The 238,914-nt window shown below is 40.0% G+C and overlaps 4 protein-coding genes and 1 long non-coding RNA gene across 12 annotated transcripts; 4 read left to right on the forward strand and 1 right to left on the reverse strand.

Annotated features, from left to right (window-relative positions):
* Positions 1-19,384: 19,384 nt before the first annotated feature.
* PIP5K1B (phosphatidylinositol-4-phosphate 5-kinase type 1 beta) lies at positions 19,385-122,817 on the forward strand. 5 transcript variants are annotated; one of them, XM_027722369.2, is made up of 17 exons: positions 19,695-19,777; positions 23,764-23,891; positions 56,363-56,440; positions 57,059-57,127; positions 68,038-68,168; positions 82,556-82,673; positions 86,850-87,002; positions 88,166-88,465; positions 97,222-97,433; positions 99,426-99,509; positions 99,611-99,659; positions 100,195-100,279; positions 100,786-100,851; positions 107,877-108,032; positions 108,392-108,536; positions 112,684-112,801; positions 122,080-122,817. In XM_027722369.2, the coding sequence occupies exons 4-17, from the start codon at positions 57,059-57,061 to the stop codon at positions 122,080-122,082; spliced, it is 1,689 nt and encodes a 562-aa protein (XP_027578170.2). In that variant the 5' UTR covers positions 19,695-19,777; positions 23,764-23,891; positions 56,363-56,440; the 3' UTR covers positions 122,083-122,817. The 5 variants fall into 5 exon arrangements, with proteins under 5 accessions (XP_027578173.2, XP_027578174.2, XP_027578170.2 ...); XM_027722372.2 differs by lacking the exons at positions 19,695-19,777; positions 23,764-23,891 and adding an exon at positions 19,385-19,654; XM_027722373.2 differs by lacking the exon at positions 23,764-23,891 and having other exon boundaries at positions 19,685-19,777.
* LOC120324753 lies at positions 116,455-127,856 on the reverse strand. The gene is made up of 3 exons (XR_005566283.1): positions 127,836-127,856; positions 118,181-118,236; positions 116,455-116,735 (listed from the first exon to the last, which is right to left on the reverse strand). It is a non-coding gene; the product is annotated as an uncharacterized LOC120324753 (long non-coding RNA).
* Positions 127,857-128,417: 561 nt separating this feature from the next.
* FXN (frataxin) lies at positions 128,418-141,915 on the forward strand. Its single transcript, XM_027722363.2, has 5 exons — positions 128,418-128,537; positions 130,139-130,221; positions 131,535-131,655; positions 135,043-135,140; positions 138,107-141,915. The coding sequence occupies exons 1-5, from the start codon at positions 128,418-128,420 to the stop codon at positions 138,258-138,260; spliced, it is 576 nt and encodes a 191-aa protein (XP_027578164.1). The 3' UTR covers positions 138,261-141,915.
* A 1,802-nt stretch (positions 141,916-143,717) lies between these two features.
* On the forward strand, positions 143,718-209,795 carry TJP2 (tight junction protein 2). Of its 4 annotated transcripts, XM_039388809.1 has the most exons (24): positions 182,058-182,144; positions 182,776-182,799; positions 186,002-186,055; positions 187,994-188,118; positions 190,253-190,355; positions 190,816-191,395; positions 193,508-193,611; positions 193,773-193,926; positions 194,928-195,036; positions 195,143-195,282; positions 195,788-195,854; positions 197,016-197,166; positions 198,529-198,637; positions 199,313-199,523; positions 200,984-201,171; positions 202,222-202,317; positions 202,426-202,505; positions 202,988-203,198; positions 203,602-203,702; positions 204,073-204,285; positions 204,605-204,715; positions 206,439-206,777; positions 207,005-207,090; positions 208,776-209,795. In XM_039388809.1, exons 1-24 carry the CDS (start codon positions 182,073-182,075, stop codon positions 208,945-208,947), a joined length of 3,600 nt encoding a protein of 1,199 aa, XP_039244743.1. In that variant the 5' UTR covers positions 182,058-182,072; the 3' UTR covers positions 208,948-209,795. The 4 variants fall into 4 exon arrangements, with proteins under 4 accessions (XP_039244742.1, XP_027578166.2, XP_027578169.2 ...); XM_039388808.1 differs by lacking the exons at positions 182,058-182,144; positions 182,776-182,799 and adding an exon at positions 143,718-144,156; XM_027722365.2 differs by lacking the exons at positions 182,058-182,144; positions 182,776-182,799 and adding an exon at positions 155,793-155,912.
* A 6,747-nt stretch (positions 209,796-216,542) lies between these two features.
* Positions 216,543-219,182, forward strand: LOC113988604 (interferon alpha-2-like). The gene is made up of 2 exons (XM_027722375.2): positions 216,543-217,309; positions 218,840-219,182. Exon 1 carries the CDS (start codon positions 216,613-216,615, stop codon positions 217,306-217,308), a length of 696 nt encoding a protein of 231 aa, XP_027578176.1. The 5' UTR covers positions 216,543-216,612; the 3' UTR covers position 217,309; positions 218,840-219,182.
* The last annotated feature ends 19,732 nt before the right edge of the window (positions 219,183-238,914 follow it).

Consider the following 238,914-nt stretch of genomic DNA (forward strand, 5'->3'; position numbering starts at 1 on the left):
CCATGTGTATTTCTTTTAACCTTTTAACCAGTTGAGTGTTTACAGTAAGATTTCATTGACTTCTTGTGCTAAAGTGCTATCATTAAACTTACTAACACTAAGGAATGACTATGTTTTATCAAATAAACTTCATAAACATGTTTGGCTGTTTGTTTTTTTGTTGGTTTTTTTTGGGGGGGGGAGAGTGATGCTAACAGATTTAGTATTTACTACCTAGATTCACAGTGGGGGAAACTGCATGGTAACAAATATGGTTTATATAACTTATTTTTGACCTTTTCACTTGTCATGGGAATGAATATCAGCTTACTGACTGCCAGACATGAAACCATCATAGCAAAGGGGGCATTGTTATCTCAAGAAACATAGATTAAAATGATAGTTTGGAATAGTGTGAAAATACTTTTTAAGAAATTGATGCTCTGAAATACACTGTAGTAAATTTGTAGATGAAAAACAAGACTAAATTTCTGTTCTGTAGTCCTTTGGCACTACAGAACTGAAGGTAAAATATATCATCCCTTCTCTGAAAGAAAACAAAAAACCCACAAACAAACAAACAAACAAAACCACCAAAAAACCAACCAGGCTTAGTATTTAAATGGTTAGTAACTTAAAGAGAAGTTAATTTGTAATTTCAGTCTATGGGAGCACTGACCTGAAAGAAGTAAACCAACTTACAGCTTCAGGAAAAAAAAACCCCAAACCAAAACAAAACTCCATGTTCTGTTTTTTGTTGCCTGGCAAGCATCTTTCAACTAACACACTGATAATCATTTACAGATTTCACCCGGGACAGCTGGATATACAATTTATTGATTAAAGCCCCACAATAGGAAAACACCATTGTTAATTGTGTTAACTGCTCTGTCTAATGTTTTTCATTATTTCAAGGTTAAGCCGTTCAAAATTTCTCCACAATTCTGGGGACATGATCAACAATGCCGAAGAACCTAATATAATATGAAATCCATCCCAAAAGCTTAAATGATCAGTTTGGATTCATTGTCTTGTTTGCATGAACACCAAATCAGAGGAAGATGATGACCTGTAACCCAAACACAAACAGATCTTTTTATACATATACATATACATTTATATATTTTTATATATATATATATAAAAAATCCTATAGATTTAGCAACCCAGTGTACGAAAAACTGAACAGTGTTGAGCTTTATGTCATGATGTTTCACTGCAGGGTCTCTTTGCCTCTGGGAAAAACAGGCATGCTGCATCATTGAAACTTGACTTTACAGCTGTCCAGGCAAGGAAGTTCCCTATTTGCATGAATTCAGATTTAACACAGTGCCTGGCATTTAGCAGCAGGATTTTTAAGATAAATTTTAGGTTGTAAGGTCTTAAGTGGAAGCCGGCAAACCCTTTTTAATAGTAAGAGTAATAAGCATTTGGGCTTCTGATTATTAATATCACTTTGAGTGAGCAAGTGAAATACTCACAGGAAGGGTTTCCAAGAACAACATTCAAAGAAGGGAGTCACCATAAAATATCCCTCTGTTTTGTTGTTGATCACTGTTCCACCCAGATATCCAACATGGTTTATATAGTTTAAGTAAGACAAATAAACTTGCATACATTTAACCTAACAGAGAATTGAATATTTCATAAAAGAAAACTGGAACAGGGTGTTGTGGAGTCTCCCTCACTGAAGGCATTCAAGAATCGTCTGGATTCAGTCCTGTGCCACGTGCTCTAGGATGACTCTGCTTGAACAGGGAGGTTGGACCAGACGACCCGCTGTGGTCCCTTTCAACCTGTCCCATTTTCTAACTCTGTGAAAAGGCAAGAGTTGCAAGAATCCACAACACTTTGAGAGACTGTATTTGTACAAAAAAAAATAAAACCCAAAACATCCGTTAACTGTTTAGGGTTAAAAACAGCATGCAAGGGAATACTTTGGAGAATACAGGAATTAGCTGAAAAAAATAATGAACGCTACTGATAGAAGAAAGAATCAAAATGTAAATAATTACAAAAACTGAAATATTGATGATCAATATGAAAAAAACTCCGGAGATGCAAGTTTTTTGAGGTTCAAGGTACATCTTTTGAAGTATATCTACTGATTATTAGTTCTTCAGTACTCTGTATGTGGTAATGGAAGGTGGGTTTGTTTTAAAGACTTGACTTCCATTTGCAACAACTACAAAGATTAATCCATTTTCTATTTCCAGTTGCAATGAAGAATATACAGGCATATACAATTGTGCTGGTTTAAAAGTTAACCAGCAGGGGAAAATGAACTCAACTCAAAAGAGAGATTATAAGTCAGAATAACAATTTAATAAAATAATACAATAAGTATGATTATACAGACAAGCAATTTGGTTTTAACCCACAAAACCCAAATGTATAACCCAGCACCCTGGGGCATGAACAAAGTGGTGTTTCTTGTCCCCCCCTCCCCCCCCCAAGTCCAAAGTAAAGGGAGAGGGGAAAAAAAACCTGCTGGTGGGAGAGCTGTTGCAGTCTGGTCAAAAGTGGTGATTGCAGTCCAGTTGAGAGCGGTGAGCTGCAGTCTTCCTCTGGATCCCACGAGTGAGTCGGTAAGGTCGGTAAGGTTCCGAAACTCCAAGTTTATATATTCTCAGTTCAGGCAGGAATGCTCAGTCCTTCCCTCAGAGTGGGGAATTCCATAAAAGGGTATGAGGATGCTCAGTCCTTCCCTCAGAGCAGGGAATTCCATAAAAGGGTATGAGGACAGGAACATCTACAGGCCTCTACTGCTAACAATTTCTGGGAAATGGCATGGAAGGCTATAGAATACACAGTTTTCGGTTACACCCATACCATGATGAACTGGTCTCAGCTGTCCTAACTAGGACATTATCCACCCCTTATTCTATGCCATCCATGTCATGCCCAAATTAACCCCCTTTAAAAACTATATCCCTTTAAAACTATATACATCTATATATATATACAATTAAACATTACTGACCATTCTCACTCAAAATTAGGTCCCCTTGTGGTACACAACATGTCTCCCCATCTTTTTGCATTACCCACCAGGTGAAACCCAGCCCTTGGGCAAAAACAATCCCTCGGATGGGTTTACCTTTGCTTGAGGTGGGCCTAATCCAAACAGTCTTCCCTAACATTCCTCTCATATGCACCACGGGGACTTTATCTCCATCTACAGTATGCAAAGGTTCTGATTGGGCAGGGTCAGCTCGATTGATGGAGCCTCGGGTGTTGACCAACCAGGTGGCCTTTGCTAAATGCAGCTCCCAGTGTTTGAGAGTCTCTCCACACAGTGCCTTCAGGGTGGTTTTCAGCAGTCCGTTGCACCGCTCAACTTTTCCAGCAGCTGGTGCATGGTAGGGGATATGATACACCCACTCAATGCCGTGCTCTTTGGCCCAGGTGTCTACGAGGCCATTCTTGAAATGGGTCCCATTATCAGACTCAATTCTCTCCGGGGTGCCGTGTCGCCACAGGACTTGTTTTTCAAGGCCCAGGATGGTATTCCGGGCAGTGGCATGAGGCACGGGGTATGTCTCCAGCCATCCAGTACTTCCTTCTACCATGGTCAGTACATAGTGCTCGCCTTGGTGGCTTTTGGGGAGCATGATGTAGTCAACTTGCCAGGCTTCCCCATACCTGTATTTCGACCACCATCCACCATACTATAGAGGCTTCACCCACTTGGCCTGCTTGATGGCAGCACACGTCTCACAGTCATGGATGACCTGTGAGACAATGTCCTTGGTTAAGTCCACCCCTCGGTCACGAGCCCATCTGTATGTTGCATCTCTCCCCTGGTGACCGGAGGCATCATAGGCCCATCGAGCCAGAAATAATTCTCCTTTGTGCTGCCAATCCAGATCTACCTGAGAGACTTTAATCCTGGCAGCTCGGTCCGCCTGCTCGTTGTTACAATGCTCCTCATTAGCCCGTTTCTTGCCTACATGAGCGTCTACGTGACCGACCTTCACACTCAGCTTCTCTACCCGGCCAGCGATGTCCTGCCACATCTCCGCCGCCCAGATGGGTTTCCCTTGGCACTGCCAGTTGGCCTTTTTCCATCGCTCCAGCCATCCCCACAGAGCATTGGCCACCATCCATGAGTCAGTGTAGAGATAGAGTCTTGGCCACTTCTCTCGTTCAGCTATATCCAAAGCCAACTGAACGGCTTTAAGCTCTGCAAACTGACTCGACCCACCTTGTCCTTCAGTCGCTTCTGCAACTCGCCGTGTGGGACTCCATACAGCTGCCTTCCATTTTCGGTTTGTCCCTACAATGCGGCAGGAGCCATCCGTGAAGAGCACATATCGCCTTTCATCTGCTGGTAGCTTGTCATATGGTGGGGCCTCCTCAGCCCGTGTCACCTTCTCCTCCTCTTCTTCAGAGGATAGTCCAAAACTCTCACCTTCGGGCCAATTGGTGATAATTTCCAGAATCCCGGGGCGATTAGGATTCCCTATCCGGGTTCACTGTGTGATCAGAGTGATCCACTTACTCCATGTGGCATCGGTGGCATGATGTGTAGAAGGAACTCTTCCCTTGAACATCCAGCCCAGCACTGGTAGTCGGGGTGCCAGGAGGAGCTGCGCTTCGGTGCCGATTACTTCTGAGGCAGCTCGAACTCCTTCATAAGCAGCCAGGATCTCTTTCTCAGTTGGTGTATAGCTGGCTTCAGATCCTTTGTATCCCCGACTCCAGAATCCCAGCGGTCGTCCTTGGGTCTCCCCAGGCACTTTCTTCCAGAGGCTCCAGAAGGGCCATTCTTCCTGGCTGCAGTGTAGAGCACGTTCTTCACGTCCTGTCCTGTCCTTACTGGTCCAAGGGCTACCGCATGGGCAATCTCCTGTTTAATTTGTTCAAAGGCTTGTTGTTGTTCAGGGCCCCACTGGAAATCATTTTTCTACCGTGTCACAAGGTAGAGAGGGCTTACAATCTGACTATACTCGGGGATATGCATCCTCCAAAAGCCCACAGCGCCTAGGAAAGCCTGTGTTTCCTTCTTGCTGGTTGGTGGGGACATGGCTGCTATTTTGTTAATCACCTCCATTGGAATTAGGCGGCTTCCATCTTGCCACTTCACTCCTAGGAACTGAATTTCCTGAACAGGTCCCTTGACCTTACTCCGTTTAATGGCAAAACCGGCTCTTAGGAGAATCTGGATTATCTTCTCTCCTTTCTCGAAGACTTTGCCCACTGTGTTCCCCCATACAATGATGTCGTCAATGTACTGTAGGTGCTCTGGAGCCTCACCCTTTTCCAGTGCAATCTGGATCAGTCCATGGCAAATGCTGGGACTGTGTTTCCACCCCTGAGGCAGTCGATTCCAGGTGTACTGCACACCTCTCCAAGTGAAAGCAAATTGTGGCCTGCACTCAGCTGCCAAAGGAATGGAGAAAAAGGCATTGGCAATGTCAATGGTGGCATACCACTTGGCTGCCTTGGACTCCAGCTCGTACTGGAGCTCCAGCATGTCCGGCACAGCAGCACTCAGGGGTGGTGTGACTTCATTGAGTCCACGGTAATCCACCGTCAGCCTCCACTCTCCGCTGGACTTACGCACTGGCCATATAGGGCTATTAAAGGGTGAGCGAGTCTTGCTGACCACCCCCTGGGTCTCCAGTTCACGGATAATCTTATGTATAGGGGTCACAGAGTCTCGGTCGGTGCGGTATTGCCGACGGTGCACTGTTGCTGTGGCTATCGGTATCAATTGTTCTTCAACCTTCAGCAGTCCCACAGCAGAGGGGTCCTCTGAGAGACCAGGCAAGGTGTTCAACTGTCTAATTTCCTCCGTCTCCACAGCAGCTATGCCAAAAGCCCAACGAAGTCCTTTTGAGTCTTTGAAATACCCACTCCTCAGGTAATCTATGCCAAGGATGCACGGGCCAGTCACAATGGGGTGTCTGTGCCATTCCTTCCCAGTCAGGCTCACTTCAGCTTCCAGTACAGTCAGCTGTTGGGATCCCCATGTCACCCCAGAAATGGAGATGGATTCTGCCCCTACGTATCTTGATGGCATTAAAGTACATTGTGCGCCGGTGTCCACTAAGGCCTTATATCTTTGTGGCTCTGGTGTGCCAGGCCACCGAATCCACACTGTCCAATAGACTCGATTGTCCCTCTCCTCTACCTGGCTAGAGGCAGGGCACCCCTAGTCCTGGTCATGGTACTCATTGTGCTCTTCTTGTGGGTATGACCTGGAGGTCCCTTCAAGAGGATCAGACGTATCATCATTCCTGTACCGTCTGGAGTCTTGCCCACGAGAGACTGGAGCAGCATTTATCCTTGAAGAGTTCTTTGTGGTACTTGTTCCTCTTTTCAGTTCACATACCCGGGCTGCTAAGGAAGAGGTGGGATTCCTGTCCTACTTCCTCATATCTTCTCCATGCTCATGGAGGTAAAACCATAGATTGCCACGTGGAGTGTACCTTCTCTCCTTAGCTGGGGGATGCTGGCTCCTAGTAGCAGAGACTCTTTTTTGTCCTGGCGAGATATGGAAAATCCCTTCCTTAATTTCCTCTCTTAGCTTCTGGTGTCCCTCTTCAATCTTCTCTTCCAGGCTTCGGACATGTTCAGCCAGTTTGGTTTCCACAGATGAGACATGGGCTCGTAATGGGGCAGTGACAGTGTCTTCATAAATCCTGAGTTTACTGACCAACGCACCTACCTTGTCCTCTCCCTCCCTCCATTGCAGCGTTGCTAAGTAGCGGGAATACATTTCTGGCCCGAGTCGTGCAAACTTTAACCACATCTGGGAGGTGCACTGTACACCATCTGGGCTTTTAGGGAATCTTTCGTCCTCTGAACAGATTATCTCCAGTACAGCTAATTCTCTTAAGCACCGGATACCTTGTTCCATCATGTTCCACTGTCCTTGCTGTACGTGGAGGTCCTCCTTGCAAAGGTATCTCTCCCTCACACTGCACAACAGTCGCCGCCAGAGGCTGAGAGTTTCCTGCCTCCATCCAATCCCCTGATCAATGACTACGTCTCGAGACAGGAATCCCAGTTGTCTTGCTTCACTCCCATCTAGAACTATATCGTTAGCTGCAGCATCCCAGATTCGGAGCAGCCAGGTCAGAATGGACTCATTCGCCTGTCGTGTGAACTCTCTCCGGAGCTCACGTAGCTCACCCAGGGATAGGGACCGAGTGATTATTTCTGGCTCCGTCTCCTCCAGTGGATGTGAAGGTCCTTGCCTCTTCGTCATCATTTGCTATGCAAACTGATTTAGTCTTTGATTTCCTTTTCTGGACCGGGGCGACTGCTATTGGTTTCGGTTGTTCTTCTGGCTCCTCGATGGTTTGTGTGGACACGGTGCCGGTTGGTTTATTTCTTTCTCCCTCTGACTCAGCTGTGGTTTGGGTGGACGTGGTGCCTGTGGGTTTGCTCCTTCTCTCCTCCCCCTGACAGTGCTGTACCATGTCAAGTAGTGTCCGGTAGGCAGTGGCCAGGGCCCAGCAGGTTGCTGTGAGCTGGCCATCTCTGGAGCTGCCAGAGCATTTTTCCTTCACCAGTCTTATCATGCTAACAGGATCCTGCAGTTGTTCAGGGGTGAATTTCCAGATCATTGGGGAAGAAAACTTCTCCAAATACTGGCCGATGTCCTCCCGCTTCCCGTGCCACTCAGCATTATCCACTCCCAGGGCAGGCGTCCAAACAACCTCCCTAGAAGGCCCTGTTCTGACCCTAAACATGGTGTAGATGGTACAGAGCAGACAAAGCAACACTAACAATAACATTATGCTGTCCTTAACATCAAAAGGGAACTCAATATTTTCAAAAACTGTTGTAGCAGGTCTGAAGGGGAAGAAGGAGGTGAGAGGCTGGAAACAACCATTCCCTCCTGTTCCCCCAAAGGGCTGGGTGCGATTTTTAATGAGGCCCCAGAGGTAGCAACCCAAACCAGGACAGGTAAACAAAACTGAATACACATTTACAATGAAACTCATTGCTTCTGATGTTATGATGACATAAATATAGTATACTAATAAAGCAACTTGGATCCCTCTCCCTGGTCTTAAAGAGAGCATCAAAACAGGCAAATAGTTCCCCATCTGTGGAAATATGAACAGGCTCAGATACAACATCCATGTGAATGCATCAAAGAACATGGTGATCAGGGAGGTTCTGTATCCAAATGGACAAATGCTTAAAATGAAATTGTGATTCTGACTTCTCTCTCTGCCCCACGTTGGGCGCCAAAAATGTGCTGGTTTAAAGGTAAACCAGTAGGGGAAAATGAACTCAACTCAAAAGAGAGATTATAAGTCAAAATAACAATTTAATAAAATAATACAATAAGTACGATTATACAGACAAACAATTGGTTTTAACCCACAAAACCCAAATGTATAACCCAGCACCACTTTGCTGCTTGTTCTAGAACAGACGTATTAGTCACGTAATCTGACCAGTGGATGTTTAGGATTGTTCAGAGGCAATGTTGATGGAAGCGTTCTAAGAGTCATAGGTGGTGGCGGTAAATGACCTATGATCCAGACCCATACAAAAGAGTAGACAGCACAATGGCTCTGTAAACACTGATCTTTGTACTTTTCTTCAAGTGTTTATTTCGCCAAACTCTTTTATGGAGTTTTCTGAAAGCACTATATGCCTTTGCTAACCTGTTGTCTATCTCTCCGTCAATCTTACCATCTGAGGAGATGAGGCTACCTAGGTAATTAAACTGCTGGACTGATTTAAGCTTTAATTGGCCAATGGTGATGTGGGGATGATGGAAGACTTCCTGAGGTCTTGGAGAACTTCTGTCTTAAGCTGACTTCCAGCCCAAAGAGCTCAGCAGCCTCTACAAAGCAGGATGTTAAACGCTGCAGAGCTCCTTCTGTGTGGGCAACAAGGGCAGCGTCATCAGCATAAAGCAGCTCCCGGACAAGATGATTTAAGGTCTTGATGTGGGCCTTCAGTCGCCTTAGGTTGAAAAGGCTTCCATCAGTACGATATCGAATGTAGATACCGTCCTGATCATCGAGGTCTGCCGTGGCCCTTTGGAGCATCATGCTGAAAAAGACTGTGAAAAGAGTTGGAGCAAGAACGCAACCTTGTTTCACACCATTTTTTATTAGAAAGGGTTCAGAAAGTGCATTGCCATATCTGACTTGTCCGTGCTGATCCTCATGGAGTGAGATGATCATTTTAAGGAATTTAGGGGGACAACCTAAACGTTCCAAAATCTGCCATAGACCTTTTCTGCTCACAGTATCGAAAGCCTTGGTGAGGTCTACAAAGGTTACATAGAGTCCTTTGTTCTGTTCCCTACACTTCTCTTGCAGTTGTCTGAGAACAAATACCATGTCTGTGGTACTCCTGTTGGCTCTGAAAGTGCACTGACTTTCAGGTAGAATTCCTTCTGCAATAGCTGGTATTAGTCTGTTCAAGAGTATTCTTGCCAGGATTTTGCCAGCAATTTGAGCAATCAGATTTAATTCCTTTCTTCTTATACAAGGTGATAACGACTGCATCTTGAAGGTCTGATGGTAGTTCACCTAGTTCCCAACAGCGTACCACAAACTTGTGAAATTTGTCATGGAGTGCTTGGCCCCCATGTTTCCAGGCTTCGGGTGGAATTCCATCAACCCCAGCTGCCTTGCCGGTCTTCACCTGCTGAATGGCCTTGAGGGTTTCTCCTAAAGTGGGGGCAGTAGCCAATTCATACTTCATCGGTTGTTGTGTGATGGACTGAATTGCTGAGTCTTGGACTACATGGTTGGTACTGAAAAGGGTCTGTAAGTGTTCAGACCATCGATTCAGAATGGACGTTTTGTCTGTTAGAAGCGTTTGCCCATCAGTGCTGAGTAGAGGGCTTTGGACCTGGTATGTAGGCCCATATGCTGTTTTCAGGTTTCTTCAGAGGACTGCAGGATGTTATTTTTCATATGGTGCCAAATTGTTTCAGGAGAGGCATCTGTAGAATCTGTGGAATGGTTTTTGAGCCTGGTTTGAAGGTTTGCCTGGAATCTGTCTCTCACTGTGGCTGATTGGAGATTGTTAACTTGGAGTCTCCTCCTTGGGATACAGCCCCTTTTAGGTTTGAATTTAAGGTTGAAGTTGAGTTTACAGCGCACAAGCCGATGGTCTGTTTGGCATTCTGCACTAGACATCACACGGGTATGGTGGACATCGCGGACATCTCTCCGTCGCACCAAGACATAATCAATGAGGTGCCAACGCTTAGATCTGGGGTGCATCCAGGTTGTCTTCAGACTATTTTTCTGCTGAAAGGTAGTATTAGTGATGGTGAGCTGTTGCTCCGCACAGAATTTTAGCAGAAGTTGACCATTATCGTTGCAGTTTCCAACACCATGCTTGCTTAGTATTCCTTTCCATGCTACAAAATTCTTACCTACTCTGGCGTTGAAATCACCAAGGATAATGATCTTATCATCTGCAGGCACTTGCTGGGTAAGGCGGTGCAGGTCAGTGTAGAATTTATCTTTTTCAGCAGGGTCAGCTTGGAGAGTTGGGACATATATACTAAAGAGGACAACGTGTTGCTTGTTGTGGAGTGGAAGGCGTAGGGAGATAATGCGGTCAGAATGACCTATCGGCAGATTTTCGAGTTTAGGAACAATAGAGGTTTTGATCATGAAGCCGACTCCTGAGAGATGTTTTTCGGTTCTTGGTTTACCTGACCAAAAGAGTGTGTAACCGGCACCATGTGTGTAACCGGCACTGTCTCTCCTCGTGGAGATGGACTTCACTGAGAGCAGCAATGTCGATGTTGAGATGTGCCAGTTCATGGGCAATTAGGGCAGAATGACGTTCAGGACGTCCGCTATCTGCAGAATCGAGCATGGTTCTGATGTTCCAACATGCTAGAGCTAATTTAGGTACACCTTTGGAGGCAGGTGCATGCCTTTGTCTTTTGAACTTTGTGCGACCGCATTGGAAGAAGATGCCCGTTGGCTTGTGGTTAACCAACCGGGTGAAGGGTGGAGATGAGCTTTGTTTAGGCCACCTTTTCTAGACCCCTCTCTGAGTGGAGCAAGCAGTACTGTCCTTGAAAAGGCTGCTTGGTCGTTCAGGGTGCTGCCCCAAGAGACTGTCATCTCCGGTCAGTCTCAAACGACCAATATCCTGAACCGCCTGCATGCAGGGTTGGGTCTGTGGCTTCCAGTGCACCTTTCACCTGCCATTTCAACCCTCGCCCATCGCTACAGGACTTTTTGCATGTGGGTAAAGCCTTCAAGCCTGTGCAATGGATTTTTTAGGTGAGACACAGTATGCACGGAACTGAACCCACCCTTTAATCCTAAGGTTCATCTGCCAGGGCTGAATGAGCTTGGACGGTGGCAGCGAGGTCCTCAGGACGTAGGTTTAATTAGAGTGACCTTCTCTTAGATGGATGGCCTTACAGGGCTAAGCGAGCTCCATCTGCCCAGGTTTAGGATTAGAGTTGTCCTTCTCCTAGGATGACTGCCAGAAGGCTAACGAGTTCATCCTGCCCAAGGATGTATTGTATCTGACCCTGCGGTTTTGACCTGTCAGGCATGGGTGACCCTACCAAAGGCATGTTCCATCACCAGCATAGCTCACAACCATATAGGGGTACACAGTCTACAATCCTACTATTAAAACGATTAGGGCAAGTCTTACACTTCCTAGTTTTCTGTCACCTGTCTATATTCAATCCCAGGGAAACACCCAGGATCAACCCTTTGTCCTGACCACCCTTTCAGGATGTAACGAATATATCCAGAACATACCAAACCTGGGCAGTAGCCGCAGGTGAGCCAAAAACAAACGAACAAAACCGTTCCAGCCCCTGTACCCACCTAAGGCTCGAGTACCCTCTCCAGGCCCCCGTCCGGCCGAGACCCCCAACCCCCAGAGAAAACCATTATCCACCCTGACCTTATCCTCCCCCACCGTGTTACTTCGTATCTTCCCACACACCGCATACCTGCCCACCCTCCAGTCCGAGGACCCCCACGGCCCGCCCAGTACACTTCCCCCCCCGCCCCTCCCCCAAACCAGACCGGCAAACCTCTGTGTGCTCTGAGGCTTCCACTCTCCATTCTCACGAGGGCACAAAGCCACGCCGGCGAAGCTCCCTCTCTCCTTTCCCCCGCTGGGGAGGAGGATAGGGGGGGCAGAGCCCGGGAGCAGCCCTGCGCGGGCCCAATGGGGGGACCCCAGGGGTGGGCCGTGGGCTTCCGGCAGGGGGAGGGGGGGGGGAATCCTGCATGGGCCAGGTTCAGACACTCCAAAAGAAATTCTCCTGAATACGCTCGGTTTTGAGGGCAGAACAGGAGAAGGAATTCTGAATGTCTTACAAGATTTTTTCCTGTCCCTCTGTTCTTGTTTGTTCTGTCATACTTATTATTTTGTTCTTCCTTTTGTGATTGGGAACAGTTAAAAACCTTTTTTTTTAGCATTTTCCACAAATTTAGAAGCAGTAGCTTGTCAGCTAAAGAACATTTGCTTGATTGCTCTCAAGCCTAATGGGGCATCTCATGTAGTGTTAAAGAGACACAATCTGCTTAATTATCACTAATTTAGAGTTAGTGCTCAAAGACTTTTCTTTTGGAGTGTAACACTGTACACCCTTCTCTGGGCTAATTCCCTCCAATGTATTTGCTTAGCACCGTGCTGTGCTGTACAGGCAGGCCATAGGAGGCAGCCTTAGCACAGGAATAGAATGTACCAGCATTTGCTTTTGCAAATGATGATGTGATAACTATAATAGAAAGAGAAACACACTACAACTCTCTTTCTGTGCAGTTATAAAGCAATGTATCCGGGGAAAAAAAAAAAACAACAAATGTGAGATCCGTCTCTACCTTCATCCAGCAGAGAAGATGTCTTGTGTTTTAGAACTCCAGTTTAGCTAGGGAATAAAGCCATGTTTTCCAATCCCACTACCAACTGCTAAAGAACCACGCTTTGAAGATATTTCTGAAACAAGAGCAATAAAACTTGCATGTAACCATCTGCATATTGCAAAAGCAATTTCTTGTTTTGAAATAGTAAGATATCACACTGATACCTGAGCAACCCACTTCTGAATACTCTTAGAAATTGAATTTTCCTCTCCTCAGCAAGGTATGTGAGTACAGTTATACACCTATGTGCATCTGAAGAGCAGGGCTTTGTCAGTCAAATAGCACCAACATCCATTGAAAATGCACTGCGTCTCATAGTTAATTATCCGAAGTGAATCCTGAATATATTTTTCTCTAAAGATGAGATACTCTTCAAATGGAAAAACATAAGACAATGCTGAAAGACTAAAACCAAATGATTCATTATCAGAGGGCACAGAATCCCAAGCATGGGGGAGGACATGTCTCTACATGGAAGATGTCGCAGTGGCATTAGATGTCTCTGAAAGACGGTCTTGGTCTGCCAGACAGTAAACTGGGAGGTTTACAATCGGTTGTCAGAAAACCTGAAGCAGGCACTCAGACCAGAGCATACTTTGATTCAGTGTCCCAAAGTGAAAACATAGCTTTGAGAAGAACAAAGCCGCAAAGGGAAGCCAAAGTCTGCAGGGTGCAGGCTACAGGCTTATATCTGCTTTTTTTTGTTTTGGTTTGTTGGGGGGTTTTGTGTGTTGTTTTTGTTTGTTTGTTTGTTTGTTTGTTTTTGGGTTTTTTTGTGGGGTTTTTGTTTTTGTGTGTGTGTGTGTTTATTGGTTTTCATATTATTTAAAGATGTAAACATCTATTCTAGTTTGCATTCAAATGGAATTTTTGTTTTCCAGATTGCTTCAGATATGAAGCAGAATTCTTATACTCCAAATAACATAATTTATTGTAAATAACGAGTGTGTCATTAGTGAACATGTAAAGTCTTTATAAATGCAATCTTAGTTTAAATCTGATGGTTTTTTAAAAGCATGAGTTCAAGTCATCTTTTTATCTAAAATGACAAATCTACAGTCATTACATTGTTATTTTAAAGAGCATGAAACTAGAAGATGACTCAACAAAAATGTTCAGACAACATTTACTTCAACATTTTACTAATTTCTTCCCCTCCTCTCCACCAGTTTGCATCTATATTCTCTAGGCAATAAAATTAACAGGAAAAGAAAGACTGTTACAGACTTTCTCCATGACTTATTTCCCAGGGATTCCTAGGCATTAGATCACTTCAGGTGCATGTCCTAAACTGGGAAACAGAGTTAGGCTCATCTAGTGTTTGTCAGCCAGGAGAGCTCAACACGGGTCAGTTTCCAAGCGAAAATGTGGTAAAACTTAATTAGCTGTCAGAACCTTGCATGCTTTCTGTTTGGCAGTGCTAGCATTTTAACTCGACCAGATGCTTCTCTCTCTTTCACTTTTAGAAACATTTTACAACCTCTTTTGTCTTATATGCAGTTTCCCCTGTGGTCCTGGCTTAGATTATGTAATTATTTTTAAAGAAACAGGAAATATTGGCAACACTCAGACTGGAAGTACTGTCTACATGTTAATAGCACCATCTAGGCATGCTCCGCAGCCTCATAGTTACAAGAACAATCAAAAAAATCCAGCTTATTGCAGAACTGTTCACTAAGTAGGACAAATGCAGTGATGTAGGTGGCTAAAAGGATGCAGTGGTGGATGAGGAATCCAGAAAGACTGAATCTGTTTGTAATCTTAGCTGGACTGAAGAAAATGATTAATGGAAGAAACAGTTTCCCATATTTCACTGGTTTCAGAAAAGTGCACCTGTTCTGTTCAGAATAGTAATGTCAACGGCACAAAAATGGCAGTTCTGTTCAAAGGAAGGGATCAGGATGATTGAGTTGTCAACTTTAGACAAAGTTTATCTGAATGACCATGGCTAATGTGAATAGCTGTATAAAGAGCTCTTTGATTTCTAGAGCAAAGCTGAGTGCTTTGTTGTGCTACTTTGCTTGTGGAGTAGAAAACAAATGAAAGAAGAAGGCAGGGGAGGAGGTTCTTAGATATCAGTTTTTAGATACCAAAAACTCATGATCTTCTGAAAGGAGTCATCAGAAATCCAGGTAATCCCAATTGAATAAAATATGTTTTATTAAAAGCACTCTGGACTGTTTTATAAGGCCTTCTTTTCTGCCCTTGTTCTCAGCAAATAAAATGCAGGCTTAGTGTTGACATGTTGATATGACATAGCTCATATCTCCTTCATAGTACGTAAGAGCATAAAAAGTTTATGTTCTTAAATTACTAGACAGAAAGGAGAAGTTGCCCTTGAATATTCAGACAAATATAGGACGCCAATGAATTTTAATCCCCTGTAAAGTGCATCCTTAATGAACATGCTTAATACTATGTTAATATATACCCTTTTTATTATTTTCATAAGCTGATCAAATCACTAGAACTGGAAAACAGTCTGGTTTTGCTTCTTAATGTAATCTTGCATGCTCTTTAAAGACATGGTGGGAGAGGAACATGGTGAAGAAAATTGCTTATTTTAATTAAGAGAAGAAACAGAACTCTCTGTATTTCTATACATTTCTAGGGGGAAAAAAAATCTCTCCCAAGTAACATGTCACAGAATTGTCTGCCTTGAAACAGTATGTTAAGTTTTACGTCCTGCATAAGTCATGTTCTAAAGGGAGCTTTTTGATTCAGAAGACTTTATTACCCATTGCTACTCACAAGACTCTGATTTACCCCCGTTACTTCATTTGCAGATTTCTAGAAATCCTTTTTTTTTAATGTTGAGGAAAGTAAATCTTATATGTAACTTTCCAACTTTCCTTCAAAAATTGGTCCATGTTTACAAGATATGTAAAACCAAAGGAAAGTAAAAATGAAATTACTAGTGTGGGCCTAATATACTCACTGTGCATGTTCTGGACTCTATATGCTGAACTCCCACAGTTAGTAGGTCAGATCAATACTGGTTCATGGATTTCAAGACAAAAAAAATTACTTTGGTCATCTGATCTCACTCCTCTGGTAGTGACACCTGGAACTCCCATTAAGTATCCAGCAGTGACTGAGCACTCTGTACTGCTATCCTTGTGCAAATGTTTTGACAAAGTGAAGATGCAATAAAAATGTTAAGTGTTCTGCATTGGCAATATGATCCAGCTGCAATGACTTATTGTTTCAGCAAAATTCATCCCAGTTCTGTGCACCACTGGCTCTCCCGCTAGCATAAACTTGTTCTGGCTTAGGTATGGCACACAATTGCAATTCTCTCCACATCACCAAGAACATAAGTTTTTCAGGTAGAAAGGTAAAAAATCATGAGCATAAATCTACTTCACATAAATTGTCCCAAAGAGCCTCAACCAGAAAAGCGTGTTTATACCAGACCATCGCTCTGCCACAGCATTTTTGATTTGGAACTTTGAGTCTTAAAACTGACTTCAGTGTATTGTCAATACATGTCGTCAGTCACCCATATATAAAACTAAATAACGGCTCTTTTCTCAACTTAGATATTTTGTGGAAAAAATACTTTGGCTATGGAATGTCGTAAATATCCTTTACATAAACATCATCATCAATCTCATCAAACAGTGATTATACAAATAAAAAAAGTGTGTCCAGTTACCACTTACAGCTCCAGATTTTCTGCAGTTACCTAACTAGGTCATATGGTATAAGCAGCATAAAGTGTTAGCCTGGAATTCAGCATGGAATTTTGGCTGGGGAAGACTTAGTGTTCTTCACAGTAGTTAGTAGGAAGTTGTGTTTTGGATTTGTGCTGGAAACAGTGTTGATAACTCAGGGACGTTTTTGTTACTACTGAGCAGCATTTACACAGCATCAAGGCCTTTACTGGTCTTCCCACCACTCCACCAAGGAGGTGCAGAAGAAATTGGGAGGGGACACAGTCGGGACACCTGACCCAAGGGATATTCCACACCACAGAATGCATATTCAGCATATAAAGCTGAGGGAAGAAGGAAGGGGTTGGGACATTGAGTGGGATAATGTTTGTCTTCCCAAGTCAATGTTACAATTGATGAAACCCCTCTTTCCTGGGGTGGCTTAACATTTGCCTGCCCATGAGAAACGGTGAAAGAATTCCTTGTTTTGCTTTACTTGTGTACACAGCTTTTGCATAACCTATTAAACTGTGTTCATTTCAACTCGTGAGTTTTCTCACTTTTACTCTTCCAATTCTCTCACCAACCCCACTCTGAGGGGGAGTGAATCAGTGGCTGCATGAGGCTTGGTTGCCAGCTGGGAATAATCCATGTCAAGGGCAATCTACCAAAATGATAACTGCAGAAAATTAGATTGTAACAAGCAATTTGCTATCACAACTAGTGGCAGCTCCTATCAGGCTGTTTTTCATATATCTGCAGGCAGCTGGCAGACCCCAGGGCACTGTGAGGACACCCTGGCAGCGTGAGGAGAAAAACCTGGTCACTGAGATTCATAACTTGTCATTTACTGAGAGTTTACTGACATCATATAACAAGCATTGTTACTGAGTGCATGCATGAGTGGAAGAAAACATTCAGGTACTTGTTTAGTTCAGCAGAAAGAAACTCTCTCTTACTTTAGGATGCTTTTTTGCAGGTAGTCCACTCTTGGGACAGGACCTGTTACTGTTCATTTCATATAACCAGTGTCACTGCTATCTGCAGTTCTTAAAACTTCTTTTGCAAAAGTTCTTTAAGACAGTTCAGTCTTGCTTTTTGAAGTTAAATGTAATGAGAAGCAGCCCACCTTAAAAATCTGAAAGGAAATTTTGAGAAGACCTGATGGTCTATTCTCAGTCATCTTCCAAATACTCATATAACATGAGCTAGTTAATGCTGCAGATTTTGAATACATTAAACAAATGCCATCCACTCTAAAGATTCAGAGCTGAGCCAGATGGCATATCTGACTGCAGTGTATATGAACCACTGTACTCCTACTGCTGTAAAAAGCAGAAACTGAAGCAGCAGTGGATGAGAGCAGAAGCTAGTTTATCAGGAATCTCTCTTGCAGCTCTGACTTAGGGAAGCCACTATCTTTTAAGTGACGTGACTACTGCACGTAAGTCCGAGTAAACATATGATGAAGATATTTTGCTCTCATTTTTTATCAATACTGTAGCATATAAAAAACAGACTGAAGTAAGGACCTTGAACAAAATGGAAGAAAAAATGGAAGTAGAACACTGAAAGGCTATGATATTTCTTTTCTTTAATGTGTGCAAGCATACAATAGTTCCTTCTGCACTTGGAATTCAATGTGCATGAGTCAGCCTGTCCGATATCAGTAATAACAGCTATAAATTCAGAGCTATTATGCACCCATGTTGTGTAGCTTGGGAGTAGTCTATTCTACCAGGAATAAGAAGGTCCTGAGCAGCTGCTTAGGGTTCTTAACCATTCTCAAGCAGGGAGCAGGCTGTCACCTGTTCAGCCCTGAGTCACAACGGCATGGGTACAGACCCAGCACTCTGCTCCCTGATAAAAGCCCAGGGCCCTGTAGGACAGACATTCTCTTGAACACAGCAGTGTTCAACCTATAATTTTCTTCTGCAAGAAATCTTTGCACATTTGTTCTCCCAGCTTGCTTTCCACAGTCATTCATCTACACTGATTTGTAGCCTTCTTCACGGTCCTCCTCCTCAATTCTTCCCGCTCATTTTTCTCCTGAGGCCTGCAAAACCTAAACCTGGAAAATACATAATGTTGGGGGGATTAACAACTTGTAGTTTTGGCCTTCTCAGCACAGATGGGGATGACCAGGTGGATGCTGCTGGTGGTTATTCTCATGTGTCCTGCCCATGACACGGTCTCCTGGTGACCAGCCCAAAAGTAGCTCTATATGACTGGCAGTACTTGAAGCTCATGTGCAATGAATGAGTGCAATCCTGGAGAAATGAAGCGAGAGGTAGGGAAGGTGAACTTCCCAGTCCAGGCTGACAGATTCAACCCTGAACAGTGGTTGAGAATAGGGGCTAAGACAGGCTGAGAAAGTTGGGGTTGTTCAGCCTGGGGAAGAGAAGTTTGCATGGAGACCTCACAGCAACCTTCCAGTATCTGAAGAGGGCCTACAGGGAAGCCAGGGAGGGACTCTTCATTGGGAACTGTAGTGATAGGACAAGGAGTAATGGGTACAAACTGAAAGAGGGGAAATCCAAGCTAGATATACGGAAGAAATTTTTAACTGTGAGAATGGTGAGGCACTGGAACAGGTTGCCCAGAGCGGTGGTGGATGCCCCAACTCTGGCAGCGTTCAAAGCCATGCTGGATAAGGCCTTGAGCAACCTTGTCTAATGGGAGGTCTAACGGCAGGGGCAGTTGGGACTAGATGTTCTTTAAGGTCCATTCCAACCCCTCAACATTCTACGATTCTATAAACAGTGGGCTGGCAATGGAGCCAGAGCTCCCTTTGCCGGAACGGGCCAACAGGTGTTCTCACACTTCTGTGCACCACCACAGCCTCGCACCTCAGAGTAGCTCGCAGCCCTCTACGGCCCCTCGCAGCCGTGTCTCCCGCGGACCCGGGACGGCCAACCCCCAGCCGCTCCCCCGCGCCGCAAACAACCTCCTGCGCCCAGAGCACCAGCACCCGCACCCGCAGGGCGAGAGCCGGCAAAGGGCGAGGGAAGGCGGCCAGGGCCGCGGGACTGGCGGGAAGGGCTCTCCGAGCGCCCACCGAGCTGTCCCGCCGTCTCGCCCATGGGACGGACGGGCGTAAAGAGTCGCTCGCGGGAGGAGCCCTCCCTCAGCACCGCCTCCTGCCGCCATCCGCCAGCGCTGGAGGTGAGGGGAGTGCGGCGTTGCCGGCCGGGAGGGTCAGGGGCGGCAGCGGGGGGTCCCCGCTCCGTCCTGGGCGGCTCGGCCGGGCGCCAGAGGCTGCGGGGGGCGGACGCCCCGCAGACGGCGGTGAGGGCTGGGCGCGGGCGGTGCGGGCGGCGCGGGTGCTCCGTGCCGTGGGTCCCCCCCGCCGGGCGGGCGCGACGTGCCCGGGAACTGCGGCGAGGGCTCTCCGGGTTTGTCTGGCTGCGTTTTGTAGGGCTGTTCGGTTCGGCCCCGGGGAGCGGAGCTGTGGGAGAAGGCGGGCGGCGCAGGTTTGAGGCCGACGGGGCCTCGGAGCCGGGCTGGGGCAGGTGCTGAGCCGCACCGGGAGCGGAGAGTCCCTGTCCCCGCCGGGAGCACCGCCGGCACCCGAGGCCTTAAAGGACTGGCAGAAAACGTGTCTCAGTCCTGTGCTTTTTGTGTGTGTGTTGGTTGTTTTGGGGGGTGTGTGTGTATGTGTGTTTCTGTGAAGTTCCACAGACTTTTAAGTCTAGTAATTGTGGGACTGCAGCTTTTTAAGGAAAAAACATACCCAACAGCCTGTGAGAGAATGGTGAGGAGTAGGTTCCTGCATGCCTGAGGCGCTAGTTCTTTCAGGATTGAACTGTGCTGTGGCTGAACGGGCTTTTCCAGGTGCGCGCAGCCCGTCCCCTTGGAGGTCCGGCTGGGCGCCGCCGCGGAGAGAGAGGGGCTGGACTGAGGCGTCTCTGCCCAAGACGCTGATTTTGCTGAATAGGATCCGACAGCAGGAAAGTCTTTAAATAGTAAACTTACCAGTTACTACCACAAAGTAGCATCCAGTATCCTGCTTAAGTGATCAGAGGTTTTTGGGTTGTCACCCGCGCCCTTTTCTCTTTAATGCTGTCTCTTCAAAGCTGAACTATGGTACCTGCTGTTGCTTAAGGAAAACTTGGTATGGATGTTGTTAGCTCTCCCAAAGGAAATGTAAATATACGTGTTTCGTGTTGCTTCTAGAAGGATATTCCATATGGTGAAGAAACAGTGGGTTTGTTTCCTTCCATTTAACAAAATGATGAGAGTTTTGTATTTGTGTAAATATTTTGAGCTAACATTTGGATAATGTAAGGTGGAGGAGGGCTCAGATCAAAATTAAAACCACAGAAACTCTTCTTAAAATGAACCTAACATAAGGGGCATTGGCAGTTTGGGAATTCATGAATGTATACAGTAGAATCCACTGGGCTTTTTTTATATCTCAATGTAAATTTATGGGATGTTTATTATGATGGAGATGCTTTACAACAAAGTTCATTAAATGATCTCAAAATTTTTCCACCTTCAAAGCAGAGAATACATATTCTGTTGAATGCCTTATGTGGTTGTTACTCTGACTCTTCCACAACATAAATAGTGCTTAATTGGTCACATCTCTTTCTCCATCCAGATACTTTTTCCTGTGCATAATCGACTGGGTCTTTTCCTTATACCTATCTCAAAACTGATTCAAGAAAACCAAAATTGAACACAATTATTTGCATCTCTTTTGTTTTGAAAGATCAGTTTCTAATAATTTATTTATTGAGGGAAAAATAAAACAGAACTGTAAAAATGTTCCTCTTAATTAATTTTTACTGTATTTCATCTCTTTACTGGATTCTTCCCTTCCCCAAATTACATAAAACAGGGAGTTGAAAATCATATTCTAAATCTAGGAATTGATCCTTGAATCATTAAAAACAGCAGGAGGTTTCTTTCACCTAGTTCATTTGGTGCAGGTTTAAGGCTGTCTTTAGTTATGTGTTTGGGTGTTCTTGATATTGGGAAAATTTAAACGTGGTTTACTGCAATAGTGTGTGTTTGTGGAATTGTGCTGATTTTTCTTAGTGTTGTTTCTTATCTTCTTAGGTAGCTAAGGCATTTCTTTTTTTTACTTCTGACACCAACAGAATAGGCTAGAAACTACAAAAAGTACTTCCTCTGTGGTCACATAATGTGCTCCATATACTATTGAAAATATGCTTACTGATTCTTGCAGTCCTGAATGTGCTGTACTTAATCTGTGTGTTTATGTTCTGTGTAACCAAGGCACTTTAAGTGTCTTGGCATTCTTGCCTCCTTTAGGGTAGAAACTGGCAAAAGCTTTTCCTTAGGCACCTGTCTGTAAGATGCTGCCTCCCCTTCTCCCCCCCAGTTCACGTTTTGTTTTAAGGGTGGATAAACTCTGGCGCAGCTTCAGCACCCTCCATGATACGTGCTGTGCTAGCAATTACTGAGAGCCTGCCTTTGTCTTACACAATAGTTGAACAAGGTATACTTGTTGGTGTTGCAGTGTTATTACTTTGCTTACTTGTTCACCTTCTGTGAGAAGGTGACCTGCTTAGTGGGTTAAGTAAAGGCTGTTGATATAGCCTACCTGGACTTTAGTAGATAGCCTAAGACACTGTCTCCCACATCATTCTCCTGAGAAACTGGCAGCCCATGGCTTAGACAGGTGCACTCTTTGCTGGTTAAAAAAACTGGCTGGATAGCTGAGCCCAGAGAGTGGTGGTAAATGGATTTACATCCAGCTGGTGGCTGGTCACAAGTGGTGTTTCCCAGGCCTCAGTATTGGTTCTATTTAATATTTTTATTGATGATCTGCATGAGGAGATCAAGTGTACCCTCAATAAGTACACAGACAACACCAAGTTGGGCAGGAGTGCTGATCTGCTGGAGGGTAGGAAGGCCCTGCACAGGGATCTGGACAGGCCTAGATAGATGGGCCAGGGCCAGTGGCATGAGATTCAACAAGGGCAAGTGCTGGGTCCTGCTCTTAGGTCACAACAACCCCAGGCAGCAATCCAGGCTTGGGGGAGAGTGGCTGGGAAGCTGCCTGGTGGGAAAGGACCTGGGGTGCTGGTGGGCAGCAGCTGAATATGAGCCAACAGAGTGCCCAGGTGGCCAAGAAGGCCAGTGGCACCCTGACTTATATCAACAATAGTTTGGCCAGCAGGACCCAGGGAAGTGATTCTCCTGCTGTACTTGGCACTGGTGGGGCCTAACCTCGAATCCTGTGTTCAGTTTTGGGCCCATCACTCACTACAGGACAGATATGGAGGTGCTGGAGTGAGTCCAGAGAAAGGGCAGTGAAGCTTTTGAAGGGTCTGGAACACAAATCCTATGAAGAGCAACTGAGGGAGCTGGGATTGTTTTGTCTGGAGAAAAGAAGGTTCAGGGGAGACTTTATCGCTCTCTACAATTACTTGAAAGGAGGTTGTATCTAGGTGGGGCTTGTTCTCCTCTCCCAAGTAACAAGTGATAGGGCAAGAGGAAATGGCCTTAAGCTGCACCAAGGGAGTTTAGATAAGATATTAGGAAAAAATAGTGGTGGTCAGACTTTGGAACAGGGTGCCCAGGGAAGTGGCTGAGTCACCATCCCTGGAGGTATTCAAAAGACATGTAGATGTGGTACTTAGGGACATGGTTTAGTAGTGGACCTGGCATGGTTAGCTTAACAGCTGGACTCAGTGATCTTAAGTGTCTTTTTCAACCTAAAATATTCTGTGATTCTACTGCTGGTAATTATGTGGTGCTGTATTTGAAATTTATATACTGTGGAAGCTAAAAAGCAAACTTCACTGATCAAGCGAAATAAAATGTGCATTTAAAAGCATAAAAATTAGCAGCTTGGTATATGTTTTATTATTTAAAACTCCATGCTGCTTAATAGAAAACTCTACAGAAGTTAAAAGCAATGGAATGCTTTTCTAAATGAAGTCTTTGCTGACAGTACTAAGCAGGGATCGGGAACATGCTGTTCACGTCTCCTCTGCCATCCAGTATTAGGTACAGCTTGGACCATTCCTTCTCTAAGTGTAATTTGTGTTTGAATCCATTTTGTACTGTACCTACTTGTTATGGGCTGTTATAACCCACTGCTGAAGGTTCTTGTTAATAATAGGCCGATTGTTTGAGTCATTAACCCTTAACATTTCAGTCTCTCACATGGGCCCTCACCACTGATATTCTAAATTTAATTTTCTCTAAATAGATCAAGTGTCTGATTTGTCATTGCAGATTCCTGCTGTGCTTATGTGGTCATGTGTCTTGTCTTATTCTTCACATTGGTACAGTGCAAAAAGAGGTTTTTCTCCTTGTATGTGAGCAAGAAACTTCAAGTCCTCCTTCAATGAGCTGGAAATTTCACTTTTTATCTTCCACTCTCCACTTGTGAACTAGAAAACTATCAACCTGTTGTGAGGTACTGTATTTACCGTTTTGTTGTTATTTTCTCCTTGCTGTAAAACTGGCTGTTTTATTTGTGATCAGTGAAATAGAGAAAGTTGTAGGTGTTGCAAGTGCCTTGTATATTTTCACTATTGTCTAGATGTGCTTGTGTTTTGTATTTTGAAATATGAGATTTATAGAAACTAAAAGTAAGAGTAAGCTAGCAGCAGTTTCTTCAATGTGTCACAGCTGTGATCTGCATCATAGTCAAAAAGCAAGTTACTTGCAAAATTTTGTGTGGTGTTGTGTATGTGCACAGTCATAGGATGCTTTTGTCTAATAATGCAGGTACTGTACGATGGCCATTTTATTAACTGTGCTCATTTTTATTGCTAGCCCCCTTAGCTCAAGATTCATGTATTTTGTGTCTGCATGCCACCTGGCCATCCCCCTGCGTTTGGTACCCTTTTGTTTTCATGAGATCCTTGTTATTGCAGTATTTGAAATTCTAGAGATAATGATATACTTTTAAAAATGTCTCTTTGAGGCCAGGGAATGCACATATTGCACACTGTGGAACTGAGGCACAGAGGCTGAAAGGTTCATCCAGTGCTGTATAAGAAGCATGTGTCTGCAGGTGATCACCCAGTGATAGTACAATGATTTTTATCCTCTCCTAGTGGAGAGAAGTTCACTGTGCATCATAGAACTCATCTATGAAAAAAAGTATCAGGCTTCTGGAATTGGGTTCCACTTGGCTCCTTTTATCTCTGTACAAACTTAGGAATTGGCAGTTTTCTGGCAAGGGAAAATATAAATTGAAAGGTCTGTCTTGATGTCCTTTGTCTAGAGCTTCTGGTTATGATCACAGTTACATTAAGCATAATGGACACAAATATAAAGATGCTTCAATTGCACAAATACTTAAAAAAATCTGCACAATTCAATAGTACAAATATTGCTGTTATTTGCAGCAGTTTACAGTTATTAAGTCTTGTTCACAACTCCAGAAATATAGCTGTGCCATCTGAACTGAAGGAAACTTCTGACATTTAAGTTTACAGCTTGATGAGCAGTGCAGTTTAGTGGGATGTTCCCTTCAGCACCAAAGCTGACTTAAAAATACTACAGCTGTTATGGCAGTTTGCCACTCTTTTGGCTGTGGTTGCACAACTGTTGGTAAGCTTTGTGATAATATCAGATCACTGAACTGATGTGGATTAAAAATAACTTTGCAAGAACAAAAGAAATTAGTGATGTTCAACTGGCTCTTTAACTGGTGCAATTTGAAGGTTCAACCCGCATTTGTGAGGTTGTGCTGTGGGGGGTGTAAATAGCAGTGGAGAGGCATAAGAGAAGCGGAATTAATGGAGTGAGACCTTGAGTGCTCTTGAGAAGGTAACGTGAGATTGCTGTTGGTGTTCCTGTAATCTATTCAGGAGAGAGAAACGTGTTGCTTGGTTGCAAGAGCTGTTGCCTTCACCATGTTCCCAGTCTGAATCTCGCTTTCTGTGCCTGTTTGGGCTTTTCCCCTCCTTGTTGCTGCTAGTTGTAGAAAAAGTAGCTACTTTGCTACTCTGTAGCAAAGCCCAAGGTGAGACCGGTGCCTGCCAAGTTGTGAATGGGCTGGATTCTTCTTGGACTGTTTTGTACCCGGAACTTCCCATCCCTCACTATCTGGGAAAGTTATTTGCTTTTTTCTCCTGCTGAGTTTATTTTTGAAAGAAGTTCTTGGCCTGAGTACTAGTGTGAGTCAGCTAAATGCCAGAGGATACATCCATGCAGGTAAATGATAGCTTAACTACAAGGAGCTTGTAGTGGGTTGGCTCTTGGATTTTTTAGGCCTTCCTTAGCAACGGGGTCAGAAATCTAAGGAACTATTCCATATCATCTCTTTCCGTAACACAACATATAAAAAGGTGCAGATAAGAGAGTTCGCTCTCTTCTCTCTTCCAGTGGCTGAAGGTGACAGGTCTCTCCATAGACAGGCTTTGCTTGTATAGGCCAGGGCCTGCTGCTCAGACCTGCTGTTATCTCCGGTCCCTCCAGGAGGTGTGGGGAAGTTGGCTGGTGCCTCGAACAGTTCTTCTGTCCCATTCAGGAAAGTATTTAATCCATTTTTTTGTGCTTATCCGCAAGCTCTCTATTAACGGGCGTATTTGGAGGATATTTGTTTTTAGTTTTTATCCCTGTTTCCCTCCCCCTTTTCCCTTTTTCCCCCTCGGGAGCTCCCTATTGTATGTACAATATATATATTCAAATAATATATATAATTGTAAATATGTATTTTTTATATAATCCAGTTGATTTCGGTTTCTCTCAGTTTGTATAATTTTTTTTTTTCCTTTCCTCTCTTTGCCCAAAGGGGGAGGGAGGGCAGGGGCTTTCACTGAGCATTTGGAGACTTGGCAGGAAGCCAGCTCAAGCTTGCTCAGAGCTACAGGCCAGTCAGTCTCACCTCTGTGCCTAGCAAGATCATGGCATAGATCCTCCTGGAAACTATGCTCAGGCATGTGGAAAATAAGGAGGTGATTGGTTCCAGCCAACATGGCTTCACTAGGGTAAATTGTACCTGAAAATTTGATGGCGTTCTACAATGGTGTAATGGAATGAGTGGTTAAAAGAAGAGCAACTGACACGCAAAACATTTAACACTGTCCCATATGACATCCTTGTTTCTAAACTGAAGAGACATGGATTTGGTGGATGAGGGTCACACTCAAGAGTTACAGTCAAAGGCTCAGTGTACAGATGGAGGCCAGTGATGAGTGGCGTCCTCGGGTATTGGTATTGGGACTGGCGCTGCTTAGCATCTTTGCAACATGGACAGTGGGATCAACTGCATCCTCAGCAAGTGTGCCAACAACACCAACTGGGTGGTGTGGTCAACATCCTGGAAGGAAGGGATGTCATCTAATAGGACGCTTAAGAACCTCATGTGAAGCTCATGAAATTCAACAATACCAAGTGCAAGGTCCTGCACCTGGGTTGGGGCAATCCCGAACACAAATACAGGCTGGGTGGAGAATGGATTGAGAGTAGCCCTGAAGAGAAGGACTTTGGGGTACTGGTGGATGAGAAGCTGGACATGAGCCACCAATGTGTGCTCGCAGCCCAAGGGCCAACCACATCCTGGGCAGCATCAAAGCAGCATGGCCAGCAGAGTGAGAGAGGGGATTTTGCCCTCTACTCTGTTCTGGTGAGACCCCACCTGGAATGCTATGTCCAGCTCAGGGCGGTGGGGGGGGCAACAAGGGCACAGACCTGTTGAGCAAGTCCAAAGGAAGGCCACAAAGATGATGAGAGTGTTGAAGCACCTCTCCTATGAAGACAAGCTGAATGGGGATGTTCAGCCTAGAGAAGAGAAGGCTTCAGGAAGACCTTAGAGCAGTCTTCTAGTACATAAAGGGGGCCTGTAAGAAAGCTGATGAGGGACTTCTGATAAAAACCTGTAGTGATAGGACAGGGGGGAATGGCTTTAAGCTGAAAGAGGGTAGATTTACATTAGATATCATGAAAAAATTCTTTTTTGTGAAGGTGATAAGAAACTGGAACAAGTTGCGTAGAGAAATTGTGGATGCTCTATCTCTGGAAGTATTCAGAGTGAGGTTGGATGGGGCACTGAGCAATGTGGTCTAGTGGCCAGGGGAGTTGGAACTAGATGATCCATAAGGTTCCTTCCAACCCAAACAATTCTATGATTCTGTGATTAATTGTAGCAGGAGTGTGCCTGTCACTTTGCAGGTCTCAGCGTAGCTATTGCCAGCAGCAGCAGCTGGGGGAGCAGAGAGATACCAAGGGTGGCAACCTGATGGGAGTCCCAGCCCTCTACTGAGGCTGGTCTGTGCTGGCCTCTGTTCTGTGTTTGCTGCTTTTGCTGACTGCCACGTGCAGAAAGGTTTCCCAGTGTTGGAATGGTACTTCCATTTAATTATGTAAACTCCTGTGAAGTCTCCTGCCATTAGCCACTAGACCATGAGAGCAAATAAGTCTTTCCTCTTGGATTCATTACAAACTGTTTTTTCTTCTCCAAATGTAAGTTTGATTTTTTTTTTTTTTCAGTTCACGAAGAGGACTAAGTGAATGAGATAGCATGTCTAAGACTGTGTTTTCCTCATTACTGATGGCAATAGTAGAGTCACAGGCTGTGAGTCAAATGGTTTGGTTTTTGGGTTTTTTTGTGGTTTTTTTAGCTTACGGAGGATTTCTCCTGGTCTCAGAGTGATTGGGAGCACAGTTTATCATCTGCTAGCTTACAAAATTTGGGAAATGTGTTTTCTTTGTTTGCCTTTTTTTCCCTGCAAGCAAACTTAGTTGCTGGTAAAACATTCTAAGCACTCATGACCCAGAGAAACTGGAAGCAGCCAAGTTTTCATTTGGGTAATGTGCAAATCCATTGCAGTCATCACTGCTGCCCATCTCCAATTAGAAGATTAATTAAGTTATTTACTTGGGGCCAAGAGAGCAATCTTCACTGTTACGTACCTTCTCTAACCCAAGCTGTGAAATTGTAGGACTATTAAAAAGGAGTTTAAAAATTTGTGGGCTTCCTGTTAGAGCTATATTTGAAAATTTTGAACTACATGGAAAGATTGTGGGATTTCCTGGTTACTTCTAAGATAACTTTCTACCTTGAAAGTGTCTGCAAATGCTCTCTCCCTTTTGTACCTAATTAAAGTCTTGGTCTTAATGTGTCATGAGTCAAAGCCTTTTGCTGAGAGTAATGCACTGTTTGTATGAGCCATGCCCAAGTTTACAGCGTGGCGGGTAGCAATACATGGAACCAAAACTGTCTCAAGTAAGAACACTGAACTTTGTTTTCAGTACTGCTGTTTGGTTCTGACAAAGTTTTTTGGATCACTTTGTTTCTTAAAGTTACTTCAGTGTCAAATTTGACATCCACAGCTCAGTCGAGAGATGTGCCAGCTCTCTTATTGCCCTTGGTCTTTAGTGTCTGTTTTTCTTGCTCTAAAGTTTTACAAATTTGAGAGGACTTATGTACTGATTTTTCTGAATTTACAATTTTTTTGCATCATTCTAAGAAAACATTGCTAAGAAAATAAATAGTCCTATTCAGACTTTTTTCTTCAGTGTGTTCGCTGACCATATTAGGAAAGGTTTCTCTGAGGATGGAGGGGCTAAAATTTACCTTCTATGCTGTTAGAGAGATTGCCGTGCAGTGTACTGTTTTGGTGTGTGAGTCAAGGTAAAGATTACTATACCTTTACACTTTTCATAGTGCAAACCATAAGCAGCAGATCCACACTTGCGGATGCTGACTGGGGTCTTCTCTGTATTTCTTTGTGATATGTCTGTTCAGAGAGCAGAGGGGATGGTTCTGATTTGTGTGATGTGGAGAGTGCCTCTTACTCAGCTGACCCATCTCCAGTGTTTCTGTGGATACAGCAGTGTTTCTGTGGATAAATAAGTAGTCTGGAAAGAAAAAGGCATGTGTGGCTCAACCTTGCACAAAGGAGCACACCCTTAAGACAAAACTGAGTACACAATTTCTGCCAAAACAGGTGTCTTTGCTTGATTTTGAGTGATGTGGAAGTCAGTATGGATAACTGTATAAGATGTATTGCAGTGCATGAAGGCAGACACACACAGAAGTCTTTGAGGTACCAGTACTTTAGTCCTTTATACCCCACTCCACTTAATGGAAAAGAAACTTCACATTCAGAATGGTAGTGGAAGCTCCTGGGAGGAAAGAGAGATGTCCCACCAAGTTAAGTCACTTTGTTCAACATGAAAACAAAGGAAGTATTATGATGATCTTTTTGGCTAGCAAACAGAAAACCTTCTCATGAGATTCCACAGCTTCTGGTTTTGTTTTTAGTACAAACATGATGATGTAACAAGTCATCTCGTTAAATAATGATACTTGTATGTTTAATGTTATCAGATTTTGTTTACACTATAAACCTTTTTCCAGCTATTCATAGATCACTATAGTAGGACTCTAAAGTATTGCAATGGAAAGAACATTATTATGTATTTCTCAGTGGCAATAGAAATCTAAATTGGAACCTTACTTTGCTGGTCTTTCCACTAGAAATGGTCTGAAACTCCTGGGAATGTGGATGAGTATGCATCACAGTCTTTCATGATCACTTTTTCTGTGGTTGTTAGATTTCTGCTGAAATTTGTGGTGCTGATTGCATACAGAGATGTGCTGCTGGGACTACTTTTGTCTTCTGGCCTGTCAATTTCTTAGCATACACAGAAAGCAGAGATGGCATTGTTAAAGAGGCAGCTTGGCATCTGTTTTCTAGACAGAAAACCACCCATAGAATATTATTACATGGTGCGCAAATAATGGAATCCAAGCATGAGATAATAAAAGTACCTAAAATTAAAACACAAATACCTGTGTAATTTTACGGTGCCTTCTAAAATTCTGCTGTAACTAAATGAAACAATGAATTTAGGAAAAGTTTTAGTGATGATACTGAGAAGGAAGAGTTTCAGACCTCTTCAATAAAATTATCTATCCAATCAGAAGAACATCTTAAATGACAATGTTAATGGCAAATTGCTTTTGTTTCATTTATATAGGAATACCTACTAAAATGTTCATTGTTGAATTAACTTCTTTTTTTAATATATATATTTTTTTTTTCAGAGCCAGGACTAAGGAATGAGTAGTTTATAAATATTGAGGTTAAGATGATTTGTGTACTGCTTCTCATCTGAAATGTATTCTTAAGGATGTTTTATTCAAAGTCTTATGCTTAAGTGTTTGAAAAAAGAAATTCCAGCAGTAGGAGGAGCATCCTACTTGTTAGCCCTCAAAGCTTTAATTAAGTCCTGAAGTATTGTAAACTGTTATCTTTGCTCAGTCCCAAGCTCTCTGTCTGAAATTATGTAGAACAGGGGCAACTAATTTTGACCTGTCTGTGGAGAAATATTTTAATTGTCTGCATATGAAACAGCAGATTCAGTGTACTGTGGTGTTCTCATGCAAAATGGGCAGTGTCTATCTAGACCGGAGGGTTTTTATGGCTGTCCCATGCTTTTGTTTAGTGTTTACAAGGTTACCTCTCTTCCCTTATGTTACTATCCTGATAGAGAACATGCCAGGTTTTGTTGTGTGTTGGTGTATATTTAGATGTGACTTTTGTCATGTGCTTTGCATACACTTGTATTGGAGCCTGAAGTGTTAATGCAAACAGACAGATCCTACCTAGGACTGTGTTATTTGACTAGCTGTTTGTAGCAGAGTAGCAAAACTGGAGGTTTTGAGCAACGAATTAACACTTTAAGTCATCTACAGCCCCACAGAGGGCAATACAGCCCCTGCAGAGCCTGCAATGAGGGCAGTGTTTCCTTCATTTTTGTCTCTTTACCTCAGCAGACTGGGTTGTTATTATTATCATTATGTGAGCACAGGGCTTCCTGTTGTGCTGTAGTTAGCCAAAAGTGAGCACACAAAGCTTCAGGAGAAAAGAAGAAACACATTTGAAAGTACTCTTTATAGTTACTAGTTCTCAACTTGAGATTGTGTTCTGTAAGCAGCTGAAGTGATCAATTTCCTTCTCCTTTCCAGTAGTAACCCAGTAAGTCATTAAACTATTCCACTGCTGATTATTCTTCTGACTTTTCCCCTTCTCTTTATAAGTTTATTTATAAAGGAGAATCTGTGACATGCACTTGGCTCTCTCCTAGTTTTAAAAGATACTGTGCTTCCTGTGGGAAGGCTGATAGTGTTGTAAGATGAACTTACTGTGCAACACCAAGAAAGGAGATTGTTATCACTGTGTTTCAGCAATGTACATTAACAGCTTTTTCTTATTGTATGAATAATTAGAAATGTTGTTTATAAAGAAAAAGGGCCATGGTCTGCTCTGCCTTTGGGGACTCCAGTTTCTAGATTTAGCTAGATTTCTTTGGAACCTGGGCTCCATTGTACTAAAGCACAAACAGAGCATGTCTTGCATGTTACTGACCTCTGAGTTTATTTTGGTCTTTTCATACTTTTGAAAAGTGTTTGAACCTACCCAGCTTCTGCTTCACGTGCTTTATGTCACGGAAGTTACAGGAACTCTATAGGGTGGAGGATTGACATGTCAAGGTGATTATCTGAGAGCAGTACCCTCTTTGCCTTATTTTCTCTAAAGGAAGAGTTGTGTAAGGATTCCTACAGTAGTTGTGTACTGCACAGCTCTTCTTTGAACCTGCTCAAGAAAGATCACTGTAGTTTAAGTGCATTTTTGATCAAACTGTGAGTTGGTACAGCCCTAAAGTAGTTGTGCATCATAGGAGCATCCTGCCTTATATTTTTGGTTCTTGAATTTATTTATTTACCTATGGTGTAAAAATGATAATTTTAACAACTGTTTGACCATATGTGGAGGTCAATTATTAACTAGTAAGCAGCCTTGAAGTTATGCACAATTACTAAGTACACTTACCTTTATCACTCATCCTGACTCCTCCCAGTTTGTGCATAGACATTGGAGAGATTGCCTGTAAGTCAAAATTGCCCTTTGCATCTTACTACTTGATTCAAGTTTCAGGATTCAAGAAACATGATTCATGTTTCCAGATTTGCTATGAAGTTACAATCTGTGACAACAGAAAGTCAGTACCCTTTTGTGTGGTCCCACTGCTCATGTTCCTTTTGTTAGTTTGCTGCACAGGCTTCTTTTCGTCCGCACTCTGTCCCTCTCAGACATGGAGGAGCTGAACTGGTGAGATCTGTCTGGGTATTCTTTGGGCAAACAAGGGAAGTCCCCGCTAGGGGTAGGTGTGTGCTCTGATGCAGATTGAAATGGGTCTTCTGCCTGGTCATAGCTTTTCCATACTTGCCCATGTTTCTTTTATGTGTGTGGCAGAAGAGAATATATTCTACTACTGACTAGCAGTTTTCCCAGTGGCAGCCTTGCCAGTGCCCTAAATCAGCCTTGTGCACAGGGGTCTGCTCAGATGTGCCCCATGCACAGCTGGCAGAAGGCAGACATCAGTGCAGTGTGGATGCAGATGAATCATTGTGAGGAGATGGGTGTCTGGGGTATGTGTAACATGGTACCCTAAAGAACTGATGTACACTCATAATCTCTATCTGGTTTGGGTCTGTGTGTTTAACTCATAAAATGAATAGTGAAAGTCTCTAAGTCTCAAGATAAAATGTCTTTAAAACCTTTTCCATGTGTGACATTATTGCAGCTCTTACCATAGCTGAATTTTACCTGTTTATGACTGCATCCCTACACCAGGCTGACTTTATGATCAGAAAGGCCTCAAAAGTCAGTGGAAGACAGCAGTGTCAAGCTGCTCATAGCTCTTTGCAAAATTCAAGAAAACTGCCTTGGTTGTAGGGGTTCAAAGAAGAGCTTAAATCTAAAATAATCACATTCAGTTTATTTTAATCTGAAATTATCTGATCTATTCATATGTTGTTCATAATATAAAATTTTGGGTTGAATTTATGCAGCTAACAAATATGATCTGAAATTCCCTCAGTCTTGATGTTTGGTATATTTCTGACTTAATGTGCAGTATCAGGGTAACATCATTAGCTGTGGAAATTATGAAAGCGCACAAGTACACCATCTGTTTTAAATGGTTAAACTGGAGGTTAAAATGACAGTAACAATTTCCGCTGCCTTCAGCTGAAGCTAGATGTGTAATATCAGACTGTGGTAGGAAGTAATTTATAAGTTATTTATTTGGGTTTGAATTTTTTTTTTGGTCACAGCATTACATGAACAGAAGAATTTAGTTTTGCTTTACTATACCTGCAAATGATGGTAAAGTCCATGATGAAAAGTATGGTTCACAAAAGTTGAGTTAAAAACAAAATATGCCTTAGGATATTTTTGTTGGCTGCTGTTGAACAATGTCTTGATTTTTACATAGACCTTCAAAGCAGAAGGAGTTTTATGTTGAACTTGAGGTCTAATTACAGGGACATATGTTTCTTTCCGGGGCTTGTTTGTTGAAATGTAAGTATTTTTATCAGTGTTTGTGACACTGCAATATTGTGCTGAAGCATCACAAATTACATGAAAATTGCTAGGAATGTGGGGGTTTATGAAGTAGTTTGACAGGGTAAGTAATTAGGCATAATGAAAAATGAGACTTAATTTTTCCATTTGCAATAATCTCTAGGGATCCTAGTGACAAGAGTCTGACTGGAATTTAGTAAGTGCTTGGGTTAAAACTGTGTTTCAGTAGCAACCACATGAAATACTTGGATGTTTGCTTGCAGTGCTCTTAGTATTTTCTATCTTATGTTTTTATGCAAAGTGCATTTGACACAGTGGGGACTATTACATTTAGAGACAAAGCTTAAGCTGAAAAAGTTGGAAGCAAACAATTTTTGACTTGGGTGTTTTGGTGATGCTTTGGCTAATAAAACAACAGTCACCTCCCTGCTGAGACAGGGAGATGGAAATCAGAGGTTTTTGTGGGACCTCAGAAGTATTCAGTATAAACATTGATTCTGTGAATTTGTTGCTTCCACATATCAGCTATAAATTATGTTTATAATGGGCTTTGCAAACTCTGAGAAATACTGTGTAGTATGAACCTACAAGGTGAGAATGGTAGTATGTCTGTGATATACTGGAGGATGGGACTTGCAGGAGCATCCCCAAATTTGGAAGGGTGAGAAATAAAATTCTTCAGTGGTTTTCTTAAAGGTTTTATGAGGTTTGCTGGATACTGTGTCTTCACAGTTAAAATGAAATGTAAATTTGCAAACACAATTTTTATAAAGCATACTTGATGCAACTTTTCATTTTATTGAAGAATTGAAGCTATCCCTTATGTGGAAATGAGTAGTTCAGCAAGCAGCAGCTGATTCTTGTAGCCTCAGTTCTGGTTGCATAGATTTGTTGTGAAGGCACTGGAGGTAAAAGCATTTCATGAAGTGCAGCATATAAGGCCTGGACTAAACAAGTTTTTGCTTATTAAAAACTTGCACTTAGATTGTCAAGTTCAATTTAATCCTCTGCAACAAGCTGTCCCTTAAAACCTAGGATGTGAGGAGTGAATCAGGGCTTACCCCATAAGATCTGCTGAGTCACAAGTGAGGATTGCAAAAGTTCAGCTCTTTATATGAGAGACTCTTAAGGACTAAACAAGCAAGCTGCAAGAGATGTACCTTTAAGGGCTAACTGACAAAAAGAAGAAGTATAGTGTAGAGAGTACTGGGAAGGCTAATGTCCTGTGATGAGGCCTCTGTCTATATTGTGTTTCCCGCGGTTTGTTACCGCAGCAGAGCGGAGCACTCTGCCTGTTATGTGTCTATATGCAGGGTAAGGAAATGCAGGCTGTGAGACTGCTTGTGCTTTAGGGTTTCTAAGAAACTCCAGCAGCGTGCAGAGTTGATTTTGACTTGTAAAACATCTGTGTTATCTAATGGACCTTTATGGACGGCAAGAGTCCAGGAACAATGCGCAGACGATCAATATGATCAGACGATGTCCAAATTTATTATTTAAATGAGTTAACTTTTATACAGTTAGCTTTTCCCAGATACGTGATTACAACAAGGTGATCGGATAGCTCAGTCTGTGCATGTGTCTCATGCCTTCAGTTCATTGCTCTGTTCACGTGTCCTGACATTATTCAAAGTCCCTCCTATCGATCCGCCTTTAGGGACTTTCCCGAGACTTTCCAGGTGTCCCTTTATCTCCAATTTCCCACAACTTTCAACTATAGACACACAGTTTTCTCATAAGTTACAACTATAAACATACAGTATTCACACAGCTAACAACTATAAACACAGAGTTTCACACAGTTTGTAAGTATAAACACACAGAGTTTTCACACAGCTTGCAACCTCCAAAGTTATGTCAAGTGAGGCCTAGTGCTCCTTAGAGCTAGAAATATGGGTTGGTTGTTCATAATGTGTCCATTTTCCTGCAAATACTCCACAGACCTTGACCATGTATTTCATACCGTATGCTCTGTTAGGTGACTTTTTTATTTGTGCCTATAAAATAGTAGAATATATTCTCTTCTGCCACACACATTCTCTCATGTAAGTGAGAATTGGACCTGGCATTCACTGAATAATTAGCAAAGCCAGCAGTGATGTTGGGAAGTTATAAGGTCATTTGTGATCCTTCCATCTGTTCATTTACATTATCTTCAAGAGAATAGGGCTCTCTGCAGCAAAAGCAAATATTTCAGTGAACTAAGTGCTCAGACAGTGAACTGTCATTTCACATGTGTGTAGTGGGTATTAAAGATACAGGGAGAAAGATAATACCATTTTTTCCAGTTTAACTTTGTTGTGCTGATAGCAGATAGCAAAGGCGGGTGACAACAGCAGCAAAAGCCAACTTGCAAGGAATATTATTCTGAGGTATGCTGGGAATTGTATGTGTGAGATAAAATAATCTCAACTATATCGTGTTCTGCTGAGTTAGCATGAAAAATCATTATGTAGCCTTCTTTAAAAACCTGTGTGCAAGCACAAACTGTATCCCTATGTATCTGGGTTTCACTGGGAAGAGAAATTCTCATTCCTACTCAGCCAGAATTGGATTGATTTAGACGTGGTACATGAAACATGATCGGCACTGCAGCCCCTGTGCCTCCTATTGACAACAAATTTTTTCTTTGACAGCAATTTTTGCTAATTAAGTACTTAAAGAAATGCCACAAAAAGTAGTTTGTCTGTTTAGTTGCTATGATTAAGATACAGAGACTTGAAAGGCAGGAGTCACTCAGGTCTAACAGTGATCTATTGTGTTGCAGTGCCACACTATAAAATTGTAATTTATTTTGAATACAGTCTAAAACTAAGTTAAAATCAATTCCTTTTAATGAAAATTCACAGGCTTCCAACATCATCTATGTATTGGAGAGACTGCCGGTAACTCACTTGTTCGTATTTCATGTTATGCAGTGATTTTAAAAAATACAGTAGTATATTTGTTTTGATACTCTTTTGTATTTCAGATATTGTAAGAATATATCTTCTCATATGTAAGCATATATCTTCATGATGTTATTATATAGTTTCCTATCACTTTTTATACTACTTTTCATTAAAAATGTATCTTTTTTTAGTATAAGAGTTTTATGGGAACAAATTACTTCTCCATTTCACAGTTCTGACGTTATGTTCTGCTGAGGATTTTTTCCAGTTTGTAACTGCATGTTAGTGATGAATTGTTTATATTTTTATAAGCTTTATCTGTGTGTGTGTGTATATGTACATTGTACATATGTGTAATATCAGTCTAGTGAAAGGTGTCCCTGCCTGTGACAGGTGGGTAGGACCTTTAAGGTCCCTTCCAATCCAAACCATCTTTGTAATACAACAAAATGGTGTAATATGTAATATATCATGTATATATCACAGTATGTATAATATGCATGTATATAAATTGTATGTGCATGTATAAAAGGATTCTTCAGCTTATTTCTGAAGGACCTTTCTGAACTCAGGTAGGATTTACATTTTATGCATTTCCTTTCATCCCAATGTGTCTGCCTACGGTTTAAATATCTGCTTTTTTGGTGATGAAAAGCACATGCCATTTTCCTATGTTTTCAAAACTCTGCTCTAAGTAGCAGTATTTTTAAATTCAAGGTTGTTTCTAGTAAAACTGAAGTGATGACAGCAAGTTTGTGAGTATTACAGTATAGTTTTTTCTGTCTTAAATTACATTACAGAGGGGAAAATAGCTCCTAAGGAGGTAATTTCAAGCCACATTTTCTTTGAAAATATGTGAATGATTAAGGAGACTCTTTCCTCTCTGGTCTTATTTTGACCCTGTAAGACCTTGAACATATCTTGTATGATTCTGTAGTTTTGAATGTATAAACTTCACAGGTTGTTTAGTCTACAAGTGTCTGTACTTCAACTGCATGAGTGATTCCGCCTCTTTCTACTTGTCCCACTGCTAGAAGGAAATCTAGAAGATGCTTTGTAAAGTGCATAGGGCCTCCTTGAAGTAACTCAAGAGAGCTTCCTGTAAGCAAGTTAGAATTCCTAATGTACTTTTTCTCCAACTCAGATGCTGAAATTGAAAAATACTCTTCCCAGTCACACTGCTGAAGCATTCACAGAGCTTTGCTATGCAGGCATGAAACCAATAAACATTCTGTTTTCAGGTGTTCTTAGCTATCAAGCAAGGTGGGCAAAGCTGTACCCCAGGTGCTTGCAAACACTGATGTTTAAACCTGAACAATGAAATCAGGAAAAATAAAGTTTCTTGTCCTTCATGGTGTTTCAAGAAGCATATTCAACTCCTGAAATAATTGTAATAAGTGCAGTTAGAGCTTCATACAGGATTATAAGAAACTGACCTGCTTTTTCAGTTTTTAAAATATGTCTCCTCTGTGCTTATTGCTGGCCTCTTGTAAAAAGTGATATGGGTTAGTCTTGTCTGGAGCTACAGCATATTGCAGATGCAGCCTCCAGGACCTTCTAGTATTTCAGCTGTTGAAAATCATTATTTCTTAACTCCAGGAGTTTGTTTTGAGTCTATGCTAAACACAGCTTCAGAAACTACCGTCTCAACAAAAAATAGTTTTAAACAGGTTTCATGTGAGATAGCTACAGTTTTCTTTCTCAGGGTGTTTCCTTAAATACAATTCATCAGAGATGAAGTGCCTGTTGTAGAGTTGTGCACTGTTGGTAATTTGTGCATGTCATTTGACAATAAAAGGTTTTAGCAGTAGAAAATCTTAGAGAGACAGTATCCGGTTAAGGATGGTGGATGTAAAGAGCTTCCATTTTCTAGTCTGTTGAAGGACTATGCATTTTTTTCTCTGGCTCTTCTGCACTGTTGTAGGATGTATCAGTCACTCACTTGCCTGCACTTTATCTAGCAAGGTGATTTTCTGGAGTGATGAACTTACCTCTCCTACCTCTTGTGTTTATCTTTGTGTTTTCCTTAGTCTCATGAAATTTGCATAATATACTTCTTTGGGATGACATGATCTCTGTAGTCTGGGTCCTGTGTTTGATGTGAAATATGTTGGGCTTTCATTATTTATGCCTTAAACTGGGAAGAAGAGGGGTATTATATATATGAGAGTAAATGCTAATTTTATTCATGTATATATAAATATAGAGTAAAAGTAGCTTTTCCAAATAATAATGAGGGCTGAGTTTTGTCAGACTAGAAGACACTGGATTTATACTACTATATTGTGTTCTTAATAAGTAATGAAATAAAATTAAGATGTGTATTTACAAAATGATATGCTATTGTTTCTTTAGGATTAGTTTTGCTGCTTTTATTCTATGAAGATACTTTGGCAGCTATTGCAGCAGAGATGGGGGTTTTGTCCAGTCTGTGACTTAAGTATTTCCAGGTTTTTTTTTAAACTGGAGCAGGTTCTGCAAGCAGACAAGCATCAGAGTAATTTTATTAAGGTCATAGTAATGCAGAAATTAAGGAAAACACATTTCTTCAGAAGCAACATTGCTTCTCTTATTTTTGAGCCACTTCTCATGACACTGAAACATATTCCTAATTATTTTATAAATGTCCGGAAACACACCTCAAGGGAGTGGATGTGGACCATTTGTCATTCACTTAGTCAGTCTTGGCTTTATCATTGCATTTTTGAAAATATTACAGGCCCATGGCAATAATGGTACCTGGTGCCAAATGCTAGGAGGAAACTATATTAAGAGAAGTGTGCAGTGACAAAGTTAAACTGCAAGAATGTAGTGATGAAGCTTTCTCATACAGGAGCACACATACTGTAGCATACTGTCACAGTAACGTTGATTTAATGTACAATTTGAGATACTAGCTCTTGGACTCATATCTCAAATTTAACAGTGATAAACCACACGTTCTGCAAAAAGCCTACTTGGAATGTATTTAAGAACTGTCTTCTTGTTCAAAAATATTAACAAATTTCCTTGACACATGGTGTTGGTGTAAAGGGGAAATTGTTTGCCTTATTACTAAGTATATATTTTCCTGGTAAGGATTATATAACAACAAGCTGCAAAATGGGAAAAACAAATGTGTTTCAAGTTTTCTGAGAGCATTATTATAGTTACAATGGAATTCGGAGATTAGGCTAGAAATTGTCTAGCAGGAGTGTAAATCACTTGAAATGACAAAGATAGTCCAGATGCTGAATAAGAAAGAGCGCTCCAAAAAATCACTTTTTAACAATTTCATTGAGCTCAAAAAGGAACAAACCTGATGAATGACATATTTGTAGCTAGGAATTATGTCATTGTGTCAAGGATGAGGCACTGTAAGAAAAATTCAGTCTTCTGCAGGGTGTCTGCTCTTCTGTGGAATGAGGAACCGAGGCCTCAGGCACTGCATGTTGAGTTAGGTGCTTCGTGTTTGGGCCTTGCAACAGACAGCGTGGGACGGATGTCTGTGCAAAGATACAAGTGGTGGGCTCCTTCTGCGGTGTAATAAAACATGGATTAATACTGCTAGTGTAGCATGAATGTAAGATAGAGGATACAAAGAAATATAGAAGTTATAGAAATACTTTCATACAAAGTATTTTGGTTTTATACAAATATAAATTTTATCAACGCTGAAGTAGGAGGACAGCAATTTCCCTATCCAGGCTGCTATGATGAACACATCCAGTGCAAGATATCCAGAAAGATAATCAGTGGACTGGCAGACTTCTCTTGTGAAGACAGGCTGATAGAATTGGGGTTGTTCAGCCTGGAGAAGACGCCAGGGAGACCTAGCCTCTTCCAGCACCTAAAAAGGGCCTACAAGAAAGGCGGAGATGGACTTTTAACAAGGACAGGTGGTAACAAGGGCAAAGGGTAATGGCTTTAAACTGGAAAAAGGTAGACTTAGATTAGAAGATGGGAAGAAATTCTTTACTGTGAGGATGGTGAGATACTGGAACATGTTGTCCAGACATGTTGCATCCCTGGAAGTGTTCAAGACCAGGCTGGAAGGGGCTCTGAGCAAGCTGGTCTAGTGGGAAGGGCCCCTACCTGTGCTGGTGGGGTTGGTATTAATTGATCTTTAATGTCCCTTCCAACCCAAGCCATTCTATGATTCTATAAACTGCTATATACTAAAAAGCATACATGAATACTATTTGTTGAAATTGTGGCCATGAGATGTAAATCACAATACTGATAGCCTGTATTTATCTCTCAGGGCCTATAGTTAAACTTATATGTGACTTAAAGGAAAAAAACTATGCATTCTTTGTTCCCTTTAATCTGTGATCTCTTTTGCATGGTATAATGAGAGAGGTGCGTGAGGATGAGGTGTCCATGGTAAAGGCTCTCTATTATAAAAAAAGCATGTTGCAGAGTAACTTCACTTATTTAAACCTCACACCCCTGTGAGTCTAATTTTAGCCTCTGGTAACAGAGATAGGAAAGAAACTGAAACGTACTTTTGTCCACTTTGCAAGAACACTGTAACACAGAACTTTTGCAAAGTAGGTGTTCGCATCTTGCTCCTTTGGCTGCTTCCCTTAGCTCAAAAGTTCCTTTTATAACCAGCAAATTATTCACACAGTGACAATGCAAATGCAACTTTCTGCTATAGATCATTGTGCATCTAGACTTCCAGTTGTTTGTTTTGTATGGAAAAACACCATTTGGAGGGTCACCACAATTGTGATCAGTAACGCAACCTTAGTTGCTTGACAGGGTTTTAAAATATGCTTTACCAGCATCTCCTGCTAAAGATCAGCGTATTTGAAATCACCATACAGGAGGATTTTTCCCAATATTGCATGTACTGCAAAAAGTAGAAGCAGTGTTTATTACCTTGCTGAACTTTTGGCATATTTGTTTGCTTCTTTAGAGCTTTCATCTCTTTATTAAGCTATACTACTGAAGTGTTATCTCCCTCTCCTCTGAAGTGTTATCTCCCTCTCCTCTGATTTCCTGTGAAAGTCTCTCTTACTTGGCACCAGAATTCTTTGCCTAATGGCTCTTGTTTTAGCCAAAATTATGCATGCAGTTAATAATTTAGGTGGATCCATCTGCAAATATTGCAGTATTTGATGTGTTCCTCACAGAGATGCATTAAACTATGCAGTGGCTAAAACACGTGCACACACGCACACACACATATATATGTATATATATGTAAAAGTGGTTGGAATTGTGTGTGGGGGGGTGGTTTTCATTTGTTTGTTTTCCTTAATTAAAGAAATGAAAAAAGTTTATTTTCTTTGCTCTCTTCCCTACAACATAACTTTATACTATCAGCTGTTTATTGGTATTTTTAATATATTTTTCCCCTTCCTGACTATTCCCTTTTGACTATTTTCCCTTTTGACTATTCAAATTTAATTGCACTGAAGGCCTGTTTTTAGTAGACCAAAGCAGAAAGCCTTTCCTGTGCATGTGTTTCCTATTAACATGTGTTTTCCTTCTACTTTGGCTCCCTTGCTCTTCATCCACTACTGCTTCCCATTCCTCCTTTCCTCACAGTTCCACCGTGCACAGTCTTTTATTGTGTCTCTCCCTCCCCTTCTTGCCTGTTTTTCTCTTTTCTTTCCTATCCCAAATTGCTCATGTGTTCACTTGCACCCTTCCTGTCTGTTTTATGCATAGAAGTCTTCAAAGTGAAAAAATGTTTTTCAGATGGATTTAGTTTTCTTCTTGCAGTAAGGGCATAAACAGTGCAAAGGAAAGGAACAAAGTGAAGAGTAGTCCACAGAGAGTTTCAGTAAACTAATTTCTGAGCAAAGAAGGGTACACACTCTCCTGTGCCATGTGAGAGACATCTCATGGAGGTATGAAATGCCCCTAGAGATTCTTCTTCTGTCCACCCGCCCTGATATTTGTCAGCTCTTGGGAGCTGTATTTGTTTGCGAAGTACCTGTGCTACCTAAACTCGATAGTATGGAAGAAGATCCTTCCAAACTTGAGTTTGGGGCCTGCTGGGCCCATTGATGCAAGAGGTTGTTCAGAGACAGGTGTACCAAAACAGGCAAATTGTTTGGTAGAACAAGTGATCAAGGATTATTTGATTAGAAAACTCCATTATTACTGCCGTGACTTGGAGAAACTTCTGAGTGAAGCATCTACTGAAAAAACATTGCTTGACTACTGCCTTGTCCCTGTGAGGGAGGAGTGATTTGCCATCTGCTGCAGGGTTAAGTCTGTGTGTCTTTTTTTCTGATTTGCTAGCCATCACCCTAGCAAGTCCTTCATCCTCTTGCGCAAAAATGTAAGCTCAGACCTGTATCTTCAAACTAGTGCTTTGTTCTGAAAACTATTTCCTTTCACGGGAGATATTGATAGTGTCCAGTTTTTCCAGCTTCTATGCCAGACCAGTAGCTGGTTAGCCACTGCTTGTTAAACTAGCTTTTTTTAATGTGATGACAGCACCTTCAGTCTGGCCTTGTGAGGCTTCTTAGTATCTAGCCTTCCTCTCTTTCACTCTCCTCTGTACATACACTAACTTGCAGATAGACACAAAAACACACCAGCCAGAGCATCTCAGTAAAGGTTTGTAGCTTATCTCCCAATTGTCTTCTTAAATGGCTTGTTCACACTACCATCACCACTTTTGTAACAACCTGATGCACCTGCAATGAAGGGTCAATCTGTCTGTCCTGGGGCTATCCTTGCTGCTAGAATGATAATGAAGGGTAAGCAGGCAGGATAGTCTTGCTGGTTCTTACTTGCTGTTTTTTTGCTCTTTATTTGGTGGTCCTTGGTAATTAGTACTGGGCTACCGTTCAGTGCTCTTATAATTGTGTCATATTGCAAGTAAAACTGAAGACCAGTCTCTTTACTTCTATAAAGTAAAAGCATAGGTATCTAGACTAAAATAATAATGAATATCCCTTTTCTCTTACCTAGCTAATTATCAGACTGCTTATTCCATTATTCTCCAAAATGGAGAGGTTCAGGGACTACAGTCTGCTAACAGTGACTATTGAAAGGCAATTTTTTATAAATACATCTAAAAATATGTGTTGTTCAGCATACTGATGTTTGTCACCTTGGACAAAAATTCCCAACCCAGTAGCCAGTAAAATCGCAGGCTGAAAAAGGTATTTAATTTATTTAATCAGATGTTCCAGATGATTAATCCCAAGTAAGGCTTATCAGAAAATGGACCATTGCATTGTATAGTTTAAATCGTAAGAACACTCTGTTCCTGGGGGAACACACTGACAAAATTGCGAGGGGTTTTTTCCACTTCACTTTATGGAACCTTTATAATATTCATAGCCATCTTGATGGAATCTCAGTCTTTTTCTTGTTAATGATTCATGAAACAGTATACATCGAGCAAAAATACGATTACTGGTGTGTGTGGTTTTTTATTTCTAAACAGTGAAAGCTGAATTTTTACCTTTTGAAAACCCTGGTGTGGGCTATTAACTGACTTACAGATAATAATGTATGCCTTTTCTAACCTACTCATAATGATGCTTTTAACCCAGTTATAATAATGCATTGAGAGATGGAGATAGTGTTTCAGAGAGCTTTTGTGTGAAGGAAGGAGATGGGTGTTCAAACCTCTCAAGAATTCAGAGACCTCTTTCATTTGCAGGAAAACTCACACCAGTCTCCCTTGGAAGAGCTCACAGGTTGGTGTCGGGCTGTGTATCGTCCTGCTACTAAGAGATCACTCGCTGCTTTCTCTTGTTGCTGGTGGTGAACTGTTTTCAAGTCCCATTTGCGTGATGTTCATGGACTTCTTGTGTTGGAAAAGCTAATTTATATGCAGATGTATTCTTTACTTATAGTGATTGCTTAATTTTTAATTAATTAAAATATCAATATAATAATAATATATTAATATTATTTACAGCTAGACTATTTAAAAAAAACCCCAGCTAGTAGTTTGCAAAGAATTTCCTGGGGAGGAAGACTGTGGTGGTGCTTATATATTGTTTCTGAACTTACTTTTTTTTAATACAAAAATGTTCATAGTGGTACAACTATATGTGGAGTATAAACCACATCTGAAAAATAATAGACTGTTTCAGAATTGGCAAAAACATTTAGTAATGACTTCATTTTACTTTCTTGCTGCCAAAAATGTTCAGGAACAGGTTTTTCAGTTTGGTTTGGTGAGTGAAATACTGTTGGAAAACAATTTACTTATGTCATTTGGCTGTAAATAACTACTTAAAAACGTTTATTTGAAAACATTTGTATTACCATTTAAAAATTATGACTTAGTGTCCATACCTTAAAACAGCTGTACATGCTTCTTAACAAGATGTATCTCATGTTTCTTAATGTCAGTAGGGTAGGTATGTATGTTGATATGTTTTGGTTTCATAAAGTACAGAGCAAATATGTTGATAATTCAGATGAGTGCCAAAGTATATTGTTGGGAGAATAAGTAGTCAGTTACCCATTCTGCTCTGTCCATCGAAGACTGCCTTGGAGAACAGAAGTATATGATTACTTATAAGGGCAGTAGTAACCTTTACATTTAAGCAGACGTATTCCAGTCAGAGAATGGAATAACTTCTTTAAAATACTGGCAGTTCTTTTCGTGCACATATTGGTGCAGTTCTGCTCTAGTGGCTGTAAAATGTCTGTCCTGGTTTGATGGCAACTAGATAGGAGCTGTGACACATAGCAGTATTTCCTTACATGCTGAGCAGTTCTTTCCTTAACTGGCTTCAGAATTATATTTTATTACATTAGTCTGTTTTTTTGAGCTACTCTTGTCTGATGCAGCTTCTGAAATTATTTTTTTCTCCCTTGAAGCTTTCTCGATAGTTTAAAAAGAAACACATTAGAAAGCTCCTTTATACCAAGAAGACTCCATTTTTTTTTTCTTTATCAGGCATGTAATAAAATGGGATAATGGTTTCCTTTTCTATAGCTTTGCAAGTGATTTGGGAAAGGCATCTGAGGAACTTTTACTCTGTAGGAAACTGAGAGCTCTTAATGTAATCCAAGGAATTTTGGCGATGTAGGATTTGTTCTGTGCTGAGGCTGGTCCAAGACAGTTTTTAAAAATTCTTTTCAAGAACAAAGTGAGCTTTCAGTTAAATGCTTACTAAAATTAAGTTGGAGAGGTCCAAGTAAAACTTCTACTAATTGCAGATTTAACCTTCCTAGAGGAAAACAGTAGTGTTTTTTTTTTAATTCCTTGTAATAGATTTTATTATTCAGCAGAGTAACTTAGAGTGTCTCTCATCTGAATTTAGATGTAACTATTGAATTTGGTGCTTACATCAGTCTTCTATGCCCATTCTTGAGTGACCTTATTTTTCACACAAGCTAGACACCTGAAAAACAAATTGCTGTTTAAATACACTTTTGGAAACCTAACCTTAGCTGTGCCTTACTGTAGCTATTTTCCCCAAGCTAATCTTGACCTCAGTTCTGGTCTGCCCAATCAGGCACTGCTGCTAACACTTCTTTCCATCTCCCTCAGTCTTGCTTCCTGATACTGTCACTAGTGGAATGGTGACTTTGAAGTTACACTAAATTATGTGAATGATTGAAACAATCAGTCACATGATTGAGGCAATCAGTCTCTCCTCCGTCATGGACCAGGGGTCTAATAGGTTGTATCACCTTCCTCATCCCCTTCCCAGTTTCTTCTTGAACTCAGGTCTGAACATATCAAAGCTGTGCTTGCTGTTGTAAGGAGTTCCATTAGGACTAATATTCTTTGTTAGGTTTCTTTTTTGTTAGTTTGATTGTATAGGTGAGTTCTTCTGGGGCTGGAGTAGCACTGTGCATAATAAGGATGCCAGCAAATGTGTGTTTGGAAGGCAGGACTATAGCAGCACCAGCCTGGATGAGCTGAAATTGTTGTAGGTACCTTGTCTGAGTGATACATGGTAACACTAAGGAAACCAGGAGTAATCATGACAGAGTATCCAGGTATTTCCCTTCCTTCAAGACACTACCAACTACTTTGTATGTCTAATCTGTCAAAAAATCTCCAATATTACCTGTCACATCCTCCTAGGTAATCTGTTCCACTCTTCAGCTGTCTTTTTGTGGCTATATGGAATGGCTCTCAAATGGAGACAAAAATGTGATTTTAAAAGACTTGAATTTCTTAGATAATCTAACTGCTGAGCAGCTTAATTTAGCTAGCATTCAGTAAAACTTGTATGTACAAAAATTATATTTGCAGGACCCAGGGTAAGAAAGCATAGAGAACTTGAAAATCACAATAATCCACTCCAGCACTGAGATCAGTGTTTCCATGACATATCCTTCTGCAAACTTTGTTGTGATTAATTACATGCTAATATGCAAATGGACTGAATAATTCCCAGTAGTGTTTCATTTACGAGTTGTCTGTGTAGAACTGATAAACAAATTATGCCATCTGTTTTAGTGCATGTGAATTATTTTAACTGTAGCTTTTGTGTGTTGTCCACTCAAAATCTCTTTTGGAATGTTCCTTTAAGCAAATAATTTCTATTATCTTTTTTTTTATTTTGTTGTTCTGTTGTAAACTTATGATTACATAGCAATTTTGAGTTGGTGAAGAAAAGTATGATGTGGTTGACCTTCTGTTGAGGTGGAAAAATTTGGATGGGTAAAGAGATAAATGTCTCAAAATAGAGCATTAAAACTGTTGTGAAGTTCTTATTGTTACATACATATTTCTTATCAAAGTAACTTGTCCCGTACTTTTCTACTTTTTATCTTGCATGTTCACTCTCTTCTTTTTATACTTAGCTTTCTCCGAGGTCCATCTGACCTATTTTTCTTTTTCCTCTGACTCTTTCTGGAGTTTCAGATTACTAAAATTCCTCTTTTATATATAGTCCCCACCCAGCAAGGTGGGACTGTTTTTGTCTCTGTTTGTGTCATTCATTTAGAAATTAGTAACACTTTCACTGACCTTGTTTTTGCCATATATGAGGTGTCATTTCCCATGGAGTTTACCTACTGATTATATGAGTGATGCAGCTTGCCTTGCTTTCCTTCCAAAAAATCATGACCACAGTGTTACATGATCCCTGTCATTCTATTTTTCATGTACCATTGAAGGCAATTCTTTGGTTATTCTTTTTGCTCTCCTTATCAACCATTTGTCTTGACATGCTGGAGTATTTTATTGGACACCATGCATTATGTGGTGGTGTTATCTCAAAGTGCAGTGTCTGGTATGTGTTAGTAACATTAGCCCATTGCCATATCAAAGTTGCCAAAGTAAAAGAGCAGAACTTTGACTCTGGGCTCCGCAATGACTTCTACCTGTGCCCTTCACTGTGATACTACCCTAACTTCTATTGCATACAGTTGTATATAGCATGCAGACGTGTCCTTCTTTCTTGTGTTTCAGAAACCCTATCTCGACAATTTTATTAATTTTATTGATTCCGGATGGCTTTATAGGAAGATGGCTAGTCTTCTAAAAACTACTGTTGTTGGCACATCAGTATTGTTGTTGTTGAAGTCAGTACTATGAAAAACTAAGTAGTAATTAGGAAGTCTTCTTTGGCTACATACAAATATCCCTTTCTACTTTTTGTGCGTTCAGACTGTTACAAAATAATGTGAAATTAATGGAGACATTTCACTTTGTAAAAGGAGGGCCTGTTAGCAGTTTCTGCAAAATACCCAATGTGACGTCATTTAAGTCAGAGATCAAATGTTTGTTCTTTCTCATTGCTGATCTGAGGTCAGTGATTTGAATAAGTCCCTTAGTTCTTAATACATCAGCACCATCTACTATGCGGTAGAAAGTTTGTTCTGCTTTTACAGGTGGTGTTTGGAAAGACGTAAGAGATCCTTAGGGAAGAGCAGAAGGCACAACAGCTGACAGTAGAAGTTAAATAGGCTAATAGGCAGTAGAAGAGTGAGATAGATTTAAGACTCTTTGAATGAAGCTCTGATCTGTAAAGTCATGGAGGAGAAAAAAAGCAACTCACCTATTCTGAGAGGGTTTTCACGTTATCTATGAGATGCAGAATTAAAAAACCACAGAAGTTACAAATGCAAAGAAATGTGATTTTTTTTGAAGGAGTATAGTATACTGTGTTTTCAAGGACTTCTACACTTTGATTCCTTCAATAAATTAGCAGTTTCATTTCCCTCCCTGTAAGTTTTCATCTGAAAAAATCATGGCAGATTATTTTTGAAACAAAAAATGTGATTTTTACAGAAAATAAAATATGTAGCTATAGTTTGTGCTGTTGTTGTGGCTGTCTGTATGACCCTGGATATTACAGTTGTAGTGTGTTTGCCTTGAAGAACAGGGTAACGCACAAAGAGTACCATTTTAAATGGAAGAGGAAGAAACTCTTGTAGGTTGTCGAATCTCCTGGGTTATCAGACTATATTCTGAGTATTTGTAAACTTTGATGGAAGTGATACTTGCTGAAGTCCTACATTGTTTCTCCTGTTATTACTGTTTTAAAAGAAATCCAAATACTGTACCATGTTTCTGAAAATAAGGGGGGCACTGTAGAAATCAAACAGTATCAGAATCTTGGCATTGTACCCAGATTAGTTGCTGAGAGACTAAGAGGTCTGGTAGGGCACTGAAACTAATGTGTGTTATCAAACTAGGTAAATAAAGGTGGTATGAACAGCTAGAAGAACAGTGCAAATGGCAGTTGTGTGATGGTTTTTGCTTGCTGCTTTCTCTATAACCTTCATGCTGTCCTGATGGTATCATGAAGACCATGAGAAGGAGGACAAGATATTTTTTCCCTTTTACTTTAGTGGTGAATTTCATCACTTTGCATACTACTTTTCATTTTCACCTTCCTCTTATTTTTGGGGCAAAATAAAAGAAGAAATCAGATTGATAGACTAATCGGGACTTGAAACTGAACGATATGATCAGGGTTGTAATTGAATTTTTAATTTTTTTTTTTTTTGTTAGGCATCACGATTTCTGGTCTGCTTTTTTTTAGCTGTTCACTCTGAAATTGTTCATCCTAGCATTAATTAACAAGACCAGCCTTTTCCAGTTTTCACTAGGGCAAAAACAGTACTATCACAAATTTCACCCAGATTCAATTTTCAGTTGGTATTAAAACCTCCATAACCAGTTGAGTCTAGGGAGTACTTGACAAGGTAACAGACTTAAAAATTTTCGGTTTCTCTTCCCTTTTTTTCCTCCCTATCCTTTACAATTCATACAATACATATTTTTTTTTCTTCTTGATAGGCAGAAAGGGTATATTATTTTTTTTAATTATTCTTTTATAGTGGCATAAATTAATGGTATCTACAATGCAGTAAAACATTTGCTCTACTTTTACAGTGGTGCCTGGAAAGGCATAAGAGATCCTTCAGTGCTGCTTGGAAGAATCACAGCAGTTGACAGTAGAGGTTTAATAGGCTGACAGGCATTATAGGAGCCAGGTGGACTAAATTCTCTCAGATTGAAGCTCTAAATTTAAAAACTCGTGGAGGAAAAAAAAGGGGTTTTTCAGATTTGAAGCTTTTTCTGAATTTTTAATGATTGTTGATTGCATTGCAGTAAGTAAAACTTACTTCATTCTCAGGATATATTTGTTTTAAAATATATATTAACTCTTATTCCTTAGATGTTTCAGGTATGGGAGCATAAAGTTAGATCTTAGATGGCTACATGACTTTTGGTACAAAGTGAATCCATTGCACAAACTAGTGTTTGAGATATTATTTTCAAAAAATAGAAGGAGAAAAAAAGAAGAAAAATAGATAGCTGAACTGTATATATATTTTTTCTTATAACTAAGTGGCCACAATTTTTATTTGAGGGCTCTGTAACTACCCGAACACTCATGTACAACGAATGTTCTCTGACATTAAAAGACACAAAGTTTTTGGAGAGGGGGTTAACATGTGATGACTGTTGAGAAAGCTGTAGGATCTCTGACGTGTTGCCCCCTTTTCTCACTCTGTGCACTGCACTAAATTATGTTTCCTTTCACTTGTTTACTTCTGTTTATTGGCATTCTGCTTAGCAATGCTTACAGGTTTTTAAACACCATTCTGCATTGTCTGGTAACCTCAGAAAGAAGGCAATTAAATAACAAAAATTATAGTCAGCATTGTTTTAAAGCACAAAGAGAAGCTCTGTAAAGAAGCCAAAATGTAACAAAACCAATATATGGCACACTATTCATATGATGTTAACAACTGCTCTGCCTCCTCTGAAAATAGTGCTGATAATGTGCTGATATTTTTAACTGGATTTCCTATGGAAACAATGTGTATGTAGGCAATTTGTATGTGTGTTAGAGGATGTTTTGTGTGTCCCAAGCCCCTTCATTTGCAAATAATCTGATAAATAATCCTACTGTTCGAATTCTACTGGGGAGGGAAGGGGAAAAACTATTGTCAATTCTGGCTGACCTAAATTTGTCAACTAAATTTGACAGTGGTCTAGAGTACCAGCAAGTTTCATGGAAAAACAGACATGACAAGATGATATCTAATTTGGAAATTCGGTGCTGATGTGCATATCATATTAGTTGGCAAAGAATCCAAACAGGAGGAAGACTTTATAGATGCATCATCTGTAAGAGAAGTTTGTTTGGTGCCTAAGAAGTTATGTGCTCTAGTCATAATTTCAGAGAAGTAAGAGAGTACCATTTGATCTTAGACCTGCTTTCAGGTAGCTCCAAGAATTCATGGAATGGTTTTGGAGTACTTAAGATGGAGGGAAACACAAGAGAACAAGTATAAAAAGAGTAGCTTTTCATTAATGACTATGTGTTCATGGATTTCTTCCACTGTAGAGCTGTTTTGGTTTAGAAGTTTTGCCCCTTCTGGCAAAACTTTGTGTAACAGTTTCACATCGGAGCTGAAATTGAACAATGTGTGACTGTCTTCTATCAAGTGTTTTGGTAGAAGAATGTTGCCATATAGATCTACAAGTCCTTTTAGTGAATTGAGGAACTGACTTTAAAAGCTACTCTTACAACTTCAGCAAGGAGAAGTATGCTTGGACAAATCTCACCAGTTAAAGTGAATTTTGCAGTAAAGAAAATGGTTTTCATAGTTATATTAGAAGACACTGCTTTAAAATAGTAACAGCAGAAGACAAGGGCTACCAAGGAATTTAACCTGCCATTTCTTTTTAATGGAATACACTATAAATACTGTTTATAGAACCGGAAATTCCTGTCAACATCCTTATATGTTGTGCTAACAAACTACTATCAAGAGTGCAGTTTTGTTTTGTAAACTTCCAGTTACTTAGGACAGATAAAATTAGTCTGATCATCTTATTTTGTCTGATGCTGACTTAGTATCACTGGTATGAATTTAATATAAGATTCTGTGTACTTTTCTGAGAAGTCGTCTGCCGCATTCTGGGAGTTCTGTGTCTTCCCAGAGGAAGAGAACTGTTTAAGGATTAGAAAGTGAGCAAATAAACAGGTATCTGTAAAGCACGGAAATATGAGAACCATTAATTCCAAAATTGTGTATTTCATCCCAATGCATTCACTTCAACAACAACAACAACAAAAAACCAACCCCCCCAAAAAATCCAGTTGTGTATTTCAGACTCTCAGAGATGAAAAACCTGTACCATTAAAGTGTCATTTCATTTTGTTTTGGTTTGGTTTTTTTACTCCTCATATTTAAAATTATAGATTATGCCTTGTGAGAAGTTATCAATATGTTTGCTTTCAAGTGAGGTTTCTCTTTTTGAATGTACTAACTCACTGTAGAAGCCTGCCAGCAGTACACCTGGGGATATGTCTGTGTTAAAAGTTAGGAAAACTGTTTAAACTTTGACTATCAGCCTGGACAAGACAGCATGTGAAAAGCTATGTGGCTTTTATTTGGAATGTGATTCCTAAAGAAGCCTGTTTTATTAGTGCTTCTAACAAAGGATTTATCTAAGAAAATTATCTAAATATGTTAAGAAATGCATTCTTCAAACAAATATTGTTTTCTTGATAATTGAAAGAAGACAGAACTGATTTTGGGTTGGATGAACTAATGCACGAGGCCTGTAGGAACCTAGGAATAGCACTTTCACTGAAGTTGTTGGAAATTTTAAAGTTAACTTGAAATTGAGCTGAGAGGCCATTCAGGTATTAGTACCAGTACCTGTATCTGGGCCTAAGCAATTAAGGTTATATAAAAAGGGATAGTTACTTATAATCTGCCAAAATGAATGCCTTAAGCTGTTAGTAAAAGATTAATTTCAGCTGTATAAGGAAAATGCAATTAAAAACTCAAAGCTGGGTAGGAAGCTTGCATTTGCTGTCAGCCATCTCAGTTCTCAAAACTCTGGCTGCGTGGTAGGCAGGGTGGTGCTGACATAGTGGGCTTTTGGATGATCAGAGAAATTAAACAGGTATCCCTGTAGCTCTAAGGGAAAATGTGTAGGGCACTTTTCCTTGAGAGTCATGGAAATTGCAGTTTGTGTTAGTTAAGAAGCATATGATTCAATGATTCCAGTGTGGGAAACTAAACTGTGAAACACAGGGTTGTTTTTTTTTTTTGTCTGAACTCTACATTAAGTACATGTGATTCTTTCGAGTCTGCATTTAGGACTAGGAGTTGTTCAGAGCACAGGGTTGGAACCAAAGGCTGTAAACTTGTGTCTCAGCAACTGAATATGTCATAAAAGCTTTTGCTGCACAGAAGAATCACGACCAAAGTGTTGACTCTTTAAAAATAGTCTCTAAATTTCTTCTCTGCTCAGGAAAGCAGCACTCCATCACATCTAATGGCAACTTGGAAGAGAAGACAAACGCAGTCACTTTGACATTCTCCCTTCCTTCTCCTTCTCCCAGCTCTGTATGCTGACTACAACACCATATAGTCTGGGATATCCCTTGGATCAGTTGGGATCAGCTGTTCTGGCTGTGTTCTTTCCTAACTCCATGTGCACCCCCGGCCCACTGGCTGGTGGAGTGTAGTGAGGAGCAGAAAAGGCCTTGACTCTGTGTAAGTGCTGCTCAGGAGTAGAAAACATCCCTGAATTATCAGCACTGTTTTCAGCGCAAATCCAAAACATAATGCCATACTAGCTTACTGTGATGAAAATTAACTCTATCCCAGCCAAAGCTAGCACACTACAGTATTTTTGAGATGAAATGTTTTCTTCCTCTACTTGTCCCTGCCCTGCGTCTTTCTGTGCACCTGTCCTTTGTCAGATGCAGAGATTTAATGCTTTGGTTACTGTAGTTTCCTGCTATTGTAACAAGTAAGAAAATAGTTGTAGCTTAGCCTAGAAGTGGGTCCAAGACTGTAACTCATGACCTGTCTTTGAACTGTTAAACCTCATCAGAATTGAGACAGTAGCTCTTGCTCTGCACATTGTAAAGCATAAGACAAAGCACCATGTACGATTTCGGTCGATTTAGAGCAGGGAGAAAATACACAAAGTAATACTTGTTTAGCAAAAGTTGTTAGCATGGAACAGGAGATGGTTGTTACAGCAAAGATTTTAAAAGATTTTAACACAACTACAGTTGTTAGAGCTGTGTGTTCTGTTTCTCAAAAGGTTAGGAATCAAAATAATTCTATCCTAGATGTCTCTAGGAAATAACCTGGCACATATAGGGAAAATTTACCTTCTTTAGGATGTATGAGTTTTTGTACTTGGTAGTTATGGAACATGGCCTCTCATTGGCAGTATATTTTCACATGAAAGAAGTGTTCTTAAATAATTTGTCTGTCTATTCAGGGAAAAAAATCAGGCTTTTCTTCCATGTTTGGCACAAGTGCTTTCTTCAGCTAACTTATGGAAAGTAAGGTAGCTATTGCATTCATGTTTGCATCCCATGTTGCATTTATATTTAGCTTTTCTGAGTATGTGTGAGGATATTTTAGGAAGTTTGGGGTATAGCAGAACATCATATTATATCAATAGTCTTGGAGGGTATGTGGAAAACAACAGCTTGGGGTGGTTTGGTGTTTTTACTCAGGGATCAGTTGATTAAACAGTCTTCTATTAGTGATTAAAATGACATTTCTTTTCCTACAAAAGCCGTTTTAACCAGTTCTTGATGCCTGTGTTCAGGTACTGATAGAGTTACAAGCATGGATTAGTATTAATATTAAATGTGTGGATCATCATCATGGCTAGGCTTCGTGAATGAAGATTTAGGAAGGCTCTATCCACGTTTGTTACAAGTGCACTGGTGGCTAATGAGGCCATTATGAGATAGACATATCCGATTGTAAAAGGCACAGCAGAAAGACTTCTTAGGTGGTGTATTCAGCAGGACACGGTTCTTTCTGCATTGTCTTTTCTCCTCGACAATGATCCTGCGTGCGTTCTCAAAGGAAATGGCAGCGTTATAGATGGTGTGTCTCCAGATTTCCTGATTGGAGGCCAGAGCAGATCAGTTATGATGATCAATATGGCCGAGGTTGAGATGTTGTTTCAGGGACTCCTTGTATCTTCTCTTCGGGGCTCCTCTCTTGCGGCAGCCGGTGGCAAGTTCACCATAAAGCAAGATCTTAGGGAGGTGGGGGTCCTTCATCCTGGAGACGTGTCCTGCCCAACGCAGCTGTGTTCTCAGCAACATGGCCTCAATACTTGTGATTGCTGCTTGTTCTAGAACAGAATGTGTGGATATAGGTAAGCTAAATAAACTACACACAATTTTAAAAGCTATCAAAACTAAGTTGTTGCCTTTAAGTTGTAGTTCAATGTGTAGTATATTGCTAATGCACATACAAATAAAGGAATTATTAAGACACATTACTTGCGTGAAGGCTACAATGAAGAATGCAATAACCTGCAGTAGGAAAATACTGGTATGTAATGTTAGAAGAGGGATTTTCTCTGGGGAGGCATTGTTTTCTTCTCAGAAAATTCAGGTTTCTATTTGTTGTCCCCTTTTTTTTTGGCTCAGGTGCTTCTCTGAAGAGAAGGAAAATACTGACTGAAGCATTTTTAAAAGGTTTCTTGCTGGTGTTAAGTACACTCTTCAGATTACTGACAACTAAATTAAGTGAATGATGCCTGAAAATACTTTTTTAAAATCAATTTTTAGTTATGTACAAGATGCTATTGTGCTGATTAAAGACAAATGAAATTTTTTTTCTTCTGCTGTATTTGAAGAATAGCTTTACTGATGTGACTTAAAATGGATATGGGATGAGCGGGAGGGTTGATTCCAAAGAGGTATCAGGTAGCATCTGATACATAATATTTTCTCATATGTTTAGTCAAACCATTTAGACGATGAAATAGATCACCTCAACAAGACTACTCACAGAAATCATGCTGATAGTAACTACTATTATAGAAAACTTTCAAAATTACTTTGTTTGTTGTCTAGAGCTATACAGTGTGCAGTCCTCCAAATCATCATTGCTATTGCTTATAAGTGATTGGAGATTATAAGGTTATAAGAGTGCATGTAATTACACAACACTCCAGAGTATGTATGTCTACTGCTCTTCATAAATGTTTTATTGTAGAGTTGCTTGTGCCATGGTAATGGAATATCTGGGGCAAATGGAAATTAGACTGCACTTGTTTCCTCCTGTGTAATACTGGTAGTTTCTAAGTATATTAAATGATCTGTTAGTAATCAAATTATTTGACATGATTCTTGAAAAGCCACACTTGTAAATGAATACTTGCTTGGGCCAAAGAATTGTAGAAAAAGGAAATCTAAAGCTATTCTGTGAGGTGAAATTTGTGATGGCATAGCGATGACAGAATTTTCTTTTAATAGGTTCTGGAAAACATCAGCATCACCAATGGTTTGATCTTCACTCTCAGCTCCAGATGACTTGTACTGTTGTTCATAAGAGTAAGTATAATTCCATTGAGAAAGTGTTGGTAAAATCTAGAATGATTTTAAAGCATGTCATTGTAGCTTTTTTTTTATTTACTTCAGCAGACACATTCAGAGTGTCTGACCAAAGTTATCTCTAACTTAGTGGTTTATTCTTGATCCAACATTGCTTTACAGCTGTGATAAGATGCAATGTAAAATATCTTCTTACTACTCTGAGGAGGTACAGCATGTCAATGCAGCCAAAGACCTTGGACCTCTGAGACATGCCACTGAATATCTGGCTCACAAGCCTCATAATTTTGCCCATCACTGGACCTGTCAGGAACATCTCATGCAGTATGCAGAGGAGCAAGATTTCACTGCAGACTTGCATACTGGTGTGGGGAAAAGAAAGAGAGAGTTGTGTAGAATCGGTCATGTGCTGGACATATTCCTGGCACAGCACTATCCTTTTAGTCTGCCTGAAAAATATTTCTAGGAATATCCTAGATGTGTCACTGATCTTGGTGACTTGCTGTCCTCTGAGAAGTTTGAATTTAGCAAAAAATGGATAATAAATTGTCTGATTTTTCTGAACACTTACTTTTCTAAAGCAAATACCTTCTTTATAACTTAAGCTTCTGTTATTAGATGATGTCTGTTACTGAAAATGGAGATGTTACTGCTGGAAAACCAAATGAAGAGAAAACATATAAAAAGGTAAATAAAACTTACAACAAACTTTTTTTGTATGTTTTTCCCTTCATGTTGCTAATTCAGATCTGCTGTAAGTGAAATATATTTCAGAACTAAGTAAAAACAAGAACAAATAACATATGTTCCTTGGATTTTTTTGTAAGTACTTTATTCATTCTGTGAAATCAATCATAAGATGTTTCTGCCCACTGCAGAACTGACTATTTAAAGTGTGTTCAGTACAGCTTTAAAGTATATACTCTTGCTAGATTTATAGAAATTCTTTGCTCTTAGCAACAGATATACCTCTGGGCATAAATACTGTTTTGAGAAATTTAGTACAGCAAGTTCCCAAATGCTTTGAATGTTTATACAATGTGTCTGGACTATAAACCTTGTCACTTCTTCAGTGCTTTGTCAAACAGACCACTATTTGCTATGTGTTTAAAAAAAAAGAAATGTTGTTTAAGAGAGGATGTATTTAGTGTAGGAGCATGCATCAATAGTAGCAGAACAGATCCGTTTAGATATTGTAACAGTAGGTGATACTGATTTGGGGTTTGTTTTTCTGACACTGATTGTCTTGACCAGCATTATTTCGGTCCACTAGCAATACTGGTAACTAAGTGGAGCTATAAATACACCTTTTCATATATATATATATATATATATGTATGTATGTATTTACATAACCAAGTTGTTAGCTGCCAAATTCTATTTTTTTCTTGGCAGATCACCTCAAAGAAATGATGACTGTTTTTTTTCTTAATTTCTGTAATCTAGCACAGAGATTTAAATACTTCTACAGTACATCTAATGTTAAAAGTTTTTCATTTCTGGGTGTCACTTACAGCACCCAGAAGATTACTAAGCTTCTGTTTCTTTTCCCACCCCTTTTGCTGGCAGTTACATTTTCAGTGTCTGGGTGTCTTTAACATTCCAGATAATTTTCTCAGAAATAAAAAGAAATAATGTTTGAGAAATTTGGGTTTTTTCCCCCTTTTTGGGTACAGGTTATATTCAATCTCCCAACCTATGACTTTAAAATATTAAACTCTAAATTTTTCTTGACACTTACTATGAGAAAGGAAGAAAAATTCAGTGCCTGAGATGAACACTTACACAGTTTTATTTTGCTAGACTAGACTAGTAGGTAGCCATATGTAGTTTCCATTCCCCCCAGTCATCCTACATACTCTTCTCTGTTCCTTTTTGACTATATATTCACAAAATTCCAGAGAAAGTTGTGTAAAGGCTTCTCACCATGGCACAAATTATTCTGTGTATTTACTGGAAATACCAAAATCATCATGGCTGGGCTTCGCGAACGAAGATTTGGGAAGGCTCTATCCACATTTGCTACAGGCACGCTGGTGGCTTATGAGGCCAATACGTGACAGACATATCCGATTGCAAAAGGCACAGCAGAAGGACTCCTTAGATGGTGTATTCTGCAATATACGGTTCTTTCTGTGTTGCCTTTTTTCCTCAAGAGTAATCCTGCGAGTGTTCAAAATACCAAAAATACCTCTCTGACAAAACATAGAATTCACAGCCACATCACATTGAAAGGTCGCAGTGACTATCATCACAGTGACTATCATCTCCAAGTTCTGAACCACCAGTTGTCTGTGTCTTATGTCAGTTTATTTCCTTTTTGTATAATTACACCCTCAGTTTTTCTGTGTTCAAGCTCCTGTGTTGCATATGCCCCGTAGTTAAATATTATCACCAAATATTATACTCGTCATACTCCTCCTTTTTGTGATAATGTTAATAAAAAATTAGGAAGTGTTGACCCCACAATTTATCCATGCAGGGATAACAGGTAGCATGTCTTTGCCTGATGTCTCACTTTTAACAATGTCTCTCTTCTCTTAAGCCAAATTCCTTACAAACCTTGTACTTTCTGTTAGACTTCGAAGACTCTGCTTGAGCAGGGAGATTGGACCAAATGACCCCACCAGTGGTGCCTTCCAACCTGAACCATTCTGTGACTCTTTGATCCTCACCTTCTTCAGATATTCCATATAACATTTCCTATTTCTTATGTTCAGAGGAATGAACAGTAGATGTCAGGAAGTGGGTTACAGGTTAAGCCTGGTATGACCTATGTTTATCAGAGGCATTTCATGTCATTTCCCAGTTAGTTCCATATTTTTAGGTAACTTACACAAAGAGATTTTGCTTGGTTAAATGCTTGTTTACAGTTAACACCTGCCTGTCTTTTATTGCCTACATAGCTTTTCTTTGCTCTTTTACACAGGTTTGCATTTACAGTTCTCCAGTTATGTGTTGTTATACTTGTTTGGTTTGGCTGAAAAATACTTGCAGTTCTGTCCTGTGACTTCCAGTGCCGCTTCCTCCAGAAATCTGGGCTGGGGGAGAGGTTGTTCCCTCAGCTGGTGCTTTTTCAGCTACTTGGGCAGTTTCTGTTCCAATTTACCACTGCTCTTAATCTCAAGGGCACTTAGTCGAGATACTCATTGAGTTTTGAAGACAGATAATGCTTGCTAATCTATTCACCTTGCTCAGAAACTTCACTTGAACATTTTTTTTACATAATAAGTTATTATTATTACATAATAATAAAGTATTTAAATATTTCTATTTAAATACAAATATTATGTAAAAATTGCATAATAAATTTTTACCAAAATTTATTTTTACATAATAAATACATTATGGGTTTTTTACATAATAAATTACATAAAAATAGAAGGTTATACTGTTCAGCTGAGAAAAACAGAGGACTGTAGCTTGGTTTTTGTCCTGTAGTTCTTTAGCATATGTGGCCTTGGGAGCGTTCCCAAAGATAGTACTTGTCTGTGCATCCTGGGGGAAAAAAGGAATCTTGTTTATAAGAGAAAAGTTTATTTCTGACCTCCAGTAGTGGTCAGCTGACTTGCCAGCTGCATGAATGTAAATACCTTGAAGTTCCAAGAAATTTCTTACATTATTACAACCTTGTGCAAGGCCTTGCATGAGTATTGCTACCCCATCCTTGTGGATTCTGCAAAAATGGCATGGTTTCTATTATGAATCATGCTTTTTTAGCTTTCAGGTTTTCTGCTACTGCATTCTGATATAAATGCTCTTCTCTGTTTTAATTGTCTGTTATTATCTAGTCCAAGTCCTTGGGAGAAGAGGGAACACAACCTTCTGTTTGTTGTGTTTATTTTTCTGCTGAAAACTGCTGTTTTCCTATCTTTAAAAATGGTGTTATTTAAGGTGGGGCTGCTGGGCTGTTCAGCTGCAGATGTTTGCTACAAACATTATAATCTGAAGCTACTCCTTGGTTTTCTCTCTATCAGTAAATTACAAGAAGTTGCTCTAGTCTACAGTGTGACAAAATATTTCAGTAACTCAGATTAAAGAATTTAGTTAATGGAACAGACATGTCACAGATGTATGTTCAATGCAGCTTCTAAGGTAGAGGATTAAAATAGCTTTGAGATAAAAGAAATAAAAATTATGCAAACTGAGGCCAGTTCTTTCAGGGTGGTTTTTTTGGTCAGTTAGCTTGGGTTAGTCTTGTGTTTCTTTTGGTTTTGTTTTGGGGTTTGTGTTTCGGGTTTTTTGTTTGTTTGGGTTTGTGTTTTTTTGTTGTGGGTTTTGGTTTTTGGTGGGGTTTTTTTTTGTTGTGGTTTTGGATTTTTTTTTCAGGGAGAAACAGAGTTAGAGAGAGACTGTTTGTTACATTTCATGCTTAAGGATCCTAAGCAAAGTAGCAAGGGAGCCCTGTAACAAAATCCAGTCACCAGACTATAGTTTTTCTTAGATATTCATCACAGTCTTGTCACTGGTATCTGGAGTATGCAAAACCCACGCTTTTCATTTCCTTCCTATTATTTTGCAGACTTTGTTGTGAGAAGCTGCTGAGACGTGCACCTTTTGCGTTGTGATGTCATCAATCACACAGTAGTCCCTGAATATGTGACAAAACATATTTCAGTAGCATCCTTATGCCTAATACTAGGATGGTAGCAAGAATCAGGTAGACATGTCTGTCAAAGCACATTAAGTGTGTAGAAAAAAATCAGACCAGAAAACAAAGCATATGTATATGTGCACTTGTGAAAAAACTGCTACTGGATTGCCACAATCTCTACATTTAGTCTGAAGGCTGCCACACACACATAAAATTAGATTTTTTTTCTTGTTATTAGATATGTTGTGGCTCTTTTGTTTAGCATATTACAAGCACTACATCACCTGTTCAAAACTGGGTATCATAAGCGAGAGTCACTTTGCCAGGAACAAGGGGAATTTTACTGGTTAAAGAAAGCCAGCTACCTACTGTTAGAGCTTGCGAACACATGCAAACAGCATTGCTTCATCACTTTTGGCATTGACTTATGCCCTGCATCTAATGTCTCCACATAGGGTACTTTTTCTTGCAGATGCTGAAACTTCGCTACTGGAGGTTTTACTACATTGAGACCTGTGTTCTCAGTGGCAGACTTTGTGCATCTGCAAGGATACTGAAATAACTCTCTTTAATGGCTTTGCCCGGAGCAATGGCTACTATCAAACTTAGAGGTCTCAAATTCTTTTCCTCAGAGATAGAACAACCAGAGTAGTTGGATTCATGGTTACGTCTGAAACTTTAGCATAAATGTTTTGAAATGGAGGAAAAATTAATTGAAAGCCGTGGAGTAATTTGAATCCAGTTTTGGAAAATGGAGATCAGATTCGGCTTGGGTCAGTAAATCATTCTGATGGCCGTTGAGCTGGAAGAACCACACAAACACACACACGATTGTCATGAAGTCCATCTTCATGACACAGACAAACATGATGTCTAGCTTCGTGAAACACACACACACAATGAGTGGAAGTCCGTCTTCATGAAGTGTGACCTGCGGAAGGTGGACAAATATTTGATAGAGGAAAGAACAGTGTGAACTGAAGGAAGATTGAAGGGGTACTGTGGCTGTAGTGACCCATGGTTACAAGTTCTGGAGAAACAGTAAGATCAGTTTATTTAGTGGAATTTTCTGGAAACTCTGTTTTTATAATGTCCCTGTTTGTGAGTTATTATGTGGCAGCTGCAGAGATCATGCTGAGATGGGGTAGCGGCCTCCAGAAGCTTTAGCAGAAACAGGTACAAGAAGTGTTGTTTCAATGGGACTGTAAGCACTGCAGGCACTCAAAGACAAGACAACTCTACTGCAGAAGCAGTGGACTAGGCAATAACCACATGTACATCTTGAATATAATTGCAACTTCCTAATGTTCTAAGACATCTCTTTTTAAATGTTGCTTGAAGAAGTCATACTGTTTTTAACATGCATTCTCCTCAGATGGTTTGGCTTAAGAGATTACAAAATTTATGACAGGTTAGTATCTTTGCATGGAAGTGATAGCGTAGGTGGATTCCTGGTACTCATGGTAACTAGTATATAAATATATATATTTAGTAGAAAATTGACATCTGGAATAACCCATGTGGCTTGAATAATTTTGATCAAGTTTTAATCAAGTGAGACCCTGTGGATTTCTTTTTATCTCTCTCTCTCTCTGTCTCTCTCTCTCTCTCTCTCTCTCTCTCTCTCTCTCTCTCTCTATCTATCTATCTTTTTTTTTTAATTTAATTTTATTTATTTCACTGAGAATGCTGCCTGAAGGCAGGCAGCTATTCTATACCAGTCCAATTCACTGTCCCACCAAGGAGCAGACTGGGATGGTGAGGAAGATGAGAGCAGGCTTCTCCACATACAGTAGTAGAGAGAAATGAACTAATGGCAACTACTTTGTGGGAAGCATGGTTGCAAAGCAGTGTTTATTAGTGGTGGCTTCTGTTCAGATGTTTGTTTCTCCCCGTCTTTCATACCATACTATGATAGCTAGGTGTTTCTGCCATTTCATTAGCCAGATTTTAAAACCTGTTTGAATGACAGTAGTAAAGAGGGTGAAAGAAAGGAGTCATCATCTTGCCTTCTGCAGTGATAGTGAGGTAGAGCTGCTGAGGGAGAGTTAATTTCTTTTCTTTGCTTTATAGCACCTGCTATAAACCAAATGTCTTCTGGAAAAATCTTTGCCCCAGAAAGTTCACAGGTTTAGCTGCAATAAAATGAATTATGGAAAGGGAAAACACATAAACGAGGACCAAGTTTACACTCACGCAGTCCTAAAGAGAATCCCTAGGATGTCTACTTTTGAAAAAGCCAAGAATGTTAGTTACATTTCATGAGTATGTTGTGGGAAATGCATAAAGACTTAGCAAAGAACAATTGAGAGCTGAAAGAATAGAAAGATAACTTTGTGAATGAGAGTAGAGGGGAACTTCTATTAAATTAAATGAAGCCTTAGTCCTGCTCATCTCCTCTCTGCTCATGGTTTGTTAAATGATTTGTTTTATGTCATTAATAGTCCCATACAAATATGGAGAAAGTATAAGGAAACCTGTCTAAAAAAATAAATGTGTTTTCCATATCTGAAGTCTTTGTGTACTATGTACTTGGTGATTTTATTGACACATTATTGGTTAGTTAGGTTTGCTGGCCATTTACAACTTTCACACTCCAATGGAAATAATTATTGAGCAATGTATAATATATATACTATATAATATACTATATAATATATACATTCTGAAACTACAGTATCTATATTTTTGCCATCCCTGGATTTTTTTTCATTTACTTTAAGGGACAGACTTTTTCAATCCTTTCAGTTGCCTTGTCCCTAACTGGCACAGTTGTTAAATAGCTTCAGATAGTGGATTTTTTTTGTTAGCAGAATGTAAACTGCCTTTACATACAGTATGTGTGTCTGATTAACTCATTTCTTTTATGAAAATAAAAAATTTAAGTTTTACAGGACTACGCTGAAAGCAATTATTTGTAGGAAAAGCAGTGTTGAAATCCTACTTAGTACATTTGTGGGATCATGTGCAAACTTAATACATTATTTGAAAGGATTTATATTCTCATTTAGTTTGCTATTCCAAGAAAGGATTTCAGCTTAGAGTGATGTAGAGCAAGATGGAAGACCCATCTGCAGATAACAGTAATTCAAGAGAACAGTGCATCTTGTGCTAGAATATATGTCAGTGATGCAAATATTCCATATACCTGTCTGTGTTCTATTATATTCTATATACTATTATACTATATATATTCTATATTATATACTGTTTCATCCTGTAACCTGTTGTTATTCTTTATGTGTCTGCATATAATGTTTCATTCCTACAGGATTTTTCAGCAAAGCTGTATGACAAATATAGAGAAAATATATAGTTACTTTTGACAAAAATAGACAAAGATGTGTTTCATCATAACGAGGACAGTTTAAGCTTTTTTATGCAAGGATAAAACTGTGCAGAGGCTTTTTTGTTTCAATCCTCCATAAACTGTGGGACTTCTGGAGCACTTTGTCCCCAGTACATCTCTTCCTGAAATGCAGCTCTTTTACCTTTGCTGATCTGTTCCCATTTAAGATGGAAGAGAAATGTCCTTACCTACCTTGAAATATTAGCATTCTGGGACAGTAGTACAGGGAATGGGCAATTTCTCAGTTTGCATGGCTGCAAGAATTGCAGTTTACAGGATATTTAATTATATAACAGTGATTGACAAACAATTGGTTTGCAATTGGCTTCAGCATGCTGTAACTGCCATCAATTTGTTTTAAAGCAGTTGTTAAAGTATCCTGAATGATTTCATAACATTTCTTTTCTGTTAAACTGACTGCTGTGGTTGCTGTAGAAATGGTGGGTGATTACTAATGGCACTCTTGAATAGGAGTGGAAATTAACAAGACAGTAACCTTGGAGGTAGAGTCTGTGTCATACTAGTCGATGGCCTTACATTCTGCCTTCCAGAGACTGTAGGTCTGTAGGTTTTCTTTTAAATTTGAAAAAAAAAATCCTACAGATATTTTTTATGAGCTAAGATGGTCTAGAGTTTCCCTTTTGAAATCACATTGCCAGCTTACCTGTCTTGGGGTTTTTTTGAAGTTCAGTGGGTTTTGTTAGGGTTTATTTGGAATGGCATGTCCTCTGTTGTAATTTACTATATGCTGTTCTTTCAGACATAGTTGCTTGCTATGGCAGTGAACAAGATGGGCATCCAGCTATGAAGCAGAAACTATGTGTATTGGTTTGATCAAAGTTACATAATTACGGCTTTCGTTGTGCATTAATCATTCATGAATAGAAGCCTTTCAAGGAAAGAAAAATGTGACTCCTCTTATGACACAAAGCCAAATGGTTTTAGTAGTCAAAGTAACACTTTAAGAATGGGGTGTTGTTTGTTCCCACCAAGTTGCCTTTTCTAAGCTGTTATGCAAGTAAAAGTTCTGCTTGGTGTGCAGTTTTAATTATTTAGGATATACACATCTCTGTCTTTTCTTTTCTAAAAATAAGCAGTCACTCTAATATTTGCTGTTCCAGAAACTGTAACAAGAGTAGCTTTGTGTACTTGAACCATTTCTTATGTAATTCCCATTCCTGAAATTGTTTTGTTCAAGTGCTGAAGTGGTTCTGATCATGAAACTTCTAGTGTTCTTTGTTTCTACTGTTAATGTCTTGCTTGTTTGGTGGGTAGGAGCTAAAATCTAAAAACAGACACCAAATATGTTGTCTTCAGACTGGTGAAAATACATGATGTAAGGGAAGATACTCCCTTCCTGATAACCGCCTTTCCCTTCCCAATGATTTTCTTTATTCACTCCTTCGGTCTTTTCTTAATAATTCCTTTCTTGACCAGTTTCTGATTTTGACTCAGTTCTGCCATTTTTTTTAATTTGTCCATCAGGGTTCTCTATTCAGCATGAGAAAGTTTCAGAGATGGTCTCAGTTTACACATATATAGTATCACAATTTGGTGCTGACCTTTCGAACCTTTCTCTGTCCTGCAAACCCTGGCTGTTGAATTTAGTCATTCCACTTTATGCAGGTAGATTTTTATTGAGGGGTTTCTCTTTCCTCATCACTTTCATTTTTCTCTGCATTCCACCCAGTCAATGCACCTCTTGCATTGACTGTTAGGCAGAATGTAATAAATACATTTATATCTAGAATCAGCGTTTAAGCCATAAACTTGCTTTGTAATGCCTTGGCATGCATGTACAATCACCTGGAATTTGTGACTGTTTCTTTCCAGGACATAATGCATGCTACTTCTAACTCCTGAAGGAATTTGAATGTCCAATTAGATTGAAAATGTCTTAAGAGGATCACAAAGGATGGCTATAGGCTGTTTTGTAAAGACAGGCAGGAAAGTAGAGGAGGAGGAGTTGCGCTCTGTGTTAAAGACAATCATGAACATATAAAAGTTAAATGCAGTGACTATGGAAGCCCTATCAAATGCCTCTGGGTCAAGATCAGAAGGTACATCTCCAACTGGTATCTTAGATTAGGCATCTGCTACTGACCTCCAACCCAAGATGGTAAGGGCAAAGAAGCACCTAAATGGGGTCAAGCAAGTTTTAGATTACAGATCCTGGGTCTTATGGGTGATTTCAACTACCCAGACATTTGTTGGTGGAAAAATACAGCACATTACATCAGCCATCAAGTTCCTGGGATGCAAAGAGGACTGATTCCTCACACAAACAGTAGATGTGTCAACCAGGAATGAGGAGCTGTTGAACTTGCTACTCACAAAACAAAGAAACCTGCCTTGTAGTATCTCAGTTAGTGATGTCTTTGGCTGCAGTGATCCCTATATTGTGAAGTTTGGGGTCTGCCTGTGCACACTGAAGGTTAGTACAAGACAACGTTTTTAGATTTTGGAAGAGCAAACTTCAGCTTGCTCAGAGCTCAACTGGGAGGTAAGCTTCCATTGAGCTAGGGAGTGCTGGGAGTTTTTCAAGACCGCTCTCCTGGAAGCAGAAGAAGTAGGTGGAGAAAGAGACCCCCTTGGCTTAACTGTGACCTTCTGAGTCTGTTCAAAACCAAAAGAGAAGCATACCAGAGATGGAAAAGGGGACAAATACTTGTTGAGAACAAGGGAGTTGCCAGGGAATGCAGAGATGCAGTTAGAAAAGCAAAGACTCAGCTCAAATTGAAATTGGCAAGAGATGTCAGGAACCACAAGAAAGGGTTCTTTGGGTACATAAACAACAAATAACACAAACAACAATAAAAAACAGAAGGAAAATATTGACCTGCTGTTAAATAGACGAGTTGAATTAGTCACCAACAATGCTGAAAAGGCGGAGGTTCTCAACACTTCTTTCATCTCTGTTATCACCAGCACTGTTGGGCCTGGGAACAAAAATCCAGGTTGATGCAAACTCAGATCCAGAGTCAATGAGGGAAAAGTTGGTGTGTGAGCTATTACAGAGCTGGGTCTGTTCAGCCTTGAGGGCCGAGGGGAATACTTCCCACCATGTTCCAGTATTTACAGGGTCGCTACAAAGAAGATGGAGACTATTCTTACAAGGAGTAACATAGAAAATATGAGAGATAATGGGTTAAAGTTATTCCTGGGGACATTCCAGTTGAACACAAGAGGAAATATTTCACAGTGAGAACAGTCAGCCAACAGAATTATCTCCCCAGAAGTGATGAATTCCCCAGCATGAGCATTTTTGAGATTTGGCTTGACAGGGTGCTGGGCCATCTTGTCTAGACTGCTTTTGCCAAGAAAGGTTGAACCAGATGATTCTTGAGGTCCCTTCCAACATGGTATTCCATGATTCTATGCTGAGTTAGAACCCAATGTGGAAATTAATGAGTCAATTTGAAAAGTTTCAGTTTGTATAACCAGAAAATTGATTTTTGTTGATTTTACTACAGTATAGTGATTCTTTTAAATCTTCTAATTGAAAATCAGTCATCTCACTGAGCTCTAGGAGGTAAGGATGACATGATGTTGTTATTATGAAAATGATTAAAGAGTTTAACATATCATATTACTGATAAAGAACAGAAATCTGGTTTTATCAAACTCATGCTTGAATTCTTGTTTTCTGCACAGACTGCATCCTCAGCTATTAAAGGTGCTATCCAGCTGGGAATAGGATACACGGTAGGAAACCTTACATCAAAACCAGACAGAGATGTTCTTATGCAAGACTTCTATGTAGTGGAAAGTGTCTTCCTACCAAGGTAAGAACAAGCCTTTTCAATTTATCTTCAATAGAATTTCATAATTAAATTCTTAACTGGATATTTGAATGAGGATTGTTTTCCAGTTCTAACAAAATTATGTTAGAGAAAGTTTAATGTATAGAACTTCTGTTTTTCATGTTGTCATTAAAAATGAAGGTAGGAAGAAAATTGAAAAGGTCACACTTCAACTGAAGGTTTGAGACTTATCACTTATGGAGAGGGAGAGTAATTGTGACATTTTCAATTAAAGGAGCTGTTAATTACAATATGAAGTGATATGTGAATCCAATATTCACATTTGTCTAGTTTCAGTTTAGTTTCTAAAAACTGAGAGTAGTACTTGACATTTTGTTGAGGGGGTTTCAAAATTTATGAAAATTCAAGTCCTGTATTTTAAGTATAATATAATAGTTTATACTACACTATAAAATTCTCTTCAGGACTTTAGTCTGTGACAACGCTTAGCTCTTACAAGCTGATTACAGGTTGCGCACCTTTAGTGCTTTGCCATCTCAGCTTGTTTCGCTGTCAAGGTGATGGTATGGAAATTGTAGCAATAGAATCATGCCAATGAGAGAAATCAAAGTCATACTGAGTTTTGGAGTTCAGAAGCTGAAGTACAGTGCCACGTAACTTTGCAAATTACATATACTGGGAAAGGACAAAGAAGATTTTGGAAAAATGTATTTAATGTATTTCAAAACCAAGATGACTTGCTCTGTTCAGTGTGGTCTGGGTTCTTAGAAGTGCTGAGTACCTTCCTTTCAGTAAGGACATGCTACGTATGCAATCTTCCCTGAATTTGGCAAAAATTTCTATGAGTTTTTAAGTCTTGTTCAGGTGCGGTTTGAATGCTACTTCGTAAGCTGTTTCTAGTAATTTATGATCCTTAATAATTACTGGTGTCACTAAAGAAAGTTAAATTAACAACATACAGAATAATTGCAGGCACTTTAAATTTTGATCTTTCCCCAAATTTGATTTCATTTGACTCCTGTTTTTCTTTGAACTGAGATATCCTTCAAGAAAAGAAAAATTTTTTTTAATGTGAAATTAAGCTTTTACATTACATACTTTAGTTCCTAGTAGTTGAGTAGTTGTTAACATCTTGTTCTGCTGTTAACAATAAGGTTTGTGGACAGTTTTGTAGCCTTTCTCTTGTAGATTAGGTAAATATAAAGAAGTTAACCATATGCATGTATTTTCATACACTGTAAGCACAAGATTTTGTTTAAAATAATCCAAATTACTGGTGAGAAATTTGCATATCATGTAACAAGGTTTTTATTGGTGAGAAAAATGTCTGCCTGTGACACTGATGGAGGCTTCTGTAGTTTGCTGTGATTATTACCTTTGTTCATGGAAATTAAATGAAACCTATATACGAAAACTGTTTTATTACATAGCAGTTTGAGAAAAAAATCTATTCTCTATCTTTTTAAACATAGTTATAAAGGAACAAGTGAAATAAAATGGTTTGTATGCCATAGCATTGCATATGTCTTCTTTCCTATGAGACTTACATGCTTGTACATACAGAAATGAGATTTCCCTGTTTTATGTTGGTTTTAAGGCAGAGCTGGGAGACATACCTTCTGGCTTAAAATGAAAACAATGACAGAGGGAGTAAGATGACTGCACTAATGTAAAATAGATTAGAAAAGCTTCAGGAATATCTTTCTGGAGAGTTTCCTATAAATAAATAAATCGTATGAGGAAAACTAGACAAACGAAAGTAATGGTGAGAGCACCATAGTTTTGGCTTTTTAGTTTGGGTTGAATTTTTTTTTTTTTGCATAGCTATGTGCTAAGCAGTAGTATATAACATAGTGAGTCATCTTGACTGAGACAAAGAACCTCTCTATAAAGAGCACTTGTTGACAACATTCTCTGTGAAATATATGACTGAAATATAGCAATCTCTTCAAATCATGACATTTGATTTCTTGTGCTGATGCACAGAAATGTCAAATTTCAAATCCTTGTTATGTCTCATTGTAACATGCACTTTTATTTATCTAAAATACTTTCAACCAAAAGTAGTATTACTGTGCATAAATTGTAATAATTTAGGATTGCACATAATAACACAGGATTCTTTCTTGCTGGTTGAGAGTATTGGGATGTTGAGTGTTTCATAATGGCATTACATGGATTTGTCATGAGTCATATCCATACCTAGTTCATTAGCCTAGGTAAAAAGCTAAGATTGCATGTTCTTTACAATTAGGGCTGCACTCCCAAAGTGCATCTCAGGTGCTCTTTATTTTTTCCTAGCACAGGACCTACATGTGATGGCCGTATTGTTAAAAGCCATTACTTTAATGACTTTTGGTTTTGTCCTCTTTGGATTGGTATGGGTTGAAAGTAATTAGTTGAAATTAGTTACGCTAGCAGGCCAAAGGGGTTAACCTTTACCTGGAAGCATGCCCGAGCAAACTGAGGTTGGGTAAACTTTTCACAGAGGTTTGCAGCTTAAGGAGAACCTAACAGTGCAGCACGTGTGGTGCTGAAAACAGGTGGTTACCAAGCAAGGAACAATATTTTTCCACTTGCTTTGGGTACAAATAATTCGTCTGCAACTCCAAGCAGGCTATTAGCTGAACTTCCCCTTGATTGTGGCAAATTCACAGTAACTCCTCCTCCATCCTCCTCCCATGTTTTCCCGGCCTCTTTTGTGTCTGGCACTGAGGTGAGAAAACAGCTGTTTTACAGAATCATAGGTACACCTGCTTCTTTGACAGCAACAGGAGCACTGTTATGGTGGCAGTGATAAAACAGACCTAAGCTAGTAAAAATGCAATGAAACAGCAGCCTGTGCACAAGCAAGTAAAATAGTGTTATCTCTACCCTTTTACTGTTAGGGGAAAATAGTCTGCAATGTTTATGAATTTTATCAGTTGCAGAAGATAGTGTCTGCATACCTCTCAGACCCCAAAATAACCCTCTGCACCACCCATACCTCTGCTTCAGTAGCCAGAGCAAAACACTTCTACTGGTGTTCAGAATTCATGAAGGAGGGAGAAAAATGTGAGGGAAAAAAGTAGTAGGGTCAGATTTGAATGTAACTGTTCTGCATATTGTGGGAGCTACTGATGTAAATCAGGAGTAACTCCATGGATTGAAAGTTGTTCCTGGTCCACAGTTACTGTGTAACTGTGCTATATTGGTCAGAGTTTAGCCCAGATTCATTAAGGTCAATGGAATTGACTTTGAGTGAAGTAGAGATGTCTCTGTACAGTGAGTGGGTTTGAATTGCAAAGGTGCTTGCTTGCATTTGCATACTGTAGTGGTGCGTAGAGTGGAAAAGTGCCCTTGCCGCTTTGTGCTTTACATTGTGTCATTCCTTTCACCCCCTTCTCTTCAAGCTCCCAGGAATTTATATAACATATTGCTTTTGCAAACTGAGGTATTACTGGTATTACTGCTATAATGGAGTTCATTGATAAGCACTGTCCAGATAGAATTTAAATGGTACTATGCAAATGTGCTCCTAGGACCGAGAAACAAAACCCTGCACTGACCTGGTTGATTCTGAAGATAGCATCTGAAGTCTCTGCCCTGCTCCCTGAATAAGGCAAAACCATAGGAGAAACCACTCCAACTAACCTGTTTTCTGGCTTTTCAACTCTGCTTCGGAAATCCAGCAGTGGAGGTGCTTACATGGTGTTGGGACTGCTGCAGCAGTGACTGGAGTGTTCAGTGGGAAGGTTGTGCATTCTCTATGGGCTGTCTATGCTCTGTCCTGTGACTCAGCTGTGTGGAACACATTTGTGCCTCTGGCTTCTTGGCTCGAGCCTGTTCCTGGTGGCACATTTTGCCTCCAACTCAGTTATTTCTGCAATGTGGCTTCAGCAATATATTTCAGCTGTTTGACTCAGCTGTGGCACTGGCTCTTGATTACATGGCCATGGTTAGAAAGGCCCATTGTTCATCTAAAAGCCTAGCTCAGGCCATGGGACTGTGCAGCTGCCTGTAAGGTGGCAGTGTAGACAGCTTGTTAAGCTCTTCCAGCAGAATCACAGAATATGCTGAATTGGAAGGGACCCACAAGGATCATCGAGTCCAACTCCTGGCCCTGCACAGGACCACTCCTAAGAGTCACACCATGTGCCTGAGAGTATCATCCAAACACTTCTTGAACTCTGGCAGGCTTGGTGCTGTGACCACTTTCCTGGGGAGCCTGTTCTAGTGCCCAACCACCCTCTGGATGAAGAACCTTTTTGTAATGTCCAATGTAAACCTCTCCTGACAGAACTGCAGGCTATTACCTCAGATCCTGTCACTGGTCACCACACAAAAGAGATCAGTGTCTGCCCCTCCTCTTCCCTTCACAAGGAGGCTGTAGACCACAATGAGGTCTCCTCTCAGTCTGCTCTTCTCCAGGCTGAACACACCAAGTGACCTCAGCTGCTCCTCATACGGCTTCCTCTCAAAGCCCTTCACCATCTTCATTGCCCTCCTTTGGGCACTCTCTAATACCTTAATATCTTTCCTATACTGTGGTGCCCCAAACTGCACACAATATTCCAGGTGATGCCACCCCAGTGCAGAGCAGAGCCGAACAATCCCCTCCCTCGACCGTCTGGCGATGCTTTGCCTGATGCCCCCCAGGACATGGTTGGCCCTCCTGGCTGCCAGGGCACTGCTGACTCATATTCAACTTGCCATCAACCAGGACTTCCAGGTCCCTTTCTATGGCACTACTTTCCAGCATCTCATGCCCCAGTCTGTACGAGCATCCAGGCTTGCCCCATCCAAGGTGCAGAATTCAGCACTTTCCCTTGTTGAACTTCATATGGGTGGTGATTGCTCAGTCCTCTAATTTGTCAAGGTCTCTCTTCAGGGCCTCCCTGCCTTCAAGGGAGTCAACAGCTCCTCCCAGTTTCCTTTTGTCTGCAAACTTGCTTAGTATCCCTTTCAGTCCTGCGTCCAAGTATTTATGAAGATTGTTGAAGAGCACAGGGCCTGAGATGGAGCCCTGTGGAACCCCACTAGTGACAGGTCACCAGTCTGATGTCACCCCATTCACTGTTACCCTCTGTGCTCAAGCCATGAGCCAATTGCTCACTCACTATATGATATGTTTATCCAGCTGTGTGCTGGACACTTTGTCCAGCAGGATCCTGTCAGAGACAGTATTGAAAGCTTTACTGAAATCCAAACAGATTCCATCAACTGGCTTCCCTTGGTCAGCTAGGTGAGTTACCTTGTCATAAAAGGAAATCAGGCTGGAAAGGCACCATATTCCTGTCATGAGGCCATATACTGACTGTGACCAATGGCTGTGTTGTCTTTGAAGTGTTTTTCAATACTTCCCAGAATAATCTTCTCCCTAACTTTACCAGGAACTGAAGTGAGACTGAAAGGCCCCTAGCTTCTCTGGTCCTCCTTCTTGCCCTTCTTGGGAATTGTTCACCAGCTTCCAGTCAGCTGGCCCGTTTTCTGTGGTGATGCTTGACAAGCCAAACAGAAGCTGCTCCTTTATGTCAGCTAATTTTGGCTAGTTAGTTGTGTGCGACTTCAGAAATGCAGAGCATTTGGAGCAAGGCAATATGTTTCAGTCTGCATTTTTTCTTTCCTTAGATGGACGCTGCTTCTTTTCTTAGATGGAGATGTTTATAAGCACATCTGTGAGTTTGACCTTTTTGCAGTAAGTTGTTAATCAGTCTTGTGTGGTTTCCCTTGCTAATATGCTATATTTTCAGGGTCTAGACCCTGCATATTTAGAACAGTTGCTATGGTTTCTAATTGAAATGCTGTTGATGCTGTTGACCTGTATGCTCCCTACAGCTACAGTCTTTATACTGGTTCATTTACAAATTCCTTTCTTGTTATGCTAATCACAGAGTGATGCTCTTTAGTGTCAAAAGCTTAATATTGTATTATGATAGCATTTGAATGACAGCCCAAATAAATAGTCAAAAATACTAGGAAAGTAAAACCTTTGACATATTTGACCACTAGTCTGGTTTTGACCCTACATCTAAAACCAAAGTATATGGCTTTCTAGTATATTTTTGAACACTGACTGAGAAAAATAAGGAAAACTCACACTTATCCTTGGGAATATCTTTGTACCAAACCTGTATTGTAGGTTAACTGATGGGCTAAGTAGTGTCTTTATAGTATAGAATGCTCTGCATGCTCACTATGATTAGTATTCAAATGTTCACACTAACCAGTAGTTGTTGTGTAACTTACACCATGATATATGTTTCCAGTCGGGCAAAGACAGATAAGAAATTGGCCTGAATATTTTGATAAAATGCTGCTGCTCTTCTTTGGTAATTTGGTTTCAGAGATGCACAGAATGACCCAAGTTCTGACATGCTTTTCATGGTTTGTGAGTCAAGTGATAGCACAGAGAAGAGGATGTAATTTCTGTTTGCAAAACAAATATTAGAAATGGGGATACCATGGCAACAAAAGCAGAAACATTCTTGTTATGGGCAAGTCTAATACAACTGGACTCAGCTACCTGTGAGTTGTGTGGTTATGTAGACATACTTAAACTACCTTTAAAGTACTCTAAAATCGTACATTTTACAGGCATTTCCAGTTGGTTGTGAAAGAGTCATATCTTCAACATTATAAGTAAATGCTTCTGTATTCAACTTTTATGTGATTGGCTTGGCTTGTTTTGTAGGTATCTACTTTTCACAGCTCTGTTTCAAAGCTGCCTTGCAGAGAACTGCTTAGGATAGCATATGGTAACTGTAAGTATAGGAAAACACACAGTGAGAAACAAAGACTGAATCACTGGACTTTATCCCACAGTATGAAGAAAACCCACACACACCTATTTGTACAGGTAGCTGTAATACCTACTTCCAGCCTGTGGGAAAAGATTGCTTTCCTGAAATTATGTATAGGAAATGAATACACCAAAGCACTACCTGACCTGTCAGTATGTATGTATTTGATACAGTTGCAGAATTGAAACACATTTTGAATTATAAAAGAGCAGCTGCTTCCAGGAACAGTGAAACTGAGATTAGATACTCTTAGTTTTTAATGTTAGGAGCATTTAATTTTAGACATTTTATTTTGATTTTAAGATCTAAAAAAAGGTTTACTTTCACTGAAAGAACTGAACTGTTCCTCTTCTTCACTCTTTTTGCAATACACACAGGAAAGGTATACATGGGCTGACAAGTACAGCATGACTAATTCTTTTGTTAACAGCTCTATCAGAGCCTATTAACATTGCTCTGTGATGAAGGTTTGCTATCAAGACATGCAGATGGCTTTCTCTGCCCCTTCAGATAGGTGGGATATCTCCTGAGTACCATCCTACCAGGGTGAGGCCACAACAAAGAAAAGCTGCCAAGAAATGTATGAGTGTCTCGTTTATTAAACTTTTACAAACCATAGGTTAGCCATTTAAAATGTAATTAGTTTTAGTCCCTTTTTAGTTTGATATTACACCACCTATGCTTTAAATTCACTCTCAACATTTATGAAGAGACAGGTTAAGATGATACACATACTGTCATTTCTAGGTGTGCTTGATTTAAAAAACAAATAAATTACAAATTAAGTATTTTGCAAACTTGCATTTTAAGCTTAATCTCTCTTTATTAGTCTGCCTACCCATCTTTTTCTTTTGTGTGGTCTTACAGCTAAGATTATTAAAATACATCATAAGTTACAATTGCTTCCTAATCTTTCCAAAGCCTGTATGGTTTGTAATAGCTCATACAGAGACTTAAATTTCTCAAGATTGCGAGAATTAGAGCTCATGTTACATGTCTTTATTTTTCCTTTTCTTTGTTTTTCTGGTAGACCTGAGAGGAAGTTTATACCTCCTTTTTCTTTTTTTTCATAGAGTACATTTCTATTGTGTCCAAAGCACCATTTTGCAGATTTAATTTTTTATCAACAGATCATGGGTATTTTTCTTGTTCAACTTCAAAGACTTAATCATCCCCAAAAAACCCTAGACTGAGTAAAAATTGTTATACGTAGGGCTTTGCACATATACTTTAATCCTACCAAAGTGAAACTGTAAAATGCACCAAGAAAATGTGGGTAGAAACCATGTAATACATTCTTTCAAGAGCTAATAGAGTTGGATGTGAATAATTTCTAAATAGGGTAGGGATGTACTTCCATCAAGTGTTCTGTACAGTGGAATCTGTCCTTTTCAGGTAAGAGCAAGGTCATACTCAATTCATGCTTGCCATATGAACTTCAAATGCATAAGGAATTTAAAGGTTTTCTCTTACTGTAGGAAATTACTGGAAGTGAGGGTGCTTTTTCTGTTAAAGTAGCGGCAAGACAACATTAAAAACTTTTTTTCCAGAGGACTAACCAAGAAATCTTACATTTGTGTCAAGCTTACTTCTTACATTACAGAAGAACTTACTGTTAGGATCATGCACACTATTCTATTAGGCAATGATGCTGAAACAAATTAATATGTTTAACAGAAACAGGGGTATGATAAAGTACTCTGCAGACCTTAAATAAAAGGTATTTGAAGATGATTTTACAAAGAATAAGGAAACTTGTCTACGCAGTGAAATTGACTGTCATATCTGTAATAAAGTAGGCTTATGTGTCCTAAATAAATTGAATTGCCGTCTATATAGAAGCTGTTGCAAAATAATTGCTCTGTTTTGCAATAAATCTTCACTTGCTATGCCTTACTGTCCACCTGCAGACCCAGCACTGTTCATTTTACTCTATATGCAATGGAGTAAATCTGCAATTAAATTAAATCTGCAATTATGAAACGAATTGGACCCCTGCCATTATCACAGCGAACCTCCTATCTTCATTTCAACTTCACTGAATTCAGACTTAGTGAAGTTCCAGTGACAGTATGTTCTGGTATAGTAAGGACATGTAATCTTATTTGTTGACATGCTTTCACAGGAGAAGCTTTTGGGTTATGGCTGCAGGAAACAGATTTATAAAGTATTTAGTACTGAAAGGTAGGACCTTTCAATTTAGTTTAGGGGATTAGGATTCCCTAACAATTATGTGATGCTTCAGTAGAGAACACTCTGTTCTGTTCTTGTCTGCATCTTACAACAATTAAATATGTTTACAAGTATGCTCCCAGGGTCCCAGTGTAGTTGAGGATCCCCTATGGCATACACATATTGCACAAAAATTCAGTGAATTGCAACCATTTATATAAAACTTAATGTCAGACAAGTCTGGCAGTGTTCTGAGCAGCTGAAAGACCTTATAAGAAAAAGTATTAGTCAATCTTAACTGTAAAGAAAAATTACAATCTTTAGCCTAGTACCCTACTGATTTCCATTTTTTTGGCTCTATAATGGAACAATAAAACACATGTGGATTTGATTTTAATACCGTGGAGTTGTAATAGAGTACACTATAAAGTGATCAGAGGAAATCATGAGGCCTAGGCAGCCTTCACTAGTTGTTAACTGTATGGTTTAACACTCCAAAAAGCAGCAGTATTGTAATATCCTTGAATGTATCATTGATCAGCCACAACTATCTTTTTCTATGTGAATTCCAGGCAGAAATCTGGGGGTTTTTTCCTCTCCTTTTGTCTCCTGTTCAAGAGTTTAAACTCTATACATTTCTAGAGCCTGAGAAAGCTTGTTCATCTGCTGTCACTTTACAGCAGTTGGGTTTTGTGGGGTTGTAGCAGTATGTGTGCAAGGACAGCTAGGTGGGTTGGCCAGCTAGCTAGGCTCCTGCCATCAAATTCTTATTAATGAAAGGTGACAAGTTCATATGACAAGTATTAATTGTACAGGATGAAAGCTCTTAAATTCCTTCATGATATTTAATTTAGTCTTTTTTCAGGAATGTTTCTTAGAGTTTATCACTTTTCATATCTGTGTGAATTCGTAGCTTTTTTTTCTTTCTGTTTAGTATACTTTGGATATTCTTATTGCCAAGTGCCAAGGTACATGCTGCATTTCTGAATAATTTAGTTAGAGTAAATGAGTAAAGAAGTGCTGGAAAAGCTGATTTCAGCTACTGTGTCAAGTCTTGGATTTTGGATTTATCTATTTATCAAATCACTTGGAGACTGACCAAACTTTGTTTTAAAGATGTTGTTATTTGTGTTGAAGTCATGGTGTAGGACTTTTCTGCTTCAAAGCCTTCTCTTAGTTTCCCTCATAAATTAATCCACAGGCAGGTTTGGGCGTTTTTTTCTCTAGCAGCATTTTGCTTCATTTTCTTTATCTTAAATGTAGTATTCATCTCAAGACTGCAGCCTAAAAATACAGTAAGGTGGTAAATATAAGACAAGGAAAAGAGTTAAGGAGAATGGGTGACAAACAGGAGGAGCTAGAAGCCATCATGCAACAGGAAAGCTGTGACGTAGTCACCATCATGGAAATGTGGTGGGATGACTCACATGACTAGAGTGCTGCAATGGATGGCTTCAAGCTCTTCAGAAGGGACAGGTGAGGAAGGAGAGGGAGTGGGATGGCTCTGTACATTAGGGAGTGTTTTGACTGTGTAGAGCTCAAGGATAGTGACGATAAGGTTGAATGCCTGTGGGTAAGAAACAGGGGGAAGGCTAACAGGGCAGACATCCTGGTGGGAGTCCATTATAGACCACCCAACCAGGATGAAGGGGTGGTTGAATTATTCTATAAGTGACTGGCTTATGTTTCATGATCATCAGCTCTTGTTCTTGTGGGAGACTTTAACCTGCCGCATGTCTGCTGGCAACTCAACAGAGCAGAGGCTGTCTAGGAGGTTCCTGGAGTGTGTGGAAGATAACACAGCTGGTGAGCGAGCCTGCCAGGGGTGGTGCCCCACTAGACCTTCTGTTTACAAACAGAGAAGGGCTGGTGAGAGATGTGGTGGTTGGAGCTATTTTGGGCAGAGCAAAATGTGAAATGATAGAGTTTTCAATACTCCGTAAAGTAAAAAAGGAGGTCAACAAAACATTAACCTTGGGCTTCTGGAGAGCAGACTTTGGCCTGTTCAGGATGCTGGTTCAGAAAGCCCCTTTGGAGGCAGCCCTTAAAAACAAAGGGACCCAGGAAGGCTGAACATTTTTTAAGAAAGAAGGTACAGGAGCAGGCTGTCCCTATGTGCTGAAAGATGAGCTGGTGGGCAAGAAGACTGGCCTGGCTGAGCAGAAAGCTTTCACAAGAACTCAGGGTAAAAAAAGAGGGTGTAGGATCTTTGGAATAAGAGACAGACAACTCAGGATGTGTTTAAGGATGTTGTTAGGTAATGCAGAAAGAAAATTAGACAGGCAAAAGATTAATCTGGCCACTTCTGCAAATGATAATAAAAAATGTTTTTATAAATACATCAATAGCAAAAGGAGGGGCAAGGGAAACCTCCATTCTTTATTGGATGTGGCAGCAGGGAATATAGTCATCAAAGATGAGAAAAATGCTGAGGTACTTAATGCATTCTTTACCTCAGTCTTCAACAGACAGATTGTCCTAGTTAGGACAGCTGAGACCAGTTCATTATGGTATGGGTGTAACCCAAAACTGTGTATTCTATAGCCTTCCATGCCATTTCCCAGAAAATTGTTAGCCGTAGAGGCCTGTAGATGTTCCTGTCCTCATACCCTTTTATGGAATTCCCTGGTCTGAGGGAAGGACTGAGCATTCCTACCTGAACTGGAGAATATATAAACTTGGAGTTTTGGAACCTTTTTACCACTCGTGGGATCCAGAGGAGGACTGCAGCTCACCGCTCTCGGCCACACTGAGACCACCACCCTCGACTGGACTGCAATCACCATTTTGACCGGACTGCAACAGCTCTCCCACCAGCAGGTTTTTCCGCTCTCCCTTTACTTTGGACTCGGAGGGGCCCGGGGAACACCATTTTGTTCATGTCCCAGGGTGCTGGGTTGTACATTTGGGTTTTTGTGGATTGAAGCCGGTTGTTTGTCTGTATAATCATACTTGCGTTGTTTTATTAAACTGTTATTCTGACTTGTGGTCTCTCTTTTGAGTTGAGTTCATTTCCCCTGCTGGTTCACCTTTAAACCAGCACGCAGACCTATTATCCTCAGGGCAACCAGCCCCCTGAGGTGGTAGACAGGGACAGGGAGCAGAACAGACCCCCTGCAAACCATGAGAAAGTAATTAGTGACCTGCTGAGCCACTTAGATGCTCACAAGTCTATGGTACTGGATGGGATAGAAGGGTACTGAGGGAGCTGGTGGAAGAGCTCAGCACGTCACTTTCCATCACCTGTCTTCAGTCCTGGCTAACCAGGGATGTCCCAGATTACTGGAGGTTGGCCTATGTGACACCCATCCACAAGAAGGGCCAGAAGAAGGATCTGGGAAACTACAGGCCTGTCAGCCTGCCCTTGGTGCTCGGCAAGGTTTTGGAACAGATCATCTTGAGTGCCATCACATGGCACATACAGAACAACCAAGGCATCAGACCCAGCCAGCACAGGTTTAGGAAAGGCTGGTCCTGCATGACCAACCTGATCTCCTTTTATGATCAGGTGACCTGCCTGGTGGATGAGGGGAAGGCTGTGGATGTGGTCTATCTGGACTTCAGCAAAGCCTTTGACACTGTCTCCCATACCATACTCCTGAAAAAGCTGGCAGCCCATGGCTTGGACAGGGGCACTCTCTGCTTGGTTAAGAACTGGGTGGATGGATGGGCCCAGAGAGTGGTGGTGAACAAGGGGATCGAGTCTACCATTAGCACATTTGCAGATGACACCAAGTTGGGCACAAGTGCCAATCTGCTGGAGGGTAGGAAAGCTCTGTGGAGGGATCTGGACAGGCTGGATCAATGAGCCAAGATCAGTGGCATGAGGTTCAACAAAACCAAGTGCTGAGTCCTACACTTAGGCCACAACAATCCTATGCAGCACTACAGGCTGGGGACAGACTGGCTGGGAAGTGGCCCAGTGGAAAAGGACCTGGGGGTGCTGGTTAACAGCTGCTGAACATGAGCCAGCAGTGTGCCTAGGTGTCCAAGAAGGCCAATGGCATCCTGGTCTGTATCAGGAACCGTGTGGCTAGCAGGACCCGGGAAGTTATTCTTGCCCTGTACTCAGCGCTGGTGAGGCCACACTTTGAGGGCTGTGTCCAGTTCTGGGCCCCTCTGTTCAGGAAGGACATTGGAGTGCTGGAGCAGGTCCAGAGAAGAGCAACAAGGCTGGTGAAGGGTCTGGAGCACAAGTCCCATTAGAAGTGACCGAGGGAGCTGGGATTGTTTAGTCTGGAGAAAAGGAGAATCAGGAGAGACTTTTGCATTCTCTACAGTCTGAAAGGAGACTGTAGCCACATGGGGGTTGTCCTCTCCTCCCAGACAACTAGTGATAGGAAAAGAGGACTGTCTCAAGCTGTGCCAGGGGAGGTTTTGTTGGACATTAGGAAGAATTTCTTCACAGGTGATCAAATGTTGGAATGGGCTTCCCAGAGAGGTGGTGAACTTATCATCCCTGGTGATGTTTAAGGAAAGACCAGATGTGGCACTTAGTGCCATGGTCCAGTTGACAAGATGGTGTTTGTTTATAGGTTGGACTTGATGATCTCAGAGGTCTTTTCCAACCTAATTGATTCTCTCTGATTCTGTGTTAGGCTACAATTGTATTATTATTTTTTTCCCTATAAGACTCTCTTCCAGGCTGGTCACCCTAGTAATCTTTGCCTATTCTAGTTCAAATCTGTATCTTGCACATAACTACATACCATCTTCTGTAATTCCCCCAAAGGCTGTGTACTCTGTGTTCCTGTTTAATCAACTGAGAATGTAAGCTAGCACACGTGCTGGTTTAGATTGAGGTGGGGTAAAAAACATGACATAACAGGCAGAAAACCACACTGTGATCAGCAAACCAGAGTTGCTTCCCAATTTGGACTGCGTTAGCAAGAAAGAGAAAAGTCTGATGCTGAGGATGCCATTTCATACATAAGGCTGAAACAAGCACTGTTTGGTAGCATCAAAAAACATACATAATCCTGCTTCCTTCCCACTGCTCTCTCTGCACAGTTCTACCCTCTGTGTTGGTTCTTAGTCTTCGTCCTTAGTATCAGTCTGAATCACTTGCAAGGCAATTCAAGTGACCAGGCTGGTGTAAAGCTGTTTCATTGCATTGACTTCCAAACTTTTTGCAAGAGCTTACGTGAGGTGAGGGTGACCCTTCCTGCTATTAGACTGGCTTGCCTAGAGACTTATCAGAAATTGCAGCTTTAGTTTAAACATGATCTTTATGCAAATGCATACAGGTGGTAAAAATAATTTCCTTTAAGGTGAGAAAAAGGAATTTGCTGGTAGTCTGTCTGTCACAGACATTAATGGTAATAGGGAGATTTATCTGCATTTATGACTCCTTTCGCAGAAGGCAAATGGTCGAGTTAGGCACTTTTACTGCAAAACTATCTGCTAAAAATTGCTCAGTAATTTGGTTCCGTTTATTTTTGTTTTTGTTTTCAGTGAAGGGAGCAATCTTACCCCTGCTCATCATTACCCTGACTTCAGATTTAAGACGTATGCACCTCTTGCCTTCCGCTATTTCAGAGAACTTTTTGGTATCAAGCCTGATGATTATTTGGTAAGAGCTTGCAGTTTTCCTTTGAGTTACAAATTATAAGTATACTAGCTTCATAGCGACAGAAAAGGGTGCTTAAAGCGTGCCTAAATAAGTAGTAAATTTTGTATGTGAAGGGGTTTACAACTAGTGAATATTTTTAGTGATGTAGAAAATTCTTTGTCTTTGAGACAATTTACATTAAAAACCTACTTTATCAATTGACTAGAATAACTTCCGTATCATTCAGGTAACTTTTTCTAGAGAAGTTACAATCAGTACTTGTGGACTTCTATTAAATCAGTTCTAAGAAATTACTCTTACGTTATCTGTGCTACTTATTAACTTCATTACAAAAGTGATGTCTGCATGTGTTCCTGTCTAGCCTTGAGAAATGTGGATGGCAGACTAAAAATTAAGCATTTATAGTATCTCCTTTTTTCTCTCTATTTTATAATTTGAAGACTTATTCTTTCACAGTATTCAGTGGTTTACATGAGAAAAAAGGTGATGCATTTGCTGCCATTGTAAAAGCAGGCTTTACTTGGTGGAACCACTTTGTACACTGCCTGGAGAAGTATCCACTATTTTACTTCTTCTATAGTTCTACTTTTGGAAGGGTAGTGTGAAAGCGAAGAGCTTGTTTTCTAGATGTTTGCCCCATGTTTAATTTGTCTCATGGTGGACGACCCAACAAATCAGAGTCACAATACAAATTAGCACTTTTACATGTCAGGGTTTTATTGTTCATTTTTTTGAATGAGTTTTTAAATCTTTTTGTTCTGTTATTGATAACTGCTTCTGTAAAACCAAATTATTTTGAAAGGGCTTGAATGAATAAAAAAGAAAAACTGAATAAAGTGTGCTGAAACATTACTTAAAATACTACTAAATATATTACTTTTGTTGTGTTCAAGTGCATTATAAAGTTTTTGGTTTCTTTTCTTTTATAGACAATAAGCCTAAAAGCAAAACTTAATTGGTTTTGCTTTTATTTAGGTTGAATATGGATGTCCTATTTTAATTCTTTAGTAGTAAGTATGGATTTTGTATTACTAGTCTTCATGACCATAGTTCTATATAAAAACAGATAATTCCTTTGAGTTATAAATGGTAGTAGCAAGGAAATACAGTTGGAGTTTTATAAATCATAGAATCATAGAATGGCTTGGGTTAGGAGGGACATAAAAAGCACCAAGTTCCAACCCTCATGCTGTGGGCAGGAATACCTTCCACTAGATCATACTGATCAAAGCCCCTCCAGGCTGGTCTTGAACACTTCCAGGGATGGGACATCCACAACTTCTCTAGGCCACATGTTCCAGTGCTTCACCACCCTCACAGTGAAGAATTTCTTCCTTGTGTCTGCTCTAAAACTACTCCAGGTGGGGTCTCACCACAGCAGAGTAGAGGGGAAGAATCACATCCCTCTACCTGCTGGTCACAGTTCTTTTGATGAATCCCAGGATGCTGTTGGCTTTCTGAGCTGCATGTGTACACTGCCAAGAGAATTGCTTTCAATCCATTCTTCTCTCATCATGTGCTTGTGATCAGGATTTCCACAACCCAACTGCAGGACCTTGCACTTGGCCTCATTGAACTTCATGAAGTTTGCACAGGCCCACTCTCAAGGCTGTCACAGTTCCTCTGGATGGCATCCCTTCCTTCCAGTGTGTGTGAGCCACACCACTCAGCTTGGTGGTGTTGGCAAACTTGCTGAGGGTACACTTGTCCATGTGACCAACAAAGATGTTAAACATGACCAGTCCCAAAACCAGTCCTTGAGGAATGCCACTTGTCACTGGACAACAAGCCATTGACCAGAACTCTTTGAGTGCAACCAGTTCCTTACCCACTGAGTGGTCCGTCCATCAAATAAATCTATGTCTCTCCACTTTAGAGACAAGGAAGTCATGTGTGACAGTAGTGTCATTATGTAATATGTTGTTTATCTATCTCTTTTTATGGACTCGGCAAAAGATGAAGTATGCAGGCTGTGTTGCCACCTGCTAAAAAGACTCTGCTTCCTAGATTAAAGCTGTTATCACCTGCAACTTCTTTTCCATTTAAGGAAGCCTTTGCAGTAGCAGAAGTTAAATATTACAGAAAGACTGCTTGCTGTGAAAAAGCAATTTGTGACACTCAGTTGCACAGCAAAAGACATAAGTGGTATGTGGTAAGTGGTAAGTGATAGTCCAACTGTGGCTGAATGGGCAAGGGAAGTAAAATAAGATGAAGAGAAATTACGGCAAGCGTATGTGAGTTTACACTATTAATTTGAAGTGAAAAAGCCCAAAGATTCACAATTTCACCTTTCCAAGGAAGTTAAGTGGTAATGCACTATAGAAGTCAGACTGGTTAACAAGGGTAAATACATTTGAACAGCTGGTAGAATTAAGTTGTCACTGGAAACCTCGTGGAGCACTGGCATTTTGCATCTGTCTTGATCATGAAGTACTCAGTTGTCAGAGTGTTGAGGATTTTCTTACTTTTCCATTTTGATTTGGCTTTCATAAGTGTCCAGCCAAAATTAGCTGGTCCCTGCATAGCAGCACTTGATGGGTAGATTTCTGTTTTACAGGAATAAGCACAACTGTAGAATGACTTGCAGAGAGCGTAGGTTAACAACTTGTGCTTATTTATTGAGTTTTAATGTTTTAGGATAATTGGTTTTAAATGCTTACCTCAATGACAATGACTCATGAAGCTTTATATATTTTGGCAAGAAAAATGCAAGGGTTACAATACAACTGCTGGTTTGCTCTAAGGGTTTGTAGTGTTACAGATTGGTATGGCTGTTCTACCAGTAGAAAATTGTAACTATAGGATTAATAAGAAAGGCCTTTTGTATTAATTGGAACTGAGTGGACTGCAGAAGCAGGAAGAGGAACAGGAAACATTTTTATATCATGCAAAAGTTTCTTAAAAATGGCAAGCATGGGAAAAGCATCAGCATTAAGGCAGTGGTTTGAGTCCATAGGAAGCATGCTTCTCTAGTTCAAGTGCTTACAAAAGTGCATATTGATTAGATTTTCTTGTATTACTTCTTTGCTGTCACCAGCCACTGAAGTCAATGGCATGGATTTAATGAAAGCTTTTTTTAAAAAACGAAACTTTTTTTCTTGTGGAATTGCTCAGCTCATCTCAAGCAATGTCCTAATATGCCAGATATTTGTTATTGAAACAGTTATTCCTTTTGCTTTGAGAAGACCAGAAAATACTGCATTGCTAAGAATAATTCCCTAGTGCTTACACTACTCACAATTCACTTCCTGTGTAATTTTGTTTCTTGCAAAGACTGAACCCTTAAAATATTGGACCGTACAGTAAATCTCCAACTGTGTAAAACTGATGATATATAACAACAATAACAAACAAGATGTATGAATGAAAGTTTTTAGGTTTAATATAAACAGATTTTTTTCTATGGTTTTGGGCTTAATGTCTCATCTCCATTTAGTCTGAATGAAATTTGAATTAATACCTTTTTCCTCCTTATTGTGATTGTAATTTTTAATGTGTCCTGTAGAAGAGAAAGCCTTTCTAAATATCCAAAATAATCCTCCTCCAAACCTCAATTTTTCTTACTTACTGGTATTGAGTTATTTTCCGTTTCAAGCAGTTTTCAACCAGAAAACTACATTAGTAGCTATACCAAGATTATTAGTCTAATGGTTTCAATCCCAGTTTCACAGAATAGGATTTGCTTATTTGTCTACAGTGAGAAACCTCTACTCCAGGTGTGTTTGTCTAACATCTCCTTAACCCGTCTCCTTCATAAATGACTGTGAAGAGCAAAGAGTTGCAGTGCAATGTCTTCTTAAGGTTTCTGACTCAGGAATTTTCTGTAGTGCCAGTGTGGGGATCAACTCCCTCCACCTCAACTACATGCTTCACCCCAAGGGAATGTTCACCTGGTGCAGTGGGACATGAAGAGGAACTGTATGCTCAGCTGCCAGCTGCTCTTCCATGGTTGTGCAGTGTGTGTCCTGGGCAGAGTGGACTTTTACAACTGGCCTTCGAACCTCAGCCAAATTATGTGAACCAGCTTGCTCTACAGTAGTAGTGTTGCTACAGTTGAAGACCAAAGAATAAGCTTCCTGATTCTCTTGTGCCTATTTGAACCTGCAGTTCTTTGTTTAGACTTGTGTCTGGGTAATGCACGCATTGACAGTGAAAAACAATTTTTGTGTCTTCCAGTACTCAATCTGCAGTGAGCCTTTAATTGAATTATCCAACCCAGGTGCCAGTGGGTCCTTATTTTTTGTAACTAGAGATGACGAGTTCATCATCAAAACAGTTCAACACAAAGAGGCTGAGTTTCTTCAGAAGCTCTTGCCAGGTTATTATATGGTAAGTAATTGAAGACTGTATTTTACTTGTATTTCTTCTGTTTCATGTCACACTTCTTAAGATTCAGTTTCATTTGTCTTGTAAACTTTCATTGGTTTTATCTGTATTTTTTGTAATATTTTTGATATTTTTACGTGCCTTTCAACTTTGTGCCCCAAACACCCAACAGAAAGAATAGATGTAAATCAAGAATATATTTAAGATAAGAATTGCTGTTCTTTTAGCATTCAAGATGAAGAGGAATGTCATCATCTGATTTGATACCAAACTTTACTTCTAATAAGCTAGTAACAAATAAAGGTTTCTAGATTTCTAATTCCATTTTTTTTCTCCATTTTGTATTTGTCTACCCTCTGCATTTCACTCAGAGTGGACAAAGAAACTAGACCGGTCAGTTTCACTTTTGTTCCAAACTACTTCTGATTTCCATTTGTCTAAGTTTTACTTGGCTCCCTGCCAAGTCCCAGACCCAACACCAAAATACCTGCAGCACAGTGCTAAGGAAAAAAAAAAAAAAAAACCACGAAAAAAACCAAACTAGCCAAACCTATATGAAAATAAATGTATTTATGTTATATACAACTATATACAGTTGAAATCCATGCACAACTCCAAGGAAAAGGGAAACGGAAGGGGGAAGGAAAAGGGAACAAAAACAAAATAAAATATACAGGATCAATAACCCTCACACTCCTGCGGAAACAACTCGGTGATTTTGCACTAACCCTCAGTGTGTAAAGCCTCATGGAGACAAGGTTTCTGTTTTTCAAATAATGAGAACTACATTTGACCCAAACTTCTTCCAGCAGGTAGAATGCAAAGGTTGTTCAGATCAGATTAAATAAATTAAGTCTTTGGGATGCTTTTAGGTTTGGCCTAGTCTACACTTTGATAGTATGTGAGAAAGAGAAACCTGGCATCAATCTAGTTACTGCTCTGCTCTTGGCATATATAAGTTCCTGGGAAAATGGCAGTGTTTATGCTAGCTTTCTGAAATAGAGACCCACAAAGCAGATCAACTAGTCTAAGAAACTGTGCTGAATAAAAAGTCATACACAGTTTTCTTGAAGTTTGTTAATGTCCTTTGCTATGAAAAAACCCCTTTCTTAAGCATGGAAGTTTACTGAAAATAGACCTATCTAACAATATCTCTTTTGTTTTAGAATCTGAACCAGAATCCAAGGACTCTTCTACCTAAATTTTATGGGCTGTACTGCGTTCAGTCAGGAGGCATTAATATTAGAATTGTTGTCATGAACAATGTTTTGCCACGAGCCTTGAAAATGCATCTCACATACGACTTGAAAGGCTCCACATACAAACGGAGAGCATCAAGAAAAGAGAGGGAGAAGTCCAACCCTACATTCAAAGACTTGGATTTCTTGCAAGATATACATGAAGGGTTGTATTTTGACTCTGAAATGCACAGTGCACTAATGAAAACGCTACAGCGGGACTGTCGAGTAAGTAAAAATTATTGACTATTTAATTTTCTGTGTTTACATCTGCTCTAGATTTACCTTGGCAAAACACAGAACAGACCATGGCTCTGTATGTTGCTTACTCCATTTGTTTTCCATGCTATTCAATGAGGGAAAACTATGGATGTCAGACCACTGTTGAAGCCTGTATTTTAGTTGAGCTTTTGGCATCTCAGATCATAGAATCATAGAACGGAATGTCCCCATATTTCTTGAACACCAACAGGCCAGGGGCCACGAGCACTTCCCTGGGAAACTTCTTCCAGTGTTTGACCACCCTCTCACTACAGAATTTTTTCCTAATACCCAATCTGAACTTCCCCAATGCAGCTTAAAGCTGTTCCCTTGCACTCTATCACCAGGCACCAGAGATCAGCACCACCCTTTCTACCACTCTCATAGGAAGTTGTAGACAGTAATGAGTCCCCCCACCTAGTCTTCTCTAAGCTGAGCAAATCTAATATCTTCATCTGCTCCTCACAATTCATGCCCTGTAGTCCTTTTACCATCTTTGTTGCCTCCTTTGGACAGGTATCCTTACACTGTAGAGCCCAAAACTGCACACAGTACTTGAGGTGAGTCTGCACCAGTGCCGAGTGTAGTAGGACAATCACCTCTTTCAAACCAGTTGGATGCACTGTGCTTAATGCACCCCAGGATACAGTTGGCCGTTTTGGCCACCAGAGCACATTGAATTTATTTTCTAGCACAACCCCAAGTTCCAGAGCTGTCCTCCTATTTCTCTGTATGTCCAGGATTGCACTGATCCACCTGTAGAAACAGAGATTAACACAGGAACGAAGTCCAGTAGATATTATGATTATAATGATGATGATGATTTCCACTAATTTGGAGATTTTAATTATTTTTTCCTGAGGCACAATTAGCCCTGTGGTACCATTGTTATGTATGATAATCTGTATGTAGAGCTGCAAGCTTAGTACCCCTTCAGTAAATTGGCCTCTTTGTAAGTTAAGAAGAGCTAGGAATGAGAAGGCAGGCCTAGTGGCAGCAGTCTTATTTCTGGAGCAAAGTAATTTTTTCCTCAGCTGAAAGCCAGTGCTTAGTGTTCGCATAACATTTGCAAGGCAGAAGAGGGATACATACCATTGCTCCTTGAGAGGACCTTGGTGAATGGAATCAGTTCCTGTTATGACAGAAAGAATTGTTGTAAAATGGGTTTCTTCTCTGTAGCAAAGGTACGAAAACATAAATTAGGAAAAGGGGGAGTTATCCAGGTTTCTGATTTTCCCGAGGTTCATAGGGTTGTGAAGAATAAAAAGTGGCTTTGTCTGAGGGGAATCTTAAGAGTTTCATAATAAAAAATCAGAATGGGTGGGCTGAACTCAACACAGAAAAGGCATCCCGAATATCAGTTTGTTGTTCGCTGCCACCTGTGGTACAAGATGGAAAGCATTGCTTTTGTACATGACTAGCATATTTTGTTTAATTATCACAGAAGTCTGCAATGCCTGGTGATTGGTTTGTAAAGCTGGGTGACCTAATGTTCAGCTACATATTCAGTGTGAGACATTTATCTAACACCACACATTGTTCTTTCTGTAGCTTTTTTGAGTATTTCCTGAGCTCCTGCCACGTGTGATAATGCAGAATGCATCAGTATGTCACATCTGAGGATATGGATGCCCTTTTGTGCATCCCCCACTTGTCCAAGGTTTCTTACCCAGTCAAAGCCTGGGGGAATCTATTATATAGAAAATAATAAACGGAATCTAAAAGAGAGAACTGGGCTGAAAAATAAAATCAAAAATCAGTCATTTATTTGTTACATAAAAGGGACTCTTACTAGTTCTTTGAAAGTCTGGGGAAATTCTTCCTACATGTTATTTCAGTGCTGAACTAATATAATTTTTTTCAGTGTGTAATCTTAGGTTAACAACTCTGAAGTTAGTCTAGAGTTCGTCAAGGCCCAGTTAAATTTTAAAATTATTAAAAGAAAAAAAGGAAATTATAGTAACCAGTATCTATACATAAATACACATACATACATTGAAGTATATGTCTGTGTGTATCTGTAGATATACATACACATACTGGAAGTTATAAGTATGTAAAAAAATTAACTTTTTTTCTATTCAAATAAGTTTTACTCAGTGTTATAAAACAAAGGGAGCAGACACTGCTATTTTTCATATAGCTGAATTTGTTCAACAAATGAAGTTGGATCTGACTACCTGCCTTGTACTTCCGCCTTTAGAAAGAGATATTCCATCCATTTTGTGAAAGGGACTGTCTTGCCACTGTTTTTTACTGCCCACATGGCATTTGGATGGCTGCTCAGTGTGAGTGATAACTAATTAGCTTTTCAAGGCTTAAAAACTTGTCATCTCTTTTTACTCTGTGGTGGGTTGACCTTGCCTGGACATCAGGTGCCTACCAAGCCGCTCTATCACTCCCTTTCCCAGCTGGACAGGGGAGAGAAAAAATAAGATGGAAAACAACTCAGAAGTTGAGATAAGGCAGTTTGATAAAGCTAAAGTGAAAGTTTGTGTCCACACAAGCAAAGAGAAAAAAAAAATTGGTTTATTCTCTACTTCCCATCACCAAGCGATGTTCAGCCAGTTTCTGGGAAGCAGGGCTTCAACACATGTAGCTGTTGCTCTGGAGGGCAAACACTGTAAATAATAAATGCCTCCCCTTCCTCCTTCTTTCCTTAGCTTTTATATCTGAGCCAACGTCATATGGTATGGAATATTCCTTTGGTTAAATTGGGTCAGCTGGTCTTGTTGTGTCCCCTCCCAGGATTTTGCCCACCCCCAGTCCTTGGTGGGGGGGAATGCTGGAGAGATAGCACTGATGCTGTGCCAGTGCTGCTCAGCAGGAGCCAAAACGCTGGTGTGTTATCAACAGCTTTCTAGGTACCAGTGCAAAGCACAGCACTGTGAGGGCTCCTGTGGAAAAATTAACTCCATTTCAGCCAGACTCAATACAATCTCCACCCTTTATCCCATATGTTGCATTCCAGATTAAGCTATGAACTGCCCAGAGTGGTTACATTTTTTATTTAAGACTTTTCAAAAGCCTTTTGGTTCATTATAACTTCTAATTAGCATCCACAGAAAAAGTCACACACTCTTCTCTACGAGAAATTCTTTTTAATTTAGTGAGAAAAATAAGATATTTTGGCAAAAGGTTTTTAAAGGCATTAAAACACAACCAAGAAAAAAGCATTTCACTAAAACATTCAGCACAAAGACCCATTCCACAGGAAACATCCACTAAAACAATCCATACAATAGCTTTAGTAAAACACAGTTCATTGGTTTTAAGTTACCCACAAGAGAAGGAAAAGAGTAAAAGAAACCTTATTAAAAGGTAAAGAAAGAGAGGAGAGAAAGGAAAGGAAAAAATGGTTACCAACAGGATTCAATGATTCACATGGTGCTGGCTGGAGAGGGAGAAGAGAGAGGAGAAGAAGAGGGAGACTGCATGGAGTCTCATGTATTTATAGAGTTCAGTTTTCCTCCCAGGCAGAATATGCGGTCAGTGCCTTCCAGGCCAGAGTGAGTTGTGCTGTAGCCAGTCACAAGCTGCAGGGGTGTGGTGTGGTGGGGCTACCAGGCAGCTCTGCCTTGACTGACAGTCTGGCTGCAGGGCCTGCAGCTCTACCGTGTGCTCTGCGTGGGCTGCAGGACTTGCCTTCTGACTCTGCCCTGTGCTCTCAGCACAAGCCTGATGTGCAGGCCTTACCATGGGCTGGCAAGTCCAGGCCCAGCCCTTCCCCACATGCACACACACACTCACAGTGAGTTGGTTCTGACCCATATCAATAATTCAGTGAGATTCAGATCCAGAATCTCACACCGTATCATTTGCATCATACTCAGTCCTCACATAAGTTATATATCTTCTAACTTTTCCATTGTGTTTATTTCTCAGTACAGAAATCCCTTCTTACCAACTACAACTTAAACTGTATCCTTAAGCCATCTTTATACCCAAAATACAGATTTGTGCATTTTCATTAACTACTATCCCCCATCCTATTACATATGGATATTATTTTCCCATTTTGTGGGCTTCCTCCACCTCTCCAGATCCATTATTTGAGCTCCATTCCTCAGGATGGGTGTTCAGGACAGGAAACGCAGCACAATCGATTAGTGAGCACCAATGCCAGCCTGGTTTGGGTCATTGTTACCTACTCCTTGCTCCTCAGAAAATTCACTCTGAGTCAGTTTATATCATTCCTGTTACTTTATGTCCTGCAACATACAAATTACTTCACAGATTATTTTCCCCCCAAGGTTAAGTCTCCTTGAGGCACACACCCAGTCACCCAATCCCTCTGCATTATCCACCAAGTACACCCTGGTCCCTGAGCAGAGACAATCCCACAGATGGGTTTGCTTTTTCCCATGGGAGAAGAAACCCATACCAACCTCCCCAGCCACTTCCCCATTTATAGTACAGGGACCTTATTTCCTCCCACAGTGTGTAGGGGTTTGGTTTGGGCACGACCGGGACGGTTGGGAGATCAGCTAAATTTGCATCCCAATGCTTCTGTGCCCCATTGCCTAACACTCCTAACATAGTCTTCAACAGTCCGTTATACCTCTCAGTCTTCCCAGAGGCTTGTGCATTGGCATTTGTGCACTTGTTTCTAAGAAATGCTTATTTTGTGAGTCAGTCTCTTATTTTGTGTTGATTTGATATAGCTCCTTATGTTGAAGAGTAATTATTGATTTGTTGTAAAATCAGCTTCTTTCTGTTAATTCCTATGTCCTTTTTCCAAAATGCTTGTAGGAGAAGAAATTCTTCCTTGCATGGTTATCCTTTCACTACTTGCATGTCATAAACTTGTAAATTTTTGTTTTTAGTTTTTCTTGACCCTTTTATGAAAATAACCCACTGACTTTTTTGCATGTTGTTTTGAATGGATAACAATGTGAATGCAGATTTCTCTGTCGGATAGTGTGTGGCTTGGGTTGGCTGCATGTAAAATAAAAATGACATTTCATAGCAGAAATACTTGTTTTGCTCTGTTAGTCACTGGTTGAGATAGTGGAGTATAGCTATATCTAAGATGATTCACAGAACGCTTTAACATCTGATTGGCTCTAAGAAAAGAAAATCTGAGGCATAGAGTTATTTTTTCATGTTCTGAAATGGTATACTTTCTGATGCCATTTTGCTGGGGTTTTTATGTAGTATGAAAGCAAAATAGTGCATAAGGCTTAAATCTATGAGTGACACTTGCCATCTGGAAGTTGTCAGAGCAACTGAAGTCAGCCTTGCCAGCAGTACTTGGTGACTAAGTGACAATGTTGTGTTAACAGAATCTGTGGAGCTAGTTAAATAACACCTATGTAAATACAAATGAGGTGAACAATTTAATGTCAGGTTGATGAACTGAAGGTTTACTTGTCGTTATCAAATGCAACACTTTCTTGTTAGTACACAGCATGATTAAGACTATATTGCTGAAATCTCATAGTGCCATTTTGCTAGCAAGGTACATTTTAGGGTGGTTACATGAGCACAGATTCAATTTCTCTCACTTTAACTACAAAAGTAGTGTATTTCTGGTAGTTAATGTCAATTTCTAGTGATTTCACATAGATGGCATCAGGTGTTTTACAGGTCTTTCTCCTTTTGCTATGAATACTTTTGCTATGTAATACTGTGATTTATTTGAGTGGTTTTTTTCATTAGAATAGGTTATTTTGGTGCCTTTGTAGCAAAACTTGCTGCATCTTAAAAGCAGTTCTTTCTAAAGTTGTCAAAGGTATCTCCAAGTAAACCTTGGCGTGGGAAAAAGCTTGTGCTTTTTTTATGTTCTCGTAGAATGCTGCATGCCCAGAAATGTCTTGATGTGCTGCATTTTGTAACTTGTCCTCGGCAAACCAGATTGGTTTTTACAACTGTGTGTGGAAAACGTTACCTACACATTTTAAAATTTTCACAATTTGGTATTTTAAATATTCATGAAGATACATATGTGAGAACCCTTCAGATATATTCAGCTGGAAATCCCACAGATTAAGTAAAATTCTGTCTTAATACAGGCTGAGAGTTTGACACAAAGTAAGTTTTTGTTGAGTGCTGATTCCTCCTTGTTATTCTGGTAATTATTTCTTACCAGAATTTTCATCAGAAACAGATGGGGAGTGATACATGCTTTGATGTGTTCAAAAAGGTGCATTTGCATAAGGAGTGGTTGGTTTGGTTATCAAATTTCTAAGGGGAAGGCATCAGAACTGTACATCAAACCTGTAGGCAGACAGAGGGCCACATCATGTTATAATATCTTAAAGAGACTTTGTTGAACAGGACTGTCCTACCTCTGAGTAGGGCCATGAACAGACTGTCTGGGGGGCAAGGGCTACAGTTCATATGCTACATGCTATTTGTAAGAATCTGTAGTGCAGTTAATCCATTGGATGTGCAGATGTTTCAGTCTCATGAACTAGAATAACAAAATAGCTACTTGTTCTTATGATGCTTTTTAGTAATCCTATGACAAAGTCATAAATTGTCAAAGAACAGTCCATTGTATTGTACAAGTATTATGAGTTTAGGTGGCAATGGTGAATTGATGCAGTCAGAAAGATTAATTTTATCACATAAGAGGTCCCCGGGGAAGAAGGAGCAGCACATTACACCACAGCCTTCCATGAAGTTACATCCAGTCCTAGACTTAGGTTATCTAATTAGTGCAGTAAAATCATGTCTCTAATGTGATCTAATTCAAAAGGCAGTAAGGAATAGGTTGAAGACAGAGGTGTCAGCAGTAGTTTATAACTGTAAAATAAAAATAGCAGTAGTTTTTCCAGGCCTGACTAGGTGCTGTAGTCTGGCTTTGCATAGACAGTGTTGCTTACTGTACTACTAAGGTGTTATTTTTCAGCTTACCCACAATCTGCTTTCAGTATTTGATGGCAAACATTCGCTATTTCCTTTTTTTTAAGAAATTCTGAGTAAAGGGTAGCAAAAGTAAGCAGTAAAGAAAATTCTAGAACTTTTTGGCACCAAGTGCCTTTGTACCTGTTAGCCATGCTGTTTTTGCAATTTATGATCATAAACAAGGAAGTTACTAGCCACCAACATTCCCACACAATGCACAGTACAATTTTAGGATCTTATTGTATGGTAATTTCGAATACATATTTTTGTTGTGGCTGAAATCCTGTGTGAGATCTGTCATCAGAAGGTGCTGTGGGAGTACCAAGGGGATACATTAACAGCCTTTTTCTTGTTCCATTTCAACTAACCTGCCACAGCGCAGAATTACTTTGATCAAGAACAAACATACCACGTCTTCTAAAGTCACCCCTTGTGTTTGGAAATCACAATGAGGCTCTGCCTTTCTGCACTTGGATTACAGTGTGTTATGTTGTGTTTCTTCACTATTCTGGTTATCTGAGCAATGAGGCTTTTTGCTACAATTAGGGTTAGTGGTGTATAAACCTTATGGTAAGATATACAGATCAACTGATTTAGTATGCATCCATACTAAGTTAATGATTTACTGCCAATTATATTTTAAACCTGTGGAGGTGCTGAAACTGCCCTTTTTTTTTTTTTTCATAAGAGAAGGAATGTTTCTACTTAACCATCTCAGTGTTTTGTATAAAAATATTTGTACTTGGATAATCTTCATCAAAATTACATACCTGGACTTAGTGATCTGTCATTTCTGCAAAATCACATTTTGTTCTTGTTCATGTAAAAATATGTACTGTTGCCTCTTGATTCTGTACCACAAATTACATTACCATTATCTTAGGACATGATGTGTCAAAATGTACCATGAATCATTGCTCAGCTGCATGAGGTAAAGAAGAGGTGAGTGGCACAGCAATATCCCTCCTGGTTTTTACTAGCTTTTCTCCCTCCACTTAGCACTGCTGTTATGTAAGACAGTATTTAACACAGCTGCTGTCTGCAAACAGTTTGGTTATATTACTAGATGTGATCACAGCTTGTTTTAGTTCATGTTTAGGCATTGACTTGAACTGTATTTTGCCTTTCAATGGCAGCATCCCAGACTTCATAACAGTGTAGCTGACTTGAAACTCTTGACAGTACAGGTGTATGAGAAAAGAAAGGGGACTTGCCTACTGATAGAGACAAAAATGGTTGGTAGAGCTAGAAGAGAAGGCTGGTTAATTAAGTCATACTTCAGAAGTAAAACTTGTGTTTGAGTTTAGATAGGCCATATTTAGCCTAATTGGGAAGTGCATGATTTTTGTACTCATATCCCATCAGCTGTTAATGAGAGGGTGGGAGCAAATGCTTTTTTGACACTTGAAAGTTCTCAAAGAACACACTCTCTTTAAAGAGAAGGTGTTTTAAACAGAAGGTGGAAAAGAGATAGAGAGTAATATAGGCAAAATGCTCAGTAAGGTCTGGAACATGCATTAGAGATTACTTTAAAAAGTCTGTACTTCATAAGTATATGATGGAACTATTAATTGATTATTTGCTATCAACAAAAAGGTGCTGCCTAGAATTATCTTCCTTGTCTACAAAATAATATCAGGTTGCATTTCAGCTATGCATCTTTTTTTTGCACTTATAACAAGAACATTGAGCTAAATAGATAACTAGCACTATGACTTGTGTGGGATAGTAAAGGATTTTTAACTATAATTTCACACATTTTCCTAACAAGACAAGCTTGTGTCTTGAAGGTATGATTTTGCTTAGGTTTGCAAAATGCTGCTGTGTAACTCTTCTTTTTTTCAGTATAGCCTTTTTTTCTTTGTCCGTAGGTTCTAGAAAGTTTTAAGATCATGGATTACAGTCTGCTACTGGGAATCCACATACTGAACAGTGACACGAAGGAAAAAGAGGAAGAGGGTTCCCAAAGTGCAGCAGACACAAAACGTCATGGAGGGCAGAAAGTTCTCTATTCCACAGCTATGGAGTCTATACAGGGCCCTGGGAAGTCGGGGGACTCTGTCACCACAGAGACAACAAACACGTAAGTGCCATAACCTGCTCTTAAGGTTACTATTAAAACTATTACAGGCAAAACATTCATGAGTACACTGCATTTCAGAAATTGAAAGATTGAGCTTTTTTGTTTGTTTTCCAAAAGGTGCATCATCAAGATTTGCCATAGAGCATGAAATTAAGGTGTTGATTAATAGATTAATCATCTTTAAATACACGATAGCAAATTTGGTTAGTTCAGAGTGACTTATGTATGCACAAATGCATTCTTTTGTAAAAGAGATGTTATAAGACAGCTATTACAAGAGTCCCTACTATAATCTAATTTTAATTGGAAGCAGCATGGTGAGACATAAGCAAAAATTATTTGTTCACATTGACATGGATGTTCCTACAGTGTCATTTTCATCTTGAAGTAGTATGCTTAATACATAGAACGGTATCTTCAGCCACTGAAGTGCAGTCATATATGATATTTCCTGAGATTAAGAACTGCTGCTTTCATCTTATTTTTCTGTCTAGTAAAAAGTGCAGTAGAAATTTGATTATATAAACAATAGTTATTCTATTTCCCTCATAATATATTAAGTGCTAGTAAGAGCATTATCTTCACCATTCAGCATTGTATATAATCATTCCTTCATTATAATGAGAATTTAATTTTAAATTCAGGATCTACTTTTCTCCTGTGTAGGTAAATACCAACTAATGATATAGAAACGTGCTTAAACCCACAGCAAACAAATGGGAAAATTATGATATTTAGCATTCGTAGAGAGTTTTCAGATGTTCAGAGTTCTAGAATATAAATTAGACAGAGCTTTATTTCACTCAGTTTTTACAGCTCACTCACATTCACACAGAAGATGGTCAATGCTATGGTGCATCGTATGGTGGTAGAGGTGTTGTGTTGGCAGTTTTGAGGGGTGTTGGGAAAGTTGATTATATAGGTCATTCCAGAAAGTGTTCATACATGGAAACCCACCCTGCACTCCACATCACTTGAGCTAATATAGATCATATATAATATATACACATATCCTGAGAAGTGTAGTGAAAGCCTACTGCAGCAGTAGAGTCTTTCCTGGGCTCCTTGCACTATCTCCTCTCTCATATTGACATAACTACTACTGGGACAAACCTCACTTAGGTGGATGAAACTAAGCCTAGATCTTACAGAAAAGACCCTTAGGTCAGTCTCCTGCTGTGGTTCATTGTAAGGCTATATAAAGAAGAGGATGAGAATGGATACCCAGCAGCAATAACTGCTGCTAGCACTGTGTTTAATTTCTAGTCATAACTTCCAGGAAAAGCTGACAGAGTATCGTTTTGTTAACTGTTTAACACTTCTGAATGTCTGACCAGTTAAGTGAGCTGGAGTTCATGGTAATGGGATTTTACAGTAAGTTAAACTTCACTGATTCTTACAAGGTTTCCTTTATGCCTAGAATAATAAAAAATGTGTTTCCCTCTCCCCTACTGCCCACCCCTACTCCCACCACACCCTGCTACCACCTCACCCCACCCCCCTTCCTATGCCAAAAAAAGAGAAGGTTTAATAGTTGGTAACCAAGCCTCTCTTGTTGCTTTAGTGGCAGAATGGGGAAAATACTCTCAACTATATCTTTGATAGCTGCTTTAGTTTTTTGTTTCTCAAACTGCTAAAAATAGGTACTGCATGAGCTGCATCCTCAATCACTTTTACTTCTGGTTTTGTAGTGGACTCGTGAATGTGAACAAAACTGAAAATTGGATTTCTGGTTCTAAAACAATGGACCCTTTTTTCTAGGTGGTGGAGTAGGAAGACAGGGTCTTAGGATGAACATTCTTGTTCTTTAAGGTCATGGCTGAGAGAATACACTGGACCGACTGGAGGCCCATGTAGTTAGGATACTCAGCTTGATGCTGTTGCTTTTTCTGTCACTGATCTGTCTGTAAAGAAATTTTGGAAAAGCACATTAATACATAATTTACATAATTAATATATAATCTAACTAGGTTTTTTTTCTATTTCTCTTAGAATGGGAGGTATTCCTGCAAAAAACCATAAAGGAGAAAAGCTGCTTCTATTTATGGGTATTATTGATATTCTCCAGTCTTATAGGTAAGTTGAATTTTGAGTTTTCATTGAATAAGCTATTCTGAAGTTACTTATAAATGTGAAAATTTTACAAAGCAGTTCTGATTTTGTTTTTACATGCTTAGGTTAATGAAGAAACTGGAACATTCTTGGAAAGCTCTTGTTTATGATGGGGTAAGTAGATTTCATTATTTTTTAAATTGCTAATATTTTAGCTAATGGAACTTTGATTTATATTAACCAGAAAAAAGCTAGCTCTGGTATATTTGTAGTCTAACATCACCATGTGGTTTGGGCTGTTTCTGAAATCTTCCCAATACATGTTCTGATTTTATTTGTTGAGCTTTCAAAAAAACAACTAATATTATCAGCTTGTCCTTATAACTTACATAAGACCAGCCACTTAGCAGGACATTGATGGATCTGTAACTGAAAAATACACATTGTGTGAAAAAACACATTTCAAATACTTGGAAGATTTTGCAGAATATACCTGTATAATTCATAACTCATTATTTCATAAATTGAATACCTAAAAATAGTTCTAGAAAAATCAACCTTTAAAAGGGAAAAATTGTTATGATTCACTAGTTTTGCGTATGCCTGAAATGTATAATACAGTTCACCTGAGATGTCCAGCTTCTTTCTTGACACTTTGCTTGTGATTTACTTATGGAAAATGTGACTGAGACCTTTTTCAATTTCACAGGACACTGTTTCAGTTCACCGACCAAGTTTTTATGCAGACAGATTTTTAAAGTTTATGAGCACAAGGGTTTTCAAGAAAGTCCAAGGTAAGCAAGTAGTGATTTTACTCCTTTAGATATTTTTATTATTATTACTATATAACGCTCCTGCCTTGGCAATAAAATAAGCCTTTCTTCAACATCACGTAGCATTTTCATAACTCCAGTGAAGAAACTAAATTTGGGATAATCAGTTGGGATTATACTCTAATAGTAAAATTACAGAGAATTATTTGCTATGTATTTTTGTCACATCTGGGGCATCTGAAGGTAAAAGAGGTTCCTATATATTAGCATTGATATAAAGATAAATAAGTTTTATGATCTAATGATATGTCCAATCCTCAATCTGGTATTTGTAGGAATGTCTACATTGATTTTAATTTATTTAATTTGCAAAAATAAAGATTTTTTACATGCTACTGTCAGCATGTTTCAAAAATTAAGTATTCTTCCCTTTAATGTGCATTTTTCCTGTGTTTTATGAAGGAAAAAATATCCAAAGTTGGATATTAATAAAATCTCTTGTCTTTATCACTATCAACCATTTCTAGTTTCCCCCTCTGCCGCGGTCCGAAAGGGGGAAGGGGCCGTGGCACAGCACGGGTTCAGGAGACAAGGTAGGGTGCAGGTAGAATGCTTTATTCAAGCGTGCACGGAATTCTTTTTCAGCTCCGGCAGGGAAAGGGCCAGAACATGGGGTGGTGCATGAAACAGACAAGAGGGGAAACAAATCAGGATAGGGACACAGGCAAAAGGGGGAGGAACGTAGGAGGAACCGGGGAAGGAAAGGGGAATGGAGGCTGTCCCTTCTCTGCAGCCTCTCCAGCCAATCAGCAGGGAAGCAGGGAAGTGGATAAGCCTGGGCATGCCCGGGAGATACAAATTCTGGGGAAACATGCAATGTGTATATACATAATAACTGTAAAGTCTGTATCATAAAGTCCTTTCAATTGCTGTACATCTTTTTCCACTTCTGAAATTGTTCCCATTCTGATTCCTAGTCCTTCAAACTCCTCCATTTCTCCTTCCTTCATCTTTTAATTAATTCCCAAGGGTAAGATACATATGACTGTTACCTACTTACAGGGTGATGTGTACTGGATGCCAGGTGACCACCGAGCCACTCTATCACTCCCCCTCCTCAAATGGACGGGGGGGAAAAATTATAACAAAAGGCTCTTGGGTCCAAATAGGGACAGGGGGAAATCACTCACCAATTGCTGTCACAGGTAAAACTGACTTAACTAAGGGAAATTAGTTTTTTACTAATCAACTCTGAGTAGGGTAATAAGAAATAAAACAAAATCTTAAAAACAGCTTCCTCCCCCTCACTTCTTCACAGAGTTCTCTTCCTCTTCCCCCTAAGTGGCACAAACTTTGTCAATGTTAGTCCTTCGATGGCTGAAGTTCTTCACACACTGCTCCAGCGTGGGTCCCACATGGGTTCACAAGTCCCAGCAAACCTTCTCCAGTGTGGGCTCCTTTCTTCTCAGGACCGCAGGTCCTACCAGGAGCCTGCTTCACCATGGGCTCCTCTCCATGTGATCACAGCCTCCTTCATGCATCCACCTGCTGCAGTATGGGCTGCAGATGGATCTTTGCTCCACAATGAACCTCAATGGGCTGCAGGGGGACAGCTGACTCACCATGGTCTGTGCCATGGGCTGCAGAGGAATCCCTGCTCCAGTGCCTGGAACACCTCCTTCCCCTCCTTCTGCACTGACCCTGATGTCTGCAGAGTTGTTGCTCTCATGTATTTTCACTTCTCTCCTCCAGCTGTACACACACACCCCCTGCATCTTAAATACACTATCCCAGAGATGCTACTGCTCTCACTGATGGGCTCAGCTTTGGCCAATGGCAGGTCCCTCTTGGAGCCAGCTGGCATTTGCTGTATCAGATATGGGGGAACCTTCTGGCAGCTTCTCACAGAAGCCAGCCCTGCAGCCCCCTGCCTCTACTACAAAACCTTGCCATTCAAAACCAGTACACAGCGGGGAGAGAAAAAAAAAAAAGCAAAGAGAAACCCACCATTGTTACAGAGGGACATTTCTACCAAGGGTTGTCCAAAGGCTTAAGTCTAAGTCTGTTGATTAAGTCTAAGTCTAACTATTGATTGTCACTTCTCCCAAACAAAATTAATTGATTTCTATAACTTAAAGTAGACCCTGAAATTGTAGATCCTCTTTAGGCTTTGGGAATGGAGGGAAAACTGATCCTATGTAGGTGAGTTCTTGTATGTTGTGTTTTAAACCCAATGGGCATCTGAGCCCCAAACAGACAATCACTCATCCAAGTGGGATGGGGGAGAGATATGGAAGGGTAAAAGTGAGAAAACTCTTAGACTGAGATAAAGATAGTATAATAGGGAGAGCAAAAGCTGTATGTGAAAACAAATTAAATTCAGGAATTCATCCACTCTCATGGGCAGGCAGGTGTTCAGCCATCTCTGGGAAAGCCAGGCTCCATCACATGTAACAGTGACTTAGGAAGACAAATGCCTTAATCGTGAATGTTTACCCCTTCCTCCTATTTACCCCATCTTATATTGCTCAGCCTGATGCCACATGGTCTGAGATATCCCTGTGGTCAGCTGAGGTCAGCTGTTGCGGCTGTGTCCCCTCACAGCTTCTTGTGCACATCCATCTCTTCACTGGCAAGGCAGTGTGAGATACAAGCACTGCTCAGCAATAACTAAAACCTTCATGTGCTGCTAATACTGTTTTTGTCACAAATTCAAGACACAGAACCACAGAGCTACTATGAAGGGAATTAAGTCTGTCTCAGCCAAAACCAGTGCACTGTTTTAAGAGTCCAAACTGCCTACCATGTAGGCATATGAAGTTAGAGTTCAGCAAAAAATACTGGAGAAATAGCTATCACATTTTGTTTCTTGATTCCAAACTGCAACAAACAAATAAATGTTGTCTTATCCCCATGGAATAAGCAGTAGGGATATTTTTTCATAATCTGGGTACAACTACAAAGCAAACCAACAGAATTAGCAAGCGCTCAGGAACAGATTTATTTTCAGCCTTGCTGCATTTAGCCTGACTTTGATAATTAACAGGGGAAAATTACCTATCATTCAAGAATATGCATCTTGAACATCAGATCACATGTTCATATCTGTCTTGAATTGTAGTTCCTCTGGGCATGATAAGTTTATTCATACTGCACAAAAAAAAATAAAAATCAAAGTTTAGAGACTCACCTTGATACAGGATACTTCTTCCATCAAAAGTTCAGATGAGGTTTTCTTTTCACTTAAATTTTTACCACTGTAAATCAGTATTTTTCAGGCTGTACTGGCCTTTGTTGCCTGCATGTTGCCTAAGGATAATAACACTTTTCTATAGATCAGTTGAATTTGTGAAACTCTCACCCTGTCCATGAAAACCAGTGTTAGAGACATGGCAGAATAGAATAGCATACATGATTATATCTAAAAGTTCAAGAAAGAAGAGAGAAAACTGATAGTGCAGCAAGAAAGCAGAACTGTATGTGATAAATATTTTGTGAAATACTAAATAAGAAAAAGAATAGAATAGATGGATTAAAGAAGAGAGCTGAGAGTAACTGTACTAAAAAAAAATTAAGATATTTTAAGTAAAGTGAAGGAATCTTCAGAAAAAAAGGAGAGAATTTTAATTAACCCTAAGTAGTGATTCCCTATATGCATGATATGTTATGACCACTTTTTAGGAAAATAAGTCTTTTGGGGAGTCTTATAAATATTAATGAATTGATGGATAATTTCTCTATGAGTTGATCAAGCTACTGAAAGTAAATTCAGTCTGAAGCATTGCAAGTGCAGAGAAGGATGGTGATGAGGAACAAAAGAGGCCCTGAAAAGCTTGAGAAGTGTACTCATGGGAACCTCATGAGGTTCAACAAAGGCAGCTGCAAGGTGCTGCACTGGATCAGGGCAACCCTCTTTGTCAATACAGTCTGAGGGCAACCCCCTTTATCAATACAGTCTGGGGGATGAACAGATTGAGAGCAACCCTGCAGAAAAGGACTTGAAGGTGCTGGTGAATGAGAGGCTGGGCATGACCTGGCAATGTGCACTTGCAGCCCAGAAAGCCACTTGTATACTGGGCTGCATCAAAAGTAACGTGGTCAGCAGGTTGAGGAAGGTGTTTCTGCCCCTCTGCTCTGGTCTGGTGAGACCCTACCTGGAGTGCTGCACCCAGCTCTGGGGTCCCCAGAACAGGAAGGACATTGACCTGTTGGAGCGGGTCCAGAGGAGGCCCCCAAGATGATTAGAAGGATGGAGCACCTCTTCTGTAAAATCACGCTAGGTGTTTGTGCTGGTTTAAGAGTTAACCAGCAGGGGAAATGAACTCAACTCAAAGGAGAGATTATAAGTCAGAATAACAATTTACTAAAATAATACAGTAAGTACAATCATACAAACAAACAATTGGTCTTAACCCACAAAACCCAAATGTATAACCCAGTACCCTGAGGCATGAACAAAGTGGTGTTCCTTGGACCCCACTTGAGTCCAAAGTAAAGGGAGAGGGGAAGAACCTGCTGGTGGGAGAGCGGTTGCAGTCTGGTCAAAAGTGGTGATTGCAGTCCAGTGATGGTCTAAGTCTGGTTGAGAGTGATAAGCTGCAGCCTTCCTCTGGATCCCACGAGGGTTTGAAAAATGTTCTAAGACTCCAAGATTATATATCCTCCAGTTCAGGCAGAAATGCTCAGTGCTTCCCTCAGGGCGGGGAGTTCCACAAAGGGTGTGAGGACAAGAGCATCCTCCTATCTCACAGGCCTCTTAACACCTAGTTTATAGCCTGAGGAGTCAGGCTCTATGGGCAGAGGGTGCGAATAGTCTATTCACAACAGTTTCTGGGAAATGGCATGGAAGGCTATAGAATACACAGTTTTGGGTTACACCCATGCCATGATGAACTGGTCTCAGTTGTCCTAACTAGGACAGTGTTATTCAGTCCAGAGAAGAGAAGGCTCTGGGGGGACCTTGTAGCAGCATTCCAGTACCTAAAGGAGGCTTACAAGAAGGCTGGAGAGGGACTTTTTACAAGGCCATGTAGTGGCAGGACAAGAGAGAATGGCATTAAGCCGAAGGAGGGTAGATTTAGATTAGATATTAGGAAGAAGTTCTTTACAGTGAGGGTGGTGAGGCGCTGGAATATGTTGCCCAGAGAAACTGGGGATGCTCTGTCCCTGGAATTGTTCAAGGCCAGGCTGGATGGGGCTCTGAGTGGTCTAGTGGAAGGTGTCCCTGCCTGTGTCGATGGGGTTGGAACTAGATGATCTTTAAGATCCCTTCCAACATAAGCCATTCTATAACAACTGTGGAGATGAACTCAGGATGTTTGCAGTAGGGAAGGCTATAGGGAAGACGTAATAAATATATTGGCAAGGCAAAAAGGAGGTTTGATGTGGTCCAGGCTGTTCTTTGGGGAAAAGCTGTTCTAATTACGTGAGCACTGAGGTTCACCTTACAGTAAGGCATACAGATCACCTGTTTTAAATACTGTGCATACATGCTAACTTACTGCTTTACTACCATAATAATTTTTAAACGTGTAGAGGTGATGCTGAAATTGCACCTTCTTTTGTCTTTCTTTCTAATAAGGGCTGTTTGTGCTTACTCTCTAGCAAAGAGTGTTTTCTGACTTTTAAGTTTTTTTATGAAGCAGAGTACTTGACAAATAAATATAAACTGATGGGCTAGAACTATCTAGTTTATAAAGGAACTTGTACTTAAAAATGAATCCTGGTTAGCAGATCCATAATCCTGCTCATGGAACAAGATTTGCTTTAGAGTTGAATGTCAGTATGGAATGGACACTTGGCTCAAATACTACAGGAGGAGTATTGAGCATATGGTATTGTATTAAACTGATAGAAGGTGTTTTTCAAATATTTTTACCAGTATTATACTGGTCTCTTAAGTTTTTCATTAGTTATCTGGAGTGAGAAACAAGTCTATGCGGATAGAGGGAGAACAAAACACGAATGCTAGAACTAAATGAGATTTAAGGGAAAAAGAATGACTACAAGAATGACTATCATAAATTAATGATTTAAGGTTTAAATGCGAAATCCTTTAAAAAAGACTTATTAATATGAAAATATGAAAATAAAAGAATCTGATGTGATAAAACAAAATATGAAACAAAATTCAGCTGAAATGAGGAAGAAGCCTCCTGAGACTCAGTCCTCTTTAAGTAATAGAATAATTTTGCCAGAGAATTGGTAGGAGCTCTGTTGTCTGAGACAATACTCAAAGGAATTCCTCTGCATTTATAAAAAGTAAGGAGTATCTATGCTTTACTACTTGATACTTCTGTCTGTTTGACAAAATAAATACCATATATGTTTCCTCAACATTTGAGTCTTTTTTTTCTAGTTCTGTCTAATTCTGACTGCTAGATTTTTTTCAGTACAAGACACAATCTGTTCTGTATTTGAAAGCTACAATGCACAATTAAAGGATATCATGCCTCATTTTCTCTCTTATCTTAATTGATCTCTCATCTTAATTCATGTCTCATTTTTCCAGGCTATTAACCTGTCTTAATATCCCCCTCTTATTGATCTACTCTGCATACAGGGCTATTAATCTACCCTTATACAAATTAGTGGTTAGAATGCATGATCATTCTTTTATAAAATAAAGAACTGAGAGTGTTCCTGCCTTCAGGAACATCATTTCTAAACTTTGAGTCTGACATTTCAGTTTAAACACTTAAGCACTATTCTGAATCTGTGCTTTTTCCTCTAGTGCGCAGAACAACCCTGCATAAATAACAAGAAAAACTTAAAAAGCAGATTCAGCCTTGGGCAGAGACTAGCTCAGCAGCTATCTACTATGCTCTTTTTTAACAATGTCCTGGAACTATGCATCTGATTTTTTCTTCAGTCTTTAGCCAAGAAGCCTTGGTGCTTTTGATTTTAACTTTGTAGTAAAGCACAGTATAAAGTGTTACAGTGCATTTGAAGTAACCTTGCAGCCAGTCCATGGAGGTCAGCAGCCAAGAGCTGAAAAACATTAGATGAATTAGCTGGCATACTTCTGGAGAAGAACTACAAATGGTCAGTTCCTCGAGTTTAATTCAAAATGCTATTTTAGGTAGGTGGGCCCTGGTACAGGGCCTAAAGGAGATGGTAATTCCTGAATGCACATCCCATCAATGTTTTAGAAATGTTTATAGTGCCCAAAGATGTTTGATATGTGTCTGAAGAGAAAATTCTGCAGTTTCATTATATAGCAGTAGTTCACAGCTCAAGGAAATTATGTAACCTTTCAGAATACTCCAAATGTGTTTTCAGTTTTCTTGTCTTCTTTTTTTTCTGTATCATTCTGTCTGTGATTACATGGTCTGATACTTCATAGAAGTTATTTAACTTAGTGATGTCAGTGACTTGACTTTTATTGTCCTATAATGAGAAGTAAGAAACCCCAGAAAAAGACAAAAGTGATGAAGTAACAATGCCTTTTGCTCTGGTTTTAATATAATGTTTGCTAAGTGGGTTTTTATGTGGTCATGTTCTTCATCTGTATTCAGAAACTAGCTTTTATAGATGGCTTACTTTTCTATATGCTGTTAAAAATGTGCAGGGAGATAAGATGACATAACTCAACACCTGTATTCATTTGGTAATGCAGCTTTAAAGTCTTCACCTTCAAAGAAACGGTGCAATTCCATCACAGCTCTAAAGGCAGCATCACAAGAAGTAGTGTGTGCAGTTAGCCAGGAGTGGAAGGATGGAAAGCGTGGCACTCTTGCTGAAGGACAAAGCTATGCTAGCCTTGATGAAGAAGGTACTATCTCTCAAATCAACAGCCTAAACAATGTGATAACATTCTGATAAATGAGCCCTGGCAGCATGAGAACAATCCCAGAATGTAGAAAAATTTGTTAGATACTTATACCTTGCTTTGATATTTGACCTTTGAGTTGCTCTGTATTTTGCTGAACGTAGTGGTTAGCAGCTGAAATTAACCCTGTAACACAAAAGACTGTGGGTATGGGTGCATAAATATTACTATCTCATCAATTCAAACATTAAGAATCTTCAAGAAGCTGGTGAGAGCACTATGGGACTCCATATACTTGCATCAAGATTCTTGGATTCAAATTGAAATTAAATTTGTTAACATTCTTTATTTTGTGTATGCAGTACTAGGTTCACACCACCGTCCAGATCTAGTGCCAAGCACTCCATCTCTGTTTGAAGCAGCTTCCTTGGCAACCACAATTTCTTCTTCTTCCTTGGATGTAGATGAGCATTATCAACGTGATCAACCTATGCTCTATTCTAGCAGGTAAAGGCTTTATATGCGGTAGAGGATTCCCCACTGTTTCACTAAATATCTGACAGTGTGTTCAGTGGAAAGGGGCTCTTTAAAAGAAAAGAAACAGAGGAGGCAAGTGTTTCTCTAGGTCAGTCTTGAACCTCTCCAGTGAAGGAGTGGGGCCACAAGCACGTAGGATTTATCATGTATTTGTTTGTTATTATATGTATTGTAATTGGGAGGGTAACAAAATAGAAAGTGTGAACACAGCAAAAGATGTTATATGAATTTTTTGTCATGTTCCAAAACTAAATAGGATATTAAAAACTTGCTTCGGCCTTAATCTGAACCATAAACCAAACTACATTAAGGTCAGTGTAGGAAGTACTTCTTGTGACTTGTCTGCAGCCTAAAACAGGCTGCAGGGAAAGGGAAACTTCTTTCAAGTTGTTCTTTCTGAATGTACAATGCTGAATGGTCTGCTTTAAGTTCTTCCATAAGAACCATTTTCTGAAGTGAATTTCGATGAAACTTTATCCATGGGTGTGATTAGAGCTTGTCTGATTTTAATCCAGGAAGGATAAAACCAGGAAAGTCTCAAAAAAAGTTGTGCAGATGCTTGTGAGCTAGCTTGAATGTGATTTGAGTTGTGTTTGAATCTGCTTCCGCCATGACTGTCCAATACCATGCTTAAGCCAGTAAGTCCTTCTGGGAGATTTTCTCTGCATGTGCCTGTATGCTCCCTTGTGCACCTGAGGTGTGCTGTGTTTTGTCATCTTGCCTGCCTGTGGATCTCTTTACTGTGTGTTGTACTGCAGAACAGCCATTTCTTTGCCTGGTTTTGTCAAGAAAAGTAGCCACTGTGAACTCAAGTATCTTGAATTTTGTTTGGAATAATTTGGAATCCTGAACTAATCAATGTATAAGTTTGATAAAATTACTCATTTGCCAAGATGTAGTTGTTTACTTTAAACTACATTTTATCCAAAAAGATCAAAAATTATATTAAAAGCAATCTTGAGGCAGTAGGATTTTACCTCCTATTAAATATTTACCAACTGCATTTTCATAAAAAGTAAAATGACTTGCACCATTACTTCATGAAAGTGATATTTACAGCTTCCACTTTCATTAAGTTGAAATAAATCTCATTGATGTGGCATTTTCCACAGGGCTGATGGTTTGCTGTGGAATTTCAGAATGAGGCGTTGTTTAGGGGTGTAACAAAGATGAAATTTTAATTACAGACCCAAAATGCCTCTACACAAGCTTTAGGAAATAAAACTACTAATGAATAAGCATTAGAAGAAATAGAGCTTGTTCAGTTCAGTTTCTCTCAAAAGTTAGCTGTAGGACTTCAACATTCCACGATCTTTTACTAAGTTTTTTCTTTAAAAGAAATAAAGTTGTAGAGTACTGGGGGGTTTTATTTGTTTTAAGTATCAAATAAAACCACAGAGATGCTTTGTATGAACATCAGTCAGGAAAAGAGAACTGCAGAGTTGTCTGAATAAAGAGTTCAGATTTACTGCAAATAAAACATTTCAAATATTCTTTACTCTCCATAAATTAACTGTAGAAAAAAGCTATGAGTAAGTCCATGATATTTTCCTGTATAGATACTCCAAAATAATTCTAAAATAAATAAAGTTTTTAGCAGGTCTACACTTTGATTGTATGTTTGGACTTGTTTACTTTCCAGTTGTGATTCAGTCAATGGAATAGCCTCTAATGCAGTACGTGTTGCCAGCTGTGTGATTATTGTACGCATCCTTACCTTACAAAATCAGATTGCAACTGTAGTGGTGGCAGTCCAGGTATACATACTTTTAATTCACCAGTACAAGAGGAGGTGTTCTCTAACACAGCAGACCTTGCACCACCACTCACAGATGTGTGGCTCTATCCATGTCTTCTGTCAAAACATCTTACCCTATAGCCAACAGATCCGCTGTGGGGGTTTACCAACTAACAGCTTTGCTGGTCTAGATGTGCTCTCTTCAGCTGGGGTTTGGTGGCAGTTCTTTCTCCTCATCAAGTAGTAGTGCATGTCACAATCTCAGTTTGTACAATTCATGAGGATTAGCTTCCCTGTGATAGCTCGTGGCTTTCTTTTAGGAGTTAAGAAAGCTGCTAGGCATGCTCAGTATTGAACTAATTTCCACGAGATGAGTCTAGGCATTTCCAATTTTGTACCCAACACTGCTTCCTTTGTCAGTGCAGGAAGGTCCTTCCTTCTGGGCACTAAATAATGTATCCATCTGAAGTTTTTTATTTATGTTTTTATGATTCACTGGAGGAACTTCAGTTCTCCCATGAGAAAAGCTAGCAGGAAAACAAAAACACCAAAAAACCCATGCTGCGATGATGTATTAAATTGTAGGTATCTGAGGTATTTCTTGCTGGACTTCTGCTTTTGAACATTAGAAAATTGTGTGATGCAGGACTTGTAATTTTTGCCGTTTTTCTCTGATAAACAGAAAGCTTGGAGCAGTCTTTGAAACAAAGCCTGAATTAAAGATTTGTTTACAAATCTGAGCCTGCTTTCAATCTTTAAATATGTAATTGACTATGACATTCTGCTTTATTATGTAATAGAAGTACAGGCTGACGTCTTCGTCTGTTTTTTTTGCTCGTCCTTCAAAGTGACCTAGCACGAAGTAGAGAGTACACAAATTTGCCTGTGACTTGTCAGAAGTTTCTGGTTTAGGGTAATAAGGGGAGATAATCCTGTGTACATAGTAATAATGTGATATTTGTACAGCTCCTTGACTCCTGGTAATGCTAGTGAGCGGTGTGTGCCCATACCAGTCAGAAGATAGATGCTGTCATTTGCCTTATTAAAAAGAGAGCAGTAATACCTTTGGATACCTTAAGTACACACCATATTTTATATTTGGGTTTTTTTTCAGAATTACCCTCTGTTGCTATCATCCATGAATGTAATCCTTCCTCAAGGAGAGGGAAATGGCCCTTAACATAAGAATGGAGATCAGCGTCATCTCTCCTTGAGGGTGCTCAGCTCTCACAGTAGAAAGTGAAGAACTGCTGCTGCCCATGAGGTTGAGCAGGCAGAGGTGACTTGCTGAGCCAGGGCCGGCTCCTGAGGCTGCATCTTGTGAGGAGTGTTTTTGTAGACCTGTCTTGGTACATATTAGAACTAGCATAACTAATTGGTAGATAATGCTGAGCAGCATTTGGGGAGTTGTGATTAAAGTGAAAAAGAGAAACTGAGCAGCAGTCATAAGCATACAGTGTTTTTCCAGGCTGCAAGCTGATTATTTTTCACCAAATTATTCCTCAGTCCTTGAACAGTTAGAGGAAACTCAAAGTGCTATCCAAGCAGTGTGAACAAGAAATTAGTAAAAGTATGAATGAAAGAGTAGTGGGGAAGGGAAAATGGCTGTATTTTTCAGGGCAAAAAGAACTTGATCTAAAAAAGGGAAGGAAAAGGGGAAAAAAAGGAGAAATGTGACGTGTTACTCAGCAAATGTAGGCTTTTGTTTTTGTCAGAAGACAGCTGGTTTCCATTCCATGAAGCTGCTTCTCAGTCAAGTGGTTCTGTCGTAAGCAATGTCAAGTAAGAGAACAGAATTGACCGTTTATTGATTCTATTAATACATATGCTTCTATTAATACAATGCACCTGCTCTGTAAACACCACTTCCTTGCAAAGCTGTACCAATTACATTATGCTCTTGTTCTTCTCCCACTTTTCCTCCTGAACTTTTAGCTGCAAGTGTCCTGTGTCTGCATGAAAAAGTCCACTGTTACTGTGCTAATTGCCGAATCTTCTCTATTTTGAATTAAGAAAGGGTGCCAAAATTTATACCATTTGTAATGTGGAAGTATCATAATTTGAAATTAATGAAATTATGTCACATTTACTATGACAGTTTCATTCTTTAAATAAATATAGTTCAGGAACAGCATTACTTTCTGATAAAATTTTAGTTAATGCAAAAATAAAAACTGTGGTGTGTCTGTGTTAGTCAAATAGAGCTTCCAGTTATCTAGCCATTGCCAAAACATTTATATTTGTTCATTTACATTCCTTTTTTTCAAGTATTTGAAGATTTTTATGTTTAAGAGAGAAACTTACTTTTAAATTTTCAGCTATGACTGAGCTCTCTGTAACTTTGATTTCTGGTTGATTTAGTCTCCCTTCTCTTTGCAGTAAAGGGTTACCTTCAAGTTCAACATTCACTTTGGAAGACAGTGCCATCTATTTGACTTCAGAACAGAGCACATTGGAAATGGAAAATGATAATGCTTCAGTTTTGGATGTCTACTTAGTAAGTTGTCAAACAGTTTCTCCTGTAATTTCTTTAACTCAGGCTCAGAAAGTGACTAAAATACCTGCTTAACTTCAAGATCTAGAGGTTCATTGAGGTATTTTTCAGATGAAACATATGCTTAAGTACCCCACCAAAGCAAATCCCTACAGAATCTATGTACCTATTAACCATTGTGTTAATAATGAAGTATGCCAAAATGCCTTTCGGTTTTTCTCTAATTGTAGGAGTTTTTTTCCTGTTATTTGTTTTCCATTTGAGGGGGGGGGGGGAACCACACAAAAATCCAAACCAAAACCAATAATATCTTTCCTCTTGATGTTGAATACTCCATGTTGAACTGATTACATTCTTTATTTTTCTTATCTCTAGTTACCTAATCTTTGTTTTAAGAAATCCAGAATATTTTAGAGTCATAAAACAGCGCAGGTTGAAGGGACCTCAAGAGATCATCTGGTTCAACCTTTCCTGGAAAAGGGAACCTAGATAAGACTATCTAGTACCCCATTGCATTCCATCTTGAAAACCTCCAGCAATGAGGACTCTACCACAGCCCTGCAGATGTTTTTCCCAGTGATTAATTATTTGTCCAGAAGAAAATTTTCCTCTGTTGAGATGAAACATGTTTGTATCTGATCTTTCGTCGAGATGAAACATGTTTGTCACATTTTTTTCTCTGTAGGCTGTATCACTGATTTTTTTTTCTTCTTTTTAGCCAGCAACACTTGAATATCTATAGTACCCACTTACTACTAATTTAATAGTCCAGCACACTTAGGAAAGTTGTTGTCTGTCCTGCCTCCATTGAAACAAGACAGTAGCAAGTACCAGTGGTCAATTATATGTAGAATTGACTTAGTTAACTGTGAACTCAAGTAGCCCATTAGATCAGCCTATGCCTGTAAGACTTGTGTTAATTGGGCTCACTGCTGGTCTAATGTTGACCAAAATGGTCTGTTAAGAGGGACTCAGAAACCCTGAAATGAACAAATGACTAATCACACACAACTTTACCTTGCTAGCAGATTGGCTGACTTAAATGAACTATGCTTTTAACTAAAGAACTTAAGGATAGGGTCCAGAGCTGTAACAGTAACACCTATACACTCATAAGCAACAGCAAGGATGCGCATCTAGGTGTGCTAGAATAATGGGGAATACTTCCCAACACTTTACAAAGGCAAGAACCCTGAGTCCAACCACCTCAAGCACATGTATATCAGTGCATGAAGTCTGGGCAACAAAGAGGAAGAACTGCAGCTCCATGCCCAGTCTGAGTTATGATGTGATAGGAATCACAGGATCTTGGTGGGAAGACTCACATGGTTGGAAGAACACAATGGATGTCTACAAACTCTTTTGCAAAGATGGGGAGAGGAGATGGAGTTGCACTTCATTAAAAAAAAGAGAAATCTGAGTGTAGGAAGGTAAGCTGTGGAGACCACAAAAGGTGTATAGAATGCCTTAAGAGAATATTATGTTAGATGTATGTTACTGGCCTTCCAACCAGATGACAAGGCCAACAAAACTTTACTTTGTCTCTTCAAGCAAGTATTGAGCCAACAGAACCTGGGCATCACAGGTGACTTTGATTACCCAGAGATTTGCTGGGAGAACAGTACAGCAATGCACAAATTGTCCATGAGGTTCCTGGAATACATGAGGTCTGCATCCTGCTACCTGGTGCTGGTCATGCTTAGTAGGAACAGTGTGTTGCTAGGTTTACTACTCATAAAATGAAGACATACTTGACAACATAACTTCAAATCATAACCTTGGATGCAGCAATCACAACATTGTGGAGTTTAAGGTCCTGCTAAGCATAGTGAAGACCAGTAGTAGGATAAAGGCCTTGGATTTTAGACATGCCAGCTTCAGTATACTCAGAGCCCAGATGAGAGGGCTTTAATGGGAAGCATGTGTGAAGAGCAAAGCAACATGTGAGTGCTAGGAGTTTTTAAGAAACAGTCTCAGTGCTTGTCAGACTGCACAGGGAATAGCATGTCCAGCTCTGGTCCGCACAATTAAAAAAAACGTGGGCAGACTGAAGAGGGTATAAAGGAGTGCCACAAAGAGATCAAAGATGTGGAGAACGCGCCATTTGAGGAAAGACTGAGAGAGTTAGGTCTTAACTTACTTGATAATCTCATCCAGGCTCCCTTTTCTGCAAAAGGTTGGACTAGATGGTCTCTTGCAGTCCCTTCAGCCTGGGCTGTTCTGTAGTTCTCTTGGCCCCATTTAAACAGTGAAACCATTTGTTGCTGACAGCTTTTGAATTTAGTTTATAAAACAACAATCTTGTTTATCACTAACACTGCTTAGCACTGTGAAGTAGTTCTTTTTGGGTTTGAAGTCTGTAGTGTGGATGGTGGAATGCTCTGAAATTCCAGTGACAGACATAGGTAATACCTTCTCTAAAGCTGTCTGTATGAGTTTCAGGTGTGATGGTGATCTCTTTAGTTAGTTTTTGGCTTGTAAAACATTCATTACTATTATGTTTGGGAGACTGCAGTAAGTGTATGTGTATTCCACTGATGAATTATCAACAGAAAAATAATTAAAACCCAACTCTGGATGTTATACAAATACCCAGTGTTTATTCACCTTAGCAAAGGTCTGAAAGTATAAATAGGTCTTAAGTGGAGAGAATCATAGATGCTTCTTCTGACCTAGCAACACTTTTCTCTGCATCCTGAAAAAAAAAACAAACCCCAAAATTCAATAATCAGGGTAGTGGCACATACTTGAACTATCTAGGTATGCAACAGCTGACAGCTTCAAGAAAATTGGATACCATGGCTAAGCACATCTTATGTCTTAAGTGGCAAACTCATCTTGAGCAGTTACTTACCCCTGCCTTCTCTCTCTTGTCCCACACACTGTATGGATGCTATTTAACTGTTTTGAGATTGCTGTGGAAGTGAGCTTTAATTTAATCACATGTTCCCTGTATCTATCCTGAGGTGTTTGTGGAAAAAAAAGGAATAATATACTGTTTTTTCTACTAATCTGTTTCTTCCTAATGCCCTGCAATACCCTTCAGTGGATCCGGAAACAACAATTAGCCTCTGTTTGGGAAAACCTGATGATACTAAAGTATTATCAGTTATAAAGTGGTGTTTGTTATCAGTTTGATTCAGTAGTGCTGAGCAGAAGGCAGATTTTTTTTTGTAGGAGGATGATTAAATGCATGCTAGAAGAAAAAGATGCATGTTTTTGAGAACACTAGCCCAGTCATTGCTAATGTATGTCTCAAAAATAAAGCAAATCAATGATGTCTGCATTAGCTGATCTAAACCTCAATAGAAAAGGCTACAAGGTACATTTTGACCTTTTAAAAGCATGAGGAGAAAAATTTAGCTTTTAATGGCATTCCCAGATTTTCCTTTAACTCTGTAATTAATAAGCCTTGTCTGTGTTTCTATTACAAGGCAAACTGCTGTAGTCTTACCCACTATATATTATAATGAAAAATATCTTTACTTGCTTAATTTCAGTCATCACTAATCCTTTGATGTCTTTGCCTCCTGCTTTGAAATGCTAAACTTCTCAGACAAATTTTTATCCTCTAGTAAATTAAGAGCTATGAATTTCTGGTCCCCTGACTGCAAAAGAAAAGAAAAAAAATTGTCATAAAATTACATATTGTTCATTTACTGTTAAAAGCAGCTTTAAAATGGCATTTTCTAAACGGTGTTATGGGGAAATTCAGACAGTCAAGTAAGGTAGGGTGGAACAGAGGTTGTAAAAGCAAAAGTTTCTCTTACAAGTCAGAGTATTTGGTTTGGGATATTACTGCAGATTCACACTGTGCTGCTGATGTCAAAACTGGGAATTTACCGGGTAACAGCAACAGGTTTTGGTCAAGGACACAGGTGAAGAGATATCTTGAGTACACAACTGAATGCTGGTCTGGGCTCAGAATTCCTCAGTTCTGAAAAAAGACCAAGTTCAGCAAACCAGCATTTTGTGCATCTGCCACTCTAAGCAGCACTGTTAGGAGCATCCTCAAATCCAAATTTGACTTTGAAATACCACTGGTTTATTTTCTCATAAATTTTTTAACCCAGATAATGGCTTCAGAAATCTTGCTTTTATGACTAAAATATGACCAAGCATCATCTGCAATGAGCAGCAGATATAAGCCAATCTAAATTATTTCCAAATATTCTAGTACCGTAGAGTGGGAAACAAATACTGAGTAATCAATACAAATAATTTTAATTATCAATTAAATAGCACAGAAAGATAGAAGCAGATATATAAAATACTTGGAAATTTTAAATGTTTCTCTTGATGCCTGCTTGGCTGGTGCTAAAAAAAATCTCCGGAGCAGTTAATTAGGGGTGAGATAAGGAAAGGGTTTATTGTGCCAAGGCAAAAGATTTTACAAGTGTGCCCGCTGTGCCCGAGATGTTACATTTTATAACACCATCCATCCAATCCCAAATGTGTCCACCCTGTGGCCTTTACTCTGGACTGCCCCGGGTCCACCCCCTGAGAATTGAGTCTGGGGTGTATTTCGGGACCACCTCTTCATCAGTCTCATCATCTTCAGAGCACAAAGGGTACATAGTCACCCAGTTTTTGACCGCGTTCTGCGGTTTAGGCCAAGATACAAGCATTCTCCAAACAATCTAGGCCTTGCCTTGACAAAAGAGTAAACATTTCTACTGGATTCGGGGGTAGGAGTGATATAGGGAGCATAGAATGGGGTAAGAGGGTTAAGGAATGTGTAAACAAGGGTGCTACAGGGAAAGGGACAAGGGAGTGAGGGTTACTGCTTTTAAAATCTACTTATAAAACTTATAAGGGCTTACAAATATTAGAAAAATAAAAAACCCATTAGGGGCTTAAGGCATCACTCTGCACACCTTTAAAACATTAAAGGCTTCTTGCTTTTATGGGTATGTAATACAATGATAGATCCAATACTTTGAAAGAGAAGGTGCCATCTGAGATAAATAGGTTTCCTGTATATAAGTCAGAAGCAGAGAAGATAACACTCTTCTATTTAGCACTTTGATATATAAATCCACAAAACAACAGATTAAAGCAGTGTTTCCTTCTTCTGGAAATAAACTTAGTCTCCTGTTTAAATTCCCCTGAAGCTTTATTTGTTGGTGTCGGTTCAGGCACTGTCAGATGATATATAAGCAGGAAAGCATTAAATGTCAGCAAATGCTATTGAACACGACAGTCATAGTATTCTATGGAATTTGATTAGGAAAAAATACAAGTCAAATCCTGCAAAAGGTTCTTAAGAGTGATCTATGATCAGCAAGAGCAACCAATTCTGACGACTTTAGTCCACTCTTACTATGGAGTGCCTTAAAAATCATAATTTCACTTAAAAAATAAGGAATAACTTAAAATCACCCTGTTCCTTCTGTTCTGCAGTGAAGTCTCAAATCCTTTGATTGAGTTTTCTGTCTCTGAAAAAATAACATGTGCAATTATAAACTATCCTACTGTGTTTTCTTAGCCTTCCCATAAAATTATTTATAAAGGTAGCTGAACATATTATTTTGTCAAACTACAATATCAGTAAAATCAGAGTAGTAAGGCTTAGGCATTTCTTTAATTGATTTACTTCAAATATGCTTGATTTCCTTTACACTTCCAGCAGAACAAGGACATGCATGCAAATAGCACAACAACAAACTTTAAAGTTTGTTCAACTGTGATGCTGTTTATCTTAATCATCTGGTGGTAAATATAGGATTTAATAAATAAATAAATAAATATATATCCTGCCTATAGGATATCATTAGTGAACGATTTTTAAATGGTTCAATTTAAAGAATACTTCTGTATATTTAAATACAATGCAAGATTCTTGGGTAGTATAGAAGTTTTCACATGGAAATAGAGATTGCCAGGAAAGGCTCACAAAATTTGTATATAATTTAGAAGTTACTGCCACTGAAGATAGGGATTGATAAGGGATCAGTAAAATAAAATAAAGGAATAACCAGTGATGAGCAAACCCAGTGTATTTAGAGTCTGGTTAGTGTATCTATGATTTGCGTCAGATGAATTGTGTAGGTCATACTATTACATTTAAAATTACTTAGGTAGTGGGTTGTGTGCAAATGCCAGTTTTATTACAGAATTTGGATGTATTAAAACATTGCTGGAGATTAATTATGTATTTTAAAGCTGATGTAGATGCAAGGTAATCAGGTTTATAAATATTGATCTATAAAATGCCTGTTTAGAAACTGTCAAAATTGTCCGACTCTTCTTACTCTTCAGTACTCCTTTTCTTCTGTACTCACTCCCATATTTTCAATTAAATTCTAGTCATGGTTTAGTTTTCTTCAGGGTGCTGTTGTGGAGTAATAAGTGCAGCTGAAATTAAAGCAGTTCCCAGACAGGATACATGTAAAAACAAGCTAAAAGTTGTACATCGCACTGTGCAGCATACCTCAAATTTTGCTATGTTCTTTATGGAGGCTTCAATTTCTCTGCCTCACCATTTACTCTGAAGATACTGATGGCAAAACACAGTGGACTGAACCTGAATTCTGGGACTATGGGAAAGGAATTAAGGCGTCCTTGCTTACAGACATTCTTATCCCTGAGAGCATACTAATCTTAGAATGTTACGTGCCCATAATGGAACCAATCAAGCACTCTCCTCAAAATAGAATCTTGTTTAAGGCTGAAGGGGGCAAACCTACTTGTTTTATGCAGTGAAGTTAACTGCTCTTTTCCTCTGTTATCTATCCTGTTATTTATCCCTGTATTCATCCATGCATGATCCTAAAAAGAAAAGAGGCCTATGTCTCTCATACAACTGAAGCCTGGTGTGATGTGAAAAAAAAAATGGACACTTGAATGTAGTTTGGCAGAGGTGTTCTTGTAGAAGCAATATTATGTAAAAAGGAACATTTCAGTCACTCTTGCATAAAAATCAGATATGGGAATTATGTGCTTGGTTAGATTAAAAAGGTACCAATTCAGATTACAAGCAATATGTTGCTTGAGTAAGCCAAGTGCTAAAATGCCAGCACATACTGTCACTGAACTACATGTTCTCATGCCTGAAGTTTTTAAAGCACCTTATGAGGTAATCAATCAGCTCAAAAACATATCCATGGAAAGAGAACTGGAGCACAAAAATGCTCCAATACAAAAAGACTCAAGTAGGCTCAAACACTGTAAATCCATTATATACTCAATGTGAGACATCTGAGACAGTGATTATAGGAATGCATCCTGTAGTGTCATTTGTGCATTATTTATCATTTTAGACCAAAATGCTATGGCCAAAATCAGTTGTAATAAAAAAATAAAAAATGTTTCTTTTATCTGCAATCAAGGTAACCCCAAAAATTGTGCAGTGGATACAAAGTTGCTTAGAGGATCATGTCCTGCCCCTTGAAATAGATGGAGTGTTTTCCAGAGTAATATGTACAGTAATGGACTGTACCTGTTCATAAATATGAACATCCGAAAATCCCATCTCATTAAAATTGCATCAGGACCATCAACAGCATTTCTGCAATTGACTCACAGTTAGCAGTTGCTACAAGTTCCTGTTAGATCTCTTTTCTCCAACTCTGTTATGCAAATTTTACTGGAATTTTTTCCATCGTTGGTCACTCTGAAATGCTTTGGAAGGATCAGAGGAAAGGGAGCAAGAACAAGTATAAGCTAGCCATAATTCCATTGCATAATTAGTGGAATAGCATAAAGCTAACATCGGCAACACTGCTAGTCTCCTTAGTGAAAAGTGTATTAAGTCCAGAGGGTCAGAAGTTGTGCTGAGTGACCATCTGTCAGAAATGGACCTGCAGTCATTCGGATCTGAGCTTTCAGACAGAAACTAGATGGTGCTAGTGCAAATTTTGATTAATTTGTCTTGGCTTCATACAACATTATTTTGTTTATCAGTACTAGCATTTTTCAAGTTTTTTTGCCAAACTAATTCTTGAAAAAAAAAAAAACCAAAACAAAAAAAATCCTTTTTAACCTTGCATCATATTGATTTTAGAACATAATTTTTTTTTTAGATTTTATTCACTTGTCCAACAGTTTCCCTTTGCACATTAAATTGTTTGCATCCTATAAGTACTTTACTCCCTTAGCACATTCAGGTGCTAATACAGCGGTGGATAGACTTTAATTGCCAAACCACATTACAAAGAGAGAGAGAACAGCCCCTGAGAAATTAGCACTGTGCTCACTAGCATCAATGATTATGAACACCCTAACACTGGTGCAGTAGGAAGTTTAAATGTTGCCATAGAATAATATTGAAATTTCATTTCCTAAAATTCAAGAGCTAGAAGTCATAACTAAAATATTGATTTAAATCTAGTAGTTACCTTTCTCTAAGATAAGCTTTAGAAATGCCTTTAGATATTTTTAGCTTATAATTAAGGCTAGACTGTTGTCAAACTATTTAAAGGTTAGTTTAGTGCTTGTATTGACAAGTAAAATGTAAAGTTGACCTTCAAAGTCTATTGAATAAATGGAACTTACACCTTTGTTAGGTTTTTTAACAAGGTTTTAGAGTAAGGTCACTACAGACTTCTTTGTTTTGATTTTGTTTCTTGCTCCATATTGGATATATTAGCTGAGATGCTTTCAGTTTACTGAAATGTTTTATTCAGCTGTCAGTTTCTCTTCAACATATCTCTGACTCTATAGAGATGCTTAGAAGTGATTAATAATTTGTATTACAGAACCGCTGGTTCTGTAACAGGTACTGTAGAAAACTCTAACCCATTAACATTATTAAGTAATTTTTTTTGTGAAATGGAATGATTGCTACAACATCGACTAGAACATTTGTTGTGTCTGAAAGTTTTTGGGCAGGTATGATTTTTCAGCTGGGGAAGGGTATCATGCAGAAGCTAACAGGACTTTTATTCATGACTATGAAGACTGACATTTTTCCACTTACACTTTTAAGTAATAAAGGTCACAGTCAATTCAAGATTAAAAAAAAAGCTCTTGTGAGTTGCTGAGTGCTCTCAGTTTGTACTGTCTTCTCTCATGTCCAGAGTGTTCAGCATTTTGCAGCAGCAAGTAGTTCTAGTTCAGGTAATATAAGTATACTGCAAGGTCTGCAAATCCATAGGGGTTATCTGTTGTGTGAGAAAAGAGACTTCAATGCTTCTGATTAGGGGTCAAGGTAAGAAAAGAATCACTGCCAAATTGTTCTGCAGCCTCTTTAGGGGAAGAAAGATGTCACCTGTTTATAATTCTGTAAGAAAACAAATAAACACAACTCTTGACTTTATTTATCATTTCTGTATTTCCAGTAAAAAGAATATGCGAAGAGGAAAACTAAGAGAAGTGACCATGGTTAATGAAGAGCACTTTCTGCACTCCTCATTTAAGAAGGAGAAATTTGCTGAGCCTAATAGACAAGGAGTAATAATCAACTGAACTTATTGTAAGAAGTGTCAGGATCTTTGAACCACAGAAAGGATTGATGGACTTGGAAGAAATGACATGATACATTCCACATTCTGCTGTCATCTGCTGTTGCTGAACTGTGAAGAACTGTGTATTAAGGCTGCTTTCTACTATATTGCCAATCACCTTTTTTGGACTTGGAAGTAATATTTTCTTATCGGGTCTCTAGTGGTTTCATTTGCATGCATTCTGTAACTATGCACAAGCAAAATCTATTATCTGCTTTACCTATTTAAGAATAAGCACAATTATGAATAAAATTAATTTCATTTGTTTTGACCCCTCAGTTCTAATCTCTTAAGTCCACATCAATGGAAATTGGAACTGATATCACAAGAGTTAGGGTAAACCTCTGAACATACTATATGAAAATGAGCCTCTAAATATACTTTTGCTGTTCATAAAAAGGAGAAAAAAATGTTATTTATAACAAGGCCTTATGTTGTGTAAATATGTTGCCTTTGAAATATTTTTGATTTTGGTTTATTTCTTGTAAAAGAGAAATTCTATAATTTATTTAGTAAGTGCTACTGTGAACTATAGTTTTATTGATGAATAAAATATTTTGTTCTAAAGACTAATACAGCTCTCAACTTGCACTTGTTCTATACTGGACTTATTGTTCTGGCATTTCTCTATCTTCATTAAATGGTTTTGAGAGGCGTCTTGAGATATGACAAAGAGGGCATCTGTCTTTATCTATTACCAGTTCTATAATGAAAAGGGGAATCTTGAAATTAGAGCAGGAAAGGCAGAAGGACATACTCAAGAGACATTGCTTTATAAAAGCATTTGGGGTTTTTCAGTATGGGCAATCATTTTAAGATAAATATAAAAACTGTTCCAGTTCTTTAATTTTCTAAGCAGCAGAGGGAATCCCAAACAGCAGTGACTAACACCAGATTTCATGCTTGGATGCAGTGATGCATTTAAAAATTTACACACGTGTCATTTTGAAAGCTTACCAAAGTTAATGGTAATAACGTTTCTTCTAGGAGTAAGCGTAGCAAACCTGTTGAAAACCCAGAACTTGGCATTTTAAGTCCTAGAATTATGCTGTGTACCTCTGGAGAATTTTTCATTTAAGTATTTGGTGTAGGGGGGGGGGGTGTGTTTTGGTTTGGGGGAGGGTTGCTTCTGTTTGTTTTACTTTGATGTAATCCTATAATCCTGACAAGTAAGAAGGTATTATTCCTTAACTATGCACAGAATAGAGAAGTCAAAAGGTTGGTTTTTTTCTTTCTAACTGTGTACTCTGTGGCTTAACTTAGAGCCTCTGCTTCATGATTACCACTTTTCCAGACTTTAAAATTATACCGCTTAATCTCAGCAAGATAATTTTTCTGCAGTATTCCTGTGAGAAATACAAGACTAATCTGCATGCCCTGTGAGCAAAAACATTTTGTGCATCTGTGTCAAGTGTCTGCTCCTTCATGCACAGTGTACAGAATATTTAGAATGTGTCTCTGTGGATAGCAGATACTTGTGATTCGTCCAGTTTTGGGAAAAACATTAAATTTACTAGTTTAAGAATCAGATTAACCTTCACGAACAACACACATTACTTTTTCCCCAATTACCTAGCAGACTGTAGTGTCTGAATCATTGTCCTTAGGAAGACACTAGAGGACACACAACTGCAACAATTCTGTCCAAAACCAGAATGTCTATATAATGATCGAGAGACTGAGACATCCTTTGTATACAGTCTCTTCAACATGGTAATTTATAAATTCAGACAGTCATTTAACACTTGTAAAAAGAAATCCTGTGTAGACTATGGAGCCTGCTGGGAAAACCCTCTCCAAAGCATGTGCACTTAAAACTCTTGTGTGTATGTGTGACTACACAGTTCCACTGAGAGGGAATGGAGATTACAGCTAAGCAATGTTAAGCTAAATTAATGATCAACAATTTAGAATCCATTTTTTTCTCTAGCACTGAAATTATACGAAGTTTCAAACATCAAAGAGCACAGGAGCTTGTAGGGATGTGCAAGTTTCATGTTTAAGTATTTTCGTTCTCTTCATCTTGCATTGGTGTTTTGCGTTGGTAGCATTTGATGAAAAAGACTTTTAAACATACCTATAAAGCTGATGAAGCAGGATATGTCAAGTAAAATAAAATATATACAGAAGGCATAATCAACTCCCTGGGGTATTAAAGTAACACATTGGTCTATTTCTCCAGGTCTAAACAGATGGAATTCACCACAGGGAGAAGAGAAGAATTAGGTCACAGACATGGGCTAACTGTGGGCAGCGGTATCTGACTGCTCTGGCCCTGCAAGCTGCCCAGAATGAAAAAGCACAGGTTGATGCCTGCTTAGAGAAAGGTAGGGAATAATTCCAAATTTGTATATCTGATCCTGTGACTTAATCATATGGCATTGAGAGGTCAAGTTTTGCCTTTGGTGGTAGCATATAATAATTGTCCTCAATTAAAAACAAAACAAACCAACCAAACCAACCAACCATGCAAACAAATAGAAAAACACCCTAACTTCATGCCCTTGTACTATATTTCAATGGTTTGAAAAAAAACTATCCCCCCCCCAAAAACTATCTTGTTGACTCAGCTTATACTTCAGGCAGTTTAATTTCATATAACTCAATGGTATTTTCCCAAACTAGACAATGACAAAAGAGTAATCGGCACTCTACCTGTTCTTCATAGAAGCCATTTTTTTATCCATTTCCAGTGGTGCATGCATTTACTTGAAATATGAACAATATCAGCTCTTCCCAGATGGAATGTGTAGGACCTGACTCTGCAGCACTTTTGTATCTGGGACTACTTCACAGGTATTTTACACTAGCCTAAAAAGATATTGATACCAGTACTGTGGTATGAACAACATTAACCCAGGGGACAGGGATTAAGATGAAAAACATTAAGAAATCATTGTTAAAATTGCTAATCCCTAACTTGATCCCTTTTTAAGTTTTGTGACTGATACTTGCTTAGAAGTAGTATTCTGTGAAGTTCATTAACTTGAACTTTACGTATTAATTAATTGTTGTTAAATTTTTTAAATATTTGGTAAATGAAATTGCTAATACCAGAGAAAATATTTAATCCTCACTAAGTCATTGATTTAGCATTAACTTAGAAACAGAAAATAAACATTTCATATTGAGACGTGTATGACCTTGGATGACTAGAGAAAAATCAAGGTGGAACTACTTAGATAATATTAGAAAATGCCTGAGACTCTTTATATAGGAATGGCAAGGTATGTAAATAAGCACCATCTTTAAGTAGATTAAATGCTACATAAAAGATTCCTCCATTCTTCCAGCTGCTTTCCCCTCCCCTTACCAAGATATAAAAAAATCAATCATTTGCTTTACTAATGTATTCTGTTGTCTGATACAAGTCACTTGTCCCTACAGGCCTTATCTTAGTATCTAAATCATTATAGATGCAGAAACATAAGTAGTTTCTCCCAGTAAGGATAAGAATGGGTTGGTCTTCAAGGAACTGGAGAGTATCTTGTATCTGCTTGATGTATAAAAACTTCCATCACAAAATACATCAAGAACACAAACTTCTGCAAGGTCTGAGGGAAGATACTGGTAACAAACACACAGGACTCTGTGGAAAAGAGACAAGAGGCTGGCTAAGCTAGATAACAGTTTGGTACAGAGAACTTCTAGGTACAACAGACTTCATAATCTCAGCTGAAATTTGCACAAGTGACTTGACTTGGTTGAGCTTTTGCCCCTAGTGTGGTATAAAATAATTCTGGCTTATAGAAAAAAATCTTATAAAGTTATAAATCTTGGTGAGAAACTCAACAACTTATTCCCTAATGCATTGCAAGATCATAGAATAGTTTGGGTTGGAAGGGACCTTTGAAGGCCATCTAGTCCAACCCCCTTGCCATGAGCAGAGACATCTTCAACTAGATCAGGTGGCTCAGAGACCCCAGCTGCTTACTTTAATTAAGAGTTTTATAAGTATAACAGTGCATCACAGAGTAACCAGTGGTAAGCTTCTCAATACTTGTATGCTTTATGTATTTATGATCTTACTTGCAATGGCTGCATCTTTCCATTCTGTCCTGTGGAAGGCGCTGAAGTGAAATTTGTCTGTGTTCCCGCAGAATCTGTGTGGGTTTTTAAAGAAACTCTTGCATACGAATTATTTCTTACCTCTCATCTTCTTGATAAACCTATTTTATTTTTTCAGTTTAAGGAACAATAAGAGATGTCTGGCTGATTCGCTCTACACCTTCACATACCATTAATAGTATGGTATCATCAGCATTTAAGTAACTCAGTGGAAAATGTCATGTGTGATAAATTATGTGATTTATTTTCCCTTAACTGGCTGTAGTGGGTTTCTGTGGTTAAGTTTTGCTAGCGAGGGGGCTCCTGGGGTGGCTTCTGCTAGAAGCTGCTAGAAGCTTCCCCTGTCCGGTGGAGCCAATGCCAGATGGCTCCAGGACAAATTTCCTGCCGTTGGCCAAGGCTGAGCCAATCAAGAGTGATAGTAATGCCTCTGTGATAACATACTGAAGAACAGAAAGGTATTGCGCAGAAAGAATTCCAGACAGGGAAGAGCAGAGCGAGAACATGCGAACAACAAGGTGGACACCAAGGTCAGAGCAGAAGGAGGGGCAGGAGGTGCTCCAGGCGCCAGAGCTGAGGCCCCTGTGGCCCATGGTGCAGACCATGGTGGAGCAGCTGTGCCCCTGGAGCCCGTGGAGGACCATCAGGGTGCAGCGACCCACCTGCAGCCCATGGAGAAGCCCATGCTGGAGCAGGTGGATGCATGAAGGAGGCTGTGACCCCGTGGGAGGCCCAAGATGGAGCAGGGGCCTGCCAGGGACGTGCAACCTCTGGAGAAAGGAGCCCACACTGGAGCAGGCTTTTCCCAGGTAAAACTTGTGGCCCCTGTGGGAGACCCACACTGGTACAGCTCATTTGTGAAGGACTGCACCCTATGGAGGAGTGACCCATGGGACAGCAGTTTTGTGAAGAACCTTTGCCTGTGGGATGAACTCATGCCAGAGAGGTCCATGAAGAACTATCTCCCATGAGAGGAACCCCAAGGGAGCAGGGGAAGGACTCCTCTCCCTGAGCAGCGGCAGAAACAGCAACTGATGGGAACCCCCATTCCCTGTTCCCCTGCACCACTAGGGGGGAGGAGGGAGAACATGGAAGGAAGGAGGGGTGGGCGAAGGTGTTTTTAAGAATATTTTAATTCTCACTCTTTTAATCTGACCCTGTTAGTAATAAATTCAGTTAATATCCCCACTTTCAGTCTGTTTTGCTCGTGATGGTGATCAGTAAGTGACCTCTCCCAGCTCTTATCTCAACTCATGAACCCTTTGCTGTTTTGTTTTTTTTTTTACTCTCCTCTGTCCAGTTGCAGAGGGGAGTGAGAGAGTGGCTGTAGTGAGTACCTGGGGTCCAGCCAGGGTCAGCCCACTACGCTAGCTCAGGGTAACATTTTACCTACAGGATGTAATTGATCAGGATACTCTCTGTCACAGGAAATCGTCCTAGAACAGGTCCCCTAGCGAGTGCCTGGTGTGTAGTGTGGTTTCTAATTGCTACTCTTCCCAGGCTCCAGCTCCTTGTAAACCTACCCAGCACGATTGCTCTGCCAGAGCAGGCACCAGCAGGAATTTGCCCACGAGCGATTATTCCCTGCTGAGAGAACAGCAGCCGAGATGCAAGGGCACAGCAGGTGCAGTCGTGTTAACAAGTGACCGTCGCAGCTCCTTGTGTCTGTGACACCGGTCATATTCGGGATCCCTGAGTTCTCCTAAGCACGCAAAGACGTCTGAGCAGCACAACAGGGCCCAGCACCTGTTTCCCAGGGACAGCCTTGCCGCGCCGTGTCAGTGCCGAGGGAAGGACACCGGAGAAAGGCGGGAGAGGAAAGCGCCGCCGCCTGCGAAAGCCTCGCCTAGCGACGCGCGGCCCCGAAACGGCTGTGTTGTCTCGATAGCACAACAACTGGATGTAATTAATCCTGGCGGTACTGAGGCTGGAGCCAGCAGGGACTGCGAAGGAATCCCACGCCTTCCACCTCTCCCCTTTCCCACACGGCAGAGCACGGCCCTACCAGGCCCATCCCCGCGCTGCTCCGCGCGCCGCCGCCAGGGGGCGGCAGTGCCCGCGCGCCCCGGCCCCGCCCCGGCCGCTTCCGCAGCGACGCTGGCGCTATGTGGCGGGCGGGGGCGGCGGGCGCGCTTCGCGCCGCGGGACGGGCGGCGGCGCGGGGGAGCGGCGGCACCGGGGGCGCCCCGAGGGTGGGCACGGCCGCCGCCGGTCGCGGCCGCACGGTGAGACAGGGGCGGGCGGGCAGGCGGGCGGGGGGGGGCGAGGCGCGGCCTGCGGGGGCGGGCGGGGCGGTCGCGGCCGAGCGCCCGCTAGGGCGGGGGACAGGGAGCAAAGGGAGTCTGGCGGCGATTCCCGGTCCGGCCGCCGACTCCGAGCAGGTTGGTGTGAGCTCGCGGCTGCGCCGGGCCTCCCGCGGCCGACCGGCAGGGCGGTGCGTCCTCTCTCCCTCCCTCTCTCCTTCACTCAATCCTTCCCTCTTTTCTTGTCCCTTTCTCGTGCCGTCCCTCCCCCAGGACCTGTCACAGTCTGGGAGCTGTTTCACTGCCCTGCAGCCCCTTGCCAGTCGCAGCAGACGCGCTGTCCGCCCCGACCGCCACGGGGCGTGCGCGGGAGGCCGTGCTGGCTATGGGCCGGCACCGCGGCTGGCAGCCCCCAGCCACGGACCGAGGGTGAGAACACACACCGATGGTGGTAGAGCCGCTCAGCCTGGACAGAACCTGAACATATTCCTGGGCTTGTAGCTTTTGATTCTAAGTGTGTGTTAAAGATTGCTGAAGGGTAGAGTCAGAAACGTAGGCACCGCCGTGTATTTTGTCGACCTGTAGCGTTGTGACGCTGTTCTCCGTCCTTTCTGTACGTGTCATGGTTTTGGATAACAGACAGTTCATCTGAAGTGCCTGCGGATAGATGTCAAACCCCATGGAGAGAGATGGGTCTGTGTTTTGCTCTCCTGTGCTTGAAGAGGGGGTGTTATAGTTCCTTTTCAAATGTCACTTGCTTTTCAGCTCGGTCTGTTAGTTTTCACAACCTTGCACAAGTACACAAAAAGCAATCAATAATGCTCTTTTACCATTTATTCAAATAGTCGGCTCTGGTTAAGAAGAAAATGGCAAGTGTGCTATCTTTCTTTCTTGGTGGATAGAATAAGTGCTTCTGCTAGTATGTCTAGTCTGGGGGTCAGCTTTATCCATGTATTGCATCCCCATTTTGCTTTCTTGTCTGATATTGCTAGTACGTTGATACAGCTTTTCCACAACTTTGCTTTGGTTTTTAAAGTACTTTTTTTTCCTCCGTACCAAGAGAAATTAGAAGCTAAACTGCTTGTTTTACAGAGAGCTCTGAAATATGAAGTAGTTTTGGCTCTTTCATACATAAGTATTCAGTGGCTCTATTTATATCAGTTTAATATGTTCGTAGCTTCCAACAGAGGGACGAAAGTTGTTGATATTGCAGTGTTTGAGTGGTGGATGCTTGTGAAAATCTGGGCCTAAGCCAGTTGTCTGAAGTTATTCAATATTTCTGTGGTAGACCAATAGAAAAGAAAGCAGTTCTCTTTCCTAGTTCACTTTGCTGTGAGTCAAAGGATGGGGTTTTTTCATTAGGTTGTATGAGGAAGACAGGGGTGTCCTGGATTGCTTCAGTCACCCAAGGACTAAAGCTGCATAATTCTTTCCATATTAGCTCTGTGATATAGAATATGAACATTTTACTTGAGGATGGAAAAGACTTCAAGGATCTATTTAATTTATGTGATAAATACGTAATTTCTAATTCTTCATGTTTTAACTTCTAATTGCATTTTACTTTTGCTTACTTTCAACAGCAATTACAGTATTCTTCAGATGTGAAGAGCAGGACTGTTCGGTTCATGAATTTGAGAAGTGCAGGAACTCTGAGTGACACAAGGTGAAATGTATTTTGAGATACTCATGAAAATATCAGTTATGTATTTTAAAATTACTTATATACATGTTAAGACTACCAGACTAATGCTGATGTGATTTAAAGGACAACTGCAGTTTTATCTAAAAGCATTTTGTGTGAATTTGGGAAGTCACTTAAGAAATAATTCATGTACCTAAACGTGGGTGTCTAGCACAATTTCATGTATGTCAGGGGGTATGAAGTTTCTTCTGATGCTGAGAGGGTGTGACACAGCATCTGTCAGAGGCTTCTCCCCTTCTAATGCAGCAGCTGGAGACACAATGAAGGATTGTGTGGGTGTCTGAAGTGGCTCTTGCCATTAAGTGCCTGAACTGCATCTTGAACCAGTACATGAATCCTACCTGATCCTAAGGCTTTCTGTTCTCCATGTCCCAAGGCGTTTTTGTGGTGTCTCTCACATAAGTGGCATAGAGTGTATTTCAGTAACTGGCTCACAAGACACTTTTTTAGAAAACGATGTTCTATATTATCAACTGATATATATATTAGATACTTAGTCCGTATAACTGTTGTATTGCCATACCCATTAGCAAGAACTTACTGAATTGTCTGTTGGTAGAGATACCCACCTACACACTCATTTAAAAGTTGACACTAATACAAATGGAAAAACTTATGTGATTTAATTACACTTGGTTAGTTAAACTGATCTAGACCTTTTTCCACTAAAGAGGATGACAGAAGCAGTCTCAGAGGTGCTTACATACACCTTACATAATGGCTACAAGGATGCTTTGAGACTCTCTGGAGAAGACTTTAATTGTATGTATTAGTTCAGAAGCACACTTTAAATAGCATTTAATTACTAGGCTGTGTTGGTAATTCCAGTTGTGCACAAACATGGCATGTGATATTGATGTTTCTTAAATGCTTATAGCTTCAGCAAGTTTTGTAGAGCCAAATGACATATTTCTAAGCAGGAGGTGGTTTTGTCTCTGTTCGTAGAGTTCAAAACTAAGTAATCCTTGCACAAGGTCCATTTATGAAAATGCCTTTCTTGGAAATCTGTCTCTCCTTACTAAAACAGGGATTAGTATATCTAAGGAAAGAAGTATATTTTCCTCAGTTAAGAGGAAAAAATTTCAAAATTCCACCGCCAGGTATAAGGTGGATTGTTATCTACATCACCGTAAGAAAAATTACTACTTGTTTTATACGGTCATTTCATGGTTACTGTTTCATCCAAGGTCATGGTCTTGGTATGTTTTTATTAAAGGGAAAATGGTGTCTTCCATGCTTTTCCTCCTAATTACGGGCTTTTATGTCATTTGTAGCTCTTTAGATGAGACCACTTATGAAAAACTGGCCGAAGAAACACTGGACTCCTTAGCAGATTTCTTTGAGGACCTGACAGATAAGCCTTTTACCCCAGAAGATTATGATGTCTCTTTAGGGGTATGTTTTAAACATTGTATTGCCACTGTAATTGTTGTTGGTTGATTTTTGTTGATTTTTTTTATTAGAAAGAGATTAGATTTAGATTAGTCACCTTAGTGCTGACACTTAAAATACAATTAGTATTAACAGCTTGATTGTTAAAATATGGCTCCTTTTACTGACTGGGGCAACAATTCTGGTAAAAAGCAACACATACTGTTGTATGATTTGAGGATTTAAAATGTTTCATATATAGGGAAAGGCATAATATAGAATAAGTGAACACAAGAGGAGGTGGAAACTGATTTCTAATTTCTATAGACAGTAGACTATAAATTTTTCTAAACAGGCATAGACATCTGACATAGCAATCAGTTCCCTTCTGGCGAATACTAGGACAAGCCTACATGGCATAGTACATTTACATAATGTGTAACTGTTAGAGCAATTTCTTTGATTGCCCCGAATACTGAGAAGCAGCATTTGTCTTGACCAAATAGAGTATGTTTGTCTTAGCTTTACTGATGACAGCCTATGGTGGAGAGAAGCAACAAGATAATGCAGTGTTGGGGTAAGTGGTTGCAGAAGAGAGACCAGAGCGTACATGGGGAGAAGGCTGCTGTCACAGGAGACATTGGGTGGCTGCTGTCCTGATAACTGGAGACTTCAGTAGGTCAGCCACCCAAATTCTTTTACAGGAATGATGGACTCAGATTAGAAATGTCTATTTTATTTGTATAGGGAATTTTTTAGTTTTTATATAAGTTCAGTTCCTGAAGTGGTTTGTGTTTGTGTGTTACAGCCCTCAACATGACTAGGAGAAGTCACCACACTACCGTCTGTAACACATGTCTTTGATTACTACATTTTTTTGAGGTCACATAACTACTGCTCCCTCTTTATGTCTTACCACAAAGAGATAGCTTTCTACTGGCCCTATCAGTTAAAGTCTTATGCTCAAGGTCGTTGAAGCAGATGGTTTGGATTGCACTGTGCAAAATAGGAAACCAAATAATTTTGGACTTGCTCCTATGTAGCTTTGTCATCGTAATGTTCTTTTTTTGTTTCTGATAACTAGGATATAAAATAACATATTGTTAGTAGCATTCTGTTTAGCAAATACTGTTTGTTGCTTTAAGTATGTAGCTAATGTTATAGCTAATTGCTTTCCTGGTAAAAAGCATTTTTTAACCACTACTCTTCAGTATGTTTTAGGATATCAGCACCTATTAGCATGATGTAAAGACCTTAGGACAAAAATTAGTAAAAAGATTAAAATTTACCCATTTAATAGACACCTCATTAAGGTGAAGGTGATGAGTCATTTTATTTAATAATTTTTTTCTCCATCCACTGTATGGTGGATTTTGTTTGACGTTGACTCATTGTGAGGTTAAAAAGGTAATATTTTTACATGGTAATTTTTACCAGTGGTCCTTTGTTGCATAGACTGTATGATGACAATTAATAATTTGCTGTCGTTTCTGTTAAGAGCAGAAGTTTTAAGTAGTCCCAGCTTGTAATCCAAACAAACAAGACTGTTGCTACAGGAAGCCACAAGGTGGCAATCGTGATAAAGGTCTGTTGTGCCTGTCCATTATAGTGACCTTGATTTCTTCATGTCCGGGGGAAAAAATCTCTTTCAAAGAATATTCTTGTTACCAAGAACATTCATTCAGTAGTACGAAACACATACAGCAATATTTCTTAACATATGGTAAAAGTATCTTGCAATTTAAGTTATTAAAAATTCAAATTGTATTTTCTAGTATTTCAGAAGTATTGAAAAACGTATGGGAAAATGTTTTCAACACAGCAGTAGAAGTTAACCTTTGTTTATTTTGCAATGATAGAGCAACAGTACTCTCTAAGAGCTGACACAAAATGTAGTCAATAGTATAAATTTTTGTTAACTCTTTGAAAACCTATTTAATTAGAGTGTTTCTGTAGCATAAGGGATAATATCATGCTGAATACTTAATATGGCACTAAAGAATGCATAGAAGAATAGCAAAACCTGTATATTGCTACTCAGGTTTAACCCCCCATCCTCCTCTTATTGTGCTGTATCTCTACAACTCTGAGACCACTGAGATATGGAAAAGTTTAAATTCTGGCAGCCAAAGAAGTAGCTTGTTCGCATCCTTCTCTGCAGAATACCAATATCCAATAAATAAACTGGAAGGACAACCTGATGGCAGTATGAACCAGGAGAGCCTTTTATTTTTGTTGTACTGATCACAGCCATAAATCGCTTAACAAGCACAGAAGCAGCCTGTTCTCAGATCCCGAGAGTATTGTTTTGGGGCTGGTGATCCTTGAGATAAGTTAGAAACCAGTAACACTGAGTTACTTTGTGGGAGAAGGAAACTTTGAGCTGCTGCCTGTGCTACAGAGTAGCAGGCAGTAGATACTCTTATATGAAAATATTTTTTTTCCCCATAGTAAGTACTTACACATAGCAAATAGTCCTAGCAGTTGACTGTAGCTCTAGCAGTATCTTCTTACTAAAGCATGAAAAGCATGATTCCCTTAAAGAAGCTTTATTGTGCTATAGGGCCTGAAGCATTTTAGACACTGCAAATTAAATATGACTACACTATTATCTGAATCATCACACTCCATTCTGTAGAAATGTTTCCCTTTTTAACTAGCATAATTCAGATCATCTGTAAATTAACTCTAGTCCAAGTAGTGTTGTTTTTTTTACTCTTAAAGTTGGAACAGAAAATATTTTTCTCAGTTAGGAGAAATGTGAATCAATGTTGTCAGTAAGAAATATGAGCAAGGAAGAGAAAAGAAATGCTCACTAGGATAACGGTCTAAAGGTGGAATAACTAAAACAAAACCAGAAGACCTCATGGAGTTTAGAACTGGAACATTTTTGAGGTATGAATCAAAATTACTGAGAAAAAATTGTGTTTATTCCCTGGGAAACTGTTACAGTTACTTAAGAAAAGTAAGGTAAAATTACATGGCTCTGAAATCCTGCAATGACACATAAAGCTTCCTGACTTGTAACCACACCAGTTCTGCATTGTTCATGAATAGAAAAAAGTTGTTATTGGGTGATGTTTTAATTGTTGCAAAATGAACTAATGGTCCTTTCAAGATGCCAAGTCAAAGCCCAAGAGTGTCATTTAAGTAGTGCCATTGTGAATGGTACAAACTAAAATCAAACTGACCAGACAGTTTAAAATATAGATCAGACTCAAAGATATGCAGCTTGTGCTAGGTATTAAGACAAGTTTTGAATACCTAATGATTTTTCCAAGCTATTACTGTTTAGGAAATAGTTGAGAATGTGATACAGATATGTTAAATTTCTGCCACTGCAGATAAAGTAATTGTTCTCAAATTAACAGAATGCAAATATTTATTTCTCACTTTTCTTTATCTTTTAAGAGTGGAGTACTAACAGTTAAATTAGGTGGTGACATGGGAACATATGTAATCAATAAGCAAACACCAAACCGTCAGATTTGGCTGTCCTCACCCACTAGGTAAGTTATGTGCTAGTTATGAACGTAATGTCTGCAGACTGAGTGGAAATGTACTTCCTTGTTTTTATAGCATGGCATGGATCATGTCATATCCTTTTCATAAGTAACCCTTTAGCTCTGTATATTCTCAAAACATGATATAATCTAGATGTTCAATTGTGATTTGCTGTAGAGGTTTGGGGTGCACTGCAGTACACTGACATACCTAAATTAATGCAGGAAATGTGTAATGCAGAATTTTCATAGACTGTTCCGGTCCTAAACCACTGTCTACAGGACTATAGCCTACTTACAGAAAAAATACACAGCAATGATTAAAAAAATCCAAACAAACAAAGCTTCTGTTGGAAAAAGACTGATGATGATGTTATGATCTAAACCTCTCTTTGTATTTAAACAGGGTGGCTCCTTCCCTTTTAAGCTTGAGGGATTTCCTGCTTTATATGTTTGTGCTCACACTGTTTGTTTTTGTCAAGCATCTGCACTTCAAGGGAGCCCTAGCTAGCTGCTTCCTCTGTCTTCTCTAACGCTGTGCTTTGATCCGTTCCAGGTTTTCTGATTGGTTTCAGCATGGAGGGCAACCAGATAAGTGAGAAAACATTGTAGCTGTGTCATCCACCACCCCCCCCCCCAAGTTTTTATTCTTTGCCACTATCCCTGGAAAAGAACTGAGGGAGTTGGTCAGTGTTACTGGTGAAGGAAGCAGTTTATAAGATTTTTGTATCACTAACACAAAGGTTTCAGTATTTATGAAAAACGAAATTCAGATCATTTCTGTCTGTTTGGAGCCAGCTCTAGTTGATCTAGTACTGATGTGCTCCAGCATATGGAATATGGAGTTTGTGAAAAACTTTTCCTTTTTTTTGTTTGTTTGTCTGTTTGTTTGTTGTGGGTTTTGGGAGTTTTTGTTCTGTGTGTATGGTTTTGTTTGTTTTGATTGCTCCAGTAGTGAATAAAAATACACAAGAGAACTACTTGAAAAGTCTCTGATGGTATTTTTCACCATGATGAAAAATTATTCACCTACAAACATTGTTTTGTACTCTGTTAGCTGATATTATGGTAAACAGTGGTATTTCCTGAATATGATGCTATATGTTCACTTACTTCCTCACTTCTGAAAGGCAACTCCAACAAATACTATATGATCTGGACTGACATCTTCCCAGCTGCAATATGCTGGGAAGTGAAAGAAGCAAATGTTGCTGTCAGTAATCACTTGCATTGAAGGTTTTGGGGCATTTGTACAGTAAATGTTGATCTTGAGTCTTTAAGAACATATCCCAAGGGAGACGAATTCCTAAGATGTGTAAGAGATGTTTTCTTGGAATTTTTTTTTAACCTTCTGTTTGGTATTGTGCATCTACACATCAAAGTTTACTTAGTTGACAATTACAAATAAGGGCTGTGAGGGGATGTGTGCAACCTGCCAGCAGTGTGATTGCAGTAATTTCATGTAGCTCCTTTGACTGAAAAGACTTTTCAAACTTACATAGTATCACCTTAATGTGATATTTTAATTCTTCTCTCTTACTGTTTAAAAGTGTATGCAGATTTTCCATAAGAAATACATTTAGTCTGTATTTAATTTAGTAGGCATTTTATAGATTTCACAGGATCTTTGCTTAAATTATTAATTTTAAATTTAAAAGTCACATTTGTACAGGATTTTGGAGGTTCAGAGAACTATGGAGGTGTTTCATATGCTAACAGTAATCACCAATATTTACTGCATAACATTTAAAACCATTTCAGATAACATACATATTTCTTTGTTATTGATTAAATGGTCTGTCTTAGGCTGAGTTTCATGGATAACTGGATCCCATTCCGTCATTCTCTAGGTGCAGGACAGTATAAACACACACTTGTACCACAAAGGCTAAGAAATGAGAAATGCACGGTAAAGTAACAGGAGCACATAATCTTGATTCCAAACAGTTACCAGTTCTGATACAGCCAGGGAGACTTCAGTGAAAGTGATTTTGATTTGTGCTTGTGTTTATGACTTCTCATACTGTGATTAGTGGTTGGAAAGTTCTTCATTTGGCTCTTGGGAGTAATTCAGAATACTGAGGTTCAGATTAGTGTTTATGTTTGTAGAGAATCTGCAGGTTGTTTTCATATAAATATATAGGATAGTCTGTTTTCTGCCAGACCTTGTATGTTGACTGTCTGAGTTCCAGGACATATTATTGTACAAGATATGTTTATCATCTGGTTTATTCCAGATGAACCTTTCATTCCTATTTTCTTGGTTTCGTTGACATTAACAGTAGTGAGTTCCTTTCAGTCATTGTTCTATTTCACATGTGGAGAATTGGGTGGATAGAAAGGTCTGGAATGGAATGCAGCTGTTCAAGTTTCTTTCTTGATACTTAATGTAGGCCTGAAAAAATCAAGCCAGCAACAATATGATAGAACAGAAGAAAATAGCATTTTAGGAACAAGTCTACCACATGCCAATGTATTTGCTTTCAGCTGGTAAATTATTTTGTTGCATCTAAAAAGAAAGTGAAAATGGTGATCTCTTTTCTGCTGTGGTTAGAATATCTGCATGTGACTGGAGCAGAAACTAATCAGTGGCATTAATTCAGCATTATAAATATCCCTTGTGATATTTGTGTGCAAGAAAATCATTTGAATGAGGGAAGAAGGGTGTAAAGGAAGAAATCGTGGGGAAATCAGTGCCAAAAGCAAGAAAGGAAAGAGGTTGTCTCCACTGGGAGTGACTGATGTATCTTGTCACCTTTCACATATATCTGTTTGATGGCTCAGTAGTTCCTGACATACTTGGCGTTTTCTGCTTCACTTCCCCAGACTGTCCACCAGTCATTCCCAGTGCTGTCTGTTCCTTTTCCTGGGCACTCTCTGGCATACATTATAAATACAGGCTTCCAGCAGGTCTTCTTGAATAATCTGTATTTACACGGTGTGTGATGTTTTTGGTGTTGTTTTTTTTCTAGTGGGCCCAAGCGCTATGACTGGACTGGACGGAACTGGGTGTATTCTCATGACAGAGTATCCCTTCATGAACTACTATCAAAAGAATTTTCAACAGCATTAAAAACTAAATTGGATTTATCCTCTTTAATATATTCTGGGAAAGAAGATACTTGATGACATTCTACCTCATGGAAGTTTAAAGACTTTAACATCAAGCAAAGCCCTTTCTTCGTTTCTGAAGTACCTGAGCTTAATTTTGTTGGGTTTTTTGGCATCAGTATGTTGTGCAACGAAAATGAAAATAATATATTTTTCGTCTAGTGTTCAGTCTTTCAGTTTCTGTGCTGCTGTTTCAATATGTGTCCATGTAGTACAGGTGGTTGAGGTCACCCTTCCTTGTCACTTCATTCCTTGCTTTCTCTTTGCAGAAGTAAGTCATAAATTCTTACTGTCTGTAGTCTTGTTTGGAGATACGGACTGACCCACCTGGTGACTTCCAACCAGTGCACAAACACTAAACTTCTTTTGGTGAGACATTCACCAAAACCAAGAAATGCCTGTAAGTTGCATTGGCATAAGTTGTGGTACTGTGAATGCATTGCATTAAAGTTTGTGGCTATTTCAAGTAACACATCGCAGTCAAATTTAACATGTCATAATACATGTAATGACATTTTTTTCTCTTAGTATTGCAAGTATCTCCAAATTCTAAATTCTACTTTGTTTCATATTAGGATTTTTTTTGTTTGGAGCTAACCTTTAAATTACTTAGAGGTCTATGTGGCTGAATGCATCTTATGGAACTGGAAAGGCCCGTATGTGATATATGAGCAGCAATATATCTGCAAATGTTTCATTCTGTTACTGTGCATTTCCGTTTCTCTACCTTTGCGTTCTTCAAAGAGTAAAAATGCATACCATTTTTTTTAGTTGAGCAAAATTAAGATCATGGTAGCAAAAATTTGAGCTAATTTTGTTCTGTTGCATTTCTTTAGTAAGTGGTCTTAGATTATCTTTTTATCACCATGATACAAGGCTCCCCTTGGCACTGTGCTGAGGCAGAAATTTCTTAGAACCGAATATGGTACTTAGGCTGATGAAGCTGTCTTCATCAGTCTGTTAAAAATGTGAAGGAAATAAATCATATACTCCAGATCTTAAAACAAAAACATTCAAAAGAAATCATAAACTGCAAGAACACTTCATCATTTGCACTATTATATTATTACCACTTCTGTGTTTTAATTGCCTATAAAATGGAAGGACAAAGTGTTGACTAATGCATGAGGAAACAATTGCACTGTATTCGGGTAAATTGTATGAGAAGATGTTCAGTGCAAGCTGTTTTCTTTTGGTTCCTCTGATGCTGTGGTTAGTTTCGAATGATTCTCTGGCTAGCTTTAACAGGTAGGATTGATTTTGTCACTGAAAAGCAATAGCTAGAAAGTACTGTTGCCCATTATTTGCCTTTAGAGTATAAGCATTGTTACCTGCTATTTCCCACTGCTAAATACAGTACGATTTCACTGGAAGTAGCTCTTGGTTAATTGTCCATGCTGTTTGCATGTTTTTCAGTCAAAGTAAATTTCAGCTCTACTGGATGAGGTAAATACAATGACTCTCAACTCTCAAAAGTAGAAGAATAAAAGACGGTCTTTTTAAAAAAAAAAAAAGCAAAGGAAAGGTAAAAACAGAAGATTTTTTGCTATTCTGAATTTAGAACACTGAAAATAGGGAAATATGGGGGATTTCATGTATTTACTTTTATAGTATTAAGCTCAATCTCCTGGTAGTTCAGATAGCCATTTAAACAGATTTGTGTAGATGCTGATGACTTGATATTTGAATTGAGGATACTTCCTCATGGTTATTCCTTTGCCTGTTCACATTTAATTAGCTTGTGTAATTATTTTTTTCCAATTGACTTTTCCAAAAATTATTTTCTTAAGTAATTTGCATGCAACATCATCACCAACATACCTCTGATTTATATTTGGAGGTTCATTCTCCATTCCCTTATATCTCGTGCAAATGTTTTTACCAAAATAAAGTTGCACATAGAATCCTTAATTCGTTACGTAAAGGTGTGAATTGAGGATGTAATGATAAGGCTAAAGACCACAGACATGCATACTGTTTTGAATTCTTTCTTAAAACACTGGAAAGGTTCTGTGCAAATTTGGCCAGTCAGGGTGGATTCTGTAAGAGCACTTCAGGTTTCACAGTTAACATGCCTTGCCCTTCATCTGTAATACTACTGCTATTTATCAAACAATTTCCTGGTTTTAGGTATCTGGGTAACAAATGGATTTAATCTTAACTGGTGAAGATAAATATCGTCAGCACGTTAGAACGAGTTTTATCTCAGTGTATAAAATGAATCATAGGATGTGACTCATTTTTTGCTTTAATACTTGCATCAAATTGTAAGTAAGGACGAAGACTCCCATGACTGTCACACTTGGACAGTGGAGGCACAGAATGATCTCTGATCATAATGTCAGACCTTGCCTATTGCCCCAAGACAAATAATGCTTCCATACTATTTTTTACTTCTGTAACTTACTAGAATAAGAAAATTGTTGTATGTTCCCCACCTGACATCATGTTAATTGTTTCTTGCCTCACCTCTCCCAAAAGAAGTAGCCGAAGGAAAATCTTCTCATACAGACCATGAACAGACAGTATCAATAACAACCATTGTGTTATGGGCATTACTTTTTCCCACAAGACTGTTGCTCCATCATCAGTGAAGGAGAGCATACAGACTGCTCTGGAAAGATGACTATTGGCATCTGTAGCTTTACTGGATGCACAAGCTCAGCACAGAAACTGCAGTGTGTGGTGGTTCTTTTAGCTATATGAGAGTTTTCACCGACAGCTAATCTGATTATTGTTTTTTTTCTGCTTTTGGCATGCTGTCTGCAAGACCTAGCATGTCTGGACTTGTAAAATTCATTGCTTCCTCTGTGCCGAGGAATTCTTTGGAAATCTCAGTTCATTCATGTAGTCAAGCTTCCAGCAATTGCATACAGTCTGTATTCGTCGAGAAACGCCACATTTGGTTGCCAGGAGTTATGTGCCTAAATGTTTGTCTGGTGTTTGTTGATTCCTTTCCACTTATGGTAGTTCTTAAGAAAATGTTGCCTCTTCCCTGCAAGACTGTGATAAAATCACTCCATCTTATTTCCTTTTGGCAGCCTCAAAAAATGGGAAAAAGACCTGTACTGAAGAGGAGTTAGCAGAACAAGAGAAAGGGGGGTTGCAAGGAGCTTTGTGTTTGATTTCTTTTAGCTTCTGGTTAATGGTTGAACTCTGTGATTGTGCTAACCAGCTCCATAACGTGTGGGAGTCCTGGGAAGGAAGGCGGAGGCTTGTCAAAATACCTGGAAGAGCATTCAAAATAGAAAAGGAAGCATGGGAGGGGCAGAAGCAAAGGCTATCAGGAAGTGATTAACTTTGCCCAAGGGCTGATGTCATTGGCAGGGCAAGGAGAGACTAGGGGCAAGCGGCTTCACGTCCTGGCCCCTTAGGGAATGGGGTTTTAAATTTACTCCACACCACTATTTATAATTGTAACCAATCAAACATTCCAGTCCATTTTGCTGTTGACTTGCTGTTTGTTTTTTTTTTTTTTTTTTTTTTAAATTCCTCTTTAAAGGCAAGAAGAAATTGACTGGAGTTACATCTATCCCAAATTGTCTTTTATGTAAATTGTACTGTTGGCAGTCGTAGAACAAAGGCAAGATTCATGACCTATACTGAGGGAGATGGTCAATGGAGACTGCTTTGCTGGGGGGTAGAATAAACAGAGCTATGAACAATTAAAGTTTTTTACACAGTTACTAATTACAAACTTTTTTTGGAGTTCAGGTTAAGGAAAGACAGACAAGTTTAGAAAAGGAAACAATAGATGTTTAGAACAAGCCATATAATGTTGCTGCCCTCTCGTTTGCTGAATTGATTTAGAAATTGTTTGTGTCATGGTAGTTATGTGATCAATACTCAATTACAATGAGTAATTTTGTAAGCATTGTTACTTTCCAGATGTAGGCTCTTCTGCTAGCCATGAATGTTTTCTACTGTTATACTAAAAAAAAAAAATCAGTAATATTTTAAATGTGACAATAGTCTTACTCCTTTTAACAAGGATTTTAGAAGCATTAACCAAACATCCACTGTTACAAAGGTAGCTTCAGAAAAAGGAAGACATTTGGAGAACTAACAGATGAAGTTTTTAAACATTCATTAATGAAACAAGACACCCAGCACAGTGTAAACCAAGTGATCTGACACATACCTGGAAGTAAGACTAAATTTCCACTCCTTGTGCCTAGATTCTGCCTGAATGCAATATTGTATTACGTACTCATCTCTGAGCCTGTCACTGACTGAAAACATCAAGTTAATGAATTAGCCCTGAATTAGTCTTCTGGCCCCTCTCCCCCCAGGTGATTTTTGCTGTTTGGGGCTTTTAGATTGAGAGAGTCACTTGAAGACTGCTCTATGCACATACATGTTAATTATTAACTATATCTACAAGCAGGCTTTTTTCATATTTGTTGTCAATAAAACAGGCTCTTTCAGTGCCTCCTTCCGAAGTCCAGAAGCTGCATGACGAATACTGTTTGCCTTCTTTATCTAACTTTCTGTATGAGGCATACTGCATTAAGTACAGCTATTAGGAAGAAATTTATCTGAATTAGAAACGCTGTGGGAATCCAAAATATTTAGGATCTGTTGAAAAATCATCTGCCCTTTCTCACCCACAACTAACAAGTCAGAAAACTTGTAAGTAGATTCTGTTTCACAGGCCTGATGCCAGGGATTGCACTATTTAATTTTAGAGGGGCTTGCAAGGGGTTTAACTGTCTGCCAGATAAGAGAGCAGATAAGGAATTCCTGGTGACTTTAGTGCTTTACAATGCAGAAGAAATATGACTCCAAAGAATCCTGCCAGGGCTGTTTGGTCTTGTCTTTTTCATCTCAGCTGCAGGACAGCAGTGATGCTGGAAAGCTGATACCTGTGGAATGCCAGCCTGAAGTGCAGTTCCTTTTGGTATGTTACAGTTTCAGGAACATATTGATAGAACTGTAGTAACACGAGGTGTTCCGGCCTGGAAATGGAGCTGCTCTGCCTTCTGCTAAACTTGGGTGTTTCAGCTGAGAGATGATGTGAACACAGAGCTCTGCCGAATACACCATTTAAACAGCACGCAGCTCTTCTCTGATAAAAAGGGCAGGGAGAAGCAGATTGAGAGGCAGTGTGGAACACTGCACCATGGCGTTAAAGGCTGTCTCAGAGGTCTTCCCGTTAGAAAGGTTCAGAGGGGCAGTGATTCCAAGTTCCAAACAAAACACTGATGTAAACGGAAAACACATCCAGGTTCTAGGCTGGGCGACGGTGCACCTCGCCGGCGGCAGCGGCGACGGGGCTCCGCTGGGCCCGCCCGCAGGTCGGTTCTGTGCCCCGGGCCCGTCCCAGGACCGCCTCGGGCAGAGCCGGAGACCAGACCCGGGGGGCACAGCCGGGGTCTCCTCCCGAGAAACGTGACAGGCAGGGAAAAGCCGGGGGGCGGGGCAGGCTGGCCGCGGTGACTCAGCGGCGCGGAGCACCGGGCTGCGACCGGTATTTCCTGTTCCCTTGCCGCCGCCGCGGGTGTCGGTGTGTGCGGGCGTGGGCCGGGGGCAGCCGGGCGAAGGTTCCCCGGCACTGGGTGGCGGCGGCCGCAGGTGGGGCCCCGCCCAAGGAGGGAGCGCGTTTTCCGCCCCGTCCGGCTGCCGCCGCCCCTCCCCTGCCGTGCCCTGCTCTCCCCATCCCTGCCCTCCCCTCCCCACCTGGGTGCGAGGCCGGCTGCCCCCGCCCGTGCCCCGCAGGAAATCGCCCGACTCGGCAGGAGCGCTCACAGCGGCCCCGGCCCCATACCCGGCCCCGCACGCGGACTCGGCGCCCCCGTCGCTGCCCGCTCCGGGGCGGCGGGGCAGGGCGGAGGGCAGGGTGAGCCGCAGTCCCAGCGCCAGGCCGCCTCTGGGACCTCTGCTCCCGCTGCTGGACGCCCTCCGCGAGCAGGCGAGTATCCCCGCGGGATATCCCCGCCCCGACCCCGTGCACCGCACCGCTCCCCTCCGCCCGAGCAGGTGCGGTGCCCCTCGGCACCCCTTGCCCTCGCCGCCACTGCTTCCGCTCCCCTCCCCGGCGGCCGCGCTGCGGGCACGGGCTGCGCAGCTTCTCCCTCCCGCTCCTTTGTGTGCTTTTGGTTGTATCTCCCCCTCGCCTCAGCTCCTCGGGCGTGCTTTGCCGCCTTCGTCCGCGGGGCCTGAGGCGAGGGCTGCGCCCACCACCCCGAGGAGGCTCTCGTGGTCTGACGCCGCTCTCGCCGCGCACCTGGGCGGCGCAAACAGCCGGGCTTGGGCCGGGGATCGGCTTTCCCCTAACGGGATTAAGCGGCTCTCGGTGACTTTTTCCGTGTTAAGTACTTTCTGGGAGAGTGCGATACTACGTGGAAAGTGGGAGAGATGTCACCGGAGAGTCGGGGTGTTTGTTTACCCGGGTTTTTCCCCGCGGGGGGGGGGGCGGATCCCCCGGCCAGCGCACGCCCCCGCCGTCGGGGGCTTGGGCTGCCTTTGTTGCACAGAGAATTCCTGAAATCTTTAAGTTGGCACATCCCGAGTGGATTCCAGCCGTGCCTTGGTCTTTGGCTAACTGGGTCAGGGGAAGTTTCAAGTTAACAGGGAACTGTGAAACAAAGGAACAGGCAGTTCCAGGAGCCAAATGCTTGATTGCCCTGTTAAAGTGCCTTGGCATCGGCCGTGTTTACAGTGCTGGAGCCCAGGTACGTTAGATTTGCATCCTGGAGTGCCAAGGTCGATCTACCACTGGCATGCGCTTGCTTTAGTAGATAACTCTGCCTTCCCCCTACTTGGAACCTGTTTCTTCTGCATATTTTTTTCCATCAGGAGAAAGTACATGCTGTCTGAACATACTTGTGTAAAAGTCATATAACAAATCAGAAAGCTTTGTTGCCTCCGATGTTCTTGGTAGTTATTTATTTAGACGGAATCTCTGAATTATCTGCTCCTTAGCTTCGATTTTTAAAGTGATGTCATATCCCACAGCTAGGATGATACTCAAAAGCTCTTGGCCCCATAGTTATGCTCCAGCAGGGGCTGCAAAGGTCTGTTTTGTTTTGACCTTTGGATGTAATTATCAAGGTTGCATTGTTTGCAACAAAATTACTTACCTTTTCTTTTGTTCAGCAAAGTTTCAGTTTAAAGGTTTAGAACTGTGATTCAGCTATAGTTCAGAGAAAATAATAGAGAAACCGTCATGTGCTGTGACTGATAAAATTGCTTCTTTCATTTACGAATCATTCATAGTCTAAGGGCCTACCTGTAAGCTCTTCCAAACAGTGATCTTTGTCAGGATCCGTGAGTCCTGACATGGCAAGAATCGGGTACTGGAAGGCATAGGAAGTTTGCTTGTGTGAATTAATACTCATTGATAGATTATTAGGCTGCTTGAAGAGACTTTTAAATGTTTTACATGTTGTAGGAATGTGTGTGTTAATTAGACATGGTCAGTAAGATTTATACTTAGTGTAATGTTATTATGAGGGTTATGAAGGCTGTCATCAGGCTTCTGAGCAAGCTTTCTGCATGTATTTGACTTTTAGGTGAGTTTACTGTTATAACTGCTTCCAGACTATTTGTTACATGCAAACATCATCTTAAGCCCTAAACATTGTATTTAAGTAGTAGCAGTGACTTCCCTTTGCAAAGGGATATCACTTGGACTGGAGAAACTGTCTAATTGTGTTCTGCTATTGCCCTGTATCACTGTCAGTAACTGCTGAGGTGCTCAGTGCCACTACACTGGGGTTTTGTGAGACTAAAACTGAGTACTAGGAATTATGCAGTGGGGTTAGGGTGATCCCAATGCTTTTCATGAACTATAATCTCAACAGAGCTCTTCAGAATGAAGCATCAAAGTAATTAAGTGTCTGATACTTTTTTGATTGCTTAATCCCCCCTTTCCTGGTTCAGTGTCTTCTAAGGACAATCAGGAAATCTTTCTTAGTGATTAAAACAATGTTTAGGCAGTAGCATGCTTCACAAAATGGAATGTGTCACACCTTTTTAAAATCTAGATGCTTAAAAGCATCAGAAAGTTCCTTGATCATAGTAATCCTCAACTGGGGAATGGCCTAATATTTCAGGACTACTTCAAAGCTGCATTTAATTTAGAGCAAATACAGGTGATAGTGTTTGCGTGTGTGTTTTAACAGTTACCAACCTGTCTATCAACAGAACTTCCTTGTAGGGTAGAGGAAGTCTCTTGTTACAAGACTGTTTGCTTTTAATTGTTGAAATAACAGTATATATGTGCTCAAGGACAGTGTAACTTTTGTCATGCCATGGCTGCGTCAGTTTCATTCTATTGTAGTAATTCTGGAACCGGTCATTCTAATGAATGGGGAAACAAAGCACTGACATGCTTGAACAGCTACAAGCTGTTGAGGTTTGAGATTTTTAAGTCAGGTTTATTTTTAAACAGGTATGAAAATACTCATTGCTGGGAAAAAATGAATTCATTAAAGCTGATCCTTGATATCAGTTGCATAAAGCCTGTGGATCTTAATCCCAAATTTCTGTGAACTTTGGAAGGCTTTTCAAAAATGACACAATCTATTTATAAAACAAACATTTATGGCAATAAGTACATAGGGAATAATTTTGTTGTCTGATATATGGGTCTCGCCATATGAAGAATGTTTGCAAATGGTGTATTACCTGCAAAGACTGAAGCACCGACGGGGGTATGCTGGTTTTGCATGGCCATGCTGGTATACATGCACCAGTGCATGTCGTCTCTCAGAGTCAAAGGTTCTGTGACCAAGTGCTCCAAGTTCATTGGGAGTCCCCAGAGAAATTAAACTTGGGTTTAATTTCTACAGCTTTCTCTCCTAGATGCTTTTTGTCAAAATAGAGCCTGGGGCTCTTTTCTCAATTATCTGAACCTATTCTCTTCCTCAGAGAGAGCAGCACTGTGTTAGATCCTTATGTCTTCTCCCTTTAAAAGTGTGCTGGTCCCCAGAGTCTTTGGAGCCTTCCATCGCTCTTTATGGTCTTTTACCAGTACTAGGGTTATCCTGGTCCCACTTCAGAAAATAATTTTTTTTCCCTGAGTATGTAAATTATGATTTAGAACCTGCTGCAGTTATGTGGGTTGTTTTTCTTTTTTTGTTTGTTTGGGTTTTTCTTTGTTTGGTTTTGGTTTGGTTTAATTTTGATTTGTTGTTTGTTTGGGTTTTTTACCAGGCAAAGCTGAGGGCGAAGGTTATTTTTTGCTTAAACATTACATAATTTAAACAGGTACTGACTGCAGTATAGTAATTAAACAGCTACATGCAGCAGCAAAGTACACTCAGGTCATTTAATAACTTAAACTATTAATGTTTGGGTTGGTTTTGAGTTGTTTTGTTACTGGGGTTTTCTTTTGTTTTGTTTTCTTTTAAAGCAGATGATTGCTTTTTGAAAGTGCATGTCGCTAGGGGATATTGTAATTTTCTGTTTCAAATGAGAATGCAGACTGTCAGCTCCTTTCTGTTCAGTGTAAGATGGCCCTTGCAGTTGTGAATGTATTTAGGATGTTTATGATCCAAGCTTAGTAATAGCAGAGTGAGCTGTGGGAGCTCTGGTTTGATATCTGGTACAGCATCTGCTCTGGTGTGTATTCATCAGCTGCAGGCTTTGTTTTTAGGAAACATGAGCTACCCAAGTCTCCATGAATTTAGGTCAGCATTGTCATTGTGCATCTGAGTGTTGGAACCTCAGATAATCATAGTTGCTAATCTAGGAAGAAAACGAAACTCATTAGTTCTCTCTTTTCACATGAATAACGTGAAAATGACAGACAAAAATACTGCACAATAAAATGGTAGGGCAATAGGAAGTGTGCAAGGCAAAATATAAAGTCCTTTTGTTCTGATTTTTTCCAATGCCTGCTCCCTTTTCAAGCGTTTGTCTCTGCCTTTGTTTTATACCAGCAATCCAGAACTGCTATTGAGAAATTTCTTTTTATTTCTTAAAGGCATGCAATTATCTGGGGTGTGGTTTAGATACGTGGGAAGCGTCAGATTTAGGATGTCCAGATAGATGTGGGTATGTTTTCATTGAACTAGGCATGAGTTCAGATATTTTGGGCCATGGTGGCTCTTTCCTAAGACTTGCTCAATGATACTTCTCCCAAAAGCATTGTGTTGTCATAAGTCTCTTACACAAAACTATTTTTGAAACATCAGCATTATACTGATAAACTGAGACTTACCTCAATAATGTGCATCTTCATCAAAACCAAGGTTTACATTTTGGTTGAAGCTATTTGTTATTTGCTTTGCCTCATTAGATTTTGGTTGTTTTTTTAGACATTAGAGAAAACCCATTAAATCTCCCCTGCATGTCATTCCTAACAACAAGGCTGTCTGTAGTCTGGCTTGCACTCTCTATTGAACATCTGCTTCATCATCTAGCTCTGCTTTATAGCCAGAAGATTTGACTACTGGTGTCTCTAGCCTCCTTAGCACAACTTTGTATAAGCTGATTCTGAGAATCTCCAGGAACATATGGACTGTTCAGGAAACGGGTGATCTCTAAGGAGGGGCTAAAACCAACTGCAACCCATGATGCTGCGTAAAAGAAGTTTCCAGGTCCTTCTCTTTCCGTGAAAGTACTCCTGCCCCCCACACTCCCAGTCTGATCTTCAATGCTCCTTTACCTCAAGATTTTTTCAACAGATCAAGCTTTACATGTGTGCTGGTTGTATTTCAAGCTATTTCTTAGCTATGTGGCCCAAACAAAACACATGTATGTTCTGGAAGTTTAAAAATTATCTGTCATAGTTATTCTTGTCACCTGAGCAACAGCATGTAGGAAGGGACCCTTGTTTCTTTGCTCTCTTCGTAAGAGAATCCTTTGATCTGTAGCCTTCCACAGATTTTTGTTGAGAGACAAGAAAGAACAGGATTTTGTTACTTTCCCAAGATGGAAAGTAATTTGTGGCTGTGTTGGGCAATGGTTGTCTCTTTTGTGGTTGGGTCTGAAGAGACTGAAGATGTGATCATGCTTCTGTCATCAGTTTACGTGATGTTCTACATCTAATTAAGGGAGTATGACTGTTTTCATTCTGTTAAGAATTAGACCAAAAGGAAGCTTTTGCTTTGATCTCATAAATCTTTCTTTAGTGGAGAAAAAAGCTCTGTCATTCTTTCCCCATTCCCAGAAATATGCTGTAGTTTCCAAGCCATCACTTGTGTGTTCCCAGTTAGGAAAACTATTTTCCTTCAAAAAAAATTTGGTTTTTGTTCTTTCTGGAAAAATACAAAGATAGAAAAGGGGGGAGTGGATGATAACTCCCCAGCAGGAAACAATGTGGGAAGGTATGTTTTAGACCTTTTGTTTGCTCTGCAAAAGCCATCCTTCACTAACAATGCATGTACTAGCAGCTTTGAATTTGTTTCCAAATAAAGTTGAAGGAAGTTGATAAACTGTGAGTCAGTCTTACTCCCTCTAGATACCTGGAGATTTCACGCACCATTTAACCGAAAGCAGTACTTGGGAGTAACTTGTGCTTGTTGAGTGTGCTTGGCTTCTCTGTGTACAAGACTAGTCATGGGGCTCCTTTTCTAGTCGGAATTAATTGCCTTTGCCCAAAGAGACAAAAGATGGATCAGAACTGCACTAGAAGCTTTTTAGACTTTGCATAAGACTGGCTTTGAAAAGTACTTTGGGGAAGTTTTTGTAAGAACTGTTTCTTAGATCTATAAGGGGAAAGTTTAGAGTCTAAAAAGTGTTAAGGGAAGAGGACGGATAGAAAAAAGTACCAAAACTTCATAGGAGAAAGTGTGGTAATACTGAAGTTCCTAACAACCAGCTTTGAGGGAAGATTAGATTTTATCAAAACATTTCTGCTTTTAAGTAAAATAGAATATTGTCATGGAGTGCTACAGTCCAAAGGTTCTTAAAAACTAGAATTGTTAAAAACTGCTCACTTCTTGTCTTGTCTTTTCCTTGTCAGTACTGCCTTTATGTTAGAGCTGCCAAAGCTATCAGAAGTCAGGATGCATGCAGGCTTAATGACTTTTGCTGTGCTTGCAGGCTTCTAGTAGTATTCTGCTCTCCTAAGCTTCTTAATCCTTTGCATACAGATGTTTAAAGTTGTAGTTAAGTGATTTTTTTTTTGACCTGGAGAAGTAATTCTTTGCTTAATTTAATTCATGTGGTTTTAATATATTATTTCTCTTAACACATCAAAAATTTCAGACTACATACTTCTTATCAGCATGCAACTAGGTAGGTGAAAACTAATTTTTTAATTCTGACAGTTTTAGTGGTACTCCCTGAATCTAAAAGATACTTGATTTTATTTTGCTCTTCTGAGATCAGTCCCATAGATTACTATTTAGTAGTAACTTGAGAGAGTTCAGTGTGTGCATGTGTGAATATAACCTCCAAGTGTGAGTGAATATTAAACACCATATATGGGTAATGCAGGATTTCAAGTAACGTAGGATCTGGAAATAGTTACACAAATCTTGTTGCTAAGAGCTGAATATTTTACAGTAAAGGAATGAAAATTAGCAGTTTTCATCTTGGCTTCTAAATAAGTAGCATGTGATATGAAGTCACCCCAACAGAAATACAGACATGGCTAATAATACTGGCATAACTAAAATGCACAGTTTACAGATGGAGTTGTGGCTCAAGGCTCCAGTCTTCCTGTGACATCTGCTCTTTCTACATTTTATCTCTATTACTGCTTAAGTGCATAATATATGTATATGTAAGAATATATATAAGCATTCATTTCTTACTATCTAAGAAGCATTACAACAACATTTCCTTAGTTTTGCAATCAAGTACATCCCTGAACATTGCCATTTGACAGTACTATAGCGTTTCCGATATGTCACTGATACTGCTTTCAACATGTACATCTGTCTCCACCTTTGTAGTTCATACCTGAGGTCTTTGGCACACACAGGTACTTACCTCATTGCTAGAACAACCTTGGCATGGGAAGTGGCTTCTGGCATCATAATGTCAGTCTCTAGCTTTCTTAATTCTGCACAAGCCACGTAAGGAAGGGCTTCTCCATGCCTTTTCTGCGTATATGAGATAAATCCCTTGTGACACTTCCAATGTACAGAGCTTTTTTGTTGAGAAAAGTTAAGGCAAAAGCTATTTTCATCTGTCACTGTCTCAAATGGTCTCAAGTTTTCTGTGCAGATCTCCTTTATTCCCTGGATGGATTTGACAGAGAAGTTACCTAGTGCTCCATTAGCAGTTGAAAGATTATAGACAGCAGAGATTTAGCAAAGGATTAGTCAATTGGAGAGTGTGCATTATCCGGCCAGGCTTAGAACTGTGATTGTCTCTTCAATCATTTTCATTAGTGTCTTATTCAAAGATCGAATTACGTAACAATGACGTTTTGCAGAATCTGGTACGAGTTTTTCTTTGGTTTCTCTCTCTCCCTTGTGAACTGTCCTGGGAGAAGGGGAAAAGCATTATGTTTATGCTTCAAACTTGCAGCATGTTTTAAAAAGCAGCAATTCAGATAGGTGAAGAGACATGACTTCAGTTGCAGCGTCTCCGTTCGGATGATAACTTAGCGTGGTGGAACCCATGAGAAAGGCAGAATGCGGTACAAGAAATACATAACTATTTTAGAAGCAGCAATAGGTATTACTCCCCTTAACAAGAGGGAACTACTTCCTGAAGGTAGACATGCAAATCTGTGGCAACATCCAGGGTAAGTGTTAAAAAGCAATCAGTGCGTAACAATGGGAAAAACTCCTCATCTTGAATCACGCATTTTTAAAACTTGTAATCAGAAAGAGAAGAGTTATTCATAAAACAGGTAATCTTTTTTTGTAACTTCCAAGTTCTATACCTTCAGCAGTTGTGGTTAAAGTTAAAGATTTCATTAGAGATTTCTGTGTACTACCAGTCCTTAGCTAGTAGAATAAGTAGGAGAAGGTACTATTTCTAAATCAGGAGTTTGCTGAAGAATAGAAAGTATAAACATGTGTATACTCATCAGAACAAAAATGAAATGGTTATTTTGTATTTATTACTTGCACTTTATATCATGTGTGTATGTGTGTGCTCCCCCTCCTCCATTTAAAAATATGCGTTTTAATTTTTGTCCATCCGAGAACATGCGGGAAGAAGAACATTTTCTTCTGTAAAATGGGAGAAGAAAAACACTTTTTTCTGTGTATGCAGCTTCTTTGCTAAGAAGCAGGAGTTCATCATGCTTAGGAATACTGTTTCCCTACAAGACAGTTTTTCTGATTTTGTTAAAAACAATCTGGAGGGCTTTCTTGTACCACACAACTTGAGTACTGGGCTTTGTAAAAATCTTTCTGTTCATAACTGTTTCCGTCAAAAACTTACATTGTGTGGAAAATGGGATTGTCATTCTCTCCCACCTGCCCCTGTATGAATAGCGTGTCATGGACATGGAATGTGTGGTGGATGGAAGGGTGTCTTCACAGTCTTTCTAATCTGTTTTATTTTTATAATACAATAGAATGCTGTCACCTTGTTTCAGACATGGAAGAGGAGTAAAAAATGTGAGAGCCTTTTGTTCAGGACTGTGTAGTATATTTCTACTGGTTTGGAATAGTTCTGTGTAAGCAAGACTTTAAAATAAAACTTGGGTGTATAACTGTGACTGGCTGTAACTGAATTCAAATTTATCCTGTAATTTTTCCACAAAAGTGCTTTCTTTAATGGTGGTAGCAATAGTAAAAACAACTAAACTGCTGTATACCACATGATTTTTATAGGTTTTTTTTCAGATCTGTCACCAAAATCACAAAAACTAGTCTAGAAAATATATTGATGCAAATGGTTTTCTGCCTTTTATCACTACAAGTATATTTCAAGTTGGTCCCAAATTTCAGGAGTAGTGTTAATGAGGGCTTTTTGTTAAACATCTACCCATTTAAAGGGGGTCTCAGTACAGTGTATTTGGCCACAGGACAGTGGAGTGTCCTAGACTGTGACTTCCTTTGATTATTCCATGTCAATCTCTTTGAATTTTGCAGCCACTTTTTATATCTTAATAAAATAGTACATGTTTGCTCATGATATTTTGAGAAGCTGCTTTGAAAAGTAATGATACATTCTCAAAGAATTCCTCATAGTTTTGAAGAAGGTTGTTTTGTCCAGAGTAACAGATTGAACCAAGCCCTCTAAAAATGAAACTTGTTCACTCTAATGTCCATTATTTTTTATTTTGTAATTGTGACTGCTTGGCTTTGATCTACTACTGAGTGTTAGTCAGTATCAAAGTACAAAATACACTACCCTGTTAAAATTTGTTTTTATTTCCAGCATTCTTAATCAGACATCTCCCTACTTTCAGGGAGAGGTTTAGTTAATGTGATTGTTGTACACACTTGGAATTTCAGGCTGGTTAAGATGTATTTGGATTATGTTTGGATTTGCCATTCCAACAGTTTCAGAAAAGCAGAAAAGCTGTTGTCATTGAACTGTAATAGGGATCCCTTTTATGTTTTCATTAAGACTTTCAGGGAACTAAAATTTGGTAACCAGCAATTGTGGCAAAGTAAACCGAGCTGATGAAAAAAAGTGTTGTTCTTTTTGTAGCTCCAGGCTGCTTATTTTATACAACTGGAATAAGCAGATTAATAACTCACTTTGCTATTATCAGCTTATCACTCAGCTTTTAGAGGTACTCTGTCACATTCATATAAAAAAAGATGCCTTAAAAGTCTGTGTGTGTGTGTATGTGTTTATAGGAAAAAAATGTAACATAACGAAACACTTTCCAAAACCTATTAATGAATATAGAGTTATATAGAATCCTGTCAACTCCTCACTGCACAAATTCAGGTGCACAATTAAACATTCTCTTTCTTTTTCTTAATCATATTTTAAAATGAAAAAAAGCATTACAGTGTGATGCTAGCTCCAGAGCCATTGCTTGAAAGTTGTAAAAATTCTGCTTAAAAACTCAGACTAAGGTGGAAAAGAAAACAGGAAAGGCAAATACATTATTTTGCTAAGATATTAATTTACATTTTAATATCAAAGATGTTACAAAGGTAAGTTTGATTTTTATAACTTTTGGCATCTTCACATAGACAGAAAATTATGACAGCATTGATAGTTGGCTTAGCTTGCTTGTGTGACTTTTCTGCAGGCTCCAGAATAGTATTTTGTGCAAAGCCTGGAACAATAAAGCTGATGTCTGTTCATAATGCACAGCATAGCCCATGTTGCTCTTTGGTCATCACATAAACTCATATTAAGCATCTTTTTGTTCCATGATTTCCAAAATCATGCCTTGATTTAAAACAGTAGTTTACTTTTAGAAAGATGCTTTTATGCTGGAAGAGTAAGGAGAGCGGGGAAAATCACCTTCTACTTTCGCAGAGTGATGGCTGGCAGGTGCTTTCATTGTTGCAGTTTTTAAAAAGTTAACCTGAGATCAAATGTATTCTTAAAAATCTCTTAGAAGTGTTAAGTTTGCTTTTTTGAACCTGTGACCTCCTTACATTTGTGCTAAAGGTGGATTCCACACACAAGACACATCAACACTTAGTGTAGACTTGGAGACAGTTGGAGAAGTTCGGCAGAATTCTTTCAGTGTCTTTCTTATGGCTCTCCTGCTATCTAGAAATGGCTAGTGGAATATTAACCAGAATTAAAAAATATCTGTACATTAAAGGGGGGAAAAAAACCCAAAACAACCAAACAAACCCAAACCTGTTAAAACTATGGCTAATATACTTTCCTAGGGAAGTTTGGTTATATCCTTCTTAGAAGATGGAACACTTTGGAAAAATGTTCTGAGAGAGAGAGGAATGAAAATTGTCAAGTTGTGGGTTGGTTTTCTTAAAAAAAAAAAAAAAGCCATCAACAAACCCTAACCACTGGCTTCTATTTCTATTCCTGTCAAAAGTTCCTCCTTTATCTTAGTTAAACCATTCATTTTCTGTTTTCCTACACAGGATAATCAAGGACTAGGACAAGGGGTCAAGGAGAGGAAGAGTGGATCCCTGTGATAGGGGTGCTGAATGGAAGCTAACATGCTATTTGTGCTCAAGAGGGGTAGCTAAAACCTGTTGATCAAGGGAAGGAGGATAGAAAATGACATTGGGAATTGTTTCTTTCCTATCATTTTGCAACTGAAGTTGTTACCAACTGGGGTCACTGGAGTGCATGTAGCCCATCGCTACTGAGGTTTTGCTCCAGATACAATGCTGTTACCAGCTTCACTTTGTACAGTCTTGTGCAAGCTAAGCAATCAGACTAAACCTAAATTGAAGCAAAAAGCCAGATGGCTTGTGGAGAGGACCTGTGCAACACAGTGACGATATGCAAGTTCCTGTCTGTACCCTATTAGGTTGGGTTGCTTTCCACACACGCTTGCATGGATGTCTGCTGAGGGACAGTCCGAACTGGAGTTTTTAGTCTTGCTGCAAGTGTAACTATTGCTGAGTATCTCCATTTTCCAAGCACTGTTTCTACTTGAATGACAGGGAAGCTAAAGCATATCAAACTAATCAGGGAAGTATATTTTATATCCTCTTTGTCTCTAGGACTTCAGTGTTCCAGGCTTCATAGTCACGCTTCTGTAGTTGTGACTAAAACGAAACTTTGTTTTTCAGGGAGGAAACTACTGCACTGCCATCTCCTTGTGTGTGGGACTTGGAGCACAACTGTACATCAAGCCCAAAGCATCGCACAGCAAATAGACAGAGACACTCAAAAACCATCATTCCTCCCAAGGTACTAGTCTAGTTGCATCAGTTAGAGTTGGCCGTTAGTTTAAAATTATGTATTCTTGTCATATGCTAGCTAAAATGTATATTCTTTTAGCTATGTTTTCACAAGGTTTTAAGAAACTATACTTACTGGAGTAATACAATGAAGTCAGAACTAGTTATTTTGGATTCCCAAAGCAATTTAAAATGATTACGTGCACATTCTCTTGATGATGTACAACAGGCCTTCAGAAGAAGAGAGGCTTCTGCAATGAACTCTATTCTGTTAAAGTTATGCAAATAATAATGTACAGGCCTGTACTAGTTCAATTCTTAGCTAAACATTGGTAAAGAATTGATTTAATCTATATGAAGATTCAGCAAATATAAATATTTTGCATGGACTTGGGGATAAATAAATTACTTTAAGCACAGAGGGTAATATTAATGGGGATTGCTCAGTGACTCAGTCCTGGGAAACAGAATAGCCACACACAGAGAGAGTTGTTTTGCTTGCATATTTTCTTATAGTACATCATTAAGGTAAATATAATCCTTTTGGCATATTAACCTTGCTTTTGAAACCCTTTTTCAAGTGCTTCTAAAAGGAGTATAAAAAGCATCCTTAGCGTTATGTGTCAATCGAACATGCTTGGCTTGTTTTTGTAAGTCATTAACAGATTACAATTTTAAGAGGAAAAAGTTGTTATGCCAATGTGTTCCAAAACTGTAATTGACTTATCTTTCAGTTTTGAGATGAATAGCTATTGCTGCTTTAGTTATTTACTTGGAAATGTGGATATTAGTTGTCCTGTCTTTCTAATATGTGACATACTTAACCAAAGCTACTCATCTGTTCAGTGCTCTGGGAGTGAGGAAAATATGATATCAGCGACGCATAGCTAGGCAGGAATGTCTTAACTGAGGTCTCCAGCAGACTCTAATATGTTCCTTAAAAACTTTCGAGGATATGGTATGGAAACATTACACCAGGGAATATGGATAGTTGCAAGTTCAACTCTTAGCAAAAGAAACTCCAGAACCATGTATCCACAAGATCAAGATGCCTTAAAAGATGCATCCAGCCATCTTGTCTGTGAATTCCTAGGAGTTGTAGAACTGGCAAGTGAATGCCTGGGATGGCCGTGTCCATGTGCTTTCTCCATGATGATTGCTCTCACTGTTTCCCTTGGACTCTTGCCAGCTCACTTCAATCATTCCTGAAAAACAGTACCCAAAAGTGGGCATGGTACCCTAGCTTGGACCTTGCTGTTACTGAACAGGGAAGCAGAGCTGCTTTGTTTCTTAATAAGCTCGTCAGTAGGACGCTTGCCAGTAAAAATAGGATGGGGAGGGGCAGATCTTTGAAGCATAGTTTTAGTGCTCTAGAGATCTAACTTGGCTGAAGAACTGCTATCTGGAACTTTGTTTTTTAAATTAACCCCTGTATCAGAAAAAGTAACACATTTTTACATGTTTTGCATCTTGTGCATTCTGTTTATTCATTTGCTTGTTTTTAATAAGCATAATGATCTCCATGAGAATGGGATCTTTGCTTTCTTCATTGCTTTGTCTTAATTAATTTAAGCCATCACAGTTGATTACCGTTGTAAAGTTTTTGATGTTGTAGGGTTTGACTTCTAGTGAGGGAAGGCAGATAAATTGCTAAAAGCGGAGGATTGTTTCACAGCCTTGTCAGGAGCAGTCAAGAGACATGGAGAAGAGAAGAAGGAAATGAGATGTAAGCAAAATCAGCGTTCAAACAGAATGTGCTCAATGTGCCTGCTGTTAAAAATGAACAAGCTGGGGCTAGGGAAGAGATTTCCTTTCAAGTGTTGATACACACTTTTTTATGGTGTTTGAGGAGAAAAACAGTACACATTAGTGTGGTTTGGATCTGTTACAACTGTTAAACTACACTGTTATTTCATTCTTTAAAATAACAGTACTAGCTTTTGTAGCTTCTTAAACTGATAGAGGTCGAAGTGCTTATGCCAAAGAAAGTTGCTTTAAATTGCACAGTCTGTAGAAGAAGGGAGTGGTGGGTATTTAGGTAAAGTCACTGTTAAGTCCCTGTTCTACTCCTTAGCAGTGGGTCAAACTATTTCATTTGCTTGCTGTACCAGTGTAATTTTCAAGGCACTCCAGTGTAGTTTAAAACATTGCACAGATGCAAATGTGCTTAGAGCAAGCAGACTGTATTTCTTATTCTCACAGCTGTAATTTTTATTAACTGTTATCAAACACTTCTGCATATTTTCATACTGCTTTATCTACACCGTGAAATCTACTATACATCAGTATTTTCCAATTGGCATATTCTTTGCAAATAAAGTAGCAATAAGCAAAACAAGCAGTCTTCTGGGTTTTAGCAGAATAAATTTGTAATGTGTGAGATCTAGTAGAACTGTGACTAATACTTCAAACCTGTTGAGGAAAAATATACTATATTACTGTATTTCGTACTGTTTGTATCTCTAGTGTTGTTCCTAGTTGTTCAGCATTTAACAGCGTTTCAAATTTTTATGAACTTGAAATTGAGTTTATGATTGACTTAGAACAGTGCTGCTTCTTGCTCTAAATCATTATCTACATGTTTTAAATTTTGTTGATCTGGAGTGTGTAGGTAAATCTGTATGTCTAAATATCTAGAGAACATCAAAATAGGTGGCCCAGTAGGTGACAAAAGATTTTCTACTGTTGATTACCCCATCAAAGATCTGTATGAAGTGTGAGATGCTGTTTATGTTGGACTCTGTGTTTCTTCCAGGGACATCTGTCTTTTCTAAAATAACAGCCTTAGAATTGCTGCTTTGAAACCTAGAAAGTGTGTATAGGTGTTCATCCTTACACCAGACCAGAGATGGCCAACAGACCAGATCCTGCAGCTGCATGCCAAAATCTTTACGTTTCATAATCACAAGCTGTACTTTGGAAGTGGAGACAAGGGGCAGGATAATGATTGCATCATGCTGCATTACACTGGCACTTGAGTCATGCAGCAACCTCACATTGACAGGCTAATACAGGCGAAAGGAGACCTCGAGTGGTTTCTAGTGCAATCTTGTGCTCAACACAGGGTCAGCTGTGAGATCAGAACAAGTTGCATGGAGCTTTACCCAGCTGGGGTTTGAAAACCTCCAAGAACACAGACTGTAGAACTTCTCTGCAGTGGGTCCATGATTTGTCTGTCCTCGTGAGGAAAATTTTTTCTCTTTATATACATCTTAACCTGTTTTGTTTGAACTTTTGCCCATTGTCTCCTATCTACTTTGCACCACTGAAGAGAACCTGGCTGCATCTCTTCAATCTCCTCCCATCAGCACCAACAGGCTGCTGTTGAATGTCCTGAAGCCATCCTTCCTCCAGGCTAAACAAACCCAGCTGCCACACTTCCTCTTGCAGGGTTAGTGCTTCAGCCCCCACCATCTTGGTGACCCTCTGTTGGACTTACTTCTACACATGGTAGCAAGTGCTAAGATAGTATTCATAGCATTTCCTCTCCAGTCCGCCCAAGACAGAGATTAAGATTACTGTGCCATACATGTGACAACGCCAGTGTAGAGCTATGTGTTTGAACCATATGTAGCTCCTGAGCAGTTTGAGAGTCAGAGGTCAGCTACCTACACATCCTCTAATCCTGAAGGTTGAATCTGTTAGGGCCCAGGTTACTATATAAAGAAGCGGACGTAATTGGATTTATGAATCATTTAAGTAGGACTGGGCTGACTGATTTGTGTGATTTTGCAGGCTGATGACAAATGGCAGTCTAAAGAGATTGCCGAGAAGGGGGAAAGGCTCTTTGGCAACATGGTATTTTTAGAAACTTCTACAGTGCCTCTCATCACAGGATCATGAACGCTTGCTTAAGAACAAAAGCAAAACTGATACCTCTGTTCAGACAGTTCAACAACTGGACTACCAGCCTATATTCCCAGTATCTCCTGCTGAAATCAGTTCCCAGCTGTTAAGGGGGTTGCCTGTGTTTGCCATGCTGTCCAGCAGCACTACCAAGTATTGAACTTTAACATTTAAAGAACAGAAAAATAATTGATTGTCAGAGGGGCAGGTTAAAAGGCTTGATGGTGGAGAGGAGGCGGAGAGAACCTGAATCACAACATGGTAAGAAATCTTGGTGGCTGCAGGCAAGTTGCTGAATAGCCTTACTTGGTTGGCAGGAGTAACTGTGAGAGGCAACTGCTTGTTTTAAATTTGCATTCTGTAGCATAGTGTTAAATGGGTGTTCCCTCTGTGGATGCTGGAAGGAGCACAACTGCTTCATTCACAGTAGCATTAGATAATTTATGGAATATGTCCTAGGTTTTGCATGACTCTGGCTACAGCAAGTGATCTCTCTAAATTAGCGCTACACGGACCATGGATTCAATCTGATTGTAGGCAAACAATGTCTGCCTTGATTAGTTAAACTGAAAATCTCAACAGAAAATGTGTTCACTGCAAGTTATTTGCATGTTTTTCTTAAAGTTAATACCAATTAATCTTTCCATTAATTTTAAAATTTCTGCATGCCTACATAACATTTCATGAAATCCTCTGCACATGATACTGCTTTGTACAGTTATTGCACGTGCAGAATAGCTGGTCTTAAACACTGCAGAGGACAGAGCTGCACATCTATAGCCCAGCTCATGCAATTTTGCCATGGTGCTTGTACCCAGCCTTTACTCTTCATGATGCAGTATCCCTTCCAGAACTGACTACAACTGGACCTTCACCTCCCATTTCAAAAGGAGACTAAAGAGTGAAACATGCATGCAGCAATGCCTCCAAACACTCGAAGTGCTCAGGGACCTGCATAGATAGATCAGACCATTTGTCTGGAGCTCCTGCCCCTCTTCTGACTGTTCTGCTGTCCCAGAAGAATTTTGGCTAGGTATTCTGTATCCACATTTAGGGGTCTTGTGGTGTTTAAGAAAAGCTGAGACAGGAGAGGTTATATCTAATTATATATTTAATAATGTGCTTCTTTGAGCTGCAGTTTAGGGGTTTGGTTTTGTTTTCCTTTGGATTACATGGGAAGAGAATGGAGATGCTGTCCTCCTGTGGAGTAGCTGCTTGGTGAATTGGGTGCTTTGAGCACCTGTTCTCCCTTTTCCTGCCACAGGAGATGGGAACTTGAGCTGCCGGAGAAGTTTATGCAGCTCTCATCACTGTTTACACTGTTATTTTGTACCCTTACATTTTTTGTTTAGTTGGCATCATCCTGCCCTCGTAAGGCCTACCTGCATAACCACCCTGGGAGGACATCTTGGTCAAAGAGCAGGCCTGAAAGGTCTGAAAGTTTGTTCTCTGTGGTTGAATTGGAGTATACGTAACTTGGAAATTGTTACTTCATTGTTAGTTACATCAGTCCATAGCATCAGTGTGGGCATCTGGGCTCTTGGCCAAGCTCCAGTGTAAGCATGAGCACTAGAGGCCACTTAGTGCTCACATTTGGAGGATGGTATTGGAGGATTTATTAATTGTGGCAGATTAGCTGTTTGGTTTGGGAAGAGAAATAAGAAAGCAGGAAAGGATATCTGTCCTCTCCTCTTACAAGTGAGAAATTTTATGGATAAACATGGGAAATATTTTGATAAGCCCACATGGATTATTTTCCATCTGTTATTGCAGGAAACTAAATGGAGATAAACTAAATGGAGGCCCTTCCCAGATGGTGATTCATGATAAGGGATCGAAAACCAGCCTATCTTGCTTGCATAACTGGAGTCAGTTCCTGCATCTCTGTTAGACTTACCTCAGGCTAGCTAAGTGTGTTTACCTTGGTTGCTGCCCTACATCTTGGGGAAGTATAGCCTCTATTAGTAATACTACCTCGTGGCTTTGATAAAGTTACAGAACATGCCAAAAGGAGGCTTTAGGTCAAGCCATAGGTTTTGTGTGGAACAAGAAATAATCTTCCTTGGCCTTGTATGGGATAGGTAGACCCTTAGATTGCTCTGCCTGGCACTGCCTGCACTCCCCAAGAGGTAGTGTTTTGTGGGGGAATCAAGTGCTAGCTCTTTGTCTTCTCTCAGAGCCTGTGTGGAAGGAAGCAGCTGCAGGACGCTGGTACAATACTTTATGCTGCTACAAACTCGGTATATGCGTAACAAACTCGGTTATATGCAGTCACAGGGATCTGGTGGCTTCTCCTGTCCCTGTCCCACCTCATGTCCGACAGACTCTCTTTTTGAAAAAGTATATTGCCATCCAGTTTAAAACAAAAGTTTTTCTCGTGTCTAAAACTACCTAGTTGTCAGCAGCAAAATCATGTTGTTTTCATTGTGTTGTGTCTTTTCAACAAATACTGGACAGTGGATTTCTTTGCTGATGCTGTGATGGAATATCCTATGATGACGTTGCCAGCCAGTGCTAGCTCTTTGGAAAGTTGCCTCCAGTTTGCACAGGTGTACAGAAGTGCGCATTGGTGTGGAGAGTGACAGCTGTTTGGCCTTGCCATGCTGTGTCTCATGGAGAAATTCTTGGTGCCGGATGCTATCGCAGGATCCTTTGTGTGCGAGGAGCCTGGCCCCCTGTGTTTCATTTTTCCAGGTGGTCATACCACCAGAGTGCTAGTGTTGCAGAAAAAGTTGTATGGTATCACTCACTTGTAAAACTAACTGAAAGGAAGGACCAGATGAAAGAACAAAGTTCACAATTTGGCATTTGTCTGCCTTTTTCTCTCTTCAAATTTGAGGGTAGGCTAAACAAAGTAACAGGCTGTTTGCATTCTTTTTTTTTTAACTGTTGTTTTAAGAAAGCTCTTCCCTTACAGTTTGTCCTCATTCTAGTTTCTTCCTTCCAAGAGTTGATTCAAGTATTGCCTCATCCACCCAAAATAGCATAAATCCAGGAAGACGGCAGCACTGGGAAAGAAGTCTTTATTTCCAAATACAAGTGTGGTTCAATTTTTGCCCATCTACTCCTCCTTAGGGCTTTTAGTGACCACGCATTTCTACAAGCTCTTGAGAATAGCTACCTCAAATACATGCTTTTTTTAGCATATGTAATTATAGCCCCAAATTCAGGCAATTTGACTTCTGAATTAATAGCAGCTGTTTTGACTGTCAAGACTGATGTGGAGGGGCTGTTACATGGTGGTAAAGAAACCTAACCAAGGGCTGCAGACTTGAGGAATCCATCAGCTGTGATGGGGCCTTCACATTCATGTCCTCCTAAAAACACACAGACAGAAAAGGTGGATGTTGCTGGTGTGTGTTTGTTTGACAGAGCAGTGCTGTGGATGCTGCCCAAAAGCCTCATGTCGGAAATGCTGAGGAGGCTTGGGCCACGCGCCCCATCGCTCCCGTTTATCCTGTGACAGGCGTCAGCTACTGGCCACTGCCAAGGGCAGGAGCACAGAAATATTTTTGTAAATGGAGAATAACAATTCTTTTCTTCCCAGGGAGAATGAAAATGTTTCTTCGCCTCCCCGGGGCGTTTGCAGGCATGATTGGCTGGCGGCGGGGGCGGCCGGGCCCCGGCAGGACAAAGTCCCTCTGTGGCGGGCTCCTCAGAGCCGGCTTTGTCCTACCGGGCTCCTGCTGCCCCGCAGGGCTCCGTCGCAGCCCCTCGCCAGCGGCTCGGCCTGTTCTCTCGGGAGGCGGAGGCGGGAAGAGCATTCCCGAGGCTACCGGGACTGACCGCTAGCCCCCGGGGCCGGCGATGTTACTATGGGAGCGAAGCAGGGCTCCACCGGGAGCGGTCCGCGGGAGCCCGCGGTGGGGGCGATGCAGGTCGGTAGCGTCCCGTCACACACCGCGCTCCTCCGCTGGCCGGGGTCGCCCTGCGGCACCCCCTGTCCCGGCCGTGCCCCCCGGGGGGGCAGTGGGAGGGCACCTGCGGCACGGTACGAGGGGCGCGAGTAACATCGACGCACAGGGGTGTTTCCAACCCGCGTAACTCACCTGCGGCCGCGGCGACACCGCCGAGCCTCGCTGGGACCGCCCGCCCTTCGGGCGGAGGAGCCGCGCGTGTGACCAAACGCTTAGCGTGGGCTGCGCGTTTGGTCCGCGCTTTCCACCGGCTCGGGCTGGCCGAGACAATGCTGGAGCCGAGCGCGGGGGAATCCCGTGTTTTTTCAGTTAAATGGGAGCGGGGAGGCAGCCTGGCCTCCGCAGTGCTGACCGGTTCCCGCGGCGCCGGAAGGCGACACGTAGCTTTGTATTTTGAATGCTGGCAAGTCAGTATTTTAACCGAAAATACTCCAGTTTCTATGGAGGAACAAACTCCTGAGTTTGATAAAGAAAGTCCTCTTCTCCCTCGCCCTGGCCCCGGCTTTTTTCTTTTCTTTTTATAGTGTCAGATGCTGAACTTCAGTAATCAGTGTAGCTATGAAGCGCCTAGGAGTACCACAGCATCTGTCAGAAGTGGAGGGACCGTGTGGTGTGCGTGCCAGCATGCAGGAAACTGAATTTATCTGTAGTCATTTCCCCCACCCCCGCTAAAATGTGGATGTGGCATAAATACAACTTATTTATGCCTCGTACTTTGTTCTGTTGCTTGTAGAATAATTAGTACTCCAGGTATCCTCTTTGTGTATGAAATCTGTGTTCATATTAGCCAGTGTCCCATACTATATGTGTTAGTGGCATTTATTGGCCATCAGTGAACTACCAGTTGATTCTTTTATGCAATTATTTCCAGAGTGTGTGTGTTTGCATTGGTTTTTGTTGTTGGGGTTTTTTGGGGGGTTTTTTGGATAGTTTGGGTTTTGTTTGTTATTGCGTTTGTTTGTGTGTTTGTTAGGGGTTTTTTTAACCACAAAGGTTGTGCAACTGGTCTAGGTAACTGTCTCACTCCCTCACCTATACTATCGCAATGTATTTGACACTTCCCTTGCTGCAGTATGTGTAATCACTTTCTGATGGCTCTGGTGAGAGAAATAGAAATACCCATAATAATGTGTCAGTGACTTGCCTTGCAGGGGTTTCTTGGGTATGAGGTTTACATGTGTTGACCTGAGATGGATGGAAAGTCTGACTTGTGCACGTTTGAGGTATCGTAGTTACAGAGCCTGTATCTACAGACATATACTTGACATGGCTGTTGCTTAAATACTTCATTTAAACAAAATTATGGTCAGTATGGAATGGTTCCTGAAGTAAGACACCTTGCAGTGTATTTCAACAAATGTTGAGATATACCGCTAGACCAAGCTGTCTCCTTCCATTTGTCTCAAATAGCAACATTTTTTCTATTTGCTTTTAGCAATATTGATGGAATCCGTTTGAAGTTAATGACAACGTTCTGTTGGCTTGATAAAAAGTGTGGGTTGTTGGGCCTCAACTGAGTATATGGGGTTTCTTCAAACTGTTTTAGGGACTGCCTTTCATGTAAAGAAATAAGAATTAAATGGTTTGGATAAAGCTTCTTTTTGTTTCACAGCTATGAGTCCATGCAGTATTGAAGTAGGTTGCGTTGGCTCTCAATTCAGTGCCAGCTTCTCTGTGAGCAAAAAGAGAGCTTTGGCTGATCTTTCCTTCTGCCTATTGTGTGAGACTGTGAGAAAGCTCATGTTTCTTACGTGGACTGAACTTAAGTAGGGAGACATTGTTGGTGTAGCTACTGCAGTGGTTATATTCCTTATAATAGAGTTACTAATAAGGCCAAAATTCCATTTCTTTTATAAAGACAACTACTCATTAATTTGTAAAAAGAGACAGAAAAATAATCTGGAGAGGTACTATGGCTATGATTTCTAGTTTCCTCTTATTTTTCCTAATGAAGCTGTGCAAACAATATGAAGTTTATAATTGTACTAGGAATTCTGTTTTTCACAGCTTGTAATTATTAAGACTATGAGACAAATGAGGATTCAACTGACATTGGAAACATTTTTGGAGTCTATTTTATAACAGAAAGTGGTAAGTTGCAGTATTTTCTTAGGAAGCTGACCTCATTGATACTGCAGGAATCTTTTTTGAATGACCTGAACGGTACATGATTTATGAGGCAAATAGTACAGTATAATTAATGACTGTGTTAAAATTGCAAATGAACTTAAAATAACTTTGTTTTTTAAAACCATATTTGAAATGTACTGTTGCCTAAAAGACTGAGGAGAAAAAACTCCAGGCCCAATTAGGTAGGAGATAAGATAAGAAAGCAGAAGTTTTAATGAGCTTCCAGGCTCTGGGAATACAAAAGCATTGTGCCAGAAAGGTGGATAATTTCCTTTCCTTTTTCAAAAACTTCCTCTGCTGTGTCTCTCCATACAGTAGTGTCATCAATGTATTGTATATGTTCTGGAGCCTTATCCTTCTCTAGTGTAGCCCAAATCTGTCCATGGCAAATGGTGGGACTGTGTTTCCACCTCTGGGGCGGTCAGTTCCAGGTGTCCTGCACACCTCTCCATGTAAATGTGAACTGCAGCCTGCACTCTGCTGCTGAGGGGATGGAGAAGAACGCATTTGCAATATTGATGGTGGCGTACCACTTCACTGCCTTGGACTCCAGTTCATACTGGAGCTCCAACATGTCTGGCACAGCGGCACTCAACAGCGGGGTAACTTCGTTCATGCCACGATAGTCCACAGTCAGTCTCCATCCTCCATCAGATTTACGTACAGGCCAGATGGGGCTATTGAAGGGTGAGTGGGTCTTACTGACCACCCCTCAGCTCTCCAGCTCTCAGATAATTTTATGGATGGGATCACTGTGTCTCAGTTTGTTTGGTACTGTCATCTATGCACTAAATAAAGAACTTACCAAGAATTTTGTGTGATCTGTGCTGATAGGACAGATGCATATTGCAAATACCAGCCTTAAGGCAGAATTATGTTCCTGAATGCATCTTAACTGAAGTGTACAGTGTAAACCAATATGTACATGCAATTATTCTCGATGCTGTGTAAGAATAAAGCATCATCTAACTTACTAAATAGCGGGAAAGATGCCTTCATGAACCCTTCAGGCATCTCTATCCCGCAACCTCATAAACAGTAAAGAAGAAAATGCTCCTTCAAGACTAGCAGTTAACTAAGCAGGCAGATGATCATCAGCAGCTTTCCAGGTGTTTGTCTTGTGTTGTGCCCCATTATATAATCAGAAAGCAATATCTTTTTACATATTCAGGTGCTGTAGTCTCTAGATCTAATTAACCGCATGAGTGTTTCATAACTGAATTTTTGATGGTTCTTGTTAAAAAAACCCACACAATATAAAAAAAAAATCTTGAAAAAAACCCCCTAGCTCTGATCTATGGCATCCTGATACAACTACAAGAAATGATACACCTATCCATTACTAATGTAATTATTACTTTAATAAGTATGTGCTTAGACTGCGTATCTTTCTCTTGCACGTGCATGCCTATTCTGTGATGAGAAAGCATTTCTCTTATGAATGCTCACCCCTTATGATTCTTACTATGAAGTTTTTGGAGAGAATGCAAGATGTCCAGCTAGACTGTCATTCTAGGCTCCACAAACAAAGCTGTGAGAGGCAAACTGTTGGCCTTTGAACTGAGCAGCTTGCTGCCAGGCTCAGTACTTGACACTAATTGCTATTCTTCCTATGTTCCAGCACTTGCAAAAATCTACTGGATAATGTGGGTTTCTTCGAAGTAGCCATGGCTGAGGATTCTTCTGTCCAGCCAGTGTTTCAGAAGCTTTTTGAAGAGCTGCAGACAGCATGAAAAACAACTTACATTTTTGATTTCTTTTCCTAAGTAATTTTTATTCCAGAAATAAAAATTGGTCAGTGGTTTTGGTTATTCTATTCATGGAGTTGATACATTATTAAGGCAATTGAAGCGACAGTAGCATAGCTAATTGGTAGCATGTGTGTGCATGCTCCTCAGATGATGCCATCAAAACTCCTGTTTCTGTGTAGATCTGTACTTGTATAGTTTTGTCTATGGGCTAAGTAATGATTGCATTTTGGCTGTAAATTTTTATTTTCTAGCACTTAAAGATTCCTTGAAGTCTTGCAGTTTAGCATCAAAGTGGGGATGTTGTTTCTGACTCAGTACTTTGGCCGGAGCTCCCTTTCAGTTGCTGACAGCTGACAAATACTTGTATGTGCTTAACCTAAGTATGATTGTGTACAGCAGGTCAGGTTGCAAAAAACCCTGGTGTCAGACTTTTAAAGACATAGTGTTGATTGCAGACAGATGGCTACTGACACTTCCAACATTTGCTATAAACTGAGCTCCCCTTTGGCAGTTGTTCTTCCCTAGCTATTTGTGTGCAATGCCAAGTGCACCCAAAAGATTTAAGGATAAGTTAAAATGGGGGAAGAAGGCAGGGAGATCTTCAGTCATGTGCCTCATGACACATTTGGTGTGCAGGGAAGCCCTGCACCAGAGTGCTGTTGATATATGTGTCTTGGCTGTCCCTTCAGTGTATGTGAAATACTTCTGTAGATGTCTTCAGTATGTTTTGTCATTTTCTGTGTGCCTTTTTGTTTGGCAGGTTATTATGATGCCTTTTTAATTTTAATGTTGCTATGGTGTTAAACTATAGAATTAATTCAATTTTGTCCGTTAACCTCTCTGCCTGTTTTTATAATTTGACCTAATTTTGAGTTCCTTTTTCAAGCTTTCTTTTCCCGCTTTACTTTATAGAAGCCAGCAGATAAGTTCCTGATGTCTTCTGCAGCAATAAGGATGGACTGAAACTCTTGCATCACAAATTATTTGAAAAAAGGATTAAATTTTTCTTACCTTTTTTAAAGCTTGTCTGTCAATAGGCAGGTACATTACTTCATTTTCTTTCAGATGGGAAACAAGCAAAAAACTTCATTATGGTTGTTTCTGCTTTGTGTGTCAGAAGGTTCTTGAAGCGTATAATGCTCTTTCACGTGGCTCAGACCACAAGAAGAAAACTGTCTGTTCCAGATGTGAATTGAGAATGAACTTTTAGTTGCTACCAAAGTGAGCTTTGCTCGGGATGGTAATTTAATGGAAACATTTCTAAATCTTAATGATTCTAAGCTGTTTAGTTTCATTTTAGCATATGCAAAAGGATTCTCTTGTTTTTCTTTCTTAGTTCTTTTCAAAGCCTCGTGGTTTCTGAAAGTTGCAAAAGGATGAATAAAACTTGTTCTATTGCTGAGCTTGTTCTGGTTGGCTTATTCTTTGTGTATTCAGCTTGCAGTTCAGTGGAAATGGCACTATTTTATAGGCATGTGTCAGTTTAGTTTCATTTAATGGTTGGAGTGAAGCCTGAAGTTCCTTATGTTGATGTTACATGAATGTGAAGTGTTGACTTGGTAGAAATATTGCATCAAGGGCTCTAGTTTGAAATTGTTCTGCTGGCATCCTTTCAAGTGAAGAAAGAATGGCTGCAGATAAACTCAGATTAGTGCTTTAGGAATGAACCAGCCACATGAAAGTTACTATCTTAACACGAAAGAAAACGGGAGCTGACTTCACCCCTCTGCCCCTTGTGTTGATTTATTGCTTATTGGATGACTGCTGTCATTAACACTACTGGTAGGAATAATTTCTACATAAATTGGGGGAGTGTTTGAAAAGTTTCTCATAACAATGTGTTCAGATGTTAGCAAAGTCATGCATACCATGTGCATAACTGCATGGTATACTTTGAGTTCACATCCAGCCTTGCAAAAGGATTGAGGAGAAGGAATGGAAAATACTTGAATTTTACCATTCTCATCTGCCTTTCTATTGTTTTCTTACCTCAAAGTGTTTTATCAGCATCAGGTACGTGGTGAATTTTAGTGTAATATGTTGGATTACAGATTGATGATGACACTGTCCCAGAAAAATGCAGAACTGTGGGGAGCCTATATGCTTTTTTTTGTTTTAAAAAAACCAGAAAGGCCTTTGAAGCCTTGAGGAGGAAACTGTTCTGAGCAAAGTGATTCTGAATGTGTTTTACTGAATAGTGCTTAATCCGCTGTCTTGTGGTATCTGAGATTTTGGGAGGGGCTGGATGATAATTTGTTTGTTTCCTCTTCTTATAAATGTACTGTGAGGAGTATCAGTGTAAGACTTACAGACCTAAACCCTTCAAATGCAGTCCCCAGATTTGCATTTGCATCTGTGCATGACACTGTATGGATGACAGAAAAATTACTAAACTCTCTTTTGCAACAGATTCTGTTTTCATTTTAAATACAGGGTGCAAGACACATTAAACTTTAGGAGTGAACATCAGCAATGCTCTCTGGCATGACTGAGTAGGCTGTTGAGACATCTTGAGAGGGAGAGGTGATTTGCTTAAGACCTTGAAGGCAGGACTGTGGTGGGAGAAGGAAAGGAATGCAGAGAAGTATGACTAGTGTGACTAGAAAACAGTGAAGAGGTGGCTAATAAATTTAGCTGTTTGTTGTGGCACATATCAGAATGATGCTGAACGTATAGCTTAAAACATTAATTTTATAGAGTTTTGGTATCTTTTGAATTGTCAATTTTCAATATTTTTTAATAGAAAGTTGAATTACGTTATTACTGTTATGGACATTTAAATGCATTTGAAGCTTTTCTTTAACTTGTGTATCAGTGTGACCTTTTGTTTGACTTTTGTGTTCTGTGAGGTTTGTGATAGAGCATTGGTAGTTGTATGAAATGCATTGTATTGTGTGCATTTTATGGGGTTTTAGTCTTAAATGTGGTCAAATGTACCATTAAATTTTAAGCATTACACAGAACTCTATTCAGGTTTATTTCCTTCAACCAAGAAAAGAAAGCTAATGTGACAGTATGTAATCTTACTACCACAGAAATGCTTGACTCAAAGTAAAATGCTTCCAAGAATATGGGATATCATTCTTCTATGAGTAGAGTTAGAACAAAGGCTACTAGAAACCTTAATAGGGAAAGACAGTCTGGCTTGGGATGAACCTTGGAAACTGACAATTGGACCATTGTGTGAGTAGTCTCGCATTATGACTGGATGATTAAATATAAATGCTGACCTGATTGGATTTTATCCCAGTTATGAATTGGCCTTTCAAAAAACAGTTGCAGGAAGCAGTAGACAGGTACCCAGCTTGTTTTTGTTGGATTCCAAAGCTACAGGTGTTGAATAACAAATAGAATAGCAGAAGTGTATTTTCTCACCAGCAGTCTCTTGATGCTGGAGTCAGTCGCTTGTACTGCTTGGTTTGCTGTTTGAATTATGGGTGCAGAAAGACGAAGCATTCAAAAACAGTAGCAGTACAAGGTGTACCAGTGAAGTTGAATGAAATTATAGTTAGAGCTTTGGACCATGCAATGCATATGGTGCTTTGGGGTTTTTTTCTTTCAATTTTTATTTTTTTAAGATGCCATGAGAGTAAAAGCTATGCTTTGGCTGCAGGGAAAACTAATAAAAATATTAAGTTAATTGTGAAATAAAATAAGTGCACCCACCATTCCTGAAGTGCCTCATTTCATGAATTTTTTATTCTAGCCTAATGAAACTTACTATGCACACTTACTGAGTTTAATTTACCTCATCCTCAAATCCTGATACTACAAGTACACAAGAACAAAGTTTTTTTTGATTATGCCAAGGAAAAACGGTCCTCTTGAACTTAGTTGTTGCACAATCTGCTGTAGCACTTTGATTCTCACACTTAATTTGTGTGGGGATCTCAAGGAGCAGGAGGTGCAGAAACAGTGTCACTGTAAAGAAATGTGTTAAGTTTACAGTTAAAGTACATGAGGGTGGCTAAGTCAGAGATAGCCTTTAAAACTAGTGTTGACTAGGTGAACTGAAAGTCCAGTGTCTCTTCAGTAGTGTTACCTTCTAGTAGTGTGTACAAAAAACCCCATTACTGCTGCCATAGTCTGTGTGACAAGGTGAAAGTCTAGAAAACTTCAGAAAACAAAACAGCAAATAAACTCTTCATTTTCAGTGTGACATAGGCAAGTATAACTGGTCTTTCATCCTTTTACCTGGATTAATTTTGATCTTCAACCTGAAATCACTTGGCTTCCAGGTTTTTATCTTCTTGTGCTGGTTTAAGAGTTAACCAGCAGGGGAAATGAACTCAACTCAAAGGAGAGATTATAAGTCAGAATAACAATTTATTAAAATAATACAGTAAGTACAATCATACAAACAAACAATTGGTCTTAACCCACAAAACCCAAATGTATAACCCAGTACCCTGGGGCATGAACAAAGTGGTGTTCCTTGGGCCCCACTTGAGTCCAAAGTAAAGGGAGAGGGGAAAAACCTGCTGGTGGGAGAGCTGTTGCAGTCTGGTCAAAAGTGGTGATTGGAGTCCAGTTGAGGGTGGTGATCTAAGTCTGGTTGAGAGCGATGAGCTGCAGTCTTCCTCTGGATCCCACGAGTGGGTTCCAAATGTTCCAGGACTCCAAGATTATATATCCTCCAGTTCAGGCAGGAATGTTCAGTACTTCCCTCAGGGCGGGGAGTTCCACAAAGGGTGTGAGGACAAGAGCATCCTCCTATCTCACAGGCCTCTTAACACCTAGTTTATAGCCTGAGGAGTCAGGCTCTATGGGCAGAGGGTGCGAATAGTCTGTTGACACCAGTTTCTGGGAAATGGCATGGAAGGCTATAGAATACACAGTTTTGGGTTACACCCATACCATGATGAACTGGTCTCAGCTGTCCTAACTAGGACACTCCTGAAGCCCATGCTGAGCTTTTGCAAGACTGGGCACATGCTGTGCCCCAGGAGGTGAGATTTGTTCTTTTCTTTAGAACCCCTTCAACACCTATTGGAGAGTAAATTGACATTTCTCCACTGGACTGCTACTGTATGTCCCAGAACACGTCTAGGAAAAACAGCAGCTGGCTATCCTCTGTGAAGCAATTTGTGAAAAGTAAGAAATCTTTGATGATTTCTAGCAACTGTTAGTTGCTAGAGTGTTCTCAAGAGAAACTGTTTTCTAAAAAATAAAATCATTTAAATGGGGGGTCAGGGAAATGGGATCTGGGTTGTTGGTAGTTTGTTTGGTTTTTTCTGAAATGGCACTTTTGTATTTCAGTTAAAGCTGTTTGCTCACAAATTTTGAAGAATTGATTCCTTCCTATTGGGGGAGCACTGGAACAATTTTACCAGGGCAATCACAGAACTGTTATTGGGCAAAAGATAGTGAAGAGAACTTAATCCTGAAATAGATCTAAGCTGAATTTTTATGAGTTTCAGGTTATTGATAGGTAAGACCTCAGAATCTTGCAGCTGTGTTTTGAATACAATCAGGTTTTTTTTTTTCTGTCCTCATCTTGAACAGGCTTTTGTTTCATTCGTGATGAGATATTGTACTGGTTTGCGATGATGCATATGTATACATATAAGCCCAGTAGAATTCAGCTGTAACAAGTGTAAACTACTCTGCTCGTGTCTTCCACATTGTTACAGAAAAGTTTAGAAGTTTTGCGTGTGTACTTTTACTTGGTATAGCACATGAAGGTTATAAATTGATGCTGAGTAGGTGTTCTGAATTTATCACACCCTGCTGGGTAAATACTACTTTTTGCCCTTCTCACCATCACCCCCTACCCCCACTTCCTTCCCCAGTCCTGATCATGGTAAATGAAGACCTCCTCCTGACAGCATCGCAGCAGTTCAGGTGGCTGCTTTTGTATTAACCCGCTTCCACAATAAGTGGAGAGGGAATGGGCAGTTTTTAAAAAGATAGTTGTTCAATAAGCATCCTTGTTTTAAAAAGGCACCACAAAACCCTTAGTAATTTTTGCATACTCAATCGAAATTATTAACTGTTGCTCTTGATCTCTCATGAGATCACATGTACTGTGGAATACCAGTGAATGAGTTTTAGGAAGTACCTCTGTGTGTGTGTTGCTTGACTTTACTGGTGTAATGAGACATTAATCTTCTGTGTCAGCAAAATCAGGACCTTAAAGGACCTCATAGTTCTTTCTGATAGTGTAAACTGCTTAAGTTCAGGTTAAAAGTAGTTTGGAAGAAAGTTTCACTCTGAAAATGTAAATATAATTCTGCTTTCTACTGTTAAGTTCTAAATTGTAGCATTGCTAATTTTCAGGTAGCTATTTTCATGATGTCTTGGTGTCTCTGTTAAGTAATGTGCATGATTTGTTTTGGAGTACCAGATTTTCTCTAGAACATAAAACTGCTTGGGAAATATGTTTATTTCCTTTGTATAAACAGTGCAGTTAATTCACCACATCATCTAATGTGGTGAAAAGGCACTTAATGAAACTGGAATCACTAAGAATACAACCACAGTCTGTTTGATGATAGGATATGTGCTTGAGATGAAAGGAACAAAACAAAAAGAACCTAACACCTTGTTTTAACATCAGAGTTTCCGTCATCCTTAGTATGAAAAGAAAGTTTTGGAATAGGATTTTGTCATAATGAGAATTCTGGGATTTTTTTTTTAACTTCTACAAACTATATTTATAAAAATCACTCAAACGCCAGCCCTTTTGAGGAATAAATAAATGAACATGTTGTGTATCATGGAGCCCAGTTCTCCAGCAGGAGTGGCCAGCGGCGGTGTTCCTGCAGCCGGGGGGAATTCCCTGACCTCCCTCTCCCCTGCGGGCCCGGCCTGTGCGCGGCGGCGCAGCGCCCCCTGGCGGCGCGCCGGGCACTACCGTGCGCCCGGCGGCGGGGGCGGGAGAGGCCGAGAGACACCAGCGCTGTGGGATCCTTCTGGAATACTAATTCCTGCTTGGCTTGGTGGTGCCTGCTCTGTACTTTGACGTGCCCTGCAAATTCAGCAGGAGATGGCAACGCAGTTCCTAGTGCTTGTATGCCTTTATAATATGCAGCATGAGGCAGTGAGGGAGAAGCAGGCTTGCTTTCTCTTCATCAGTGCCACTGGGACAGATATATTCAGTGTATATATATGTATATAAAAAATATCTTTTTATCATAGAAAATAGAATATCCTAAGTTGGATGGACCCACAAGGATCATCAAAGTCCAACTCCTGGCCCTGCACAGAACTATCCCAAAGAGCCACACCGTGTGCCAATAATATCATCCAAATGTTTCTTGAAGTCTGTCAGGCTTGGTGCTGTGACCATTTCCCTGGGAAGGCTGTTCCAGTGCCCAACCACCCTCTGGGTGAAGAACCTTTTTCTGATATCCAACCTAAACCTCTCCTGACACAACTTCAGGCTGTTCCCTTGGGTTCTCTCACTGGTCACCACAGAGAAGAGATCAGTGCCTGCCCCTCCTCCATCCCTCATGAGGAAGCTCTAGAGTGCGATGAGGTCTCCCCTCGGTCCTCCTTCTCTCCAGACTGAACAGACCAAGTGACTTCAGCTGCTCCTTGTACAGCTTCCCCTCCAGACTCTTCACCATCCTCATTGCCCTTCTTCAGATGGTCTCTAATACATTGATATTTTTCTTATACTGTGATGCCAAAAACTGCACACAGGACCTGAGATGAGACCATTGCAGAGCAGAGCGGAACAATCAACTAGTGTATTTTCTCATAGTCTTAAGTACACTTAAAGCCACTCAGGAACTTTCATTTTACTGTCTTTTCCATTCAAAGTTTTTTAGTTTGTTCCTTTATTTCCCTGCCCCTGGCTGGGTGGCCAGTCCCAAAGAGTGGTGGTGAATTGGGTTAAAGCTGGCTGGTTGCTGGTTACAAGTTTTGTTCCCCATGGCTCAGTACTGGGCCCAGTCCTTTTTAATATGTTACTTGGTGATCTGGACGACAGTAAGTTGGGCAGGAGCGTTGATCTGCTGGTGGGCATGAAGGCTCTGCAGAGGCGTCTGGACAGGCTGGACCCATGGGCTGAGGCCAATGGTATGAGGTTCAATAAGACAAAGTGTCGGGTTCTGCCTTTGGGTCACAACAACTCCCTGCAGCGCTACAGGCTTGGGGCAGAGTGGCTATAAAGCTGCCTGGTGGGAAAGGACCTGGGAGTACTGGTTAACAGCAGCTGAATATGAGCCAGCAGTGCCCAGGTGGCCAAGAAGGCCAATGGCATCCTGGCTTGTATCAGAAATAGTGTGGCCAGCAGGACTAGGGCAGTGATCATCGCCATGTCCTTGGCACTGGTGAGGCCTCACTGCAGATTCTGTTTTGGGCCCCTCACAACGAGGAAAACATGGAGGCTCTGGATCATGTTCACAGAAGGGCAACAAAGCTGGTGAAGTGTCAGGAGCACAAGTCCTATGAGGAATGGCTGAGGGAGCTGGAGTTGTTTAGCCTGGAATAAAGGAGGCTCAGGGGAGACCTTGGTGCCATCTACAACTACCTGCAAGGAGGTTTTAGCCAGGTGGGGTTCAGTCTCTTCCCCCATGTAGAATGTGACAGGACATGAGAAAACGGCCTCAAGTTGTGCAAGGGGAGATTTAGATTGGATATTAGGAAAAATTTCTTCATAGAAAGGGTTACCAAGCGTTAGAACAGGTTGCCAAGGGTTGTGATTGATTCATCATCCCTGGAAGTATCTAAAAGCCATGTAAATGTGGGACTCAGGAATATAATTTAGTGGTGAACCTGACACTGTTAGGTTAAAGCTGGACTCAATGATATTGGAGACCATTTCCAACTTGAATGATGCTATGATTTAAAAACATAAAATCTGGTTTTCCTATCCTTGTGTATTCTTAAAAGTGAAGCTTCATCTGCTGCGTGAGTTGATCCTATATGCAGAGTTTTAGTCTTCATTTTGCTGTCTTCCTTGGCCTGTCAGTTCAGCTCACAGAAATGGCAAGAGAGTAATTCAGTGAGGAAAAAATGAGAATGTTTTTGTTGCTTTAGAAAGTTGTTTTGGCTTACTTTTAAGAGCTAAATCGCAGAATTTGCAGAATGAGTCAAGGGGCTGCATAAAAATGAGGAAGAGTGTGGAAGTTGTTATGGCCAGAAAGAATTTGTTTAGTTGATACAACTGAAGCTGTACCCAGCCTACAAGGTAGTGTGTTTGGGAAGAAAAACCTGCATAGCCACAGATGAAAAGAGGTGTTGATCTTCTGAGAACCTTCCAAAGGTACTTGCTTCTGGAGGCAAGGAAACCTTAATGAGTTTGAGAAAAAGTAAGCCCATAGAAAGCAAGCAAGCAAACAAGTTAAAAATACCACCCACCTTGCATTTTTATAGGCTATTTTAAGGTGAATTGTGACTTGAGCTCAAAATGTTTTAAGAAAATCCTGATTATCCCTTTTCTTCTTTTGAAAATGATTGTCCTGTCTTCTGAAAATCTTTGATATAATTGGTAAATATTTGGCTTTAAATATATAGGAAATACAGAGTTTTCCTAGACGGTATTTTACTGGCTTAACAGAAAAAAAAATCCTTGAAAAACAGTTGTTTTTTTTTCTTCCCCAAAGAGTCTAGTGTATGCATTACTCAGATATTCATATGTACAGCTTCCCCAGTTTTCTTTAATATAGAGTCGAAACAAAACAAATAAAACTATCCAGAGATTATGTGCTTTATGCTGTAATCCAGCAAAAGGATGCCTTATGCCTCATTCTTTACTGGCTTCTTTTCAGTGTCCAGGTTAGTACCTTTCTATTTTTGAATTGCAGAAAAAAAAATATTGCAGAACTCAAAACCCATGCCTCTATTTTGATGCAGATTTTTTTCCTGTGTCTGGGCAAATTTCTGCAAAAATTCTCTCAGGTGGGGATGCTGTTTCATCACTGTGAATCATTTGAAGAATGCTAGTGCAGGGACTGCTGTAATGGACATATTGTCATATCCTTCATTACGCTTAAGCATTGTTTGGCATTTGCTGTGAGCTGGAGTGTGTGATATATTTTGCATTAAAAAGCACACAACTTGTCAAAAGCTGATCAGTGTAGATCAGTGTAGATCTCTGTGTGTGCAACCGTTTTACATATCCTTTGGCTTATTAAACAGTTTTTGTGCACTGAATGATCTGAGGTGTTATGCTGTGAATGTTCAGGGCTACAATGTATCAGGCTACAATGCAAATGAGACCTAGATGTGTTTGTCAGTTAATATTCTCAGCGGTGCTGTTGCCGTTCATCTCCTCAGTTCTGGATAGGAGCGGATTCTAGTTCAGATTGCAGTCTGGAAGGCGTTTGTTGTGTCATAGTGCTACAAGAGATAGAAATGAATGCAGGCTCTGCCACTCCAGAATTTTTCCTCATTTGTTAGCTGGCTAAAACTCCCACAGTGGGAGAAAGTTGACTCCTGTTTTCCTGTTACAGGGGCTGTTTTGGTGCAAGGCTTGTGTTTGCCAGAAATGGAGACAATCTGTATTTGCTTCCTCGCACAACACATTTCAGTGGATAGGCTACTTGACTTGACATCAAGAAGCCTAAATTATGCTCTGGCTCTGCAGCTGACAGTTTTGGCACTGGGTGTTTTTTAAGACAGTATAGTTTTGCTAACTGAAGCAAAATTTGTAGTGAAATATTGCTGAGGACAGTGTCAAGTAATGACTGTGGGCCTTGTTGTCATGATGGATTCATACTCTTGCTGAAAGAAGTAAAATAAAAAGAAGTAAAACAAAAAACCAACATTATTGTTTAGTGAACACTTCTCACTTGATAGTTTTAAAAGTTTTCATGAAAATTAAGAAGTAAATATTAGTCTGTGAGTGCCCGAATCGGCTTGTTGTACTTTATGCAACATTCGCCAATACTGTTTTAGATAGAATTTACAAATTATAGCAAGTGAATGATGTAACTTTTAAGTGAAATATGGTTAAGAGAAGTTTTTAACATCATCACTTCTTTTACTTGAAAAATGGTTTGTTTTTCTGTGTAATGACATTCAAATTATCAAAGTTTTAGAAATGTTATGCTCAATTTATAGTTTCTTTAGGTTTTTTTAGGCAGCCCTTCAGATTATTGTTTCTACATGCATTTTGGAAAAAATGTTTCTCACACAAGGTCTGATAATACACAAAATCTCAGAATGGTTTAGGTTGGAAGGGACCTTAAAGATGATCTAATTACAATCTCCCTGCCATAGGCAGGGACACCTTCCACTAGACCAGTTTGCTGATGAATATGCTTGTTACCTTGCTAGTAGGACAAAGTTTTTTAGCTAATATTTGCTCTTATTGAGTAATTTATGTGAAAACAAAGGTTTTATAATGTAGCTGGTAATTCTTGATTAGAGGGAAGGGCAAGAAATGATTGTCTGCATGGCTCATTTCTATGTGAATTTTTCTTCTCCTTAAAAGGCTGCCATTCCAGTGCAGAGGTATACTTACTTGAACAGTATTTGACTTTTTTTTCCAACTTCCTGCATCCTAATAGTATAAACCATCTTGATGTTAACAACCATTTTGATTTTACTGCAATGCGAAAGTAGAAATGATGATCTCCTAACATGAAACTGTCCCTTATGTTTCTCTTTGAACCCTGGGAGGAAGAAAATGGAGCTTCTCCCTTGCAATTGTATGTTACTTCTAGTGGGTATCTTTTGCAAACCATTTTTTATCACTTCTCTTTCTTTAGTCTGATCAATTCATCATTCTGGGAACCTGTTTCTATGGGAGGATCTGTTGATCTTCTGGGAGTTGCTGTATTGGTACAGGCTATGGCCCACATCTGAAAAAGAGGAAGTATGGACCTTCATGCCACACGCTGATGTACAGATTGCATCTCATTTCACTGGGTCTCTGCTGTCTATAGAGGGCATTTCTTCTGAGTCATCCAGAAATTGAAGTGGATCAGGATCTTTGAATGCCTGTAGATATAGGGCCATCCTTTTTTGTTTGTCATAATTACCTTTATGCAGGCAGGTGACATGCGAGGACAGTTTCTGAATCTTCTGATAGCGTACCTGGTATTTTAGATCAGGCATGCTGATGATGTCTTCTTGATGCAGCTTTGCCTCCACTTGGCTGCTCCTATCAGTGGCTAGGAAAGCCCCTGCCCTGCATCTTTTACAGGTGGGTGGCTTTCAGTTAAGCTTGAAGTTCTTGATCATCTTCAGTGTAGGAGTCTGTCTTTAGGGAAAACCTAGACTCAGCTTTCAAAGTTTTTGTGCCTAAGTCCATGGTAGCAGATGAAGGGGGATGGGGAGCAGGGGTGGAGCTGCAGGGACAGAAGGACTTCTTTTGTGTGTCACTTCCATAATGGAGCCAAGAAGACCATTTTAGGTTTTCTTTCTGCTTACTTGGACAGCCTTGTGTAGATTATGTGTGAGGATACACCCTTTTTCTTCACTGTCTGGAGAGGAAGAGATCAAAATAAATAGTGCTAGGTGTAAAACTTTTTCTCCTTGTGAGTGGAGAGATGCAGCCTTCTGCTGTAAGGTTTTGTTGCAACGTTCTGAGGTTACTCTGTTGAGTTTTCTGGGGGCTCTGTTTTTCTTTTCACAGTCCCAGTTTATAGAACAGATCATCATGCTTAGTTTTCAATTTATCTTTACCCACATGATTCACAAACTTTTTATTGTCAGGATTGATTCCCACCAAGAAACAGAATATTTGTCATTGGAGTTGAGCTTGCTTTCAAAAAGAGTTTCAGTTTTAGATGTCTGTGGATAATAAATGCCAAATAGATGTGATATGTGATAGGGTTGTAATTGGGTCTTTTGCTAAGGGTGAAGATAGGCTATAGTTTTCTTTAGCCTTTGTAAAGAGGCACGCAGGTAAGGTGAAAAGACAGTGTCTGGGACAAAGCTTGTTTGTTACTTAAAAAATGGATTCCATCTCACTTTAAAAGAATAAAATACCCACATGCAAAAGCTGTCATCTTTCTGCTAAGTCTTTAGTCTCTTCACAGCTCCTGTTCTGGCTATGCAAGAAAGTTTGCAGGAACATTCCTAGACTTCTTTATTACTTTTTAAAATTTCTTTCAGAAAAACTTCCTTTTGAGTTTTGGTGGATTCAATCCGTTTGTCTTTCTCATTATCTTCCTTTAGAGAAAAATTTTGATAGTCCAAAACAAAGAAAAAAGAGCACATGCTGTTATAACCACTATAGCTCACGGACAGTGTTCCACCATTTTTGTTCTCTGTGTCGTCACAGTCTTTTTTTGGTGATATTTCTGTGTTTGGAGTGCTGTTAAAGCTTTGTTAGGGCAAGGAGAAGGAGAGCAGGAAAGCTAAGGAGATAGGGCTAGAGAAGTCTCAAAGACGTCCTTACATTTGTTTCTTCTTCCTGCCCTTTTTGTAAAAATAAATAAATATAAAACAGTTTTGGAAGCTATGAATGTGAGTCTATTAAGAGGAATGAGTTTGTTCTTTAGAAATGTTGATGGAGACTCTAAACTATTTTTACCAAACTCTAATTAAACAGTGTCAAACTACTCACATCCACACGTGCTGTGGAATTGGGAAGCCGCAGTCAGAGGCTAGTGTCAGTGTGCTTCCCCTGGATTCCCTGTTGTTCACTCTTGGCAGCTCAATGCTGAAGGTACAAACCTCTGTTCATCCTAGTTCTGCTGGCTAGTGTAGAGATGGGGTCACAGTCAAAATACAGGATACTGAATTCAGACATCAACACATGTGCTGCCCCCACCTTCCCCCCCAAAAAAACCCCAAACACCACAACCCTTCATATTTTTCACTGCTCTCTGAATTCATACTCTTCAGCAGTTAAAATTGTTCTACTAGTGAAAAATGCAATCTATGGACAGGGGTTTTGGTTAGCATTGTGTACCAGAACTTGGTGTGTGTTCCTATCTGTTCACTGCCTATGAAACTTACATAAAGTCTAGGGGAAAAGTTCACTTGAGGCTTAAATTTCACAGCATTCATGCAGCATAAATGGGAGTGATAGCTTGACCTATTTTCCAATAAAGTAACCTAGCTGTTTGGCTGTATGATTAGCTTATCATTCTTACATGTATCTTACTAAATGTTTGAGGGAAAACAGAGTGTCTGTTATTTGCATCTATTATAATTTTGTCTCTATTTCTCTTTTGGCTTGATGGAGCCAAGTCCACAGTTCTGCAAAAACTGTAAAATATTATAGTCAACATATGAATTTTCAAATAATCTGCACTGTGCTTCTTAAGCCGTTTTTGCTTTTAAGTTTAAATTAGATTCATGGTGGGTGAACCCATATGCTTAGAAGAAGAATAAGTTGCTGCATAGTGATCTATTTCTGACACTTAATTTAAAAACAAACAAACAAACAAAACATTACTGCACTGCATTTTCCTGGGATCTCTTAAAGTGAGAGTTAGTTAAACTCACAGTAGATTTCCCTGATGTGGTTTTGATGTGTTTCTGTGTGAAACTGACAGCAGGATTTGTTCGAGTATGTAGGCCACTATTGTATTAGAATTACATAACCGTGTTGAGTGGTGAAAACAGATGAAAAGACGGGGATGTACGGCATTCCCTCACAGATTATATCCTGCAACAATGAAGACAGCTCAAGCTCTGCAGCGAATGTGGTCACATGCAGTCAAAAAGTTGGGGATTTTGAAAGGGCACGTGAGTTGCTTTTTGTTGCATCTTGCTCTAGGTCTTTTATTCCCCTCCTCTCCTCGAATATCCCTCCCCACTCCAACTCACTTTTATAGCCAGACAACTTTTGTGACAGGTTTTCTGGTTTTCTTCTTCTTTCAGCATGAATGAAATTGTCTTCAGTGGTCTCTCAGTAGCAAGTAATTGCATAAATCTGATGAATGTCAGTGAGAACTGCGACAGCTGCCCGTTTGTAGCACACAGGCGATTTTAGCACTTTGACTAGCTTCCTGCCAAAGATTCTGTTAAGCAGTCTATTTTGGGTATGTAGAAAGCACCTGTCATTTTAGTATATGAGCATTAGGCAGATTTAAGCAAATCCCGACTACAGTGTTCTAATTAGAAATGGACTGACTTTAGTCACTAATGAATTAAGACTAGCTAATTACAGTAATTTGAATCTACTGCAGGTAGTCTGTTGTCTGTGTCAAACCTGGGTAGACTTGTAAAACAGTTACTATTAGTAGCTGGAGGTGGGGTTCTTAACCATTTTGCCTGCCTTTCTCTCTCCAGTGTTTTGGTGTGCTATCTTGCAGTGAAACTGCGATCCTGTAAGGAATGCACAAGCTGCTCAGGATCCCTTTGTGTTTCCTTACAGATGAAGTATGAAGAAATTGGCAAGGTGATGGAGGCTTTTCATAACTCATCACTTGATGCATTCAGAGAAGAGTTACATTATAAAATGTGGAGTACAGGAATTTTGCAATTGGGGTGGAGACTTAGATACTAGTTTTGCTCAAGTCCCCCACTGATGATTTATAACATTTGTAGTCTCTCCCTCCCTCTCAGTCTTCTCCAATTATCTGCCTGTATGGGTTAGCATCGTGACAATGGCAAGCAGCAGTACATTTAATAATGTTAAGAGGTTATTGTTTAGAGATTTGAGGAGTACAGATGTGGTTTTGCCTTACAGGCTTCCAAGGTGACCATTCAGTTCTCTGAACTGTGTTGCAAAGCCTGCATAGATTTATCAGTATGGCAGAACTAGTGTTGTTTTGGTTATTATGTACAAAATCAGCTTTTCAAGTACATAGTGTGCCTTCCTTCCCTAATCTAGCATACAGCAAATGGGAGACAGTTTTCCGAGGAGCAGTTTCTAAAAATGGATTACTTTAACAAATACTAAACAAATTTAAAAGCGAATTATTTAATTATCTTTTGTTTAATTTTCAGTAACAGTTTCCAGCTAAAAATAAACCCCCAAAATTTACACAGAATATACCTGAAACAGTCACTGATACTAAGAGGAACTTTTTCTAGGCACAAATGAGATGATATTATAGGCTCAACATCTTGTAAGACCTTAGCTATACTGTCTGTAGGCAGTAGTTTTTCTTTCATTCTTACTACTTATTTTTTTGACAGGATACCATGAGGCTTATTTGTCAGAGCAAAGTAAAGTTATCCTTGTTAGTTTATGGTGCTTTGATTTACTACCCAATACATCTCTCCAGTTGTGCACAAGGTTTTACTTGTGCCACTGCTCATGGGAGGCTGAGTTTTTCTGGAAGGAAATTCCTGTAAATTTCCTGTTTCATACCCTTAAATCCATCCCTGATATCTTTACTGTGCTTTCCTCCTTTACTGAATAACAGTCAGTTCTCAGGCCTTTCTTTGTCCCCATGAGTAGTAACCTCTCATCAGCTGCATTCTGCCTGCCTTGCTCTTGTGCCTGCTCAGAGCTGGCCTCAGTATTCTTGGCTGGGAGGTAGAGTTGGTAAGAGCTGTATACAGTGCAAACTGAACTTTACTGATGTTCTTGTTACACATGCAAGTTGCTGAGGCCTTTTTTTAATTAGAAAGGTTTTCTATCTCCCCTCCTTCTTCAAAATTTGAACCAACCTGCTTGTCCTTCAAATTTTACCCATTGTTTGATACTGACTTTCGTTTCTAAAACTTTGTTCAGTGAAGTCAGCTGAAATTTAAATGTCTCGGAGGTCCTTCTTTAGCACAGACTGGTTTTTTGCAGAGCTTGAAAATACTGTATAGAAAAGCAGGACAGCAACAGTATAGCCAAGGGTCAGTACTAGGTAAACTGTTTACACATTTTCCTACATGCCAGACAAGCAAGTGTGGTTGCTTCTATTTACGGCAGCATCACAGCAGTTCAGAAAAAGTGCTTATTTAAGGAGGAATTTTTTACTTACAGAAAGGATTCTCTGTGTAAGGGAATATATGTAGTGAGACAGTTCAATTTCAGATATTTGAAGGTTTAGACATATCAACTGGTTAAATGGGAATATCAGATAAAACAATTTCACTGTGTGATTCAGCATGTTCAACGCTGACCCTAAGACACATGTTTTATTACTAATAGTTATGAACACAATCTTGTCTGACCTAGACAAGTCAAAATTTAGAAATAATTACTTGTATGTATTATTTTTGATATAAGCCATCCTCTCCTACATCTGTTTTTAATTTCTTTTTTTTCTAAATTAGACCCCAGAGGTTCTGAAAACTAGAAAGCATTGTTCATTTTCTGGCAGAACAGTGGAAATTTAACACTGCTCAGTGTTGTAAAATTCCTGGTAAAAATGCTGAATATCTTGCGTATTCCGTCAGGATCTTTGAGCAGGACTTTTTTTTTTAATTTTGTTTTTCAATACAGTGAATATGCAATGGAAAATGTCAATCTAGTTGCTCTTTGGGGTGCTCAGAATCGATTGGAACAACACATCAAGGATTTTTTTTCATATGAGAAATAACATCCATAGCTTGGTAAATTGTTGTGTACTGCCAGAAGACTTACTCTGGAAATACAGGGGACTCCTTAAAGTACAGACATACCCTTCTTTTGTCACTTCTCTGTCTATTGTTTTGGAGTTCATTTGCCAGTAACCCCTACTAGGCCCTTAAAAAGACCATTAAGTCTAAACTAAGCTTTTGTCTGAACTTACATTTTCTGAGCTTCACAAGAGGGAAGACCACTTTTAGCAGTAAAAACAAATAAAACCTATGGCTTGAGTATGTGGATGCAGTACTTATGCAGTGCCTGGAGTTTTCTTCTGCAATGGATGCTTCGTATTTTGAAGTGTTTGCACTGTGTCAAAATGTTGTGGCTCATTTTTCTCCTGGTTTTACAGGACAGGCACTGAAGGCTGTGTACTATATGGTGCATCAGAGCTGGCTGATTATTCTGTATTATATTTTAAGCTGTGTTGGAAAGGTTTAAGGTTGTATCATGTAAGATAAACTGATTGGTTCATGATCATTTTTAACTGGAAATGTGGAAAAAACACTGAGAAGCGTCACAGAACTATATAGTATCCTATTGTACGTACTATACATGTACTATATAGTTATACACTGTGTTTTCCTGTAAAATTTAATTTCTTGATGGGAACCTAAATACTTAGTTATGTAATTCATAGTGGACAAAACATTTTGTTAAATCCACATGAACAAAAAGCAAAAGATCTGAAGTCTAGTTCGTTATGAAAACCTTAGTTTCAAGTGCTAAACTTATGCACAGTTGGATGGAGAGGTCTTCCATAAGTATTCTGTGTTATTTGAATCAGGGCTATAGAACAGTAGTTGGTCTGAATTAAATGCTTTTGGTGAATAAGGCTTTTCTAGAAAATCAGAATGAGCTGTTAAATCAGTGAAACGTGAAGGGATTCTACCACCCTGGACATATTAATGTTTTTTACCTTTTTAAAGAAAAATCATCAATAATTGAAATACATAGATTTCATACTAATTCTACTAAAGTATTAGAATATGCGTATTTTTTTAAACATATGTTTTAGTGGGATATTTTACATTTTAATTTAGATAGTAAAACACACAGCATAAAACTAATCGGTTTCTGTGTGCACCAGGCCCCAGGCATGGAAGAGCTGATATGGGAACAGTACACTGTGACCTTACAAAAGGTGAGTGAGTGCCTGTTACATTTTTATTTTTCAAATATTCAAGCACTGGTTTAATCTAAATATGTTTTGCAGTAGATGTTATTAGCATATCTGAGTATAGAGTAGGATTAATTCATTGTCCAACTCAGATAAGTTTTTTATTTGAAAGCTTAGCTGCTATTTATTCATACAATAGTTTGACTCTTTAGTGTTTAAAGAGTAAATTCAATTAACAATTAACAATTTAAGTGCTGTATTTGCTGCTGTTAGCTCTTTCTAATGACAGTGTATTATACCACGTGATCAGGCACATAGCTAAATTCATTATTGAATAGCCTTAGAAATAAAGCAGATGGTTTTGCCAAGGAGTTTGTGGTTAGTGTCCAAACTTTGTAATAATCACTGAACTGATTTTATTTTTGTAATATACTCTTATATCTACCAGCGTAGAATCTAGTGGAAAACCTCTGTCATTAAAATTTCTAAAATACCTGAACTATCAGTGTCACACAGTCTCTAGCCCATAGTAACTAGGCTGCCACACCATGGTACAGGGTGTGCACTTTGGCTTTGGTGGGAATGGTCTTTGCAACTGTTCTGCTGATCTGGGTTCAGTTAGAAGCCTTTACTGAGCAGCCTGAGTTTTTTTATATGTTCTGCAATGAACTGAACTTGACAGCCCAATGTAAAATAGCGATCTTTTCTACACAACCAGTTTCATGTGCTGTGTTGTTGAGAAAGGGTTGCTTTTCAGATTACAGAGGTAGACAGGAGAAACATCGAAGAAGATCTTAGTTCCTGTAACCTTCAGCTTTTCAGATCTCGGATATCGTGTAAACGAGCATTACTTCTTTATCACAAAGGCAGACCTACGGTACTGACATGACAAAGGCCTATTGGACTTGCTGCATCAGCCGCTACATTGAATTTTACCATTATTTTGAATCAGTAATGTTTTGGTATGAAGCATCAAACTGCTTCCTGTAAAACTAAGGTGCAGCAAGTGAAATGCTGTTTAAAAAGAAAAACACATTGCTTTTTTCCTCCTCAAAGAGTAAACTACTTAATGACAACATTAGTGGAACTTGAGTTGACGTATGATGAATAACCCATGCTGAGTGTGAGTTGGGAAAAAGCACTTTATCTGGTGTACTATTTTGCCACTACATTCAGTGTAGTGGCGAATTTGTTTAAATGTAACATAATTGGTCATTTTTAGTAATATGATGTATATGTTAAGTAGCTGATAAAATTAAACCTGAGTGGTTTTGTGCATACCTTCTTGTCTGCAGTTCAGTTATGCTAACAGTTCTCAGGTCTAGCTGTTGACATGCTTCCTTCATGTCCTGTGAAGTATTTCTTTGATTTTATGAATGCCATCTTAGGACTTTTATGAATCTGTTATTTCTGTGGTGACAGGTTTGACATAATTTACATAGTTAAAATAGTGATTGTGATAGAGGATAATTAGAGAGAAGGTACAAGTTCACTCCTTGATTTTTGTAATCGGCCATGGTCTTGTTTAGTTTGATCGATGAGTAAGTAGTTCTTACAAACTAGTTAGCAATCGTAATGAAGATGAGATCCTGAAAAAGCTATTCCACTTTCCCAGGCATCAGTAATAAAATAGATTTACCTAAAGATAAGTTTGGTATGAATAACCATTAGGATGGTGAAGCAAAATGCAGGCAAAGTTAAATGAGTCCTTTACTTAATTACCAACCATCATAAGGTTGTAGATTGAGGAACTTACTGTGTTGTTAAATGGATTTGTAAACCCATTCTTTTTTAAATCTAGAGGTGCTGTGTATTTCTGCAACTCTCTGCATGCAACTATTATATTTTGAATAATATCTAGTTACAGTGCCATCACAGGAACATTGATGTTACTCATCTTTCTCCTTGTCAAAATTCCTGTCACTGGATTTGAGTTTTGTTGTATTTCATTTTGTTGTGAAGGATTCAAAACGAGGATTTGGAATTGCAGTTTCTGGCGGCAGAGATAACCCTCATTTTGAAAATGGTGAAACATCGATAGTCATTTCAGATGTTCTCCCAGGTGGTCCAGCAGATGGATTACTTCAGTAAGCACTTTCTCTTTCTCTATCTGATATTTTGAGGGGCATGGCTGCAGAATACATAAAACCTTCAGACTGGCTTCATTGAAATCTTAGTAATTTAATCCACTGTTCGCTATTTGGTAAGAAATTAAATTTCAGTGGTGTTGAAAAGTTTTTAACAGTTAAGTATGTTTCTTTTACAATTGCATTTCTTTTGAAGAAATGGTAGAAATACTTAGTATCTTAAAACATCCTTCTTGTTCTTCCTCAGATTTAGTGATCTATCATTAGTTTCCAAGAATGCCTTAAGCCAGCCCAAAGAAGGTTTGCTAAATATTTATTTTTTATTTGAAAGAAAAATAGGTGGAAATAAAGTGTTTCTGTAGTCCTCCTGATAACTTCATCCTTGGTGAAGCAGCATTTATCATGGACAAGTGATTTTAAATCTGTAGGCTGAGAGTTTTTTACCCACCTGATCAGTTTGTTATCCTTTGACCTGAAATACCTGATGAGGACTAGACAACTTGGAATAATGCCAAAGTTGTGCAGTAATTAAAAAATGTAGATTTTGTCCATTTCACCGAACATTAATTTTTGGTTAGGAAATGAAATGTCTGATGTGGGAATTGTTACTGAGTACTGAATAAAAGGATTACTGTGAAGCAAGTAATAAACCATTCTTAACATAAATGTATAAAACCTACATTTTACAGCAGTGATCCCTGCACAACACCACTGTCATACATCCTGTTCCATAATCGCCTGTGATTTGGGTAAAATCATGTCCACAAATTATGTAAGATCATAGGTAAATTGATGATGGCAAGCAATAACAAACAGTGTGGGCACATTCAGACAAGGCACATTCCAAAGGGAACTGAATGCAAAGCCGTTCCTCCAATAAATCAAGAAATTTAACCTTCAGAGTGTTTGGGAATTACAATCCTGAGATCTTTTTTAGGGTAAAATGGGTGTGAATAGATGGACTTCTTGATATAATGTTACAACATTAAGTTCAATACTGCCTTTGCATGTATGGATTGTGAAGAGAGCTATTTTAATTCTCACATAAAGCCCGGATGAAACTAGAGCTGGAATATAGCATGCTGTCTGGCATACTCACTCAGTAAAAGGAATTAGAGGGATGTGAAAAGGGGCACAAAAATCATTTAGGAGTTAGAGTGCCTTACAAATAGAGGCTTAGATTTATAATCTTCTTATTGAAAAAGAAGATTGTGATGTGATTTGATTATAATGAAGAGAAAATAGTTGGTATCAAAGATTTCTTTTATCTATCAGAAAGCTGCAGAGAAATCAGTAATTGGTTGAGCTAATACTCTGACTATAAGGTTAGTAACTGAGTAGTCACCAGAATAAACTAATATGAGGAGTGGTAAATTGGGATTTTTTTAATCTCTTGCATTTTTTTGTACTGAACTGCCTTTATGAAATTTATGAGTTTTATTTAATCAGTGTTATGGGACTATTTCACGGGGGTGACTGAGTTAAATCTTACTGGCCTGTTTGACATGCAGGAGGTCTGAATAGTCAAGTTAGCAATCTCAGTTGGCCTGTGTTTTAGGACAGGGAGGACTTCCTGTTTATTATAGTGTTGTTGGTTTCTTTTCCCCCAGTCATCTTTCTAAAGAGTAGATGGGACCTGAACACCAGTCTTCCAGAAACTGTACTATAGTCATACTTGTCAATATTAGACAAAATAATGGTATGGCTGCAGCACTTTGAAACTCTTGTAAAATGTTGGTGTGAAAGAAGTCTAGCACGAGGTGTGGAAAAAGTAGGAGCTCTGAAAAAAACTGAAATAAAAAAAGTTTTAATAGTCATCACAAATGTTCTTTAAAAACAATATGGCGAGGTACTTAAGCTCGACATAGTATATGTACAAAGATACACAGTGTCGCTCGAAGTCTAATTTTTAAACATACCAAAAGCTGCTTCTACTATTCAGATATTGTAATTTTTGTGTAACAAACACAGGTTTTAAGCAGAACTCCCTGTTAAACTGAATAAAATCCATAGGTTCCCTCTGAAAAAAAAAACAAAACAAAACAACAACAATTTTTGTGGTGTTTTCATGACAACTCCTCTTAAATCCTCTTTTTCTTTTTTTTTTTTTTTTTATCCCTCCCCCTGCTTCCAGAGAAAATGACCGAGTGGTCATTGTTAATGGGACTCCAATGGAAAATGTTCTACATTCTTTTGCAGTTCAACAGCTTAGAAAAAGTGGAAAAGTGGCCACCATTGTAAGTAAATTACAGATGTATTCACTCTACTGTAGTATGTATGTGTGTAACCAGTTAAAATTTGGGGTTTCTTCTATGAAGTGTACCATAAAGTCATAAAGCAAAGCAACCCTTTCCCCAATAGAATGTACAGAGTAAAAAAAAACAAAGACATAGTTTCTACAGGTGAAACAGATGGAAGTTAACCAATGTCACAAAGTTATCTTGATGAAAAACTGGGAATACAATGTATGTCTTCTGTGTTTATTTTACTGAGCAATAAGTGGTAGTTGGATAAAACAAAAGTTGAGTGAGGGATATGATATTCTGCGTACACAGATCTTGTCCAGTAGAACATCATTCTTTTTTTTCCTTATTTTTCCCCCAACCTGTTTGAAACATGAAGAATATTCATCTGTTCAATTTCACATTTTGGCCGTTGAAGGGATTTTGTTTATTTGTTTTGTATTGTACTGAACAGGTAGTGAAAAGACCAAGGAAAGTGCAGGCTGCGGCACTGAAGAGAAGCCCCTCCCTTGACTATGAGGACAGAGCTTTAGATGTAATGGATGACCATGCAGAATTTGATGGCAAAAGTGCTCGAAGTGGCTACAGTGAGAGAAGCTGGCACAGTGGTAATGGAGGGCGCAGCCAAAGCTGGGGAAACAGCCTGGATCAGGGCTATAGAGATGAGCAAGACAGAGGGCGTAACCGAAGCAGAGACCGTGACAGGGAATGCAGCTACAGCCGTGATCGAAGTCATGGTAGGAGCATTGACAGGAGCTTGGATCGAGACTATAGAAGAGATCGAAGCAGGGGAAGGAGCATCGACAGGGATGGTGTCTATGAACGGGAGTACCGAGGAGACTACAGCCCACCTAATTATAGTCATGAATCTCAACCTGATCCTCGATATGGGAGGGAAGGGAGGAGTCGAAGTCGGGATAGACTTCATTCGCGAAGTCCTTCGCCTGAAATACATCACCAACAGGAGTACCTAGGACCACAGGATCCAAATGCACCCATCAGTGTTCTCTTAACAAAAGGCAGACATAATGAAGGTAGGTATAGTAGGGGAGGAGAGGAACTGACTTTCCAATACAGCTTGACTTTTAATACAGCACAGTTTTTGATGGGGGAAGGAGAAAAGCTGAATTACTTTCTGCTTTTACAGGTTAAATGTTGCCTTTTCTGACTGGTAGCTTAGATTGTTCTTTCATTCTTCCTAGTTGATTTGGGGTGTTTTTTCCCCCAGCTCCTCAGACTTCACCTTTGAACAAAGAGCCTGTTCACCCACGTAATTTCAGTCTTTTCAAACCACTGTGTCCTTGTTTTTCCATTTTCTCTGCCCTTTTCTTCTGGTGGAAAACATGAATCTGATCATGAGTCAGATTACATTTGGCACATCTTCAAAAGGATTAGCTACAAAGGGTGAAGATGAGACTCTGCCTTTAATAATAAGGATTGTTTGGTTCTGGTTGTTAAAAAATACTGAAACATCAACAGCTGAAACAGCCTCTCTTTACTGAGTACTGGAGTGTGTAAATGAAAGCCAAAAGCCTGACCTTTTGTGCACTGTGAAATAAAGGTTTGTGCTGTAAAGCGTATCTGAGATTAGGTTGTGCATTCTCTTCTGCTTGGGGTTTTTTCAAGGGGGGGTGGTGGTTTGTTTCTGGGGGTTTTTGGTGTGGTTGCTGGGTTTTTTTCTAATTTGCCCTGTTATGATTTGTAAGAATTTTCTGCTAATGTAAACTTCGTATGCTTGAGTTAACATCTTTTTTTCATTGACTTTGGCAAGGATCCTTTTCCCTCCTTCCCCTTTTTTCCCTGTGTATAAAGTTTCCACTTGTAAAGATAATGCAGATACATACACAAATAAGGAGAAATTAAGGGTGCCTTTGTTAACTTTTATGTTTAGCTAGTTACACCGTAATAATTTCTGCCATTCATATGGATACTATGCAGACTTGCTCAAATGTAATGATCTTTTAAAGCAGAACAACATCCTGTTGCTCTAGGGTGCATGTGTTTTAAGAGTTTTTGCCTATGTTTTTAAGTAGCAAACATAGTGATCCAGGTGACTTGGATCAAAGGGAAAGAAGGGTAGGGGAGGAAAAAAAATTCCTTTGCCTGAAACAACCAAGACATTTTTTGGACTACAGATAGGACAGGGTCTGTATGCAGCAACTGGTGAAAATAACCCACAGAATCACAGAATATGTCGAGTTGGAAGGGATCCACAAGGATCATTGAATCCAACCCTTAGACCTGCACAGGACCATCCCCAAGAGTCACACCAAGTGCCTGAGAGTATCATTCAAACACTTGAACTCTGTAAGGCCTGGTGCTATGACCACTTCCCTGGGGAGCCTGTTCCAGTGCCCAACCATCCTCTGGGTGCAGAACTTTTCTAATATCCAGCTTAAACCTCCCCAGACACAACCTTAGGCCATTTCCTTGGATCCTGTCACTGGTCACCACAGAGATCAGTGCCTGCCCCTTCTCTTCCCCTCATGAGGAAGTTGTGACTGCAATGAGGTCTCCCCTCAGTCTCCTCTTCTCCAGGCTGAACACAGCAAGTGACCTCAGCTTCTCCTCATACGGCTTCCTCTCAAGGCTCTTCACCATCTTCATGGCCCTCCTTTGGATGCTCCTCTAAAAGCTTAATATCTTTCTTATATTGTGGTGCCCAAAACTGCACACAGCATTCAAGGTGAGGCTGCCCCAGTGCAGAACAGAGTGGGACAATCCCCTCCCTCAACTGGCTGGGGATGTCCTGATGACTCCCAGGACATGGTTGGCTCCCCTGGCTGCCAGGGCACTGCACAGGAAACTCCCTCTATGCCAGGCAAAATATGAATCAGAGAGAATGTAGTCCAGTATGTTAATAAGCATCTCCAGAACAAAGGCATTCTTTTGCTGTTGAAGATGCAGACTAATCATCCATGCGTGATTGGTTTTGGACTGTTGTATGTTCATATTCTGGTGTCAGCATAGATAGAGGAGAATTAGCCTAGGGTTAAGTGGGTTTACTGGGTGTGCATGTTTTTCTTTTTTTTTTCCTTTTTTTTTCATGTTGTAATGGTGTTTGCTGCATGTACACTGTGTAGTTTTTTTAAAAATACATCCTCACTCATCTTCTAAGATACAGTGGATTATTTTCTTGATTCCAGAATATGGACTCCGTCTTGGAAGTCAGATCTTCATTAAAGAAATGACCCGTACTGGCCTAGCAACCAAAGATGGCAACCTTCATGAAGGGGATATCATTCTCAAGGTCTGTTCTGATTTTACTGCTGGCAGTTTGGTGGGCACTGGTTGTAGTGGTTATTCTGAATGAAGCCATGGTATGGTCAAGTTCACTATTAAACTTGAGCAAGTTTAATAAATGAACTTGTTTGTTTACTTTCAGTGTTATTGTTGCCTTTTTATGTCCAGATCAATGGTACAGTGACAGAGAACATGTCTTTAGCTGATGCCCGAAAACTGATTGAGAAATCACGGGGGAAACTCCAGCTGGTTGTTCTCAGGGATCGAAAGCAGACGCTACTCAACATTCCTTCATTGAACGACAGTGACTCAGAAATGGATGGTGAGGTTTAATGTGGATAAAAAGTTCTGGACTCTGTGCAGGGACAAAATGGAGCTTATAGTTTTTTGCTGTGGTAGAGTGGTACTAGGTTCTTTAAAAATAAAGAAACACAAACCTAAGTTAATAGTCAATTAAGCATCAAACCCACTTCCTTTAGGTGAAAATAATTTTGTAGTAATCATACGATTACATTTTGTGAAGGGGCAAACATAGAAGCAGCAATATTGTTCTGTCAAAATCAGTCCTCGTGGAACAAGCAAGTCAATTGCTTTAATAAAATTTTAAATCAAGTGCATTGGACTGGTTTCTTCTTCTGAGGTCATTAGCATTCATGGCAGCATTCAAATGGAGGGAAAAATATCAGGACAAGAGGAAATTAAGTCCCCCTGGACATCTGGTTTCCATTCCAAGTACCTATTCTATACAAATGATCTCTTAGAGTGTATGAGCTATACCTCTCAACATAATCTTGCTTTGGGAAGGGCTCAGAATGTTTGGGGGAGCAGTTATATTATTCACTACAAAATACTTACTTCTCTAATGTCAGAATATGGGGTGGAACTTTCTGTAGGTTTTATCTAGGTGGAGATACGGTTCAAGTCTGAGGGTCACTGTTTCATTTGTCACTGAAAGGCAATTATATGAAGACTATAAATGTGAAGGTGGTCTTCTGTTTGGGAACCTCCACAAGATCTCAAATAAAAGGCTGCTAACACTAGCTAACAAGTCTGTAGTATGCTCAAAGTAGTTGTGTGATGTGAGTATGTTTCCTAAAGGTTGTGTGAAATCTTCCTGAAATATTTTTGGGGGGATAGAGGGGTGGAAGCACTAAAAGGTAAACAGCACTTTTTGAACCCTAAGCAAATCCAACTTGAAAACAGGAGTAGGCTGAAAGGTTCAGTGTATCTTATATTTGAAAACTGTGTAAATAAACATGATGATCTGACAAGTGAATAAGTTAAACAAATCCTACATTTCTTGATTTGCTACTCTTTTTATAGATATTTCTGAAATAGAGTCAAACAGATCATTCTCCCCTCAAGATGACAGATTACATCATTCTGATCTGGATTCACATTCTTCCAATGAAAAGCTGAAAGAGAAACCAAAGTAAGAAATGGTCTTTTCTAGTTCATTTTTCTAATGCTTGTCAAAGAAGTTCTTAAAATACATGTCATTCTCTCACTACACTTTTTTTTCTTTTTCTTTCTTTTAGTGCAAAAGATGATCCATCCAATAGGATGTCCAGGATGGGAGCAATGCCTACACCATTCAAATCAACTGGTGATGTTGCTACTCCTACTCTTACAGTTGTGGACACAAACAAAGAGCTGAACTACCAAGATGACTCAGCAGGTCAGAGCCTGAAGGTTTTGGTTGCTTCTTTTTTGTCCCTGGTCACAGAATGTCTCGTCCCTCAATCGTGTTGACATATCTGGTATGCTTTTCATGTCATACCCATCCTGACACACAGAGAAGAGGTCTGTCTTTGCTTTGTGGTGCAGAGAGAAGAAACACCTGAGATTATTTGAAGACAGTTGCTTATTAGAATTACCACCTCCAAAAAAAGCAAGTACTCTCCTAGAGCATCTGCTGTTAGCTTTTCGCCCTAAGCAGTCAAATGAAATCAATCTAGCTTGCCTGAAAGAGCTGTGTATCCTTCCCTTGAACTCTTTGTTCTTCTTAAGAATTAAAAAAAGAAGGGAAATAAATTAATTCTAGTCAGACATGCTTGATGTTTAAATCTGTGTTAGTCTTTGGCATGGAGGGGTTTGATTGCTATCTGATAGCTAAAAATTGCTGCCATATATAACATTTCAATATCTCAGTAACTTCTTTTGTCTTTTTTTCTTGTGTTTAGTGTCTCAACCAAAAGCAGTTACACGGATGATTCTTAAACCCAGCCCAGAAGATGAAGCAATATATGGGTAAGATGGGACTTGCTGAGTTCTTTTGCACTCTTCCAGTGACCTGTACCTGATTCTTGGTTGCATAGGTTTGCGGGTTTTTTTCTCCATTTGGAGTGATTATAGCTCAATGCCAAAAAGAGATGACATGGATTCTAATGATGAAATTTGGAGTTCAGCTTAGTTTCAGAGGTATCTGAAGGTATAGACTTGTTTTCTACCTGGAAAGTATAGAACACCTTGTCCTTCTGGGCTTGCATGGGAACGTGCACAATAGTTTTATTTTATTGTAGAGTTTATTAATAGGAAATCAACCTACATGTTTTCTTTTGAGAGTTTCCAAAAACAGAAATTGAAGAGAGAGGAGTGTTGAGATTGTAAGGAGAAACCTAAAGATAAGGTTTTGAAGGCATTTTATAGCTTGGAGTATTTTCTTAAATGGATTCTCTTCTTGGATCTTTTCTGGGTTGGACTCTGCATATGTTGTCATTGATGTGCAAATTAATCAAGTGATTATTTTGGTGAAGGGGAATTTATAATACAGGCTTAGGGTATTACTGAGAATGGCTGACAGATAAGTAGTGTCCTCTGTGTTGGAAGGTCACTCAGTCATACAGCTTTTCTGACAGCAAAAAAGCTGAGCCTAGTCCAGTAGTGTCTCCTACTGCAATGTGAAAGGGCTGATTGTAAACATACCAGTATGTTATACTTGGAAATATTTCTTATTACAAGAAAACTTGAAGACTTCTAACAAACATGTTATACTACAAAGCAAATAGGTATAAATTTAATTCATATTACAGTTCTCTAGAGTATAAAGGGAAAAACAATGAATATGATTACTTATAACTCTGACTGTAAAACCCAGCTGCTTATATGAGAGAGGATACAATAGGTAGGGAACTATTTGGGGACTGTTTTCCTGCTCTGTCAAGTCTGTGTATGCCACTTAGTCACTCTTCCTAGTTTAGTTTCCACTATGAAAAATGCAAATTCTCTGCTTCCTTCCATCACTGAAGAGTTAACTGGGTAAGTATAGCCTACATAGAGAAAGAAAGGGCATACGAATATTATCAATATGATTTTGTTGAAGGAGTAGCAATTTTTTTCTCTCGACAACCTGTTACTGTTATATGCCTAATACCTGGCCTTACTTCCTTTTTCTGCTTGTAAATCTTGTAGTCCTAATACGAAAATGGTGAGATTCAAGAAAGGGGATAGCGTGGGTCTGCGACTGGCAGGTGGAAATGATGTCGGCATATTTATTGCTGGAATTCAAGAAGGGACCTCAGCTGACCAGGAGGGACTACAGGAAGGAGATCAGATTCTTAAGGTATGAGTATGTGTCCTTGAAATGCAAAGAACTTCTTTATACTTTGTTTTGCTTCTTAATGGAAATACAGAAGAAATTATGATCTTAGGAAATCAAATTATTGCTTTGAAGGATGTGTGTGTGGTAGAGGCATCTTACAGAAATGAGTTTCTGAAGGAGAGTTGTATACCAAGCTTTAGTTTGTTTGCAGTTTTGTGGAAGGAGTACTTTGAAGAAATATTAATCAAAAATGCTGCAAGATGGGACAATAAATTTTTTGTATAATGCTTCTTTCTAGTCTTGGAGAGGAAAAAGTTGAGGGCATCATAATTTTCTTCTTTCACCTTTCTCCAGTTTCCTTGTGTTGTGGTGATTCATTTTTCCAGTTTCTTACTTACATCATCTGTGCTACTTTTTCCCTTCATTCTCATTTTTTTCCTGAAAATTCAAATAGGAGGCTAATGTAATTTTCTCTCTGCCTTTTTTCACTTGCTCCTTTGGAGCCTGTTTAAGTTGAAGAAGCAATCTAGCAGTGCACATCCAGGACCATGTTTTTTAAACAGATTGCTGTTAACAGCTGGAATAAAATATTCACAAAAGACATTCATATTGACTTTGTATGCTGGTTTAAAGGTAAACCAGCAGGGGAAATGAACTCAACTCAAAAGAGAGATTATAAGTCAGAATAACAATTTAATAAAATAATACAATAAGTACAATTATACAGACAAACAATTGGGTTTAACCCACTAAACCCAAATATATAACCCAGCACCCTGGGGCATGAACAGAGTGGTGTTCTTTGGGCCCCCTGAGTCCAAAGGAAAAGGAGAGGGGAAAACCTATTGGTGAGAGTGGTGATTGCAGTCCGGTCAAGAGTGGTGGTTGCAGTCTGGTTGAAAAGTGGTGGTTGCAGTCTGGTTGAGAGCGGTGATCTGCAGTCTTCCTCTGGATCCCACGAGTGGTTCCAAAAGTTCCAAGACTCCAAGATTATATATTCTCCAGTTCAGGCAGGAATGCCCAGTACTTCCCTCAGGGCAGGGAGTCCCACAAAAGAGTGTGAGAACAGGGAAGCACCTTCTTATCTCGCAGGCCTCTTAACACCCAGTTTATAGCCTGAGGAGTCAGGCTGCTCTATGGGCAGAAGGTATAAATAGTCTATTGATACCAGTTTCTGGGAAATGGCATGGAAGGCTATAGAATACACAGTTTTGGGTTACATCCATACAGTGATGAACTGGTCCCAGCTGTTCTAACTAGGACACTTTAAACAAAATATAATAAGGGAGGAGAATATTTAAGATTTTTTTAGATTAAAAAAAAATTTCTCTTATTGTTGATTTTTCAGCTGTTGAATTTTTTTAAAATTTTTTCTGTATATAGGTAAACACTCAAGACTTCAGAGGTATTGTTCGGGAAGAAGCTGTTTTGTATCTTTTAGAAATTCCCAAAGGTGAAACTGTGACAATTTTGGCTCAAAGCAAATATGAAGGTAGGTGCTTTGAACGTAATGTATGTGTATCCATGAAGCTTTTAAGCTCTGCTTTGTCAGTGAAACCACAAATAATCTGTCTTGTGCTTATTCTTGATAGCGTTTTAGTTACTCTTCACTAGTTTAGAAGACAGCTGTATTCCATCCATCTGAGGATGCCTGTGTGTCATGTTTTTCAGAGTAGTTCTCCATCTCTTTCATTATTAGCAAATAGTATCTCTTAATCCTGAAGAGTGGTAAGGTACTGTTTGTTTCTTCTGCTTTTCTGTCCAGCAGCTGGCAGAAGATATGCTGTTAGCATTCCTTTTCTGCTGTGCCTTGGCAGTTATAAGGGATTTGGTCAGCAGCAAATGGACAGTTTTATTGATGTTAAGAAACAAGTAAAGCCTCTTGTTTTCCTGTTGGAGACACAGCCTGCTGTGCTCTAGTACCATAGCTGCCTTTTGCATTGGGAATGTGCAAGTAACCTACTTTTCCCAGAGCTGTAAGGGCTGTATGCATGCAAGTATGGAACACTCTTGATAAAGTGTGTGTAGGGCAATAAATGTTGAATGAATGTCTGGTTTTTTACATCTTTTTAAGTGGACATTTAGAATTGCAAAACTGTTCTCCAGAATCACAGCCTAATCTTTCTTTCAAATGTAAAAAAAGCATAAACTAAACGTCCTGTTTTAGTCTACAGAGACATCATGGCCTGTGGTAGAGGAGATTCATTCTTCATCAGGAGTCACTTTGAGTGTGAAAAGGAGTCACCACAGAGCTTAGCATTTACCAGAGGGGAGATCTTTAGAGTAGTTGATACACTGTATGATGGCAAACTGGGAAACTGGCTAGCTGTGAGAATTGGAAATGAACTGGAAAAGGGCCTCATTCCAAATAAGAGCAGGTAAGGTAGCACCCTGTCTTCCTCCCCATTGCTATAAGCAAGATTTTTTTCCTCCTAAGTTATTTTTGCTTCTTATGTCATACCTTTCTCCCTTCTTATTCCCCCTTAAAAGAATGAATGGTTTTGTCTTTACTTTTACAAGAATTGTGCCTGTAAAAACTGTAGATTTTAGAACTGTGGCATTGTGTAAGGAGACAATGAGAAAGGGTGTTATTACCTACATATTAGAATCATGTATTTGCAGCACAGACCTAGGGCTTCTGCTCAGCAATCAACCAAGCGTTGACCACTAGCTGCTTCAGTATGTTTTCCAGAAAATGGGTAGTGGGTCCTATTTTTGCTTTTTTTTTTTGCTTTCACCCCTCCCATTTCTTCTTTGTGTGCCCACCACACACCAAATCAAAACAAACCAAACCAACAAACAAAGCCCCAGCAACTAAAACTGTCTACATCTTAGGAAGCTCATGACTATGTGCAAGAATACTCTGATGATTAATCTTCTAGAAAAACTTCATTGCTTGAATTTCTCATGTATATCCTTATGGAAAGCATTTCAAGAATTTATTCCGGGGCTAATATTTTTTGGTAGCTGTACTCTGCATTTTTGTGTGAAATATGGAGTGAACCACAGCAATATTTTTGCTTAAATGTGCTTTCCTAGTTAAAATTCTTGGGAAGTAACAATAATTTAACTCAGCTGGTTAGAGCATCGTGCTAATAATGACGAAGTCCCGGGTTTGATCCCTGTACAGGCCATTTACTTAAGAGTTGGACTTGATGATCCTTGTGAGTCCCTTCCAGCTGAGAATATTCTGCGATTTCTGTGATTTTGAAGTGCTGAAATGTGCACAATGAGTAAAAGTATTAAAATTAATCAGAAAAAAAAAATCAGTGTATTTTTAGACTGTAGCATTTAAGTTCTTTAGTGTGGTTGTGATTTTACAATGGAGGAAAAAGCTCACAATTGCACTGTACATGCAAGTTCATGAAATATGGTCCTTATGTGACTCCCATGTCTCTTTCCTGGTTACTATATTCTCTCCTTTCTGTTAATTGATCTGACCAAACCAGCCTTTGTTTCTATGCTGTAGCAACTTAATTTATTAAGGCCCAATGCAATAGAGAATAGTGACAGTAATTTCTTAGGCCTTAGTTCTTAGTTGCACTCTCTCACCACTTCTTTATAGTTGCATTCTTTTATTTATGCTTGTATAAGTTACCAGTTTAAGACCCCAGGACTCATTCCTGCCCAGCAATTTGTAGCTGTGGTGAGTCAGAACTTTTTCTGACGATGTGTCTGCTTCAAGGCAAAGGCAACTGGACTTGTCTATTTTTTCCTGCACTCATTTCTGTATGGCAAATTACCTGCTGCAAATTCAAAACCCATTGTTCTTCAATGAAAGCACTTTTACCCTCTTTGAGTAGTTCTGTACAATTGAACTGTCTGCTTTCTCTGTCAGAGCTGAACAGATGGCCAGTGTTCAAAATGCCCAAAAAGATGGCTCAAGTGATAGGGCAGATTTCTGGAGAACACGTGGCCAGCGATCTGGAGCAAAGAAGAATCTGAGGAAGAGTCGTGAAGATCTGACAGCCATTGTATCTGTGAGCACAAAATTCCCAGCTTATGAGCGAGTTCAGTTGCGCGAAGGTGAGACTGCTGTCAGCAAACTGCCCATTTATTGCTGGCTAGTTTAACATCCAAATGTTTGGTCAGCTAAGAAAGTGGTTTCTAACAACTTCTGACAATGTTAAATTTAACCAACAGAAAGGGATGACATTTTTCTCAGAATGCACATTTCTGGATGCTATAAACTACTCTCAGAAAAAGCTTTTTACGCCTTTAAACTACTGCTGTTTCCTTTCCCTCCAAATTACACATGCCAGTTTCAAGGTTTAAAATGAAAAAAGGATGAAACAAGCAGGGCGTTTTGTTGTTTCCTCAGCTAGCTCTTCCTTGGCTAGCTCTGAAAGTACAATCCATGTTCCTGAGATCAACCCCTGTCTTCATAAATACCATTTTGACATTAAATTTATAGCAAATAGAATCCAGTTATTTTCAGTAGATTGTCCAAATATAATCATAGTTGATGTGGTCTCTCTCCATGACTCTAAACTAGCTGTATTACTAGTGATGCTGAGCTGGTCAAGACGGTTTTCTGGGTATTCGCATATGACAGTACTCTGGAGCACAGCAAACAGTAAAGATTATTTTAAGGAAGCTCCCAGATATCAAGATGAAGACTGAGAAACAGAATGGCATTCCTCCGTCAACTCTGAGGATTGTGTTTGCGCTTGCTTTGACATGAGCATAACATAGTTTTGCATTTCTTTGCTTCTTCCACCTGCCTTGCAGTTTGTTTAGCATTTGTATCTTTATTCACACAAAACCCACTGTGTAAAGATTCATGCAGTTTGATGGATGAAAAGATTAATGTATGTTTTCGGATGCAGAATCTTCTAAATGCAACATCATTTGAGGGAATGAGGAAGCTGCTGAATTAAAAATCTCTTTTGCTTTCTCAGCTGAAAAAAAGTAGCTTTCTGCATTATCCTGTTGCACAAAATTCTGAGAAATGAACTTTTAATTTTTTTTTAATATCTTCAACTTATAACTATGCATGGTAACTGAGGATCTTGTATGTTATACATAAAATCAGTCTTCTCAGACTTATCTTTTTTCCCAATATTTTTCTTTCAGCTGGTTTTAAGAGACCTGTGGTGATATTTGGCCCTATTGCAGATGTTGCTATGGAGAAATTGTCAAATGATTTGCCTCACCTGTACCAGACAGCAAGTAAGTGGTCCTCCTAGTTTCCTTTTCATCGTTAAGTTAGAGAATTGATGACTTAATAATCACAGCTGCTTGGCCACTCAGAGATAAGCTAAAATGTTGTCTTTGCAGAGACAGAACCCAGAGATGCAGGTTCGGAGAAATCAACTGGGGTGGTGCGCTTGAACACTGTGAGGCAAATCATTGAGCAGGTAGAGTATTTCTCTGAAAAGTGCTTATGCTCAACGGCATGTTGTTTGATTTGTCACTCCTAAAACTTGCAGAGTACTCAAATCTTCACTGCATCTATTTCTGTAGTAAGCAGAGTTGACTTAATGATAAAGCTGTTTTGAAATTGTTCAACAGCAATTTTTGTAATTTTTATAGCTTTGAACCTGATATTAGAAGTTAAATTCTCCTTCCTTAGTCCATTCTAAATTTGGACAGAGCAACATCTGTCTTTTACTGTAGGCTTTCTGAATTTGCCATGGAGGCTTTACTGTCAGGCAGTGCTCTAATTGCTCTTACTGTCATCAGAAATGTAACATTCTAAATGTGATATAACTGTGTGAAAACATCCAACAAGTTGTAGTCTTATTTGGAAAAAAATACCCTGGCTTTCCTAGGATTCCATGCTCGAGTTACCTCCTTGTTCCCCACAAGCACCACATTCACTGGCCTTTCTTGTTAACAGGATAAACATGCTCTGTTGGACGTCACTCCTAAAGCAGTGGACCTGCTAAATTATACCCAGTGGTTTCCAATTGTGGTCTTCTTTAACCCAGACAGTAAGCAAGGTGTGAAGACCATGAGACAAAGACTATGTTCTACATCAAACAAGAGCTCGAGAAAACTTTATGAGCAAGCAAACAAACTCAAGAAAACTTGTTCCCACCTCTTTACAGGTAAGGAAGAATGTTTGTCTATTGTGGTTACCGAGAGAGGGTAGTGGATGTGACTGTGTGAGTCTCAAGACATCTACTTATTACTCTGCATAGTAACTTATGCGGGCTGGAACTAAAAGGGTGGGAAGGTATGGTCATGAGCAATCCCTTCCTTGACCTTTTTCAAAGTTTCAAAATTCTAATGCAAAAGAAGTTATTTGTTGGCGTACCGTCATTAAAAGAAAAGTGATTTAATCAGTTTGGGAATACACAAAAAATAAAAATACCATGCTTCTGTCAATGATCTAAAAGAAATAGCTGTTTAACATTCTCACATAACTAAACCAAAAAGTGTTAAGCAGCAAAGGATGGATAATGAATTGCGTTTGCTGTGTATATATACTTTTTCCTTCAATTTTTACAGCAACCATCAATTTAAATTCAGCCAATGACAGTTGGTATGGTAGTTTGAAGGATACTATTCAGCAACAGCAAGGAGAAGCAGTATGGGTATCAGAAGGAAAGGTAAGCAGTCAGTCCATACTCTGTGAAGCTATACAGGTATCTCAAAGTATCTCTTGCCAGTAAAAATTGTTCAAAATTTTGTTTGTCAGTGATGGATAGGCTATACAACTAGTCAGTTGATGTCTGTCTTGGTAACAAAAAATAATACTGTTTGTTGTACTTTGGAGCTTTCATCACTAGTACTGTGGGTAGAGAACGATGAGGAGGGATCAACTTCTGCAGGACTTTTCATTGTGATTCTGCATTAGTTTCTTTCAGTTCTGCAAAGTCTTTCGTAAGGAGCTGTTTCGCATGATGTTGGGACTTAACTGGACTCTAATTCTTATTTATTTAGTCTTTGTTCCTTAATTCTCTACTGACTTTTCTCCAGCTGGATGGCATGGAAGATGATGCCGATGATCGTATGTCTTACCTTACTGCTATGGGTGCTGACTATTTGAGTTGTGACAGTCGGCTGATCAGTGACCTAGAGGATACAGATGGAGAAGGAGGTGCATACACTGACAATGAACTCGATGAGCCCTTGGAGGAACCAAGGATTTCATCTGTTAGCCGGTCCTCTGAGCCTGTGCATCACGAGGAGGTGAGATGATTGGATTTTTAAAAAAAGCAGAGGTTTGTTTTTTTTTTTAACTGCAGCTTTATCTTGCTTCTGATAGCATCTCAGAGCTACATTGTGTATAGCAAAATTATTAGTTCTGCACTGCTGCCTAAGTTTATAGATTTCTTGATGATGTGTCATCACCTTGAACTTTGCAATTACATCTGCAGCAATCGTAGTCAGGTTGCTGACAGTCATTTGACTCCTGATAACTTTTCCCAAAATAGTAAACTAGAGAGAGAGGAAAAATGATTGAATTACTGGCTACTGCAATGATTTTATCTCTTATTTTCTTTCACAGAGTTTAAAAAAATTTACTCCTGAACCAAGGGCTCAGTTGAGAAAAGCTGGTAGCAGGGAGATCCTTAGAGAACCAAGTCCACCTCCAGCATTCAAGCCTGAACCACCTAAGGTAAATTTGTAGAAACAAATCTGAATGTAAACATCGTCTTTCTGGAGAACTCTCCAGGGTGGCACATTGGAAAGAGCAATAGGAATGATCAGAGACCAGAAAACATTGTAAATGTGGAGAGAAGGAATGACTGAAGGTGTTGCAGGATCAAGCAGAGAGAAGAACTTAATGGTTCCTTTCAAATATATATGTTCATATGGAATAAGAAAGTAGACTTCTTTTTCTGTCTGTTAACAAACTTAAAGGCAGTTCTTTAGCTCAGCAAAAACAAAAACGGGCTAATCACCAGGAAAAGCATATCTGATGGCTATTACTGTGAAACACAAAATCAGCATCTACCACCTCTGACTATCACTAGAAATTGATGTTAACTGTTTATTCAAACATTGCTCAGGAGTGATGTGGGGTGAAGGTGGCTAAAAATAACAGTATCTGGACACCATTTTATTTTAGCAATTCCCAATTTCCCCTGACCCCAAAGTTCTTTCTTTATGAGGATTAGTGTCCTCATATACTGCAATGTATATGTGTAAGGACATGTGTAAGGAAAACAAAAGTGGAATAAAAACCAGAAGTGGGTCCTATGCACTTGTAAACTCCTGATACTGATGCTCCACTTTAGGTAGTACTGAAAAAATTATTTGAGGCATCAGTTTTCTCTGTGCTGTACCATAATACACATTGTAGCTCTGGTAATACTTAACAAATAGGACAAACAAGTCTAAATGCCCTAGTTATCTATGGGCTGATGTGTAGTCTATGGGCATATGGCCAAAAAGTTGCAGCAGTTCAGATACCTTTCAAGTGTTTGTTTTCTGTTTTGCCTCAGGAATGAGGATGGATTTAAGGAACACAGACACCAACTTTAAAGAATAAGTGTGTAAGTTTACTGTAGTGCAAAACAGTAAAGAATTAGAAAAGAAACTGTGGCTTATGAAAGGATACACTTAGCAAGGCATCTAATCATTACTACAAAGAAAGTCTTACAGTGATTAAGAGAGAGATACATCACCAGTTACCCTATATACATTACCATAATCCAGACCGCACTTCAGCTGGGGAGCCCCAGTCACAGCAAACCTCTTCCTGGTAACTGGGAAATCCTATGCAGTGTGTCCACGCATAGGGTGAAGCTGTGAGAGGGTCCAGCTTGCATAGTGTTAAACAAACCAGCTTATATCATTTGATTGGTGTGGAAAAACAATTTGGCTTTATTCTCTCCTTAGTTTTCCCCTGAAGCCTGGCCAGGGGAGTCAGTTTGGACTGACTCAGTCAAATGCCCCATGGCCTTGTCTAGTCTCTAAATACAGAACACTATGGCTACGTTTATATCTCAGATATGAACCAGCTGCAACCATGTGAGGCCTACTGCTTTTGTGGCCTTGGAACACATACAAACCTTCCTAATTACTAATAATATGCTGTGCTAACAAGCGTAAATGTGTGCTCTTAAAGCATTACTAAGGGTTATATAGTATCTTGGTTATTAAGCAGATATATGGCTAAATACAATACTAGGTTAAATATAATATTAGGTTGAAAGATTCATCTATGGGTCAACTCCAGCTCAGGGATACCCCCGGCATTACAGTGCTACATCATACAAAGATTGACACTGTTAAATACATATGCAAAGTGATTAATTTCAAGTTGAAGTGCTCTTTTGAAATGAAAATTACAAAGTTGCTGATGTAAAATTTATTGCTGTATTTTATACTTGCAGGGAAAGTTACAAAACGAAGATCTATATGACTTCCCCAAGAACTATGACTCTAAATCCAGTAATGTTGCTGTCAGCAGTGAGACCTCAACTGTTTCAGCTAAAGCAGCACCCCCACCTGTTTCTGTGAAACCTACCTTTGGGCGTCCTATTCTGAGAAACTCTCAGCCAGCAGTTCCACCTGCAGAGGAGGAGGAGGAGGAGGCAAAGTTGGAAGAGGAAGGAGGTGAACAAGAAAACACTCCAAAATCGGTATTGAGGAAAGTAAAAATATTTGAGGAGATGGATCATAAGGCGAGGATGCAAAGAATGCAAGAGCTTCAAGAGGCCCAGAATGCCAGGGTATGAGGAAATGTATTTCCCCCTACTGTGCTTTCAAGCCTGTAGGGCAGCTTGAGTCCTGAAAAAAGATTATGTATGTATTTGTAAGAATATCAATAAAATGTTATCCATTTGTGCTTTAATTGTTTCAGATGTAGCTGTGGCCTGCTAGGTCCTTGGTCCTAGTATAGGATCTCTAACGGATAGACTTAAAAAGAACAGTTATTTTTTTCTACTTTCTTTTAAAGCTTGAAATAGCCCAGAAGCATCCAGATATTTATGCTGTCCCAGTCAAAACACAGAAGTCAGAACAGAACTGGCCACAGCTGATGAGGTAAGGTGTATCCAGTTTTAAGCATTCTGTCCTGATTGTTTACTTCACTAGTGGGAGGAAAACCATCTTGCCAGTTTTTGTTCATATAAATCCTCCTGCCTTGGTATAGTGTTTTGTTGTTGTGCCTCAAAAATTACTGTAAAGATGGGGCAAAATTTCAATGAGCTCTTCTTGGGTTTGGGGATTTTTTTTTTCATTCACTGATAGTATTTGAGTCATCTAGGAAGAAAACACTATACTTTTTCACTCAGCTATTTGCAGAGCCAATTTTTTGCCCCAATCAGTATTATCCAGAAGCTTTTGTGCATTCAGGTCCTCTGATGTCCATTCTTCCTGTGCTAGATACTGGATGACTGTTAGTCCATCCTAACAGATAATTGTTTAAATTTATTATTACTTATTTATTATTACTTAAATGCTTATTCAGTTACAGGTGTCTAGTGTGGCTAGGGAGACTACGGATAAAACCTGCCTCAGGTCACCTATCAAGTCTCATGAAAGTGGTAGTCTCATTAAAATTCAGTGAGTTCTGGATGGGTTGATCATTGTACCACCTTACCCTACACACTGCACATTTCTGTGACTTTAGCAGACACCTGTGCAAGAGCTTACACACTGCACAATGGATTTTGTTTTCTGCTTTTCAGAACTTTTCAGTTTTTCTTGCTTCTTAGTAACAGCCAATAAAAATGGGGCATTTTTTCTTTCTAGTGAGTCAAATGCTTTGAAGTCACAGTATATAATCTAAAATACAAAAATGGAAAACTGTTATTTTCAGTATTTCTTGGCAGGTTCAGAGAAGCATACTTTTTTATATAGCCTTGGAAGCTTTTAAGAAGTAATAAAAATTAATCTTTAACCACATTTGCAAAGTGTTTGCTTACATGTAGAAATCAGTGCTGTTGACTTTTTACAGGAGTGTTAGTGATTAGCCTAGAAGGGGCTATTTAAACCCTTGGGGGGCAATATGTAAGGAGGATATAATCTTGTTTTTTGCAGACTGTGGATTGCAAAAATCATGGCTTTTGAAACTAAGGAAATACCCTTCCTTGACAGATTTTATTTTTATATGTCTGCTTAATGTCACGTCAAATGGGTAGCACAACAGTATATGAAAAGCAAATATGTGGGTTACTTCTGCTCACTTTGAAGGCTAAGAGCCCTAGTGGGAGCCTTGAGAAGGGCTCCCAATTTGAGAAATGTCACGTAAGAAGTCTTCAGACTTTGAGACAGGAGACTGAGGGTGCAAAAGAAGAAGCAGGCATAGAAAGAATACTGTGCAAAACAAATTAAGGGAAATGTCAGAAGGGGCAGTAGCAATGGCTTTTCGAAAACTCTTGGCTCAGGGAATAAAGTGCTGTAAAGCTATTGATGTCTGTGTGTGTGCAGGGATGTTCAATAACTTTAAATCTGGCATTCTTCCAGGTGGGTTGAGTAGATCAAATCTGAGCATTGTCCTCCAGCTTGATGGAAATAAGATGCCTCTCCAGATAGCCTTACCATGGCTATGCAATTGTTTATGGGCTAGGAGGGGGTTTATTTGCTCCATGTGACTCTCTAAGTTGTTTGCTACATGTGCTTTTCTAAGTTACCATAAAGCAAAAACTGAGTATAACTATTTTTCAGCTTTTCATAATGGAAGTAAACATTATATTTCTCTCTCTCCCCCTGTCTTGCTGTGTTAGCTCCAGACCTCCAGAACCCCAGAAGCCTCCTATTAGACCTCACCTGGAGAACCGCTGCAGTTACGGCAGCGATGCAGAGGAGGAGGAGGAGGAGTATCGTCGGCAGCTGGCAGACCACTCTAAGAAGGGGTATTATGGACAGCCATCCAGATACAGAGACACAGAATTGTAGGCTTGCTAGTATGTCCATGTCTAACACTCTTTTGAGATTTCTTCCTTTGCAGCCAAAGTGGAGCAATAGTTAGTCTTGAAAAGCTGTATTTTTATTGGGGGTGGTGTTAGAGTGTACGCTACTCAACTGAGACATATCTATACACTGGAACTGGAAGAGTTCGTTTTTTTGGGGATATTATTTTGTCAGCGGCTTTGAAAAGAAATCACTATTGCCTGAATGCTGTTGCCTGTTTTATAAGGACCAAATCCTTAAAGCTTGTGTTAATTCTTGGTATTTTCATATTTTAAAATAAACCCCCTTTTTTCCTTTTTATTAATGCTGCCTTCTTGGACTGTTCTGCTCTGTTATGAGAGTATAATCCCAGAGATACACTTCTTAATGCAATAGAACTAAATGCGAAAGTGTATTTGAAGAACAGTAAGTGCCTTTTAACAAGAAGCATCTGAAGCTGTTTGTTTTGACATCTGATACTTGGTGCAAAGCCATAACACACTAAAAGGGGATTGACTGTTTTACCTGTCTTTTATTTTTTATCAGTTTCATGGTAACAGTTTTCCTTGCATGTTATTTTTCTAAGTTCATAGCTGCATATGCAATATTTCATAAATACTGACTGTACATAATAAAGGTGCAATTGACTGGGTGGTTGGAAAAGACAGATGTGCTTAAACAGAAAAAATGATGTAGAAATTCAGTCACGTATTAAAATTTACACAGACTGCAAATAATAAAGGATATATTCTAGACAAAGCTTGTGTATCTTATTTTTCTTTTGAACAGTATTAGTCTTCTAGAATTGCTGAGTTTCATAAATAAATTGAATAAACTGTTTCAGTTCATGGTCTCATCTGCTGTTCAAGTAACTGGGAAACGTCACTGCTGATGTGCTGTTGTAAACATCATTTTAAAATCTGTTGTGATGAAAAACTATGGAATTCCTGCATGAGGTTTACCTTTTAAAGTATTAACTTCTGCCTCATCATTTCTGCTCTTTATCCTTAGTTGTGAGTAAAAATTCCAGGAAGGGTCATAGAGAATTTTTTTTTTATCATACAGTATGAAAGATGGTTTTCTAATGGTTTTCTAAAAATAAAGTCCCTTCCAACCCTAAACTGTTCTATGATTCTATATTAGAAAAAATTTCTTCACTCAGAGGGTGGTTAGGCACTGGAACAGGCTCCCCAGGAAAGTGGTCACAGCACCAAGCCTGCCAGAGTTCAAGAAACATTTGGACAATGCTCTTGGGTAACTCTTGGGGATGTCCTGTGCAGGGACAGGAGCTGGACTTCAGTGATCCTTATGGGTCCCTTCCAACTCAAGATAGTCCATGATTCTATGATACTCTCTTAAAACAGAAAAGGTAATATTTTCTTATTAAAGCAACAGAATAGATACATAGCAGATGAGGAAACTTATGGTGCTCAAATTAGAATCATAGAATCATTTAGGTTGGAAAATAAATACCCTTAAGATCAAGTCCAACTGTAACCCAAACAGTGCTAAGTCCACCACTAAACCATGTCCCTACTGCATCTACACATTTTTTAAATATGTATGTATGGAGATGGTGACTCAAGTGCTTTCTTAGGCAGCCTGTTCCAATGCCTTACAGCCCTTTCTATAAAGAGGTTTTTTCTAATATCCAATATAAACCTCCTCTGGTGCAACTTGAGGCCATTTCCTCTTGTCTTGCTGCTTGTTACGGAGGAGAGGAGACCAACACCCACCTCACTACAACCTCCTTGTTGTAGAGAGTAATAAGGTATCCCCTTGAGCCTCTGTTTCTCCACACTAAGCAACTCCAGCTCCATCACTTCTCATAGGACTTGTGTTTTCTTCACCAGCTCCATTGCCCTTCTCTGGACATGCTCCAGTGTTACCTAAAATGTCTGTCCTGTAGTGAGTGAGGGGCCCAAATCTGAGCTGCAGCCTCACCAGTGCCAGGGATATCCCTTCATTAGTCTTGCTGGTCACACTATTTCTGCTACAAGCCAGGATGCCATTGGCCTTATTAGCCACCTGGGCACACTGCTAGGTCATATTCAGCTGCTGTTGATCAGCACCCCCAGGTCCTGTTCCTCCTGGAAGCTTTCCAGGCACTCTTCCCAAAGAGGAAGGACAGGACCTAGCACTTGGCCTTCTTGGACCCCACTAGCCTTGGCCCATGGATACAGGCTGTCCACATCCCTCTGCAGAGCCTTCCTGCCCTCCAGCAAATCAACACTCACATCCAACTTGGTGTCACCCGCAAGCTGACTGCAGGGGCACTTAATCCCCCCCATCCAGATCACTGGTAATATAAATATATGATATAAATATTCAGAATATAAATAATGGAAATATATGGATTTAGATGCGGTGTAATGGAGCTAAGCAGTCACTCTCCGAGACAAGCGCTCGAGGCCAGTCCGTACCGCGGCGGAGCCAGAGATCGCGGCACGCGGGGCTATTCCCGAGGCGGGGACAGCGGCCGGTGCCGGCGGGAGGCGCTGGCGAGCCCCGCGCGCGGGCGCAGGAGCCGCCCGGTCTGAGGGAGGCCGGCGGAACAGAGCGGGGAAGGGCCGCAGCTCCCCCTGCTCCATTCCCAGCCAGGCTGAAGAGGCAGGCGAAATATCCTGTAAGCAGCTGGGAGGAGTCTCACAATCTCTGGGCCTTGTTCTCGTGGGTACTTCAACTTGCCTGATGTCTGCTTGGAAATACAGGAGACAGGGAACAGTGCAGGAGATATCCAGACTGTATGGAAGATAACTTTGTGACACAGTGGATGAGGGAGCCAACCAGGGAAGGTGCCCTGCTGGACCTGCTGTTTGTGAACAGAGAAGAGTTAGTGGGAGATGTGGTGGTCAGAGGCCATCCTGGGCTCAGAGACAAAAGAAATGAATAGTTTTGCTTTTCAGAGCACTAAGGGGGAGGGGACCAGCAGAACTGCCGCCTGGACTTCCAGAGGCCAGACTTTGGCCTGTATAGGAGACTGGTTGCCACAGTTCCTTGGAGGGCAGTCCTTGTGGGCAAAGGAGTCCAGGAAGGCTGGACATTCTTCAAGAAGGAAACCTTAAAGGTGCAGGAGCAATCTGCCCACATGTGCTGAAAGATGAGCTGGCTGGGAAGAAGACTGGCCTGGCTGAACAGAGCTTTGGTGGGAACTCAGGAGAAAAAGGAGAGTTTATGATCTTTGGACGAAGGGACAAGCTCAGGAGGACTACAAGGATTTTGTGAGGTTAGGCAGGTAGAAAATTAGAAGGACCAAAGCCCAGCTAGAACTTGATTTGGCTTAAAGACAATGAAAAATGTGTCTACAAATATATCAGCAACAAAAGGAGGGCTAAGGACAATCTCCATCCTTTATTGGATGCACATGGAAACATAATGACAACAGATGAGGAAAAGGCTGAGGTCTTGAATGCCTTTTTTGCCTTTACTAATAAACCCAGTTGTCCTCAGGGTACCCAGCCCCCTGAGCTGGAAGACAGGGATTGGAAGTAGATATATCAATATCTTTATCAGTGACAAAGACCATGAAATCATGTGCAACCTCAGCAAGTTTGCAGATGAAGCTGAGTAGTGCATTTGACACCACAAAAGGACAGGATGCCATCCAGAGGGATCTGGACAAACCCGAGAAGTGGGACAATAAGAACCTCGTGTAGTTCAACTAGTTCAAGTGCAAGGTGCTGCACATGAGCCAGGGCAATCCCAGTCATGAGTACAGACTGAACTGAACTCATTTAGAGCAGCTCTGCAGAGAAGGCCTTGGGGGTTCTTAAGGATGAAAGGTTGAACATGAGCCGACAGTGTGCACTAGCAGCCCAGAAAGCCAACCACATCCTAAGCTACATCAGAAGAAAGGGGGCCAGCAGGTTGAGTGAGGTGATTCTGCCCCTCTACACTGCTCTCGTGAGACCCCAGCTGGAGTGCTGCATCCATCTCTGGGGGCCCCAGCAGTGGAAGGACATGGACCTGTTGGATCAAATTCAGAGGAGGGCCACAAAGATGATCAGAGGGCTAGTGCACCTCTCCTATAAGACAGGCTAAGAGAATTGGGATTGTTCAGTCTGAAGAAGAGTAGGCTTTAGGGTGACCTAATTGCAGCTTTCCAGTACCTGAAGGGAGTCTACAAGAAAACTGGAGAGGGACTTTTGACAAGGGCATGTAGTGGTAGGACAAGGAAGCATGGCTTCAAGCTGAAGGAGGATAGACTTAGATTAGATATTAGAAAGAAATTCTTTACTGTGAGGGTCGTGAGGCACTGCGAGAGGTTGCCCAGACAAGTTATGGATGCTCCCTCCTTGGAACTGTTCAAGACCAGACTGGATGAAGCTCTAAGCAACTCAGTCTAGTGGAAGAAGGTGTCCCTGCCCATGGCAGGGGGTTGGAACTATAGGATCACAGAATCATTTAGGTTGGAAAAGACCTCTAAGATCATTACGTCCATCCAACCACTGACTGATCACCTTGTCTATTAGACCAAGTGCCAAACAGGTGTTTACCGTGAAGTGCTACATGCAGTTTTTCCTTGAACAGCTCCAGAGATGGTGACTCCACCACCTCCCTGAACAGTCAATTCCAATGCTTAACAACCCTTTCTGGGAAGAAATTCTTCCCGATGTCCAGCCAAACCTTTTCTGGTGCAGCTTAGGACTGTGTCCTCTTGTCCTGTCACTGGTTGCCTGGGAGAAGAGACTGACCCTCACCCGGCTACAACCTCCTTTTAGGTGGTTGTAGAGAGTGATAAGGTCACCCCTGAGCCTCCTTTTCTCCAGGCTAAACACCCTCAGCTCCTTCAGCTGCTCCTCACAGGACTCAGAACCTTCCGACCCAAACCATTCTATTATTCTATAAGGGGGAAGACTGGCAAGTTATAGCCGCAATGAAAACCAAGTGGAGAAAAATGATTTTCTTTTAGCATGGGCAGTGTCAAGCTAGCAGGGGAGGAAGCTGTCTTGTGTAGTGATAAGCCAAACCTATGGCTTGAATTCCTTTGTTGCACATGGACTTCTTAAAACCTGCATGTTTGGAATGAATGGAGAAAAGAAACTGATATCTAGAATAGATGAAATGGTTTAACGTGGGGTAGTTATGAGGTCAAAGCACACTATTTTGCAGGAATGTTCCTTCCCAGTGCTCCATTTGCCAGCATATGAACTTAGACTTTCCATTTGCCTTGGTGCCTGAGATAAAAGGTGGAAGCAAATATTCATGGAATTCCTCTATTGCATTATAAAATATATACAAAAAATACAATGAAAAATCTTCATTAGAGAAGTAATTTACAGCATTTTAAAGGTGTTAGAAAGATATAAAATTGTGCATTTGTTTAGCTTTAGTATTTTGTAATGGATACATATATAGCTAGATGATCTTTTAAGGTCATATCTTTTTTGCATGACATCAAAGACATGATAACCCTTCTAGAATAATGATCTGCTGCGTCTACTTGGAAATACAACTGTGCTTTGCCAACTTTTTTCCTCATTTCATTCTAGGTTAGAGTGGTTGGTCTGTGCTTCACCCACAGGAAGGGAAATAAACAACAATCTGCAGCTTCATATCACTCATTTACTTCTTCCAGTCATTACTTTTAATGAACTATTTGTTTCTAAATAAAGCAATAAGGATAATTTTTTTGCTTAGTGCAATAATCAAGAAACTGGCTGAGTGGGGATGAACAATTAATTATTCTTTTGAAAAAACCAACCAACCAAACAAAAAACCCAAAAACAAAACCCCAAAACCAAACCCTAGTGGACTAAGTCAAGTGTAACTTTTGTAAGGAGGCAAGGACAACTGATCTGTTAACACAAGAGAATAAAACACTTGGACCTAGTGACACCAGGGATGGCATCTCCAGCTCGTCATTGAGAGGACAAAACTTTTTTGCAAGAGGAAAGAAAGAACTTGCGTGTCTGGGAAATACAATGAATATGAAGGAGTTTACCTGTTTAAATCAGTAGAAGGATTAAACTCATATAACTATTACAATTTTGAAAAAATACTTGTGTATAATTTATGGAAATACCTGTAACATTACGTAATAATTTTCTCGAAGTACATACATTTTTTATTGATTTCATGATAACTTTGATGTGTTTAACTTTGATACTTTTTCAAAAGTGATACATCTTCATGGCCATATTGCATCTAACACAATAATGCACTTCAGGCCATTTTTCCAAAGTAATAAACATTCCCACTAAATGAAAAGATTTGGTTCCATGTTACACATTTTGTATCCACTCTGATTGCTGTTACTCGTTTTAGTTAATACTGTCATAGGTGATAGGGGATACATTTTTCCTCACATTGGCGGTACATCCAGTCCAAGGTTGCTAAGCAACATCAGGGCATCCAAAAAGTTTGCTTATGAGAATAACTGTGCTTAGCTTAATTTGTGAGTTTTTAAAGCCTCCCAAATACCTATGTGCTGAACATAAAGGGGGCCCTAAAATAGTATCATCAATTTGCTCAGAGTGACTACCAAAATGGGAATCAAGCCAACCATATAACAATGGGTACAACAACAGGAAAAAAATACTTTAGGAATGAGGCCTACAGCCATGAGATATGCCATGGGATATCTGGTGAAGGGATTTCCAAGAGATATGCTGCATCCAGCTCCTCTGATCTCTGAGAACCAGCTGGAAAGCTGGGGGATTTATTTTCTTACTCTCAATTCAAGACATACAGAGCCAAGTCTCAGACTGAAAAAGCAGTTTTTCTGACCTCTTCATCCAGACACTGTCACCTACAGAGCATTGCTTTTACCTTTACATATATATTCACAGGAGGCAGGGGGGGCGGCAAAACAGCAGTTTAAGAGTAGCTTTCATCAAAATATAATCAAAAACAGGAGCCAGATTTCCCAAGGTACTGTGTTAGTTCTAACCTCCTCTATTATATGGCTAGGGAAAGCAAATGGCTGAATTTTAACATGCTTTTTGTCTTCTCTATTCATTCTCTTCCCATTTAATGTCATAATTCAGACCTGTACTCAACTGGGCTTGATATTAACTATTGTTCAGTTACTCATATGGGAGGAAAAAGAATATTGTATCTAAGTATCTAACTTGTTCTCCTGTGAGTATTTGTATTTGCATGGCACTTGCAGTCTCTAAGTGAGACCAAGGCCTCATTTAATTAGCAGTGTGCATGTATTAAAAACCACAAAGGTATATTAACACACATTTTTATACACATACACACACACACATACACACACATTTTAATGATATGACATCTGTCCTTTGAGTCTAAATGGTCAAGAGAAATAAAGGTGAGGAGAAAGAAAATATTTTCCCTGAAAGAAAACAGGTAGAGAAAGCTTAACTGAATCTTGGAAGTACAAATTATGGTAAGGAGACAGGATGGCAGTAGCATTCAGCAGGTCCCTGTCCCATCATTGTGAGTGCTTCTTTATTGCAACATGTTCTACAACTGGTAGAATATTAAGAAAAAAAAATATTTCTGAAACTCTTTATTTCAAATTCTTATACTTCGTATAGAATTTTTGAGGGGGAGAGAATAATCTGACATATATATAACATTCTAATATCCAGCTGAAATAAAAAGGAAAGTGGCAAAAAAAAAAGACTGTGAAGTCATAAAGCAGAAAATGAAAGTGTTCTCGAAAGCATACACAAGGGGGAAAACCTTAAAAACCAAAAAATGATGAACGAAAACTTCTTCTACAGAATAATTAAATTTCAAGATTTTGAAGAAACGGGAGCCTACGAATGCCTTCAAAGTATCCTAACCCGTCTCAGAATTTATACACAGGAAAGGAGGAATATTAGAGCCTGCTGTATCATGAATGCTTTTGGCTTGATACAAATTGGCCTCATACTGTTGTGCACCACCATCATCTGCAATCATCAGTGCAACCATCTTCTATTACAGCAAAGAAAAATGATTGAAAACAGCCTGCAACTTTTGGACAAAATGGGCAAAAACTTTCCTCAACGATGTCTAAGAGAGAAAATGTCCTTCAGATTTCCTAAGCAGGTTCTACAGCCCAGACAGAAAGAGACTGTCAGAGTTGCCATTGAAGAGATCTTCCAACATATATTCTATATCTTTAGCAAAAATCTAACTCTAGCTGCTTGGGATGAGACAGCTTTGGATCAGTTCCAAAATGGACTTTATCAGCAAATTGAGCAATTGGAGGCATGTGTAATCAAAAAGCACACCCACTACTGTTGGAGTAAAGAAGTAAGCAGGCTGAAACTGAAAAAATATTTCCAAAAAATAGATTGTTTTCTTAAAGACAAACAACACAACCTGTGCTCCTGGGAGATCAGCCGTGCAGAAATGAGGAGATGTCTCCAACTGATTGATAAAGTGACAAGGAAACTTAACAACTAAGGTACAAAGATTTTAACCTCACATAAATTATAACACTTATAAAGAAATATTATGTATAATATTTATTATTGGCTCTATGATCTATCTTGTGGCATTGCTTCTAGTTCATTCTGACTGTATTTAAATAATTATGCTCCTGAATTTTATTTTTGCAAATGTAATGCATTATTCAATGTAAGTAACTTTTTTCTACTCTAAATTAATCTATATGACTTTTCAGTTAGATTACACATCCATTGTAAGGAGTTGTAACTTTATGACAGATAGTGAAATCTTATGGTGTTTTCTGCTGAGAAAAAGTGCTGCTACTTTCCATTTCTATTTCACTCACGTATAGAGAATCATGTATTTGTGGATTAACTACACATCCCTTACCTTTCAGGAATTGCTAGATTTTACTGATTGAAACTGCACCAAAAATAAAGTATTATATTGGTTATTTAAGTGGTCCTGACTTAGGCTGAGAACATGCATTTTTCTTTCAAAGTTTGTATCCTCTTTTCCAAGAATGTATTTTTTTTTTACATTTCAGTAATTCTAACATTTGCTTTGTTTGAAGATGTAAAGTAATTCGAGAAGGATTTGCTTACATAGGATATTTTTTGCAGTAGTTATGGCTTCTGTAGTAACTTTTCACTTGGACAGTGTTACTTGTAGTTGAAATATATTTGCCTCATCTAACTATTTGGGGACAAGGCTTTTATTCCTTCCTGCAATGTTTCCAATTCACTTAAACTTCTTTGAAAAGGTATTTGAAATAACTTTTCTACAAAGAAATATCCAAAAGCCACATGTGCCAGTGGCACATCCTGCTTGCTTGTGGACATAGTCATCCTGGCTACTGCAATCTCAAACATCACCATCCAGTTCTATGTTTTATTGCTGCATGACGTCTGCCTCTTCCCCTTTGCTCACAAATTGAACCACAGAAATGTATAGCCCTTGGTATTTCAATTAATTTCCGCTCCAAACCACGCAGCTTTCAGTAATAATTGCAATATAATCAAAATCTTTAGAATAGCTTACAATAAACTGGGCGTGGATTTTCCCCTTGGGAAATTGTCCCTGAGTAACTCCATTTCAAACGGTGTGTTTTCCCTGCTCACTTGTTATATGTTAGTAACGGAGGAAACAGAGCTATATCCAGGATCTTTTACCCAATGAATATTGTTAAAAATTTGGTGAAAGCCCCAACAGCTTTTAAAAAAAAAAAAAAGCTATTGCCTCTGACCACCCCAATGTACATTTGGCACAGGCTCCTGGATCTGGCATAAAGAAGCAGAAGAGAGAGCACATGTGCTCCCAAGAGATGCTGATATTAGTCCTGGAGGGCCGAAATTGCTAGAAGTTTGTTTAAGCATCATGTAAGGAACCACTTTAAAGCTTTTCCTGATCTCCAGCCATTCAGAAAAGTATCATTCAAAGGGGTGATAATAAAAAGATACATCTAAACAAAAAAGGACTGATATGAACAATGGCAATGACCACTAGGTCTTGGGTACCATGCCTATGACACAGGTCTCTTTTGCAGGGTGTACATACTTTCCTCGCTACCACTCATCAATACAAGCTAAAGAAGCAATAGGAGAGATGGGTATCAGGTATGAAGCTCAAATACCAGAAATAAAACCAGCTAGCAACTTCACCACTCTCCAGAACAACATAAAAGACCAAAGAAACAGACTGAAATACTGGAGTAATTTTTCATTCTGGTGACACCCTGTCACAAACATTACAGCAAAACGTGTATTTCTTGGGCTTTGTAACTAGTGGCACTTGAAATGGCTGCCACCATGGGACTGTTTCAAATCTTATTTCTGTTGCTTGTTTTTTGTACTTCTTCAAACCTGTACAATAAAAGGACATTCAGCCTACTTACCCTTCTGGTTCTGACATCCTTGGGTGACTTCTGCAATGCAAACTGTTATTGAAATGTCCTGATTTTTACAGAAACTTGGAAGTAGCATGAAATATTTTTCAGCTGCTCTCTCATGAGGGATTCTAGTTTTTATTGCCTAACTTGTCTGCAGTGAGAATATGTTAATTCATGGCCCATTAATTGTTTAGAAACTCGTACCATTATGCTTTTTTAAATTCATAACGGTCCTTAAAAATATCATTGCCAAATAAAAACCTGTTTTGACATATTTCAGTCGACATGGTACTTTGCAGTGCAGAAAAAAAACAGAACGGGCAGTAGAGGACAAAGTGAAATTACAGACAAATATAAGAGTTGTAGGTTAATGTACATGTGTTTTGGCAAGACTGTTTCAGTTCTTTATAAGCATGCTGCTTATCAGTAAAGTGCTATTGCGTTCATAGAAGGGAATTGAAAGAAAAATGAACTATTCTTAAAAGAAACAAGAAGATCTCAGAGACAGTGATGAGAGCTCAGAAAACAGCATTTGATTTCAATTACTTTTTGGCCAACTGTGAGGTAACAGAAATTATTTGTACTGAGACCATGTCTAGAAGACACATTTAAAGCTGGGGACCCTGCAGCAGACATAGTTACTCAACAAATAAAAAGGAAAAAGAAAACAGCAAGCCAAAATGTCTTTGTTTTATTCTTACTTTTTAAAGAAAGGCAAGGATTCTTAAGGGAAAAAGAAGAAAGTTAGAGTCAGGAGGTCCTCTCTCTTCACCATGCCATCTTAACATTTTGGAGAAATCTGTATTTCACCACCATTGTGTTACCAGGTCAGCTGTATATTATTGGAACCCTCTGGTATTTCTTCCAGTTATTATTTTTCTAGAAGTTAAACAAATGAGGCAAAATACAGTTTTTAAACATACATTATTTTCAAAAGGAAATTAATAAAATAGTGAATGCAAAGTCTCAAAAATTTAGCATAGATGAAAAAAAAATCCTTCCAAGATGGGGCTGCTTATGGGCCAGAAAGCTTAATAAACTTTTCCATAAAACTCACACACCAGTGCTGTGCAGCACAGGTCCCAGTCACAGTTCTGGCAGTTCTCATGGTTTGTCCATAGCACCCTGCTTATCTGTGCTGTGTTGCACTTCTGGGGAAACGGTACTAAAAGTGATAAGGTTTCATCTATACAGAGTCAGTTTTCTGGAGTGGATTTATGGAACTGGGGTCAAAAGCCTTGTCTTCCACATGAAACTTCAGAATAGCTTCAGTAGAACTGAAGAATGCTTATTTCAGACTTTATTTTGGAAAAAATTATTCACAAGGCACAGTCAACTACTGCTTCATCCATGGGTTTGGTTTGTTCCGCCAGGTCTGACTTCATAAAAAAAAGCACACCAAAACTAAACAAACGGGAAAAAAAAGACTGTGGAAATAAGTCTCCAAATAATCACACAGAATTAGCCCCATTTCTAGGAAGGATAGCTGTGAACTCCTTCAGAGCAGGCCAAGGGAAGTTGCAGGGGTGGCTCTGGTGAAGCAACCAGACCAGCACTGGGGTTGAGGGGTGTGGGCTGGAGAGGGGATCAAGAACTGCCCATGGGAAGTGCTCACGGACTGCTGCATCCTGCCAACCCTCACCCCTTACAATCCAGTCTGTCCCCTGGTTCAGGGAAGATCAAGAAATGAGGGTGACAAAATAGAGAATAAATCCTAAATGAAGGTGTTAGTTCTCAGTTTTGACTGGCAGAATAAATTTACTTTGCTTAGAAATTTAACACAAAGCAAAAAAAGGTGAACAAAGCAAGTAAGATCGAAATTGATATTTTCCAAGAAGGTGACTGTGCTTTTTAATATCCAAAAATCTTCCTACTAATCCTCATATAGGCAGGGATGAGTCATTTGTATCAATGTTTCCCACACTTCTGCTGACACCATGAAATCCTTAGTAAGGTGCACAGGATTTTTCAGTGCTAAGAGTTCCTAGAGGAACAAACTCTGACAGAGAACACGAGGAAAATCTTTCTTCTCAGCGTTGCAGCCATGCCAGTGCCACAGCCCAGCCTGCAAACTGGAAGGCAGCTGCAGTGCTTCTGTGGGCCACCCTGCTGCAGCCACGGACTGCCAACCCCACCTTGCTTCCAAACACCAAACTCTTCATTACTTGTGTCCTGGATGAATTCCTTTTCTCTGTATACAACTTTAAAAGTGAAATTCCCAGCTCATGTGAACTGGTAACCCTCCAGTTTAATTCCAGTGGCACCGAGGAAGAAGCAATGGTAAATTATGATCAGATGAGCAGAGGGAAATTCATGTCCTGTCTCAGTTTTCTACACAGTGTAGAGTTTTCTACACTGCAAGGTCAGTTCATTTTCTAAAACCAACCTTGCTGAGTCATTACAATTAGGATCCTAAAACCACATTACCTTCAGCAATAAGAAATTGTGTTCTAAGCAAATAATATGATCTGCTTTTGAGTGTGTGAAAGTAAACACAGTTAACACTCCCTTCTAAAAAATAACTGTTAAAGCATGACAATGCATTTGCAAAGCCAAAATACCCATTAAGTGTCGTGTGGGGTCTTTATATAATGAAATGTGGTCTGCTGTCTGATGAGATGGTAATCAAAGAGACATTATTCAAACCCGGCGCCCTTTTTATCCCTTAAAACCATGTGACCTTGTGACCAATGGAATTATCTATTTCAGCGCATGTCCCCTGGGCTTCCTGTCCTGGGTGCTCCCCCTCCACCCCTAGACACGCCTCCTACAATTAAGGAGATTAAATACTGAGATTTCAAATAGCATATCTGCTCCCTGCATGCCAGTTACCACTGCATCTATTCACTGTAACTCTTACTGTTGATAGTATTCCTCAAGTTTCTTATCTTGGTAGGCCAGAACCTACACAACTTCCTCTGGACTTAGCTGGAGTAGTGTGTTCCAGTTCATTTTCCCAGAAAGGAAATATCTTGATAGACATATTTATATAAAACAGAAAGCTTCTCTTCTACAAAAAAAAAGAGCACATTTTACTTTAATTGTTTTTCAAAATGTTGCTCTCTCTTTAAGCAATTAAGGTACTTTCTTTTCAAGTCTCTTTGGATTTGAAGTGTACTCAGTTCTGGTCTCCACTTTTTGGGAAAAGTTCACATTGGCTAGAACGGATTTTTTCTTGTGATTACAATTTTTAATAATTAAAAATAAGTTCTTGCTTCACGCAGTTGAAGTCATGGTGTTGTCCTTGTGGCAAGCATTAAATCCTTGCATTAAATATACTTACTTATATTTAAGAAGGATTTAGGCTGGATACTGGTCACCTGTTACTGGTCATGAGAAGTATTTCAAGATACTAAACCCTTAATTTTCTCTTTTTTTTTTTTTCTCTTTTTTTTTTCTTTTTTTGTTTTAAGAATAATAGGGCACATCTCCCTCTCTATTCCAGTTCCCCACAGCTCACTGTTTGTGCCACTAAACCATTAAACTTCTAGAAAATGTCAGAAGCTATTGTTACAACTTCTATTATGAGTGACTTGGTAAGGACTAACACTTAAAAAAGGGAAATCTCCCAACCCATCAAACAATAATTCCTCTTTATTATTGTAGTAACATATTCAGTGGGTTCTCATCCAGCAATGAAACTGAGAGCAGTGAACTGAGAGGCACAGATACTGTAGAAGCATGACTCATTTCAGAACTTGGTATGTCTTTGGTATTTAGTTAGTCTTTTCATGGCCTTCCAAGCAAAACCTGTGAATTTCTCACTCTGCTAAAAAAAAGATGGTTGGGAATGAGAAGAAAGGACATGGTAAAGGATAAAGGCTATCTTTTTTAAAAATGGAAAATGAGGGATGGTATTTCCCGAAAGAAAATTAAAATGTAAAAAATTATTGCCCTAAAAAAATAGATTATATTGTCCATGAATATGCAGATTCAGGTTCCCTAAGAACAGTAAAACCAAGTTATAATAATAAGCCTAAAACATCATCCTTTGCATCATAAAAATAAGTTCCTTCCATGTGGAAATATTTTAATTAAAAGCAGGATTAACATGTTACAGAAATGTAATGGTTTGCATTTTTATCCTATGCAGAGAACATCGTCAGTAGCTTTCTATTGTTTACCTCAGCCTGGGGATTGGGGTAATAGCTTGTAGCCTCAATGCTTGAAATCAATGCTTGAAAATAACGAATCCCCCAAATCAACATATTCCTAAGGAGTTATGGGGCTGGTTATGAATACACAGGTCAATCTAGAGGCCATATGATCTACTCCCTCAAAGACTCACAGGAACTGACAAATAAGGAGGGTAAGGCTGTCACATCTTCTCCAAGTGACATTTTGGGAGGTCTGGACAGAAACTGCGTGGAGGCTCTTGACTGGCTTCCATCATCCTTCCTCTTGCTGTGCTCCAGCCGTAGGGCAGCAGCAAGAAGATGCCACCAGTTGCTCTGTCTGAAATACCCCTGCTTTCATTGGAGCTGAACTGTCCCAAAAGGTGGCAAATGCAAAAGAAGGACAAAGTCGAACAGACTGGCTGTGATTCTCTTTTTCCTTCAAAAGAATTTCCAAGCTTCATTTTTCACCTGATAAAACTGACAAGCTAATCACCCTGCCAACTGTGTGTCTGTTTGGTGGACCCTTGTGGCACAATGCTTGCTCCCGCAATACACCTCATCCTAAAGCAGTCAGGAACTTTCATGTGATTTACTTAGATGATACCACCAAGTCAGCACTGGTGAGGTGGTTTGCAAGCTTGCTGTTTGCAAGCCAGAGTCTCTGCTGAATTTACAAAATCTCCAGGGTTTGAGAGGTGTGAAGCTGGCACGGCTACTGCTTCCTCCTTTGTCTGGTTTGAGAGTACAGACAAAACCACTGACACTTTTCCCCATTACTTGCTTGCAGCATGAAGATGACTTTGCTTCCCCAGCTGCCTCTGCCAAGCCTTCCTTTCCTCATTAGCAGTCTTGGCCACACAACATGAACACCATCCAGCACTGGGCAAGTACTCTTCCTGCTAGTGAGAAATAAGAGTGGGCAGTGTTGCACCACATCATCCCCAGGCAGCCCAGGATTTACTCTTTAACTAAAGTGAATAGCACTGGAGTGTTTGCTTCCAGTTAAGCACTTGTTTCAGAGCTGTGGGTTACCAGCGCTTAAAATAGCACAATCCACTGGCCAACACAGGCTTAAATTCACACAGACAAAAAATGTAATAATGGAGGAAAGGAGATATAAAGTTAACAGGAACATTGAAAATTAATTTTAAGACACATGGTTTCTTTTCTTAAAAACACATCTGCATATTGCTTTTATAGCCAGGATTTGGAAACAAAAGCTATGCAGATGTTTTATTGTGGTGATGTTTCCTGTTAGAAGAGAATGAGATTCTTTCCGTGTCACATGAAACCTTCCAAAGTTGCCATTAATTTTCACATAAAGCATACCCTTGCAATGGTTCCTGACACAAGAACTGTGTCCAAACAGAACAGTTTTTCCCCCCTCATGATGCAGGGAAACTAAATGTGGTAACAATCTGTTTATATTTTGAGAAATCCAGAAGACTCAGGCAGAACATGGGCTAAACGGTCATGTAGCTTGTTTTAAGAGATGCCAGCACTTATATACAAGTCATTTCTTGATGCTGGTTGAGGAGTTTCTAGACCGAAGTTTTTTTGCCAAAGTAGCAGCTGGAGCGGAGAAGAAAGTTTATTTTCCAAAAATAAAAAGACAGATTTTTTACCAGGACTTATTTTATTGTTCCCATATCCAGCTAATATGTATTCCAGCAGTATCACTGAATATTTGCTTTCAACTGAATGTCTTTGCAGCTTACAAAATTGTTAAATGTTTTAAGCATAAAAGCCCTTCTCCAAAACCTGTGTGCCTGGAAGCATTCCCACCTCTATCTAGTCTCATAAAAGCTGTTACCTATTGTAACTGATTTTCCTTTCTCATACCTATCACACTACAAAAACACCACTGCAAATTGCATGGCTGAAGAGACCTTACATGTGTTTTCAACTGAAAATTGTACACAGAAAAAAACCCTTGTATTTCAGAGAAACATTTTTCTTATTCTAATGTCTAGGATCAGGTTTGATTGGCCAGATCGACTACAAGCCACTGCCTGAATTGTATTCTACATCTCCCAAAGGAGAAATTGAATATCCATGTAAAAATAGATTTATGAGCCCTGTACCTTGGCACTACTCTTGCAGCACATTGTCACTTAAATGGGTGCATTTGTAAGAGCACTATAGTTCAGGTGAGAAGTACACCTTTGAAGTGAATTTTCTAGTCTTTGCCCCATGCTATGCCTCATTCCTCACCACAGGGCAGGATTGGAATGCACCAATGTAATTCATTTCACATGGACAACAGGACAACATCACTCCTATCACATGCCATCACCCCAAGAGACATTTTTTCAGCAGGCAATGGGCATCCACTCCACAGGGCCAAGCTGCTGCCAAAGGAAAGCCTTACAAATGCTTCAGTGGTGGGGAGCACCTCACTAGGCTCCTGCCAGGCTGTGCCATGGGTGGCCACCACCATGGACAGGAATTGGCATCCAGCTTGCAAGCCCTTGCAGGTGCCCTTGTCATCTGTGTAAGCTTTAGCTTGGCAGCTGCCCATGAGAGGTGTTTTGCACGTCACAAAGCTAGCTGAGCTTTTGGTGCTTTTAGGTATTTGCCTGCTCTTCGAAAAGAGCTATTCTTCCGTCTTCTGGATCTTGTTACAGTGGTGAGCTCCACTCCTGCAGTATTAGTCACTCCAGTTGTCCTTCTAGAGACAGGCAGTGTGGGAGCTGTTTTGCAAGAGCTCAACGGAGCCTTTCAATAGCAATTTGTTTAACTGCTTAACCCTTTAATTAACACTGATTATTTCCTCCTGACAAAGAAATAAGTTCTTTAGCCTAGAAAAATATGATGGTTCTTGAGCAGTGAAAGTAAGATGCCACACAGGCAGGAAAGCCAGTCATGACTGCATGACCTTTGTGCTAAGGTCCCAGGTGGAAGACATAATCATGGAAAACACTTTGCTCCCTGTGCTTGCCAGGAAATCATCCACTAGCCAGGGAGTCATTTCTTACCTCCCCAGGACACCACAGGGAGTAGAGATGGTCCTGCCAGGAGCTCAGTGCCACTTTCAGGAGGGATGAGACATGGTAAGGCACTTTTTATTGCCCAGACATTCTGTACCTACACAAAACTATGCTCATTTTGTCCTCAGTGACTGCTTCAGTTATAGCATCAAAATTCGAATATCACTGTAGGGTGGGATGGGATTTCAACACTAGTGCTGTGGGGAAACTTTATTTATTGGCAGAAGGGAGTTTATAAACACATTAAGGCATTCTTCTTCATCTGATTTATGATAGATATCCCAGACACTTAAGGGCAGAAGTAAACTAGGATGAACACACATCTTTCCTGCCAGTAGTGCCCATATTTCACAGGGGCATGAAAAAACAGACATTTCTAGATAAGAAGTGGAAAATTCTTTCCTCTATCTGAAATAATCTAAAGTTCTCCTTTTATGTTGTGCTCCCAGTCTTCCTTGTCATTTGATAGTGTTGTTAGCATCATTGTAGTGATGATGATTTAAACATAAAAGAAAAATTTTTAATTTTGCATTTATTCTCTCCAGTAATCCTTCAAAATATTGCTCTGGGTTAAGGGATAAAGTTAGTGGGATTTGCAGACTAGCTTACTAGTACAACAGCAACAAACAATTTAGGTTAGGTTAGGTTTGGCTAGGTTAGGTTGGGCTAGGCTGGGCTGGATGAGGAGCGGAGCAAATGGAACGGAGACATTTGGGTTTAGAAGCTTCTTTCTCGGGAAGTGCAGTGTTGTTCCTGCTTAGTCTACATACAGTGACGTCGACGGGTGGGGAAAGAGGAAAGAGGAGGGGTGATCTCCTAACAAACAGCTGTTGCAGCTGCAGAGAGGAAAAAGGAGAAAGCTCAGGAGCAGCAGAAGAAATTCGACCCTTGCAACAGGTAATATCTCTTGAGCACAGGTGACCTATACTGCTCAAATGTAAAAAAGTAGGGGGGGGAAACGATGGGTGGGATGTGCCTGTGGGAGAAAAGTACATCAGCTATACTAGTTCTCAGCAGCTCTCTTCTTCCTGAGCTACAGAACTTGCAGCTTGTCACAGGGGTGGGAGGGGGAAGGAACAGAAGATCAGACCAATATGACTTATTATGACTTAAAAGGAAATGGTGTCAGCAGAGGGGCTTTTCTAGCAGATCTTTCCTGCTGAAATAAAAAAAGGAACATTGCTCTCTGGTTTCAGCCTGAGGGCTGGTTCCTCATGTGCAGTCAGGGCACATGGGAAGATGGCCAAGTGCAATGGCCCTGACAGCAGGGAAGTGCTCAGTGCATGCAGGCCCAAGTGGGACCCTGGGACCAAGGGTCCTGGGATGCCCCCTGAGAGGGACCTGAGTGTGGCCTTCATCCTGGTACTCTGCAAGGCACATGTAGCTGGGGCAAAGGGATGCCCTGAGCTGAGAGCCTCTGCTGTGCTGTCACCTTAGCTCATGGGGAAACATGGTCCTGACCACCCTTCAGACACTGAGGGCACCTACCTGCATGCTTGCCTTGGATCATAGTTGTCACAAAGCCATACTGGAGACCTTCACGATAAAATAATAAAATGTAACAGTTACACTTATATGATATTTCTACCTGAGGAAATACATCAGGCTTTGCAAGCAAAAATGGTAAAATCTCTGCTAGTGAATAGAAGGGAAGGGAGGCTATTTGGGACCATGCTGCTGTGTGTGCTAGTTCTGATATTTCTAATATTTCGTCTAGTTTTCTAGGTTTTGAGCCCAGAGAGAAAGCATATAAAATTTTCCACTAAGCAAAGCTGATACTAAGTATGATAGCTGCATTCCCAGCATTTCAATGTATTTGGCATAAAATCAGCCACGGTAAGGAGAAACTGACAACTAAAACAGCAGATAGTAAGTCTGGCCTTCTGTCTCCTGCAAGACCCATGTTTGTTTGTTTCTCCTGTCATCAATGAAAGCAGAGTACTGATCCTCCAATGCCTTCAAAGGAAAGCAACTTGAAAGTCTTAAAGCACATCACACTACAAGGGAGAAATGCAGCAGCAAATCAGGCACTAGTGAGGCAAAGTGAGGTTTGGAAGATTAGCCAGCAAGACCGAACAGCTACCTTGTGGATTGCTAGTCAGTGTTTTGGCTCCAGTGGTGCTCTAGAAGCAGGTTCTTTGAGGTAAATGTGGAATGATGGCTGCTGTGAACCGAGGGAAGCAGGGAATCTAACTAAAGCCCATTTCTTCTGCTAGTGACTTTCACAATTCAGCAGATGGCTGAATTTTGTGTTGTGATACAAAACTATTGGGACAGTGAAATAAGTTATTCTCAGCCTGCTTCTGTTTCTTTAGATAAAGAGATCAGCCTTTGGATGAGAAAGACCTTAGAGAGCAGTTACATTTCAGCTTCTTTTTATTACACTGAAATCACCTTTTATTGTCTGCAGATTCCTTCACCTCTGTCAAAGGCTTCTGTTCGCTCTCATGTACCTTTTGTGCAGTGATCAACAAATGGATGAAACATTTTCAGATCAGGCTGTTCCTTTACACAGTAGAGAATATCAGCAAGTGAGGGAGCTGTGCTGCTCGCAGCACTGGGGCCAGGATCTGTCTGCCAGGTAACACCAGCCTGCTGCCTGCCAGCCCATCTCTACACTGCACTGGGAATATGTAGCACGCCTCAAACGCCAACAGTGTGTACACATTTCAGCAGTTGCCAGTACGTTTTAAAGATGACGAGTTCTAATATGCAACAGCTGCCACATTGCAAAAACACTAATGTGAGGCTGCACTTACAAACGTCCTCTTGGTTATTCCCTGTTTAGTCAAGATCAAGTAGTTTAAGAATTATAAAAACAACCGTTTTCTAGCCAGCCAATGGAGAAAGAGTCTGGAAAATACGACCAAATCACTGAAAGACAAATTCTGAGGATGACAGACAGATGTAGCAAACCAAAATTCAGATGAGAGAAACCATATGCTCAGCTTGCATCCAGTGCAAAGCCAAATATCAGACCAAAGACAGTGGTGGAGCTGCTGGCTGGAAAACCTCAAGGTTTTTATGATTGTTCCTTTAACTTCCATACCCATTACAGTAATTCCTATCCATCCAGTAATAAGATTGTTTCTTAAATCAGAACAATGTTCCTAATTTTCTGTCTTTTTGTAATGTACAGTTTCCCATCCTTTTTTCTTACCACAAGACAGAAAAAAGTGTCACTCAGTAATTAAAGACATGGGTCAATATTTATAGATCTCACCGGACTTTAGTACAATTCAGTTGTATCATACTTTTCCCAAAAGGAGGGTATATGGAATACATTCCTTTGTTATATGTCTTATTTCCATAGCATCCATGGGCACTGATGTCTCCTAGGAGAGATTTTTTTCCCACAAATTTTTTTGTGCTTATAGAAGTGATGATATGAATAGCAGCCATCCTGCATAACTAGAAGAGAGGAAGACAGGTATTTTCTAAGATCTCCCTGGGACTTACTTAAAAATTTAGAACATCAGTTTATATAGATCAATTTGTATAAGTCAGTATTGTTATTTATGGTCTTGGTCCAGTGCTGGGAATGAAGTATAGGCATTTATCAAATTTAGATATTTCTAAACAGAGACATTTCCTACATTTGTTATTGTACAGATATAAATGAAATAAAGTTTGATGGCAGAGACTGCACAAACACACAGGATCAAGGGGCAACTTAAAGAGAGTACTACTTATTGGGGTAGGAAATCAATAGGTCAAACACAGGAGACACAGGAGATAAATTCTAGTACAAAATTAACAAATAAATTTCCCAAGAAGGTAGATAGTCTTTTTTATAGCTGGAGGACAGGCAAGCCTCTCTTTTCAGAATAGGCCAGAAGAAAATACATTTATGGGAAATTAAGGACCTCCAGAGCTAACAGAGTTGATTGCTAGTTGACTCCTCACTTGCTGCTTCTCAGAGAGGGTCCCTGTGGCGCGATCCCCCTTTGCCAGGACGAAAGGACCACGAGGTTTCTTCTCTGGATTCCAGTGGCAAAAAGCAGTTTATTCAAAATCCCGCGGGCTTTTAAAGTCTCTGGGGGAGGGTATAGAAAGGGGAATGTGATTGGGCAAGGGTTCGGGGGAAAGGGAGTGGCTTGAGGGCTCTGCTAGCCAGTGGCGGATACAGGAGGACCAAAGTCCAATAACAAACCAGGGACTGGGGAGAGACAGACGAGACAACAACCAATAATGCTTGTGCAGGGGCGGGGACTGGTTCGGGGAGGGGAGAGAACATGGCGCTGTACAGGGAAACCGCATAGGTAAAGGGAATTACAGAATTTGGGGCAGAACCGTACAATAAAAACGCAAGTAATCGGTGCCTTTCCACTCTGCTCGATCCCAGAGAGCTGCCACCATGAGGGACCCGTTCCTATAGGCGTTCTTTCCATGACTCATAATCTCTGTATTCTCCCACAATTCCTCCATTTTTATTTATTAATGAAACATAAACTTGGGTAGCACTGTGCATCACAAGACCCTGGAAACATTTAGCTATGCACAGGAGAATTCGAAGAAGGATTGCTAGCACAAACAGGCCTAAAGGAAAAATAATAAGAATTTTTTCAGGGGCAGTGAGAGTCCCTTCAGGGAAAGGGACTCTCAAACATATCATCCCAACTAACCTCATCTGATTTTAGGATTTGTTGAATGAGGGAATGGAGTTCATTTATGTGGGAGTGGACGGATTGGGAATGGTCAGAAAAAATTTAGACAGCACAGCCGCTCAAATTCATCGCAGCCATGTCCATTAACCAGCAACCGAAAATCAATGGCTGCTCTATTCTGTAAAGTGGCTTTCTTAATTTGTTGGGAATCCAGTAACAGGTCTTCTAGTGCTGCACTAGTTGCATTTGCCTCCTTGGCTAACCAACATCCTATTTTTGTAAGCAGGTCTAGGGCATGTGTTGTGCCAATGGCTGGAATTATTATGCTGCCATCCTTGCTATGTGACCAGAAGTGAAGGTTGGAGTCACAATCTTCGGTGAATTGTTGCAAATTTTAAGATTCCAAAAGGGGATGTTGCTGAGCTATAGGGTGAGGGGCTTGTTGAGGGGCTATGTTTGTGATGATTGGTCCTTCAATGAATGGTTTTCCACTCTCTTTAAGTCGCCGGAATGCGAGTCCAGCTTTTCAGGGTGGACGGTGATATCACGTTTTGTGATTGTTTTGGGAGGGTTAATAGCTAGGGAATGGATTACCTTTGCGGGATTATAAAGTGATAATTGACCAAAGGTGCAAGGTCCCCTGACCACCTCTTTAGGGATTGATTTCCATACCTGAAGTCCACAGATAAGGAACACCCCCTTGGGGAGGGCAATGGATAGTGGGGGGGATTCAATTTTTTTCTTGCACCAGAACTCAAAGCTAGAATAGGCTCCATCAGATGTTACATTAAGTTGATGTTTACTTCTTTCCTCTGTTTTTATATTAAAATAGAAACAGTGGGCTGAGGGGAGGGGTATCTAAAATTTGTAATTCTTCTTCGGGATAACTGTTGAAATATTGAGGATCTGTTTTGGCCTTTGGGGGTTGGGGGAAGCAGGACACACTTTGGTTTTTATTTTTGTCAGGATCATTGCACAAAAGGGAGTATTGATTTCTGAATCCTGTCCATTTTTGAGAGGACCAGGGGATCGCAACCAAACATGTTTTTAATGGGTTAGAGGAGTCTGAGACAGAGGCACAAGGAATCGACATTTAAAGACTTAGCTAAAGAAGACCACGTTTCCAGGATTAGTGGCAACTCAATCTGGAAGAGGAGGAGTTGTGGGAGAAGACTGATCTGATGTGATGACAGGATGGATTAGGATGATGATGATGACGGAGATCATGGTGGTATCTAGTCACTGTTGTAAAATTTCACCAGGCGAGATGGAACCCACTTGGGACCGGAACCTGTGGAAACACGAGCATGCCCCCTCCCCTAGGTGATAAGAGGAACAGGGCCGACTCATTCACCTGTTATAATATCTTTATAAGTAACCCTGGCATCAGTACACACTTGGTTTCAGTGCGCATTACAGTGTCTTTCTATGGGTGAGGTGCCCTGGTCTGACCTATTTAAGAAGTTAATAACACGTAAGGCCTTATTTAATTTTTCTTGTGGTGTGAGTCCAATTGTGGTGTTTTATTGTTTGGTTAACATATTTTTGAGTGTCTGATGGGTGTGTTCTACCATGGCTTGACCAGTGGGAGAGTGGGGGATCCCTGTAACATGTGAAATTCCCCACATGTTGAAAAACTCTTTTAACGATTGAGAGGTGTTATTGGTTTTAATCGTTTTGGGGATGCCAAGGATTGATATTGCAGACATGAAGTGTTTTTTGGCATCATGTGCCTTTTCTCCTGATGTGCTGTTGCTGCAATGGCACCAGAACATGTGTCAATAGATACATGGATGTATTTTAACTTTCCAGATGGTGAATAATGTGTTATGTCCAACTGCCAGATGTCAAGTGGATTAATTCCATGGGGGTTTACTCCCTCAGATGGTAGAGAAGTGAATCTTTGGCAATCTGGGCACGCAGAAATAATTGCTCTAGCTTGAGACAGTGTGAGTTGGAATGTTTTTGTGAGGGATTTTGTATTCTGGTGAAAAAAGCTGTGGGACAGCTTTGCTTTTTCAAAATTATTTGGAACCACTGCAGTTTGTGCCAGGTGCCCTGTGTCAGCTATTTGATCTGCGACATGATTTTCTGCTGCGATGGGCCCTGGGAGAGAAGTGTGAGAATGAATGTGGATTATGTGGAATTTGTGTTTGCGATGACTAATTTCATAGAGTAATGATTTGAACATGTGAGCTAATTGTAATTGGGAGAGATCCTTTATGTAAGAATTTTCAATTTCTCTGACTACCCCAATGACATAGGCCAAATCGAAAACAATATTCAAAGGCTCTGGAAACAGTTGAAATGCACGTATGACTGCAGAGAGCTCCACTGTCTGAGAGGAACCTCTTACCTTGTGCGTGTCAAATACCCACTTTCCTGCTTTTTGCTAGGTGACTACTGCGTTAGAGGTCTTGCCAAAACCATCTGTGAAAACAGTTCTAGCACTTTTTAGTGGGACAGGTGAATAATTATTTGTTAGATCTGGTTGGGTAAGGGCTAGTAGCTGTAAAAAGGGGATAGATGGGAGGTGCACTGAAAATTGACCCTTAAAATCAGCAATGGCTAACTGAAAGTCAGTACTATGAATTAACAACTGAGTTAGTTGAACAGTAGACAGAGGAACATAGATGACATCTGGGTCTCTTCCCAAGAGCTCCCAAAGCTGCAGTCTGCTTTTGTGGCACACCTTGGAGAGCATCTCAGGATATGTAGTAACAGATTTAGAAAACTGAAAACTTAGAAAAACCCATTCCCGTAACAGAAAGTCCTCGCGTTTTACATCTAATTGTCCTAATATAGCATAGGGTTGTTTGATGCCTTTGAAAATTACTAACACAACAGGTAAGCCACACACTTTTCACTTAGTCTGACATGAACTCAGCCTTTGATTTATCTCCTGCAACACCTCCAGGGCTTCCGGTGTTAAGCGTCGAGGGGATGTCAAGTCTGCCTCCACTTTCAGGAGTTGAAATAGGGGTTTCAGGACATCTGTTGTTATACCTAAGAGCGGCCTAACCCAATTAATTAAACCTAGTAAAGATTGTAAGTCATTCAAGGTGTGGATGTTGGTGGGTAAAGCTACAGTCTGAGGTTGAAGAGTGGTGTTATTAATTTGAAATCCAAGGTACTTCCATGTAACTGTCACTTGTTCTTTTCCTGGTGCAATCTCAAGGCCATGTTTCAATAGTGCAGCTTTCACAGACAAATGTACTTGCGTGAGCTGTCCCTCGGACTCCACTGCCAGGAGGATGTCATCCATATAGTGGTACAGAATGGTATTTGGAAACTGTCAACAGATTGGTGATAAGACGTCTGCAACAACTTTTTGGCAATGACTCTTTGGCACACTGTTTCTCATCCCTTGAAGAAGGACTGTCCAGTGATAACATCGAGATGGTTCTGCTGCGCTGATGGAAGGCACTGTAAACGCAAACCTACAAGAGTCTTTAGGGTTTAAGGCAATGTTAAAGAAGCAGTCTTTGATATCTATAATAACAATAGGCCATTCTGCAGGTATCACTGTTGGTGATGGGAGTCTGGGCTGGAGAGCTCCCATGGGCTCTATGATTTTATTGAGTTCTCTTAAGTCCTGTAGTAATCTCCATTTTCCATTTGACTTTTGTATGGCAAAGATGGGGGAATTCCGGGGACTATCAGTTGGTACAAGGTGTCCTTTTTCTAATTGTTCATCTACCAGGAGGTTGACTTGTCGCAATTTCTCTCCCTTTAGAGGCCACTGGGATACCCAGCGTGGCTCATCCAAGAGCCATGTGAGGGTGGGAGATGGCAGCTGACCAGTGGCCTTTAGGCTAAATTTGATGTGGTTAAATGGATTCCCCATTGCACTATAATATCTCTCCCCCAGAGGGTCATTGGAATATTAAGGACATAAGGGCTTGTAGAGGCTGTTTGACCTTCAAGTCCTTCAATCAGTAAAGTGCAAACACTTTGGAGTGGTGCCTGGGCTCCTCCTACCCCTTTGATATCAATGCAGGGCTGTGTCATGTTCCATTCTTTTGGCCAGTCGCCTTCAGCAAAGATTGTGACATCTGCTCCTGTGTCTATGAGACCTTTAACTCGAACACATGTGTTAGTATTGGGAAAGAATACAGCACAGGTTAGCACTGGGTGATCAAGTCAAATTGATTGTGACCATTGGACCAAAGGCATAGAGTCCAAAGTGTTTCCTCCCACATCAGTGGGGGTTAGGTTGGCAATAAGTGTATTTGTCTCCAGCTCCATGGGTAGAAACAGAGCTTTAACAGTCACTTCTACTACTTTTGGGTTGTCTACAGTTATCAATTGTGGGACAACTGTTAACCCTGTATCAGTGGACGTAGCAGTCCCTGTTAGAATGTATTTTCCAGCAGGTACTGGTAGGTTAGTTGTTGGCTTCAGGAGAGCTGTCTGGTAGTTGTCATTGTTTATTGTGAATTGGTGGGGAGACGCCAGCTCCACCCTAGGGATACCTGCTCTGGTTCTCCATCCGGGATCGAGGGGAGCAGCTGGGTGTGGTTGGCTTGTGGGGCGTTTTTTGTCATAGCGCTGCCTCTCGCACTCGGCTCCCCGTTTCTCGGAATTGAAGCTAGTTTTTGCACAGCTTTTGGTGAAAGCGGCCTGCCCTCTCTGTCAAAGAGTGATCTACAGTCACTTGCCCAGTGCAATCCCTTTTTGCATCGGGGACACAAGCTGGGAGGTACTGTAGGCGCTCTTGTTTTCAGCTGAGGGCAATCTTTTTTAAAATGTCCAGGTTGTTTGCAATGGTGACAGGTAGCTTCCTTCTGCACTGCCAGGACTTCGGCTAGGAGAGATTTGTTGTAATTTCCGGATCTTACTTTGCGGTATGCCTTAACCATGTCCATTGGAGTGGGATATTTAAGAGTCCTTAATATTTATTGGCAATCATCATTAGATTGCTCTATAGCCAATCTTAGAAATAGTGCATCTTGAGCTTCTTGGTGTTTAATTTGTTTTGCAATAGCTTTCTTTAACCTTTCTGCAAAGTCTATAAATGGCTCTGTTGGTCTTTGTTGTACCTGGGTGTATGAGGGTGTTGGCTCCGCTGCCTCAGCGACAGCTTGAATCGTTTGAAAAGCCAGATTCTCTGAAGTGTCCAATTCATTCATAGGAATTCTGGCTTGAGCCTGATTGGACATATAAGGCCTCATCCCATAGAGCCTATTAAAGGACTCCAGGACTGGTGTACCTGTGTTGGTGAAGGCTCACTCTGCATGTTGCTGAATGCAACCTTGCCATTCATCTAAGAAAAGTGTTGCCTGTATGTTAGTGAAAAATGCATTTACCAATTCTTTTATATCATTTAGTGTAAAAGTGTATGCAGTGAAAAGTGAACTTAATACTCCTATTACGTAAGGTGACCTCAGTCCATAATCTGTAATAGCTTTTTTCGTGTCCTTAAAAACTAGAGATGGATAGGTTCCCAAACGGGACGATTGTTGGGGTGGTAAAATACAGGGAATGCTTTAACCAAATTTAAATCATCAGCTGCCAATGCTTGTTCTTTGATGTAAGACCATCGGCTTCTCTGGCATTGGCTCCGGAGAGACTGCGACCATAGCCACAGATATGTTGGCAGGTACCCGCTCCCAGGAAAGTGAAACTAGATGGGGTATGGGGGGGGTAGTGCACCTTGTGGAGGACTACCGCCATCTACTGGTGTGGAGGAATAAAGTGCCTCCACAGAGTGGTGCTACGGAAGGGGCGACAGCACCATCTAGCAGGATAGCGGGATGAGCGGTGCTGCCATGAAGGGTGGGGTTTTGGTAGGTGTTGCATGTGTGTGTCGGGGGGGAGGGATGGGGGGGAGGAGGAGAGGTGGGGGAACAGGGGGGATGGGGGGGGCGGAGAAGGTGGGGGGAAGAGGGGGAGAGCGAGGCAGCTATGAGGTCATGGCTAGTTTGGGTCTGGGGGGGTGGGGGAGTGGCGGGGGGGGGGAGTGGAGGGGGAGTGGGGGGGGGCAACTCAGGCATGGAGCTGTGGCCATATTGGGTGAGGGGGGTGGGGGGGCAGTGCAGCCATGAGGCCATTTTGGGTCTGGGGGGCTGAGTTGAGCGCCTCATGATGTGTGTGGGATGGCGATACAGAGGAAACATTTTCCCATCCCAAATTGGTGCCCGACGCAACAGTCGCGCCCCAATTGGGACCCCTCACCGCTCCCTCCTCCCAAACCACTGATTTTACAATCTCATTTTTCTGTAGCATGCTTAAGATTAACTGCCACGCAATAGCTGCCCAAGACACTAAAGAGTCATTTGTTTGTATAGTGCTCCATAATTTATGTCCCAATGTGTCCCACTCATGGTAGGTTATGGTAGTGGGCAGTGCATAGTTGGTCTTGGAAATCCATTTAATCAGCGCTTTTAGGGAGTCTTTGTCTATGGGGTGTCCATGAAAGTAAATGAAGCTTTATAAGCGTTTGCAGCTATTGCGCTCTTGCTTTGAAGGCAGCACTCACATGAGTTTCAAATCTATACAACTGCTGGCCTACCTAATCCGGTGGGTTGATATCCAATGCTGAGTTGTAGAGTCTGTTTGGGCGGGAAGCCGAGACCACTTTGTCACCTGAGCCCGGGACGTGCAGAAAAACTTCTACACGGTAGAAGTTTCACTGAGTTCTTTGTGACAGTGGGTGCCAATTAACAGAGTTGATTGCTAGTTGACTCCTCACTTGCTGCTTCTCAGAGAGGGTCCCTGTGGCGTGATCCCCCTTTGCCAGGACGAAAGGACCACGAGGTTTCTTCTCTGGATTCCAGTGGCAAAAAGCAGTTTATTCAAAATCCCGCGGGCTTTTAAAGTCTCTGGGGGAGGGTATAGAAAGGGGAATGTGATTGGGCAAGGGTTCGGGGGAAAGGGAGTGGCTTGAGGGCTCTGCTAGCCAGTGGCGGATACAGGAGGACCAAAGTCCAATAACAAACCAGGGATTGGGGAGAGACAGACGAGACAACAACCAATAATGCTTGTGCAGGGGCGGGGACTGGTTCGGGGAGGGGAGAGAACATGGCGCTGTACAGGGAAACCGCATAGGTAAAGGGAATTACAGAATTTGGGGCAGAACCGTACAATAAAAACGCAAGTAATCGGTGCCTTTCCACTCTGCTCGATCCCAGAGAGCTGCCACCATGAGGGACCCGTTCCTATAGGCGTTCTTTCCATGACTCATAATCTCTGTATTCTCCCACACAGAGCCTTTGAAGTTTTGCATAAAGTCAGATTATCCATAAAAATTATGTTAGAACAGCTCCAAAAGTGCTTCTGTTCCAACAGAAGATTAATTTTATGAAATGCAACTTGAATCCAGCAGTCAGTGGAGTATCTTTGTTTAGTTACTTTTTCCTCTGGAGGCACAAATTTCAGTTTATGGCCACAGCTCACCCTAATGATTGGTGGAAACTCAGAAATTTTTTCTGGGCATATCCTGGGTATCTCTCCCAAAGAGAGCCTTTGATCCATTAGGCAGAGTTCTGTTTTACGACCACTGAGAGGCAGTTTTCAATGATTTTTTTACATTTCACAGAATCATAGAATGGTTTGGGTTGGAAGTAACATTAAAAATCTTCTAGTTCCAGCCCCCCTACCATGGTCAGGGACACTTTCTACTAGACCAGGTTGCTCAGAGCCCCATCCAACCTGCTCTTGAATACTTCCAGGGATAGGGCAGCCACAACTTCTCTGGGCAACCTATTCCAGTGCCTCACCATCCTCACAGTAAAGAATTTCTCCCTAATATCTAATCTAAACCTACTTTATTTAAATTTGAAACCATTCCCCCTTGTCCTGTCATTACATATGCTTGTAAATAGTCTCTCTCCACCTTTATTGTAGGCTCCCTTCAGATACTGGAAGCCATCTCTTCTCCAGGTTGAACAATCTCAATTCTATTAATGTTTCCTCATATGAGAGGTGCTCCAGCCCTCTAATAATCTTGGTGACCCTCCTCTGGACTCCAACAGGTCTTATGTCCTTCCTGTGCTGGGGATCCCAGAGCTGGATGC

This window comes from Pipra filicauda, unplaced genomic scaffold (assembly GCF_003945595.2).
Source record: "Pipra filicauda isolate LSUMZ 115617 unplaced genomic scaffold, ASM394559v2 scaffold68_size4259465_pilon, whole genome shotgun sequence".
NCBI lineage: Eukaryota > Metazoa > Chordata > Aves > Passeriformes > Pipridae > Pipra > Pipra filicauda.

Excerpts from the sequence above, each read along its gene's own strand:
- PIP5K1B (XM_027722372.2), top strand. The coding sequence starts at position 57,059 with ATGATGTCTGTTACTGAAAATGGAGATGTTACTGCTGGAAAACCAAAT. Across the intron at positions 68,169-82,555 it reads GAAAGTGTCTTCCTACCAAG|TGAAGGGAGCAATCTTACCC; the intron begins GTAAGAACAAGC and ends TTTTGTTTTCAG. Across the intron at positions 108,537-112,683 it reads CCTATGCTCTATTCTAGCAG|TAAAGGGTTACCTTCAAGTT; the intron begins GTAAAGGCTTTA and ends TTCTCTTTGCAG.
- LOC113988604 (XM_027722375.2), top strand. The coding sequence starts at position 216,613 with ATGATGAACGAAAACTTCTTCTACAGAATAATTAAATTTCAAGATTTT.
- FXN (XM_027722363.2), top strand. The coding sequence starts at position 128,418 with ATGTGGCGGGCGGGGGCGGCGGGCGCGCTTCGCGCCGCGGGACGGGCG. Across the intron at positions 130,222-131,534 it reads GGAACTCTGAGTGACACAAG|CTCTTTAGATGAGACCACTT; the intron begins GTGAAATGTATT and ends TGTCATTTGTAG. Across the intron at positions 131,656-135,042 it reads ATTATGATGTCTCTTTAGGG|AGTGGAGTACTAACAGTTAA; the intron begins GTATGTTTTAAA and ends TTATCTTTTAAG.
- TJP2 (XM_039388809.1), top strand. The coding sequence starts at position 182,073 with ATGAAGACAGCTCAAGCTCTGCAGCGAATGTGGTCACATGCAGTCAAA. Across the intron at positions 190,356-190,815 it reads GTGGAAAAGTGGCCACCATT|GTAGTGAAAAGACCAAGGAA; the intron begins GTAAGTAAATTA and ends TGTACTGAACAG. Across the intron at positions 193,612-193,772 it reads AAGGGGATATCATTCTCAAG|ATCAATGGTACAGTGACAGA; the intron begins GTCTGTTCTGAT and ends TTTTATGTCCAG.